General features: G+C 46.2%; 1 protein-coding gene across 1 annotated transcript; it reads right to left on the bottom strand.

Moving 5' to 3' along the window:
• Nucleotides 1–29224: 29224 nt before the first annotated feature.
• LOC147108067 (calcium/calmodulin-dependent protein kinase type IV-like) lies at nucleotides 29225–188847 on the bottom strand. Its single transcript, XM_086004525.1, has 12 exons — nucleotides 188513–188847; nucleotides 182044–182106; nucleotides 132790–132868; nucleotides 121448–121510; nucleotides 94980–95062; nucleotides 93734–93806; nucleotides 66839–66929; nucleotides 62980–63054; nucleotides 51748–51823; nucleotides 46818–46944; nucleotides 35940–36092; nucleotides 29225–32690 (listed from the first exon to the last, which is right to left on the bottom strand). Exons 1-12 carry the CDS (start codon nucleotides 188632–188634, stop codon nucleotides 32544–32546), a joined length of 1152 nt encoding a protein of 383 aa, XP_085860651.1. The 5' UTR covers nucleotides 188635–188847; the 3' UTR covers nucleotides 29225–32543.
• Between the last annotated feature and the right edge of the window lie 50769 nt (nucleotides 188848–239616).

The following is a 239616-nucleotide window of genomic DNA, read 5'->3' as shown; positions in this document are numbered from 1 at the left end:
CCTATTAAAAAAAACCCGCCGACCACGTGGCAGCAGCCTTCCCCCTTCCCTCCGCCTCCCGTCATTGATTGAAGAGCTTGACTTTGACCCATTGCATTGCTTTGCGCTCTCCCCCCATCCCCAACCTAGACACACAGCCTGGCTACAACAACTACCTACAACTTGTATTTATACAGCGCCTTTAACCTAGTAATAACGTCCCGCAGCAGTGTTGTAAGACAAAAAAAAAAAACAAATTTGACACCCAGCCACATAAGGAGAAATTAGGGCCGTCGACCAAAAGAGGTAGGTTCTAAGGAGCGTCTTAAAGAAAAAGACTTGCATTTATACAACGCCTTTCCCCACCACCAGATGTCCCAAAGCGCTTTACAGCCAATGAAGTACGATTTGAAGTGGAGTCACTGCTGTAATGTAGGAAACGCGGCAGCCAATTTGCGCACGGCAAGCTCCCACAAAGAGCCATGTGATAATGACCAGATAATCTGATTTTGTTATGTTGGATTAATATTGGCCAGGACACTGGGAATAACCCCCCTGCTCTTCTATCAAAATAGTGCCATGGGATCTTTTACATCCACCTGTGAGAGAGCAGACAGGGCCTTGCTTTAATGTCTCATCCAAAGACAGCACCTACCGACAGTGCAGCACTCCCTCAGCACTGCACTGGAGTGTCAGCCTAGCTTTGCGGCGCTGGAGCTGCGCATGGATACATACTGGAGCATTCGCGATGCTCAGGACGTCGTGGATATCACATTTCATCAGTTGGTCACACCGCAGGTAAAGGCTGCACAGGCAGGAAGGGAATGGGTGACCGCCAGGCAGAGTAGTAGGCTCAGGCAGGTCCCCTGTGGCCATCCCCCTCTCAAACAGATATACCGCTTTGGATATTGTTGAGGAAGATGGCTTATCGGGGGAAGGCAGCAGCAGCCAACTTCCTCGCACCGTGGGTGATTCTGCTGCACAGGACGGGAGGAAAAAGAGTGGGAGAGCTATAGTAATAGGGGATTCTATTGTAAGGGGAATAGATAGGGGTTTCTGCGGCTGCAAATGAGACTCTCGGATGGTATGTTGCCTCCCTGGTGCAAGGGTCAAGTATGTCTCGGAGCGGCTGCCGAGCATTTTGGAGGGGGAGGGTGAACAGCCAGTTGTCATGGTGCATATAGGTACCAACGATTTAGGTAAATACTGGGATGAGGTCCTAAAAGCTGAATATAGGGAGTTAGGAGGTAAATTAAAAAATAGGACCTCAAAGGTAGTAATCTCAGGATTGCTACCAGTGCCACGCGCTAGTCAGAGTAGAAATAGAAGGATATTTCAGATGAATACGTGACTAGAGGAATGGTGCAAGGGGGAGGGATTCAAATTCCTGGGACTAGAGTCCTGGCGAATCATATAACTAGGGCTGTAGAGAGGGCTTTAAACTAATTAGTGGGGGGGAGGTTTCTAGAGAGCAAATAATAGAAATGACAACAGAGAAGGTCATAGACTTAGGTAGCAGTGGGGGAATTAAAAAACAGAATGTGTCAGGAAGGGACATAAGGTATGGAGCAAAAAGTAAAGTACTAAAAAGGGAAAAAACAGGAACTAAGTGTTACAAAACATATTTGAAAGTTCTTTATCTGAATGCACGTAGCACTCGTAACAAAATTAATGAGTTAACGGCACAAATAACGACATATGGGTATGATCTTGTGGCCATTACAGAAACATGGCTGCAGGGTGACCATGACTGGGAATTAAACATACCAGGTTATTTAACAATCAGGAAGGACAGGCAGGAAGGGAGAGGAGGTGGGGTGGCTATGTTAATAAAGGAAGGAATCACTATAATACAGAGAAATGATATTGGGTCAAAGGAGCAGGATAGTGAAACAGTTTGGGTGGAGATAAGGAATAATAAGGGGAAAAAACACTAGTGGGTGTAGTCTATAGGCCTCCGAACAGTTGCAACTCTGTTGGACGGAGTATTAATCAGGAAATAGTTGAGGCTTGTAATAAGGGAACAGCTATAATTATGGGGGATTTTAATTATCATATTAACTGGACAAATCAAATTGGGCAGAGCAGCCTTGAGGATGAGTTCATTGAGTGTATTAGGGATGGGTTTCTTGAGCAGTATGTAACTGAACCGACCAGGGGGCAAGCAACCTTAGATTTGGTCCTGTGTAATGAGACAGGATTAATAAAAAAATGTCCTAGTAAAGGATCCCCTTGGAATGAGTGACCATAACATGGTTGAGTTCCATATTCAATTAGAGGGTGAGAAGGTTGGATCTCAAACAAGCGTGCTGAGCTTGAATAAAGGAGACTATGAAGGTATGAGAGCGGAATTGATTAGAGTGGACTGGGAAAATAGATTAAAGGGTAAGACGGTACATGATCAGTGGTGTACATTTAAGGAGTTATTTTACAACTTCCAAAAAATATATATTCCACTGAGGAAAAAAGGGTGTAAAAGAAAAGACAGCCATCCGTGGCTAAGTAAAGAAATTAAGGATAGTATTCGACTAAAAACAAGGGCATATAAGGTAGCCAAATCTAGTGGGAGGATGGAAGATTGGGAAGTCTTTAAAAGACAGCAAAAAATAACTAAAAGATTGATTAAGAAAGGGAAGATAGATTATGAAAGTAAATTAGCAAAAAATATAAAAACAGACAGTAAAAGTTTCTATAGTTATATAAAAAGAATAAAGGTGGTTAAAGTAAATGTTGGTCCCTTAGAGGATGAGACCGGGAAATTAATGGTGGGAAACATGGAGATGGCAAAAACACTGAACAATTATTTTGTATCAGTCTTTACAGTAGAGGACACTAAGAATATCCCAACACTGGACAAACAGGGGGCTCTAGGGGGGGAGGAACTAAATACGATTAAAATCACTAAGGAAGTGGTACTTGGTAAAATAATGGGACTCAAGGCGGATAAATCCCCTGGACCTGATGGCTTGCATCCTAGGGTCTTGAGGGAAGTAGCGGTAGGGATTGTGGATGCATTGGTAATAATTTTCCAAAACTCACTGGACTCCGCAAAGGTCCCGGCAGATTGGAAAACTGCTTAATGTAACACCCTTATTTAAAAAGGGTAGTAGGCAGAAGGCTGGAAACTATAGACCTGTTAGCCTAACATCTGTGGTTGGTAAAATGTTAAGTCCATTATTAAGGAGACAGTAACAGGACATTTGGATAAACATAATTTAATAGGACAAACTCAGCATGGTTTCATGAAGGGGAAGTCATGTTTGACAAATTTGCTGGAGTTTTTTGAGGAAGTAACATACAGGGTGGATAAAGGGGAACCAGTGGACGTAGTGTATTTAGACTTCCAAAAGGCATTTGACAAGGTGCCACACAAAAGATTATTGCTCAAGATAAAAAATCACAGGATTGGTGGTAATATTCTGGCGTGGGTGGAGGATTGGCTCTAACAGAAAGCAGAGAGTTGGGATAAATGGTTCGTTCTCAGATTGGCAACCAGTAACTAGTGGTGTTCCGCAGGGGTCAGTGCTGGGTCCCCAACTCTTTACAATCTATATTAACGATTTGGAGGAGGGGACCGAGTGTAACATATCAAAGTTTGCAGATGATACAAAGATGGGACGGAAAGTAGTGAGTGAGGAGGACATAAAAAACCTGCAAAGGGACATAGACAGGCTAAGTAAGTGGGCAGAGATTTGGCAGATGGAATACAATACTGGAAAGTGTGAGGTTATGCACTTTGGCAGGGAAAATCATAGAGCAAGTTATCTTAATGGCAAGAAACTGGAAAGTACTGTAGTACAAAGGGATCTGGGGGTCCTGGTGCACGAAACTCAAAAAGTTAGTATGCAGGTGCAGCAAGTGATCAAAAAGGCCAATGGAATGTTGGCTTTTATTGCTAGGGGGATGGAATATAAAAACAGGGAGGTATTGCTGCAGTTGTACAAGGTATTGGTGAGACCGCACCTGGAATACTGCATACAGTTTTGGTGTCCATACTTAAGAAAAGACATACTTGCTCTCGAGTCAGTACAAAGAAGGTTCACTCGGTTAATCCCGGGGATGAGGGGGTGGTCATATGAGGAGAGGTTGAGTAGATTGGGACTCTACTCATTGGAGTTCAGAAGAATGAGAGGCGATCTTATTGAAACATATAAGATTGTGAAGGGGCTTGATCGGGTGGATGCGGTGAGGATGTTCCCAATGATGGGTGAAACTAGAACTAGGGGGCATAATCTTAAAATAAGGGGCTGCTCTTTCAAAACTGAGATGAGGAGAAACTTCTTCACTCAGAGGGTGGTAGGTTTGTGGAATTTGCTGCCCCAGAAAGCTGTGGAAGCTACATCGTTAAATAAATTTAAAACAGAAATAGATAAGTTTCCTAGAAGTAAAGGGAATTAAGGGTTACGGGGAGCGGGCAGGAAATTGGACATGAGTCTAGGTTCGGAATGGTCATGGCCCTGTGGGTAGTGAAGTGGGCCCAGGGGCCGTGTAGCCTGGTTCTGCTCCTACTGTGTTCTAATTCTGTGTTAGATTTCAGGAGATGGTTTTATTCCTGTTCCTGGCTGGGGTGGAGATCGCCTTTACAGAAGGTAAGTACTGTCGGAAATATAGGGACAGAGTGATCTCCTGGAAGAATTTCGATCGCCTAGATGGGTCGGAGAGGAATTTCCCAGATTTTTTTCTCCCAAATTGGCCATTGGGTCTTTATCTGGTTTTTCGCCTCTCCCGGGAGATCACATGGGTTCGGTTGGATGCACAGTGATAGAAGATTTGAGGTTAGGATCAGATCAGCCATGATCTTATTGAATGGTGGAGCAGGCTCGAGGGGCCGATTGGCCTACTCCTGCTCCTATTTCTTATGTTCTTATGACATTGGAACCAGTTCTGGGGGAGATGGGACCAGTACAAACTGGACGGTTTGCACCTGGGCAGGACCGGGACCGATGTCCTAGGGGGAGTGTTTGCTAGTGCTGTTGGGGAGGATTTAAACTAAAATGGCAGGGGGTTGGGAACCTGTGCAGGGAGACAGAGGAAAGGGAAACAAGGAAAAGACAGGAAGGAGAAAAGCAAAAGTGGTAGTCTGAGAAATCAAGGGTTTAAATCAAACATGGCCACAGTGCATAATAATTCTAAATGGTCTAAGAGTGTTAACAAAACAAGCCTGAAGGCTTTGTGTCTTAATGTGAGGAGCATTCGTAATAAGGGATGAATTAGCTGCGCAAATAGATGTAAACGGATATGATATGATTGGGATTACGGAAACATGGCTCCAGGGTGGCCAAGGCTGGGAACTCAACATCCAGGAGTAATCAATATTCAGGAAAGACAGGCATAAAGGAAAAGGAGGTGGGGTAGCATTGCTGGTTAAAGAGATTATCACAGTAGTAAGGAAGCATATTGGCTCTGATGATGTGGAATCTGTATGGGTAGAGCTGAGAAATACCATGGGGCAGAAAACGTTAGTGGGAGTTGTATACAGACCCCCAAACAGTAATGCTGAGGTTGGGGATGGCATTAAATGGGAAATTAGAGATGCGTGCAATAAGGGCACAGCAGTTGTCATGGGTGACTTTAATCTACATATAGATTGGGCTAACCAAATCAGTAACAATACTGTGGAGGAGGAATTCCTGGAGTGTATACAGGATGGTTTCCTGGACCAATATGTCGAGGAACCAACTAGAGACCAGGCCATCTTAGATTGGGTATTATGTAATGAGAAAGGATTAATTAGCAATCTTCTTGTGCGAGGCCCCTTGGGGCGGAGCGATCATAATATGATAGAATTCTTCATTAAGATGGAGAGTGAAGTATTTAACTCAGAGACTAGGGTCCTGAATTTAAATAAAGGAAACTACGATGGTATGAGGCGCGAGTTGGGTAGGATGGATTGGGGAACGTTACTTAAAGGGTCGACGGTGGATGGCCAATGGCAAACATTTAATGATCGCATGGATGAACTACAGAATTTGTTCATCCCTGTTTGACATAAAAATAAAACAAAAAAGGTGACTCAACCGTGGCTAACAAGGGAAATTAGGGATAGCATAAGATCCAAGGAGAGGACATATAAATTGGCCAGAAAAAGCAGCAAACTTGAGGATTGGGAGCAGTTTAGAATTCAGCAAAGGAGGACAAAGGGATTAATTAAGAGGGGGGAAATAGAGTATGAGAGTAAGCTTGCAGGGAACATAAAAATTGACTAAAAGCTTCTATAGATATGTGAAGAGAAAAAGATTGGTGAAGTCAAGCGTAGGTCCCTTGCAGTCAGAATCAGGGGAATTTATAATGGGGAACAAAGAAATGGCAGACCAATTAAATACATACTTTGGTTCTGTCTTCACAAAGGAGGACACAAATAACCTCTTAGAGATGTCGGGGAACATAGGGTCTATTGAGAGGGAGGAACTGAATGAAATCAGTATTTGTAGGGAAATGGTGTTAGGGAAATTGACGGGATTGAAGGCCGATAAATCCGCAGGGCCTGATAACCTACATCCTAGGATACTTAAGGAAGTGGCCCTAGAAATAGTAGATGCATTGCTGGTCATCTTCCAAAATTCTATAGACTGGAACAGTTCCCATGAATTGGAGGGTAGCTAATGTTACCCCACTATTCAAAAAAGGCGGTAAAGAGAAAACGGGGAATTATAGACCGGTATGCCTGACATTGGTAGTGGGGAAAATGCTAGAGTCCATTATAAAAGATGTAATAGCAGAGCACTTGGAAAACAGTGACAGGATCGGGCAAAGTCAACATGGATTTACGAAAGGTAAATCGTGCTTGAATAATCTACTGGAATTTTTTGAGGATGTAACTGGTAGAATAGATAAGGGAGAACCAGTGGATGTGGTGTATTTGGACTTTCAGAAGGCTTTCGATAAGGTCCCGCATAAGAGATTCGCTTGTAAAGTTAAGGCACATGGGATTGGGGGCAAGGTATTGACTTGGATAGAGAACTGGTTGGCAGATAGAAAGCAAAGAGTTGGAATAAACAGTTCTTTTTCCGAGTGGCAGGCAGTGACTAGTGGGGTACCGCAGGGATCGGTGCTAGGACCCCAGCTATTCATAATATATATTAATGATCTAGACAAGGGAACTAGATGTAATATCTCCAAGTTTGCAGATGCCACAAAGCTGGGTGGGCATGTGTGCTGTGAGGAAGATGCCGAGAAACTCCAGTATGATTTGGACAGGTTGGGTGATTGGGCCGATGCATGGCAGATGCAGCATAATGTGGATAAATGCGAGGTTATCCACTTTGGTGGCAAAAACAGGAAGGCAGATTATTATCTGAATGGCAATAGATTGGGAGAAGGGGAAGTGCAACGAGACCTGGGTGTCCTTGTGCACCAGTCGCTAAAGGTAAGCATGCAGGTGCAGCAGGCGGTTAAGAAGGCAAATGGTATGTTGGCCTTCGTAGCGAGAGGATTCGAGTACAGGAAGAAGGATGTCTTGCTGCAGTTGAACAGGGCCTTGGTGAGACCACACCTTGAGTATTGTGTGCAGTTTTGGTCGCCTTATCTGAGGAAGGATGTTCTTGCCATGGAGGGAGTGCAGCGAAGATTCACCAGACTGATACCTGGGATGGCAGGAATGACGTATGAGGAGAGATTGGGTCGATTGGGCTTATACTCGCTGGAGTTTAGAAGAATGAGAGGGGATCTCATTGAAAGTTATAAAATTCTAACAGGACTAGACACAGGAAGGATGTTCCCGATGGCGGGGGAGTGCAGAACCAGGGGTCACAGTCTAAAGATAAGGGGTAAGCCATTTAGGACAGAGATGAGGAGGAATTTCTTCACCCAGAGAGTGGTGAACCTGTGGAATTCTCTACCACAGAAGGCAGTTGAGGCCAATTCATTAAATATATTCAAGAAGGAGTTAGATATATTTCTTAAGGCTAAAGGGATCAAGGAATATGGGGAGAAAGCAGGAACAGGATACTGAATTTGCATTATCAGTCATGATCTCATTAAATGGCAGAGCAGGCTCGAGGGGCAGAATGGCCTACTCCTGCTCCTATCTTCTATGTTTCTAGCTTTATGTGCTCAAATCCCTGGAGTGGGACTTGAATCCACAACCTTCTGACTCAGAGGCAAAGTGTGCTACTAACTGAGCCACAGCTGACACTGGCACTAAAGGAGGAAAGAGAGGTGGCGAGGCGGGGAGGTTTAGGCAGGGAATTCCAGAGCTTAGGGCCTAGGCAACAGAAGGCACGGCCACCAAAGGTTGAGCGATTATAATTAGGGATGTTCAAGAGGGCAGAATTAGAGGAGCACAGATATCTCGGCGGGGCGGGGGGTGGGTGGTGGTGGTGTGTTTGTGGGGCTGAAGGAGATTACAGAGATAGGAAGGGTCGAGGCCATGGAGGGTTTTGAAAACAAGGATGAGAATTTTGAAATTGAGGCGCTGCTTAACCAGGAACCAATGTAGATCAGCAAGCACAGGGGAGATGGGCGAACAGGATTTGGTACAAGTTAGGACACAGGCAGCTGGGTTTTGGATGACCTTGTAGGATTAGCAAAATTGGATTTCTCATTAATAAGGGTCAATAGGCAGAAGAGGCCATGATTTTTAAAGACTGTTTTAAAAGAAGCCCAGAAAAAGGGGCATACAAAATGGCCACCATATCATGTGACCAACTTATTGAGACACTTTAAAATGGTTCCTGCGCAATCTCAGACAGTTTTATGGATTCAACCCACAGTAAGTTCTGGAAGCCGTTCCTGAGAGAACGAAACCAGACCCACAGGTATGCATATGGATTAGATGCAGATCTAGTCAAGATCGGCCTGGAGACAGAGGCCATCAAGATGTTGCTCCAGACAAAAGGGGACAATTTCATATTCATGAGAACAGCACCCAGGACTAGATAACGAGATCAGCAGGACATTCAAAACAATGGAAGTAATTCCAAACCAGAGATCGGCCTGTTACCAGCCGCTTAAAATGATTTTAAATATAAAAACTGCCCCGTTGTGCTCCCGGCCCGCCAAAATTAAAACAAAGACTAACCTGATTTTGGGCGGGAAGTGAAGCCTCGAGAAGAAAGGTATATCTGGAGAGACTTTTTGGCAGTTAGGGACGAGACGACAGGGCAGTGGCTTCGGGACGAGCTGGCAGCTGGAAGCTTGAACAGTCACAAGGAGAGTCGAGCTAAAAGACAGTTTACAGTCGGACAGTCGTTGCAGCCCCAGCAGCCGGTCCAGCTTTTGAGCTGGGCGAAGAGGAGCTGGCTTGGGGAAAGATCAGCGGACTCCTCTCCACCGTCGGAGGAGAAAGATAATTATGACTGTATAAAGAAAGTTGCTCGAAACCAGCGTCCCGCCCCGGGGAAAACCATCGGGAGATCATCGACCATCCCCGGGCCGCAGCCGAACGCAAGGGTCCATACCGGCCCAAGGCTCCCCTGACCAGGGTCGAGCCGACGATCCTCGACCCCGCCGACATCCAGGCCCGCCGGTGTCCAGCCGCCCCCGACCCCCACCTCAGGAGAGAGGTGTGGCGCAGCTCGCAGGGGCTCCACGATCCACGTGGAGACGAGACGCCTGAAAGGACCAAACACAGACTCGATTTCAAAAACCTTGCACTTCCTAGTGGGATTGGTGAGCATGTTTCTGGCCCTTCACAATCAGATCTAGCTAGGTTTAATAAGGGGGTGGATTTAAGGGTACAATTAACACGAGTTGTCCCTCGATGTTCCGTGTGTTTCCTTATTTCATGATTTTTGTAGAGTATAAGATGCCTGTATTTGCCTTAGTTAGTATAATGTTGTTATGATTTGTTTGTGTTTGTTTTTCCCTCCCATGTACTCTCTTATCTGTGTTGCATTTGATTTGGTATTTTTCCATTTGCAATAAAATTTCATTTTGATTCATCAAACTTGGTCTACAAGAATCTTCTCTACATTGTAGTTCCTGCGCCTAAGTCCAGAGTATAGAATCTAAGGGGTGAGTGGGTCGAACCACTCAAGGTTTTACTGTGCAAGAGAGAGAGGCCTCTAGAGAGAAACCTCAGGGAAATCTCTCAGGGGAAAACCCCTTACAACCTCAAGTTTACGTAGGGTGGAATGTGGGAGGCCAGCCAGGAGTGAATTGGAATAGTCAAGTCTAGAGGTATCGAAGACATGGATGAGGGTTTCAGCAGCGGATGAGCTGAGGCAAGGGCGGAGACGGGTGATGTTATGGAGGTAGAAATAGGCACAGAAGGAAGGACTGGAGTGCATCATCACCCCCCCCCCCCCCCCCGGGGTATAGAATTTTAATTTAGTTTGTTAAGTTTCCTTTAAACTTTTTTTTTGTTAAGTTAAATACTTGCATTTATATAGCGGGAACTTAAAGAAATTATTATTAGTATAAAAACAGTACTAGCAAAATTAATGGGGCTAAAAGTCGATAAATCCCAAGTACCGGGTGACCTACATCCTAGGATTTTGAAAGAGGTGGCCATTGGGATAGTGGACACATTGGTTGTCATCTTCCAAAATTCAATAGTTTCTGGAATTGTTCCTGCAGATAGGAGGATAGCAAATGTAACCCTGCTATTTAAGAAAGGAGGGAGAGAGAAAACGGAGGACTGTAGACCTGTTAGCCTCACATCAGTAGTTGGGAAAATGCTGGAATCTATTATAAAGGATGCAATAACTGGGCACTTAGAAACTAATAGTAAGATTGGGCAGAGCCAACATGGATTTATGAAAGGGAAATCCTGTTTGACAAACCTATTGGAGTTCTTTGAGGATATAACTAGTGGAGTAGACAAAGGGGAACCAGTAGATGTGGTGTATTTGGATTTTCAGAAGGCCTTTGATAAGGTCCCACACAAGAGGTTAGTGAACAAAATTAGGGCACATGGAATTGGGGGTAATATACTAGCATGGATTGAGAATTGGTTAACAGACAGAAAACAAAGAGTAGGGATAAACGGGTCTTATTCAGGATGGCAGGCTGTGACTAGTGGGGTACCGCAAAGATCGGTGCTTGGACCTCAGCTATTCATAATCTATATCAATGATTTGGATGAGGGGACTAAATGTAACATTTCCAAATTTGCTGATGATACATAGCTAGGTGGCAGTGTCAGTTGTGAAGAGGGTGTGAAGAGGCTTCAAGGGGATCTCGACAGGCTCAGTGAGTGGGCGAGAACATGGCAGATGGAATAAAATGTGGATAAATGTGAAGTTATCCACTTTGGTAGAAAAAACAGAAAGGCAGAGTATTTCCTAAATGGTGAAAGATTGGGGAATGCAAATGCTCAAAGGGACCTGGGGGTCCTTGTACATGAGTCACTGAAAGTGAATATGCAGGTGCAGCAAGCCATTAGGAAGGCAAATGGTATGCTGGCCTTCATTACAAGAGGATTTGAGTACAGGAGTAAAGAAGTCTTACTCCAATTATATAGGGCCTTGGTGAGACCACACCTGGAGTACAGTGTACAATTTTGGTCTCCTTACCTAAGGAAGGATATACTTGCCATAGAGGGAGTGCAACGAAGGTTCACGAGATTGGTTCCTGGGATGGCGGGACTGTCGTATGAGAAGAGATTGAGTAAACTAGGCCTGTATTCTCTTGAATTCAGAAGAATGAGAGGGGATCTCATTGAAGCATAGAAAATGATGACAGGGCCTGATAGGGTGGATGCTCAGAGAATGTTTCCTTTAGCTGGGGAGTCTAGAACCAGGGGCCACAGCCTCAGGATAAAGGGTAGGCCATGCAGGACTGAGATGAGAAGAAATTTCTTCACACAGAGGGTGGTGAATCTTTGGAATTCTGTACCCCAGAGGGCTGTGGAGGCTCAGTCATTGGGTATATTCAAAACAGAAGTCGATAGATTTCTGACTAGTAAGGACATCAAGGGATATGGCGATAGGGCCGGTGAATGGAATTGAGGCAGAAGATCAGCCATGATCTCATTGAATGGCAGAGCAGGCTCGAAGGGCCGAATGGCCTACTCCTGCTCCTATTTCTTATGTTCTTATGTCTTTCACGACCACCGGACGTCCCAAAGCGCTTTACAGCCAATGAAATACTTTTTGACGTGGAGCAATGTGGGAAATGCAGCACCCAATTTACGCACAGCAAGCTCCCACAAACAGCAACGTGATAATGACCAGATAATCTGTTTTTGATATACGTTAATATATTAATGACTTGGGCGTGGGTGTACAGGGCGCAATTTCAAAATTTGCAGATGACACAAAACTTGGAAGCATAGTGAATGGTGTGGAGGAGAGTGATAGACTTCAGGAAGACATCGACAGGCTGGTGAAATGGGCGGACACGTGGCAGATGAAATTTAACGCAGAAAAGTGTGAAGTGATACATTTTGGTAGAAAGAATGAGGAGAGGACATATAAACTAAATAGTACAATCCTGAAGCGGGTGCATGAACAGAGAGACCTGGGGGTATGTGTGCACAAAAAGTTGAAGGTGGCAGGGCAGGTTGAGAAAGCTGTTAAAAAGGCTTACGGGATCCTGGGCTTCATAAATAGAGGTTTAGAGTACAAAAGTGTGGAAATTATGATGAACCCGTATAAACCACTGGTTTGGCCCCAACTGGAGTACTGTGTCCAATTCTGGGCACCACACTTTGGGAAGGATGTGAAGGCCTTAGAGAGGGTGCAGTAAAGATTTACGAGAATGATTCCAGGAATGAGGGACTTCAGTTACGTTGATAGACTGGAGAAGCTGGGGTTGTTCTCCTTGGAGCAGAGAAGATTGAGAGGTGATTTGATAGAAGTGTTCAAAATCATGAGGGGTCTGGACAGAGTAGATAGAGGGAAACTGTTCCCATTGGCAGAAGGGTCGAGAACCAGAGGACACAGATATAAGGTGATTGGCAAAAGAACCAAAGGCGACGTAAAAAAAAACATTTTTACGCAGCGAGTGGTTAAGATCTGGAATGCACTGCCTGAAAGGGTGGTGGAGGCAGATTCAATCACGGCTTTCAAAAGTCAGTTGTTTAAGTATCTGAAGGAAAGAAATTTGCAGGGCTACGGGGAAAGGGTGGGGGAGTGGGACTAGCTGAAGTGCTCTTGCAGAGAGCCGGCACAGGCTCGACAGGCCGAACGGCCTCCTTCTGTGCTGTAACCATTCTGTGATTTTACAAGGGATAAATATTGGCCAGGACACCAGGGATAAGACCCCTGCTCTTCTTCGAAATAGTGCCATGGGATCTTTTACGTCCACCTGAGCGGGCAGACGGGGCCTCGGTTTAACGTCGCATCCCTCAGTATTGCACTGGAGTGTCAGCCTAGCTTTATGTGCTCAAGCCCCTGGAGTGGGACTTGAACCCACAACCTTCTGATTCAGAGTTACAGTCTTTATTGGCTGGGCCCCTTTAACAAGGGGCACATGCGTGACTTTAAATAGGCAATTGCCAGCAATAAGAGTCAGCACAGAAGGAGGCCATGGTTTAGCATCTCACCCTGGGTGGAATGCTAGTCTCCACTTCTTGGAATCAAAACCAGCTAAGTCAGAACATGCACCGAAACCAGGCTGTTTTCCAAGCAGGATACCAACACAATGGATATCCTATCAGGTTACTTTGACACTCCAAAGAGGGCTTTTTTCTTCTTAATGACCAGAAATACTCTTTTGTTGTTGTTGAGTATTTATAGTAGTAGTTTAAACTGAAAGAACTTGCCACCTGCCGCCGCCCAGCATTGTATAGGGCTTTGGAAAGCCTACTTCTAACCATAAACAAAGAAAGACTTAGAATCATAGAATGGTTATAGCACAAAAGGAGGTCATTTGTCCAGTCGAGCCCATGCCAGCTCGCTGCAAGAGCACTGCAGCTAGTCCAACTTCCCCGTAGCCCCACAATTTTTTTTCCCTTCAGGTACTTATCAAATTTCCCTTTGAAAGCCACGATTGAGTCTGCCTCCACCACCCTTTCAGGCAGTGCATTACAGATTTTAACCAGTAGCTGCGTAAAAAGTTTTCCCTCATGTCGCCTTTGGTTCTTCTGCCAATCACCTTAAATCTGTGTCCTCTGGTTCTCGACCTTTATGCCAATGGCAACGATTTCTCTCTACCTACTCTGTCTAGGCCTCTCATGATTTTGAACACCTCTATCAGACCTCCTCTCAACCTTCTCTGCTGTAAGGAGAACAACCCCAGCTTCTCCAGTTAATCCACGTAACTGAAGTTCCTCGTCCCTGGAACCATTCTTGTAAATCTTTTCTGCACCCTCTCTAAAGCCTTCACATCCATCCTAAAGTGTGGTGCCCAGAATTGGACACAATACTCCAGTTGAGGCCGAACCAGTGTTTTATAAAGGTTCATCATAGCTTCCTTGCTTTTGTACTCTATGGGCTGGATTTTGATACTGGGGCGGGCTGGGGTTGTGTAATCCGCATTTCGTGTTAGCCACCCGATTCTAAATCGATGTGGGAAAATGATGCCATTTTAACTTAATTAGCCAATTGAGTTTCAACGTATGGGAACCCATGGCCAATGAGTTTTTCCAGTCTGAAAGTCGCCTCCAATGACGTCATCATTGCTGCTGCATTTAAGGTCTGCAACAAGCCTTGCTTCTTCTGCAGACTGCCAAGCTTTTGCGCTTGCATGTTAGAGGCACCTGCAGGAAGAATGGCCAGCCACAGACCTCGTTTTGATGATGTTGCCCTGCAGGCTTTAGTAGAGGGAGCAAGAGCAAATAAAGAGGTGCTCTTCCCTTCTTCAGGGAGGAAGAAGCCTCCCCAGCAAACCAAGGCTGTGTGGATCCAGGTGGCAGAGGAGGTCAACTCTTTGTCAATAACCCGCAGAACCTGGCTTCAGTGCAGGAAGAGGTTTCATGACCTTCTGCACACTGGAAAAGCGAGCATGAATTTCCCATCACCCTCAATCTGATCCCCATTGCCTCTCCTCACCAGCACTCAGCTTTAGCAATCTCTTCCTCCACATCCCACTTGACACTGACATCCATGCACCCTTACCTATTCCCTCTCTCTATGGTCACATTCACCTAACTATTCGACTATGCAGCCCTCACACTCCCTATCACTGTGATGCAATTACAACTTACAACACACAGGGAGGGCCCTTGGTCTTGCAACCTCACTCCATCTTTGTCTCCTTCTAAGCATCTATGCTATGGATTCTCTACACTCCCTCTTTCATTCTCACTCAAACTCCACTTGTCTCCCTCATTGCAGGAAAAGAGAGCTCACAATAAGAGGGAACGAGCGAGGACAGGAGGAGGGCCACCCTCAGTAGCCCAGCTCACCACCTGGGAGGAGGCGGTCCTGGAGATCATGGGAGCGGAGGAGGATTCCCAAGTGGGGGACGGACAGACGGGCGCATCACAGCAAGCTGGTGACAGAATAGTTTTCCATCTCTCTCAATGACATTGCATGAGTCGCTGACAATGATTCTGAAGCTCTAACAGATGGACTTATGATCATCTGCAATATGCAATGTGCATGTAACCTTGGCCTCACATCTCTGACTCTTTCCTTTACTCCCCCACAGGACCATCACAAGCACCCATCCCCACTATCCAGGAGGAAGAGCATGAGCCTCAAGACTCCTCAGAGGAAGCTGCAAACTCTGAGGGCGCAGCGTCAGCAGAATTCACCGCACTCCGCACCAGTGCAGACACTCGCACCTCGGAGGGAACATCGCGAGATAGAGTAGTGTATCACAGCTCACAACTGAGCATCAGCAGATTGTGGAGACAGGGACAGCAGTGGAGAGACCTAGTCGGAGGGCGCAGGACTCTGCCAGCTCGGCTCAGCTGCATGTCGACCCTCTGCCTCTGGGTCCATCCATAAGATCAGCGGTGCTGGAACTCCATGAACAGATGCAGGAGTCTCTGGCAGGTTTTGTCTCCAGGGTCGCTGCGAGTGTGGAGCGAATGGAGGAGTCCATTGTGAACATGAGCAGAGCCTTTGTGGAGTCATTGGCGCATGAACGCATCACCATGGAAAGGATGGCAACCTCCATGGAGGTGATAAGTCGCCAGAGTGCAGAAAACATGGTGAGTGTTCTGAATAGAATGACATCTCTGGAGGAGCGATGGTCATATATTGAACAGAGAAACCAGACCTTCATGGAAGTCCTTCTGAGTAGGACTGCCAGTGCAGATACGGGTCCCCATGGCCCCCCTGATGTGCAGCAAGGTGCTCTCAAGCCACTTGCAAGCACTGAGGTGGACCTGACCCATGAGAGGGAAGTTGGTAGCAGACATCAAGGAAGTGGGGGCTCCTCTCCAAGCGCTCACACTTCCATACCACTGCAGAGCCCTCGGTCAGAGTCCCACCAAAGTCCACACCCAACTGAGATCGGCATCTCAACCCCTGCACAGCCGCAGGAGCAGCAGACTGTTGGTGAGCCCTCACAGGTTCGCAACCCCAGAGGACGCCCGCCAAAGGCGTCGAGACAGGAGCAGCAAGAAAGTGAGCAAGGGGTCTCCACATCTGCTGAAGCCACAGGGGAAGCACCACGTAGGAGCACGCGTAAGAGAAAGATACTGCACAAATAGTCACAAGGGTAGTCACTTGTGTGAAATTTGATGTTTTATGTTAAAAAGCCATCAGATGATTACTGTAAATAAAAAATCTGATGGCTACTGCTGTAGTTGTGGCGTGTGTCATTTCGCGAATGGGACTTCCACATTGAGGGCTTTGGATTACTTGCAATTGTCAGTATGGTGGTCAAATTGCTAGGAATCCGCTGGTTCTTGGCTATTATCGATGCTCAGGTAAGAAGCTGTGAGGCAAAAGTGCTTGATTGGCTAGGCTAAGCAAATCTGGCCAAGATGAGTGCATTCCTTGCATCCCGGGCAGCAATGTTCTCGCGTACTGCTGCCGCTGGTTGATGGGCCTCTGCAAGATGTTCGTTTTCGCTCTCCTCCTCCTCCTCAATATGAGGAGGATATGAGGAGCCACTTGGTCCTCAGGAATCTGCAAGCCATGACGCTGTGCCATGTTGTGAAGTGCACAGCAAACCACAACGATTCTGGAGACCCTGGCTGCTGAGTACTGCAGGGCTCCACCTGATCTATCCAGGCATCTGAAGTGCATCTTCAACAAACCGATGGTTTGCTCGATTATGGCTCTGGTGGACATGTGGCTGGAGTTGTAGCTCTCCTCAGCTTCGTTGGATGGGCTCCTCAATGGCGTCATTAGCCACGTCTTCAGGGGATAGCCCTTGTCTCCAAGTAGCCATCCGTTAAGTTGGTCTGTGGGACTGAAGAGTGGAGGCACACCAGACTGGCGCAGTATGAAGGAGTCATGGCAACTGCCAGGGTACTTGGCACAAACATGCAAAATTTCCTTCTTGTGGTCACACACCAGCTGAATGTTAAGGGAGTGGAAGCCCTTGCGGTTGACAAAAATACCTGGATTGCGATGGGGTGCCTTAAGGGCCACATGTGTGCAGTCAACAATGCCCTGTACCCTTGGAAAGCCTGGCAGATTAGCTTATCCAACCGCATGCGCCGTGACACTTGCTTGATCCTTGGTGAAATGGATGTGATTGTGCGCGATGGCAAAGAGGGCATCGGTTACCTGTGTGATGCAAGTGTGTGCGGCCGCCTGGGAGATGCCGCTGATGTCTGCTGCTGATCCCTGGAATGAGCCTGAGGCAAAAAAGTTGAGTGCGGTGGTGACTTTGACTGTCACGGGTAAGGGTTGTGCACCTGGTCCTCTGGGCTGCAGGTCTTATTGCAGCATTACGCAGATGTGACCCACTACCTCTCGCGAAAGTCGGAGCCGCCTTTGGCACTGCTGCTCAGACATGTTGAGGTAGCTGACTCTGTGTCTGTAGACCCTGTTTGGGGGGTATCTCGTGCGCTGACGGGCTTCCATGCGCTGACCCCTTCTGGCCTGTGCAGCTTCAGGTGGGTGAGCAGCAGCTTGGCGCTCCTGTTGGTGCTGGTGCTGCTGGTGTTGGTGCTGCTGTTGTTCATGGTCCTACTGGTGCCGCGGCTGGTCTTCGTCCTCATCTGATGTCCAGAAGGGAAGGAAATAAATGCCTCCCATGCTTCTGGTATATGCCTCAGTTGAGGAAGCGCTCAGCCAAGGTGGCGAGAGGGGTTTCCCAGGAGGTCACACTGGAGATGGGTGTCAGGCTCCAAACTTCCACAGCTGTGGTTATGCCTTCTAAAAGTTCCCCCAGACCTGAGACAACAAAGTCCTGCCACCTGCAAATGATGGCTGATCAAATCTCCTCTTTAATGGTTGAGCTGCAGCTGATAGTCAGCAATCCAATTGTGCTCCCGCCAGGTTTCACCGTCGTGTTTCAGCACAGGCGTGCTTCACGTGGGAAAAGGGTTAAAATCACAAAGGCCTATCAAAATGGCATTATAGAGGCAATTTAGTGCTTGTTAAGGGCCTTAACGGCCTATCCCGCCTCTTGGAGGTGGGACGGAGACGGGACCAGTAGACATGATTTAATGAAAATTACTTGGAGGTGGGGTTGGGCCTGCCCGGCAGTTTTTGCAATTTTAACCCCCCACGCGCCTCCAATCCCACCTCAACGGCCCGATGAAATTTGAGCCCTATGCCTCTATTTATGAAACCCAGGATCCGATATGCTTTTTTAACCGCTTTCTCAACCTGCCCTGCCACCTTCAATGACTTGTGCACATATACCCCCAGGTCTCTCTGTTCCTGCACCCCCTTTAGGATTGTACCCTTTGGTTTATATTGCCTCTCCTCGTTCTTCCTACCAAAATGTATCACTTTGCACTTTTCTGCATTAAATTTCATCTGCCACGTGTCCGCCCATTTCACCAGCCTGCCTATTTCTTCTTGAAGTCTTTCACTATCCTCCACACTGTTCACTATACTTCTTCATGCTAAGGGGATCCACGTGCTTAAATTGTTTCTCAACTAAAGAAAGACTTTCATTTATATAGCGCCTTTCCCGACCACTGGACGTCCCAACGCGCTTTACAGCCAATTAAATACTTTTTTGACGTGTGGTCACTGTTGTAATGTAGGAAACACGGCAGCCAATTTGCACACAGCAAGCTCCAACAAATAGCAATGCGATCATGACCCGATAATCAGTTTTTTTTGTGATGTTGATTGAGGGATAAATATTGGCCAGGACACCGGGGATTACTCCCCTGCTCTTCTTCAAACTAGTGTCAAGGGATCTTTTACGTCCACCTGAGAGGGCAGATGGAGCCTCGGTTTAACATCTCATCCTCTTGACATTGCAGCACTCCCTCAGTACTGCACTGGAGTGTCAGTTTAGATTTTTGTATTCAAGTCTCTTGGAGTGGGACTTGAACCCACAACCTTCATGACTCAGAGGCGAGAGTGCTCCCCACTGAGCTGACACTGAAGTATTATGCAATTTAAAAAAAATTAAATTGATTGGTCTCTTTTTAATGTCAGCCAGTGGCCGCCTCTGAGTCAGAAGGTTATCGGTTCGAGTCCCACTCCAGGTGACTTGAGCACGAAAATCTAGTTCGGCCCAACTGCCTGCCTCTCTTCTGTGGCTGCGTTCATGTCCGGGTGTCACTGGAGATGGAGCATGCGGTGGGCACCGGAGGGACTGGAGTGCATCATCACCCTGGGGAATAGAATTCTGATTGAATTTGTTAAGTTACAGTCTTTATTGGTTGTGCCCCTTTCAGAAGGGGGCATATGCTTACCTCTAAATTGGTGATGGGAATTGCCATCCACCAGTGCAATAAGAAGAGTGAGCACAAAAATCTAGACTGACACTCCAGTGCAGTACTGAGGGAGTGCTGCACTGTCGGAGGTGCCGTCTTTCAGATGAGATGTTAAACCGAGGCCCCGTCTGCTCTCTCAGTTGGGCGTAAAAGATCCCCTGGCCACTATTTCGAAGAAGAGCAGGGGAGTTATCCCCACTGTCCTGGCCAATATTTATCCCTCAACCAACATCACTAAAACAGATTATCTGGTCATTACCGCATTGCTGTTTGCTGTGCGCCACGTTGGCTGCCGCGTTTCCTACATTACAACAGCGACTACACTTCAAAAAGGGCTTCATTGGCTGTAAAGCGCTTTGGGAGGTTTGGTTGTTATGAAAGACGCTATATAAATGCATGTCTTTCTTTTCCTGTGGCATTGCTGAAACTGAATGAGGCAGAATCATACTGGTTTGAAGTATGTCATGGACAATACGAATGTGAAACAAGACAGATTTTATTACCAGGGTCACTCACCCCTTGGCAGTCACTGAATGAGTCAAAAGGCATTTTTAGCACTCAGATTCTGACCTATGTTTTGGGATTCCATAGTATGTATTTGCAAGGAAATTGCACATTGGTGGCCTTGATTATTAGTACTTTATCTATGTATCGATGTTTAGCTTTCAGCTGTGGTTCAGTTGGTAGCACTCTCGCTTCTGAGTCGGTAGATTTTGGGTTCAAGTCCCACTCCAGAGACTCGAGCACAAAATCTAGGCTGACACTCCAGTGCAGTACTGAAGGAGTGCTGCACTGTCGGAGGTGCCGTCTTTTGGATGAGATGTTAAACCGAGGCCCCATCTGCCCTATCAGGTGGACATGGCACTATTTTGAAGAAGAGCACGGGAGTTCTCCTTGGTCTCAATATTTATCACTAAAACAAATTGGGCTAGAAATTCAGTGGGCTTTGCGCCCAGTTATCGCCCAAATAGGGTTTCTGCGCAAGTGTAAGAGGGTGTGCTGATATTCAGCGCTGCGGTAATGGCGGCGGTAGCCGGTAGCGCTGCGCCGACACCGATGACGTCATCGGTGTGCGCAGTGCCCCGGTTCCGCCCCGCTTCCGGCCCAAACCCCATATTTAGTTGCGGCCGCCTCTTCTGCAGCGGCCGCAAACAGCGATTGAAAAACGGGGCCGTACTGCTGCGCTACTGGGGCGCTTTAAGGTGGAGGTGCGGCCGGCCGCTTTTTCGGCGGCCGCCTGCCCGCACCTCCTTCCCCGGCCTCCTCCGCCCCCCCCCCCCCCCGCGGCATTGCCGGCTGCTTTCCGCGAGCCCGGCACTTCTCCGTGGTGCCGGGCTCATTTGCCGGCACAATCCAGCGGCGATCTCGCTGTTGCAGGCACCTCCCCCTTAAGAGAAGGAGGAGGCCTGCAGTACCGCAGCCTGCCGCTCCGCAGCGGGTGGCGCAGCGGGGCCTACAGCGCAGAAATTCAGTTTCAGCGCCCCAAGCGGGGGCGGGCACACCCTGGAATAGCGCCCGGTTCCGACTTGGGGCGCAAAAGCTGAATATCTGACGGGCGCACCTGGCTCCGCGCGCAGCGCTAACCTTTGGGCGTTAGCCTGCTGGCGGGCCTTAACTGAATTTCTAGGCCATTATCTGGTCATTTTCACCTTGCTGTGTGCAAATTGGCTGATGTGTTTCCGACATTACACTAGTGATTACTTTTCAAGAAGTGCTTCATTGGCTGTAAAGTGCTTTGGGACGTCCTGAGGTTGTGAAAGATGCTGTATAAATGCAAGTCTTTCTTTTCTCAATTTTATCTTTCCCTTTTAGGGCTGAGAATGTAAATTACGGAAAAGTTTCAGGTTGTAGCAGCGGGGGGATTAAAAAGAAAGAACAGAAAGACTTGCATTTATATAGTGCCTTTCACAACCACCGGACCTCCCAAAGCGCTTTACAGCCAACAAAGTACTTTTTGAAGTGTAATCACTGTTGTAATGTAAGAAAGACGGCAGCCACAGCAAGCTCCCACAAACAGTAATAATGTAATAATGACCAGATAATCTGTTTTATTGATGTTGGTTGAGGGATAAATATTGGCCAGGACACCGGGGAGAACTCCTCTGCTCTTCTTCGAAATAGTGCCATGGGATCTTTTACGTCCACCTGAGAGAGCAGACGGGGCCTCGGTTTAACGTCTCATCCAAAAGACGGCACCTTCGACAGTGCAGCACTCCCTCAGCACTCCACTGCAGTGTTAGCTTAGATTTTTGTGCTCAAGTCTCTGGAATGGGACTTGAACCTTCTGACTTAGAGGCAAGAGTGCTACCCACTGAGACACGGCTGATGCAATTGGTAGTATTAGAGATGGGAAGTGGACTAGCAGGATGTTAATGAGGCCCGGGATTTAATATAGCCCGGGCTTGATTTCTGCACTAGCGGTTGAATTTCCAACTCACTTCACCACCCACCTGCATGGAGTTAAAAGGAGTGGAGCTAGTAGTGGAGAGAGAAGCCAAAGGCCTGTTGACAATTTCTGTCATGCTCCAATCCATTGATCTCCTTCCCAGCCAAATACTATAAAGCTCTCTCCTGCCTAGCTTTGAAGCCCTGGCTTTCTCCAGTTTCTCTCCTATCTCCTCTCATGCTCTCTCTGAACTCGACGGCCGCGATTTTCTCAATCAATGTGGCTTGGGAGCTGGTCAGGTGGCATCCGGGTGCCAGTCCCAGCCCGACTACATCCGTCCCACAGACGTGATTTTACGTCAATTGGCCTTATTAAGCCCGCCCTGCGGGCTTGCCGGCCAATTAAGATGAAGCTGGTCAGATGATGTCATTTGATGACGCATCATCTGCCGGTTTTCTTAAAGGGACCAGGCACAATTTTTTTTTGACAGCTGATTTCTCAGTGTTTGACAGCATTGAGGTGCTGCAAACACAGACAATCACAGTACAAAGGTGAGCCCTTGCACCCAGGCTCTCCAGTGACTCCCTCCTTAGGCTAGAACAGATGGCAGCTGCAGGTGAGGTTACAGAAGCGATCTGTCACTGGTGAGAGAGTTTCTCCAAAGGAGGTGGGACTACACATACAATTGAAAACTTGTTACCTACAGAACTAGGGGGCATAATTTCAGAATAAGGGGGCACCCATTTAAAATGGAAATGAGGAGGAATTTCTTCTCTCAGAGGGTCGTGAATCTTTGGAATTCTCTTCCCCAGAGAGCTGTGGAAGCTGAGTCATTGAATATATTTAAAGTGGAGATAGACAGATTTTTGAATGGTAAGGGAGTCAAGGGTTATGGGGAACGGGCAGGGAAGTGGAGTTGAGGCCTTGTACCTTGCACAAATGCATAATCGTCGCCAATGAATATTGGCCGGCTTTTCAGTTATTGGAGGCATCATAGCTAAGCCCGATCCTGTCCTCATCTGACAACCAGTGCAGGGTCTCTTGATTGCAAACAGGAAGGGGAGCCCTGCCATCGTTTTACTTTCTCCAACCTGGGAGCACTAGTTGTGGTCACCGCCTCCATATTCAGGTGAGATTGGCTAACTAAATATCGGCCAAGGATCAATCCTGGGACCTTCCTGGTCTAAATAGCGCAGTAGCATCTCTTCTTCTTCTTCTTCTTCTTAGGCAGTCCCTCGGAACCGAAGATGACTTGCTTCCGCATTAAAAATGAGTTCTCAGGTGACTGATGAGTCCAATGCGGGACCTACAGTCTCTGACACAGGTGGGACAGACGGTGGTTGAAGGGGCGGGTGGGTGGGGTGCTTGGGTTGACGTGCGCTCCTTAGTGCTGTTTGCACTTGGTTTCTGCTTGCTCCCGACGAAGAGACTCGAGGTATTCGGCGCCTTCCCGGATGCTTCTCCTCCACTTTGTACGGTCTTGGTCAGGTGTCGGTGGGGATGTTGCACTTTTTCAAGGAGGATTTGAGGGTGTCCTTGAAGCGTTTCCTCTGCCCACCTGGGGCTCTCTTGCCGTGTCGGAGCTCCGAGTAGAGCGCTTGTTTTGGGAGTTTCGTATCGGGCATGCGGACAATGTGACCCGTCCATCGGAGCTGATCGAGCGTGGTCAAAGCTTCGATGCTGGGGATGTTGGCCTGAGTGAGAACACTGATGTTGGTGCGCCTATCCTGCCAATGGATTTGCAGGATCTTGCGGAGGCAGCGTTGGTGGTACCTCTCCAGTGCTTTGAGGTGCCTGCTGGACATGGTCCATGTCTCTGAGACATACAGGAGGGCGGGTATTACTACTGCTCTGTAGACCATGAGCTTAGTGCCGGGTTTGAGGTCCTGGTCTTCAAACACTCTCTTCCTCAGGCGACCAAAGGCTGCACTGGCACACTGAAGGCGGTGTTGGACTTCGTCATCGACATCTGCCCTTGTTGACAGTAGGTTCCTGAGGTATGGAAAGTGGTCCACGTTGTCCAAGGCCTTGTCATGGATTTTGATAATTGGGGGGCAGTACTGTGTGGCGGGGGCAGGTTGGTAGAGGACTTTTGTCTTACGGATGTTTAGTGTAAGGCCTATGCTCTCGTACACTTCGGTGAAGGTATTAACGATGGTTTGGAGTTCGACCTCCGAGTGTGCGCAAATGTAAGCGTCGTCTGCATACTGTAATTCGACGACAGAGGAAGGGACGACCTTGGATCTGGACTGGAGGTGACGGAGGTTAAACAGTTTCTCGTTTGTTATGTAAATTAGCTCCACTCCAGCGGGGAGCTTACTGAGGGTGAGATGGAGCATTGCCACAAGGAAGATCAAGAAGAGCGTTGGTGCGATGACACAGCCTTGCTTGACCCTGGTCCGTACATGAATTGGGTCTGTGGTGGAGCCGTTGGTCAGGATCACGGCTTGCATGTTGTGAAGCAGGCGGAGGATGGTGACAAACTTTTGAGGGCAGCCAAATTTGAGGAGGACACTCCATAATCCCTCACAGTTGACAGTGTCAAAGAAGGCCATGTACAGCGGTTGGTGCTGTTCCCTGCATTTCTCTTGTAATTGGCGAGCGGTGAAGATCATGTCCATTGTGCCCCTTAGTGGGCGGAATCCGCATTGCGACTCTGGGAGGAGCTCTTCAGCCACTGGGAGAAGGCGATTGAGGAGGATTCATGCGATGACTTTCCCTGTGGCAGACAGCAGGGAAACTCCTCTGTAATTACCGCAATCAGATTTGTCACCTTTCTTGAAGTTGGTCACAATTATGGCATCTCTGAGATCCCCTGGCATGCTCTCCTCCTTCCAGATAAGAGAAATGAGTTCATGAATTCACGCCAGCAGTGCTTCTCCGCCATGCTTTAGCGCCTTGGCAGGGATTCCATCTGCTCCTGAGGCCTTGTTGTTGCAATAAGTGAATTATAGGATGATGTAGAAGAGGAGGCAACAAATGAAACATGTCCTGGCCTGCATTATCGTGGCAGCCAAGTTTACACAGGTTTCAGTGGAGGTGTTATTGATGGAGGCAAGGCGATTTTTAGGTGTTGTGTCTCGGGAGAGCTGTACAAACATACCACATAGTGGGCAGATGTTTTTCTCTTCAATGGGTTTAGTGCTGAAATAGCATCAAGGCTGCACTTTTGCCAATCAGTTAACTCTTCCCAAAACTCACCCTATTTCCCTGTCTCTAAGCCCTTGCACAATAGTAGATGGGTTCTGGGCGATATTTTCACCCTCTGTTTCTGGGTGGGACGGAAATCTGGTTAGTCTCAGGATTTAAGTGGATGTATCAGCAGGAAGTTCCAGGGCGTCCAATTTGCAATAAGTGAATTATAGGATGATGTAGAAGAGAAGGCAACAAATGAAACATGTCCTGGCCTGTATTGTCGGGGCAGCCAAGTTTACACAGGTTTCGGTGGAGGTATTCTTGATGGAAGCAAGGAGATTTTTAGGTGTTGTGTCTCGGGAGAGCTGTACAAACATACCCTCCCACTAGCTTCAAATGCCTGAATGCCAGGTTGAGGGTGGCCTTGTCATGCCAGGGGATGCATTCCCTTTAGCAGGATCCTCTGGAGCCTCAGCCACGCTTACATAAGGGGCCACGTCAGACCCCAAAGGCTCCTATGTCAAAGCCCTAGCCATCTACCTCAGAGCTTCCTGCCCCTGATGTGGCACTGAGAAGAAGATTTAAAGGCTGTGGGTACATTGGACACCAATGGGTCATGGTGATTGATTTAATTAGGAAGAGTGTGATTTTGAAACACATTAAATATCGTCAGACACCTTGAATGAAGTGTGGTAGTATTTTCTGACTTTTTTATGGCAGTGGCAGGTCTTATGCTTGGGGAGATTAGTGTTGCATCATGCAATCTCTTTGCAGGAGCACAGGAAATGAGTGAACCCTCTCTGGACTGGCAGAGTTTCGGCCCCAAGGGGGAAATTTTAATGTTCTGATGCGCTGGGTGCTGGGGGGCCCGGTACCACGCGGGAAACCCAGAAGTCCACAGTTTTAACTCCACAACGTGCGTGTGACGTCACTGACAGGTTTCCCACCCGGACGTCAGCCTGATTGACAGGTTGACTTCCAGTCGGGCAGGGAACGATGGAGAAGAGGCCGCAGCCACAGGTAGGTGCGAGCCTTGACCCGAGGGGCGGGGGGGGGGCCCTATCATGAACCCCGGGTTGGGTGTGAGAGTGGGCTGATGGTGGGGGAGCTTGGGGGGCCGGGAGGAAGCACTCCTACTCGCCGAGGCTGTCCTCGCCTTGCTGCAGCTTCCAGGATTTCCGAGGCCCGGGAACCCCGGCCGGCACAGTTAAACCTGCATTGTCAGATGTAAAGTGCTAATCCGCCTCCTGGGAGCGGATTGGCTGCCTGCCCCCCACCCCGTCCCACCTCTGTTAAAACTGGAAGTAGGCGGGTTGGGGTCAGGATTCAGCTTTTAACAATTTAACCTCCCACCCGACCCGGCCTTTTTTGGGGGTTAAAATTCTCCCCTATGTGTCTCTGCCGTATTCTCCTACTTTAATATCCAAATTGCACAAAAAAAAACTGGTCTAAAACAGAGGAAAATTTAGCCCAGTATGTTTTACTACTGAGTGGTTGAGGGAGTGGTATAATTTTCTTTTTGATTGGTTTTTAATCTCCTGCACCATTGAAGCAGCCATATACATTTCTTTCTAATTTTGTTCCTGACACAAATAATTAAATTTTCTCGAGCCATTTTCAAGACAAAGACAGCACAGACAGGTAAGAGACAATATAAATTTGCAATGTATGTCATGCAATCCTTATTTGGGCATCACCATTCTGTCATGCTTCCAGCTGGTGTCTCCATTATAAAGTCATCACACACTGATGCCTGCAGCTGCACACTTCTACTAAGTCAAGCTTCATAACCTGCAGATCCCCATTACCTATACCTACAGCACTAATGCACTCTGGGGGAAATTTGCTTTGTCACTTTCTGTGGGCAATGCCATGGACAATCCAGAAGGAATAATGTAAAACTACAGTATTATACGAAAAAAGAGCAGAATGTATGACTTTAAAAACAGGGAATTATGTCTGTGGGCCTTAGTCTAATTATTGCCTGCCTTCTGCCGCTTCACTTGAGGACTATCATAGATCTTGACTCCCCATGTGCAATGCCACGGGAGATCGACTAGTTGCATATAACAAGTTTTAATTCTGGCACTGACTTTCCCCTTGGAAGGAGGAAAGACAGGTGGCCAGTTTTTCACTGCAACAAACTCAGTCAAATATGGAGAGTTGTTGGGGATAGACAACCTGTTTGGTAGCTCTTCATATTAGAAGAGATTGGGTGAGTGATGTGCTCATCAATGTGTTGTTGCTTATAGTTATATCAGACACATAACCATTATATATTGTACATCAATATTAATCGATCCTCAGGAAAGTATTAGAATCTGTTAACATAAAATGGTTTTTATAACCCTGTGCAGTTGTAAATAAATTCAGAGCCTATGGCGTCATGAGTGATCTTATTTTGTAGTTTTTATTTACGAGTATAGATAACATAATAACATTAGTAGCTGCTTCCAGGTTCCTGCAGCTTAAAATTGCGGATTTGCTCCTGGTCCATGCACCGTACAGGAAACAGGCCACTATCTGGCATCCTGTGAATTTTCCATTTAATGGGCACAGATAGATAGATACCTTGCATGGTTGTGGATAAAAATAGTTATTTCAGAAAAAGGTGAAATCAATGTCATAAAAAGGACACCAACTGTAATAGAAAGCCTACGAAACAAAGGAATATCTGAAGCATATTTAAAGTTTTGCAATTTGCACTACTCAATGTAAAACATTTAACAAATTTTCAGCTGCATTTGTGGAAATTTAGCAATTTTAACAATAGTCAAAAAATACTGCGCCTTACTAAATGAAACAGAGTTACCATAAGATACAATCAACTGCATAATGCTTAAAGAAGATTGCAGTAAAAAGATTGCTGTACACAAATACATTTATCTTCTACACAATATACTGGAAAGTCTTGAGTAATAGACTGGCAAAAATATTCCTCACACACATAAGTAATGCGTAGTGCCATATAGATCATTCTCAGTTAAAAAGCCATTCAACTGATTATAAATATGTATAGTATGTCAAAAATGAGATTTGTTGATATATAGTCCTTTGGAGACCTGCAGAGATAGTTTGAAATTCATACTACATTTTCTGTTTGATGTAGTTTTATGTCATACTTTATGTGGCACAATAATAGAGAATAACCGATTTGACAAAATTATAATCAACCTTTATCACACTATTTCCATTTTGCCTTAAAGCTTGAAATGCAACAGTTATTAAACTTAGAAAATCAATTTCTTAAATATTGGCAGTTTATCTAGTTGGGAAGAAATTAATTACCATCATTTGTGTAATAACCAAAGGCTGAGTTGTGGAATTTGTAAAGCATCCAACATATAAAAGTGAATATTTTCACCTATTAATAATCTCTACACATACCAGACAGTTTGGTGCTGTGCTAATTATTTACATGAACTACCTGTTTTGCATAAAAGGTATACATTATTATTAAAGGGAAGCATATCTTACTGAATTTCGACATATTCCTAAGGATGTGAATTTTCGTGGGGATTCCCCTGCTCCTCCACCGTAACTTTGGGGAAAGAGACGTAAAAACCCAGAAACCCCCAGAATAAACGGTAATATTTAGGATTATTTTGCAAATAAGTAGAATACTTTTTCCCCTTAAGTCAGACACTCGTTTCTTCTGAACTTCTCAATGCTTCAGTTACATTTGTAGGAGTTTTCAACCTTCTGAGGTTTTGATGGCTTTGATGTGCTTTGTGACATTTAATGGAACTGCATCTTACTGTGTGCCACCAGATTTCAGGAACTTGTGAAAAATATACTCTTGAGAATGCTGGCATTTTAGGACATCAGATGCATGCCTAATATCACCAAATTGTTATCTATGAATTCTACTATATTTTAAGGCAAAGATTTGGGGTGAATTTCCACTCGTGCATTGAATATGCATGGGCACATTCAGTGTTTGCACAGGCATCACCTACATTTTAGCCCAATAACACATGTAATATTGATTTCTGGCCCTACAGATGGTACTGTTAATGTACAAGTCAACACTTACAAAAGGAAATTAGTCTCTCATCCCTTCTTCCCCCCTCCCCCCCCCCCCCCCCATACACACTGCATGTATAAACAGTAGGTTATGAAGCACTATATGCTATGATTTATATTTCACTGGGCTAACCCAATAACATGACTAATATAAATGGAATATAAATTATATCCCACAAGCCTTCATAATGCATCTTTTTGTTTCCCCCAACTAAGTTTTAACATATCGTACAGAGCTATAAGAGATGGGTTTAATTGATACTACTACTTTCGTATGATGGGAACTGTTTAATTGAACATCAGACTGAACACTAAGAAAAATACACATTTATGAAAGTCATAGTATGCAAAAAGTTGCATTTCAAACACGCCTAAGGTGGGACAGAGTCTTAGTTAAACCACTATTTGTATTTATTGATAAGTGGTGTGAAGGTATCTTTAACTCTAACTAAAATGACTATCTAACCTTGTACAAGAAACTTTGGTTTATCTGGAGGTTAACTGTCCGGAATGCTCGATCCACCGGCAAAATTCAGGAGTCGGTTCAGTAAGTTTTTTTTCTTTTCGTTGCTTTTTTTTCACTAGTCAGGCTCTGCAAGGTCTAGCTAAAGCTGTTGCTTAGCTACAGAGACGCTTGCAAGCTACGGCCGACTGTTTAGAAGCTGTAAGCAACAGGGTTTGTTGCTAGATACGGAGCTCAAAAGCTCCGTATGTTTTAACATTAGCGCTGGTTTGTCCGGCAGTTTTGATGGGACGGCAACAGCTCGGTCCCGTCGGTGCCGGATATCACAAAGTTTCCTGTGTGTGACCACTGGCTGTGGTGGGACCTTTATGTTTATTAGACCATCACTTTTTAACAATTATTACATTCCTATAGGTTTACACTTAATTTAAATTTACTGATTGCTATGTTTAAGTGTTTATTAAGAACACTACAATTTTAAGAAATTAAACTGATATTGTTAATTAATTGCCACATTTTGCCAGGAGTCAGTTGGTCCAATACACTTATAAATAATGTTCTCATTTTAAAAATTTAATTACATGCTGATGATGGGAACAAGCCTGACAAATGTTCCAGCAATATAATATCAATCTAAGCCATTTATTGTACATTTTAAAATAAAAACAGAAAATTGTGGAGATGTAGTCAGAACCTGAAAGAGAGGTTAATCTTATGACGAAGAGTTTCTCATAAAGCATTAATGTCATGTTTCAAGATTTTTACGTAGTTGGCCTGGAATTAATTTTTGGTTTAAGTTATAAAATGTTTCTGGCATAAAGTCAAATTCAGGATGGAGACGGTTAATTCCCAGGCTTCAAATATACCTTTCTGATTTGAAAGCAAAACACTAAAAAGTCACTGAAACAAAGGGTGACCAGGAGTTTGACCAGCTGTTCCAAAGGGAAATAGGTGAGTCATTAAAACTGCTATACTATATCAGCCTGGTGGACGGCTTGTTAGCATTTTCCAATAACTCCAAAAAATATTTGCAACCGGATTGCTTTTATGCATTGAGCACAGTAGGTGGCTGGCCAGGCAATGGGAGCCCCACCAAGGTACTTTTGATTTGCAGCTCGATGAGCCAGTCCTTGACAGAGAGCTGGGGGAGGAGTTGAGATGAAGCTTTTCGATTTCCCCCTTCTATCTCTGGGTCAAAAATGGGAGTCTACAGTAAGTTTGAGTTTGAACCAATTAAAGAGACAGAGAATGCTTTCTTTCTAAGGGAGCAACAGTCAATTTAGCAATACTGATTGGTAAAGTGAAGGGAGACCCATATCAAGGGCAAATTTTGAGTAATTTATAATTTTTGATGTTACAAGGAGGGATAAGAAATAAACAGAATTCTGTTCGGTCATGTATTTAATGAAAAATAAACCAGTTATTTTATAATTGGTCGCTTAAGTGTCAGCTGTGGCTCAGTGGGTAGCACTCTCGCCTCTGAGGCAGAAGGTCGTGGGTTCAAGCCCCACTCCAGGGACTTGAGCACATAAAGCTAGGCTGACACTCCAGTACAGTGCTGAGGGAGTGCTGCACTGTCAGAGATGCCGTCTTTCGGATGAGACGTAAAACTCTTAGGTGGATGTAAAAGATCCCATGGCACTATTTCGGGAGAAGAGCAGGGGAGTTATCCCCGGTGTCCTAGCTAATATTTACCCCTCAACCAACAGAACAAAAACAGATTCTCTGGTTATTAGCACATTGCTGTTTGTGAGAACTTGCTGTGTGCAAATTGGCTGCCGCGTTTCCCACATTACAACAGTGACTACACTCCAAAAGTACTTCATTGGCTGTAAAGTGCTTTGAGACGTCCGGAGGTTGTGAAAGGTGCTGTATAAATGCAAGTCTTTCATTCATCTCACTAGCATGCTTATCAGTCTGTCTTTCAGAAGATTGTGAAATGAACATGGGGCATGTGTGATATCACAGGATACAGTACACACAAGAGGACTTACTGTTATGACCCCTGGGTCATGCTTATCGTATAAGTAGATATTGAGTAGTAAAAGTATATTCTTGATTGCAGAGGACATGGGGTTCGCTTTTGGGAGTTGCCAGTAATGCTGAACCTGAGAATAGGGAAGACCTGATACCTGTAACAGTCTATCTTTTTCTCTTTCAAGTGCGGACTGACCCGCTGTGGATTTCCAACAATTTCTGTTTTTATTTCAGATATTTTTCTTTTTATTGCCACTGTACATTATTGTCTCATTTACCAAATTATAGTAAATATATAATCAAAATAGCATAAACTAAACCTTTAGTAACATTGATTTGCATGACCCTTGCGCTGGTCTACTTTTGTTACACCAGTACATCTGTTCAACCAAAGCCTTTGGACCAACTGTTGCTTTTCACACCTGGCCCAGTAAACATCTCCATTTTAAGAAGTTGTGTGTTACTTTTGCGATAAAGACTTTTCTTCCTTGTTTTTTTTTATCACTTAAATGAATAAATGCCATTTGCTTTTAAGTCAAAACATCTGCCATCAAAAATAGTTAGAGTGGACATTATATCCAACAAATGGACTGATGGAAGGTTGGATACAGATGCTATGTTGTGTATTTTAAAACTGCAGTGACCCTAGATTTATGTTTTACACTATCATCAGTCTACATCGAGTACTACAGCAAAAAATACTATAAATATATATATATATATATTTAATATGCACATCTTCACACATGAATTGAAGATCTGGCATATTCATTCCACTAGAGGAAGATGTGGAACACTCTTTACAGAATCCTTTTTTTTTGCAAAATATGCCATCACCATTAGTTTCGGAAGGAAAGTACTGATCCAGTGAACCTTGCCAGCATCCCTTGCATATCTTCCATGAGGCAGACAGTCTTTGAAAACTAATTACGAGAGCTTGGCTATGATGTTTGCCCATTTTCCTTTTTGGGACCTTGCTCTTGGATGGAACAGGAATTGCGTCTTCCTTTGGCGCTGTCATGATTGCCATGGCTATGGTTGCTAGCATTTCCCAGTCGGCTTGAGGCTACGACAGCCTTAACAGCTGCCTGTCAAAACAAGACCGAAACAGCACAACACCTTAGTTTTTTTCTTCTTAATAAGTACTGCACTACACTGGAAAGCCCTGTGGAATATATAGTCCATTTTTCATCTCTATACAGCTGTAAGCCAGAAGTCAGCCTGCATGAAACACAGTTCTCAGAAGGGCACACGTTGCCTGTGAAAGATGTGTCAGTATACCTTTGCTGCAAATTAACCTTTTGGGCATTTACATATTCTGCATCAAAATATAAGGAAAACAAAGCACATTATCAACAGTAGATCCATCAGGTGTCGATGCCAGTGATATAATACTGGTAAAGAAATCCCATCTATCAAGCTTACTCATGTTATGCAGTTTATTTAGTTACAGCTCATAAATTTTCTGAAGTAGATTCATATCTGGGGTTTCTCTTATGGCATGTTACTAATTGTCACCGAGCCATCTGGGTAGGTGCCAGGCAGTAATAAAGGTGCTTTCCCAATGGGAGCGATTTTTAGTGACATAACGTGCAACTGATGTAATTGATCAATGGCATATTTACTTGCCAACAATTAAACTTGGCATGAATAGGAGAAATTACATAAACTAGTGTAAGAAATCATGAATTGGAAGAAATAACTTAAGACAAAAAAAGTCTCTTCAGACTGGTGTTAGAATAACTGGATAGACGCTTATGTTCTTGATTCCCTGCGGATGTTATAACATTTCTGCAACGTGGCAGTGACCTTGTTTCCAGACTAGCTGTCTGCTGTTTGTGTGCTGGAAAGGTTGTTGACTGCATCTTTGATAATCTACCCTAGGCCCACCCCTAAAAAGAGAGTAAAAGAGATATCTAAAGAGCATTTAGCAGAGACGGTGAAGGGAAGGGAAAAGCTGTTTGCGCACGCCAGCCGTCTGTCTGATCGGGAACGATACCAGCTGCTTGTCACGGTCGTATGTCTACGATGTCTATCTTGATTGCGTATTGTACTTAATTTAAACTGCCGCTCCTTAATAAAAAGCCTTATAACTCCTAAGACCCTTTGGGTAATCTGTGTGTGACCTGTGATCCAAATCTTACACTAGGCTTGTATTTGCTGGAATATAGAAGGTTAAGGGATGATCTGATTGAGGTTTTTAGGATTTTGAAAGGAATTGATAGGATAGATAGAGAGAAACTTTTTCTGCTGGTGGGGGAGTCTAGGATAAGGGGACACAACCTTGAAATCAGAGCCAGGCCATTCAGCAGAGAAGTTAGGAAGCATTTCTTCACACACACGGTGGTAGGTGTAGAACTCTCTCCCACAAAAAGAAGTAGCTGCTAGCTCAATTAATAATTTTAAATCTGAGATCAATAGGTTTTTGCTAGCCAAGGGTATTAAGGGAAATGGAGCCAAGGCGAGTGGATGGAGTTAGGATACTGATCAGCCATGGTCTAATTGAAGGCTCGAGGGGCTAAATGACCTACTCCTGTTCCTATGATTCGCTCCTGAGTTTACTTTAGGTTTGTTGGGCCAATTCATAATGGAACCTCCAAAACCTCCTCTGAGTTTGTTGGGAGAAGGGCCTCTGCGGGTGGAGAGTTCCACTTTCTGCAGAACCTCCGCCCGCTGAAATCACTTAAAAATCTTACGCCTGGTAAAAGCAGGTGTAAGGCCTGCTTTTACCAGCATAAGAGTTTTAAAAAAGTAAAAAAAAAAAAAAATTTCCACTCATTTATAATTTAAATATATACTTTTAAAAAGGTACGTTTATTTTTAGCCCCATGAAAAACTTTAATTATTTACATTTTTATTTAAAATATTTAATTTAATGTAATTTTAGCTCATTTAAAAAATGTGAAGTTTTTTAAATAATTTATTTAATGTTTTGATGTCTTTTTTCAGTGATCTCCATTCATATATTTGACAGGTCTATTTGTCAAAAGTATGAAGGGGGATTCCCTTCTCCCATTGGCTCGCCTGGCCCATGTGATCCCAAGGACGCTTGTGAACCACATGCGCCCCTGGGATACGTGGGCCCTGCGCATTTCGTCGTGGAGAGGCCCAGGATCGGAAGTGTCCGGACCTCGGGAGCCCTCAGGTAAGGGCGTAGATATTTTCCCGATAGGAGGCATCTGCACGCAGGAAGCCTCCTATCGGAAATTACGGGCCAATGTTGCCACTATGGTCTATAATCAGCAGTTCAGATCTCTAACCACCAGGTACTGCAGATTCAACTACAAAAGCAAAATACTGTGGATGCTGGAGATCTGAAATAAAAACAGAAAATGCTGGGAATACTCAGCAGGTCAGGCAGATGGTCATCGAGCTGAAACGTTAACTCTGTTTCTCTCTCCACAGATGCTGCCTGACCTGCTGGGTGTCTCCAGCATTTTCTGTTTTTACTACTGTGGATTCAACTTTCAGGTCTGCAGAACAATTCAATCTGACATTAACCCTGTTTACACACCATCTTTAGCATTGTGGCAAAGTGGCATCCGCTTCATTGCGATTCTAAAGATGGTACAGGAAACTCTTTTTTTATCCGGCACCGACGGGACCTACGTGGTGCCGGTTGATCCAAAAGTCCGGATTATAGAGAGGTATACTTACTAAGGTACGAGAGCCCCGTACACAGCCACAGATCCAGGCGTCCCTGTTGCATGGCAACAGGTGCAGGAACCCCGGTTACACAGCCACAGATCCAGGAACCCTGGTTACACGGCCACAGATCCAGGAACTCCGGTTACACAGCCACTAATATGAAGTAAAACTTACTGTAGTGTATGTGCCTTTAAGAGCCCCAGGTGTACTGTAATGCCGGTAATGGCCACTCGGGCTATATAAGCCTGTATATTGTGTTGTATCAGTTAGTTCCCCTCCAGACTTTGTTTAGTAAACACCTGTGAAACCAACTCCTGTCTTCAGTGTCTCTATCAACACACGGACACAACACTTACCTGAACCTACTCCTGAATTTTGCTGGTTAACAGAGATTTCTGGTTATTTAGGTGCCGGTAAAGAGAGTTTCCTGTATGTGAATGCTCCTCAAATGACACTCAGTAAAGCTCCTAAGCATATATTGATGCAGCACTGATCTAGCACTTCAAACAAGAATGGGAATGTAATTTTCCAATTAGAACTAATTCTCACTGTTTATGTGTGTGTGTGTGTGGGGAGAGGGGGCAAAACTTTTAAGGCAGAAATTTAGTCCAGGCTGGATGTGTGCAAACCCAACCTTTTTTAAAGTCTAATTTGTTGCACACCTTCTTGCTTATTGTTTATTTACTTACTTTAAGCTTGCGTCTTGCATTAAATTCTTGCATTTTCTTCTGAGCATTGTCCATGTGAGCAATATTGGCTGCCTTCCCAGTCACCCAGGGGTGTTGCAGGGCCTGATGAACAGTTAGCCGTTTCTGTGGATCTTGCACTATCAGTTTTCTGACCTGTAAGTAAAGACCCAACAACTCAGAGGTAGCACTAGGTTGAATCTTCACTGGGTCTGATTCAAAGCATTATAACCCATTTAACATGGTCTGGGACAAAGACCATTTAACATTCAAATTTTCTTTTTCAAAACCTGAAATGTTTTCTATTGTGCTGTTTTCTTCTTCAGTCATGAGGGCTACAATTTTTTTTCTTCTGTTGCTGTAACCTAAGTAATTGTTTACCCAAAGGGTGAGGAATAATTAGAATAATCGGCCAGGCCAAATAATGCAGACGAAAAATTCAGAGAGGCTCAAAATGGAGTTGGATGGTATGATAGGCGATTCAAGGAATTAGAACGATGAGCTTCAATGTTCTTACAATAAGCAGGACATAGCAATTTGTTGGTATAGACACCACTGAGATCTTACAAGTCAGAAATGGCGGTCTGTAAATTTGTCTTCAGCAGTCTTGGTGGCAAAAACAGGAAGGCAGATTATTATCTGAACGGCAATAGATTGGGAGAAGGGGAAGTGCAACGAGACCTGGGTGTCCTTGTGCACCAGTCGCTGAAGGTAAGCATGCAGGTGCAGCAGACGGTTAAGAAGGCAAATGGTATGTTGGCCTTCGTAGCGAGAGGGTTCGAGTACAGGAACAAGGATGTCTTGTTGCAGTTGTACAGGGCCTTGGTGAGACCACACCTTGAGTATTGTGTGCAGTTTTGGTCGCCTTATCTGAGGAAGGATGTTCTTGCCATGGAGGGAGTGCAGTGAAGATTCACCAGACTGATACCTGGGATGGCAGGAATGACGTATGAGGAGAGATTGGGTCAATTGGGCTTATACTCGCTGGAGTTTAGAAGAATGAGAGGGGATCTCATTGAAACTTATAAAATTCTAACAGGACTAGACAGACTAGATGCAGGAAGGATGTTCCCGATGGCCGGGGAGTGCAGAACCAGGGGTCTAAGGATAAGGGGTAAGCCATTTAGGACAGAGATGAGGAGGAATTTCTTCACCCAGAGAGTGGTGAACCTGTGGAATTCTCTACCACAGAAGGCAGTGGAGGCCAATTCATTAAATATATTCAAGAAGGAGTTAGATTTATTTCTTAAGGCTAAAGGGATCAAGGGATATGGGGAGAAGGCAGGGACAGGGTACTGAATTTGGATGATCAGCCATGGTCTCGTTGAATGGCGGAGCAGGCTCGAGGGGCCGAATGGCCTACTCCTGCTCCTATCTTCTATGTTTCTATGTTTGCAAATTCGGCGATAAGAGAATCGGCAGGCTGTTTTGCACTCAGCTCGATTTTGTTTTGCATTGAAGCCATTTCGCTATCACCCATTCTGCGCTACCGCACGAGATGAATTTATACACTCTCTCTAGCGCAATTCGCCCAAAATCGGCCAAACCAGCGCAAAAGATTGCGGAATTTCAAGAGCAAATTACGTCCAGCGCAACATGAGTTTCCGCGATCTTTTGTGCTAGTTTTTAAAACATCGCGCTGGAAGCAGTCCCCACTCACAAAACTGGCCACGCCCCCAGCTTGAAATATTCACCATGGCGCGTTTCCGCTAATTGTGCCCATTTGCGAGCCTTCGAGGATGCTCTTAAAATTAAGTTTTTTTTTAAGAGGCAAGGGGGGCGATTTTCCCACTGGAGGTGAGATGGAGGCGGGTTTCAGTTTGGGGGGGTTTGAAACTTGTCTCCACTGATAGGTTTCAAAAATTTGCGATTTTCCCATGATTGGCCACTTGACTTCAGAGGTGTGGGATGCCCTTGCTCAATTAGTGTTTTAGGACTCTCTGTTGACAGCACTTTTCCAGTCTGATTTTATGGCTTCTTGCTCCCTTGGCTCATTCCACAGCATTTCTGCGTCTCCTGCACCACCTCCAACATCTTTTTAGAAACCACTGGGCTGGATTTTGCCAGCCCCGAGGAAGCGGGTTTGAAGGCGGGTCAGGTGGGAAAGTTGCAAAAAATGGCGGCGGGCTCCGATCCCGCCTTCAACCCACCTCTGCGCAACTTTCCCAAATGCAGACTTGCAGACTCTGTTTCGGTCCCGCCTCCAAGCAGCGGGATAGGCCCTTAAGGCACTTAACTACCACTTAAGTACCTCTATAATCCCATTTTGAGAGGCCTTTCAGAGTTTACCACATTTCCAGCATGCTGCATGTCTCCCCTGGAACACGCCAGCTAATCCTGTCGGGTTCACAAGTGGTTGGCTTCCTAACAGCTGCAGCTCCACCATAAAAACGGAGTTTTCCACAATGATCATTTGGAGATGGCAGAACTTTCTTTTCTCAGGTCTTGGAGAACTTTTTGCAGGTCTACTGATTTTGGAAGTGTTGAAGCTGAGATCCATCTCTACTGTGACCTCCTGGGAAAACCCTCTCCCCATCTTGACTGAGCGCTTCCTCAACTGAGGTATATACCAGCAGCATGGGAACCATTTATTTCCTTTCCTCCTGGACCTCAGATTCAGATGAAGACCAGCCGCGGCAGCAAAAGAACCCGGAACAACAGCAGCAGCAACAACAGGAGCGCCAACCTGTTGCTCACCCACCTGAAGCTGCACAGGCCAGAAAGCGCCAGCGCAGGGAAGGACGTCGCCGCAGGAGATACCCCCAAAACAGGGTTTACAGACAGAGGATGAGCTACCTCAACATGACTGAGCAGCAGTGCCAAAGGAGGCTGAGACTTTCGCGAGAGGTAGTGGGTGACATCTGCGCAATGCTGCAGCAAGATCTGGAGCCCTGCAAAGCTGGACACCCCTTACCAGTGGCTGTAAAAGTCACCACCGCACTCAACTTTTTTGCTTCAGGCTCATTCCAGGGATCAACAGCAGACATCAGCGTCATCTCCCAGGTGGCAGCACACACTCACATCATGCAGGTAACCGATGCCCTCTTTGCAAAGGCGCACAATTACATCAACTTCTCCAAGGATCAAGCAAGTATAACCGCGTGTGCGGTTGGATTTGCTAATATGGCAGACTTGCCAAGGGTGCAGGGCGTCGTAGACTGCACACATGTGGCCCTTAAGGCACCCCATCACAATCCAGCTCTTTTTGTCAACTGCAAGGGCTTCCACTCCCTCAACATGCAGCTGGTGTGTAACCACAATAAGGAAATTTTGCATATTTGCACCAAGTACCCTGGCAGTTGCTATGACTCGTTCATCCTGCGGCAGTCTAGTGTGCTTCTGTTCTTCAGTCCGCCAAACCAACTTTGCGGATGGCTACTTGGAGACAAGGGTTATCCCCTGAAGACGTGGCTAATGACGCCATTCAGGAGGCCATCCAACGAAGCTGAGGAGCGTGACAACTCCAGCCACATATCGACCAGATCCATTATCGAGCGAACCATTGGCTTGCTGAAGATGCGGTTCAGATGCCTTGATAGATCAGGTGGAGCCCTGCAATACTCAGCAACCAGGGTCTCCAGAATCGTCGTGGTCTGCTGTGCACTTCACAACATGGCACAGCATCTTGGCTTGCAGTTGCCTGAGGGACAAGTGGCTCAGCACATAGCCTCCTCAGATGAGGAGGAGGAGGAGGATGAGGAGGAGAGCGAGAACGAAGACTTTGCGGAGGCGCATCAACCAGCAGCAGCAACACGCGAGAACGTTGCTGCCCGGGATGCAAGGGATGCACTCATCTTGGCCAGATTTGCTTAGGCTGCCCAATCAAACACATTTGGCTCGCACCTTCTTACCACACCATCGACAATGGACAAGGATCTGCGGCTTTCTATCACTCTGACCACCATACTGACAAATCCAAGTCGCCCTGAGCCCTCAATGTGGCAGTCCCATTTGCGAAATGACACAGCCCACAACTTCAACAGTTTGCCATTACTTCATTTTATAACATTCAGTAAAGGATCGCATTTCACAATTAAATACAACAGAACACCCTTGTGACTACTTGTGCTTTATCTTCCTCTTACGCATGCTCCTACGTGGTGCTTCCCCTGTGGCTTCAGCAGATGTGGAGGCCCCTTGCTCACTTTTATGCTGCTCCTGCCTCGACACCTTTGGCGGGCGTCCTCTGGGGTTGCGAGCCTGTGAGGGCTCGCCAACAGTCTGCTGCTCCTGCAGCTGTGCAGGGGCTGAGACGCCCATCTCAGTTGGATGAGGACTCTGGTGGTGCTCTGACCGAGGGCTTCACAGTGGCATGGGAGTGTGAGCGCTTGGAGAGGAGCCCCCACTTCCTTCTTGTCTGCCACCAACATCCCTCTCATGGGTCAGCCCCACTTCAGAGCTAGCAAGTGGCTTGACGGCACCTTGCTGCACTTCAGGGGGGCCATGAGGACCCGTTTCTGCACAGGCAGTCCTACTCCAGAGGACTTGCATGAAGCTCTGGTTTCTCTGCTCAGTAGCTGCCCATTGCTCCTCCAGAGATGTCATTCTATTCTGACCAATGACCATGTTTTCAAGACCCTGGCGACTTAGCGCCTCCATGGCCGTAGCCATCATCTCCTCTACCGTAGCCATCCTCTCCTCTACTGTAGCCATTCTTACCACAGAGGTAGCCATCCTTTCCGTGGTGATGCGTGTTATAAATCTCATCATCATGAAGAAACGACTCATGAAATAACACTGGCCGGCCAGCTGGTGGCGCCGTCCAAGGAGTATAAATACTCGGGCGTGGGCCCAGCTTGCTCAGGGACATTTTGTAAGACAGGAACTAGTGAAGGACAACTAGACCTCCATGTTCTGAAACAAGTTGATTAAAGCCTTGCTTTATACTCGAACCAAGTGCGTAGTGAGTTTTATTACGTCAATGCGCTAATGCCTACACAGAGGCTCTGCTCATGTTATCGATGGACTCCTCCACCCTCTCCACACTCATAGTGACCCTGGAGACAAAACCTGCCAGAGACTCCTGCATCTGTTCCTGGAGTTCCATCACCGCTCTCCTTCTGGATAGACCCGGAGGCACAGGGTCGACATGCAGCTGAGCCTGAGCTGAGAGCGGCCTCCGACGAGGACGCTCCACTGCTGTCCCTGTCTCCACCATCTGCTGATGCTCACTTGTGAGCTGTGATACACCAGGTGACAACACTACTCTATGTCCCGAAGGTCCCACCGAGGTGCGAGTGTCTGCACTGGTGCTGGGTGCGCTTAATTCTGGTGTCGCTGTGCCCTCAGAGGTTGCAGCTTCCTCTGAGGAGTCTTCTGGCTCAGGCTGTTCCTCCTGGACAGTGGGGAGGGGGGCTGTCGATGGTCCTGTGGGGGAGTAAAGGAAAGAGTTAGACATGTGATATAAACGTTGCATGCACATGGAATTGTGCAGATGATCATAAGTCAATCTGTTAGAGCATCAGAATCAATATCAATCACTCATGCAATGTAAATGAGAGAGATGCAAAACTAGTCTGTCACCAGCTTGCTCTGATATGCCCGTCTGTTCTCCCCCCACTTGCACCTCCTCAGCGCTGGTGAGCTGGGCTATTGAGAGTGGTCCTCCTCCTGTCTTCGCCCTTTCCCTCTTATTGTGGGCTCTCTTTTCCTGCAATGAGGGACACAAGTGGAGTTTGAGTGAGAATGATGGAGTGAGTGTAGAGAATCCATAGCATAGATGCTTCGAAGGACACAAAGATGGAGTGAGGTCCCAAGACCAAGGGCCCTCCCTGTGTATTGTAAGTTGTTGTCATAGTATCACAGTGATAGGGAGTGTGAGGGCAGCATAGTCGAATAGTTAAGTGAATGTGTACATAGAGAGAGAGGGAATGGTTAAGGGTGCAAGGGATGTAAGGGTCAAGTGGGATGTGGAGGAGGAGGTTGACAATGCAGAGTGCTGGTCCTGAGAGGCGATGGGGAGCAGATTGAGGGTCATGGTGATGTCATGCTCACTTTTCCTGTGCGGAGAAGGTATTAAACCTCTTTCTGCACTGCAGCCAGGTTCTGCTGCACATTGATCTTGCACTGACCTCCTATGCCACTTGCAGCCACACAGCTTTGGTCTGCTAAGGAGGTTTTTTCCTCCCAGAGGAAGGAAACAACACCTCTTTCTGAGCTCTGGCTCCCTCCACCAGAGCTTGGAGGGAGTCCTCATCAAAGCGGGGTGCGGCCTTGGGCCTTCAAGTTGACATCTCAGCAGCACAAATTCCTTAGAAGAATCGCACATAAAAGTTATAAGGCAGAAAATGAACCAAGGCTGCTTGCAGCCCTTAAATGCAGCTGCATAAATGACGTCAACAGACACGAGTTTCAGGACCAAAAGACTCATTGGGCCAGGGGTTTGCACACGCTGGAAATCAAGTGCCCAATTAGGGCAAAATCGCTAAATTATCCCGCCTGACATCGGAGGCGGGAGCGGGAACTGCCGACCACCTGACCCACCCCCAGTGGCAAAATCCAGCCCACTATGTCCAATTACAAGGTAAGGGCCTACCCGAGGCTCTCGGATGAGGTGCTGCAAATGTTGTTTGAGGGGGTGACAGCTAGCATAGAGGTGCTCTTCCACTCATCTCGGAGGAAGAGGCCTGCCAAAGAAACCAAGGCTGTGTGGGTACAGCTGGCGAGGGATATAACCTTCAGATCTGTGTGCAGATTGGGAGACTGTTTCTGTGTATTGACGAAATGCCATCCCTGTTGGAAAGCATTAAAATGATTTGAAGCCAAAATGTTGGCGTTATGCCATCTGTTCTTTCACCTTAGGCAGCCTCAGATTGCGGGCACCGCCACACTTGCGTTGTCAGGTTGGTGGCCTGAGTGAAAGGAGGCCAGAGTGTCATGTCCATTGTCAATGATGTCCTAGGATGGAGCCAAGGACACGTGCCAACTTGGGCAACCTATGCAAATCTGGCCATGATAAGTTCATCCCGGGCAACCATGTGCTCGCGTGCTGCTGCTGGTCGATACACCGGCGCTCCTTCTCCTCCAGCTTCTACAGGTATATAAAAAGGAAGAGGGTAGCTAAAGTAAACGTTGGTCCCTTAGAGGATGAGACTGGGGAATTAAGAACGGGGAACGGGGAAATGGCAGAGACTCTGAACAAATATTTTGTGTCTGTCTTCATGGTAGAAAACACTAACAACATCCCAATAATGGATAATCAAGGGGCCACAGGGAGGGGGGACCTAAAGACAATCACTATCACTAAGGAAATAATACTTGGTAAAATAATGGGACTAAAAGATGACAAGTCCCCTGTATCCCAGGGTCTTAAAAGAAGTGGCTGCAGAGATAGTGGATGCATTGGTTGCAATATACCAAAATTCCCTGGACTCTGGAGAGGTCCCAGCGGATTGGAAAACTGCAAATGTAACACCCCTATTTAAGAAAGGAGGGAGACAGAAAGCAGGAAACCAGTTAGCCTAACATCTGTCGTTGGGAAAATGCTGGAGTCCTTCATTAAGGAAGCAGTAGCAGGGCATTTGGAAAATCATAATGCAGTCAAGCAGAGTCAGCATGGTTTTATGAAAGGGAAATCATGTTTAACAAACTTGCTGGAGTTCTTTGAGGAGGTAACGAGCAGGGTGGATAAGGATGAACCAGTGGATGTGGTGTATTTGGATTTCCAGAAGGCATTCAATAAGGTGCCACATAAAAGGTTACTGCATAAGATAAGAGCTCACGGAGTTGGGGGTAATATATTAGCATGGATAGAGAATTGGCTAAATAACAGAAAGCAGAGAGTCGGGATAAATGAGTCATTTTCCGGTTGGCAAACGGTAACTAGTGGGGTGCCACAGGGATCGGTGCTGGAGCCTCAACTATTTACAATCTACATTAATGACTTGGATAAAGGGACCGAGTGTAATGTAGCCAAGTTTGCAGATGATACAAAGATGGGTGGGAAAGCAAGTTGTGCAGAGGACTCAAAGAACCTGCAAAGAGATATAGACAGGCTAAGTGAGTGGACAAACATTTGGCAGATGGAGTATAATGTGGGAAAGTGCGAGGTTATACACTTTGGCAGGAAAAATAAAAAAAGCAAATTATTACTTAAATGGAGAGAGATTACAAAATGCCACAGTTCAGAGGGACCTGGGGGTCCTTGTGCATGAAACACAAAAAGTTAGCATGCAGGTACAGCAAGTAATCCAAAAGGCAAATGGAATGTTGGCCTTTATTTCAAAGGAGTTTGAGTATAAAAGCAGGGAAGTCCTGCTACAATTGTACAAGGTATTGGTGAGACCACACCTTGAGTACAGTTTTGGTCTCTTTATTTAAGGAAGACTATACTTACATTGGAGGCAGTTCAGAGACGATTCATTAGGTTAATTCCAGAGATGAGGGGGTTGACTTATGAAGAAAGGTTGAGCAGGCTGGGCCTATACTCATTGGAATTTAGAAGAATGAGAGGTGATCTTATTGAAACATAGACACTGAGGGGGCATGACAAGGTAGATGCAGAGAGGATTTTTCCCCTCGTGGTGAAATCTAGAATGCGGGGGCACAGTTTTAGAATAAAGGGTCGCCCTTTTAGAACTGAGACTAGGAGGAATTTCTTCTCTCAGAGGGTTGTAAATCTGTGGAATTCTCTACCCCAGAGAGCTGTGGAGGCTGGGTCATTAAATACAGTTGAGGTGGAGATAGACAAATTTTTGCAAGATAAGGGAGTGAAGGGTTATGGGGAGCGGGCAGGGAAGTGGCTTTGAGCCCAAGATCAGCCATGATCCTTTTGAATGGCAGAGCAGGCTCGAGGGGCCAAGTGGCCTATTCCTGCTCCTATTTCTTATGTTCAGATCCTCCTCCTCCTCCTCATCCGAATCTGAGGTCCATGCAGAAAGAAAACGAATGATTCCCATGCTGCTTGTAGAGGCCGCCTTTGGGGAAGTGCTCATTGCAAGCGGGGAGAGGGTCTTCCAAGGAGGTCCCGCAGTTGATGGAGTCAAGCTGCAGCACCTCCGACTTCAGAAGGCCTTCTAAAAGTGCTCAGAGACCTTTTAAAGTCAAGGTCTGGCACTTGCAAGTAATCCTTGCTGCAATAAACGATGTCTTGTTAGACCTGCAGCAGTGAGGAGGCCACCCAGGAGTCAACCCGCCAGGTTTACCTGGCGTGGTTTAGGAGGTGTGTGGATCACGCCGAAAAGCTGGAAAAATCACGAGGGCCTCTCAAAATAGGCTTAGAGAGGCCCTTAACGAGCATTTAAGGATCTTTAATAGCGCAATGGCCAGCTGGAGGCGGGAGCGTTTCCCGACCTCTAAAACCGGCACTGGCAAAATCCCGCGGAGGCGGCTTGGAGGCAGGTTCCGAACCTGACCTCTTCGATTCTGATTTTCTCGCCTTTCCCGCCTCCTCCAAAGTCAGAAAATCGCCCCCAAGGACTCTAATAGGCACATTTTACAAGAGTTTAAATTTACTAAGAGACTGACTACAACTAATAAATGGTTCTGTATAGTTTTTTAAAGTCATTTTCAGTTATTGAAAATCGGGTTATGCACAGGTGGTGGACTAGATTAAAAATGCTTCCTTTTTGTGATAAACCCATTTTCAGCTGTATTAATAAAACTGCACCAGGTTACCGCGCTTAAATATATCAAGGAATATTTTTTAATGCAAATTAAAAAAAAAAAGTTCTAAAACGCTGCCCGATTTTGCTGGTTCACGGAAGATTTTACTTTTGGTGATATGCAAATGAGTTTGAGCGGAAACGAGCAAAAAATTCACTTTGCAAAACGAACGCAATTTTGAACGCATTTTGTGCCCGGATCGCCGACTGCACCCAAAGCGGAAACTCTTGGCCCTAGTGCGTTACATGCAGTGAAACCAACTTACAATAACCACTCCAAATGTCTTTACAAGATCTTTACACAAAGGTGTTCTCCTCATCCAGATCTGGTAATAGCTGCTTTAACAGTGCGGTAAAGATTTCAGTATTTTGATGAAAATAGTATTCTTGCATCAATGTCCCTTCCGGTCATGTTACATTACATCCAATGTTACACGGGAATACTTTTATCACAAGACTCCCCTGTCACATAACAGATTGCTATTTTTCTTTCAACTGAGTTTCCTGCCAATTTTCATAGACTCCACATACAACGGTCATGGAAATCAAGTTGATTACCTCTAAATTCAAAAAATTATAAAAGTATTTATTACTGTAAAAATATATATGTTGCCTGCTCTTCTGATGCAGTACTAGGCCATACAGACTAGAAGATCCCCAAATTAATTCCTAGTTTGTGCTGAGTTAGTTGATCTTGGCTGTTGGCCACTGTAATTAGCCTCACGGGTCCTGGGCTAAGGAGGGGAAAAAACCTGCGAGTATTCCTGTTCTCGATCACTATCCACTCTGAATTTTTCATCCGCATTATTCGGCCTGGCAGATTATTGTAATTATTCCTCTCCCTTTGGGTAAGCAATTAATTAGATTACAGCAACAGAAGAAACATTTTTTTACCCCTCATGACTGAAGAAGAAAACAGCACAATAGAAAACCTTTCAGGTTTTGAAAAAGAAAATTTGAATGTTAAAATGATCTTTGTCCCAGACCATGTTAAATAGGTGAGGAAGGCAAACAAAATGGGAGGAAAAAAGGTGCTGTGCCATCAGATGGTGTTAAATCCTAGGTGACATGTTCTGGATTGTACAATATATCAGCAAAACAAAAGTTAGGGGCTTCTCATGACTAGTAATCACTCCAAGTCCACTCATGGTGCTCAGCACCTCTAAAACCACTCTGTGTTATTACTGTATATTATAAACATGAGCCACCAGCTTATCATTTTAGAGACACGCAGCGCATGAGCTTTAAAGGCGCTTTCTCAGACTCCTGCAATACTTACCAGATCTTTTGCATTTAGAGACACATCATCCCACCAGGGGGAGACAAACTCATAGTCACAGTTCAAGATCCTGCTGTACATGTACTGGTCACCCCTTGCATCAAAGAATGGTTCAAACCCACACAGTCTAGGAAAGATAACACAATATAACCAACAGTGAATATTTTAACAGAGAGAAATCCAAGTGCAAATGTAATAATTAGGGCAAGTGATTTGTTGTGGTAGGTGATTTGCTGTTGCTCACAAACCAGTACTCAAGCAGCAAATAAGGCTACACACTATAGGAGAGATCTTCCTCTTCTGTGCCTGGATGTAAGAACTTGGCAGAGCAGAAGCAGATTTGGACACAAGCTGCGCACGATTTTCTGTCCATCAATTTTCACAGCACGCCCGGTGGAACCACTTAGGAAATGTGAATGCTCGACTAACCATAATGTTGGATGCTTTCTAAGAAGCACCCGAATCACAGCATGTCTAATTGCAGTGGCACTGCACGGCGATCAAGAGCCAGCGTAGCCTGACTTGCTGCACCTGCCATAGTAGCAACCATTATTGTAAGCCCTGGCCACACCTACCTGGCAATGACTGCGGGGATCTGTCTTTAGGGTCTGGGTTGGCAGAGATGCAGGTGTGCCATCTGCTGCGTGGACACCTATAGAGACCATGCAGCACTGGGTTGGCACATTCAGCGACACTGATGATCAGCTGTGGCCTGAAACTTGACGCTACCTCTTTGCAGGCATGCTGCAATGCTGACCTATGGGAATGTTAATTGGAGTAGCAAAGTGGACCACTGTCATCACAAGTGCCTCACGCAGCCATCACCTTCACTTCAGCAGAACAGACGCCAACTCGGGAGGGAGTGGGTGTGGATACTCAAACTCCAGTGGATGATCTTGCCAGTCCTGCCTCTTTCTGTGATGTCAGAATGGAAGGGGTGGAGGCAAGACGCATCTACCCCTATTTTTGGCTTATTTACACTCTGAAATAAACCTGCAGTAAATTAATTCTTTTAATGTTTTTGATGGAGCACATTAATGCTCAATATCATGGAATGAATTTTAGCAGCAGATGGTCTAAGGCAGGGGCGGAAGCAGGCAATGTTATGGAGGTGGAAGTAGGTGCTCTTGTGATGGACGTCTCACTTTCTATTTCTCATCTACCTGCTGCCCCTCGGCAACGTCATCTGAAGACACAATGATAGGTTCATAGAATCATAGAAATTTACGGCACAGAAGGAGGCCATTTGACCCATCATGTCTGCCGACTGAAAAAGAGCTAACCAGCCTAACCCCACTGTCCAGCTCTTGGTCCATAGCCTTGCAGGTTACGGCACTTCCAAGTACTTTTTAAATGCGATGAGGGTTTCTGCCTCTACCACCCTTTCAGGCAGTGAGTTCCAGACCCCCACCACCCTCTGGGTGAAAAAAGTTCTCCTCAACTCCCCTCTAATCCTTCTACCAATTACTTTAAATTCATGCCCCCTGCTTATTGACCTAAGGGAAAGAGGTCCTTCCTATCCACTCTATCTAGGCCCTTCATCATTTATACACCTCAATTAAGTCTCCCCTCAGCCTCTTCTGTTCCAAAGAAAACAACCCCAACCTATTCAATCTTTTCTCATAGCTAAAATTCCCCAGTCCTGGCAACATTCTTGTAAATCTCCTCTAGTGCAATCACATCTTTCCTGTAATGTGGTGACCAGAACTGTACACAGTACTCTAGCTGTGGCCTAACTAGTGCTTTATACAGTTCCAGCATAACCTCCCTGCTCTTATATTTTATGCCTCAGCTAATCAAAGAAAGTATCCCATATGCCTTCTTAACCACCGTATCTACCTGTCCTGCTATCTTCAGGGATCTGTGTACGTGCCCTCCAAGGGGTGGTGCCGGGTGGCCCTTTTTGTTGCTGGCCGTCTGCCAGCGCCTGCCCCCGTTGCTGACCCCGGCCTCCTGTGAAGCCCCCCCCGCGGGGTGCCGGCTGCGCTCCGTGACCCCGGCACTCCTCTTGCGTGCCGGGCTCTTTTGCCGGCACTCCGTTCCCTGGTGGCTCAGCTGGGCCTCGGGTTGCGCTGCGCTAGGACCCTCCCCTTTAATATTCACTCGCAGCGCCCAAGAGGAAGGCGAGGAGCTTCTTGGGGCGCTACCAGTGAATTTCGGGCGTGGGGGCGTTAACTAAAGTAGCGCCCCAGCAAAGTTCGCGCCCCAAAGGGGGTGCGACCCAATTTTGCCCCCCAAGTCTTTGTATAATGTTACCAAAAGGTAGCATGTATATGAGGAAGAAGAAGGGTCCAAGGATAGATCCTTGAGGGTCTCCAGAGGCATCGGTGTGGAGACAGGAAGAGAAGCCATTGCTGAAGAGGTTACTATATTACTCTGCTATATGAAACATTTGCGAGATACAGTGCAGGAGAAAATTCTTGGAAGGAAAAAAGAAATCCAGTTAATTAAAGAACTGATCTGTATGATTCCAGAAACATTAAGATATCCTGCATCAACTACTTTACTGAGATGCAGTTGTGTAAGCCAAGCATTTGGAGCTACATCCAAATCTGTGAGGTCAGAATTGTCCACTTTTATGTGATTATTTTAACCTCACACAGCACAGCAGACCCTTGGAATGGCACATCAGTTTCTTTTCAACAGGTGCAGGTTCATGTAGCTGTCATAATGACGAGATTAAGAACATGATTCGGTACTATCACGGGATTACAGAGCAACAACTACTCTGAAGCACTAAAATTGCCAATATAAAAGCAACATCCTTTTTATAATGTGTCCTTATTTGTTCCTTCTACATTGAATTATATGGCACCTGTGTTGAGGATGTGGGATCGTAAAGCCTAGAGCTGACATATAGTTTAATCTGGTAGGGAGTATGTAAAATAAACGCTGTTTTAATTATTCTACCATTGGAAAAAAATGTACAATAATGTTAGTCTTTCGCCCGATTTAATCTCACTGATCCTCTTTGTTACTGGGATGAAAATAAATTACTGCTGAATTTCTAATAAGAAAGATATAGAAATGGGGAGCAGTAAGTGGCATAAAAACTGGAAATGCTCAGCAGGTCAGGCAGCATCTGCGGAGAGAGAAACAGAGTTAACGTTTCAGGTTGATGACCTTTTGTCAGAACAGGTTTTAAGCAAATGCAGAGGAAGGGAAAGGGGGGAAGGGGAGGAAAGATCAAAAGGGAAGGTGTGTGCTAGGGTGGAAGGCTGGAGAGATTAAATGACAAAAGGATTAAAACCTATTTGGTCAGACTGCTTGCCCGACATACAGTTCTGGATGAGCAAAAATTTTCTCCAATTAAATATTGGGAAAACCGAAGCCATTGTTTTCGGTCCCCGCCACAAACTCCGTTCCCTGGCCACTGACTCCATCCCTCTCCCTAACACCTGTCTGAGGCTGAACCACACTGTTCACAACCTTGGTGTCATATTTGACCCTGAAATGAGCTTCTGACCACATATCCGCGGCATAACTAAGACCGCCTACTTCCACCTCCGTAACATCGCCCGTCTCTGCCCCTTGCCTCAGCTCATCCGCTGCTGAAACCCTCATCCATGCCTTTGTTACCTCTAGACTTGACTATTCCAACACACTCCTGGCTGGCCTCCCACATTCCACCTTACGTACACTTGAGGTCATCCAAAACTCGGCTGCCCGTGTCCTAACTCGCACCAAGTCCCGTTCGCCCATCACCCCCTGTGCTCACTGACCTACATTGGCTCCCGGTTAAGCAGCGCCTCGATTTCAAAATTCTCATCCTTGTTTTCAAATCCCTCCATGGCCTCGCCCCTTCCTATCTCTTTAATCTCCTTCAGCCCCACAACCCCCCCGAGATATCTGTGCTCCTCTAATTCTGCCCTCTTGAGCATCCCTGATTATAATCGCTCAACCTTCGGTGGCCGTGCCTTCTGTTGCCGAGGCCCTAAGCTCTGGAATTCCCTGCCTAAACCTGTCCACCTTACTACCTCTCTTTCCTCCTTTAAGACGCTCCTTAAAACCTACCTCTTTGATCAAGCTTTTGGTCACCTGCCCTAATTTATCCTTATGTCAAATTTGTTGTCTTAAAATACTCCTGTGCAGCGCCGTGGGAAGTTTTACTACGTTAAAGGCGCTATATAAATACAAGTTGTTGTTGTTATCATATCTCTAACTTTTTCCAGTTCTGACGAAAGGTCATCGACCTGAAACATTCAACTCTGTTTCTCTCTCCACAGATGCTGCCTGACCTGCTGAGTGTTTCCAGCATTTTCTGTTTTTTTTCCTCCAGATTTCCAGCATCCGCCGTGTTTTGCTTTTGTATCAGTAAATGCCGTGTTGGCAAGTTTATGGAGTGTTAGAACACAGATTGTACCCACGATTCACCACAAGCAGAGTTCCCACTTTGCATTGTGCCAATGCAGCGTGTGCTGAGTAAAGCCTGGGCCAGGCATTTCAACACAAGGAGGGAATGAAAGTCACTCCAGCTACTCTCATGCACTTTGAGTGGGCAGTTTCAGAGCAATATTGGTTAGGGGGGCCAACAAACTGGTTGCCTACCCACGTATTAACGCAATTTAAAAACAGTGCCTGAACAATTTCTGGAATTTGCAAAAATACATCTGACTTTTAAAAAGCGTCATTTCATTTTCACATTTGCTAAGACAGGTTTTATCAGCAGGTTACCACAATTTATGCATGTACCTCATCAGCTTTAGAATAATTCAGCTGGGAAACTGCCTACAAATGATAATGCCAGCAGCTCAAATTAGTGCCAGCATAAAAACCAAGCCCTAAGGTTGGTTTGCTTTGTGTTATCTCTGTTTTGGCATCCACAATTTGGACAAAAACATAGTGCGTATTAGTGGCTAGAGCCCACGTTCCTTGCAATAGTATAACCATGGCACATATAACTACATAATCCTGTCGGAAGCATACTTACAAGATGTAAGTTATGACTCCAACAGACCACATATCCACCTCGGGCCCATACGTGCAACCTCGCAGAATCTCAGGTGCTGAAAGAAAAATGGAAAATACATATTGTTAAGCTTCACATCTGGCCACCAAGGTTCAGTTCTGTTTTGTTCTTGGATTCTGGTCGAAAGCTATCACTCATGAAATAATTCTCTAAAGTATTCAGTGGATTTTGTTTGTTTTGATCACAACCAAACCAATACTGGAATCACCTGATGTCCTAGACATGTGCTTCCAGCAGGGGTCGCAGGACAGCGAGTAGAAGCAGAATGAGGCCAATCGTAGTATCCCTACTGCCTCCCCGCTTAAATCAGCTAATAACACCAACCAGGGATCAAACCTGGGCTCTTCCTGGTCTGTGTGGCTCAGACAATCATTGTCTAAACCAGTGAACTATTGGGGGAGCCACATGCATGAGATCTTTCATGTCTGACAGCATTCAGGAATGGAAATAGTCATTCTCATTGATCTAATGGCAGAACTGTCAAATCAGAAAGTAAAGTGGCCCAAGTGTGTTCTTATAAATATAATACTCAGCCGTGGCTCAGTGGGTAGCACTCTCGTCTCTGAGTCAGAAGGTTGTGGGTTCATAGTCCCACCCCAGAGACTTGAGCACAAAAATCTAGGTTGACGCTGCAATGCAGTGCTGAGGAAGTGCTGCACTGTCGGAGGTGCCGTCTTTCGGATGAGATGTTAAACCGAGGCCCCATCTGCCCTCTCAGGTGGACGTAAAAAATCACATGGCACTATTTCGAAGAAGAGCAGGGGAGTTATCCCTGGTATAACAACAGGAAACAGTTATCCCTGGTGTCCTGGGGCCAATATTTATCCCTCAATCAACGTCACTAAAACAGATTATCTAGTCATTATCACATTGCTGTTTGTGGGAGCTTGCTGTGTGCAAATTGGCTGCCGCGTTTCCTACATTACAACAGTGACTACACTTCAAAAGTATTTCATTGTAAAACGCTTTGTGACGTCTTGAGGTCTTGAAAGGCGCTATAGAAATGCAAGTCTTTTTTATGGTTCGAAGTGGACCTCCCAAAGCCCTAAACAACGCTGGCCGGTGGGAAGTGGTAAGTTCTTTCAATTTAAACTACTACTATAAATACTCAAAAAAAAACAGAATTCTCATCATTAAGAAGAAAAGCCCTCTTTGGAGTGCCAAAGTAACCTGATAGGATACCCATTGTGTTGGTATCCTGCTTGGAAAACAGCCCTGGTTTAGATGATATACATGCATGTTCTGACTTAGCTGGTTTTCATTGTAATAAGTAGAGACTGGCATTCCTCCCAGGGTTAGATACTAAACCCAACAAGGCAATGCATTTAAAAATAAAATTTAAAATGCATAGTACTGGAAAGGACAATATGCTATCTATGGGCTTTGCTATAGGCTTTGTGGAATACTCAAGAAGATGACAGTGAACGAGAGATGAAATTTCTTGTGGATTCTCACTTTCCTACCTGCATCTGAAGTCATTGTTGCCACTTATTCACTCCCAGCATAATCAGAACATGATTACCAAGTCTGCAACTGAATGCTTGTAACTGACCAATCATTTCTGACAGAGGCCCCGATTTTAACTCCGAGTGGATTTGGGGTGAGTAGGTGGTGGTTAGTTGGAAACTCACCCACTGGTGAAGAAATTAAGGCTTACTTAACTCCCGGGCCTCATTAACATGCCTCTGAACAGGTGGGAATAGGGTCGCCAACGTGTTTCCGTTAAGCTACGCGGCTGCGCAGCGATCTGGAGGTCCCGCACAGGCCGCTCAACGGCTTTATAATGGAAAAACCCGCGTGTGCGCGATAATTTGAATGGGCCACGCAGCCCCTTAAAGGGGCCGTGCACCCAAAAAAAAAATTTAGCAGGAACATTGGTTGCCAACCCTCCCGGATGGATTGGGAGGCTCCTGGAATGGGCGGCTGGTCTCTGCTGCCAGCAACCCAGGAGAAAAGTTTGTTGTATGGGCGGATCTTGTCGCTTGCAGCCAATCAGATGGGTCACCTCGCTGCCGGAACTGTGGCTTGTCGCACTTCCGGTGAAGTTACGACGGTGGTGCTGAGATCTGCTGCGGAGGGCAGCAGGACCGAGTCAGAATCAGAATTTTGATAAAAGAGAGAGAGAGAGAATTGCAAAGACCTGAGCCAGGAGTGTCTAGGACTTCTGGAAGGTGGAGAAAAACAACTCCGTGCACTGTAGGTAGCCAGTCCATCGGGTGAATAACTACCTGTCCTCTGTCATTTACAATTTCACTCTGATTATATTTAACTTAGGGAGGAATAATAATATTTTTTTAAAACATGTGTTAAAAGGAATTAATGGTGAACTGGGAGAAAACTATTTTTTGCATGCGCAGTTCGCTCCTCCATGGCATGGACTCTCAATTCCTGTCCCACATCATCCTGGCTGTCTCCCAGGTGCTCGAGGCACTGCCCATCTTCGGTTTCAGGCAATCACCCATTCATTCCATGCTGGAATTTCCTTGTGGCTGGTCGCCCTGCTGCCGGAAATGTGGCTTCCGGCAAAGTTTTAGTGCCACGGAGCACCCGCGGGACACAGCTGACGCTCAACTACAGGGGACCCAACCTTTAGGTGCAATAACATTGGTAAGCTGCAGGGATCACGTCATGTGATCAAGCCTCCAGGAATATGCCCAACCAGAATTGGCAACCCTAGGCAGGAAGTGGGTGAGAAAAGGTGTTTGGCCTCCGGAAAATTTGGTAGCTATAGCAACCCGCCGGCACTCAGGTGGGGAAGGAGGTTCTGGAAGCTTCTTGCAGGAGGGAAAGGGGGAGGGGGAAAGAGTCCAGGGAAGGGGAGCATTGCTGCTCCTGGCCCCACAATGAAAAGTGAAAAAACGTACCTGCTTTGATCTCTTCGGGCTGGATTTTGCCAATGGGGAGCTTTTGGAGGCGGGACTCCCACTTGTCGGGTTTTAGTCCCGCCTCCATCGACTTCTGGCCAACTCACGCTATTTTCCCTTGATTGACCTTGTTAAGCCTGCCCAGGGGGCTTAGCAGGCCAATTAAGGGGAAGCCGGTTACAGAGAACGTCAGCGTGATGTTTCATCTGTCAAAAATTGTCATCGTTTGGCAGCTCTGTGAAGCTGTCAAACACTGACATTCTCTGTAGTTTGATGAGTTCTTGTATTCAAGACTCACCAAACCTTTCTTTAGCAGAAATTAGATGGCTGTTACATTGGAGAATGCAGCAGCCATCTGTCATCTCTGCCGCGGAGATGCGAGACTCTCCGCATCCCCAATGATTGAAGCCCGCAGGAAGGAACAAAGGTAAATAAACTTTTTCTATCACTTTCCACTTACCTCACATACTCACCTCTCCACACTTACACCTATCACTTACCTTCACAGCGCACTTTTGCACCCCTCCGACCCCCGCAGACCCAGTGCTCGCCTCACTGACCCTGGCGTGGTTCGCAGCCTTCGGGAAGCCCGCTCTTGTGTGGGTAAAATGGGGATAATCCTCTTATCTGCCTGTTAACTAACAGGCAGTTAAGTGGCTGTAATCCCCTTCCCACCTCCAAGGAGACGGGACCTGGGGCGGGTCGGCTACCCGCCTCCCGGGAAGATGGCACGGAGACGGGGTGGGCACCCGCCACCCGCCCCCAGATTCTGTCATTTTCCCGGCAGTCCCGCCTCCAAACCTGCCTCCCCGGGGCTGGCAAGATTGTGGCCTTTGTCTTCCCAGCAGGTCCCGGCTCTCTTCAGCCCAGCGGGGAAACCACAGCGGCTTCCCTGCTCAGACCCGAGTTAAAATTACACTCGGGGCCCGATGATGTCATCGGACCTCAATGTGTATTTTGTATAATTAATTCTCAGAATGTGGGAGGTGCTGGCTTGGCGAGCATTCATTACCCATCCCTATACCACTGGGTAGCTTGCTACTTCAGAAGGCAGTTAAGAGATGTGCGACTGGAGTCAAATATCGCCCAGACCGAATAAGGATGGCAGGTTTCCTTCTCTAAAGGACATTAATGAACAAGTTGGGTTCTTACAACAATCCGACAGCTTCATGGTCACTTTTACAGAAAACAGATTTTTATTTGCAGTTTTATTTTTTAAACTGAATTCAAATTCCCCAAAACTGGAATGGTGGGATTTGAACTCACGTTCTCATGATTACTGGTCTAACATAACCACTACGTTACAGTACCTGTTTATCATACCAGTGCTGAGCTAAACTGACTTCTAGGAGGTGCATGAGAGCAGTCTACTGATGACCCTCCTGCTGAGATCAGTGTTGTAACTCATTTTCTTCACCTTTGTGTCCAGGGAACGAGCCGAGCATGGCGGCCAGAGGCCGGACCAGAAGCGGGAGAAGCAGGCCCGGGCCGTCGGACTGTGGAGCCGGCGACGGTGAGGTGGAGGCCGCGGCGACCGGAGGATGTGTTCGGCGAGTCGGGCGGAGGCAGCGCAGCGCATCGAGCAGCAGCAGCAGCCATGACGACTCGCAGTCCGACTTGGAGGAGGGGAGCCGGGAATGGTGGCCAGAGGGTGAGCGGGAGAAGCAGGCCACCACACGTGGAGCCGAGCCGGCAACAGTGAGGAGGAGGCTGTGGTGACGAGGAGGACGGAGCAGCTGAGGGACATCGTGCTCCCACTGCCACTGGATGCCAAAGAATTGACTTTCTGAACACGGCGCTGTAAGAATAGCTGACGTGTCCCTACGGGGAGTAAGCATTCCATTGTACTAGTACATATGGCAAATAAAATTGAATTGATTGAATGCAGAGGAAAAAGAGGCGGAGACCCACAATACTGTGACTCTGCTCCCTTTGCATTGCCCAGAGATTTCCATTACCTGCGGGGGGTAGGCATAGTGGTTCTGCCCACATCAGGCATAACACTGCAAATGAGGCAGTAGGGAGTATAACTGGCCCTCTCAGCTCTCACCCCACTTTCTTGTCGGACCATTGGGTGGGTGTCATTAGGCCCCACGCTGCTCAGATTGGAGGATCTGAGCAAAGGCGGCCAGCAAGAAGATGGAGGTGGGAAAAAGCCTAGTATCCTTTTCTTTCAGGTACCAGACACCATCTTCGGGGCTGCAGAATTTCTAGCTGCTGTTTTTGGACCGCACCCGGTGGCCTTGTGGCTCCTGACAACCATTGCCACTGTTGGAGACCTGTCAGGCCTGCAGCAGTGCCTGGCTTTCCTCTCCCGCTTCCAGGGGCAGAGATTACAAAATGCTGAGGTACAGAGGGATCCAGTGGTCCTTGTACATGAATCACAAAAAGTTAGCATGCAGGTACAGCAAGTAATTAGGAAGGCAAATGGAGTGTTTGCCTTTATTGCAAAGTGAATGGAGTACAAATGTAGGGAAGTCCTGTTACAACTATACAGGGCGTTGCTGAGACCACACCTGGAGTACTGCGTACAGTTTTGGTCTCCTTATTTAAGGAAGGATATACTTGCATTGGAGGCAGTTCAGAGAAAGTTCACGAGGTTGATTCCGGAGATGAAGGGGTTGTCTTATGAAGAAAGGTTGAGCAGGTTTCGCCTATACTCATTGGAGTTTAGAAGAATGAGAGGGGATCTTATTGAAACATGTAAGATTCTGAAGGGGCTTGTCAGGGTAGATGCAGAGAGAATGTTTCCCCTCGTGGGTAAATCTAGAACTAGGGGGCAAGATTTCAGAATAAGGGGGCACCCTTTTAAATCGGAAATGAGGAATTTCTTCTCTCAGAGGGTCGTGAATCTGTGGAATTCTCGTCCCCAGAGAGCTGTGGAGGCTGGGTCATTGAATATATTTAAGGTGGAGATAGACAGATTTTTGAAAGGTAAGGGAGTCAAGGGTTATGGGGAGCGGGCAGGGAAGTGGAGTTGAGGCCAAGATCAGATCAGCCATGATCTTATTGAATGGCGGAGCAGGCTCGAGGGGCCAAATGACCATCTCCTGCTCCTACGTCTTATGTTCTTATAAAATTAACAAAATCTGGAGCTTGGGTCCAATAGTTAGGAGCATTGGCCTGTTTTTCCCACAGATGAACAGCATTTTTTTATTATATTGTGATGGTGGCAATCATTTATGCCAATCGAGCAGGCTGACAGCAGGAAATAGGAAAATGAGCAGTGGAAAATGTATTACTATGATAACCTTTATTCAGAAGACAACCGTCTTAAAAATTTACTCTAGGAGATCTTTCTCTGTAGTAGTGTGGCATTCCCTGACAGCAAGCTTTATATTCCACTCATTCTGTATATTTGAAATGAACAGGAAGGATAAAAGGAATAAATTTATCCCCACTTGCTAATTTCAGCATCTTGACACGGACACAGGTTGAGAGGGATAGATGTTAATGCCCATCTTTACTGAGGGCTGTTTGATTCATCTTTACAGCCTTGGTTATAATCTTTTCTCTGTTACAATGGCTGTTAACTGTGAAGGAATAGGATTACAACGAAGGCAGCATCTCTGACACCTCCCATAACAAAAACAGGCCACTTAACACAGCTCCATCTGTGATTGCCTCACACCTTTTAGACATGCAACCGCACTATGAGATATACAAGAACCAACCACAGCATTTTGGATTTTACTTCAGCTCTTGAAAGGTCCAAAAAAACCTTTGAAACAGAGAGAATCCCTCACACTAACATATTTACTCAGGCATTTATTTTTTAGTTAGCAGAACCGTTATTTAATTTTCAATAAATAGGAGCAGGGCTATGGTGTTTGGGAGCAGTGAGAAGGGGTATCTAAGGTGTGGTTTGAGTGGGAGAGGGTTTGGAAGGAATGGGAGAGGGACAGAGTGTCACTCCTACGTGTTAGAGCAATATCACAGAAGCTCAATACCAGCAAGAAGATTTTAAACCAAACCTTCATATGTTTATTGGGGAGACCAAACGCAGCTTGGGTGACCGCTTTGCGGAACACCTCCGTTCAGTCCATAAGGATGACCCCGAGCTTCCGGTTGCCTGTCATTTTAATTCACCGCCCCATTCCCACTCAGACCTCACTGTACTCGGGCTCTTGCATTGTTCCACGGAAGCTCAGCGTAAGCTCGAGGAACAGCACCTCATCTTCCAATTAGGCACTTTACAGCCTTCTGGACTCAATATCGAGTTCAACAATTTCAGATCATAACCTCGGCCCCCATTACATTTTCACTTATTTTTTATCCACACCTTTGTTTTGGCCCTTTCCCCCCCCCTCTTTTTTTCTCTCCCACATGGCAGCTGTTTCCTATTCTGCCAGCGCATTTCACACCTAATCTAGAGCCATCTTTTGTCTCCACTGGTCCTATCACCATCTCGTCTCTTGAATACCTCTTAATGTCTCTTCACTTCTCTTTTGTTCTCTCCCAGCCTGGCCTTTCAATCTATTTCATTTCCTGTGCTTTTTCAGTCTTGACAAAGGGTCTAACCCGAAACGTTGACTCTATTTTCTCTCCATGGATGTTGCCTGGCCTGCTGAGTTTTTCCAGCATTTTCTGTTGTTATTTCTTCTGTTTACTCTTCCACGGGAGATACCAGTACAGGAAATATTTAGCTCACTGTCAGTGGGAAAGAGCACTGTGGTGAGAATGGCCTCCTAATGATCTGCTGATTGGTGTGAGCAGAGCAGTGACTTAGAGAACCTCCCTAGAACGGATCAAGAACTGGGCAGTCGGTGGAGGTGGAGAACTGGCGTGGAGAACAGCCCAAGAATGGGCCGCGAACTAGCCGACTGGTAGGGAGACAAGCCAGTGAAGCTAAAGAAGTAGCCAATGAGCGGGGGCCTAGAGCAGAGGAGGAGCTCGAGAACAGGCAGGAGGAGGGTGGTGGACCTGCAACAACAACAAGTATTTATATAGCGCCTTTAACGTAGTAAAACGTCCCAAGGCGCTTCACAGGAGTATTAAAAGACAAAATATTTGACACCGAGCCACGTAAGGAGAAATTAGGACAGGTGACCAAAAGCTTGGTCAAAGAGGTAGGTTTTTAGGAGCGTCTTAAAGTAGGAAAGAGAGGTAGCGATGGGAGAAAAGACAGCAGGATTTCGAATGGGGGCTGAAATATTGGGATAGAGACAGAGCGGACCCTGCGCGGGAATCTCGCTTGTCCTCTAAATCAGCAGGGGGAAGTTCAAACAGAGGGAAGAAACACAGGCAAATTTTAATTAAAAATAAAAAAGCAACATAATAGTTATGGAAAGATGAAGCTCTACAGAAAACCTTGACAAACTATATGTGTGATGTGACTGGTAAGATGTTACATCTCTAACTTTAAATTCCGATCACAGCATTGTATAGTGGCATCACAGCCAAGGGTGCAGAAATGTGCAAATTTTAAACTGGGATTTCCTATAGGAAGAGATTTACATCGGAATTTAGAATAGAATGCACTTTGAACTTCCCCCTGCTGTTTCAGAGGACTAGCGAGGTTCTCACTCCTCCTTCCCAATGTTTCAGTATCTTTCTCTAGTTTCTCTCCAACTCCCTTCATGCCCTCTCTGAGCTCATCTTGTCCACGAGACACACCTCCTGCTCCCTTTACTCTATTCCCACCAAACTGTTGACCACCCAACTTCCCTTCCTGGCCCCCCCATGTTAGCTGATATTGTTAACAGTTCTCTCTCCTCAGGTACTGTCCCCCTCCTCTTCAAATCTGTCGCCATCACACCCCTCCTCAAAAATTCCACCCTTGACCCTTCTGTCCTTGCAAATTACCGCCCCATCTCCAACTGCCCTTTCCTCTCCAAAGTCCTTGAATTTGTTGTCGCCTCCCAAATCCGTTCTCACCTTTGCTGCAACTCCATGTTTGAACCCCTTCAATCAGGTTTCCACCCCTGCCACAGCACTGGAACGGTACTAAGCAAAGTCACAAATGACATCCTATGTGACTGTGACCGTGGTAAACTATCCCTCCTTATCCTTCTCGACCAGTCAGCAATCTTTGAGACGATTAACCCCACCATCCTCCTCCAACGCCTCTCCTCTGTCATCCACCTGGGTGGGCCTGCTCTCGCCTGGTTCCATTCCTATCTATCCAGTTGGAGCCAGAGAATCACCTGCAATGGCTTCTCTTCCTGTTCCTGCACCGTTACCTCTGGTGTCTCTCAAGGATCTATTCTTCACCCACTCCTATTTTTCATCCAGATGCTGCTCTTAGGCGACATCATCTGAAAACACACTGTCAGTTTCCACATAAACGCTGACGACACCTAGCTCTACCTCGCTACCATTTTCCTCGACCGCTCCACTGCCTCTGATTTGTCATGCTGCTTGTCCAACATCCAGTACTAGATAAGCAGAAATTTCCTCCAACTAAATATTTGGGAAGACTGAAACCACTGCCTTTGGTCCCCGTCATAAGCTCCGTTCCCTAGCCACTGACTCCATCCCTCTCCCTGGCCACTGTCTGAGGCTGAACCAAACGTTCACAACCTTGGCGTCCTATTTGACCTTGAAGTGAGCTTCCGACCAATGTTCCCTCTAATTTCTTTTAGGTGTGCAGTCCCTTTAACTGGTTGCGCGGCCCATTCAAATGTTCGCGCATGCGTGGTTTCTCCAATGTAAATGCCAGTGAGCAGCCTGCGCGGGACCCCCAGACCGCGGCCACGCAGCTTAGCGGGAACGCTGCTTCCAAACCCATATCCACTCCATCACCAAGACTGCCTACTTCCACCTCCATAACCTAGCCCGTCTCCGCCCCAGCTCAGCTCAGCTGCTGTTGAAAACCTTATTCATGTCTTTGTTACCTCCAGACTTGATTATTCCGATGCTCTTCCACCCTCCATAAACTTGAGCTCATCCAAAACTCTGCTGCCCGTGTCCTAACTCGCACCAAATCCCGTTCACACATCGCCTCTGTGCTCGTTGACCTATGTTGGCTCCCAGTCCGGCAACGCCTCGATTTTAAAATTCTCATCCTTGTTTTCAAATCTCTCCGTGGCCTCGCCCCCCCCTTCTCTGTGACCTCCTCCAGCCCTACAACCCTCCAAGATCTCTGCACTACTCCAATTCTGGCCTCTTGCGCATCCCCAATTTTAATTGCTCCACCACTGGCGGCCGTGCCTTCAGCTACCTAGGCCCTAAGCTCTGGAATTCCCTCCCTAAACCTCTCCACCTCTCTAGCTGTCTCCTCATTTAAGACGCTTCTTAAAACCTATCTCTTTCACCTATCGTAATATTTTCTTATGTGGCTCGGTGTCAAATTTGTTTTATAACGCTCCTGTGGGATGTTTTACTACATTAAAGGTGCTATATAAATACAACTAGTTGTTGTTGTGGATAGCCGCTTTCAGCATCCGGTGCCGGCCTCACTAGGAGTACCGGGCGCAAAGGAGCCCCAGAAGAGCGGTAAAAACATAACTAATTTTTACATTTTAAAAAAAAGGTTTCTTTGTGGGGTGAGAGTAGCCGGAGTACTCTTCTAGGCCTTACATGGAAACAGAGGGCCTTGGCCTTCTCTTCCCTTACAGCGACCACCCACCATCCCACTAACCCCCCCACCACTTAACTGACTGCCGGGGACTGTTCCCGTGGGTGTCCGGCCACAGCTTACTGCCGCACCCGCCCAAATCCCACCCACACCAGCCTGACGCCATTGACACTGGGTTCGGGTGGGAGTTGGGCCTGGTCTTTTTAAAATGAGGCTCAGGAGTTAAAATGACCCGGGTCTTACATTGGAGAGACGGGGCGAGCCTGACGCTTGTTCCACCAGCCCCACGCTTGCACCTCTCCCCCAGTTAAAATCTGGGTTTTAGTGACAGGTAATTCATTTTGAAATATATATCAGAGAAGATATCACAGCAGCTAGAATGAGTTATCTTTTTTTTATGTGTGAAAAGCACTCACAAGTTTTAGCTGTCTTTTGCATAAGTTAAATGAATGCCTGGATTTTCCAGGCACTAGATGATACGTTCTGCTGTGGGACAAAATGATAGTTAGTTTTACAAGAAATGCTGGTACATCTGTTAGCCATTCAGTAATAATTTAGGTAGTTGAATTACTTCGATTCTTAGACGCCTGGGAATATTCCAGTAACATTGTGAAAATGTAATTACCCAGTTAATACTTTACTCTCACCATGATTCGCTTGCTTCCCTATGTCCTAACAAACAGGACATGATTCAGAGGAAGCTATTTTCTTGCGAGCGCAGATGGTTTTTATAGTTTGTGTTCCTCAAGTATCTTTGCATCAAAATGTCACAGCTTTCATTAGACATTCAAAGGAATCCTATCCACTTACCACAATATCCGGGAGTCCCACAAACCGTCTTCATGGTAACCTGCTCATTCACAATTTTGGACAGACCAAAGTCGGCTAAAATAACAAAAAAGATAAATGTAACTAAAGCCAGCAGGGGAGGATCAATAACTCGCACCAAGTCCCATTCGCCCATCACCCCTGTGCTCGCTGATCTACATTGGCTCCCGGTTAAGCAGCACCTCGATTTCAAAATTCTCATCCTTATTTTCAAATCCCTCCATGGTCTCGCTCCTCCCTATCTCTGTAATCTCCTCCAGCCCCACAACCCCCCGAGATATCTGCACTCCTCAAATTCTGCCCACTTCAGCATCCCTGATTATAATCGCTCAACCATTGGCGGCCGTGCCTTCTGTTGCCTGGGCCCTAAGCTCGGTAATTCCCTCCCTAAATCTCTCCGCCTCGCTACCTCTCTTTCCTCCTTTAAAATGCTCCTTAAAACTTACCTCTTTAGTCACCTGCCCTAATTTCTCCTTATGTGGCTCAGTGTCAAATTTTTTGTCTTATAATGCTCCTGTGAAGCCCCTTGGGACATTTTACTACGTTAAAGGCGCTATATAAATACATGTTGTTGATCATGGTGCATTTGCAGTTTGTACAAAGCCTTTTGTGTTTGTCATTATCATAAATACAAGGGTTTGAGTCACTGTCTTTAAGAAATTAATTTCAAGTATTATAGTGGCATCAGTGCTGATAAGCCGACATCGAAGTGCCCGACAGCCCAGTGACCTGTGCACCTACGTTAATAATTGCTTTTTAGGTGCAGTCGAAAGGTACAAGTAACTCCACGTCAGAGATGGCACTCTGTCGCTAAGGGCAACAGTACAGTTAAAAAAAAATCAGTGAATTATTTAGTTATAATTGAAAAATCTCTATCTTTGTAAAAAAAAACCCCAGCAAGTATAGAGAGGAAACTGCCTCCTAATCTTGACAGGTCTTCTTGTAGAATGGTGCATATCAGAACAGGGCCTCAATTAGGAAGAAAGAAACTACACATGCCGATAATTTGAAGTAAAAACAGAACCCATTGGAAATACACAGCAGGTTGTTCAGCATCTGAAAAAGAGAAAAAAGGCTAACATTTTGGGTCGAGATCCAAGAGCCGATTTTCTTGCCCACTGAGAGCACACATCAGGGAATTAGATCTCCTTTGTCAGAGTGTCAGAGAGCTGAAAAAGGAGTCCGTACCGAAAACATTAGCTTGTCTTCCCTTCTCAGATGCTGTCTATTTCCAATGTTTTGTATTCCTATTTAAATAAAATGGGAGCTTTTTAAGAAAAATCTTCAACGATGCGATAGAGAAGCTGAATTTCATCACGAGACTACGCTTTAGGGAAACAAATCTCCTGTTGTCAGCCATTTTCTTACAGCTTTTATGATTTATTGTCAAAAGAATTCCCACAATTACATCAACGCATCTAAAAATGGGATGCAGGGATTCCCTAATGACTCAGTGGGTAAAGGCATCATCCACTGTAGCACAAAGTCACACAGCCCAGAAGGTCCCAGGTTTGATACTGGTTTATGCTGAGTTCGGCGATGTCAGCTGATGCAGCAGTTCAAACACCCCAGTTAGCTTCAATGCCCCAGGACCAGGAGGCTCCTGCTAGAAAGTGCGCCTGTGTGCATGTTGAGTGATACCAGAATTGATCTTGGCTCTGATGCCTTCCAGTGGTGAACAACCTGCCATCACTTACTGCCTTGGCTCACACATGAAGAATGGCCTCTTGGCCGAGATACAGTATTTTTAAAAATGGTACGCTTGCTAAACGTAAATGAAGATTTCCTTTCTGCCACGTAGAGCAAAATTGTATATCCTTGACTTCTCTGTCTCCATTTCTGGGGATAGGCTATCGACAAACATCCACTATAAGCCCACCGACTCCCACAGCTACCTGGACCACACTTCCTCCCACCCCGCTTCCTGTAAGGACTCTATTCCATTCTCCCAGTTTCTCCGTCTCCGCCGTATCTGTTCTGACGATGCCACCTTCCATACTAGTGCTTCCAATATGTATTCCTTTTCCCTCAACCGAGGATTCCTCGATCGTGCCCGTTCCATTTCCCGCACTTCTGCTCTCACCCCTTCCCCTCCCTCCCAGAACCATGATAGGGTTCCCCTTGTCCTCACCTTTCACCCCACCAGCCCCCACATTCAATGGATCCGTCAGCTCCAGCGTGATCCCACCACCAAGCACATCTCCCCCAGCCCCTCCCCTTTCAGCATTCTGAAGGGACCGCTCCCTCCGTAACACCCTGGTCCACTCCTCAATCACCCCCAACAGCCCCTCCCTTCTCCACGGTACCTTCCCGTGCAAGCGCAGGAGATGCAACACCTGCCCTTTTACCTCCTCCCTTCCCACTGTCCAGGGCCCCAAATACTCCTTCCAGGTGAAACAGCGATTTACTTGTACTTCTTGCAATTTACTATACTGTATTCGCTTCTCATGATGCGGTCTCCTCTACATTGGGGAGACCAAATGCAGATTGGGTGACCGCTTTGCGGAACTTCTCCGTTCAGTCCGCAAACATAACCCCGAGCTTCCAGGTGCCTGTCATTTTAATTCTCTGTCCCACTCCCACTCTGACCTCCGCCTCCTACACTGTTCCAATGAAGTTCAACATAAGCTCGAAGAAACAGCACTTCATCTTTTGATTAGGCACTTTATAGCCTTCTGGACTCAACATTGAGTTCAACGATTTCAGATCATAGCCACTGCCTCCATTTTTTCAGACAGCAGCTGTTGGTAATGATTCTGCTATTCCCATTTACAGCTCCTATAGACCCATCTTTTGTTGCTTTACTTGTCCCATTACCATCTCCTTTTGCCTTGCACCATCATCTCCATTACAACAGTGCCTACACTCCGAAAGTACTTAATTGGCTGTAAAGTGCTTTGAGATGTCCGGTGGTCATGAAAGGCACTATATAAATGCAAGTCTTTCTTTCTTTTGTCATTTAATCTCTCCTGACTTCCACTGTATCGCAGACCTTTCCTTTTGTTCTTTCCTCCCCTCCCCCTTTTCCCTGCTTCTGTACTTGCTTAATACCTGGAATACTGCGTGCAGTTTTGGTTTCCATATTTAAGAAAAGATATACTTGCTCTCGAGGCGGTTCAGAGAAGGTTCACTCGGTTGATTCCGGAGATGAGGGGGGTTGACGTATGAGGAAAGGTTGAGTAGGTTGGGCCTCTACTCATTGGAGTTCAGAAGAATGAGAGGCGATCTTATCAAAACATATAAGATTGTGAGAGGGATTGATCGGGTGGATGCGGGGAGGATGTTTCCACTGATGGGTGAGACTAGAACTAGGGGGCATAATCTTAGAATAAGGGGCTGCCCTTTCAAAACTGAGATGAGGAGAAACTTCTTCACTCAGAGGGTAGTAAATCTATGGAATTTGCTATCCCAGAGAGTTGTGGAAGCTGCAACAGTAAATAAATTTAAAACAGAGATAGACAGTTTCCTAGCAGATAAGGGAATTAGGGGTTATGGGGAGAGGGCAGGGAAGTGGACGTGAGTCTGGATTCGGATCAGCCATGATCCTACTGAATGGCAGAGCAGGCCCGAGGGGCCGTATAGCCTACTCCTGCTTCTACTTCTTATGTTTATGTTAAAACTTTTTCCAGTTCTGATGAAAGGTCTTCGACTTGAAACGTTAACTTTGTTTCTCTCTTCACAGATGCTGCCTGACCTGTTGAGTATTTCCAGCGTTTTCTGTTTTTATTTCAGATTTCCAGCATCCAAAGTATTTTGTTTTTGCTAAGTAACTGTATAGTTCATCCCAAATTCTAAGTAAGGCACACCTTTAATTACTCGTAATTAGTTTAAAGTGACATACCTATTTTCAGTGGCGCCTCTGATGATAGATCTGCATACAGTAGGTTTTCTGGTTTGAGGTCTCGATGGACTACTCCATTCTCATGTAAATACTGAAAGGATTTTGAGAAAGAAATCAGCATTCTGCATTAACACAACAAGAGTACCCTAATTTTTCACTTGGAAAAAGCTTTTGGTCAATTGCGACTGGTCTTTGGGGGAGATTTCGCCAATGGGGGCGCGCTGGAGGTGGGACTGCTGCTTGTCGGGTCGATGTCCCGCCTCCATCGATTTGTGGCCAACCCACACTATGTTCCCTTGATTGACCTTGTTAAGCCTGCCCAGCGAGCTTAGCAGGCCAATGAAGGGAAAGCCGGTTGCAGAGAACGTCAACGTATGACGCTTCATCTGTCAAAAATTTTTGACAGATGAATTGTCATCGTTTGACAGCTCTGTGAAGCTGTCAAACACTGACATTCAAGACCTCATCAAACTTCCTTCTTTTACAGAAATGAGATGGTTGTTGCATCTGAGAATGGAACGGCCGTCTCTCATCTGCAACACGGAGGTCCGAGACTCTCCGCATACACACCGACTGAAGCCTGCAGGAAGAAACAAAGGTACACTTTTAAAAACACTTTGCACTTACCTCAGATACTCACCTCTACACTCTTGCACCCATCATTTACCTTCACAGCGCACTTTTGCAGACCCCCGCAGACCCAGTACTCGCCTCGCTGAGCTGGTGGGTTTTGGAGCCTTCGGGAAGCCCGCACTTGTGAGGGCAAAAAGGGGATAATCCTATTTTCTGCCTGTTAACTACCTGTTAACAGGCAGTTACTAGGCTTTAATCCCTTCCCGTCTCCAAGGAGACGGGACCCGGCACGGGATGGCTACCCGCTTCCTGGAAGATGGCATGGGGGCGGATTGGGCACCCGCCCTCAAATTCTGCTATTTTCCCGGCAGTCCCACCTCCATTCCCGCCTCCCCAGGGCTGGCAAGATCGTCCCCTTAGTTTCTAATCATTTAGTAAATTGCAGTCTCTTCTGCTTGAAACACTTATACAATGACTGGAGGCTGCCAGTGTTGTGGTATCAACCTGTTTGCATTACAGGTGAGTTTTCCAGCAATGGCAGCAAGAGAGAATTGCACAGTTGTTGAAAATTACAATTGGGACTTACAAACAATCATAATAATTGAAAAGTCATGACTGCAATGTGTTGGCAGAGATCCGTAAAGATACCCGTGCCTCTGGCCTGTATGGGTGGCTGAACCCTCAGCCAGGTGCTGGGAAATGGGAGACTTTTAGCACCCAGTGTCATCATAAAGCACAACCAAGTTACCTGTAGATTCCTCTACTGCACCTTAAAAACCTCAGAACATTTTGTAATGTATTCATGTACATTTTCTATTGTCCCTACCAGCCATGACTTTTCTGAATACACCAAATTATGGAAAATATGAGTCTCTGATATCACCAGGTCTCTTGAAGTCAGGTCCTTTGCATTGCAGAGTGCTTTAGCCTCTGTAACATCGCCCAACTCCACCCTGCCTCAGCTCATCCACTGCTGAAACTCTAATCCATGCCTTTGTTATCTCTAAACTTGACTATTCCAACGCTCTCCTGGTTGGACTCCCATCTTCCACCCGCCACAAACTTACAGTCATCCAAACCTCGGCTGCCCCTGTCCTAACTCACACCAAGTCCCGTTCACCCATCACCCCTGCGCTCGCTGACCAACATTGGCTCCCGGTTAAGCAATGCCTCGATTTCAAAATTCTCATCCTTGTTTGCAAATCCCTCTATGGCCTCGCCCCTCCCGATCTGTGTAACCTCCTCCAGCCCTACAACCCTCCGAGATATCTGCACTCCTCCAATTCTGGCCTCTTGTGCATCCCCAATTTTAATCGCTCCACCATTGGCGGCCGTGCCTTTAGCTGCCGAGGCCTTAGGCTATGGAATTCCCTCCCGAAACCTCTCCGCTTCTCTGTCCTCCTTTAAGACGCTCCATAAAACCTGCCTCATTGACCGAGATTTTGGTCATCTGCCCTAATATCTCTTATGTGGCTCGGTGTCAAATTTTGTTTGATAACGCTCCTGTGAAGCGCCTTGGGACATTTTACTGCATTAAAGGCGCTATATAAATGCAACTTGTTGTTGTACAATGCATCTGCAATCAATGGCACCCGTTCAATGTAAAACTGGCTTTGGTGTACTAAGGCATTGCACAATTCATCATTTTCATTCAAGGTATTAAAGAAAGGTGAGAAAGAAATAAGAATACATTTTTAAACCTTATCTACTGTGTATTAGCTGGATTTGACCCCGTTCCAAAAAAAAGAGTCAGTGCCTCATAACGGAATGGTGTTCTGACATATTGGGGCTGAATTTGCGGTCGGAAGCTTTCCGCGGATGGATACCTCGGGCCAGCAAAAAATCTACGAACTTACCTGATGGTCCTGGAGATTCGGACACTTGCGCTCCTGGGCCTCTATGCGTAGGCCTGCGGTTCGCAAGTGCCCCTGGGATCACGTGGGCCGGCCCAACCAATCAAAGAAGAAGGATCCCCATTCACACTTACGGAGGTTCCGTACAAAATAGATTTAACATAAGAAATAAATTTTTTAAAATTACATATTTAAAATACAATATAATTAAACATTTAAAACAAAACATTTTTTTTTGAAAAATAAACTTACCTTATTGTACATGTGTTTTAATGTTTAAATGAATGACATTTTTTTATTTTTATGTCTTTTAAAACTCTAAAAGCAGGCCTTATGCCAGGTGTAAGAATTTCACTGGCATTCGCTGGGCAGAAGTTGGGCAAATAGCGCAACTCTCCGCCTGCGGAGGCCCTTCTCCTTGACAGATCGCAAGTTCCGGGTTTTAGTGCATGCGCACCTCATACGCACCCATAGGGGCCACAGATTACGGCCTATTATGACAAAGTAACAGGCAATCCCCTGCATTGGAGTGGATATAAACAAAAGTCCCAGTGACTCGCCTCACAACTTTGTCACAGGAGCTATTTGTTTTTCCCAAAGGTGGAAATGATCATGAAGCAAGAGAAATACTTAGGCAAGCTGCACTGAAATCTCATATGGAATAGACCATACAACAAAAGCTAATTTTTTGTACACTTAGCTGACAGGACAGAGATGTGCCAGCAGCAAAAGACAAGAGGAAAGGACGTCACATCAAGTGTAAAACAATCAAAACGAAAGACTTGCATTTATATAGCGCCTTTCACGACCACCGGTCGTTCCAAAGCTCTTTACAGCCAATGAAGTACTTTTTTGAAGTGTAGTCACTGTTGTAATGTAGGAAACGTGGCAGCCAATTTGTGCACAGCAAGCTCCCACAAACAGCAATGTGATAATGACCAGATAATCTGTTTTACTGATGTACTGTATAGTGAGGGATGAGTATTGGACTAGGGGTCAAACCCAGCTAATACACAGTAGATAACGTTTAAAAGCAATGGGTAAACAGAAACAGAGCAATGACAAACAACACCTCTTGTAGTCAATTATGAATTACAACTGAAAATTCTCTCAGCTACCCTAAGTGCCACAACTGAAACGCTGGGAAGTTTCCACATGATGTGTTTGGACCCTGCCTGGAAACTTGCCCCGAGGAGGCGGGCATGGAGGCGGGACTGCCGGTAAAGTAGCAGAAAGTGGGGGCAGATGGCAAATCCGCCCTCATCCCGCCTCCGTGCTCTTTTGCCAGGAGGCGGGAAGATGTGCGGCTTCGGGTCCCGTCTCCTGGAGGCGGGAAAGGCATTAAATACTTTTAACTGCCTGTTAACAGGTAGTTAGGCAGTAAAAAGGATTAGTGCCATTTTACCTTCACAGGTGAAGGCTTCCCGACCTCAGAGAACCCCGCCGGGTTAGAGGAGACATGAAGGAGGTCTGCGGGGGTCGGAGGCACCTGGAAGTAAGATGTAGAGGTGAGTGATGGGTGCAAGTGTTGGAGTGGTAAGTATGTAAGGTGAGTGATAAGTGTAAAAAAATATTCACTTACCTTGTTTTCTTCCTACAGCCTTCATCCTCTCTGGATCGGGAGACCCGACATCCTCATTGTCGATTTCACAGACTGGCTGTTGGATCCTCTGAACCAACAGCCATCTGAAATCGACAAAGGTGAAAGGTTTGATGAGTCCTGAACACAAGGACTCATCAAATTACAGAGAATGTCAGTGTTTGACAGCTTCACAGAGCTGTCAAACGCTGACATTTCTTCTTCCAGGAAGTCTTGATAAATAGCACGTCAGACATTGATGTGCTCTGTCAGTGACTTCCTCCCTAATTGGCCTGCTGAGCCCGCAGGGCGGACTTAACAAGGTCAATCAGGGGAAAATCCCTCTGGTTGGTCAGACGAGGATGGAGGCGGGACATTGACACGACAAGCAGCAGTCCCACCTCCAACTCGTCTCCATTGAGAAAATCTAGCCCAATGTCTCTGAAAACTGTGACCCTGCCTTTGGTTACCAACACCCTGGAAACAAATATGCCAAGGATGTCCTGGTTCCACAGGGCCAGGGGGAAATGTCTTCTGCTTGCTATGCATCAAGAAACATTGTATATACAGCAGGAATGTTTCCTATGTTTGTTATTACTGGAAAAATTGTAAGTCTGTTCGAAAAAACATGTTTCCAATTTTGCTAGAAACTGCGATTAAGGGAAAGTTACATTTATGTTGTTACTAACATATATTGAGCCGAGGAAATTGTCACTCCCAGGTTATCCTACTCAAAGCAATTCGCTCTTGGAATCAGTTTACCCCCACCTGCAGCACAGGGCACAACAAAGATTCTTGATTTGGTGGACGGAGCCTCTTTTCACAATTGCCTGTGGTGACAGGTTTGGAGTTTGATGTCTTGTCTGATGTTTCAATCTGTCGGCCAAATGTGTGATGAGCTTCATCAGATTCACAGCTGCTTCACTTTATTCTTTTTGAAAAGTTAACCTGATAGTATATTTTCCATTCAGCTTTAAATGAAGCTATGTTCCAGGTGCAAATTTTGCGCCACTTCACCAGCACATTCATTCTGATGTTATTGTAACTGATCAAATGGAAATTGAAACCATAACATTTACTGACTGGTTACTCGAGGATATAGGTTTCTTTTTACTTGTTCGCAGGTTATGGGCAATGCTGGCAAGGCACTAGTAGCCCTTCAGTAATGCACCCAGTGGCCATTCTTCATGTATGAGCCTAGCTCCAACTATTCAGCATGGAGGCTATCATAGCCAAGTTGGATTCTGTCCTTACCCGATGTGAACAGTGATCTGGAGTGAGAACTCAGAGCAATGTGCTGTGCTGAGTGCAGCAAATATCCTGATGCAATTAACTGGAAAGGGGTACATCATGATCTTCAAAGTGCAAGATAAAAACGCCAAAGGATTTAATGACAGAAAAGCATGGCAAGCAGTTAGATGACTCGGTCTGTTGCAGGTTCTACCTGAGAGGGTAGGCATGGCCATCCAACAGGGGGAACAGGGAAACCTCAGAGCGACAGCTGAAGAGTTTGATGGGCTGCCTGGCCCCACTCAGCAGTGGAACTGCATTTAAATGGCTCCAACGTGAACCACATTTAATTGGAAAGAGATTATCGTGATCGTCAAAGTGCTAGGTTTAAAAACTCCAGATCTCTGCTCCCAAAATGATCTGGTACTCACCAGTATCACCCCACCTCCTACTAGCAAACAACCGCTCGACCTCCAGCCCCAGCCCCCCACCCAAAAACCACTCTGGCTTCCCTTCCTTTCCCCCTAACAGAGAAGCAATTAGGGACCCTCCCTCAAATCAGAACCAACTTGGGTTCCCCCCTCCATGCTCAAACAACTCGGGCCACCCCTGCTGAGAATCTATTCTGGCCTCTCCCCAACCCCACTAAGAAGCAATTTGGACATCTCCCTCTGAGAAGTAATTCTGGACTCTTGCTAATTCACTTCTTTCCCCGCCCCTCGCTAATCCCTTCTCCCCCTGCTCCTGCCCACTCCTCGCCGCCATTGAGAACCAAATTGGTTCCCTGCTCAAATGAGAAGCAATTCGGACCTTCTTGCTCCCGTCAACCAAGCCGCGAAGGAACTAGGGTTTCCCCCGTCCATTCTAAGCAATTCAGGTCTCTCTTCCATACCTCTTCCATGAGCTAATGCCTTCCCCTTCCTCACAATCAGAAGGAGCTTGGCCCTCCACACTGAGCTAATAGCCCAGCCACTGAACGCCCTATCTCACTGCGAAGAAAATCACTCCTCCCCTCCCATACAGATGTAAATGAGCCCATGCCCAGTGCAACTCCCCTGCCCCCCACTGTGAAGAAAACGGCCCCTGGTTCATTTCACCCCCATCTTACTCGGTGGAAAATCAGCTCTAGCTCAGTGCCATTCCTTTCCTGTTCCCCTGCTCACTCTCCTCCACTCCCTTCACCCCTTTCCTCAGCCTCCTCCCCATCCATATCCTGGTTTCCTCATCCTTCTCCCCATCCACCTCTCCTCTTCCATCCCCGTCTCCCTTCCCTACCTCACTGTGAAGGAAATCGACCCTGGCCCATTGTACCCCACCTCACACAATGAACAAAATCAATGTTACTCAACCCTTCCTAAATCTCCCCTCTCTTTAGCCCTTCCCCTAGCTCCCTCCTCCTCTCCCTTCCCCTACCCCATTTTCTTCATTTCTCCCTCTCCCTGTCCCGTCCTTACCCATGTGCCAGAGTCCAGTTATCTCCCCACCTTCTAACCCTATTTGGACTTGGTCTTGACTCCCCATGTGCAATACCACAGGAGGCTGACTAGTATATGGAATAGCCCCTCTGAAAAAAATCTCAGGCGAACTTTGAGACTTCAGTAATTGCCGAGAAGCCCACACAAATCTCATTGCTTTGCTGTGAAAGTCATGCTTTCGAGCATGCCAGAGACACTGAGAATTTGTCAATATGACACTTAATCACGGCAGCATCTGTCAAGTTACAGAAGCATATGCAAGACATGCGTTTGAGCCAATTCCTTTGCAGTGGATGGTTTCTTTGAAGTAATCTGTGTGTCCAGATATTTGCAATGGCAACCAGAAATGGCACAAACATTTTATTGTTCAAATAAAAGGACTGAGTGGATCAAAATAAAATTCAAAAGTGTCTCGATATTCTCAATTCGCCAAATCTGTGTTTGCATATTCTCCTTCGGTTTCCTTCGCCTCGCCAATTAATAGTTGCTTAGCAACGCCCTGCATTGTCCTGCAGACACCAGAGCTGGGAAATGAAATCTGGAGTTCTACACATCTTCGAGGTTACTGATACTCCATGGATTAAAAATAAATGCAAGCTTACATTCTCCTGCTACCAAACTGGTTTCCAGTTATGAATAGCCCACCTTCAATAAGTATATCATTTCAAAAAGTTAATGTATTCTGTTGCAAAACCCTACCTCCCCCAATTATTTCATATTACATGCAAAACATGTCTTGCATATGCTGTATTCTTTTGCAACCCCCCCCCCCACTCAACACACATAGGATTTCGGCGGGGAGGCAGCAGAAGCAGCGATGGAGGCCACGACGACCCGCTGTAGCACGGCGGCCGGGAGCTCCTCGGCGGGAGGCTCAGAGGTTGAACCGGTAGGAGGGGAGGCGGCCAGTGGACCGAGGGCGGGAAAAGCAGGCCCTGGAAGGTCGGACACCGCGGGAGGCTCGGAGGTCAGACCGGGTGGAAGGAGAGCCAGGGAGAAGCAGGCCCTGGGACGTCGGTACCACGGCGGCTGAAGATTGTCAGGCAGGAGTGCGGGAAAGGCGGAGCGAGGCGAGAGCGGACCCTATTGTGATGGCGCCGATGAAGATGGCTGCCGTCCTTGCGGGCTCCGTGCGTACCAGGCAGCTAAGTGTCCTTTGCTGCTTGGTGCGCTCGGCTCGTTAAGAAAAAAGCATTTCACTGACTGGATTTCACTTCTTGTATTTGGTTATGTGAAAAATAAAATTGAAATTAATTAAGGGTAGATCTTGACTACGGGTGATGGCAATTTTCATTTCCATTGAAGTCAATGGTCATGATCCTTTGGATTGCTCCCAGACAACCATTCAGCTAATCAGCAATACCTCTAATATCCTCTCTGGCAGAGAACAGTTACAAACATTAATTAAAATATAAAAAAGAACAACAAGAGGCCTCCCTGGAAAACTACCATCTTGTCCCTTTGTTGTCTTTTCCCTTGTGACCCTAACTTCTTACTCCTACATGATACTATCTCGTTGTCAGGAGGTTGTAAGGTTTTTGGCTGGGACTATATCGACGGAGCCCTTGAGGACTGAGGTACCACTCTTCTCAGTGAAGTCGATGGCCTTGAAGGACCTGCTTCCAGTGCCATATCATTTTACACGTCCAATGCCTACCAGGCTCAGACCAGAAGCTCCCTCCTGTGCTGAATTTAGAGGGGTCTGCAGGCATTACTGTGTGTGGAAAATCTAGGCCGTGCTTCTTTAAGGCAAAGAAAGGATTAATTAATACTGTTTAGATGTCTATAGTTGTCTGAATAAACTAAACTGAGATCAGTGTCACTGTAAAATGCAAAACTAAATTTTGTTCCAAATTCTACGCACTATTATTTCTCCTTAGTTTTTGTTCATCTGATTGACCAGGTTAACTGGGAAAATGTGTGCAGAAACATGATCGGCAGAGGAATTCCTTAAATTATCCTCAATCCGTGTTCCAGACATTTGTTTCCAGGATATGCATAACCACAGATTCTGTGGCAGATGGGGATTATTTTAGAGGTTTAATTTTACTATGACTTAATCCATTCCTCAAGGTACTTTTCATGATGCATTATTGACCCTTGACTCTAATCCAGCACAACTGTTTGGTGCTGCTTTGTATAGTTCATGCTAGTGACTAATTCTGTGTATGCGGAGGAGGACAAATCAATTACAGTGTGTGAGAGAACTATGAAACTTAATAAATAAATTAACAAATATTCTGATTCCAGTCCAGACCTGAAGTATGAGGATTTGTATACTTGTTTACCCAATCCCACCTTTTTAATATATGTGGATCAAGGACAACACTGGAATTTTATTTTATCTCTCTATATAATAATAGTGGAAACTAAAAAGTTGACCGTTTTAATGTTAAGAGGCAATGGGGGCAATCTTCGACTTCTGCCCAAAATGGGTGTGAAGACATTGCAGCGGCTGCTCTGCCTGCCAGAAGATAAGTCACGAGGACCGAACCATTTTCGGGTTTGGGCCTCATTTAAATGCCGCCGGCAAGTTACGGGCGCCAAATGGGCACCCCGCTGCAAGGCGCTGGTTGCACTCCTGCTCCTTCTGGCCCACAAAAAGCCTGTCCACGTTTCGTCCATTTGCATAGAAACATAAGAAATAGGAACAGGAGTAGGCCATACGGCCCCTCAAGCCTGCTCCACCAATAGAGTCATAGAGTTTTACAGCACAGAAAGAGGCCCTTCGGCCCATCGTGTCTGCGCCGCCCATCCATCCCTGTCCAGTCTAATCCCATTTTCCAGCATTTGGTCCATAGCCTTGTATGCAATGGCATTCCAATTGCTCATCCAAATGCTTCTTGAATGTTGTGAGGGTTCCTGCCTCTACCACCCTTTTGGGCATTGAGTTCCACATTCCAACCACCCTCTGGGTGAAAAAGTTCCTCCTCAAATCCCCTCTAAATCTCCTGCCCCTTACCCTGAATCTATGCCCCCTTGTTATTGACCCCACTACTAAGGGGAAAAGTTCCTCTTTGTCTACCCTATCTATGCCCCTCATCATTTTGTATACCTCAATCAGGTCCCCCCTCAGCCTTCTTTGCTCCAAGGAAAACAACCCCAGCCTGTTTAGTCTTTCTTCATAGCTGAGGCGCTCCATCCCAAGTAACATCCTGGTGAATCTTCTCTACACCCTCTCCAAAGCAATCACATCCTTCCTATAGTGAGGCGACCAGAACTGCACACAGTACTCCAGCTGTGGCCTCACCAGCGTTTTGTACAGCTCCATCATAACCTCCCTGCTCTTATATTCTATGCCTCGGCTAATGAAGGCAAGTATCCCATATGCCTTTTTAACCACCTTATCTACCTGTTCCGCTGCCTTCAGGGATCTATGTACATGTACACCAAGGTCCCTCTGACCCTCTGTACTTCCTAGGGTCCTACCACTCATTGTGTATTCCCTTGCCTTATTTGTCCGTCCAAAATGCATCACCTCGCACTTTTCAGGGTTAAATTCCATTTGCCACTTTTCCGCCCATCTGACCAACCCGTTTATATCGTCCTGTAGCCTGAGGCTTTCCTCCTCGCAATTGACCACCCCACCAATTTTCGTGTCATCTGCGAACTTGCTGATCATACCTTTTACATTCTCATCCAAATCATTTATGTAGATCACAAACAACAAGGGACCCAGCACCGATCCCTGAGGTACTCCACTGGACACAGGCTTCCAGTCACAAAAGCAACCTTCGACCATCACCCTCTGCCTCCTGCCACTCAGCCAGTTTAGGATCCAACGTGCCAAGGCATCCTGGATCCCATGGGCTCTTACCTTCTTGACCAGTCTCCTATGCGGGACTTTGTCAAAGGCTTTACTGAAGTCCATGTAAACCACATCCACAGCATTTCCCTCATCCACCCCCCTAGTCACCCCCTCGAAAAATTCAATCAGATTTGTCAGACATGATTTACCCTTGACAAAGCCATGCTGACTATCCCCGATTAATCCTTGCCTCGCCAAGTGGAGACTAATTTTGTCCCTCAGAATTTTTTCCAATAATTTCCCTACCACAGATGTTAGGCTCACTGGCCTGTAATTCCCTGGTTTATCCCTGCTACCCTTCTTGTATAATGGTACTACATTAGCTGTTCTCCAGTCCTCTGGTACATCCCCTGTGGCCAGAGAGGTTCTGAAAATTTGCGTCAGAGCCCCTGCAATCTCCTCCTTTGCCTCCCACAGCAGCCTGGGATACATCTCGTCCGGGCCTGGGGATTTATCCACTTTTTGGCCTGCTAAAACCGCTAGCACCTCCTCCCTCTCGATGCTAATATGTTCAAGTATGTCACAGTCCCCTTGCCCGATTTCTATGTCTGCATCGTCTTTCTCCATAGTGAACACAGATGCAAAAAATTCATTTAAAACCCCGCCTACATCATCTGGCTCTACACACAGATTGCCACTTTGGTCCCTAATGGGCTCTACCCTTTCCCTGGTTATCCTCTTGCCCTTAATATACTTATAAAACATCTTAGGATTTTCCTTTATTTTGCTCGCCAGTGTTATTTCATGGCCCCTCCTCGCCCTCCTAATTTCTTTTTTAAGTATGCCCCTGCACTTTTTATACTCCTCTAGGGCTTCTTCCGTCTTTAGTCTTTTGTAACTGCCAAAAGCCCCCCTTTTATTTCTAATGCATTTTTGTATATCCCTTGTCATCCAAGGTTCCCTTTGCTTGTTGGTCCCACCCTTGACCTTTACAGGAACATGTTGGCGCTGTACTCTCTCTATTTCCCTTCTGAAAGTCTCCCACTGTTTTGATGTGGATTTTCCTATAAGTAGCTGCTCCCAGTCCACTTTGGCCAGATCCTGCCTTATCATATTAAAATCGGCCTTCCCCCAATTTAGAACCCTTATTTCCGGGCCGTCTTTGTCTTTTTCCATGACCACCTTAAATCTCACCGAATTATGGTCACTGTCGCCAAAATGCTCTCCTACTGATACTTCCACCACTTGCCCGGCTACATTCCCCAGAATTAGGTCCAGTACCGCCCCCTCTCTTGTAGGACTTTCTACATGTTGGCTCAAAAAGCTCTCCTGGATGCACTTTAAGAATTCTGCACCCTCTAAGCCTTTCACACTCTGACTATCCCAATTTATATTGGGGAAGTTGAAATCCCCCACTATTATTACCCTATTATTTTCGCACTTCTCTGAGATTTGCCTACATATCTGTTCCTCTATCTCCCCCTGACTGTTTGGGGGCCTATAGTACACTCCCAGCAAAGTGCTTGCCCCCTTTTTGTTTTTAAGTTCTACCCATATGGCCTCATTAGAGGAACCCGCTAATATATCGTCCCTCCTTACAGCAGTAATTGACTCCTTAATTAATATTGCAACACCCCCTCCCCTTTTACACCCCCCTCTGTCTCGCCTGAAGATTCTATACCCCGGAATATTGAGCTGCCAGTCCTGACCCTCCCTCAACCATGTCTCCGTGATAGCAACAATATCGTACTCCCATGTGTTCAACAACAACTTCAGTTCATCCACCTTATTTGCAAGATTCCTTGCATTAAAATAAATGCCTTCCAGCCCTGCAATATTCCCTTTTGCCTTCACATATTTGCTCTGCCTTCCCAGCTGACTTGTTTTTTCCTCTGTATTTGGCTGTAAATCACCCCCTACTATAGCTCCACTCTGTACCCCATCCCCCTGCCAAGTTAGTTTAAACCCCCCCCAGCAGTGCTAGCAAACCTCCCCGCAAGGATATTGGTTCCCCTCTGGTTCAGGTGTAAACCGTCCGACTTGTACAAGTCCCACCTTTCCCAGAAGCAGACCCAGTGATCCAGGAAACTAAAGCCCTCCCCCCTGCACCATCCCTTTAGCCACGCATTCATCTGTTCTATCTTCCTATTCCTATACCCACTAGCACGTGGCACGGGGAGTAATCCAGAGATTACAACCTTTGAGGTCCTGCTCTTTAATCCTTCACCTAGCTCCTTAAATTCTTGCTGCAGGACCTCATCCCTCTTTTTACCTATGTCGTTGGTACCAATGTGGACCACGACCTCTGGCTGTTCACCCTCCCCCTCCAGAATGCCCTGCAGCCGCTCAGTGATATCCTTGACCCTGGCACCAGGGAGGCAACAAACCATCCTGGATTCACGTCTACGGCCACAGAAACGCCTATCTGTTCCCCTTACTATAGAATCCCCTACCACTATTGCTCTCCCACTCTTTTTCCCCCCTTCCTGGGCAGCAGGAGCACCCCCAGTGCCAGGAAGTTGGCTGCTGCTGCCTTCCCCTGGTGAGTCATCCCCCCCAACAGTATCCAAAGCGGTATACTTGTTTGAGAGGGGAATGGTCACAGGGGTCTCCTGCACTACCTGCCTGCTTCTATTGCTCCGCCTGGTGGTCACCCATTTCCTGTCTTCCTGTGCAGCCCTTCCCTGCGGTGTGACCAACTCACTAAACGTGCTATCCACGACCCTCTCAGCATCGTGAATGCTCAACAACCCATCCACCCGCAGCTCCAGCGCCTCAATGCGGTCTGCTAGTAGCTGCAGATGGATGCATCTCTGGCACACGTGGTCATCAGGGGCACCGGGGTCCCTGAATTCCCACATAGAGCAAGAGGAGCATATCACGGGGCTGGGCTCACCTGGCATGACCTTCCCTTTACTTAATTTAAATTAATTTACTACCACCAATTAAAAATATTTCTAAGGCGCTTGTATAGTCTACCAACAGTCCCTGCTACACCAGAAAAGACCCTAGTAACTATAAACTACAGAGTTAAAAGTTTAAAAAAGAGAAATACTCACCAACCAATCACTTACCTGCTCCCTGATGACGTCACACTCTGATTACTTTTTACCTCTCTCCTCTGCTGTTGATTTGGTGGGCCTCACCTCGCACTGCCGCCGATTTGAATCTGCCGCCGCTTTTAACTGCCGCCGGTCACTGCCCCTTCACAGGTCCGATGCTCTGATCGGGCCTCACCTCGCACTGCCGCCGATTTGAATCTGCCGCCGGTCACTGCCCCTTCACAGGTCCGATGCTCTGATCGGGCCTCACCTCGCACTGCCGCCGATTTGAATCTGCCGCCGCTTTTAACTGCCGCCGGTCACTGCCCCTTCACAGGTCCGATGCTCTGATTCAATAAGATCATGGCTGATCCTCAACCTCAACTCCACTTTTCCGCCCGATCCCCATATCCCTTGATTCCCTTAGAGCCCAAAAATCTATCAATCTCAGCCGTGACTATATTCAATGACTCAGCATCCACAGCCCTCTGGGGTAGAGAATTCTAAAGATTCACAACCCTGAGTGAAGATATTTCTCCTCAACTCAGTTCTAAATGGCTGACCCCTTATTCTGAGACTATGCCCCCTAGTTTTGGACTCTCCAGCTAAGGGAAACAACCTCTCAGCATCTACCCTGTCAAGCCCTCTCAGAATCACCTCTCATTCTTCTAAACTCCAGAGAGTATAGGCCCAATCTACTCAATCTCTCTTCATAGGACAATCCTCTCATCCCAGGAATCAATCTAGTGAACCTTCATAAGAACATAAGAAATAGGAGCAGGAGTATGCCATACAGCCCCTCGAGCCTGCTCCGCCATTCAACAAGATCATGGCTGATCATCCACTTTCCCGCCCGATCTCCATATCCCTTGATTCCCCTAGAGTCCAAAAATCTATCGATCTCAGCCTTGAATATACTCAAAGACTCAGCATTCACAGCCCTCTGGGGCAGAGAATTCCAAAGATTCACAACCCTCTGAGTGAAGAAATCCCTCCTCATCTCGGTCTTAAATGGTCTACCCCTTATCCTGAGACTATGCCCCCTTGTTCTAGACACTCCAGCCAGCGGAAACAACCATCAGAGGCAAGTATATCCTCCCTTAGGTATGGAGACCAAAACTACCTGAAAATTGTAAATTGGGTCTTACAAGCGGGGTAGGACCCCACTTTGCACAATTGAAGCAGTCTCCCACCATAAACAGGCAGGTGGACCGCTCGCTCATTTACACAGCTGCCTGAAAATTGCATCAGGTGGGTAGGTCTTGGGCGGCCGAAGTGCGCCCCTCCGATTTTCAATTGCCCATTTTTCAGGTGAGAAACGGCCAGCTGGCCGTTGAACATCGCCTGCACTGTCTTCCCAAGTGCCTTTCAATACGATGCACAATGTTAAGCGACCTTACACTGCAGATTTGAGGACACTGCTTGTGTAATAAGCCTCACTGCATCACAAGATCCAAATGCACTTTCTTTAAATATCGAAAGAGACCCAGGTTTTTTTTTTCCTTATACGAAACCATTGGGAAAAGAGAATTCTGCATGAGCTATTCCCTCGTGGCCATCATGCTGACTTTTGCAGTGCAGGTAATTCTTCTTGTACTCCCCTTCCCCTTCAAACAGACATCAATTCCTCCTTTAATGTTCCTCAGAATTTTTATTTTAAACTCTTTTTAATGTAATTTCACAATTTTCTCAACTTTACTTTTCCTGTATGAGTGATAATTTTTATAATAAATCAGCAACATCCCCTTTAACATTAGCACCTTGTCCAATGTGGAATATATCGTATATTGGGTGGTTGCCAAAATGTCCCACTCTGCTGTATAAAATTCCACTCGATTCACATAAACTTCCCATGGGTCCACGGATATATTTAGCCCGCATTTACTTTCAATTATCAAGACTCATATTTTACAAAAATTAAAGTTGCCTACATAGCAAAAGTCATTGCACTTCAGAAATAATTAATTGTGCGAATGAAGCATTTTGATGAGGCATTATATGAAAGCAGGTATATTATTGTATATTATCAGTGCTGATGATTTGGGGATATTAAGGGAATCAAGGGATATGGGGATAGTGCAGGAAAGTGGAGTTGAGGTAGAAGATCAGCCATGATCTTATTGAATAGCGGCGCAGGCTCGAGGGGCCAAATGGCCTACTCCTGCTCCTATTTCTTATGTTCTTATGATGAAAGGTCACCGACCTGAAATGTTAATTCTGCTTCTCTCTCCACAGATGCTGCCTGACCTGCTGAGTATTCCCAGCATTTTCTGTTTTTATAAAAAAGCAACATACTGTGGATGCTGGAAATCTGAAATAAAAACAGAAAATGCTGGGAATACTGTGGAGAGAGAAACAGAGTTAATGTTTCAGGTCGATGACCTTTTGTCAGAACTGGAAAAAGCTGGAGACGTAACAGATCTTAAGCAAGTGCAGAGGCAGGGAAAGAGGGGAGGGGAGGAAAGATTAAATGACAAAAGGTATGATGGTGCAAGGCAAAAGGAGATGGTAATGGAACAAGTAAAGAAACAAAAGATGGGTCTAGAAGAGGTGTAAATGGGAATAACAGAAACATCAACAGCAGCCATGTGAAAAAATAGGGGCAGAGGTTATGATCTGAAATTGTTGAACTCGATGTTGAGTCCAGAAGGCTGTAAAGTGCCTCATCGAAAGATGAGGTGCTGTTCCTCGAGTTTACGTTGAGCCTCATCGGAACAGGCCGAAAACATAGAGGTCAGAGTGGGAGTGGAGCAGAGAATTAAAGTGACAGGCGACCGGAAGCTCGGGGTCACGCTTATGGACTGAATGGTGGTGTTCCGCAAAGCTGTCACTCAATCTGCGTTTGGTCTCCCCAATGTAGAGGAGACCGCATCATGAGCAGCGAATACAGAATATCAAATTGCAAGATGTCCAAGTAAATCACTGTTTCACCTGGAAGGAGTGTTTGGGACCCTGGACAGTGGGCCCCAGTATATTATTTTATAGTCTGTCACAGCGAGTCTTAGCTTCTGACTGGAGAGGACTGCGAGTTGGCGCTTGGGGTGGGGACTCTTTGTGGTTGGTGGAGAAGCCCATACACTCAGTATGGATCTGCTTTTTTTATTACATTACATAGGATTACATAGGATATATGACATAGAAACAGGCCATTCGGCCCAACCAGTCCATGCCGGCGTTTATGCTCCACTTGAGCCTCTGCCCATCTTTTCTCATCTAAATCTATCAGCATAACCCTCTATTCCCTTCTCCCTCATATGCTTGTCCAGCCTCCCCTTAAATGCATCTATACTATTCGCTTCAACCACTCCCTGTGGTAGCGAGTTCCACATTCTCACCACTCTCTGGGTAAAGGAGTTTCTTCTGAATGCCCTATTGGATTTCTTGGTGACTATCTTATATTGATGGCCTCTAGTTTTGCTCTTCCCCACAAGTAGAAACACTCTCTCTGTATCCACTCTATCAAAACCTTTCAGAATTTTAAAGACCTCTATTAGGTCACCCCTCAGCCTTCTTTTTTCAAGAGAAAAGAGACCCAGCCTGGTCATCCTTTCTTGATATGAATAACCCTCACATTTCTAGTATCATCCTTGTAAATCTTCTCTGCACCCTCTCCAGTGCCTCTACCCCATCTAGACTCGCACCCTCCAAGTGACCTCCCTATTCTTCCGACCAAAATGTAATACCTCACATTTATCTGTGTAGAACTTCATTTGGCAATTATATGCCCATTCTGCAAGTTTATTAATGTCCTCCTGTAATTTGTTGCAGTCCTCCTCCGTATTGACTATCCTCCCCCGGTTCCCTTTTCAGACCCATTACCTCTCACTGTCTCAGCACTTCACACATTCTTTATTTCTCTTATTTATTTTATGCTACTTCCCATCATCTGATGTATTGACCATTTCTACTGATACTTCCTTGTGTTTTTTTTTCTTTTTTCCCTTCCCCACCCCTGTTTAAATGCTTGTTTTCTTTCCCATTTTTGCAGGTCCGATGAAGGGTTACACCCAAAACATTAACTTGTCTATAATAAAAACAGAAAATGCTGGAAACAGGGAAGAGTAGCATCGTGGTTATGTTACTGGACTAGTAATCGAGAGGCCTGGACTAATAATCCAGAGATGTGAGTTCATAATCCTACCACAGCAGCTGGGGGAATTTAAATTCAGTTATTTAAAAAGCTAGTATCAGTAATGGTGAGCCATGAAACTACCAGATTGTGGGAAAATCCCACCTGGTTCACTAATGCCCTTTAGGGAAGGAAATCTGCTGTCCAGACCCACAGCAATGTGGTTGACTCTTAACTGCCCTCTGAAATGGCATACCAAACCGCTACAACAAAGTCAGCACTGTGGCAGTACTTTCACCACGCGGACTGCAGCGGTTCAAGAAGGCAGCTCACCACCACCTTCTCAAGGGCAATTAGGGATGGGCAATAAATGCCAGTCTTGCCAGCGACCCCCACATCCTGTGAACGAATAAATAAAAAAAAACACTCAGCCAGTTAGGCAGCATCTGTGGAGAGAGAAACAGTTAACGTTGCAGGTCGATGACTTTTCTTTAGAACCCGGTTTATCATTAACCTGCCTATTCTTTCTACAGAATCTAAGGGGGGGATTTTAACCCCCAAAAATGAGTGGGTTTGGGTCGGGTGGGATGTTAAAATGTAAAGATCTCGAACCCGAACCCAACCCACCTCGAACCCACCCACTTCCGATTTTAACGGAGATGGGATGGCGGGGTGGGGAGACCAATCCGCTCCCAGGAGGCGGATCCCTCATTTAAATATTTTAATGAGGCTGCTGCCTCGGATTTAATCTGTTTTCCAGTTTAATCGCTAGCCAGCTGGGTTTCCCGGGCCTCAGGAAACACGGCAGCTAAAGGGAGGCGAGGACTCCTGCATGGACCAGCTAAGTGCATATCCAGCACTGCTTGTGGGCCAGGAGGAACAGGAGTGTTTCCCCCCGGCTCCCCAAGCAAACCTATTTCCCACTCCACGCAATGGGACCCCCCCCCGCAATCACTGAACCCACCCCGTCCCCGTCCCCGTGATCACTGAGCCCCTATCTCTGCCCCCGATCTCTCTCTGACTCTCCGCGATCAACCCCTGATCTCCAACCCACGCTGTACCCAATCTCCCCACCTCCTCGCGATCTCTACCCTGGGCAGCAGGAAACCTACCTGGGCTGTGACCTCTGCTGGAGCATTCACTGCCCGACAGGGAGCCAGGCCTGTTGATCAGGCTGCCTTCCGGGCGGGAAACCTGTTTTTTAAAAAAACCACACGCACGCTGTGGGGTTAAAACTCCACGGCGTTAAACATGAACCACTGGGTTTTCCGACCAGATCTTCTCCCCCCTGCTCAGAAATCCCACCCCAGTAACGATCGGAGCCTAACATCCTGTGTGTTTCCAGCAGTTCCTGGGGGGGGGGGGAGAAATTCCCCTAGAGAGCCATTTGGGGCGCTAAGTCAAAAGTGTTTGAAAAGTTAGCGCCAGGCGCTCACCTTTTCAAACATTTGAGAAATTCCCATTTTTTGCTCCAAGAGGGAAGTGGAGCGCTAAATCATGCTGAGTGCCGGGCTGACCAATCGCGGCACTCAACCCGCGTCCGGTGCTCAGGTTGTTTTTAAATCAGCGATTTTTTTTCATGTCGGCCGGCCATCACCTTTAAGTGGCACCCAGCGAGCAGCTGGCCTCACTGTTCACGACACCTGCCGCAGTTGGTAACATCGCCCAGCGCTGCTGCAGGGCACGAGGGGGAATTTTTCTTCCGAGGCGCTACGCCCAGAGATGACGTCATAACCTCCGGGCGCAGAAGAGTGGGCGATACCCGGTAGTGCCGCCGCTAACCTCCCACGGAATTATTGTAGGAGGTGCGGTTATCGCCTCGGGGGTGGGGTGGGGGGAGACTAAAAGCTATTTGCGTCCCCCCACCGGAGGCGCAAATGAGGGGAATTTTGACCCCCTGCTCTTGTTTCAGATTTCCAGTATTTGCAGTGGTTTTATTTGTTTTTTTTTAGCTTATTTAGATTACCGAACTACATTCCCGGTATGTACAAAGATTCCCACAGGGCTTCCCACTTCAAAAATGAGATGTCCTTGTAAAATTGCTGCTATCCTGAGTCCTGCTGATCACCTTGACCCAAAAGCCCTGACTCCTGCTGATCACCTGGTTCCAAAGCCCTGACTCCCGTTGGTCTTCTGGCCTGAAGCTGAATATCATCGCTTCACGGATAGAAATTTCTACCAGGTACTGTACATCTAGATAACAACTACTTATCCTATTGAATCAAAAAGACAGAACTCAATTGCAATTTAGCTGGTTTATGAAAACTAAAGTCCCAGTGCCCACTGTTCTAGAGTCCCACGGAAATTCTTGTGGATAATCAACTGTGCAGACAGCGGAAGTATGGATAGTTGAGGTTCTGCTGTACTGTGAAGTTGAAAAGCACAACACCAATATATTGTGTTGGTTGATCCTGTGTTGTTGCAAATCTGTTCCAAATTTTGGAGAGATTTTGGAACCGATGCTGATTCAAAGTGGCACTGTTACAGTTCATGTTACACTCCATACATAACAATTATCTTCACTACAGAATTTAACATTTTGCTTTTGAAAAGTGCCAGAAGTGATCTTTCTTTAATTTTTTTCTCCCATTTGTGAAGATTTCCTCTTTCTCAGTGTTGTCTAGTCAGTCCTGGTTCATTTACTTTGTCTTCCCTTATTATTTTCAATGTTGGTGGTGTTCCGCACAAAGGGGCTTGGCCCTTCACTTTGGCTTCTCACATAAACAACTCACATTAGAGAATTTGCAGAAAATTGAAATTAAAGTCAATATATTCCACTAATAGCCGTCTCACTTTCTACACTTTAATTGCTTGTATTTTAGTTCTTAAAAACTGATTGCAGTGCAAACAAGGGGCAAAAAACTAGATACAGTCCCCACCGTGCATCGCGGGCATGCCTGTACACACAGTTTGTCCACTTTACGCAATGGCTGGCATAACGTGGTAGTGTTATTTAATGCATTGTTAAAAATAAAATTAAAAATCATTCTAATTTTTTTAAAGCATGGAGGGAATCTTCACCCTCCGTCTCTCCACGTCTTGCTGCGTGTACATTTACAGTGCCTAAATGACAAGACACACAATGGCAATGATCCAAAAGGGAAATGGGTCATGGAGGGATTTTAAGATACATACGAACATACAAACAATGATGGACAGGTAAAGACCGTCTGGTCCATCGAGCCTGTCCCACACAATTGCGATACCTTGTGTATCACAACATATACACTCCACCCCACCCGGAACCATGTGATCTCCTGGGAGAGGCAAAAAAAACACATAAAACACCCAGTCCAATTTGGGGAAAAAATCTGGGAAATTCCTCTCTGACCCATAATGATGAGGACTTTGAAGTCTCACTGTCAGCTCTTCCTTAGCCACATGGGTTGGAGATTAAAGACCTGGATCCGCTTAAGAGGCGGTCAGACTGTCATGTTAATTCTTAAACACGCTACAGGGGAGGGGGAATGAGACAATGACTCCTTAACAAGGTGTGAACAGCTGCTTGAACTGCCCAAAATGATCGGCGTGCTTAATACGGTTTAAGTGGTGCCTTTGCAATTGATGCCAATGATCAGCGCCATTTTCCCAATATAGATGGCTGTCCGGGAGAAGTGGAGACGGTGTCAGTGTGAGGACTGTAGTCCCAAAATATCTCACTTTCAGAGAGAATATCAACACCCAGCGATGTCATTTAGATAGCTCAAGTGAGATGGCAATTTTCAGCCAAGGTTTAATGTACAGCACTATAACTGCACTGTAAGGCCACGCTGCCAGATCATGTCCGTGACTACTGATGAATCTGTTCTAATGAATTCACCAACCAGTCACTTACATTCACACGGAGTCGGTCCGTGACTCTCAAAGATAATTAAGCTTTTGTTTAGGCTCAGCCACACAGAATGAAAAAGAAATAGGTTAGACACAGGTTTCTCTTTTGTTACGCCTTTCCATTGCCGGTTACATTCTGGGAGTAGCAGAGATCCTCGAATTGTACACAATTAAAATTCAGCAGGGAGACCAGGATAGCTGGAAGAACAGTGCAATGTCACTGCAAGTTCATTACATAATTACAGAGAAAAAAAGATAGAGTGGGTGGGTGGATAAAGCCTTAATCCAGGCAGATTCTATTTAATTTCAAACTAATCAGGTTCAGACATAAGGGTTATGTAGTGTGTTTTGTAAGATATTAAAGCTATCTTTCTTTGATAATGCTGCATTCAGTTTCCAAAGAACCATTTTGGAGAAAAATAATATTTTTAAAATAACCTGGTTCTGTGGTGGGATTCAGTCTGCAAAAACATACAAATGATGAAAGACCCAGTGAAGCATAAGCTAGAATAGTCCTATTTGTTGCAGGGGAAAAAACTGTTCCATTGCCAAACAGCAAGGAAATACTGCAGCATAGTGGCAAGCTCTATTTGATTCCTGCAATTACTGTTTCTGTTCTCCACACCCTAACACATAGTACAAGGAGATTTCACTGGGTCTGCAGCCAGACACACAGGCCACGATTTTGCCTTCGGTCACCGATGCGCACCGATGGATGCGGGTCAGCTGGTTTCCAGGTTCCGGTCCCACCCTCCGCTGCCTCCGCGCCACAGACGTGATTTTCCTTTGATTGACCTTGTTGAGCCCGCCCTGCGGGCTTAATGGCCAATTAACAGGAAGCGGGTCTAATGACGTCATTTGATGACGCGTCATCTGCCGGTTTCCTTAAAGGGACCATGCACAATTTTATTTTGACAGTTGATTTCTCAGTGTTTGACAGCATCGAGGTGCTGAAAACACTGACAATCATTGCACAAAGGTGAACTCTTGCACCTAGGCTCTCCAATGACAGTCTGCTGTAATGTTGCTGGAATGATGACAGCTGCAGAAGTGGTGTGAAGGATAAAATGTTGCACATGGTGAGTCTCAGAGCAAAGGAAATGTTGGTTACTGCATTTTAAAAACATATACCCATATGCTGGAATAGATGGCAGCTGCAGGTGAGATGATAGAAGCGATCTGTCACTGGTGAGAGAGGTTTGCCCAATGAGGTGGCACTGAACAATACAGTTGGATTTAAAAACTTGTAAGCTAAAGAAATCTGTATATGTTTTAAAAATGCAGTAACCAACACTTCCTTTGCTCTGAGACTCACCATGTGCAACATTTTATCCTTCACACCACTTCTGCAGCTGTCATCATTCCAGCAACATTACAGCAGACTCACAACACGCCACACTTACCTGGCGTGGTGTCCGGACATCGGGAAACCTGACCCAGAAGCGGGAAAATCGAAAAACAGGCTGAACACTACTGACAAGTACCTGTTAATAGGCAGGTAATTGCCTTTAATCCGTTTCCCGCCGCTAGCTGTCGGGTCCATTTGCGAATCGGGGACCCGACACTTGGGAAGGCTGTTTGGAGGCGGGTTGACGGCGGGTTCGGGACCTGCCGTCAATCAATAGGACTTTAACCTCTGACCTGCCTCTCTGAGCGCCGGCAAAATCGCGGCCACAGGATCTCCTGCGCAAAGCGAGTATTGAAATGTCGGGTGGGCTAGAACGCCCATCTGTAAGGAATCCTTTAATTTAAAAGGAAGGAAAATCTGTCAGGCTTTTTACCAGCACGTGCTCAAATCTTTTTGATATTCACTGCGCCCAGGCAATCCAATGAGTCTGGCGCAGACCCAACAAAATCTCCCCTTGTGCTTGGTCTCCTGGGGAGGTCTCTTCCGCCCATTGGAAGGGAAGAGAACCTCCTGCGTGCTGTGACTGCATATGGAGGGAGTTATGGGAGAGCCTGGGTGCAGCTGTGCACCTTTGTGCAGTGCTTGTCAGTGTTTGCAACAGCTCAATGGTGTAGAACTATGACAGCACAACTGTCAAAATGAATGTGGCAGTGGTCCCTTTAAGGAAACTGGCTGATGACGCATCATCAAATGACGCCATCAGACCCACTTCCTTTTAATTGGCCGGGAACCTCACAGGGCGGGGCTTAACAAGCCCAATCAGGGCAAAATCACTTCAACAGAGCGTGATGGAACCGGGAGCAGAGTCGCAGTCCACCACCTACCGCGGTCGCACTTAGCCCACTTCAGTGGGTGAAATTGCGGCCTTATTGTGTAGTACAGCTTCAATTATCTGCCATAATGGAGGGGTCCCTCCAGGGTGGATGAGTCCCTAGAACCCCTTTTAAACAAACTTCTTGAACTTCTCTATTTTATTTTAAACTGAAAGTTTTTTCGGTGTTTTAATAAATTCCGACAGACTGGACTCTAGCTGGTCTTCTGACTTGAAGCCCTGATTCCTGTGAAAATTCAGCAGCCCTATGCCCATGAAAATTCTGGTAATCAAGAGTGTGAATAATGGGGGAGAAGATCATTGTGATCCACTGCATCCCTCAAAGTAATTTGAACAGGTAAGAGTTTAAAAAAAAAGTAAGGACAGGAAAGCAAAGTGTTGGTACAAGCTCTGACCCCAGAGAGCTTAATGGCCACTTGCACATCCACACGTTGACTTAAGGAAACAATCACACATAGAGAGGCTGCAACGATATTCCTGACTGATATCATAGAATGATACAACACAGAAAACAAAGAGTAGGGATAAACGGGTCTTTTTCAGAATGGCAGGCTGTGACTAATGGGGTACCGCAAGGATCGGTGCTTGGGCCCCAGCTATTCACAATCTATATCAATGATTTGGATGAGGGGACTAAATGTAACATTTCCAAATTTGCTGATGATACAAAGCTAGGTGGCAGTGTCAGTTGTGAAGAGGCTTCAAGGGAATCTCGACAGGCTCAGTGAGTGGGCGAGAACATGGCAGATGGAATATAATGTGGATAAATGTGAAGTTATCCACTTAGGTAGAAAAAACAGAAAGGCAAAGTATTTCCTAAATGGTGAAAGATTGGGGAATGCAGATGCTCAAAGAGACCTGGGTGTCCTTGTACATGAGTCACTGAAAGTGAATGTGCAGGTGCAGCAAGCCATTAGGAAGGCAAATGGTATGCTGGCCTTCATTACAAGAGGATTTGAGTACAGGAGTAAAGAAGTCTTACTCCAATTATGTAGGGCCTTGGTGAGACCACACCTGGAGTACTGTGTACAATTTTGGTCTCCTTACCTAAGGAAGGATATACTTGCCATAGAGGGAGTGCAACGAAGGTTTACGAGATTGATTCCTGGGATAGCGGGACTGTCGTATGAGAAGAGATTGAGTAAACTAGGCCTGTATTCTCTTGAATTCAGAAGAATGAGAGGGGATCTCTCAAAACTTTTACAGGGCTTGATAGGGTGGATGCTGGGAGAATGTTTCCCTTGGCTGGGGTGTCTAGAACCAGGGGCCACAGCCTCAGGATAAAGGGTAGGCCATTCAGGACTGAGATGAGAAGAAATTTCTTCACACAGAGGGTGGTGAATCTTTGGAATTCTCTACCCCAGAGGGCTGTGGAGGCTCAGTCATTGGGTATATTCAAAACAGATTTCTGACTAGTAAGGGCATCAAGGGATATGGCGATAGGGCCGATGAATGGAGTTGAGGCAGAAGATCAGCCATGATCTCATTGAATGGTGGAGCATGCTCAAAGGGCCGAATGGCCTACTCCTGCTCCTATTTCTTATGTTCTTATGTAGAAGGAGGCTATTCGGCCCATCGTGCCTGTGCTGGTCACACTTTCTCTGTGCGTGGTGTATGGCTTCACTGTGATTTAACTATCATTAGGTTCTTGGTTTGTTTTTCCTCTCTGGCCTTGTTTCTTTACTAGTAAATAAGAAAAGAACCTGATATACACAAACAAAACAAAATGCAGGAAAACAGTAATCAGAAGGGATGGTATGGTATTGAAAGTGCTACGGTTACATACATAGAATTACATCGAATGTACAGCACAGAAACAGGCCATTCGGCCCAACTGGTCCATGCTGGTGTTTATCCTCCCACCCCTCTTCATCTAAACCCATAAACATATCCTTCTATGTCTTTCTCCCTAAGTGCCTATCTAGCTTCCCCTTACATGCATCTGGTCTATTAGCCACAACTACACCTTGTAGTAGCAAGTTCCACATTCTAACCATTCCCTGGGTAAAGAAGTTTCTCCTGAATTCCCTATTGGATTTATTAGTGACTATCTTATATTTATATCTCCCAAAGAGCTGCGTATACATGGTACACTGAATGAACCTCGTTCTTTGCTGTAAACTTCAAGGCCTAAAAATTCGTTCTTTGCTGTAAATTCAAGGCCTAAGAGGGCGCTAACGGGGCGCAAAGCAACTGGTGCCCGGGCGTGGTGCCGCCAACGCCTCCCGCGAAATTCAGCGGGAGGTTAACGGCGGCGGTAACCATTAGCGCCCCGCAACACTGCGCCGCCGGCGAGGACGTCATTGCCGCGCGCAGCGCGCCGCTCGCGCCCCGGCCGCTATCTTCGGTAGCACCCCTATCTTACCGCCGGACGCTATGTCCGACGGGGTCAGGTGGCCTACCTGCGGCCGGGGCGGCGCAAATTAAAGGGGAGGTGCCGGGCGGCCATTTTTTTTGCTGGCCGCCTGCCAGCACCTGCCCCCATTGCTGTCCCTGGCCTTCTGTGCAGCCCCCCACCGCAGGGTGCCGGCTACGCTCCATGAGCCCAGCACTTCTCTTGAGTGCCGGGATCTTTTGCCGGCACTCCGATCCCTGGTGGCCCAGCTGGGCCCCGGGTCATGCTGCGCAAGGCCCCTCCCCTTTAAGAAGGGGAGGAAGGCCTGTAGTACCACGGCGCGATGTGCGAAACGCATGGCGCTACGGCACGTAGTGCTGCGATATTCACTCGCAGCACCCCAAGAGGGAGGGGGAGCGCTTCCAGTAGCTCCCCGCTTCCCTCTTGGGGCGCTACCTGTGAATTTCGGCCGCGGGGGGGGGCGCTCATTTTTTTCGGGTGTAGCGCCCCGGCGGAGTTTACGCCCCAAAGGGGGCGCGACTCAATTTTTCCCCCCAACTGTTCTAGGGATCTATATTCAGTTATCAACTTTGAGCCACATCACAGATCTAATGACCAGAAACCAGAAGCTTCCTCACAGGAAGAGGGGAAAAAGTTAAAATGACAAGGCGGCAGGCGTTTATCGCCCTAGCTTCATTCCAGGTAAAAATGAATAAATGTCAATCCAACCACAAAAGAGTGGACCATTCTGACTCATAACAAGGTGGCTGATTCTCACATCCCAGGACAAAATGTTACAGATTAAATTGTCTGATGCACACACAAAAATGAGTAAGTGGGGGAGGGGGGGGGGGGGGGCAGGGGGGAAGAGGTGAGAGGAAGAACGAGACTGCGGAGTGAGAAATGGTTAACATGACTCACCGCAACAGCTTCGAGAATCTGTTTAACAGCATGAGCTGCATCCCTCTCACTGTAATATCCTTTCTCGACAATCCTGTGGATTAAAAACATTAATGTTACAAAATAATACCTACTTAGCAAGGTCTTTGAATTTTTTTTGAAACTTTTTGGCCAATAAGATGTTCTTTCTAGGAAATTCGGTGGCACAGTGGGTTCGACACAGGCCTTTCACTTCTGGGATCTGGGTCCAAGTTTTCACTGACGAGACGAAAGTCTCTTTTCTGCTGGCTGTGAGGTTTCTATCTGAAATGAGTTTGCGCAGTCTCAATCCAGCTCTCAGCATAAAATGGCCCCTAATTTGGCAATCTCAATCAGAGAGACCACAGGCCGACTTGTGTGGAAAATGGGAAAAAAGGCCACACTGGTGCAGTAGGGGGGCGCTCTTTGAAGGTTGAGGGTTAGGTGGAGGCACATCATTGGGGCCGAGTAGAGGGAATTTCACTCTGCATCTGGCTGTGCTACACTTGACTTGGGAGTGCTTGATACTGATACTGGGTGCTTGTAACGGGTAAAGTTCCATTCCTCAACACTAACATCTCTCACCTTGATAAACAAATACATTAATAGGGCTAAAAACATGTTCTTTCTGTAAGGTACTGGTTTATTTTGGAGCTTCCTTGTTCAGTCCTTATATCTTTGCTAGCACTGCACTCCAGACATCTTACAGCAGTTATGTTGAAATCCAGAAATTCGGGTCTCCACGGGTGAGTACGCACGGGGTACTCACCCGTAGGCCCAATGGAAGTGCCGGTTTCGTGCATGCACTGTGCATGCACGGGAAACCGGCACTTCCGTTCCCCTGAAAGAAGGGGTTGAGAGGTGGAACGCGTGCCCCGGCCTGAAAATCAGGCTTTTCCTCACATTTCATTGAGCTGCCGTCCACAAATTGTGTGCACCCCACAGCTGGACTGACCAAGCTTTCAAAACTTATATCAATTAAGAATGGGGCAATGAGGGTCTGAAGAAAAATGGACAATTCTTTTTCTTGAACAGAGCAAAATATGGCCCATAGTTATCCTCTCGTGACTAAGCTCCTTTATCTAGGATGGTTTTATTTTTATTTTCCATTACATTTTGCTTATTATAAAATCTAATGCCAATTTTCCTTTAAGAAGACAGTTTTTCAAGGAAGTGACAGGGTTCTTTGCTCTGCCACACAAACAAATTAAACAATAAAACAACTCTCCTGTCTGCAGTCTGTACGCACCTGTCAAACAGCTCCCCACCAGTCACCAGCTCCAGAATCAGGATGATCTCTGTGGGAGTCTCAAAGATTTCCTTTAGTTTAATCTGCAAGGCACAAGAGGATAAATGATCACCTCCTTTGTTTTTTGAATCACATCCTCTTCGCTGTTGACCAAATCCTTCCCCTTTCTCCTAGCCACAGTGAAATAATTGATGGATGTATTTAAATGGCATTTTTAACGTTGAAATTAGGGAGTCAGGAGAGCAGTGGAAGCCTTTACGTTCATCTGCAAATTAAAAACGTAAGCAATGAGACATGTTCTGAACCTGCTCACTAGGCTTCCCAATCCTGTGCAGCATCAGGTGATTGCGGAGAAGTATGGTGTTGTGGCAAAGCCACCAAAGAGACTCTCACAGTAACTTGTACAATTGTCTTTTATCATTATTGTTACCGTTTAATGTTTGCCCTGTTTAAACAGCGCGGGATCGATAAAATCGCGATCTGACGCGATGACGTCATCACGTGGGTCACGTGACGTTCCTAACGGCGGGAAACATGATGATGTCATGACGTTGGAGGGCGTTTCCAGTTAGTCCTCGTGGAGTGAGCTAGTGTACAGACCTGTTTGGAGTTTCTCCTGCGTTTTTGTTTTGTAATACTTTCAGTGCATTAAACTAAGTTTGTTAACTACCAGTTTAGTTCACAGTGTTTTTGTTAGGAGTGCACAGACTCCTACATTGTGCAAGTCGCATTGAGTTTAAGCAGAGTTTGGCTAATCCAACACTGCGGAAGCGGAGCAGCGAGACAATTCAACCGGACAGGTCCCCCAGACAGCATTCACAAGGGAGGTTGGTGATCAGCTGGTTGGTAGGTCCTCTTCCTTCTCTTCTATACCTTTTAAGTTGGTAAGTCCTATTAAATAGTGGTGTAATATTATCATCTATATCGGGGCAGAGGGCCTTCATAACTAATAATAAGAAATTTAATTAATTACATAGATATGGGTGAACAGGTGATGTGTCACTGTTGCGAAATGTGGGAGCTGGTGGACCCCATTGAGGCTCACGGTGATTACATTTGCGATAAGTGTTTGCTGCTAGAGGAACTCAAGCTCCATGTTAAAGAGCTTGAGACCGAGCTTCAGACACTGCGACACATCAGGGAGGGGGAGAAGTTCCTGGACTCTATGTTTCAGGAGGTGGTCACACCTATGAAATTAATTAATGCAGATGTAGTCCGTGGTCAGGGACAGGACGGTGTGACTACGAGTGAGGCAGGTACAGGGATCCAGGAGGTAGTGTTGAAGGAGCCGCAGCCCTTGCTCTTGTCAAGCAGGATCGAGGATCTTACTCCCTGTGAGGGCAGGAGCGGGGACTGCAGGAAGGATGAGCAACCTGGCCACAGCACCGTGGTACAGGGGGCCATTCAAGTGCAGGGAGTAAAAAGAAATGTTGTAGTGGTAGGGGATAGTATCATTAGGGGGATAGATAGGGTTCTCTGCAGTCAAGAGCAGGAGTCCCGAAGGCTGTGTTGCCTGCCCGGTGCCAGGGTTAAGGACATCTCTTCTGGGCTGGAAAGAAACTTGGAGTGGGAGGGGGAGGATCCAGTTGTCGTGGTCCATGTTGGTACAAACCACGTAGATAGGACAAGGAAGAAGGTTCTGTTAAAGGAGTATGAGCAGCTAGGGGTCAAATTAAAAAACAGAACCTCAAGGGTAATAATCTCTGGGTTATTACCTGAGCCACGAGCGAATTTGGCTAGGATAAATAAAATTAAAGAGTTAAATGCATGGCTCAAAGACTGGTGTGGGAGAAATGGGTTTTGCTTCTTGGGACACTGGCACCAGTACTGGGACAGGAGGGAGCTGTTCCGTTGGGACGGACTCCACTTGGCCAGTGCTGGGACTAGAGTCCTGGTGAATCATATAACTAGGGCTGTAGAGAAGGCTTTAAACTAACTAGTGGGGGGGAGCTTTCTAGAGAGCAAATAATAGAAATGACAATGGAGAAGGTCATAGACTTAGGTAGCAGTGGGGTAATTAAAAAACAGAACGTGTCAGGAAGGGACAGAAGGTATGGAGTAAAAGGTAAAGTAGTAAAAGGGGAAAAAACAGGAACTAAGTGTCACAAAACATATTTGAAAGTTCTTTATCTGAATGCACGTAGCATTTGTAACAAAATGAATGAGTTAACGGCACAAATAACTACATATGGGTATGATCTTGTGGCCATTACAGAAACATGGCTGCAGGGTGACCATGACTGGGAATTAAACATACCAGGTTATTTAACAATCAGGAAGGACAGGCAGGAAGGGAGGGGAGGTGGGGTGGCTATGTTAATAAAGGAAGGAATCACTATAATAGAGAAATGATATTGGGTCAAAGGAGCAGGATAGTGAAACAGTTTGGGTGGCGATAAGGAATAATAAGGGGAAAAAAACACTAGTGGGCGTAGTCTATAGGCCTCCGAACAGTTGCAACTCTGTTGGACGGAGTATTAATCAGGAAATAGTTGAGGCTTGTAATAAGGGAACAGCTATAATTATGGGGGATTTTAACTATAAAAATAACTGGACAAATCAAATTGGGCAGAGCAGCCTTGAGGATGAGTTCATTGAGTGTATTAGGGATGGGTTTCTTGAGCAGTATGTAACTGAACCGACCAGGGGGGTAGGAACCTTAGATTTGGTCCTGTGTAATGAGACAGGATTAATTAAAAATGTCCTAATAAAGGATCCCCTTGGAATGAGTGACCATAACATGGTTGAATTCCATATTCAATTAGAGGGTGAGAAGGTTGGATCTCAAACAACAGTGCTGAGCTTGAATAAAGGAGACTATGAAGGTATGAGAGCGGAATTGATTAGAGTGGACTGGGAAAATAGATTAAAGGGTAAGACGGTACATGATCAGTGGTGTACATTTAAGGAGTTATTTTACAACTTCCAAAAAATATATATTCCACTGAGGAAAAAAGGGTGTAAAAGAAAAGATAGCCATCCGTGGCTAAGTAAAGTAATTAAGGATAGTATCCGACTAAAAACAAGGGCATATAAGGTAGCCAAATCTAGTGGGAGGATAGAAGATTGGGAAGTCTTTAAAAGACAGCAAAAAATAACTAAAAGATTGATTAAGAAAGGGAAGATAGATTATGAAAGTAAATTAGCAAAAAATATAAAAACATAACAAAAGTTTCTATAGTTATATAAAAAGAAAAAGGGTGGCTAAAGTAAATGTTGGTCCCTTAGAGGATGAGACTGGGAAATTAATGGTGGGAAACATGGAGATGGCAAAAACGCTGAACAAATATTTTGTATCAGTCTTTACGGTAGAGGACACTAAGAATATCCCAACACTGGACAAACAGGGGGCTCTGGGGGGGAGGAGCTAAATATGATTAAAATCACTAAGGAAGTGGCACTTGGTAAAATAATGGGACTCAAGGCGGATAAATCCCCTGGACCTGATGGCTTACATCCTAGGGTCTTGAGGGAAGTGGCGGTAGGGATTGTGGATGCATTGGTAATAATTTTCCAAAACTCCCTGGACTCAGCAAAGGTCCCGGCAGATTGGAAAACTGCTAATGTAACACCCTTATTTAAAAAGGGTAGCAGGCAGAAGGCTGGAAACTATAGACCTGTTAGCCTAACATCTGTGGTTGGTAAAATGTTAGAGTCCATTATTAAGGAGACAGTAACGGGACATTTGGATAAACATAATTTAATAGGACAAACTCAGCATGGCTTCATGAAGGGGAAGTCATGTTTGACAAATTTGCTTGAGTTCTTTGAGGAAGTAACATACAGGGTGGATAAAGGGGAACCAGTGGACGTAGTGTATTTAGACTTCCAAAAGGCATTTGACAAGGTGCCACACAAAAGATTATTGCTCAAGATAAAAAATCACGGGATTGAGGGTAATATTCTGGCGTGGGTGGAGGATTGGCTATCTAACAGAAAGCAGAGAGTTGGGATAAATGGTTCATTCTCAGACTGGCAATCAGTAACTAGTGGTGTTCCGCAGGGGTCAGTGCTGGGTCCCCAACTCTTTACAATCTATATTAACGATTTGGAGGAGGGGACCGAGTGTAACATATCAAAGTTTGCAGATGATACAAAGATGGGAGGGAAAGTAGTGAGTGAGGAGGACATAAAAAACCTGCAAAGGGACATAGACAGGCTAAGTAAGTGGGCAGAGATTTGGCAGATGGAATACAATACTGGAAAGTGTGAGGTTATGCACTTTGGCAGGAAAAATCATAGAGCAAGTTGTTATCTTAATGGCAAGAAACTGGAAAGTACTGTAGTACAAAGGGATCTGGGGGTCCTGGTGCACGAAACTCAAAAAGTTAGTGTGCAGGTGCAGCAAGTGATCAAGAAGGCCAATGGAATGTTGGCTTTTATTGCTAGGGGGATAGAATATAAAAACAGGGAGGTATTGCTGCAGTTGTACAAGGTATTGGTGAGACCGCACCTGGAATACTGCATACAGTTTTGGTGTCCATACTTAAGAAAAGACAAACTTGTTCTCGAGTCAGTACAAAGAAGGTTCACTTGGTTAATCCCGGGGATGAGGGGGTGGTCATATGAGGAGAGGTTGAGTAGATTGGGACTCTACTCATTGGAGTTCAGAAGAATGAGAGGCGATCTTATTGAAACATATAAGATTGTGAAGGGGCTTGATCGGGTGGATGCGGTGAGTATGTTCCCAATGATGGGTGAAACTAGAACTAGGGGGCATAATCTTAGAATAAGGGGCTGCTCTTTCAAAACTGAGATGAGGAGAAACTTCTTCACTCAGAGGGTGGTAGGTTTGTGGAATTTGCTGCCCCAGAAAGCTGTGGAAGCTACATCATTAAATAAATTTAAAACAGAAATAGATAGTTTCCTAGAAGTAAAGGGAATTAAGGGTTACGGGGAGCGGGCAGGAAATTGGACATGAGTCTAGGTTCGGAATGGTCATGGCCCTGTGGGTAGTGGAGCCGGCCCAGGGGCCGTGTAGCCTGGTTCTGCTCCTACTTCTTGTGTTCTAATTCTGTGTTAGCTTTCAGGAGATGGTTTTATTCCTGTTCCTGGCTGGGGTGGAGATCGCCTTTACAGAAGGTAAGTACTGTAGAAAATATAGGGACAGAGTGATCTCCTGGACGAGTTTCGATCGCCTAGATGAGTCGGAGAGGAATTTCCCAGATTTTTTCTCCCAAATTGGCCATTGGGTTTTTTATCCGGTTTTTCGCCTCTCCCGGGAGATCACATGGGTTCGGGTGGGATGCAGAGTGATAGAAGATTTGAGGTTAGGATCAGATCAGCCATGATCTTATTGAATGGCGGAGCAGGCTCGAGGGGCCGATTGGCCTACTCCTGCTCCTATTTCTTATGTTCTTATTGTGACCCTGAATCCTCGCGATCGTTTTTCGCGGTGGACATGGAATGCAGGCCAGTGATGGATGCCAACGCTGTGGCCTTGAAGCTCCCCCAATTCTGGGAACAACAGGCGGCCTCCTGGTTTGTGCAGGCCGAGGCGCAATTTGAACTCCGCAACATCGTGCAGGACCAGACCCGATATTTGTACGTGGTCTCCGCCCTCGATAGCTCGACGGCGTCGAGAATCATCAGCCTTCTGGAGAACCCCCCGAATGCTGACAAGTATGTAGCCATCAAGACTCGGCTGCTGCAGGTATTTGGCCTTACCAAGGCGGAGCGCGCTCGCCGCTTACTGACACTACCAGGGTTAGGTGACTCCAAACCCTCGGAAATAATGAGCCACATGCTAACGCTCCTGGGGTCCGAACCCCCATGTTTCCTGTTCCGCGAGCTGTTCCTTACGCAGCTGCCTGAACACGTCCAGGCAGCCCTTGCCAGATCGGACACCGGGGACTGCATCGCGCTCGCCAAAGAGGCGGATAAAATTTACGAGGTCCGGCAGCAATACTGCGCCCTCGCGCAACGCCCCGCCCCGAGGGGCCCGGCGCCTCCGATGGCCGGTTACTGTTACTACCACACTTGTTTCGGCCCGAAGGCCCGCTGCTGCCGACCACCGTGTGGTTTCGTGCCCAGACTGTCGAACAAACCGCCGCGAGTCAAGAACACCGGGTCCGGTGCGTCCCGCACGGCCACGATGGCGATCGGCGACTCCGGGAATCTCATGTATTTAACCGACTCCATCTCGGGCCATCGTTTTTTGTGTGACACGGGGGCATAGTGCAGCATACTTCCCGCCTCGGTCCTCGACCTTCGGTCCGGTGGACGGGGTCCCCCCCTCCAAGCTGCCAACGGGGGTATGATCCGCACTTGCGGGAAACGACGGGTGCAAGTCTGTTTCGGTGGCCAGCGCTTTACCTGGGATTTCGTCACCCCTCAAATTTCGCTGGCCCTTTTGGGCGCCGACCTTTTAGGCGCCAACGGCCTGTTGGTGGATGTGAAAAATCGACGCCTTGTTCACGCCGCCATGCTCGACGGTATTTCAGGTGCGCGCAGCACGGCTGCACCGCACTCGGTCTCCTGCGCGCGGCCACCTCCCAACGACTTCTCCCGCCTTCTCGGGGACTTCCCCGAGCTGACAAAGCCCACCTTTTCAGCTTCGACTGCCAAGCATCGGGTGGAGCATCATATTTCGACAACTGGCTCTCCCGTCTACGCCAGGGCGCGGTGTTTGGAGCCCAGCAAGCTCGCGGCGGCGAAGGCGGAGTTCGCCGCGATGGAGAAGCTGGGGATTATTCGCCGGTCCAGTAGTCCCTGGTCTTCACCGCTCCACATCGTCCCAAAGCCTGGCGGGGGATGGCGGCCCTGTGGCGACTATCGTCGCCTCAATGAGATAACGACGCCCAACCGTTACCCCATCCCCCACATACAAGATTTCTCTGCGCATTTGGCAGGGAAGTCAATATTCTCAAAGGTCGACCTCGTCCGTGGGTACCATCAGGTTCCAGTGCACCCCCAGGATGTCCAAAAGACGGCTGTCATCACCCCTTTTGGACTTTCTGAATTCCTCTGCATGCCCTTTGGGCTTAAAAACGCGGCGCAGGCGTTCCAGTGCCTTATGGACTCGGTTCTGCGTGACCTCGATTTTTTGTTCGTCTACTTGGATGACATTCTGATTGCTAGCACCACAAAGGCTGAACACCTCAAGCATCTCCGTGTCCTTTTTCGACGGCTTCAGCAGCACGGCCTAATTGTGAACCCGGACAAATGCCGTTTCGGCCTGGCGCAGCTCGATTTTCTCGGCCACCGCATAACTTCCGCAGGGGCAACGCCGCTTCGAGCTAAGGTGGAGGCGATCACGGCGTTCCTGAAGCCGCAATCCGTGAAAGCCTTACAGGAGTTCCTGGGGATGGTTAATTTTTTCCACCAGTTCATCCCCACGGCCGCACAGCTGATGCGGCCGCTCTACGAGGCCCTCAGGGGCAAGACGGGAAAGGAGCCCGTGGTTTGGTCGCAAGAAATGGGTCGCGCCTTCGAGGATACGAAGACCGCGCTCACAAACGCGACGATGTTGGCACATCCCCTGCCAGGAGCTATCATCGCCCTCACGACGGACGTGTCGGATTACGCTGTGGGGGCCGTCCAGGAGCAATGGGTCGACGGCGCATGGCAGCCTCTGGCATTTTTTAGCTGCCAGCTGCAACGGCACGAACGTCGATACAGTACTTTCGACATGGAGCTGTTAGCTTTGTTTTTGGCCATCCGCCACTTCCGATTCCTCCTCGAAGGGTGCCGCTTCACTGCGTTTGTTGACCACAAACCATTGACGTTCGCGATGGCCAAGACAGCTGAACCGTGGTCGGCTCGGCAACAACGGCAGCTGACTTACATCTCCGAGTTCACCACCGACGTCAGGCACGTGGCCGGCAAGGACAACGTCGTCGCTGATTGCCTCTCCCGCGCCGCTGTCCAGGCCATTCAATTAGGCATTGACTTCGCAAGAATGGCAGCCGACCAGGCTGCCGACCCGGAGACTCAGGCCTTGCGTTATGTCGCCTCCAGCCGAGAGATGTACCGTTCCATGCGGCAGGTACCACTCTACTCTGCGACGTTTCGTTGGGTGCACCCCGTCCGATTGTGCCGTCCACCTGGCGCCGAGGCGTTTTCGACGCCATACACGGGCTGTCGCATCCTGGAGTGCGGGCGACGCAGAAGCTGCTAGTCTCCAAATTTGTATGGAGAGGAATACGCAAAGACGTCCGTGACTGGGCGAACACTTGTGTGGTTTGTCAACGGGCCAAGGTGCAACGGCACGTCAGGGCCCCTCTGGCCACCTTCGAGGTACCGGAGCGGCGTTTCGATCACATTCACATTGACCTAGTGGGCCCACTTCCACCATCCCGTGGTTTTACGCACCTTCTGACAATGGTGGATCGCACCACGAGGTGGCCGGAGGCGGTTCCCCTGACGTCCACCACCTCTGCGGATGTCGCGCGAGCCTTCATTTCATCATGGGTAGCCCAGTTTGGTGTCCCTGCGGATATTTCGTCGGCTCGCGGGCCGCAATTTTCGTCGGAACTATGGAATGAGGTGGCCTCAGTATTGGGCACTAAACTACACTGCACTACGGCTTATCGCCCGCAAGCAAACGGCTTGTGCGAGCGGTTCCACCGTTCATTGAAGGCGTCGCTCAGGGCCAGCCTTCTGGATGCAGCATGGGTCGATAAACTGCCGTGGGTGATGCTGGGACTGCGCACAGCGCCGAAGGAGGATCTACAGTCGTCGGCCGCGGAAATGGTTTACGGTCAGCAACTTCGAGTTCCGGGCGAGTTCCTGCCGTCCCCTACGCGGCTGTGGTCTGCAGCCAGTCAGCGAGAGGCCCATCGGGACGCGGCTCAGTGTTTCCGCCCAGTTCCGACCTCGCAGCATGGTTTGCCTTCTTCCAACATCCCTGGGGAGCTGTCAAAGGCCAAGTTTGTCTTTGTGCGCCAAGACAACCATCGTACCCCGCTCGCACCTCCTTATGCAGGTCCGTTCCAGGTTCTACAGACCGGGGACAAGAGTTTTGTGAACGACGTCGGGGGCAAGCCTGATCACATCTCTGTTGATCGCCTCAAACCTGTGCACCTGGACCTTGAACAGCCGGTCGAACTGGCGCAGCCTCCGCACCGGGGCCGGCCGCCAGCCGCCGCTACGCCTAACCGCACCGTGCAACCTGCCAGCTCGCCACCTGCTCAGCATTTTCCTCTCCGGGAATTTAGGAGTCGGTCAAACAGGCTTGTCCGACCTCCTCCGCGATTGATTTTCCTCATTAAAGACAATTCTGGGGGGGCGTATGTGGCAAAGCCACCAAAGAGACTCTCACAGTAACTTGTACAATTGTCTTTAATCATTATTGTTACCTTTTAATGTTTGCCCTGTTTAAACAGCGCGGGATCGATAAAATCGCGATCTGACGCGATGACGTCATCACGTGAGTCACGTGACGTTCCCAACGGCGGAAAACGTCATGACGTCAGGGTTGGAGGGCGTTTCCAGTTAGTCCTCGTGGAGTGAGCTAGTGTACAGACCTGTTTGGAGTTTCTCCTGCGTTTTTATTTTGTAATACTTTCAGTGCATTAAACTAAGTTTGTTAACTACCAGTTTAGTTCACAGTGTTTTTGTTAGGAGTGCACAGACTCCTACAGTGTTGTTGTTGGTGCTGCTAGTGTTGGGGCTGATCGTGGTGGGATTCTGAGGACCAAGGTGAGCGAGTATAAAGAGCACCCATGCTGCTAGAATAGATGGCAGGTGAAGTAGAGATGATAAAAGCGATTTGTCAACGGTGAGAGCAGTAATGAGGTCAGACTGGATGGAGACTTGTGTAAAGACTTGCAGCATGGTGAATCTGTTGTGGAAATGCAGTGAGGAAGAGGTTGTGGCTGAGGGAAGATATCTCTAAGGTGGGAGCTTTTACTTTACATTTGAAGCTGGCAATTCAACAGCTGATTCAATGGCCACTGAACTCCTGCCTCAGCTTGACAGATGTGGTTCACGACCAGGGTAGACCCTGTGGGCGAGCTGTCAATGCAAAAAGGTAAGCTGAAAATCATTCTTAAGTGGCTCTAAACAAGCCACTAATTATCTGAATTGGGTCCCCTGTCGCTGCCTGTCGGGTCTGCTCAGCGCTGACAGACCCGACTTTAGGAAAAGTGATTGGCGGAGGGTTCACAGCAAGGTCCCGACTCGCTGTGAAAAAAAACTTTCCCACTCGACCCGCCACCGATCGTACCCGCTGACCCCCTGCAAAATTCCGGCCTAAGTTATTTTGGTACAAAATGTATTTAATAACCTTGAGTACTACTAATTGCACAAAGAAGCAATATTAGTAGGTTGGCAGTGCTGTTGTGGCTCTCCCCAGGTACCATTAATCCTATCCCTGAAAGTTAACAGTCTTAAGTTTATTTTCTACACTTAGGGGTAGAAATTGGTCTGTCTTTTGCCCATTTTCCAGGTCCAAAATGGGTGCCATGAATGTGATTTATGCAATGCGACATCTCATGCCAAAGTGTGCCAGATGCCATATTGGTTTGGGCACTCATTAGGCGACCATAGTGGCTGCCTGAAACAAACGCAGCCATCATTAAAATATGTTAATAAGGGTCATGCGCCTGAATCAGGACCCTTTTGAGAAATTGGTGTCCGTGCGCGCCTGAAATGTCACTTCCTAAACCCGCCCAGCAAATCGTGGCAGGAACAGTCGGGAAGCAGCCCTTCACAAGCGCTATTTAAAGAGATCCTCAACTCCATCAAGGTAATTCTCTGGTTAGTTGTTTTAGGCTGCTAGGGTGCTTTGGGGCCAAGTTTTTGGCTGCATTGGCCACAGTTCGGCTGTGAGATACCTTGGAAGAAAGAGTTTGTGAAGGTCCTGAACTCTTTCTCAGGATTTGCTTACGTTTAATTGCTGAACTTGGGAATGATGCTGGTTTCCCTTCAGGCTCCCAGATCAGGAGGAAGAGCATCAACAAAGAAGGCAGCAAAGACCCACAGAGGCTGTAAGAAGAGGGCGGAGGAGGGATGGGCGCAGGAGGCGTTACAGCCTGTGGGTCTTCAGAGATAGAACGCTGTAAGGCGCCTGTACTTCAACATGGAGACGTCACCGACCTCTGACACCCATTAGAGCGAGAAGTAGAGCCCGACACCAGGGTCTGCACTGCACTGCCTGTTGCAGTGAAGGTCACCATGGATGTAAACTTTTATGCCTCTGGCTCCTTCCAAACTACTTCTGGTGAAGACAGCAGCCTCAGTCAGATTACTGTGCACACGGCGATCCGGCAGGTCACTGTCTGCGAGGCGACAACAGTTCATTAGCTTTCCTGTGGAGGCTGACGAGCGGGAAGAAAGGGCACTGGGAATTGCCCGCAGTGCTGGATTCCTGCAGGTGCAGGGCATCATAGACACGCAGCCCTGCGAGCTCCCCATCAGGAACCAGCACTGTTTTTCCAACAGGAAGGGCTTCCATGTGCTCAATCTTCAACTTATTTATGGCCACAGGCAATGAGTGATGCAGGATTCCTGGCGGTAGTCATGATGCTTTCACACTGTGCCAGCCCTCAATAACCCCACCCAGACCACTGGGTGGCAGGCTAGTGGCTGATGATGGATAAGGAGTGTCCCCTCACCAACCCGGGAACCGACGCGGAGCGCCAATATAATCGAAGCCATGCAACAACAGGGTTCTGATTGAGCAAACCACTGGCATCCTGAAACAACGCTGTTCTTTCATTGGGCACAGCTTGCAGTTTCTCCTCTGCCTGCCATTATCAGCAATCTTCAGTTACAGTTGCCTGCAGCCAAAATGTCCCTTCCCTTCAAGAGGTACAGCCTACTTTTAAATGGCGTCAGCAACGCGATATTGACGCCCACCTCCCCACCCATATGGTGACCTGCCAATGAACAGCGCAAATAGCGCTGGCAGCCCGCTTATTTTATTTAGTCAGAATGACCAATTTAGGGCCTTATATACATCCATGTGATCGGGTGCGCGCTCTGTGCCCAGCGCTCATTCTGTGCTTAAAAATGGGCTTAAACCCAATTTTAGCCCTTAGTTTATATCCTCTCCCTTAACCCCCAAATGCACACAAAAGAGTGGTATTCCTGGAATACTGGCTTTGCATCCTGTACTGTGGTGTACGAGGAGCAATTCTTCTCACATGCATTAAAACAATCCCAGTGTTTCCAAAGCCCAGAGCCCTGCTTCTTTGACGATAGCAAAATACTGCGGATGTTGGAAATCCGAAATAACAACAGAAAACGCTGGAAAAACTCAGCAGGCCAGGGTAGCATCCGTGGAGAGAGAAACAGAATCAACGTTTCAGGTCGATGACCTTTCGTCATCCCTGCTTCTTTGCCTGCCTTGAGATGGGCACGTTGACACAAAGCAACTCTGTGAATCTTGTACTTTTGCAGTCTTTAGGGTCTTGCAAGACCTAGCAGTCATCTTCCTTTGAGAGATGCATTGACTTTGCAACAATCCAACTCCCTTGAGTACTCAGTTAGAACGCCATTAGTTACGCCAAACGTCAGCATTTTAAACTGGCAGTGTTTCAACTGATGTGTCAGGTTGTTAGCAATTCACAAGAAAATTCAACTTTTTCCACTGGGTTTGGGCTAATCAGTATCAAGCAATTGGATCAATTGAAATGTGGGACTTGAAGCTGTCAGAACCATTCAGATAGACTGGATGGCGGAACCGAAGCCTGTCAGACTGAGATTTGTCGGAGGGTGGTATTGGAGCCTGGTCAGAACCAATCTATCAGATGTTACTTTCTTCCGCTGTTGGTTGCACATAAACCAGATGCAGAATTTTTTTAATGGGTTAATGGTTTCTGAGGATCAAGGTTACAGGTGCGTTTATTTAGTGATTTCCCCCAAAGAAATTATAGATGACAAACTCGCTGCTAAAATGGGGCTTTGAAAATGTTTTTGTTTTCCAGAAAGTAACCTTCTGGAGGATTACACAGAAATTACTACATGGAAATGGGCCTTTTGGCCCAATTAGTCCATGTTGTTGTCTATCCTCCACATGGACAATAGTCCTACCAATGTGCCCGCCCTGTTCTCATCACTTTTTATTCCTGTTTCCTTCAACCATTTATCTAACCTATTCTTAAATGTTGACATGGTCTCTGCTTCAAATATCAACTTTGGCAGTGCATCTCACAGCCTATAATCCTCTGTGTAAAAAAAACGTTTATCCAGCTCTCTGTCCTAAATCTCTTACATTTAATTACATCTATGTCCCTCATTCTGGACCACTCAATCACTGGAAACAGTCTGTTTCTATCTACTCTGTCTTATTCCATCATAATTTTAAAGTCCATTATAAAATCACCCCTTAATCTCAGCTGTCCTAATAAAAACAGCCCCAGGGTGGTTGGCTATTGCCTTACGTGCAGATTTATTTTCTACTTGATTGCTTGTAGCTTGCTTTTTTTGATAAAAAGGTCGGTCCCCTGCTGCAAATGCATTAACTGGCCTTATATGAGTATTTCTGACACCGAATTGATGACATTACCATGATTTGGAAATAAAATAGGAAGTGCATTTGGGTTGATGACGAGTTTTCACTAATCTTAAAACCTAACTGAGAGTCTCAAAATTACGATATTATCATCGCGTACTGCTGTGATGTGTGATGCAAACTGTTGGCCGTTTGGTGGGTGAGTTGTAGCACCTGCTTATGTTCTTTAAGTTTAAGAGCAGTTTTCAGTTTCTTTACATGTTCCTGCTGAAGGTCTCTTTTGTCACTGCGGGCGCATCTTGGAGTAGTTAACATCCACGGGGAAATGCGGAGAAGTGAACTTACTAATAAATAATAATAAATTTTAAACCCCAGACTGGAGTCAGTCAGGTCTAACCGAGAACACAAAATTCAGTTCAGATGCCTGTTCCTTCCATTTTTCATGCACTTTATTTTTTTTTAAATTGATTGCTGCATGTGATCTTTATTTCCAGTACAAGAAAATAGAAGTTTTTGACAGGGTCAAAAGAGCAATATCGACTAGAAATTATTGTTGGGAATAATAGCGGCTGAACGCTTAACACAGTCATGTGACATTCCTCTGTTGGCTATTTTAATGCCACAAATATAAAATTCTCATTTTAATTTTTCATGACCACAGCCCTCCTATCGCTCTAACCTTCTGCAGCCCTACAACCCTCCAAGAACCATGCATTCCTTCAACTCTGGTCGGAGGTGCCGTCTTTCGGACGAGACGCTAAACCGAGGCCCCGTCTGCTCTCTCAGGCGGACGTAAAAGATCCCATGGCACTATTCCGAAGAAGAGCAGGGGAGTTATCTCCCCGGTGTCCTGGGGCCAATATTTATCCCTCAACCAACATAACAAAAACAGATTATCTGGTCATTATCACATTGCTGTTTGTGGGAGCTTGCTGTGCGCAAATTGGCTGCCCGCGTTTCCCACATTACAACAGTGACTCCACTTCAAACGTACTTCATTGGCTGTAAAGCGCTTTGAGACATTCGGTGGTCGTGAAAGGCGCTATAGAAATGCAAGTCTTTCTTTCTTTCTTGTGCATCCACTCCCTTCGCCCCAACATTGGTGGCCATGCCTTCAGCCGTTTAGGCCCTGCGCTCTGGAATTCTCTTCCCAAATCTCTCCCCTCTCTCCAACTCCCTTCCCTCCTTTAAGACCCTCCTTAAAACCCACCTCTTGGACCAAGCTCTTGGTCACCTTTTCTAATATCTCCTTTAAAAAAAAAATCTGATTATACTTCTACGAAGCACCTTGGGACGTTTCTCTACGTTAGAGGCGCTATATAAATATATATTGGGCCGGATTTTCCGATCGGAGGCTTCCTGCGTGCGGATGCCTCCGATCTGGAAAAATCTACGAACTTACCTGCTGGCTCCGTAGGTCCCGACACTTCCGCTCCTGGGCCTCTCCTGGTGCGCGCGCGCAGAGGCCCAGGTATCCCATTGGCGCAGGCGGTTCGCAAGCGTCCCTGGGATCACGTGGGCCATGGGGAACCAATCAAAGAAGAGAATCCCCCTTCACACTTTTGACAGGTCTCTCCGCGTAGACCTGTCAAAAGTATGAATGGGGAAAAACATTAAATAATTTTTTTTTTTAATTATGTATTTAAAATTAGTTAAAATTACATTAAATTAAATATTTGAAACAAGCATTTAATTTTTTACGGGGCTAAAAATAAATGTACCTTTTTTTAAAGTATTTTTTAAATTATAAATGAGTGAAATTTTTTTTTTTTTAACTTTTTTAAGTTGCTTTCGAGTTGTCAGCTGTTTTGAAGCTGATGCTCAGCTTTTGCTGTTTTTCCAGGTTGGTCTATAGCTTATCTTCTTGGCTTTGCTTAAAATATTTTGCCAGACAGGATGCAAAGCACAGTCATTAAAATAAGCAATAGTTCCCAAATGTTCCTGTCAGCACTTTTGCTGCAATCTTAGTAGATGGGGGAGTAAACTCAGTTTTCCAAATGTGGAGTCTGATACTTTGGTTCTCTAACTGCTCCACTTCTCGTGCATTGATGTTTTTCACTCCTCTGTTCTCTGTCATGGACTAACCGAATAGAATGATGACAGTTGTGGGAATAAGCAGAAAGTAATGTATAAGCCTTCACGCTAATTCAGCCTTTGGATTCAAGTCACCTAAACTCCGAAAAGCCCTCCCTAAACCTCTCCGCCTCTCTCTCCTCCTTTAAGACGCTCATTAAAACCTACCTGTTTGACCAAGGTTTTGGTCATCTGCCCTAATATTTCCTTATGCGGCTCAGTGTCGAATTTTGTTTTATAACGTTGCTTGTGAGGTTTTACTACGTTAAAGGCGCTATATAAATACAAGTTGTTGTTATTGATGGAGACAGAGGATATTATACCTAAGTGAACTCAGGCACTTCTCTACCCAGTGGTGGAGTCAGTGAGGGTCGGGTGGGGTGGGGGAGGGCAGAAGAGCTGGTGTACGTGGTTTTTGGAGGACTGCCTCTATTTCCGTCACAGAAAGCTCTTGTCACCTGTTTTAGGCCGCCAGGTTCGACCTGCTGCTCTATGCCGTTTTCGGCTTGGCCTCTGGACGTCGGCATTCCCCAGTTCCCAGCTGGGACCCTGTCCTGCCAAGTCTCGAGGTCGACCCCGTGCCTGCACTGCCGCCTCCCCCACCACCCGGTCAACCAAACCTAGTGCCGCCACTGTCCCAACGCCACTACTAACCATTAGAGAACTCTGTGAAGGGGGCGTGGGGGTTTTCAAATTTGAAAAAAATAGGAATAAAACCAGTCATTGGTCTGAATCTTTCCTTTCTAATCACTGTCTGCCAGCACCACACTTTTGAAGTGATTTACGCTCAATTTACGCATTTACAATTTTAGCGTCAGTGCACACTGGTACTAAAGTAGTGTAATGTAAATCAGGAGTCAGGGCACAATCGGACGCTGAAGTGAAGCCCAGTGAGATTCTTTGAGGAGGTAGGGTGGGCTCAGACCCTGAATTTACATCACAACGCCTTAGCTTCAGTGTTAAGCAAAACCGCTTCGTGCTGACACTGAGATTGTAGGCTAAGTGCAACCTCAGCCAGCAAGCTGTCACAGCACATGTTTAGGTGCCTTTAAAAAAAGATATGCCACTCAGAAACTAAAGTGGGCAGCAAATAATAGTGGCCTGACATGCACCTCAACCCCAATCCCAGAAAAACATTAAACTGCTATACCAGTGAATCATTTTCATTTCCCACACGCTTGTACTTTGTGCCCTTTGGGTAGCTTTATCAAATTGCACCGCCATCCATTTATATGGCAGACAGATGCTACCTGTTTTGTTTAAACCGAGTGCCGACTGGGGGCTTAATTCCCCACCTGATTTTTTAACGACACTGGCTAAAATATTCACTTTAAATTTCCTGTCTGTGCTATTTTAACACAATCAAATAGTTAATGACTGCATTAAAATAGTGCAGACAAGAAATTAACTCAGACACGTTAACCAGTGCACATAGGATTAAATAGGATGTACAGCACAGAAACAGGCCATTCGGCCCAACCAGTCCATTCCGGCGTTTATGCTCCACTCAAGCCTCCTCCCATCTTTCCTCATCTAACACCATCAGCATAACCCTCTATTCCCTTCTCCCTCATATGCTTAACTAACCGCCCCTTAAATGCATCCATACTATTCGCCTCAACTACTCCCTGTGGTAGCGAGTTCTCACCACTCTCTGGGTAAAGAAGTTTATTCTGAATTCCCTATTTGCACAATGCACAGAAGAAATTAAACCCTTAGAAAGTACTGCTAGCGCCATGAGTGTTATGTTTGTCCTATACTATTGCACACATTAGGTTGATTTCCAAGTCTCAAACAAATTTAGAAACATAGAAGATAGGAGCAGGAGTAGGCCATTCGGCCCCTCGAGCCTGCTCCGCCATTCAATGCGATCATGGTTGATCATCCAAATTCAGTACCCGGTCCCTGCTTTCTCCCCATACTCCTTGATCCCTTTAGCCTTAAGAAATATATCCAACTCCTTCTTGAATATATTTAATGAATTGGCCTCTACTGCCTTCTGTGGTAGAGAATTCCACAGGTTCACCACTCTCTGGGTGAAGAAATTCCTCCTCATTTCTGTCCTAAATGGCTTACCCCTTAGACTGTGACCCCTGGTTCTGGACTCCCCGATCATCAGGAACATCCTTCCTGCATCTAGTCTGTCCAGTCCTGTCAGAATTTTATAAGTTTCAATGAGATACCCTCTCATTCTTCTAAACTCCAGCGAGTACAAGCCCAATTGACCCAATCTCTCTTCATACGTCATTCCTGCCATCCCAGGTATCAGCCTGGTGAATCTTCGCTGAACTCCTTCCATGGCAAGAACATCCTTCCTCAGATAAGGTGACCAAAATTGCACACAATACTCAAGGTGTGGTCTCACCAAGGCCCTGTACAACTGCAGCAAGACATCCTTGTTCCTGTACTCAAACCCTCTCGCTACGAAGGCCAACATACCATTTGCCTTCTTAACCGCCTGCTGCACCTGCATGCTTACCTATAGATTGTTATCCCTTAACAGAGACCGAGGAAACAAAAAAAAGGTTATACTCAGAACCTACAAATACCATTACAGAATGGGGCATCACCCATAATGCACCAGCACATAGACATTTCCCATTTGTGTCCTATAAATTCCGACTGAAACTGTCAAGTAAATGCCAAGTTGGAATACATTCGGAGCAGTTTTAACTTAACTTGCATGCATAGCATTTAAGATGACCTAAATGCTTCATGCAACATCTCGCCATCACATTCTAAAGGCATTTTTAGGTAGATGCTGGACCACAGGAACGCTCAAGCAGATACCCATGCACTTCGAGCACCATTATCTCCTTTCTGCTTTATAATTGGGCTGCCTGTCCCAATTGAGCCTAATAAGGAGGAGGTATGCATTTTGTATTGACTCCGATGGCTGCTCTTTCGACTCAGGAGCAGGCGGATCACTCCTTTATGTTTTGGTAAGGTTATGTCAAAAAATACCCCTCCAAGCTAAAAAAGATTAAATTAAACATTTCTGTACAAAGCGCTGATCACAGCAGGGGAAGACTACTAAGAGGAGCCACTGAGTCTAACAGCACACAAGAGATAAAGTCTAACCCAGAGTGTTTCACCATTCTTGTCATGCCAAGCATATACATTAATTTTCTTCCTCCACACTAAATATGGATTCTATAATTAATTGAATATTTTTACTGGAGCATCATAAAAGAGGTAATATTATGAATTGAGAGCCTCATAATTGCAATTGAGTATAATTATAGGTTTTTCTATTAATATATATTTCCATGCTTATATTGGTGGGCAGACTATCATTTACTATTTTTCTCATGCCTATCTATTCACAAGCCAGGGCACATCATTCACAGCATAATTTCCTAAAGGTCAGAAAGCATATTTAGCGATATTACACCCTCCAGGTCAGAATCATGAAAGTACATGGAGCAAAATTATTTCCGCTGGGGCAGTATCATAATATCATCGTAGAGGCCAGAAATGTAGCAGGATACACTACTCTATGCAATTAATTTCTATCAGTAACAGTCATTTCTCTTGGCAAGTATCTTGCATTTTATTAAATACCTTCAAAAATGCCACAAAAATCCAGATATTGTAAAAGGCTGACGTTTAATTAAGTTCACGAACATTAAATTCTCTCGGAATAACTTTCCAGTATAAATTCATTTCCAAGTTTTCAGATTTGAAAGTCGTGACAAATTCTTCCTATATTACTTCCCCTTCACTAAACAAATTAATCGTGCTGTGGAAGATTAATCTAGGCTGACAGTCCAGTGGAGTACTGAGGCACTGTTGCACTGTTAGGGTGTCACCCTACAGATAAGATGCTACACTTCGGTGGACGTTATCGATTCTATGGCACTATTCGAAGAAGAGTAGGGAGATCTCTTGGTGTTTTTTCCAATGCCCCTCTCTCAACTATATAAGAAAGAAATATATTACCTCGTCATTCATCTCAGTGTTGCTGGGAGACATTGCTGGTGCATTTTCCCAAGGTGACTAAGGTACAACGCTGGATGGGAATATAAGTTGTGTGGAGGATGCAAGGAGGCTTCAAGGGGATATAGACAGGCAAAGTGAGTGGGCAAGAACATGGCAAATGGAATATAATGTGGAGAAATGTGATGTTATCCACTTTGGTAGGAAAAATAGAAAAGCAGAGTATTTTTTAAATGGTGAGAGATTGGGAAATGTTGGTGTTCAGAGGGACCTGGGTGTCCTTGTACTCGAATCACTGAAAGTTAACATGCAGGTACAGCAAACAAATGGTATGTTGGCCTTTATTACAAGAGGATTTGAGTAAAGGTGTCTTACTGCAATTATATAGGGCCCTGGTTGTTATGTTCATAAATAAATAGAGGTTTTCATTATGAACAGCTAGCTTGAGCTAGTCATTTATTCAGCCATGTGGACTAGTGTACAGGCATCCATCTTGACTACCGCCTTGTGGGTAGCCCACTACTAAACATACTAAACATACAGCTCCACCTAGTGTACCATTCTAGAATGACATCCTCATTACATCCCCCTTCCTTAGAGGTTAAACAAAATCAATATCAATCAATCATAACGACATAAACATCTTCACAACAGTCAACACATTTTCAAAGCTTTACTTTATGAACTCTAAGCTTTTCATTCTTTTATTATAGTTTTCTTTGTACTCAAAGATTAAGTCTATCAGGCTTTTTTAGTTCACGTGTGGATCTTCTCAGCACAGGTAGGTCTGATGTGTTTTCATGAGAGCCTGTATGTGTGTTTGTGTTAGATTGTTCTGGTGGTGAGTGACAAGATTCAGTTGCGGCATTGTCATCGATTTGCTCTTGGATAGTTTCTTGTGTTTTCAGGAGGGAACGGTGGTTCCTCCTGAGAATCTGTCTTTCCTCAGTTCTAACAGTGTATGACCTTGGTCCTACTTCCTCAAGAACTGTAGCTTTCCTGTTCCATGCATCTGGATCCTTAATCCTGACAACATCATCCCTTGTCAATGGTTTCAGAGTTTTGGATGACTTGTCATAGTGTGATTTCTGTTTCAGCTTTAACAGTTGAAGTCTCTGTCTCAGTTCCTTACTCTGCTTTTCTTTTGCACAGCAGGGTAGTGTGGTGCGCAACTTGCGACCCATTAGGAGTTCAGTAGCTAAAGAACCACAGTCTAAAGGGGAGGCTCGGTAGCTCAGCAGGGCGAGATAAAGATCAGACTTGCTTTCTGTAGCTTTCTTCAGTACCTGTTTGAGAACTTGAACACCTCTCTCTGCCTTACCATTCGACTGAGCATACAGAGGACTGGATGTGATGTGTTGAAAGTCATAATGTGCTGCAAACTGTTGCCACTCCTTACAGTTGAAGCACGGACCATTGTCGCTAACGGCAATCCTGGGAATTCCATGTCTGGCGAAGATGGATTTAACATGCATTATGACACTGCTTGCTGATGTGCTTGAGAGCAGCGCCATCTCAGGATAGTTAGAATAGTAGTCAATCACTATTAGATAGTCTTTACCATTCAAATGAAAAAGGTCCATACCAACCTTTTGCCAAGGTGCTGTTGGTAAGTCAGCTACTATCATTGGTTCCTTTGCTTGTTTGTTTTGGTGTTTCTGACATGTCTCACATTTACCTATCATATTCTCAATGTCCTTATTTATGCCAGGCCAATAAACAGTGTCTCTTGCTCTCCTTTTGCATTTTTCAATTCCGAGGTGTCCCTCATGAATCCTTTTGAGCATGTCTTGACGTAGAGCCTGTGGAATGACTATTCTGTTCTGTTTTAGTAATAGTCCACTTGCGACACTCAACTCTGACCTGATGTGATAGTACTTTGGACAGGAACCTTTTGGCCAACCATGATGAATGTTCTCTATTACTGTTTGTAACACTGTATCTTTTACTGTTTCTTCTGCTATTTGCTTTGATTTTGTGTCTGACACGGGCAGCGCAGCAGTAACCATACTCACATGAACATCCACGTCTTCCTCAGTAGAGCTCACATGACTCATTGTGGGTGCTCGGGATAGTGCATCTGCTAACACTATGTGTTTGCCTGGTGTGTAGATCACAGAATCACAGAATCACAGAAACCCCACAGTGCAGATAGAGGCCATTTCGGCCCATCGAGCCTGCACCGACACATATCCCACCCGATCCCCGTAACCCCTACACCAACACATATCCCACCCTATCCCCGTAACCCCACGTATTTAATCCCCCTAACACTAAGGGTCAATTTATCATAGCCAATCAACCTAACTCGCACATCTTTGGACTGTGGGAGGAAACCGGAGCACCCGGAGGAAACCCACGCAAACACGGGGAGAATGTGCAAACTCCACACAGACAGTCGCCCGAGGCCGGATTCGAACCCAGGTCCCTGGCGCTGTGAGGCAACAGTGCTAACCACTATGCCACCGTGCTGCCCAGTTCAAAGTCATATCTTTGCAGCTTCATCATGAGTCGTTGAATCCTTGGAGACATCTCATTCAGATTTGTTTTTTTATGATGGCAACCAGTGGGCAGTGGTCTGTCTCAACTGTGAAGGTGGGAAGTCCATATATGTAGCCATGGAACTTTTCTAGTCCAACTACCAAGCCTAGACATTCCTTTTCAATCTGGGCGTATCGACACTCAGAGTCAGTCATAGACCTGGAGGCATAGGCAACAGGCTTCCAATCTTCACCCTCTGCTTGTAGCAAGACCGCGCCTAGGCCATCTTTTGATGCATCCATTGACACTTTGATTCTCTTTGTTGGGTCAAAGAAGGTGAGTACAGGTGTGGTTGTCAGCACTGTTTTGAGGTTCATCCACTCTTGCTCATGTTTTTCTGTCCATGCGAACTCATTTGTTTTATGTAGCAGGTCTCGCAGACAGGCTGTCTTGGCTGACAAGTTAGGAATGAACTTTCCAATGAAGTTTATCATCCCCATGATGCGTAGCACTCCTTTTTTGTCAGTGGGTCGGGGCATGTTGAGTATGGCGTTTACTTTTTCCATATCTGGCTCTAATCCTTTACCAGATAGATTATCTCCTAGGAAAGTGACTTCCTGGATGCCAAACTGACACTTGGCTTTGTTGAGCTTCAGTCCATTCCGGCGTATGCTCTGTAACACTTTAGTCAGTCTCTCATTGTGTTATTTCAGTGTGGAGCCCCAGATGATGATGTCATCAACATAGACCCGAACTCCTTCCAGACCTTCAATTATGTGTTCCATCGCTCTATGAAATATTTCAGATGCAGATATTAACCCAAAAGGCATTCTGAGGAAACAATACCTGCCAAATGGTGTGTTGAAGGTACAGTATTTGGTGCTCTCTTCCAGTTTTAGTTGCCAAAATCCTTGTGAGGCATCGAGCTTCGTGAAGTATCTGGCACCTGACATTTCACTGGTGATTTCTTCTCGCTTGGGAATCTGGTAGCGTTCACGTTTTATGTTTGCATTTAAGTCCTTTGGATCCATGTATACTCTTAGATCATTGTTCTTTTTCTTTACACATACCATGGAGTTAACCCAGTCTGTTGGCTCTTCGACTTTCCTGATGACTCCTAGTGTGGTCATTCTGTCCAGTTCTTTCTTGAGCCGGTCACGCAGGGGTGCTGGAACTCTCCGTGGAGCATGTACCACTGGCTGAGCATCCTCCTTTAGCTGGATCTTGTAAGTGAATGGTAGAACTCCAAATCCTTTGAACACATCCTGGAAATTACTCACTACAGAATCCACTGAGTCATCTGATCTGCTTATGGCACAGTTTATACGGTATACTCTCTTGACCAGTTCTAAGTCCTCACAAGCGTTGTCACCTAGTAGTGAATCAAGTCCTTCAGCCACAACAGAAAACATGAGATGATGCACTTTGTCTTTGACTGTCACTTTAAGTCTGCATACACCTAAGCTATCTATTTTCTGTCCATTATAGTTCTTCAGTAGTACTGACTTTTTCTGTATTTTGGGCTTTTCTTTCATATTTTTAATGTCACTCATACTGATTAAGTTTGCTTTTGCCCCAGTGTCTAGTTTCAATGTAACTAATGCTCCATTTACCTGCAGTGGCATTATCCATTTGTCCTCTTTTACTGCATTAACTTTATGTTCAGCATTGTCCATTCCTGAGGGCTGCACATTTTCTGTATCCTTTTCGATATTGTCACATGACACCATTCCTACAAAAAATGTCTCACTTAAATCAGTGTCCTCAATCACATTGACTTGTTGCCCTTTCTTTGTTTTTACTTTTGAAAAGCATTGTTTGGCAAAGTGATTCTTTCCATTACATTTTTGCACATTTTCCCAAACGCTGGGCATTGTCTTGACTGGTGCTGGTAACCACAGCGTTTACAATTAAAAATTCCATCCTCCGATTGCTTTGCATTTCTGTTCTGCCCATGTTTCTTCCCTTTGTAGGACACAGCACCGACAGCAGCACAGTCACTCATTACAGTCGCATCATTATTAATTTCACTGAAAGTCTTCGCGTGCTTCTGAGCTAGCTCACTGGCATGGCATATTTTCACAGCTTTCTCCAATGTTAGTTCAGTTTCTCTCAACAAATGTTCCCTGACCTTTTTATCATGAATACCAAACACAATCTGGTCACGAATCATGGATGATTTCAGTTCAGAGAAATTACATGTCTGTGCTTTCAGTTTCAGATCGGTCACAAAGCTATCAAAAGTCTCATTTTGCTGCTGTGTCCGTGAATGGAACACATACCTCTCATAGGTCTCGTTCTTTTTGGGAGAACAATGTGTATCAAACTTCTTTAGCATATCGTCCATTTTTTCTCTGTCCTCCTCTTGATCAAATACAAACGTATTAAATACCTCTATCGCCTGCAGTCCTGCAACCGTGAGCAGTAACGCTATTTTCCTTGCATCTGGCTTCGTACCAAACCCGATGACAGCAATATAGAGTTTGAAATGTTGTTTGTAAGTCCGCCAATTGCAGTCGACATTCCCTGTGAGTTTCAAACCCTCTGGTGGCTTCAAATTCTCATGTCGCGTTTCACAATATTCAGCAGATATTACCAATCCTGGTACCATGTTATGTTCATGAATAAATAGAGGTTTTCATTATGAACAGCTAGCTTGAGCTAGTCATTTATTCAGCCATGTGAACTAGTGTACAGGCATCCATCTTGACTACTGCCTTGTGGGTAGCCCACTACTAAACATACTAAACATACAGCTCCACCTAGTGTACCATTCTAGAATGACATGTTACTGATCATTACACTGGTGAGACCACACCTGGAGTATTGTGTACAGTTTTGGTCTCCTTACCTAAGGAAGGATATACTTGCCATAGAGGGGGTGCAACGAAGGTTCACCAGACTGGTTCCTGGGATGGGGGTATTGTCCTTTGAGGACAGATTGAGTAGACTAGGCCTATATTCTCTAGAGTTTAGAAGAATGAGAGGTGATCTAATTGAAACATACAAAATTCTTACAGGGCTTGACAGGGTCGATGCAGGGAGGTTGTTTCCCCTGGCTGGGGAGTCTAGAACCAGGGGTCACAGTCTCAGAATAAGGGGTCGGCCATTTAGGACTGAGATGAGGAGAAATTTCTTCACTCAGAGGGTGGTGAATCTTTGGAATTCTCTACCCCAGAGGGATGTGGAGGCTTAGTCATTGAGTATATTCAAGACAGAGATCGATAGATTTTTGAATCTTAAGGGATCAAGGGATGTGGGGATAGTGCAGGAAAGTGGAGATGAGGTAGAAGATCAGCCATGATCTTACTGAATGGCGGAGCAGGCTCGAAGGGCCAAATGGCCTACTCCTACTCCTATTTCTTATGTTCTTATGACTTCCATGTTTGCCAACATGATAATAGTTATTGCACTTCAACAAATATTGCATGAAGCACTTTGAAACATAACGAGCTATAGAAATGCAAATATCAAGTACTGTGTTGCCTTCCCCCTCCGAGTTTCTCCACTTGAACGCCATGATTCATGCTGGTATATGATTCTGTGGGTGGTAATAGCACTCTTCCACCTCACCTAAGTAGCCATGCTTGCTGTGTAATCCTGAACAGTGACAGTTTATTTATCCATGTGGAGCCTGGGGAGACCATGAGGATCATTGAGCTTACTCAACATCCACACGTGGGCTTCCAGCAAGGGTTGCTTCACAGCAATCAGCAACAGAAATCCGGGCAATGTTTTACCATTCCCAGCCCAGGCATATTGAGGCCAATTGTAGAATCTCTTCCCGATCATCACCTTGGCTGAAACTGGCTAACCGTTTCATATAGATAAATTATGAAAAGGGTTAATCACAGCCTGGCGTGTTTTACAAGTCAGTAGCACACCTTGGGATTCAGACAGCATCATAAGCTACATAAGCTACAAGTGAACTCTGAGTTATTCAACAGGAATTACAGGAAATTCTCGATTTACCAGCACCTAAATAACTGGAAATCTCTGTTAATCGGCAAAATTCAGGAGTAGGTTCAGGTAAGTTTTACTTCATGTTTGTGGCCGTTCCTGGATCTGTGGCTGTGTAACCGGGGTTCCTGCACCTGTTGCTAAGCAACAGGGACGCCTGGATCTTGTGGCGGGGTTCCTGCACCTGTTGCTAAGCAACAGGGACACCTGGATCTTGTGGCCGGGGTTCCTGCACCTGTTGCTAAGCAACAGGGAAGCCTGGATTTGTTGCTGTGTATGGAGCTCTTGTACCTTTTACTATACCTCTCTCTAATCCGGACTTTTTGATAAACCGGCACCACGCCGGTCCTGTCGGTGCCGGATAAAGAAGAGTTTCCTGTACATAGAATCTACAATACAGAAACAAGCCATTCAGCCCAACTGGTCAATGGTGGACTCCACACAAGCTTGATCCCACTTAAATTAACAAATGCTGATGCTTTAATAGGTCAAAACCATTCCTGAAATTGGTATAAAATCTGTCTTGCCATCAGAGACCAACTTGAAATACTCAGCATTAGAGGGATTACAGAAAACATACATTTGTATTATGTGTTAAAACAAGTGATCAACTTACGATATTTGGATGAGAAAGTCGTAACAAAACTCCAATTTCAGTCCTTGCAATCTTCTTATCGATCTGAAAAAAAATAAAAAGAGGATTTTTGATTACATTTAAGAAAAGGTTCTAAGGTCCTGATAAAATATCTCATGCAAGAAGAAATAGGCTCCCATGTTGGCTCAATGAATGTATCAATTGAGTAAATGAGCCATGCAGACTAGAAGGCCCCAGGTTCAATACCTCTTCTGTGCTAAAATGGTTGATCACAATTGATATTGGTCTCAGTATCCATTGATTATAAAGGGAAAAACTGATTAATGTCGTCACTCCTGATTGCTATCCAGTGACTCCTATTGGAAATGCATGTGTTTGAGCGTCAAATGAAGGATGGCCTGCAAGCAATTAATATGTGGGCTCATGAATGCCGCTTGGATGAGGTAGCTGAGGGTGCCTGCCTCCTATAGACCCATACCCCAGCAAGAAGCCAATGCCTTCAGAGGAGGGGAAGGGGTGAAAATTGGCAGCAAAAGGAGGAAGGACACAATATATTAGCTCCTAATATGGGAATCGTCATAAAACATTTTATGTTTTTTTAAAAATTCATTGTTTACATGGGTTTGGACAAGATGCTTTCAATGTTAATCAGTTGAATTTCACAATATTGGGAGAAGAATTGCTTTGGTTGCTATGTGCAGCAACATCTTAACTGCATTAATTAGGTTTCCAACACACTCCAGGCTGGCTTCCCACATTCTACCCTACGTAAACTTGAGGTCATTCAAAACTCTGCTGCCCGTGTCCTAACTCACACCAAGTTCCGTTCACTCATCACCCCGTGCTCGCTGACCTACATTGGCACCCGGTTAAGCAACGCCTTGATTTCAAAATTCTCATCCTTGTTTTCAAATTTTGTCTTATAATACTAATAATTATAGGTGGTAATGAGACAGGATTAATTAATGATCTCATAGTAAAGGATCCTCTAGGGAAGAGTGATCATAACATGATAGAATTGTACATTCAGTTTGAGGGTGAGAAACTTGGGTCTGAAACTAGTATCTTAAACTTAAATAAAGGCAATTACAAGGGTATGAAGACAGAGTTGGCTAAAGTGAACTGGGAAAATAGATTAAAAGGTAAGATGGTAGATAAGCAGTGGCAGACTTTTAAGGAGGTATTTCATAACTCTCAACAAAGATATATTCCAGTGAGAAAGAAAGACTCTACGAGAAGGATGAACCATCCGTGGCTAACTAAGGAAGTTAAGGAGGATAGCAAATTGAAAGAAAAGGCATACAATGTTGCAAAGATTAGTGGTAGGCCAGAAGATTGGGAAATTTTTAGAAACTTGCAAAGGACGATTAAAGAAATAATAAAGAGGGAGAATATTGATTATGAGAGTAAACTAGCAAGAAATATAAAAACAGACAGTAAGAGCTTCTACAAGTATATAAAAAGGAAGAGATTAGCTAAAATAAATGTTGGTCCCTTAGAGGATGAGACTGGGGAATTAATAATGGGAAACAAGGAAATGGCAGAGACTTTGAACAAATATTTTGTATCTGTCTTCATGGCAGAAGACACTAAAAGCATCCCAATAATAGTGGAAAATCAAGGGGCAAAAGGAAGGGAGGAACTTAAAACAATCACCATCACTATAGAAAAAGTACTAGGCAAACTAATGGGACTAAAGGCCGACAAGTCCCCTGGACTTGATGGCCTGCATCCTAGGGTCTTAAAAGAAGTGGCTGCAGAGATAGTGGATGCATTGGTTGTAATCTTCCAAAATTCCCTAAACTCTGGAAAGGTCCCAGCGGATTGGAAAACCGCAAAGGTAACGCCCCTATTCAAGAAAGGAGGGAGACAGAAAGCAGGAAAATATAGGTCAGTTAGCCTAACATCTGTCACTGGGAAAATACTGGAATCCATTATTAAGGAAGTAGTAGCAGGACATTTATAAAATCATAATACAATCAAGCAGAGTCAACACGGTTTTATGAAAGGGAAATCATGTTTGACAAATTTATTATAGTTCTTTGAGGATGTAACGAGCAGGGTGGATAAAAACGAACCAGTAGATGTAGTGTATTTGGATTTCCAAAAGGCATTCGATAAGGTGCCACATAAAAGGTTACTGCACAAGATAAAAGCTCATGGTGTTGGGGGTAATATATTAGCATGGATAGAGGATTGGCTAACTAACAGAAAACAGTCGGGATAAATGGGTCATTTTCAGGTTGGCAAACTGTAAATAGTGGGGTGCCACAGGGATCAGTGCTGGGGCCTCAACTATTTACAACCTATATTAATGACTGGGGTGAAGGGACCGAGTGTACTGTAGCCAAATTTGCTGATGATACAAAGATAGGTGGGAAAGCAAGTTGTGAGGAGGACACAAAGAGTCTGCAAAGGGATATAGATAGGTTAAGTGAGTGGGCAAAAATTTGGCAGATGGAGTATAATGTGGGTAAATGTGAGGTTATCCACTTTGGTAGGAAGAATAGAAAAGCAAAATATTATTTAAATGGAGACTACAGAATGCTGCGGTACAGGGGGATCTGGGTGTCCTTGTACATGAAACAAAAAGTTAGCATGCAGGTACAGCAAGTAATTAGGAAGGCAAATGGATGTTGGCCTTTATTGCAAGGGGGATAGAGTATAAAAACAGGGAAGTCTTGCTACAACTGTACAGGGCGTTGGTGAGACCACACCTAGAGTACTGCATACAGTTTTGGTCTCCTTCTTTAAGGAGGGATATACAGGAAACTTTCGATTAACCGGCCCCATAATAACCGGAAATGTCGGTTAACCGGCAAAATTCAGGAGTAGGTTCAGGTAACTTTTATTACTTTTTTTACTCCATTTGTTGCTGTGCAAGGGTGTAGCTGCAGCTGTTGCTAAGCTACAGAGATGCTTGCAACTTGTGCCAATTGTTCTGAAGCACAGGGTTTGTTGCTTTATACGGAGCTCTCAGCTCCGTATCTTTTACTATAGCGTTCGGTTAGCCGGAATTTTTGATGAACCAGCACCACGTCGGTCCCGTCCGTGCCGGATACCAGAAAGTTTCCTGTACTTGCCTTGGAGGCAGTTCAGAGAAGATTCACTTGGTTGATTCTTGGGATGAAGGGGTTGTCTTATGAGGAAAGGTTGAGCAGGTTGGGCCTATACTCATTGGAGTTTAGAAGAATGAGAGGGGATCTTATTGAAACATATAAGATTCTGAGGGGGCTTGACAGGGTAGATGTTGTGAGGATGTTTCCCCTCATTTGGGAATCTAGAACTAGGGGGGCATAGCTTCAGAATAAGGGGTCTCCCATTTAAGACGGAGATGAGGAGAAATTTCTTCCCTCAGAGGGTTGTGAATCTTTGGAATTCTCTACCCCAGAGAGCTGTGGAGGCGGAGTCATTGAATATATTCATGGCTGAGATAGACAGATTTTTCAACTACAGGGGAGTCAAGGGTTATGGGGAACAGGCAGAAAAATGGAGTTGAGGCCAAGAACAGATCAGCCATGATCTTATTGAATGGCGGAGCAGGCTCGAGGGGCCGAATGGTCTACTCCTGCTCCTATTTCTTATGTTCTTATGTTATGTTCTTACTCCTGTGAAGCACCATGGGACATTTTACTACGTTAAAGGCGCTATATAAATACAAGTTGTTGTTGTTCTCTAGAAATACTGGCTGGAGAAAATCTTTGTGAAGACAAACTGACCAGATCAGTTGTTCCCCCATGCATGCCACACTGTATAAAGTACAGATGGGAAAGATACAGTTTGTGAATATTTTTAGCAATAACTAAAAATAGACGGCACTGTCAAAACTTGAAACCAAATGACTAACAGGATTGTGTAATAGCTAACCTGATACACGTCAGTCACCATGAGTGATCAACACGCATTTTATGGTTTAAAAATGTACCGTAACTTTTTGTACCTCACTTTTAAAAACAAGCACCACATATATGTAAATATATTTTTAATCAAATTTGCTCTTGATAAATGTCACACTTAGAATTTTGCCAATGCTGGACAGCACGGTGGCATAGTGGTTAGCACTGTTGCCTCACAGCGCCAGGGACCCGGGTTCAAATCCGGCCTCGGGTGACTGTCTGTGTGGAGTTTGCACATTTTCCCCGTGTTTGCGTGGGTTTCCTCCGGGTGCTCCGGTTTCCTCCCACAGTCCAAAGATGTGCGGGTTAGGTTGATTGGCTATGATAAATTGACCCTTAGTGTTAGGGGGATTAAAATGTGTGGGGTTACGGAGATAGGGTGGGATATGTGTTGGTGAAGGGGTTACGGGGATCGGGTGGGATATGTGTCGGTGCAGGCTCGATGGGCCAAAATGGCCTCTATCTGCACTGTGGGGTTTCTGTGATTCTGTGAATGCTGATAGATCTAATGATAGCCTGTTGCTAAATGAAATGGTGCCATGGAAGTTCTCTTGTGGGGGCAGAGGAGGAGCAGCAAGCGCTGGATCAAACAGGTTTGTTTGACTGGTAACCTATTTTTAAACCTTTTAGTCTTCCAAGTACATCTAAATTTGGCATGGGCCGCGATCTTGCCAGCCCTGGGGGGGCGGGTATGGAGGCGGGACTGCTGGGAAAATGGCAGAATCTGGGGGCGGGTGCCCAACCCGCCCCCAACCCGCCTCCGTGCCATCTTGCCAGGAAGCGGGTTGCCGACCCGCGCCGGGTCCCGTCTCCTTGGAGGCGGGAAGGGGATTAGTGCCACTTATCTGCCTGTTAACGAGTAATTAACAGGCAGATAAGAGGGTTATCCCCATTTTACCCACACAAGTGCGGGCTTCCGAAGGCTGCGAACCCCGCCAGGGTCACCGAGGTGACCAGTGGGTCTGCGGGGGTGTGCGGGGTGCAAAAGTGCACTGTGAAGGTAAGCGATGGGTGCAAGTGTGGAGAGGTGAGTATGTGAGGTAAGTGGAAAGTGTTAGAAAAAGTTTACTTACCTTTGTTTCTTCCTGCAGGCTTCAATCGGTGGGTATGCGGAGAGTCTCGCATTTCTGCATTAGAGATGACAGATGGCCGTTGCATTCTCCAATGCAGCAACCATCTAATTTCTGCAAAAGAAAGAGGTTTGATGAGGTCTTGAATTCTAGAACTCATCAAACTACAGAGAATGTCAGTGTTTGACAGCTTCACAGAGCTGTCAAACGATGACAATTCATCTGTCAAAAATTTTTGACAGATGAAACGTCATACGCTGATGTTCTCTGTAACTGGCTTTCCCTTAATTGGCCTGCTAAGCCCGCTGGGCGGACTTAACAAGGTCAATCAAGGGAAAACAGCGTGGGTTGGCCAGAAGTTGATGGAGGCGGGACTGAAATCTGACAATTGGGAGTCCCGCCTCCAAAAGCTCCCCATTGGCAAAATCCAGCCCATGGACTCCACTCCAAACTGAATCTGCCAGTGTTAATTTCCACCTACTTATATCGTACGAAAACTCACGCCAATAAATAGGACATTCGTATCAGCACAAAGCCAATGGGATTGATATGGAAAATCTTTTATCTCATTGTTCCAGTTGTTTAGTCCTGGACATGGCTGATTTTTACATTTAATAATGTAGAAATATGAAGATCCCATAATGCTGAAACCTGTAGTACCAAGTACATTTGATGAAAAACATGTGTCATAACAATTGTGATACCAACAGAAAGGAATTACTCCAATTGAGTCTGTCGCCATCCAGCGGGACTGGCTACCTAGCAAATCTAGAGCATGAATAAGATTTATTTTTTCAGTCTTTGGTAGTACCTCATGGAAAACAAATGTTGGCAATTATCAACAGAAAGTGCTGGAAATACTCAGCAGGTCAGGCAGCATCTGTAGAGAGGGAAACAGAGTGAACGTTTCAGGTCGATGACCCTTCGTCAGAACTGGAAAAAGTTGGAGAAGTAACAGATTTTTAAGCAAGTGCGGGGGCAGGGAAAAGGAGGAGGGAGGAAAGAACAAAAGGGAAGGTCTGTGATAGGATGGAAGGCAGGAGAGATTAAGAGACAAAAGGGATGATGGTGCAAGGCAAAAGGAGATGGTAATGGGACAAGTTAAGAAACAAAAGATGAGTCTAGATGAGGTGTAAATGACAATGGCAGAATGATCGACAGCTGCCATGTGAAAAAATAGGGACAGAGGTTATTGTCTGAAATTGTTGAACTTGATGTTGAGTCCAGAAGGCTGTCAAGTGCCTAATCGAAAGATGAGGTGCTGTTCCTCGAGCTTACGTTGAGCTTCGTTGAAACAGGCCGAAAACAGAGAAGGATCATCGACCTGAAACGTTAGCTCTGTTTCTCTCTCTACAGATGCTGCCTGACCTGCTGAGTATCTCCAGCATTTTCTGTTTTTATTTCAGATTTCCAACATCTGCAGTACTGTATTTTGCTTTTGTTTTGGCAAGTATCAGCTTGGCTTAGCTGGTATCATTCTTGCCTCCAAGTCCTGATTAACACGTTCAGTGCCTGTACTGAGGGTGTGCTGCATTGTTCAAGGTTTGATGGAGTGCAGGCCCAAAACTAAAGGTTTTTGGATGCAACATTAAAATCGATGTCCTGTCTACCAGTTCCAGTGGATGTTAAATATCCTGTGACACTATCCGAAGAGTAGGGAGTTCTCTCTCAGTGTTCAGACAATTCATCCTAAACTGACACTACCTGAAAAAAAATGCTAATTCGTCTCACTGTTGTTTGTGGTATCTAGCTGTACTCAAATGGTTATTGTGTTTGCCTATATAATAATAGTCACTGCACTTAAAAGCTCTATATATTAAGTGGCAGCCAAGTGAAATGTTAGATTACCTCTTTCCAACTCCCATTCTCTCTTACTTTCTTCTGGCCTGACTCAACTCAGCTCTCTTCTGTTTTGTAGTGGCAGTGTGTGCAGTACTAAGATAGCATAATGAAGCCTGTGGTTTGGGGCCTGGCCTGGGCATGGATATTTAATATTCCATAAGACCACTCAACAAGTAATGGGTCTGCCAAGGGAGATGTACTGTATTCTGAAAGGAAATGAAATTACCCACTTGACTAAATTAGCATGCATTCAAATTAATAAACTGATTTTGCTTCTACACGCCATCAAACCTAGAAAAGGCATTATAGTGGACATGAAAGACTGCTGAAGTAAGCTGCTCCCTCAGAACACAGGCAATAAAGAGACAGTTGGCCTGGTCATAACACTGACGTTGACTCTCCTTCTGTGCATGAGGTTTATATTAGTGCAAAGTCTACAATGTAAAGGCTTCAGATTCAGTAAATCTACCAAATTTACCAATAAAAATGACAAGCGACGGGTACTAAAATATTTGAGAAGAGGCTGTGGATATCATAATACAGTCCTAAAATCACTCAAAATAACGGTTTGAAATCCTATTACAAGAAGCGTCATTTGTCAGTACAATGAGTTTTAACAGCACAATGAAAATGATGTCAACAAACTATTCACGGTCTAGCTGCCCAGCAACTAATTTTACTGCTTCACACTCTTACTGCGTTGTTCCATGAAATGTATGTTTCAAAACTGCTGTCGTTATTCCCCCCTCAAAAAGCCCACCCTTAACCTCTGTATATTCTCCAATTGCATTATATTGCCAATTTCTCCAAGACACTTAAATGCATTATTGCCACGAATACAATGCACTCACATCTATTAGAAGTTTTACATAAGAAATAGGAGCAGGAATAGGCCACTTGGCCCCTCGAGCCTGCACCGCCATTCAATAAGATCACGGCTGATCCTGGGCTCAAAGCCACTTCCCCGCCCGCTCCAATTGTTAGTCAGAGTCACAAATGATATTCTGTGCGACTGCCACAGTAGCTCACTGTCCACCCTCAACTTCTAGACCTCCTTCAACACTGGTGACCACTCCATTCCCCTCCACTGCCTCTCCACAGTCCATCATCCTGGCAATGCTCCTCTTGTGGCTGCACTCCTATCTGTCCCGACAAACCTACTACATCTCTTGAAACAGTTTCTGCTCCCCTGATTACACGGTCACCTCTGATCTGCCCCAAAGCTTCACCCTTGTTCCCACATATTCTTTATTTGCAGCCCGCACTCTCAGACTTCATCCTTAAACATGAGGTCAGATGCACATGTACATCAAAGACACTCATCACTACCTCTACCATCAGCATCAGCTCCAAGACTGTTGCCATGTTTTCAAGCTGTCTGTCCAACATCAAGGCCTGAATGAGTTGTAATTTTCGACAGCTCAACATTGGTAAAACCAAATCCATTCTTTTTGGCTCTCATTACCACCTACATGCTCACACTTATGCACATGGACATATCATCAACATTTGCAGACAACACAAAAATAGGGAACAAGGTTAACTGCGATGTGGAGTATCAGCGACTTCAGAAGGACATAGACAGATTAGTATATTGGGCAGGCACCTCTGAGGTGAAATTTAATATCAAGAAATGATACAATTTGGGAGGAAAAATGAAAGGAAACAACAAAAAAACAGCAATGCTTTTAAGAAAAGAAACGCGTCCCAAGGTGCTTCAGAGGCGCAAGGAAAAAATAAGAAGGAGATAGTAGGAGGGGTAAAGATATGGGTTTTAAGAAGGCTCTTAAAGAAAGAGAGGGAGGTAGACCAATTTCAGTGACAGAGGGGACTGCACATATGCAGTGAAATAATTCACAACAGAACAGGGGAAATATATAGCCCCCAAATAACAATGGATTTAAGTGAAAATAATGTTATTATGCTATTAGGCACTGCCCATCGTCAGTTGATGAATATAAAATTTAAAAAATATATATTATGGCAACAGAGTTGGGAAAGAGACTTCAGAAACCCGCTCCACAGAGTCACCAAGGGCTGGATTTTCTCAGCCCCGAGGAGGTGGGTATGGAGGTGCGACTGCCGGTAAAGTAGCAGAAAGTGGGGGCGGATGGCAAACCCGCCCCCATCCCGCATCCGTGCCCTTTTGCCAGGAGCCGGGAAGATGTGCTGCTTCGGGTCCCGTCTCCCGGAGGCGGGAAAGGGATTAAATCCTTTTAACTGTCTGTTAACAGGTTGTTAACAGGCAGAAAAAAGGATTAGCGCCATTTTACCTTCTCAGGTGAAGGCTTCCCGACCTCGGAGAACCCCGCCGGGTTGGAGGAGACGTGAAGGAGGTCTGCGGGGGTCAGAGGCACCTGAAAGTAAGATGTAGGGGTGAGTGATGAGTGCAAGTGTGGAGTGGTAAGTATGGAAGGTGAGCGTTAAGTGTTAAAAAATGTTCACTTACCTTGTTTTCTGCCTACAGCCTTCATCCACCCTGGATCGGGAGACCCGACATCGTCCTTGTCGATTTCACAGACTGGCTGTTGGATCCTCCAACTCAACAGCCATCTGAAATCTACAAAGTTGAAAGGTGTGATGAGTCCTGAACACAAGGACTCATCAAACTACAGAGAATGTCAGTGTTTGACAGTTTCACAGAGCTGTCAAACGCTGACATTCCTTCTTTTAAGAAGTCTTGACAGATAGCACGTCAGACGTTACGGACTTCCCTACTAATTGGCCTGCTGAGCCCGCAGGGTGGTCTTAACAAGGTCAATCGGGATAATCACGCTGGTTGGATAGAAGATGATGGAGGTGGGACATTGACCCGACAAGCAGCAGTCCCGCCTCCAACTCGTCTCCATTGAGAAAATCCAACCCATGGTGTCTAGAGCCTGCAACTACATTGTGACAGCTAACACTGCAAAATTGAATGGGACACAATGTTGACACAATTTGCAAAGGTAAATACTGACAAGAAAGTGTGACCAAAAATCATGACAAGGCGAAGTAAAGTTTGTGGAAAGGAAGTGTGCGCTCTAGACAAGATTTTTTAATAATAAAAAGGTAGTATAAATTAGGACCTTAGAGAGGCAAAGTAGGTCAGTGCCCAAAGGGAACATAGTCAATTAACTTTCTGAGCACTTTGTTTACTTGCCAAGATGTTATAGGGCTGTCCTGAAAATGTTTTACTTAACAAAAAAAAACTATGAATAAATATATACATTTATAAAATAGCAGATACAGTAGAGGAAGTCAATAACTACTTCAGTCTTGTGGTCACATTGATGCTCTTGTGGGCGTAAGAAATGATCAGAGTTTTCTCCCAACAATGTAACAGTTTTTGGATAACCATAACTCTGTAGATGGAGATTTACCCTGGTTCCTCCCTCCACCCCACTACCCCTCACCACCACCCAACAACAGCTCTTTGGCCCATGAGCGAAGCGTTATTTGAACACAGCTAAATTGCAGCTGTTACAAGCTCCAAAAAAAACAGGGCCCACCCATTCTTCAACTCCCTAATACTCTGCTCATTATAAATATGGGAAGAGGCCTGGTCAAGCAAGATTGGGAAAGGCAAAAACTAATATTTAATTGTGCAGCCTTATACTGACTTTGATGCCAGTGGAGGCAGCATCAGGGGAAGACAAGAAGAAAGAAGAAGAATTAAAAAAACTACAAGGCCAGGGTATCCTACTCTAAAAAGCCAACAAAACTCACCCCGTGTGACTAAATGAGTAGAGCGGCAACTACTGCTAAAAGTTCATGAATACAGGAAACTCTCGATTTACCGGCACCTAAATAACCGGAAATCTGTTAACCGGCAAAATTCAGGAGTAGGTTCAGGTAAGTTTTACTTCATATTAGTGGCCGTTCCTGGATCAGTGGCTGTGTAATCGGGGTTCCTGCACTTGTTACTAAGCAACAGGGACGCTTGGTCTGTGGCCGGGCTTCTTGCACCTGTTGCTAAGCAACAGGGAAGCCTGGATTTGTTGCTGTGTATGGAGCTCTCGTACCTTTTAACTATACCTCTCAGTAATCCGGACTTTTTGATAAACCGGCACCACGTCGGTCCCGGATAAAAAAGAGTTTCCTGTATCTGAAGCAGTGTAAAGCCTCTTATCTTTAGTCCCTGTCTCAGGGGAAACGCCAAACCATGTGTTTCTCACTTTCATACAACCATCTGGTTCCAGTCTCAGCTCCAAAATTGAAGAACTCTTATGCTGCACATGTGTGAACCATGGACAGTTCTGGGAATCTGACTCTGAGATAGTCTCTGCTTTAGCGCGCTCATATCGTAACGCTATTTTGCTTTGCGATACCAGCACAATGATGTACTGAAGCAGCTCAGTATTTTTTAGCAGGCCGCAGGAGGCAGTCACTGTCCTGACAGCTGATCGCGAGACCTTGCTGCATTGGCTATTCAGTGGTTGGGGCACTTAAGCTTGCGAATGCCATTGATGGCACAAAACCTGCAAGTCTGCAGTTGCTGACACTCCAGTACAGTAAAACTGCTATACAGTAGTATCCGTTCAAATCTACTCAAAACTTAACAACTTTCACTTACAGTTTTCTGCAGGACTTTTGCAGCATATTGTTTCTGGGTTCGCTTTTCTTGACATCTGTATACAACAGATGTGGCGCCCCTATGAGAGAGAGAGAAAAGCCAGAAGAAAATAATCCCAAACCACTGAGAATCATTCTGCAGCCTCATTACCGCACAACATTATTGCCTTTGTTCAATCAACGTTTACTTTTGGTGTTAATTAACAGTCCTGGAGGATGAAATACATATCCACTTTTCATCTGACAAGACAGGGACCAATATTCTTCACTTTAGAGCTCCAGAGACAAAAAGGAAAATAAAGCCAATATTTTGATCCAGTTCATTAAAAACTGAAATTAATTCTGTCATTTATTGCAGAGTTACAGGCCATACTCTTATCATTCTCCCCACTGGAAATCTCTTAGGCAGTCCCTCGGAACCGAGGATGACTTGCTTCCACACTAAAAATGAGTTGTCAGGTGACTGATGAGTCCAATGCGGGACCGACAGTCTCTGTCACAGGCGGGGCAGACGGTGGTTGAAGGGGCGGGTGGGTGGGGTGCTTGGGTTGACGTGCGCTCCTTGTGCTGCCTGCGCTTGCTCCCGGCGAAGAGACTCGAGGTGTTTGGCGCCTTCCCGGATGCTTCTCCGTAATACGTATTTGTTAACTATTCAGCAACTAAAAACACAATTCTCCAACATTGCCGGGCCACCACATTCTTTATATAGAATCCTTCCAATGGACTGAAATTGCATTATGTGATATTCAGTAAATAAACATTCATGTGTTTGTCTGAAATTCCTTTGTCTACTATTTCAATGAAGGTCTTAACTCGTTTAAAAAGAATTTCATTACAAATGAGTTAATATGCTCATTACTAAAATTGCACAGTGCTAATTCAACCTTTAAGTCGCCTCTAATGAATGCAAGAAAATTCTGGAAAATCAAATTATACACTTAACAATAGTAAAACAAGTTCAAATCAGGTTAAGCACAACATTCAAGAAGCAGGAACTAACATAACATTATCCACTTTACATTATTTTCAATTGGAAAACCCAACAGCAGAGATGTTATGTGACTATATACTTATGCATGTATTTATTTATTTATTTATTTATTTATTTACTTCTTCTTCTGAAAATGGTTCACAAAGTGTTATGCCATCTACTTCATGTGAATGTAAGGAAGATGAAAGTTTAGATAAGAGAGTGAAGTTTCCATAGACCCTTTTCAGGTTTAAATTGTTTGGTTCTGGACATGGAACTGTTCACCTGTTACAGAAACTAGCTGTGTAAAGGCACTGTCTAAGGCAGTACTGAGACAGACAAACCAGGAGGTCCCCAGTTCAATTCCTGGACATGGCTGATTTCAACCACGGAAGCAGTTGGCACACAAAAATTGGCGTCAGAGCTTTGGGCAAATGGAAGGGAGAAATCTGCCAGGATTCCCACTCCTGATTGCTTTTAAGGGACTTCTGCTGCAAAGTACGTGCGTGGGCATAGGGTGAGAACAGAAATGGGCTTGGCTGTCATGCCCTCCACAGTCGAATAACCCGCTGACACTGTCTAGACGTCTCAGAATGGACTCCAGGGCAAAGTACTGAGATGAGAAAATTGAGGGGAAATGGAGGTTGGGTATTTAGTGAGTTCCCAGTTTTAGCGAGATCATCTGGAGGTAAGGTGCTTCCTCACAGGAAGAGAAGAAAAATGAGAACATAGTTGGTAGCTTAAGAGCAACCTGGACAACTGAATTGACCTATCTGCACACAGAGCAAATTGAGTTCTTCAAGACAGGAAGTCTCTGAATTTTGCGAGTATGAATTAACTATTTAAATAGGATCATTGTTAAATTCCTAGGTTTTTTTTAAACACTGGATAATGTCTGCAACTTATTTGAATAGTTCAATCGACAGTTCCGATCTTATCTAAAGATTTTGACAACATTAAAATTTAAAAATTAAACTTCCTGTAAAAATGGAAATGATTATTTCAAGAAAAATCAGAACAAAGCCTGCAACATAATTTCAGGTAAACCCACACTGCAAGGATTAACGTCATCTGTAGGATCGGACTAGATATCTGAGATACCTAGATTATCAAAAACTATTCAAAGCTTGCTTAATAAATGATTTAAACAAGACAGTTAGGGTAGAAATTCCCCTGTTAGTTTCTTTAACAACTTGATTAAGGTGTTTGGGTGAAGTTCCTCTGTTCACTATTTTAACAAAGTTATGATGTGAAAACAGTGAAGAGGAATTTCACCTGCACACCAATCTCTCTTTAATAAAAACAGAAAATGCTGGGAATACTTAGCAGGTCAGGCAGCATCTGTGGAGAGAGAAACAGAGTTAATGGCCGGAATTTTGCCGGCGCTCAGAGGGCAGGTTCAGAGGCGGGTCCGCTATCAAAATCGAAAAGATTGACAGCGGGTCGGGATCCTGCTGTCAACCCGCCTCCATGTCAGTTTCCCAAGTGTCGGGTCTGTCTGCGCTTTACAGACCCAACACCAAGCGGCGGGTGAGCCAATTCAGATACTTAAGAGCTTGTTAAAAGGTACTTGAACACCATTTTACCATGTACTTACCATTTTACCAGCTTTTTCACGAGGTTCCCGGCGCTCGGGGATCACGTCATGTAAGTAGGTCGGGCTGTCAATGTCTCTGCATTCCTCTGAATAGTAGACAGCTGCAAAAGTGGTATAAAAGCTACCATTTCACAGCTGTTCACTTTCCAATCTGAGAAGCTGGAGCCTTCAGGATTTGGAATACACTTTTCAGCTTTATGCAGTTTGGAAGTGTTTGGAGTAAACGCTCTATCCACTGTCACCTCCTTGAAGCAACCTCTCTCACCATTGACAGATCGTTTCTGTCATCTCAACTTCAGCTGCCATCTATTCCAGCAGCATCGGTACCCTTGAAAATATCTCACCTTGGTCCTCAGAATCCCACCACGATCAGCCCCAACACCAACATGACCAGGCACACCAGCATCACCAACAACAACACCAACCTGCTCCATAATCATCTGATGCTGCACAGGACACAGGGCATCAGCACCCGACCACATTGCTGCCTGGGAGGCCAGGGATGGCCTCACCATGGCGAGATTTACTTCACTTGACGCTGTACACCCTGACTGCCACATGATGCGCCAGGTTGGCACCACCCCACACCAGCACCATAAAGCATCCCTGCAATGCCCAAGCCATTCCTTTCACACTCATCACCATTGCGGGAGGTAACGTTATGTCTCAACATTCATTGCAACTCACTAAGCCACTTCCAAAGGTGCACACAAATCTGTCCATGAAGGCAAAGTGTGGCAAATAAAGACTTCAATGTTTGGAAACACTTCAACAGAAACTTTACATGAACATTGCATAAAACACTCAAGTGCCTACTCTTGTGCGTTGTTAGTTGCTACGATTGGACAAGGATGAGGGTGAATGTGAGGGGTGGCTAGTGAGATGAGGATGTGATAATGTAGATAGAGAGGGATGGGTGGAGGTGCAAGGTAAGTTGGTGTGAGTAAGGATGTGTAGGAGTAGGGTAGGGAAGGCTGAGTGATGGGGATGTGATGAGTGGCACGGCGGGTTGAGTGTGGCTTGGCAGTAATGTTTCATGATCTACTGAGATCATTGAAAGGTTTGCGCCACTGCAGCCAGGTCCTCCTGACGACATCCCTGCTTGTGTCCTCCTGTATATGCATATAAGCGTATGGAGGGAGTCATGGGGGAGCCTGGATGCAGTCGTTCACCTTTGTGCAGTGCTTGTCAGTGTTTGCAGCACCTCAATGCTGTAGAACACTGACAGCACAAATGTCAAAATGAATGTGGACACGGCTCCTTTAAGGAAACTGGCTGATGACACGTCATCAAATGACGTCATCAGACCCGCTTCTTTTCAATTGGCCAGGAACCTCACAGAGCGGGCTTAACAAGCTCAATCAACGGAAAATTCTTCTCACAGAGCGGGATGGAGCTAGGAGCGGGACCGGAACCCGCCACCTACCTCGGCCGCAGTGAGCCCGCCTCAGTAGGCAAAATCGCGGCCAAGGTTTCAGATCGATGACCTTTCGTCAATCTCTCTTTGGTACGTATAACAATTTTACGCTAGTCACATCATAAAACAAGATAAAGAAAGTCAGTAATTGCATGATGACTTTACCTAACACTGCCCCCCCCGCCACCAACTGTTTTTAAGATATAACCTGTAGATCATTATGGCAATTTGCTCACAGTAAGTCAGATGATAAAGTTATTATGAGGACACGAGTTCGCCTCAGTAGGCAAAATCGCAGCCAACGTTTCAGATCGATGACCTTTCGTCAATCTCTCTTTGATACGTATAACAATTTTACGCTAGTCACATTATAAAACAAGATAAAGAAAGCCAGTAATTGCATGCTGGCTTTACCTAACACCCCCTCCCCCCCGCCCCCTCAACTGTTTTAAAGATATAACCTGTAGATCACTGTGGCAATTTGCTCATAGTAAGTCAGGTGATAAAGTTATTATGAGGACACGAGTATTATACCATAGGTCTCATCAGTGTGTATCATGAAGCATTGTAACTGGTAAAATAGATAAGGGAGAACCAGTGGATGTGATGTATTTGGATTTTCAAAAGGCTTTCGATAAGGTCCCGCATAAGAGATTAGCGTGTAAAATTAAGGCACATGGGATTGGGGGCAAGGTATTGACTTGGATAGAGAACTGGTTGGCAGACAGAAAGCAAAGAGTTGGAATAAATGGCTCTTTTTCCGAGTGGCAGGCAGTGACTAGTGGGGTAGGGATCGGTCCTTGGACCCCAGCTATTCACAATATATATTAATGATCTGGACGAGGGAACTAGATGTAATATCTCCAAGTTTGCAGACGACACAAAGCTGGGTGGGCGTGTGTGCTGTGAGGAAGATGCCGAGAAACTCCAGTATGATTTGGACAGGTTGGGTGATTGGGCAGAAGCATGGCAGATGCAATATAACGTGGATAAATGCGAGGTTATCCACTTTGGTGTCAAAAACAGGAAGGCAGATTATTATCTAAATGGCAATAGATTGGGAGAAAGGGAAGTGCAACGAGACCTGGGTGTCCTTGTGCACCAGTCGCTGAAAGTAAGCATGCAGGTGCAGCAGGCGGTTAAGAAGGCAAATGGTATGTTGGCCTTCGTAGCGAGAGGGTTTGAGTACAGGAACAAGGATGTCTTGCTGCAGTTGTGCAGGGCCTTGGTGAGGCCACATCTTGAGTATTGTGTGCAGTTTTGGTCGCCTTATCTGAGGAAGGATGTTCTTGCCATGGAAGGAGTTCAGCGAAGATTCACCAGACTGATACCTGGGATGGCAGGAATGACGTATGAGGAGAGCTTGGGTCGATTGGGCTTGTACTCGCTGGAGTTTAGAAGAATGAGAGGGGATCTCATCGAAACTTATAAAATTCTAACAGGACTAGACAGACTAGATGCTCGAAGGATGATCCCGATGGTCGGGGAGTCCAGAACTAGGGGTCACAGTCTAAGGATAAGGGGTAAGCCATTTAGGACAGAGATGAGGAGGAATTTCTTCACTCAGAGAGTGGTGAACCTGTGGAATTCTCTGCCAAAGAAGGCAGTAGAGGCCAATTCATTAAATATATTCAAGAAGGAGTTAGATATATTTCTTAAGGCTAAAGGGATCAAGGGATATGGAGAGAAGGTAGGGACAGAATACAGAATTTGGATGATCAGCCATGATCTCATTGAATGGCGGAGCAGGCTCGAGGGGCCGAATGGCCTACTCCTGCTCCTATCTTCTATGTTTCTATGTTTCTATTGCGGGCACATATAAAGTATAATTCAGGTTTCCATTAATTAGCATATATCTCAAATTGTTGACACTGACAATTCTTGGTACATTGATTTAGGATCTATCCAGCAATGAGGCGACAGTGCTAAATATAGCCTTTTCAAAACCTCCAAGGTCATAGTATTCAAACAGGACAAAGTAGCGACTAAAAAATATAAGGGTAGATTTTCCTCTACCTTTTGCCTGAGGAAATCAGCATTTCCTATGCACAGGACAGAGGAAAAGAGGCGGTAACATTACGTCTCTGCCCCCATTTCATCCCACAGCGATTTCCTGGGGCTTCCCCATGAGATACAACTGGGCCTGCACTTGTAGTAGATTCAGGGCTAACACCGGTTGTGTATTGAGACAACAGTGGACATTCCTGGCCTCCCGGCTCATTTTCCTTCGGCAGCATCCGCCGGACAACCCAGTGACATCGGGCATTATGGAGGGTCTGTGGGGGCCCTGGGGTAAGGCTGAAGACATTTCGGTAAGCGTTAAATCTTCATTTTAAGCCCCCACCAGGATGTTTGCAAACAATTAGGGCCTTCCGGGTACTGATCACCTGTAGTGTATGTAACTGTTCTACCTTTAAGAGAACTATTGTATGTAACCGTCCACCTTTAAGAGAACTATTTTAGGTGTGGCACTACTTTATCCTGGCTGCTGTATACTGTAATACCGATGGTGACCACACCGGTATATAAGTGCTGTGGCAGAATTTATTGGGCAGATTCGCCCTGACCTTCAAATAGTAAAGTCCTGTTTAAGTTACTCTTGTAGTCTGTGTATTACTTCGCTATACAACCCACAGACTTTACAGTGGCGACGAGTTCGATCTTACCCTGCGGCAACAATACTTCTGAAGAAGTAAACGAGCGTCGAAAAGAGGCACCCACCCTCGTCGTTTTGCTGAGAGAAAACTCGAGTCTGCAGACCAAGAAAGGAGGAAGATTTCAAACACGAAGTCTTCCATCAGCAACAGGCACGGATTGTCCCTTCCGCCACGGTGGTGAGTGAGCTGATCAACACGAGAAGCAAGTCGGCCACGGTGACTGTGAGTAAAGGGAAAATTAAAAAAAAAATAAACGGAGGATAAGGGCAGTGAACTCGACCACGGTCGAGGGGGAAAGGAGCCGGACTGAAGTCGGGCCCAGAGGCGCTGAGACGGGGCAGCGTGGAGCACGGAAGCCGCGGTACAAGCGGGCTGGGGAGCGTTGTGAGACGGCTAGACCGCGACGGCGAAAAAGGCTGGACAACTACCGCGACCACGAGGCGCTGCGACCGGGATCGTAAGGCGCGGGAAGATATAAAAATAAATAAGCCACGGCGAACTCAGCCGCAGCCGGGGAGGAAAGCACCGGACTGCGAGAGGGCTGGGAGGCGCGATTGGAGCGAAAAAGGCCGGGCACCTACCGAGGCCGCGAGGCGCTGCGACCGGGATCATAAGGCGCGGCGGCAATAAATAAATAAATAACTAAATAACCCGCGAAGAATCAGCCGCAGCCGGGGAGGAAAGGACCGGACTGCGGGAGGTCTGGGAGAGGCGTTTAAAGCCGCTGAGGGAGAGCCGCGCGAGCGGGAGAGACAGAGCCCAAGAGAGAGCGAGCGAGAGCCGAGCGAGCGGGAGAGACAGAGCCCGAGAGAGAGCGAGCGAGAGCCGCGCGAGCGGGAGAGACAGAGCCCGAGAGAGAGACCGAGCGAGGTTCCGGCCAGCGGCTTGCAGCAGCTGCCGTGAAGGACCAGGAGCTGGATCTGTCCGACGCCAACTGGTTGTCCCCAGCGCCGGTTGCCCCTGCCGAAAAGAAGAAGGGGGGGGGGAACAAGGAGCGCGATCGGCTTTTCTAGCGCACGCTTCAGAATAAACTGAAGCCGGCGCACAGGCTACAAACCCCGTAAACCAGCGGTCGTCGCCCAAGGGCAAAGCTTACCCCTCCCACCAGAGGAAGAAGTCAGGAGCGGGAAACCGCCATTTTGCCAGTAGGGGGGAAGAAGACAAGCGCGGGAAACCGCCATTTTGCCAGTAGGCGGGGAAGAAGACAAGCGCGGGAAACCGCCATTTTTGGAAGAAAAAAAAGAAAAAGTTAAAGAGAAATCCTGTTGTTTCGCAGAAAGATAGTGAGAGATAGTGAAGATGCCTAAGCATGGTAACATCAACAACTTCGATGCCGAGGTGGAAGATTGGGCCACGTACGTAGAATGTATCGAGATATATTGTGAGGCCAATAAAATAGAAGATGATGATAAAGCTATAACCTTGCTAAACTCGATGGGCGCGAAGACATACGGGTTATTGAAGCATCTTCTATCACCAGCTAAACCGGCGGATCAGACTTTTGATAATATTGTTGCTGTTCTGAAGGATCACTTGAACCCCACACCGCTGATGTTGGTGGAACGATTCAAATTTTATGCGAGAACGCAACGGAAAGAGGAAAGCAACGCAGAATACTTGGTCGAACTGCGTAGACTAGCGAAATACTGCCAGTTTGGAGGAAATCTGACAGAGGCATTGCGAGACAAGTTCGTGTGCGGGCTGTCGAAGGAAGGAACGCAAAAGCGACTACTCGAAGAGAACGACCTTACACTTGAGAGGGCTGTCCTTATTGCAGCATCGCACGAAGCCGCAGCGAAAGGAACTGCGGAAATGCAGCTAAAGGCAGTGGTACTCAGTGTGGATCAAATTACTTTGGGTACAACGAAATGTTATCATTGTGGGAAGACAACACACGACCAGAACCAATGCTGGTTTAAAAACCAGGAATGTAGAAAATGTGGCAAACTGGGTCACATAGCTAAAGTATGCCGGTCAGGAAAGAAGACCCACAACCAAAAAAAGCCATCACAGGGAAAGTACAACAAAGTACACAAGGTGGCTGAGAAGAGTTCAGACGAACAGAATTCGGATTCAGACCCAAACGGCCAGGAACTGGGTAGTCTGAGAATTCACAATATGAGTAAGAAAGCTGACCTACAAACTATCTGGGTCATGCTAAAAATAGCCGGAGTCCAAGTGAAAATGGAGTTGGACACTGGATCAGCCCTATCAGTCATAAATCGAAGGGATTACAACCGGCTATTCTCACATATACCCTTGAGAGATACCAAGTTCGTATTGCAGACATACATGGGGCATAAAGTATACCCCATGGGGAAGATAAGAGTCAAGGTGAGAGACAGGGGCAAAGAACACCCAGGAATGGACTTATATGTACTACCTGAGGGAGGACCACCACTTCTAGGACGGGAGTGGATCAAGAAAATAGACATGGAATGGCACTACCTAAAAGCAATAACGAGTGAGGACTCGGTGCAGACAATCAGCTCAGACTCTGAAACGGATGACGATGAGACCAGCCCAAGTATGAAAGACAAGTCTAAAATGAACTTGCTGACTGAGGTTGGAAAAACGAAGGCGTGCATAAAGGCTTATGCTCCAGAGGAGAACAAAGTTTCAGAACAGAATTCCACTGAACAACAACAACATAGTTTGACAGAGAATTCTGAGTCTGTCCAGTTTACAGACATATACATTACTGAGGAACACCGAGCTCAAACTCAACTTTATTTCAAATTACAACAGCAATTAGAACAATTGAGTTGCCGTCTTGAGCAAGAGACAACAGCAATGAAAAAGTTCTTGGACACAGAGTGGGAGAATCTGGAAAGACAACAGAAGCAGCTGGGGGAGAAAATGGAGCAGGAGCACACAAACTGTCTGCGCGAGGAGGCCAAACGAATCAAAGCTGATTCGGTCTCTGAAGGTGCATGCTCTAATCTGGTGGAGCAAGATGTTCAGCAACTGAAGGCGCCTGTTAGCAGGTTGCAGGCAGAAAAGGCTGATTTGGTCGCCATGAATTCCGAGCTCCTACTGAAGTCGGGTGCAGCATCACCGGACGATTCATTTGTGGAAATTCGAATGGTGGAGGCTGCGGATGATGGTGAAGTAGAAGCAGCAAAGGGACCCCAGTGCAAGGTTCTAAACAGCCCTGCAGCTAATGGGAAATGGATGATGGCAGAAGAGTTAACAGTCAGCCAACTCCTCCAGGGCAAGGTTATAAACAGCCCTGTAGTTAATGGAAAAGGGATGATGGCAGAAGAGTTAACAGTCAGCCAACTCATTCATATGCTGAGGGATAAAACTCTAAAATGGGAAAAATTCAAATACGAGCCTCAATCTTCAAAGGGAAGGGAGCTCTCAAAAGTCATTGGAAGAGCTGAGGTGGCAACCCAGACTGAGAAGTCTGCAGCAGAACAGCCCTTGGATGCCAAAAGTACGCTGACGCACGGCAATGTAGAACAACAGAATACTGAAACAGCTACTTCAGTAGAGGGATTGACTAGTCCGATCAATCAATCTCCGAATGAAGTTGAAGTATTGAAATCACAAATGAGGTCATTAGTAAAAGACTTGCAGGAAGCCCAGAAAAAGCGGGATGAATCTGAACGCATGATGAAGTCTCTTCAGGACAGATGTCGGGATTTGGAACAAAAGTCGGCTAACGTCCAGCTGGGTAAGGAGGAAATAGAAGACCCTCTCGCTGGCCTAGCTCAGGACGACACCGAATATTACCATGATCTGTTGAGTGACACTGAATATTACGAGGACCTGGTCTGCCCAGCTTGTGCCGAGAACTCCCAAAGTGCCGAAATCAGGATGAATCACTTAAAGTCTAAGGAACATAGGGAGATGGTGGCGTTACAGCTGGCAGCTGACAATGGAGCTCCGAGAGTCTCCAAGAAGCAAAAAAGGAAAAGACGAAGCAGAAGATGATAACCATCTGAACCATAGAGGAAATAGAGGTTAATAATTATGATCTAATTGGGATTACGGAAACATGGTTGCAGGGTGAGCAGGGCTGGGAGCTTAACATACAGGGGTATTCAGTATTTAGGAAGGATCGACAAAAAAGAAAGGGAGGAGGGGTAGCATTGCTAGTAAAAGAGGGGATAAATGCAATTGAAAGGAAGGATATTAACTCAGTTAATACAGAATCTATATGGGTGGAGCTAAGAAATAGCGAGGGGCGAAAAACATTAATAGGAGTGGTATATAGGCCTCCAAATAGTAAAATAGAGGTTAGGGAGGGCATCACGAGGGAAATTAGAGAAGCGTGCAATAAGAGCACAGCTGTCATCATAGGTGACTTTAACTTACATATAGATTGGACTAGCCTAATCAGTAAAAATAATGAGGAGGAGGAATTCCTTGAGTGTTTAAGGGATGGTTATCTGGATCAATATGTCGAGGAACCAACTCGGGAACAGGCTATATTGGACTGGGTACTGTGCAATGAGAAGGGACTAATCAGTAATCTTGTTGTACGGGGACCCTTGGGTCAGAGCGATCATAACATGATCGATTTCTCACTCGAAATGGAGAGCGAAGAAATTGACTCAGAGACTAAGGTCCTGAATTTAAACAAGGGGAATTATGATGCCATGAGACGGGAACTGAGTAGGTCTGATTGGACAACGTTCCTGGGAGGACTGGAGGTAGATAAACAATGGCAAACATTTAAAGATAGAATGACAAAATTGCAAAAATTGTTTATACCAATCTGGCATAAAAGGAAATCTAAAAAGGTGACTCAACCGTGGATAACAGGGGAAATTAGAGACAGCATAAAATCCAAAGATAGGGCGTATAAAATAGCCAAAAAAAGCGCCAGAGCGGAAGATTGGGAACAGTTTAAGATAGAGCAAAGGAGGGCAAAGGGCATGATCAAGAGGGGCAAAATAGCTTACGAAAACAAGCTGGCGGAAAATATAAAAACTAACTCCAAAAGCTTTTATAAATATATCAAAAGGAAAAGACTGGTGAAAACCAAAGTTGGTCCATTGCAGTCAGATACGGGGGAATATATAATGGGAAATAAGGAAATGGCAGATCAACTAAATGCATACTTTGGGTCAGTCTTTACGAAGGAAGACACAAAAAACCTCCCTGGGATATCGGGAAAAATAGGGACATTGGCAAAGGAGGAACTGACGCAAATCAATATCTCTAAGGATATGGTGTTAAGGAAGCTAAAGGGATTGAAGGTGGACAAATCCCCAGGGCCTGATAACATGCATCCTAGGGTACTGAAGGAGGTGGCCCTAGAGATAGCGGATGCACTAAGGATGATTTTTCAGAATTCATTAGACTCGGGAACAGTGCCGATGGATTGGAGGGTAGCTAACGTTACCCCACTATTCAAAAAGGGGGGTAGGGAAAAAGCAGGTAATTACAGACCTGTAAGCCTTACATCAGTTGTGGGCAAAATGCTGGAGTCCATCATTAAGGATGAAATAGCGGAGCACTTAGCAAATGGGGACAGGATAGGACAGAGTCAACATGGATTTACAAAGGGTAAATCGTGCTTGACTAATCTATTGGAATTTTTTGAGGGAGTAACTGGTAGAATAGATGGGGGAGAGCCAGTAGATGTGGTGTACCTGGACTTCCAAAAGGCCTTCGATAAGGTCCCACATAAAAGATTAGCATGGAAAATTGAGGCTCATGGGATAAAGGGGAAAGTTTTGGCGTGGATAGGGAACTGGCTGTCAGATAGAAAACAGAGAGTTGGAATAAACGGCTCATTTTCTGAATGGCAGGCAGTAACAAGTGGGGTACCACAGGGATCTGTCCTGGGCCCCCAGCTGTTCACAATTTACATTAATGACCTGGATCAGGGAGTCGGATGCAGCATTTCCAAATTTGCAGACGACACTAAACTAGGAGGTGGGGTGGGCTCAGAGGAAGAGACCAGGAAGCTCCAGAGCGATTTGGACAGACTGGGCGATTGGGCGGATAAATGGCAGATGCACTATAATGTGGACAAGTGCGAAGTTATCCACCTTGGGTGCAGGAACGGGAGGGCAAATTATTATTTAAATGGCAATAGATTGGGAGAGGGGGAAGTACAGAGAGACCTGGGTGTTCTTGTACACCAGTCACTGAAGGCGAGCATGCAGGTGCAACAGGCGGTCAAGAAGGCAAACGGTATGCTGGCCTTCATAGCAAAAGGGTTAGAATACAGGAACAGGGATACCTTGCTGCAGCTGTACAGGGCACTGGTGAGACCACACCTCGAGTACTGTGTACAGTTTTGGTCGCCTCATCTGAGGAAGGATGTTCTTGCCATGGAGGGGGTGCAGCGGCGATTCACCAGGCTGATACCAGGAATGGCGGGAATGACCTATGAGGAGAGACTATGTAGTTTAGGGATGTACACACTGGAGTTTAGAAGATTGAGAGGGGACCTCATAGAAGTGTATAAAATTCTGACAGGTCTAGACAGACTGGATGCAGAAGGAATGTTTCCCTTGGCGGGTGAGAACAGAACTAGAGGACATAATTTAAGGATAAGGGCTAAACCATTTAGGACAGAGATGAGGGGGAATTTCTTCACTCAGAGAGTGGTGAACCTGTGGAACTCATTGCCACAGAGGGCAGTGTACGCCAGCTCATTAAATATATTTAAGAGGGAATTAGATATATTTCTACGGGCAAAAGGGGTTAAGGGTTACGGAGAGAAGGCGGGGACGGGATACTGAATTAAAGGATCAGCCATGATCTCATTAAATGGCGGAGCAGGCACGAAGGGCCGAATGGCCTACTCCTGCTCCTATCTTCTATGTATCTATGTATCTATGTATTATTACCTCTACCCGATCACACACGTGGTCCCCCGAACGGAGCCAAATCAGTTGGAAGGTAGGAAAATTTCCCAAGGCAATCCAACTGTTTTTTGTTTGTTTTAAAAAGTCAGCAATGCTGGTTCAGAAGTGATGGAAGTAAAGCTGTTAAGTCTAGGGAAGGACTATGGGATGAGTCCCTCTAGCAAGGTGACCCGACTACACCACGGAGGCGTGGTCCGGACCGAGTCAAGAAGATCAGAGACTGAATCTGTGAACTGTTTCCCGCAGAGACTGAATCTGTGAACTGTTTCCGCAGAGACTACCTCTGTGAACTGTTGTAACATGAAGTTGGATATGTTATGATGTTATGTTAATGGGGAATAAGTATGTTGTAAGCTAAAAAGGGAGGATTGTAGTGTATGTAACTGTTCTACCTTTAAGAGAACTATTGTATGTAACCGTCCACCTTTAAGAGAACTATTTTAGGTGTGGCACTACTTTAGGACTGAGTTACCTGGGTTTAAAGGGACAGGTTGCCAGAGGTGAGCCCACATGTGGCTGGAGGATCACAGTTTGTACACCCCTGGATTAATATTAAAGAATGATTTGGGTCTTGTGCAGTTCAAACACAATGGTCTGGAAATTCAGGTGCGCTCATTTTCAGGCATGCGGTGGCGGGCAAGGCATGGGGAATGATCCCTACGCCTGAATGGCGAGGCGCACCCTATATTGGGCCTCGGGCCCCATTACCATCGGGCCAGCAAGCTGCGGACTGTAACAGGCAGCTCGCCGGTGAAGTGGGAGTGAAGATTGGGCCACTGCAACAGCAGCAGCATCGGTCCCTTATTTGCATACGCTTCAGATCCGGACAACGCGGGACAATTTTTTGGCCTTTACCACTATGGTGGGCAATGAACATCTGGCTCATAATGAGCGCGCGCTTCCTGCACGATTAGGAGCAATGTTCCCTCTAATTTTTCTTTTGGGTGCGGGGCCCCTTTAACGGGCTTAACGGCCCATTCAAATTTTCGGGCATGCCCATTGTTTTCCACTTAAAAGCCGATCAGCGGCTTGCGCGGGACCCCCCAGATCGTTGCGCGGCCGCGCAGCCTAACGGGAACATTGCTTAGGAAGCCGTTCAGCACCCGACAAACTGGCCGAATTTCTAGGCCAACCTCTGTGTGTTTACTTAAATAAACAGTTGCAAACAATACCACAGACTCAATCTCATTTTAAAGCCTCGCTCGGAGTGAATGTTCAGCAATCAGAGTTTAGATTTAGCCATGGTATTATCTATAAGCAGATTTGAACATGATTTAGTAAAAACAAATCAACAGTAAGTAATGTCTTAGGCTGGGTAATATCTTGAAAGAGAATTATGAGGGAGGTTAAATAAGGGTACTCTGGGAATAGTGATTAAATAATGCCTTCTGGGCATTCAGCCTTTGTACTGAAAGCTTAGTGCGGTATTTTCTGTCCGATTATCAACTGAAAAGCCATCTGGAAAACAAAATTTAAAAAAAGAGAAAAACAAGGTCGTTACTTCTTGTGCTTCTGCACATTATTATACTCAGTTTGCTCTCTCTTGCACTAACATTTCAAAACTTGTTAGTGTCAGATTGGCTTAACTCAAAGCGCTCTTGCCCCTCAGTGACAAATTGTGGATTCCAGCTCTACTCCAGAACTTGAGCATAATCTGGGCTGATACTGTTGGAGAAGCCACCCTCTGGATAAAGTTCAAACCAAGGTCCTGTTCTGGTTGTTCAGGTGGATGTTAAAAGAAGATACCAAAATCCCTCCCTCAACCAGATTCGGCAAATATAGATTAACTCGTTACAGTATTCAACTCATTGCTGCACTGCATTTGACTGCACTGTTATGGTATTAAAACATGGAAGAAGAAGGACTTGCATTTATATAGTGCCTTAGGACATCCCAAATCACTTTACAGCCAAGGACATACTTTTGAATTGTAGTCACTGTTGTAATGTTGGCAACACAGCAGCTAATTGTACACAGCAAGCTGATAATGACCAGATAATCTCTTTTTGTTATGTTGATTGAGGGATAAATATTTTTGTGCTTAAGTCTCTGGAGTAGATTTGAACCCATAACTTTCTGACAGAGACAGGAGTGTTACCCACTGAGCCATGGCTAACGCTTAATGCAAATATGATTTGATTTGAGTTATTTCTGGGAGATTTCTGGGATCAGGCTGTCCAGCTGTCTCTTGGTATGGATGGTGCATGGAGTAGGGACATCTAATTGAGAAAAGGGGAGAAGAGAACTTAAAAGATAGACAGGCCCATTTTCCCATCTACCTTGCGTTCGAGTGCCAGGCAGGAGGAGTGCACCCAAAGTGCTCGCCCACTGGCAGGACTTTGCACCTGGGAACGGTGGTGGAAACATAGGTGCCGCTGCAGGCCTGAAAGACCTGAAGCAGCAGGGACGCCCTCCAGTGTCAGGGCCTTCCAGCTGCTGTCCAAACGCAACCAGATAGCCTCCAGTGCTGCTCTCTGTCCCTGAAAGAAAAAGGGATTTGAATCCTGTGGTCTTTGCTGCCTGCCCCTCTTTGATGATCTGATCAGGGAGAGGCTTGGCACAGTGTTAAGGCCCACCATATTAAAGTCATGAGTTATACAGTACAGAAAGAGGCCCTTCGGCCCATCGTGTCTGTGCCGGCCATCAAGCCCTGTCTATTCTAATCCCATTTTCCAGCACTTGGTCCGTAGCCTTGTATGCTATGGCATTTCAAGTGCTCATTTAAATGCTTCTTGAATGTTGTGAGGGTTCCTGCCTCTACCACCCTTTCAGGCAGTGAGTTCCAGATTCCAACCACCCTCTGGGTGAATTTTTTTTTCCTCAAATCCCCTCTAAACCTCCTGCCCCTTACCTTGAAACTATGCTCCTTGGTTATTGACCCCTCTACCAAGGGGAAAAGTTCCTTTCTATCTACCCTATCTATGCCCCTCATAATTTTGTACACCTTAATCAGGTCCCCCCTCAGCCTTCTCTGCTCGAAGGAAAACAACCCCAGCCTGTCCAGTCTCTCTTCATAGCTGAAGCGCTCCAGCCCAGGTAACATCCTGATGAATCTCCTCTATACCCTCTGCACTATTGAGGGGTGCCTTACCGGCATTGGGGGAGATAAATGAGTCGGGAGGGCCAGTTACAGCCCCTTCTCATTACTATGACTACGCTTTGTCAGTATCTGTTGTTAGTGCAGCGCAACAATTAACAACAGCTTGCATTTATATAGCACCTTTAACGTAAAACATCCCAAGGCCTTAACAGGAGCATTATCAGACAAAATTTGACACGGAAAGGTGACCAAAAGCTTGGTCAAAGAGGTAGGTTTTAAGGAGCTTCTTAAAGGCGCACTGTAACACGTCTTTCTCATTCCAAGCACACTCACAATTTCCTTTGCTCTGTTTACACCACATATTATTACCATTCTCTTCTCACATCCTACCGCTTTCACAGCCACCACTACTCTCAGCACTCCTTCCTCACTTTGCATGCCACACATCTTCCTTTACATTCATCACCACCCCATCTTCATTCCATCTTGCTTCTTCTCCTCCCTCAACACATGCGCCATATGCACAAGCCCTACACATCTCCACTGATCTTTTAAATAGCCACTAACTAACTCTCACCATCTCTTTCTGCAGGACAAGACTGCATATAATGTCAAGGAGAGGAACAAGCTAGGGGGATGGTGTCTCCAACATCATCACCCTTACCCAAACAGAGCAGGACGCCATGGAGATCAGTTACCCAGGCAGAACCAGCGCCATCGGAGGAGGCGAGGCTGGCAGCTTACCTCAGCAGGGTATCTACATGTTACTTGCAGCCCTTCATCCACCACAGCAAATATGCAGCACGCTTCACAACTTCAGGCTTTATTCTCAAGGCTGTCAGCTGCAAATATCCAGCTTCCATCTGCCGTCCCAGTTTGTGTCCCTTTTCCCTTTCTTCTTGGTCTCAGCAGCAAGAGCAGAGGACATCACAGAGGAGGACAATCCTCCTGCAGATGCACCATCATTCACTCCAGCCCTCCAAGGCACCAATTCAGACACTGGCACTCCGGCGAGCAGGGTTAATATTGGGCCATAAGTCATTGCAGCTGGTACTTTCCTCTCCCTCGATGGCCTCCAACCAGAAGAGTTGTGCCACTTTCTTCTCTTGACGTATTAAGGTTTTTAGGGTCAGTGAGGTCCTAATCTGGTAGAAATCCTAACGTGGTAGAAAGCATTGACTACTCGTAGGACAGCTCTTCTTGTCAGACCTTTCAAAGTTGCTCAATCATTTCATTCATTTTCCCTTTCATTTTGAGATCATTTTAGCAATTTCTTTCCAGCTTCATGGCGCTCACATGGTTTATGTGTTAGGGTGACCCAAATAAAGCATCACACTGCAGGCTTTGCCCATCCAAAGATTGGTTCAGGCTCTCTGAACTGCAGCCTCCTCACTTACTTTCATTTTCTTGCATTTACCATCAATATCAGCGCCAAGACACTCATTTGGAAAGGGCAAATGGTTCATTGACTTGCTGACTGCTCAATCATATTGTAAGATACCGCAGCGCAAAAACACATTCATGCTTTAGTTGTAAATCAGCAGAATTACTACCAAGGAGATGTTAAGCCGAGGCCCCACCTGCTCTCACAGGTGGACGTAAAAGATCCCATGGCACTATCTCGAAGAAGAGCAGGGGAGTTATCCCCAGTGTCCTGGCCAATATTTATCCCTCATAACAAAAACAGATTATCTGGTCATTATCTCATTGCTGTTTGTGGGAGCTTGCTGAGCGCAAATTGGCTGCAGCGTTTCCTACATTGCAACAGTGACTAAACTTCAAAAAGTATTTCATTGGCTGTAAAGCGCTTTGGGACGTCCGGTGGTCGTGAAAGGCGCGAAGGGCGTGAAGGGCAGCACGGTGGCCTAGTGGTTAGCACTGTTGCCTCACAGCGCCAGGAACCCGGGTTCGAATCCGGCCTCGGGTGACTGTCTGTGTGGAGTTTGCACATTCTCCACGTGTTTGCGTGGGTTTCCTCCGGGTGCTCCGGTTTCCTCCCACAGTCCAAAGATGTGCGGGTTAGGTTGATTGGCTATGATAAATTGACCCTTAGTGTTAGGGGATTAAATACGTGGGGTTACAGGGATAGGGTGGGATATGTGTTGGTGTAGTGGTTACGGGGATTGGGTGGGATATGTGTCGGTGCAGGCTCGATGGGCCGAAATGGCCTCTATCTGCACTGTGGGGTTTCTGTGATTTCTGTGATAAATGCAAGTCTTTCTTTTTTTTAAATATCTTTAAAGTTCACCAAGAGTAAGCCCAGATTGAGACTGGATCAAATAGTAAAGCAAGTGGTAACCAGGGCTGCTGATTGATAGCACAAATCAAATTCTATTTTTATTTTAGAGGATTCCTGGATATTTACCAGTGCTTTGGGATTGCATTGCACATTTCCATCCATTTTTTCCACAGAAAGCAGCAAACCAATGGTCTTGGAGTTAATTTGGGTAACCTGCCCAAGTTTAGTTGCTTGAAAGCAGTATCTATCTGCCTTTGACAAGTAGAGAATCACAACCCTGCATTCAATTAAAAAAAATCAATGTAATAAATAATCTTTATAGGGAGTGTGGGTGGGAAATGGTACTGTCAGTTGGCTTCATATAATACTGAAGTGTAGATTGATTTTTTTTAAAACAACAGCTTACATAACACAATCACTTATATAATCCACAAGGGCTTTTATAGCCTAAAGTGGCCCTTTACTGGGTAAATCAAGTGGAAGATTTAGGCCACTGCATGAAGAAATCAGGTTTATATGTCCCTCAAAAATACCTGATGCATCTGACAATTGGAAAATATAGTTTGCATGGAGAAGTTGGTTAAAAAAAAGTATAATTTATGCACAACAGTGAACTGAGGTCCTGTAATTACTGCCAGCTAAATGGCTGCAAAAAATACAGTGGATCAGACCAGTGACAGCTGTTAAATTCTCTTCATGACATTTTACAATATTGTGCATTGTTTAATTCCTTTTTAGTCTGCTCCTATACTCAAAAGATTTGATAATTTGACTCGGTGATTTGTAGGCCTGATTTTCTTTACGCTGACCCCAAGGTAACCCAACTATTCGGAAACATTGCTGCCACCGTGTGTCTAGCGGACACCCTCAAAGCCTCCTTGAAAAAGTGCGACATCCCCACCGACACCTGGGAATCACTGGCCCAAGACCGCACAAAGTGGAGGAGAAGCATCCGGGAAGGCGTCGAACACCTCGCGTCTCTTCGCTGGGAGCAAGCGGAAGTCAAGCGCAAGGAGCGCACGTCAACTCAAGCACCCCACCCACCCACCCGTCCCTTCAACCACCGTCTGCCCCACCTGTGACAGAGACTGTAGGTCCCGCATTTGACTCATCAGTCACCTGAGAACTCATTTTTAGTGTGGAAGCAAATCATCCTCGGCTCCGAGGGACTGCCTAAGAAGAAGAGAAGGAGCTTCCAGCAGCTAAATGGTAGGAACCTCAGTACATAAAAGTTTAATCTGCAGAGAAGCTGTAATGACTGTGAAAAAGGAATGGAATATAAAGAGTGCTGGATCATAATAACATTATTTCTTCCTTTCTGGAGCACCAGTGTTATTTCCCAACTCTAATACAATTTCTCTGCTGAAAACAGATGACGCTGCCATTGGGTGTTCATTAGTTGGTTAGTTATCGTATCTCATCTGTGTCAGTACGGGTAACAAACGCCCCTCACCTTTCGAGTTTTGATAAAGCAAATCTGTCCGATTATTGGTATTGTAAGGACATCACTTTGAAGGTCATTACTCGCCCTAAGGCGCACCTCAAAGGAACCAGAGACGATAATGAGATCATCCGACAGAACACTAACGACCAAATAACATAATTTAATTCACGTACTATCAATCTGTACTTTTCAACAGCGCTGTTTCTTCATGGGTAATTAGGAGAGCTATGCTGTAAAGGGGGAGAGGAAGGCACTTTGGGTGATCAGTCAGTGTAAAATGTAATATGCAGCTGATCTATAAGTTATGATATTATCCGTATTTCTGCATGATAATTTGCCAGTAAAGAAAAGAAAGACTTGCATTTATATAGCACCGTTCACGTTGTCCCAAAGTGCTTTACAGCCAATGAAGTACTTTTTGAAGTGCCATCACTGTTGTAATGTAGGAAACGCGGCAGCCAATTTGAGCACAGCAAGCTCCCACAAACAGCAATGTGATAATGACTAGATAATCTGTTTTTTTTTGTGGTGTTGATTGAGGGATAAATATTGGCCAGGACACTGGGGAGAACTCCCCTGCTCTTCTTCGAAATACTGCCATGGGATCTTTTACGCTTACCTGAGAGAACAGGCGGGACCTCGGTTTAATGTTTTACCCAAAAGACGGCACCTCCAACAGTGCAGCACTCCCTCAGTGCTGCACTGAAGTGTCAGCCTAGATTTTTGTGCTCAAGTCTCATGGAGTGGGTACTGTGAACCCACAATCTTCTGACACAGAGGCAAGGGTGTTACTCACTGAGCCACAACTGATAATTTTATAATTGAAAAACTTAGGTGAAGGACCAAAACCCAACGTGCAGGACACCACCAAGATTAAAAAGAGTAGAGAAGATGAGGGATACTATGAAGTAGCGAGTAGGTAACACCTGCATTAGCGTGTTAGCCAAGATTATATGGTTAAGTCTTTGAGTGGGCCTTGAACCTATATCCTTCTGACTCAGTGACAAATACTATTAGCTCAGCCAAGATGACAAAACATGGCTTTAAAATGTCTGTGGATGGTAGGAGAATGGGAAGAATAAGGGAGGTAAAGCTTTTTGAAATCATGGGAACAATAAGTTAGAGAGTGCAATAAGTTTGACTGTAATACAGTGAGGAAGCAGGGAGGAGAATGAACTTATCAGAGGAAGAGAATAGTCTTGAAATCAATAGCATGATTCTTACATTTAGGACAACTGTGACTTCTGATGCAGCAATGCACAGCAACCTGGCTAATCTCAGAGATGTCTCATGTGGGTGACTGGATGGACATTGTGGCACAGCAGGTGAAAGACACTTGTGGCTTTCACGGCCACAGACAGGGCAGTGCCGATGGTGGACTGTGCCTGCAGCTCTTGCTTTATCAGATGGCAGAGATCACTGACAGCTTCCCTGGTAAGACAGAGTCTCTTTGAGCATTTATCCCCTGTAAAGCTCAAGTAACTCACTCTGTTGTGATACACCCGGTGCTGGCTCCTATCGTTTCTACCTCCTACGTCCACTGATCTCTCAGCCTGCCCTCTCCTCATACTCCTTCCAAAATATTTTCCAGTGCGGCACTGGTTATTCATCTCATTGCTTTTTGTGGGACCTTGCTGTGTGCAAATGAGTTGCCGTGTTTGCCTACAAAGCAACAGTGACTGCATTTCAAAAGTAATTCATTGGCTATGAAGCAATTTTGAACACCCTGAAGTCATGATAGGTGCTATATAAATGCAAATTCTTTATTTCTTTACCAGTTTCCCCTATTCCAATAATCAAACAAAATTGGCAGCAACTAATATCATTTCTTTCATCATGATCCGCTTGAGGACGAAATACGCATCCCTAACCACACTGCAATCTGAAAAAGGTGTTTAAATGTTTAAAAACGGTTCGCTGCGGTGATCTTAAGGGTATAGCAGATGAATCTCAAGAATGCCCGAACTTGGAGAACTTTCAGTGCAGTTGGATGGTATGTAACAAGGCTAACCATTTTATAAATTCCAGAAAGGAATTTGTTCATTTTGATGTGACCTTTAACTATCGCACAGACTGACAACTCAATGCATTAAATCACCGTGCAAGTAGGACAGCCCGAGCCACAAAACAGAGGTAACGGGGGCGTTAGCTATTCAAATTAGTCACAGCAGGAGGCTGGAAACAGAGGTGAGTAATGGTATTAATCAAAGAAGTGGGCTGCCACCTGCGTAGATGGTGTGCTGGTAAACTGCAAAACAGTTCAATTGTTTACAGCGCATTTTATAGATTAAAAGATGAAGCTTTTTTTTCACATTATAATTTTATTGGCCTATGTAAGGAGTTCTATTATTTTGAGCCCATCTGTGCCCAAGTTGAAGCATTGTGTCTTTTGTTGTACTGAATTTTAATCAGGGCCCTTTGGGACCTCGGCTTAATCCCAATGCAGCCCCAGTGGGAGAAAGATCTTCTCTCTGCTGGTTGCAAAGGTGCTTTGACTTTATAGTTCCACTTTTGGAACAGTGTTAATGTACCAGTCTCCTTGTGCCACTCTGACCTGTTTACATTTTCACCTGGCACATTCTCCATCAAACACCAGGCTGAATCCAGCAGCAGCTCACTCGATCTGCAAAAAGAATAGGGCTCGAATTTTCAAGCCCCGAGGAGGCGGGTTTGGAGGCGGGAGTGGTGGGAAAATTGCAGAATCGGGGGACAGGAACCCATCCCGCCCCCAACCCGCCTCCGTGCCAATGTCCCAGGAGGCGGGTATCCGACCTGTGCTGGGAGCCGCCTCCCCGAGGCGGGAAGCGGATTAGTGCCAATTAACAGGCAGTTTTTTGCCTAATCCCTATTTTTAGCCCTGAAGTGTGGGCTTCCCGACGACTCCGAACCACGCCAAGTTAGCGAGGCGGACCGTCGGTCTGAAGGGGTTGGAGGTGTCGAGATGTCCGTTGTGCAGGTGAGTGATGGGTGCATGTGTGCAGAGGTAAGTGTGTGAGGTAAATGTAAAGTGTTTTAATAAGTTTTACTTACCTTTACTTTCTCCTGCAGGCTTCCTTCCTTCAGTTCTCGGGAGTCCCTCAGCTCACCGGCACAGAAAGCAGAATGGCCGCTGAACTGTCAAAAGCTGCAGCCTCTGCTTTCTGGTCTGGAGAGATCTCTAACTGAGTCTGAGTAGAAGGACTCAAGTTAGAAGACAGATTGTCCGTGTTTGACAGCTTCACAGAGCTGTCAAACGCTGATTCTTCATCTGTCAAAAGCTCTTGACAGATGAAATGTCAATCGCTGACATCACCAGTAACCAGGTGTCCCTTAATTGGCCTGCTGAGCCCGCTGGGCGGGCTTAACAAGGTCAATCAAGGGAAAATAGCGTGGGTTGGCCACAAGTCGATGGAGGCGGGACTACAACCCAAAAAGTGGGAGTCCCGCCTCCAAAAGCTCCCCATTGACAAAATCCAGCCCTAAGGCTCTGCTGTCAGATGATCAAGAGAAGTCAGTATTTTGATATTTCCTAATGCTGCTGGCAGCAGGAGAGCAGTGCACAAGTGCCATTCAGTTGCATTTTTAAAAAAAATGCAAAAGCATCTCGTGTCCGATGTGAAATTATCCTGGGGTGTCTCAACCTAGCTCCAAGTGACTCACAGTACCAAACTAATGAAAACACATCAGAACTTGCACTGAGTTTACAATCTCAACCACAAAGGTGATAAAAATGTCTGGTATAGGAAATGGAAATAGTCGCACTGGTACAGAGGAAGCTCTCAGCTGAGCTTGGTGTTAACGCACCTCGCTGGAGCCAAATAGATTGGACTTTGGATTGTATCTGGCCCATGCTATATCTTACCAAAGAGTTTGATGTTGACGCTGGATGCTAAATGTGGAAGAATGCTCAATTCCCCCAGCACTGACATCTCTCGCCTTGCTAACACAAAAAAGCTGCCATGTTATAAGAATTTTATTTGATGTCAGGAAGTGCCATTTTGCATCATCAAATATATCATGCAAATGCGATTATCAAAGAAAGAACTGCAAAAGGTGGCTCGGTGGGCAGCACTCTTGCCTCTGAGTCAGAAGGTTGTGGATTCAGGTCCCACTCCAAGAGACTTGAGCACAAAAATCTAGGCTGACGCTCCCAGTGCAGTACTGAGGGAGCGTTGCACTGTCGGAGATGCTGTCTTTTGGATGAGACGTTAAGCTGAGGCCCCCTCTGTTTTCACAGGTGGACATAAAAGATCCCACGGCACTATTTTGAAGAAGAGCAGGGGAGTTATCCCTGGTGTCCTGGGCCAAGATTTATCCCTCAATCAACATCACTAAAAACAGATTATCTGGTCATTATCACATTGCCATTTGTGGGAGCTTGCTGTGTGCAAATTGGCTGCCGCTTTTCTTACATTACAACAGTGACTACACTTCAAAAAGTACTTCATTGGCTGTAAAGCGCTTTGGGATGTCCGGTGGTTGTGAAAGGTGCTATATAAATGCAAGTCTTTCTTTCTTTCTTATTTGACACAGAAATGGCTGCATCGCCTGGCAGTCTACTCCACACATCCACAACTATGAGGAAAACAAAATTTCTTCTAATCGCAAATTTTGCTGGAGACTTGTTAATTTTGTATTTGTGTCTTTTGGTTCTGTTATCACAACATCATTACAAGCTCTAGGGACTCCTTTAACAAAATGAGAAAACATACATGAATAAACCGAGATTAATGCACACCTTTTGAGTTCATTATCATCATTAGATTACCAGCATTTCTGGTTAATTAAAGTCAACAATGTTCTGTTGATGTTTGTGATCTTTCTGATCTCTTTCTGATGTTTAAAAAGGTAATGACTTGGAGGTAAATTGAGACATATGGGTCAAAAGGGAGGTACTGTCAAACCATTCCGATTCGAGCAGGCAACTCGAGAATGAAGCTGATTACCATACCTTTCATAACTGAATCTGATTACTCTTTCACAGTCTCGCCATTGAGTAATTACGCAATTACCTTTCCTAAATGGAAGTAGCAGGTCACGCCAAGTGACTCCACTTATCATTTGGACTTTCTTCATTATCGATCTGTGTAATCCCAAAATCAAACACCCGCATCTCTCCTACACATCCGTTGTAAGGCACTTTCATATCACAGGAGTGCGGCTACATGGGTGCTCCTTCAGTGGCCGCACTCCACTGTGTAAATAAGCCCAAGTTTCAGGAACCGAGGGCTTTGTAGACCCATAAATTGTGGGTCTTATGATCGTGCCATGGGGGATAAGGCTGCAGGTTTTTGTGTGTGAAGTTGATCCTAGATGTTTGCCTTCTATTCTAGGTCTTTTTTTTTAAAGTGGCGACCAGACCAGTCCATCTACAGAGATTGGCTTCCGACTCCAAGGTTAAAAGCAGGAGATTGGCGCATGAAGGCTGCTCTCCTGAACTGGGTCACACAAAGTAAAGTGTCTGTAGTTGTAAGGCTAGAGATTTTTTAAGATGCACAGCCGGTAATTTCCTCGGGAGTTCTGCTGAACAGCCGGCCTAGCTTGGCGGAAATCCCAGATAAACCGCGTAAATGGGGTTTCTGCAGATCTTCTGCCAAAGTTACGATGGCCAATCAGGAGAACCCCCAAGGAAATGGCAGGGGTAAAGTCTACGCTATGGCTGCAATCGGGAAATTGCGCCCAAAATTCGCTTGAAATTTTGCTGGTTACGTTACAGTTCAAGTTACCGCTAAAATTTACTTGGATAATCACAAGCGTAAAATCTTCCATGAACCAGCGCAATCAGGCAGCGTAATAGAACATATTCGTTTCTTCTTTTTCCTTTCCATTAGAAAGTATTCCTTGATGTATTTAAGAGTGGTAACGTGCCACAGTGCTATTAATTCAGCTGAAAATGGGTTTATCACCAAAAATAAGCATTTTTAATAAGAGTGTTCAGTCCTCCATGTGAGGAACCTGATTAAAAATCACTGAAAATGACTTTAAAAAACCTATACTGAACCATTTAATAGTTTCATTGGAGTATGCTAGTCAGTTTCTCAGTAAATTAAATATTTTTGGATATGAGAAAACTTTTAAACCATGCCTACTAGTGCCTATGTGCCTAAGAAAATGAGGACAATTTGAAAAGCCTTCCCAAATGGATTTAATTATACCTCTTTTCTGTGTAGTGGAGGCTCAAACACAATGACTGGACAATTGTTGCTGGGATACTAAAATAGAGCCTCCACAGTGCAGCACGATCTGTTCCAGAATAGTCGGTTCCTAAGCAACCGAGATTCCACAAGCACTTCCTGAACCAGGGCAAGCGGCGCAATTTCAACCTGGGGACGTGGCCAGTTTTGTCGGCGGGGCCTGGTGCGGGCGAATTGAATCTTGAACCAGGGTAAAAGATCACGGAAAACACGAACATAAGTGGTTTTTGGACGCAACTCATCTACGTTTAAAAACTCCCTGATCTTTTGTGCTGGTTTGACTGATTCCGTCCGGATTGCGCTGATGTTACCAGCGGAAACACAGGGCGCGATCTTGCCAGCCCTGGGGAGGCAGGTTTGGAGACGGGACTGCCCGGAAAATGGCAGAATCTGGGGGCGGGTACCCAACCCGCCGTCGTACCATTTTCCCAGGAGACGGGTAGCCGACCTGCGCCGGGTCCCGTCTCCTGGAGGTGGGAAGGGATTACAGCCACTTAACTGCCTGTTAACAGGTAGTTAACAGGCAGTTAAGAGGATTATCCTCTTTTAGAGGGCTTTAGAGGGCAGCACGGTGGCATAGTGGTTAGCACTGTTGCCTCACAGCGCCAGAGACCCGGGTTCGAATCCGGCCTCGGGCGACTGTGTGGAGTTTGCACATTCTCCCCGTGTTTGCGTGGGTTTTCTCCGGGTGCTCCGGTTTCCTCCCACAGTCCAAAGATCTGCGGGTTAGGTTGATTGGCTATGATAAATTGACCCTTAGTGTTAGGGGGATTAAATACGTGGGGTTACAGGGATAGGGTGGGACATGTGTTGGTGTAGGGGTTACGGGGATCGGGTGGGATATGTGTCGGTGCAGGCTCGATGGGCCAAAATGGCCTCTATCTGCACTGTGGGGTTTCTGTGATTATCCTCTTTTTTTCCAGCAGAGGTGCGGGCTTCCCGATGTCGGGAAACCCGAGACGAGCAGTGGGTCTGCGGGGTCCAAAAGTGCGCTGTGGAGGTAAGTGATGGGTGCAAGTGTGGAGAGGTAAGTATGTGAGGTGAGTGGAAAGTGATAGAAAATGTTTACTTACCTTTGTTTCTTCCTGCAGGCTTCAACAGTTGGGGATGCGGAGAGTCTCGCAACTCACCGGCAGAGATGACAGATGGCTGCTGCATTCTCAGATGCAACAACCATCTAATTTCTGCTCACAAAAGAGGTTTGATGAGTCTTGAATACAAGAACTCATCAAACAACCGAGAATGTCAGTGTTTGACAGCTTCAGAGAGCTGTCAACCAATGACAATTCATCTGTCAAAAATTTTTGACAGATGAAATGTCATACGCTGACGTTCTCTGTAACCGGCTTCCCCTTAACTGGCCTCAAGGTCAATCAAGGGAAAATAGCGTGGGTTGGCCACAAGTCGATGGAGGCGGCACTAAAACCCGACAAGCAGCAGTCCCACCTCCAACGCGCCCCCATTGACAAAATCGCCCCCTCAGTTTTTAATCCAAAGGTGTCTGACAGTGAAAGCAAGTGAAAAGAAAATGCCAAAACAGACCCAGCTACCTAACCGACAGTACTAGGACTTTAAAAAAAAATTGAGCACACACTTACATAAGAAAGAGAAAGGAAAAAGTGAATGCTGAAAATCTGAAATAATAACTGAAAACACTGGAATACACAGCCAAGCAGTCAGCATCTAAAGAGAGATGGCTGGTTAAAAATTGAAGGGCAGGCAGACACTTCATCAGAATGAAGGATCGCGTCACAAATGTCAACCTGTCACCACACGAAAAGCTGGCCCAAAAACGCTAAAATATCTCCACCCAACATGGTAACCTGTCTTTTATTTTTTAAGACGCTGACAGAGCTGCTGCATGTTGTCAGCCTTTTATAACACGCACATATATTTAATTATTTCCTATATGTCAGGCAACATGTTTTCTTTTTTCAATTAAAAGTCACTGTAGCTTTAATATTCAGCACCGCCGTTCATTGCTGGTCCCCAGCCATATGCCTAGGACGGGTCTCAATATGGTGGCGCTGGATTGAATATTTTCTGCTCCATTTACTGTCAAAAGGATAAATGAAACTAAAATTTTCAGGAAAGGCAAGTATCTGGGCTACAAAGAGAATGCACAGCAGCCAGGACAGATGGGTTCATTAGCCTGTGGTGAAAAATGAAATGTCTTTTAGCATGGCTTTAGTGCATCAAATTATGATTATTAAAATTATTAACATTATGTTAAACAAGCATGTGTAAAAAAACAATTTACTGAAATATCTAAATTCATTTAACGAAACACTTTGTTAAGGTAATTAAACCTCATGGATGTCATTAGGAAGCATAGTTCTGACAGTAGTCTCTATTGTAATTGTGAGTTTTTAATCAAGAATACACAGAGAGCAGCAACATCGCCATTATGTTTCATTGTTCTGTTTTTGCTATTCATCGCAGAATGTAAATTACTCACAGCCAGTGGCATCTATATTTTATTCGCGCTGTGGCTAAATCACATCAGTATCACAGTCTATAGCACTAATGCAACTTAGCACAACGTGTTCTGTATGCTCGCCCCAGCCTTGTGTAAGTGCCAAGTTTTTGTTCTGTGCTACTATGCTGGCACTGAAGAGCAAATATTATTCTACCATTGCAGGGTGTAGAAATGTAGGGGGTAATTTTCTGAGGCTCTTCTCCCAGTATGAAGCCTGACTTCGGGCTAGTATGGTAATGGAGGTGGGGCTAACAACATGGCGGTCCTGATTTTTTTTGATCTAGGCTCACCTGTAATGTTTGAGATTTTGTAGTATATGTTGAGGCAGTGAAAAGGGCGCAGCAACTGGCCTCAATGCCATGGGCAAGGGAAGGAGAGGAAAGACACAGCCAGAGCCCCAGTCCTTTTATCTTTAAATTGTTATCCTTCTACCTCCTTTACTGAAGGTGCTTATCTCTTGCTGGTACTTGGTTCCAAACACAGCTGGCACCATCCACTACTTCATCCAAGTGACCATTATTCATGTGTGAGCCTCGAAGCAGAGTGTTGGCACGCTATTCAACTACATGGGACATCATAGCTAAGCCTGGCCCTGTCCTCATCCGAAGTTCCACTAACGGTCATTGGCGGGCGATCAGGAGTAGGAGCGCTGGCTGATTTTTCCTCCCTAACCTAGGGGCACTGAAGGTAATTGTAGTGCGTCTAATATATCCTGTCTTGAATCAGCTAACTCAGCAAAGGGGATTCAACCTGGGAAATTCTTAATTTGTATTTCTCTGCTATTCGCTGGATAAACTGGGAGGGCTTCTGGTGTCAGTGGAATAAAACCCCAGTGATGGTACCCCAGCCTTCTAAAAAGGCAGAAATTCAAAAGGTAAAAAATATCTTGCTTTACTTTAGTGTCAGCTGTGGTTTAGTGGGTAGCACTCTCACCTCTAAGTCAGAAGGTTGTGGGTTCAAGTCCCACTCCCAAAACTTGAGCACAAAAATCTAGGCTGACACTCAAGTGCAGTAGGGAAGGTGTGCTGCACTGCCTTTTGGATGAGATGTTAAACTGAGGCCCCGGCTGCCCTCTCAGGTGGACATAAAAGGTCCCACGGCATTATTTCGAAGACGAGCAGGGGAGTTATCCCCTGTGTCCTGGCCAATATTTATTCCTCAATTAACATCACTAAAAAAAAGATTATCTGGTCATTATCACATTGCTGTTTGTGGGAGCTTGTTGTGACCAAAATTGACTGCCGCGTTTCCTACATTACAACAGTGACTACACTTCAAAAAGTACTTAATTGGTTGTAAAGAGCTTTAAGACTTCCGGTGGCTGTGAAAGGCACTATATAAATGCAAGTCTTTCTTCCTTTACTGCTGATCCCACCATCCCACTGAACAGTGAAGCAATGACATAATTTCCAATTAAAACATTTTTTTTTTTCTTCTTTTGCCACTTGTACAGTATCTGATTCCAATTGAGATTTCTGTCATCTCATTCCTGTGTCTAGGGAGGAAAAATCCCATTATATGTCTGGCTCCTTTGTGAGGCAGTTTCCTCTCCAGTGCTCAGCTGCAACAGAGAGCACATCAATCGTGCCCCTAATTGCTAACTTCTGCTTCTGAATTAAAATCTATTGATTGTCTCATGATGCAGAGAATTGCACTTTGTGTCAATGTTAGCAGAAGCAGAGAATATTTATAAAAGGACTTGCATTTCTATAGCGCCTTTCACAACCAGCGGACGTCCCAAAGTGCCAATGAAGTACTTTTGGAGAGTAGTCTTTGTTGTAATGTGGGAAACGCAGCAGCCAATTTGCGCACAGCAAGCTCCCACAAACAGCAATGAGAAAATGAGAAATCTGTTTTAGTGATGTTGATTGAGGGATACATATTGGCCAGGACAGTGGGGATAACTCCCCTGCTCTTCTTCGAAATTGTGCCTTGGGATCTTTTACGCCCACCTGAGAGAGCAGACGGGGCCTCGGTTTAACGTCTCATCTGAAAGACGGCATCTCCGACAGTGCAGCGCTCCCTCAGCACTGCACTGGAGTGTCAGCCTAGATTTTTGTGCTCGAGCCCCTGGAGTGGGACTTAAACCCACAACCTTCTGCCTCAGAGGTGAGTGTGCTACCCACTGAGCCACAGCTGACACAGATTACAGTCTACTCCTGATAATGCAAAGTTATTTCTGTACTAAAAATTTTTTAATTATTCAATCATTTAAACTAAGCAACGTAAATAACAAAGCAAAGTAGAAAATTAATCTTAATAAAAATGAACGATCACATAATTTGAATTAAGTGGCTTTGAATTGAGAGTAGACTGTATCACACACTGAACAAATCCAACAACAGAGTGAGGGCCTGATCTCTCACAGGGCACCAAACAATCCCAACACCTGAAATTAAACCCTTTCACCAAAATTCAGCCTTCTTCCATATCATCCATTGTAGACAAATGAAAATTTACTTCAGAAAAACACATGCAAAAAATACAACAGACAAATACAGTATTTATGATGTTGGCTTCATCTCATTAGCACATTGTTGCTTTAGCCATTTTTCATACACCACCTTACGTGCATCAAGTATTATGTACCAATACAAAATAAAATGCAAACTATGCTGTGATATATTTAGCCCAAAATGATTAGGGCTGTCTGAGCTGTAAAAATCATAAACTGTCATAATAATAATACAATTGATAATGGAAAAAGAGTCAATGTTATTACTAGGACTTTAGTTTTGCCACAAAAGGTTGCACATTAGATATGTCCCATTGCCAGCCTTTTTGGAGGTGGGGGGGTGGTTGGTCAGATACACGTGTCAAAACCAGTCAGTGAGCCGCATGTGATTATGCAGAAACGCGACCTCCATGCACGTCAAAGTAATACCCAAAAAATGACCCCTCATGCACAAAAAAATTCAAGGCCCCCTATCCTCCTTCCATCCTACTCTAACTTTTCTCACCCTCCTCCTCTATTCCCCCAGCCTCCCATTCCGCTCAAGCTTGGAAACTTGGTAGCTTAAGCTCTTTAAACTTCCTGACCCGGAGGACTGACAAAAGGCCGATTCCTGATTGGTGCAAAATCCGCCAAACGGGGAGCAGCTTTTACCATTCCTATCAGGCCCAAGAATTTTAAAGAGCTGAAGGTGTAGAAAAACTTTGTACACAAGCAAAGAAGGATCCCACAGAGGCTTTGTGTGCCTGATTAAAGGAGCCCACGGGCCGAGTTTTGCCCATGGTCTACGTGATATTGCAAGACCTCGAGTGGTTTAACGTTCTCAGGCAGTGCACAGGTTCGGATATTTGCAGTGGCTAACCTGTCCAAAACAATCCATAGGTTTTCAAACTGGAATCTACGAGTGAATCCCAGGCATTGATGGAGTAATCAGATTTCTGTCCACCTAGGACCTGGCATACCATTCGCTGCGGGAGCAACGTACAGGAAACTCGATTTACTGGCACCTAAATAACCGGAAATCTCTGTTAACCGGCAAAATTCAGGAGTAGGTTCAGGTAAGTTTTACTTCATATTAGTGGCCGTTCCTGGATCAGTGGCTGTGTAATCGGGGATCCTGCACTTGTTGCTAAGCAACAGTGATGTTTGGTCTGTGGCAGGGTTCCTGCACTTGTTGCTAGGCAACAGGGAAGCCTGGATTTGTTGCTGTGTACGGAGCTCTCGTACCTTTTAACTATACCTCTCTGTAATCCGGACTTTTTGATAAACTGGCACCACGCCGGTCCCATCGGTGCTGGATAAAAAAGAGTTTCCTGTATTGAGAACACTGTATTCTATACTTGTTCTGTGTTTGCTGACTTTCTAGCACTTTACTTCTGTTATAACAATAGAAAATGCTGGAAACACTCAGCAGGCCAGGCAGCATCCGCGGAGAGAGAAACAGAGTTAACGTTTCAGGTCGGAGACCCTTCTTCAGAACTGGTAAAAGTTGGAAATGTAACAGATTTTAAGCAGGCGCAGAGGCGGGGCAGGTGAGGGAGGGGGGAAGGGGAGGTAGGAACTGAAGGGACGGTCTGTGCTAGAATGCAAGGCAGGAGTGGTTAAATGCTGCACATGGGGATGGCAGAATCTGAAACAGCTGCCGTCTGAAAAAATGGGGGGGGGGAGGCGTGGGGTGGGCAGGGGGTTATAGTCTGAAATTGTTGAACTCGATGTTGAGTCCAGAAGGCTGTAAAGTGCCTAATCGGAAGATGAGGTGCTGTTCCTCGAGCTTACGCTGAGCTTCAGTGGAACAATGCAAGAGGCCGAGGACGGAGAGGTCTGAGTGGGAGTGGAGCAGAGAATTAAAGTCCTGGAAGAGAAGTGGCAGTGAACCAAACACTAATACAAGAGCAAAATACTACAGATGCTGCCTAGAAGTTGTTGTTGTTGTACACCAATTTTAAAAAAATCCTTTTCTGCAATGATATTTTCCTTTGGACAGCTGCCACGGTTTTTGGGACGATACGACAGGGGCTCCCCCAGAGTGGGTCAATACTTACAAGGAGTCACACCGCCACCCCTCAATAAACTTTGGAGCCTGGAGCACACATCACTGAGCACTGTCCTCAGAGGAAATCTGCAGGCAGCCTACAAGATATCCAGGCTGTTACACAGGAAGCTTTGGCCTGGCTATCTGACTTAAAACACTGACATTTGTTTTGCTTTGCTAATTGCCATACGAAAGAAAGAAGAATAAACTTTGAAAATCCTGAAATAAATGGGCTGACAACTGAGTTTAAATAGTGCTAAAATGGAATTGTATATTAACCAGTGAAAATTAAATCCCGACCCCACTTGGAGGCCGTATGTTTGTCGTGCGGCAAACACACAAAAGATTCACCCTGCAATTGAGAAACAAAACTTCAATACCGTACAAATTACCAAGCCACATATTACCTGAAAAATAAACCAACCCCTGAGATCGGGACAAAAACAGTCCCCTTGCCTTCAACTCCATGATGTGCGAACAATAGAGCAACAGTGGGCCTAATGAGACGATGCCAGATTCCTGACTGCTGCATTTTCCATATAGCTCGGCCGTCTTTCTGCAGTAGTTGCAATGTCACATGGGGGGTAGTTAAATCCCTGTTCACTGTCATTTACTCTTTCAAGCAAAAAATTACACTTTCGAACCTTGCCAGTATCCTGTACTTATGGACCTGCCCTTCACCTGGGCTTCAGTTTAAAAAAAAATGCGCACAAAAAAATGAGAGAACACTGTAGTTTGTCTGTAATAAGAGCCAGAAAAGTGAGCTGTAAAGGAAATGCAGTTCATTTCTCTTACTTTCTCCGCCTACCTAATTACACAATCACAATGCTTTTCAACATGTCTATTTTTTTTTAACCTGATGTAATTTATCCCTTGTTTGTCTATGTATATGCTTCATTATCTTCTTGTCATGCCAGATGCAGGTGTTTGCAACTTTCTCCAAACAGGCCACGTAATCGAGAGGCAGAGAAAACTGCTGCAGTAATCCTGGAAAAATAGGCAGGCTTGTAATTGTTTTATTGTCAAATGCTTCATTTTCCAATTGTCTGAAGAGGAAAACTGTATCATTTTGCAGTGCAACCCTATTATTGAAACTTCAGTCTCAATTTTGCTATTGTCAAGCAAAGCAAAGAACAAGAATCCACTATAGCAAAAGTGGCTTCCTTTCTACAGTGTCTCTCACAAACAGAGAGATGTATCAAAGTGCTTTACAGGCTGATGTGAAACAGTGGGTGCCAAGGATAAGAGAAATATAAGGAAAGACTTGCATTTCTATAGCGCCTTTCACGACCTCAGGACGTCCCAAAGTGCTTTACAGCCATTTGAAGTGTAGTCGTTGTTGTAATGTAGGAAACGCGGCAGCCAATTTGCACACAGCAAGCTCCCAAAAACAGCAATGTGCTAATGACCAGATAATCTGCTTTCTTTACTGATGTTGATTGAGTGATAAATATTGGCCAGGACACCTGGGAGAACTCCCCTGCTCTTCTTCGAAATAGTGCTGTGGGATCTTCGACATCCACCTGAGAGAGCAGACGGGGCCTCGGTTTAATGTCTCATCCCAAAGACGGCACCTCCGACAGTGCAGCGGAGGCTCCCTCAGCACTGCACTGCAGTGTCAGCCTAGATTTTTGTGCTCAAGTCTCTGGAGTGGGACTTGAACCCACAACCTTCTGACTCAGGCAAGAGTGCTACCCACTGAGCCACAGCTGACACAAAAAAAAACAAACGGAAGGGTTATGAGGAAGCATTTGCAGACAGGAATGGATACGGAAAGGAAAAGGAATTGTGAGGGGGAGAGGAGTCCTAGAGAATAGTGGTGTAGTGCAGCGGTCTGAATGGGTTGTGTTTTGTGGAGAGTAGAAACAGGGAGGCCATTAATAAAATTGAGGCTTAACATGATAAATGTGGTGGTTTAGGCTTGGACAGCTATGGGGTAGAGGTAGGGGCACAGGTGGATGATGTTACGATTTACCAAGAAATGAAAATTGGTGTCAATGGAGATCGGTGTCACTGTACTCCAGTCAGTGCAAGAAACAGAACATGCACCAGAGTCCTCAATGATATCCGGGCAGTATTATTCAGTGCTTGAAGTTAACACTGCACCTCAACTAGTTAACTTGAAATGGATCACTGGGAGTAGAAGAGTGAGTAGCTGAATGTACCAGTGAATACTTTCCACTGTTAATATTCACTTGTGGCACTGCTGTTCCAAAAAAAAGAAACCCTTCATATTGGACTTTCACAATCTGTATTCAATAAATCTGAAAAAGTATTTCTATGAAGATAAAGTAAGTGCACTTTGAGTTTCTGTTATGTTGGCAGGTCAGTTGTTATTGAGCCAGTGCCTTTTCCCCACTACTGGTTGCGTTGGTCCAAGGATTCTGTTGCTTTTGTTAAAGCTCTGTTCTAAACTATCTATATTCTCTATTTAAAACATACATGTAAAAAATAAAAATGCCGTTTACACTCAAACGTTATAAAACAAGGGAAAGGAATGGCTGGAGGACAAGCTACTACTATGAGTGAGCTTCCTTGCTGGATTTTGGCCAAATATTGTGGCTGCGATACTCAATCACACATTGACTCAAGACTACACGTATTTTTGTGATGCATCATTGGCCCTCTATTATAGTATAAAAAGCCCTGGTCAGAAAGTTATATCTATTCAAATCATCCATCAGACAACCTACAAAAGGCCAGAAGCTCGTTGAATGTTCACTTAACAAAGCCTAGATACTCAAAGAATACACAGTGCCATTGATACATGGTTACAATAAGGGAAGAAAAAGCCTGACTCTGCCATTTTGATAGGGATCATTCAAGTGTAACTGTAGAAAATTGCGGTAATTAATGCTAGTTTGAGCGAGAACTTCATCAATTCATTTTTTCACAGAAGACTCTGTGAACAAAAATCAAGGCTTGACAGACTGAATTTGATCAAAGATGTTTGGTTCACTTTGATTTTAAAACGTGAAGTTTTCCTAGAAGTTTTGATGGTAGGACTTCCTGACAGTTCAAAGGGTAAATGTGCCATGTAGTTTGATAATGTGCCAAACAGGCGCATCGCAGATTCAACTGCTGACCCGAATCTGCCAAATGAAGTACAGCGACAGTAGAGACGTCACAATTAGCCTCGCTGTTGCCAGGTAAGGAGAGAAAAAAGGTCAGCCCTTACTGGAAGTGCATTTGTGTGAATATTTTGGTGAGGATAAGAGCACAGTGATCCTAATCCTATCCTCACTCAATGTCCACACAAATGCAGTGATCACCAGTGATCCTTCTGCAGTCCAAGAGCCTGCTGATGTCTAGGCTCGTGAAGAATGGTATTGGAGGGCTGCTTGTGCCCATGAAAAAAATAATCCTGCCTTCAGTGAGAATGGTTACTAGTGCGGTAAAAAAAGGGAAAAAAAACAAGCTGTACTATGGCAAACCATTTACTGTATTAAGGAATCATTATGAACATGTCCGTTTAATCCACGGGTGCAAGGCTGGTAGGATGAGCCCACTTCTATGCCTGGTATCAGACAGACGTGTATGAAGCAGTCTACTTTGTCCATGGAGATTCCGTTAACTAAAATGGGTGGCAATCAGATTATTCTTTACTTCCTGGGCTAATGCTAGGTCATTTTCTGCGAGTGAAGGCAACTGCAGTCCTTTATTTTCCATAGCCATGGAATGGCCATGTTCATCATACTGGTTGAAAGGTGGTTCAGTTATGGTCATGCAGCAGGCTACAGTCATTCTGTACACTGCCACTGGCTTTAATGCAAAACCCTCCACCTGAGTGATCAAGGCAACTGAGCCTCATCTTGAGAACACCAAAGGGGGCGAAATTCCCCATGAAGGCCACTTGGGGGCGCTACCTGGAAAACGTTTGAGAAGTTCGCGTCCAGCGCAAATGATTCTGAGACTCACCTAAATTCCCTGACATCGCCCCAGGAAGGGAGAGGGGCGTAAAATCAAGCGCTAATGAACAGTGGGGCGCTACAGGGGCGCTAACAGCAGAGAGCTGCCGAATTTCAGCTGAGTTCCAAACAGATTTGATCACTCACGCTGCTTCTTTCCAGCTCTTAAAGGGGAGGCTCGATCATTCACCAGATGCTCATTTGCAGTTTTGCTTGCTTCGAGGAGAACAGACACACACTGCAGACCCTTTTCATTGCTCTGAGAAGAACTGGCGAATAACCAACAAATCACAGCCGAATGCAAAGGAAGATTCCTTATTCAGCAGCAAACTCTGAAATCTCAAAAACGCTTCTAATAATCAAAGGGGCTCTTTGCTTTTGAGCAGCAAAAAGTTCGATGTCTTGGCTGACACAAACAAGAACCGGGAATGGACGCCTTTCAACAGCGCTCTTCCACGGGCCTCCTGACTGGAAAATGCCTGCCGAACCTGTCGCTAAAAAACAGAGGCGCCACAGGCGGGCGAAAACGGGGAATTTTGCATCGGGAGCGCTAACGGGGCGATGCGCCCGGAGATGACGTCATGGTCTCCGGGCGCAGAAGATCGGGACGAAAACTGGTAGCGCCGCTGCTAACCTCCCACTGAATATCACGGGAGGCGCGGTTATCGCCTCGGGGGGGGGCGGGCGCAAACCATTTGCGCCCCGTTAGCGCCTCCCATAGGAGGCGCAAACAAGCGGAATTTTGCCCCCCCAAATCTTTTCTGCACGATGGTATGTGGAATGTGCCATGCCCGGTTCTAGCTTTGTTCTGACATCAGCTGTGGATTATGAAAGGACATGATGAGTCATGTTTCCAGGCTGTAGCCCTATTTCCCAAAAACCAGGCTTCAAGTCTGAGAACTGATTCCTGATAGTGCACATTCACCCGCAAGATTCTTCACTGGACATGACAGACCACCTACAGATTGACTGAATTGAAGACTCTGTGGTTTATACAAGCAAATGGATTGTCTGTGGGCACCCATATGATTGTGGTTAATGACACCTAAGACCTTAGAGATGGCAACAATGGCATAGACATTTTGTTGTTTTTCTCAAACTATTGCTGCAAACGACTATGGAAATAAAATGAATGAACTTGTAACTTTTCTGGAACGGTGAACTCGTCATGTTCTGAATGCAGGTGGACATTGCTCTTTAACTCACTCTGGGCGGACCTTCATTCTGGTGATCAGAACGTGTCAGTGGTGAACACATTCAGAGCAGGTGTGATCTTCACAGACATAGGCAGAGCAGTTGAAACAGACCCTCAAATCTTCTACTACCATTTAACACACTCCAGTAATTCCCTCACTGCGGTATGGCACTATGGCACTGCAGATCCTCTCCTTCAGATATGCTTTTTTTCCTTAAAGTTCTGTGCTTGTATGTCCTCGTTTCTTTTTCATCATCTTCCTCATCACAAAGGATGATGGCAGCTACAACAGCAACAGAGTGCATGTTGTTGTTCTCTTGCTGTTTGGTGATGACTTTGCCCTGTTAGCACTAGCTCTAAGCTGGACCTACAGAACATATTGGCCCTTTAAGGTGATCAGGAACTGCAATGTTACCTTAAGTGAATCTCATCCCCTACATAATCAGCTTTGTTGGTGTTTTCACGACAGCTTTGCAAATCCATTTCTGACAACTAAGACCTAGGTCAGTAAATGACAACCTCCGTCCACAAAGAAGTGATTCAATGTGCAAAATGTTGCTGTTTCTAGACCATCAGAAACATTACAGACACCTCGGGACTCAATCCCAGAGCTGTGTAAGTCTGCACACTTTAGCTGTTTGAAGGAGGTATATATTTCAAACCTATGAATGTGGGTTCAAAAGTGAGACATTTTACAAATTAGTAGGTTTATTATGACATGAAATGGAAAGTGGTTAAGTCCATCTTCACAATACACTGAGAGTGTAGCGATTAGAAGACTAAGTCTGAAGACAGTATTATCAATAAAACCACAGGGATCATAATCGAGAAGACTCAGTAATATAATGACCTTCTCAGCATAATATTAACACATCATGGTGCAACTGACAGGAGGCAATGAAAACAGCTACCTGAGAAAAACGTGCAGAAGAAAGCTATCACATTCTCACACTAAACCATTCTGAATGAACTAAAATGCATTTTAAGAAAAAAAAGTCAGGGGCCTAGAAATTCAGTCGCGTTTGCACCCACTTATTGGCTATAAAGTGGTTTGCGCCTGAAGTTTTTTATCGCCCGAAATTCAGATGGACCCTAACATCGGCGTTAGCCGGTAGCGCCGCGCCGGCACCGATGACGTCATCGGTGTGCGCAGCGCCCCGGTTGCAATGCTATTCCGGCACGATGGCCAAATTCAGTTGCGGCCGCCTCGCCCGTGGCAGCCGCAAACAGCGTTTGTGAAACGGGGTCTTGCAGCTCCGAAAGGCCGGCGCATAAAGGTGGAGCGGCGGCCGGCCGCTTTCCCGGCGGCCGCCTGCCCGCACCTCCCTCCCCGGACTCCTGCACCACCCCCCCGCGGCATTGATGTCTGAGTCCCGCGAGCTCGGCACTTCTCCGTGGTGCCGGGCTCATTTGCCGGGGGAATCCACCGGTGATCTGACGGCTGCAGGCAGCTCCTCCTTAAGAGAAGGAGGAGGCCTGCAGTACCCCAGCCTGCCGCACCGCATCGGGTGCCGCAGCGGGAGCTGGACGCCTGAAAGTGACATTCATCGCCCCTAGCGAGGCGGCCAAACCCTGCAATAGCGCCCGCCGCCGTCTTGGCCCGTCGCAACTGAATTTTAGGCTACTAAATATTGATGAGTATAGATCCTAAATATTTTTGTTTTATTCGTTCATGGGATCTGGGCGTCGCTGGCAATGCCAGCATTTATTGCCCATCCCTAATTGCCCTTGAGAAGGTGGTGGTGAGCTGCCTTCTTGAACCTCTGCAGTCCATGTGGTGAAGATACTCCCACAGTGCTGTTAGGGAGGGAATTCCAGGATTTTGACCCAGCGACGATGAAGGAATGGCAATATACTTCCAAGTCAGGATGGTGTGTGACTTGGAGGGGAACTTGGAGGTGGTGGTGTTCCCATGCGTCTGCTGCCCTTGTCCTTCTAGGTGGTAGAGATCGTGGGTTTGGGAGGTGCTGTCGAAGAAGCCTTGGCGAGTTGCTGCAGTGCATCTTGTAGGTGGTACACACTGCAGCCACGGTGCGCCGGTGGTGGAGGGAGTGAATGTTTAAGGTGGTGGATGGGGTGCCAATCAAGCGGGCTGCTTTATCCTGAATGGTGTCGAGCTTCTTGAGTGTTGTTGGAGCTGCACTCATTCAGGCGAGTGGAGAGTATTCCATCACACTCCTTACTTGTGCCTTGTAGATGGTGGAAAGGCTTTGGGGAGTCAGGAGGTGAAACACTCACCACAGAATACCTAGCCTCTGACCTGCTGTTGTTGCCACAGTATTTATGTGGCTGGTCCAGTTAAGTTTCTGGTCAATGGTGACCCCTAGGATGTTGATGGTGGGGGATTCGGCGAGGGTAATGCCGTTGAATGTCAAGGAGGTGGTTAGACTCTCGCTTGTTGGAGATAGTCATTGCCTGGCACTTCTGTGGCGTGAATGTTACCTGCCACTTATCAGCCCAAACCTGAACGTCGTCCAGGTCTTGTTGCATGCGGGCATGGACTGCTTCATTATTTGAGGAGTTGTGAATGGCACTGAACATTGTGCAGTCATCAGCAAACATCCCTATTTCTGACCTTATGTTGGAGGGAAGGTCATTGATGAAGCAGCTGAAGATGGTTGGGCCTAGGACACTTCCCTGAGGAATTCCTGCAGCAATGTCCTGGGGCTGTGATGATTGACCTTCAACCACCACAACCATCTTCCTTTGTGCCAGGTATGACTCCAGCCAGTGGAAAGTTTCCCCCCCCCGATTCCCATTGACTTCAGTTTTACTAGGGCTCCTTGATGCCACACTCGGTCAAATGCTGCATTGATGTCTAGGGCAGTCACTCTCACCTCACCTCTGGAATTCAGCTCCTTTGTCCATGTTTGGACCAAAGCTGTAATGAGGTCGGGAGCCGAGTGGGCTTGGCAGAACCCAAACTGGGCATCAGTGAGCAGGTTATTGGTGACTAAGTGTCGCTTGATAGCACTGTCGACGACACTTTCCATCACTTTGCTGATGATTGAGAGTAGACTGATGGGGCGGTAATTGGCTGGATTGGATTTGTCCTGCTTTTTGTGGACAGGACACACCTGGGCAGTTTTCCACATTGTCTGATCGATGGAGTTACACTGAAGCCACTTGTGTCTTCTGATATTTGAACTCAAGTCACAATGAACAATTTACCTGGCTCAACTTTTAATTTTCTTAGAATAATGTCAAAACTATTATCGCTTCCTTTCCTTTTGAAATGCTGCATGGTGTAGCACATGAAGGTATATCAATTCTATGACTAGGATGTGAAGTACTACAAGGCATTTTTGTATGATAGGAATTTAGTATGCAATGTGCTGTAAATACTTCCTTCTTAGATCAGTAGTGTTCTCAGGTCTCCGATGGAAAGTCGCATCTGTAATCCCATGCGGAATTGGGATATTCCTCTCAGAGAACTTCTTAGTATTCAAATATCCCCACTCCCAGCACAGTGATGTTAGGATGACCATAGAAACATAGAAGATAGGAGCAGGAGTAGGCCATTCGGCCCTTCGAGCCTGCTCCGCCATTCAATGAGATCATGGCTGATCATCCAAATTCAGTACCCTGTCCCTGCCTTCTCCCCATATCCCTTGATCCCTTTAGCCTCAAGAAATATATCCAACTCTTTCTTGAATATATTTAATGAACTGGCCTCCACTGCCTTCTGTGGCAGAGAATTCCACAGGTTCACCACTCTCTGGGTGAAGAAGTTCCTCCTCATTTCAGTCCTAAATGGCTTACCCCTTATCCTTAGACTATGACCCCTGGTTCTGGACTCCCCGGCCATCAGAAACATCCTTCCTGCATCTAGTCTGTCCAGACCTGACAGAATTTTATGGGTTTCGATGAGATCCCTTCTCAATCTTCTAAACTCCAGTGAGTATAAGCCCAATCGACACAATCTCTTCTCATACGTCAACTTCAGTATCTACCTTATGCTCAACCAGCCTGCCCTTTTTTGGATCAATCTCAATTGGACCAATTTGTCTTCTCACTATCCCTCAATCCCTTCTTGTTTCAAAAGCAGATCTTCTCTTCAACCCAATTATACTGTTTGCTTCAATTGTCTTCCCTGATAACTCATACTCCGCAAATCTATTAACCTTAACCTTGATGGTTAAGGCTTCCCTTCTTACTCCTGATTTAGTCACTTTTAACTTGTGCCCCGTGTTGTGTATCCTCTACCTCAGTCTACATTGACAATTGCTTTCAAAATCTTGAAAACTTCGATTTGGACACCTTGATGACTCTTTTCACATGAAAAGTTGAGCTACCTTAACTTCTCATTTTTAGATTCCTGAATCATCTTGGTTGGAACTCTGCTCACATTTGATTGGGCTGCACACTAAAGGAAGGATATTGATGCTTTAGAGAGTGCACAGCGTAGATTCACTGGGGTGCTGCCTGGTAGGAGGAAATACAATACAAAGAAAGAATTAAAAATTTGGGTCTTTTTTTGTTAGAACAATGCAGATTATGGGACAATATGGTAGAAGTGCTAAAAATTATGAAAGGGTGGGACAGTGTAGAGAGAAACAGCCAGTTACCAGTAGTTGAGTGGTCAAGAATGAGGGACCATAGATACAAGATTAAATGTAAGCGATTTAGAACATAGAAAAGGAGGAATGTCTTTACACAGAGAGTTGTGAGGCTGTGGAATTCACTTCTAAGGTCAGTGACTGAGGCAGAAACGATGTCAATATTCAGGATTAGATTGGATAGGTGATGAAGGAAAATGGGTTGAAGGGATATGGAAAGAGGATGGGCAAATGTGATTAGAGCTATTTGCTCGCATGGAGGGTAAACAGGCTGACACAGGCTGGTTGGGCTAAATTGCCTTTTTGTGTTGTAACTTGTAAGTACTGTATACATGGACTCTTCGACAGCAGGTGTGCACTGCTCTGCTGGACTGCACTATACACCTTAGCTGGTGTGACTCTGCTCTCCCACTCAATTGGTTCACTTTTAAGGTAAACTGTTCCAGCCAACAGTGCCCATCCCTCCCCCTACTGCAGTTACTTACTATGCTTCAGGACTGTACTCAGTGCACTGCTGGCTTTTCAGCTTTACTCTGCTGTTGAGTTGGGTCCTGGACAAAAATCCGCTTTCTCCTGGACTGAAGTCCATTTTATCGCAGGCTTCTCTGCTTTACTGCGACCTCCCCACCTTCATCGCTGATTTCTACTGAGATTGTATTCTTTGCTGAACTGCCTCTATTCCAGTATCTGGTCTGCTTCTACAGTTTACTGCTCCTACATAAGAACATAAGAAATAGGAGCAGGAGTAGGCCAATCGGCCCCTCGAGCCTGCTCCGCCATTCAATAAGATCATGGCTGATCTGATCCTAACCACCAATCTACTATCACAGAACCATCTCCTGAATCTAACAGAATTAGACACACGAAATAGGAGCAGGATCAGGCTACACGGCCCCTGGGCCCGCTCCGCTACCCACAGGGCCATGTCCGATCCAAACCTAGACTCATGTCCAAATTCCTACACTTGGAATTTTTCACTATGCTGAGCTAGCTGGTGCAACGCTAACACCAGAGGCTGCTACGCACATCTGTTGGACCCTTGGATCAATCTCTGCTGGCTCATAGTCGACTCTCCACTCCTCCTCAGCCCTCTGTTTCCACTGGACAACCTCCAGCGGCACACCCACTGATACACTGACCCTCGAACAGCTCCTGGATTGCCCCCTCTCCACAACTTTCTCCGAACTTGGACATTGAATCATTGATGCGCCAAGCTGACAACCCTGTCTACAAGTCAACTTCATCCCATCAATGGACCTCAAAGACTTTAGCTTAGGACTTTCTCAAATGGCCTCCTCTGTCTATGAACAGGAGACAAGTCTCTCCTAAGCTGTCATGTCTATGTAGTCTGAATTCCCTCTATGTCCATTCACATGTGCATTTTGGCGGCTGCTGTCAACCTAAGCCAATGATTTATATCTTCTTTTTTTCCCCTCTTGGCCCCTTTTGGGCCTTCTCTTCTCTATCCTCCCCTTCCTGTCACCTAGTTATGCCACCTTTCATTTCTTCCCTCTCAGGTACTTTGCCCCACCTATCCCTCTCCCAACCCATCACTACTCCCCTGCCTTCTGAATCTCATGACACTATCCCAGGCTTGAATCCCCTTTGGATTAAACCCAAGGGTACCCCCTGGCTAGGCCTTCTCCAAAGGCCTCATTGAGGAACCCATCATTGCCTTCTTATGAGCAGTTACCCCATTCTCCTCTCTTCCCGACCTTCCCCAGCCAGTGCGCCCGCTGGGGGCTAATCCTGCCAACCTCCTTCCCATCCCGCTCACCCTACCAACCACTACCCCCTTGGACTCTGTCGGGGATCAAGAATCACCACACATTTCTGCATTTCCGTCCAGAAAGTCCATTGTCAACCTTATTTTTTAAAATTTATTTATTTGTTTTTTTATGGGATGTGGGTGTCGCTGGCAAGGCCAACATTAATTGCCCATCCCTAATTGCCCTTGTGAAGGTAGTGGTGAGCTGCCTTCTTGAACCGCTGCAGTCCGTGTGGTGAGTGTACTCCCACAGTGCTGTTAGGGAGGGAGTTCCAGGATTTTGACCCAGCGACGATGAAGGATCGGCGATATACTTCTAAGTCAGGATGGTGTGTGACTTGGAGGGGAACTTGGAGGTGGTGGTGTTCCCATGCACCTGCTGCCCTTGTCCTTCTAGGAGGAAGAGGTCGCGGGTTTGGGAGGTGCTGCCGAAGAAGCCTTGGTGAGTTGCTGCAGTGCATCTTGAAGATGGTATTGTTTTATTATGTATTATTATTATGTATGGTATTATTGTGGACGATTGCCTTGACGTCATGGCTTTGACTGAAACTTGACTCACAGGTGGTGAAGCCTGCCCACCTGACTATACTATACTGAAGCTATTTCTCAGCCTCTGCTAGTAATGCCAGCTGCAACCTGAACAGAATGATGTTTGTAGCCACTCGTAGACTGACCCATTTCACAAGGGCAATGTGTGTTGCAGCCCAAGGACAAAATTGGTGAGCTCACAATTGTGTCTGTCTCTATACCTGACTCAGAGACTCAGTCAAGGTCAAGATCAGCTGGGGCTGGGCTGCAGTCTGTTGATTTCAGCCCAGTGTCCTCCGAAGGATTGACGATATGGTAAAATTGCACTAAAATAAATATTCACTGTCAGGAGCTCAGTGAGAAAGGTAAAGCATTATTACAATTGGATTTTAGTATTAGAGTTACAACAACAACAACTTGCATTTATACAGCACCTTTAATGTAGTAAAACATCTCAAAGCGTTTCACAGGAGCGTTATAAAACAAAATTTGACACCGAGCCACATAAGGAGATATTGGGCAGAGGTCAAAGAGATAGGTTTTAAGGAGCATCTTAAAGGAGGAAAGAGAGGTAGAGAGGTTTTTTGAGGGAATTCCAGAGCTTAGGGCCTCGGCAGCTGAAGGCACAGCCACCAATGGTTGAGCGACTAAAATCAGGGATGTTCAAGCGGCCAGAATTAGAGGAGCGCAGGTATCTCAAGGGGTTGTGGGGCTGGAGGAGTTCATTCTTGATTGGCTTTAGGAAGCTGGTTGAATCTTCAAGAAAAAGGTCCCCCCCACCCCCCCACTCCTCTCCGTCCCATTGCAGACTCCCAACAAGAAGCTTTCAGATTAGCAGAATCGCTATTCAGTGGAATAAGATGATTTTCATCCACCACCACACCCAGGATACTGCCTGCTGAGGTGGCTGACAGTGTTTCACATCACTCACAGTATAAGTCCAAGCAACAGTATTCTCAGGTGCAGGTAAATGAATTTAGTCAAGGCAAATATATAATTGCACAAGTACGATAGCAAAATACTGCAGATGTTGGAAATCCGAAATAACAACAGAAAATGCTGGAAAAACTCAGCAGGTCAGGCAACATCCGTGGAGAGAAATTTGAGTTGACGTTTCGGGTTGGACCCTTCTTCAAAACTGGAAAGAAAAGAAACTAGATCGAAGGCAGGGCTGCGATCGGACAAAAGAATAAAAGAAACAAAAGAAGTAAAAGAGATTAAAAGCTAGACGAGATGGTAATAGGCTGGGATTAGGTGTAAAGTGTACTGGCAGGGCAAAAGATAGCTGCCAGGTGTGAGAGAGAAACAAAAGGAAAGGGGGGGGGGGAAAAGGAGTGGAACAATTACAAGAGAAAATGAAATGGGGGCCGAGCTTATGATCTGAAATTGTTGAACTCGATATTGAGTCCGGAAGGCTGCAGACTGCCTGCCTTCCCACCTACATCCGCGACTCTTCGGACGCCCTCCGCCACTTTAACAGTTTCCAGTTTCCTGGCCCCAACCGCTTCCTTTTCACCATGGACGTACAATCCCTCTACACCTCCATCCCCCACCCGGATGGCCTGAGGGCGGTCCGCTTCTTCCTTGAACAGAGGCCCAACCAGTCCCCATCCACCACTACCCTCCTCCGCCTGGCTGAACTTGTTCTCACATTGAACAACTTCTCCTTTAACTCCACTCATTTCCTCCAAATCAAAGGTGTTGCCATGGGTACCCGCATGGGTCCTAGCTATGCCTGCCTTTTCGTGGGCTATGTGGAACAATCCTTGTTCCAGTCCTACTCGGGTCCCCTCCCTCACCTCTTTTTCCGATACATTGATGACTGTATCGGTGCCGTTTCCTGCTCTCGCCCCGAACTTGACAATTTCATTCACTTTGCCTCCAATTTCCACCCTTCCCTCACCTTCACATGGTCCATCTCGGACTCTTCCCTTCCCTTCCTCGACTTCTCCGTCTCCATCTCTGGGGATAGGTTATCGACCAATATTTACTACAAGCCCACTGACTCCCACAGCTACCTGGACTACACTTCCTCCCACCCCGCTTCCTGTAAGGACTCTATTCCATTCTCCCAGTTTCTCCGCCTCCGCCGTATCTGCTCCGACGACGCCACCTTCCACACCAGTGCTTCAGACATGTCTTCCTTTTTCCGCAACCGAGGATTCCCCTCTACTGTGGTTGACACTGCCCTCGACCGTGTCAGTTCTAGCTCCCGCACTTCTGCCCTCACCCCTGCCCCTCCCTCCCGGAACCACGATAGGGTTCCCCTTGTCCTCACCTTTCACCCCACCAGCCTCCACATTCAACGGATCATCCTCCGGCATTTCCGCTACCTCCAAAGTGATCCCACCACCAAACGTATCTTCCCCTCCCCTTTCAGCATTCCGCAGGGACCGCTCCCTCCGAGACACCCTAGTCCACTCCTCTATCACCCCAAACAGCCCTTCCTCTTCGCCTGGCACCTTCTCGTGCAAGCGGAGGAGATGTAACACCTGCCCCTATACCTCCCCCCTTCCCACTGTCCAGGGCCCCAAACACCCCTTCCAGGTGAAACAGCGATTTACTTGTACTTCTCGCAATCTAGTATACTGTATTCGCTGCTCACGATGTGGTCTCCTCTACATTGGGGAGACCAAACGCAGATTGGGTGACCGCTTTGCGGAACACCTCCGTTCAGTCCGTAAGGGTGACCCCGAGCTTCCGGTCGCCTGTCATTTTAATTCACCGCTCCATTCCCACTTGGACCTCACCGTCCTTGGCCTCTTGTATTGTTCCACGGAAGTTCAACGTAAACTCGAGGAACAGCACCTCATCTTCCGATTAGGCAGTCTGCAGCCTTCCGGACTCAATATCGAGTTCAACAATTTCAGATCATAAGCTCGGCCCCCATTTCATTTTCTCTTGTAATTGTTCCACTCCTTTCCCCCCCCCCCTTTCCTTTTGTTTCTCTCTCACACCTGGCAGCTATCTTTTGCCCTGCCAGTACACTTTACACCTAATCCCAGCCTATTACCATCTCGTCTAGCTTCTAATCTCTTTTACTTCTTTTGTTTCTTTTATTCTTTTGTCCGATCGCAGCCCTGCCTTCGATCTAGTTTCTTTTCTTTCCAGTTCTGAAGAAGGGTCCAACCCGAAACGTCAACTCAAATTTCTCTCCACGGACGTTGCCTGACCTGCTGAGTTTTTCCAGCATTTTCTGTTGTTATATAATTGCACAAGTAGGTAAAGGATTGTCACTTTGTAGCTTTAGTAGTTAGGGAGTTCAGTGAAGATTCACCAGGCTGATACCTGGGATGGCAGGAATGACGTAGGAGGAGAGATTGGGTCGATTGGGCTTATACTCGCTGGAGTTTAGAAGAATGAGAGGGGATCTCATTGAAACTTATAAAATTCTGACAGGACTGGACAGACTAGATGCAGGAAGGATGTTCCCGATGGCCGGGGAGTCCAGAACCAGGGGTCACAGTCTAAGGATAAGGGGTAAGCCATTTAGGACGGAAATGAGGAGGAATTTCTTCACCCAGAGAGTGGTGAACCTGTGGAATTCTCTACCACAGAAGGCAGTAGAGGCCAATTCATTAAATATATTCAAGAAGGAGTTGGATATATTTCTTAAGGCTAAAGCGATCAAGGGATATGGGGAGAAAGCAGGGACCGGGTACTGAAATTGGATGATCAGCCATGATCGCATTGAATGGCGGAGCAGGCTCGAGGGGCTGAATGGCCTACTCCTGCTCCTATCTTCTATGTTTCTATGTAATGGTTAGTTGGGTCAGTTTCCAATGTACTTGCATTAATTAAAAAAAAGCAGATTTTATTTGTACTATTATTTGTTTGTGCCTGTGCAAGAATAATGTAAATCGCCATGTTCTCGTTGGCAGGTGAAGTTCGAGAGGTGATATAATTTCTGTCTATAGGATTCTAAAATGACTAGATAATGTAGAAGATAACAAGCTATTTTCACCTTGTCCAGAACAGAACCAGAGGACACGGCCTGCGCTTGAAAGGGGGTAAATTCCAAACTAATCTGTGGAAACAATAGATTTGCGGTCAATCTATGGGACAGATTCCCTAGGGAGATAGTGGAAGCAGTTAGTATTGGTTCATTCAAATGCTAATTAGAGAGATGTCTTTCAGAAAATAACATTTTGGGATGCAGTATAGGAGTGATTTGAGACATCAACGGGTGGGTGTAGCGTGCTTGGGAGGGAAGAGGTGACTTTGGACCTATGGTTCCCAAAGCTCTCCACCACTGGGGGTTTTCCTTGTGCCATGTCTGGCTCTGTTGTAGACGAACTGATAAGAGATTGATCGCTATGATTAGTCAACAACTCCGTTATCGTTGCATCGTGCGACTACCAGGATGGCAGAAGGCGAACTAGATGGACCGTGGTCTTATTTCATCTACCAATTCCTATGTTCCTAAGAATAAGTTCTTTCCAATAGTTAATTGATAAGGAAAAGCAGATGCTGACTTTTTCAAAAACTGCCTGCACTAAAACATTTTGCACATGTCTAAGATTGTATAAAAGTGGCACACTTAATGACAGATGCCTTGAAATTAGGTTTCTCGCATATTACATTCTTTGTCTGTTAAATTAACATGGACATTAGCTCATTTATTTTAAACAGGTTTGTGCCGCCATTAAATTGGCATATGCTAATAATCAAAGAGCCTAATTACAAGGCAATATATTATCATCGACATATGGACTGCTGTCAGATCCAAGCAAGCTCCCTCAGCCAACCATTTTTAAAGGCATTTTTAGCTCACACATTAATGCTGAAACATTATTACTGCCAATAATGAAAAGGTCAGGAGTAGCTTAATTGCTGTAATATTAATGCAAAATGACAAAACCAAATCAAATGGTTTAATTAAGTAATTTTAAACATTGTTCTTCTACTGGACCACCTTCCCTTCTTCCACATCCTCTCTTTCCACCATTCCTCTCCTGCTTTTCCTCATCTTCATAATCCTCTTCAAAATCTACCTCTTTGACGGTACGTTTGGTCATTTCCCCAAACTTCTCCTCTAGGTTCTGCCCGGTGTCTACCGTACTCCTGGAAAGCATCTTCGAATGTTTCATTGTGTCAAAGGTGCTATTTAAATCTAAGCTGTATTATCTTTATTTTTTCCCCCTCTAATCTAATCACACCAAAGAAAAATAACTGATCATTTATGCTGTTTGTGGGGCCTTGCTGTGTGCAAATTGGCTGCTGCATTTGCCCAACTGATGAAAGTTCAAAAGTAATTCATTGGCTGTGAGGCTCTTTGGGATGCATCAAGCTCATAAATGAAAGTTCTTCCTCTATTTCTTAATCTAATATAATCTATTTATTCTGACTATTTTTTTTACTCTTTTCAAAACCCTGTTGTTACGAGACTACTTCCTTTGGCCAATTCTCTCCCCTTCCTTCCCATAGACATTTAGCAACAACAACAACAACGTGCATTTATATAGCACCTTTAACATAGTAAAACATCCCAAGGTGCTTCACAGGAGTATTAAAAGACAAAAAATTTGACACCGAGCCACATAAGGAGAAATCAGGGCAGGTGACCAAAAGCTTGGTCAAAGAGGTAGGTTTTAAGGAGTGTCTTAAAGGACGAAAGAGAGGTAGCGAGGCGGAGAGGTTTAGGCAGGGAATTCTAGAGCTTAGGGCCTAGGCAACAGAAGGCACGGCCACCAAAGGTTGAGCGATTATAATCAGGGATGTTCAAGAGGGCAGAATTAGAGGAGTGCAGATATCTTGCGGGGGTTGTGGGGCTGAAGGAGATTACAGAGATAGGAAGGGGCGAGGCCATGGATGGATTTGAAAACAAGGATGAGAATTTTGAAATCGAGGCACTGCTTAACGAGGAGCCAATGTAGGTCAGCGAGCACGGGGTGATGGGTGAACGGGACTTGGTGCGAGTTAGGACACGGGCAGCCGAGTTTTGGATGACCTAAAGTTTACGTAGGGAAGAATGTGGGAGGCCAGCCAGGAGTGCGTTGGAATAGTCAAATCCAGAGGTAACAAAGGCATGGATGAGGGTTTCAGCAGCGGATGAGCTGAGGCAAGGGCGGAGACGGGCGATCTTACGGAGGTGGAAATAGGCAGTCTTAGTTATGCCATGATATGTGGTCGGAATATTCGCTTCTGATGAGTTGCGGCTCCAAAGGGACTGGGCTTACTGTAGTATCTCGCTAATTCTTAATGTGGGAATCTGAGCAGTGAGTGTTGGCAGGATGTTTGACCATAGAAACCAACACAGTGGACCCAATTCTGTTCTCACCCAATATTCACATATGCATACTTTCTAGAAGGAGGCACTGGATGGATGACAGGAATGGAAATCATGGTCAGTTTCCTACTCCTACGTATCCCATATTTCCAATTGTAGTACCTCTACTGCCACCCTGTAATTTAGAAGGTTAAGGGATGATTTGATCGAAGTTTTCAAGATATTAAGGGGAACAGATAGGGTAGATAGAGAGAAACTATTTCTGCTGGTTGGGGATTCTAGGACTAGGGGGCAGAGTCTAAAAATTAGAGCCAGACCTTTCAGGAGTGAAATTAGGAAACACTTCTACACACAACAGGTGGTAGAAGTTTGGAACTCTCTTCCGCAAATGACAATTGATGCTAGATCAATTGTTAATTTTAAGTCTGAGATTGCTAGATTTTTGTTACCCATAGGTATTAAGGGATATGGGGCAAAGGCGGGTATATGGAGTTAGGTCACAGATCAGCCATGATCTCACTAAATGGCGGAACAGGCTCGAGGGGCTGAATGGCCTACTCCTGGTCCTATGTTGGGAAGTGAACCTAGAATCACAATATATAAGAATAACATTGCACGTAAATCCATAATCCATTAGATATGAAGAAATAAAGCAACTGAACTAAGATAAGTATCATGAAGTAGTTAAAACATCTCAATCTAACACTGTTTTGCATAGGTTTGATGGGTATACACTGTCCACCAGGCCCTGCAATAGCTTTATGGTACTGTTCTTATCCAGTCAGCCACATTTCTCAGGTAAGCATCATTGGGTACCCCATACTATCATATTTTTAAACCCCGCCCCAATGCCGTGTCTTGTACTAGCGAAAGCCATTCTCGAATTGTTGGCGGGATGGCATCTCATCAGTGTCATAATGGCGGCACTATTAACCTAACCTACCAATCAAGAATTTGATGAGATCGGGTGCAACGCTGGTTTTACATTGCGCTAAATTTTACACTCCACTGAAGTTTCACCCGATCCTGTGGGTTTCCCGCCTGGTAGGTTAAAATTACCTCCAATATATTTCATCTGATTAGCTGTATCACGTGATAAAGGCAGGTCACGCACGTCAGCTTAGTTCAACCATCCAGAAAGACACACACACCCCCCTCCCAAACACAGGAGCCAACCGTCTCTTAAATGATTCCAAGGCTTTACTTTCACTACAAATGTAGGAATCCGGGTCTTAAATGGTCTCAAATTGCAGGCGGCCACCAGGGCCAACTAAGAAAATGGCTCTGACGAATTTGTGGCGGTAAAGCTAGAGCAACAATGTGGCATTTAGGCACTATTACATCAGACTGGCCAACATAATGAGCGGTTCTTAAACTTTTCTGTATGTGGAATTTCCTACAAATATTGACATACTTCTGGGCGCACCCAGTAATACTGACAAACCACTGGGGACTCCTTTCAAATATTGACACACTCCCTAGGACCCCTTGCTCCCAGAAACACCCTGCAAATGCTCACACAATTGCAGGGCCCTCTGAAAATATTGATATACTCTCAGGGGCTCCTGCAAATATTGACACATTCCCTAGGAGCCCCTTCAAATATTCCAGGGTCCCCTTCCAGAGACTAACACTCCTCCGAGAACCTCATTCAAATATTGACACAATCCCAAGGTTCTCTGTAAATACAGTACGTACACACTCCCAGCGGCCCCCCTGCCAATACTGACACCCCCAGGGCCCCCCCTGACAATACTGACACACCACCAGGGACCTCCTGCAAATACTGACACCCCCAGGCCCCCCTGCAAATACTGACACCCCAGGGCCCCCTGCAAATACTGACACCCCCAGGGCCCCCCTGCAAATACTGACACACCACCAGGGACCTCCTGCCAATACTGACACACTTCCAGGGACCTCCTGCCAATACTGACACCCCCAGGGACCTTGTCAATACTGACACACCACCGGGGACCTCCTGCCAATACTGACACACTTCCAGGGACCTCCTGCCAATACTGACACCCCCAGGGACCTTGTCAATACTGACACACCACCGGGGACCTCCTGCCAATACTGACACACTTCCAGGGACCTTCTGTCAATATTGACACACCACCAGGGACCTCCTGCCAATACTGACACCCCCAGGGCCCCCCTGCAAATACTGACACACCACCAGGGACCTCCTGCCAATACTGACACACCACCAGGGACCTCCTGCCAATACTGACACACCACCAGGGACCGCCTGCCAATTCTGACACATTTCCAGGGGCCTTCTGTCAATACTGACACACTTCCAGGGACATTCTGTCAATACTGACACACCACCAAAACCCCCTGCAAATATTGACCCACCAACACCAGGGACCTCCTGCCAATACTGACACACCACCAGGGATCTCCTGCCAATACTGACACATTTCCAGGGACCTTCTGTCAATACTGACACACTTCCAGGGACATTCTGTCAATACTGACACACCACCAAAACCCCCTGCAAATATTGACCCACCAACACCAGGGACCTCCTGCCAATACTGACACACCACCAGGGACCTCCTGCCAATACTGACACACCACCAGGGACCTCCTGCCAATACGGACACATTTCCAGGGACCTTCTGTCAATACTGACACACTTCCAGGGACATTCTGTCAATACTGACACACCACCAAAACCCCCTGCAAATATTGACCCACCAACACCAGGGACCTCCTGCCAATACTGACACACCACCAGGGATCTCCTGCCAATACTGACACATTTCCAGGGACCTTCTGTCAATACTGACACACTTCCAGGGACATTCTGTCAATACTGACACACCACCAAAACCCCCTGCAAATATTGACCCACCAACACCAGGGACCTCCTGCCAATACTGACACACCACCAGGGACCTCCTGCCAATACTGACACACCACCAGGGACCTCCTGCCAATACGGACACATTTCCAGGGACCTTCTGTCAATACTGACACACTTCCAGGGACATTCTGTCAATACTGACACACCACCAAAACCCCCTGCAAATATTGACCCACCAACACCAGGGACCTCCTGTCAATACTGACACACCACCAGGGACCTCCTGCCAATATTGACCCACCAACATCAGGACCCCCTGCAAATACTGACACATTCCCTAGGATCCCCTGCAAATATTGACCCACCAACACCAGGGACCTCCTGTCGATACTGACACACCATCAGGGACCTCCTCAGGACCCCCTGCAGATACTGACACATTCCCTAGGATCCCCTGCAAATACTGACACACTTCCAGGGACCTCCTGTCAATACTGACAAACCACCAGGGACCTCCTGCCAATATTGACCCACCAATATCAGGATCCCCAGCAAATTACTGACACACACCCAGGGACCCCAACTGCCCTAACCTCTGAACAACAGTGAACGACCCAAAGGATAACAGTACTACCGTTGTAGAAAACCTTTTTTTTGAACTGACAAACAGAAATAACCTGCTAACAAGTCAACGGATAGAGAGACAAAAAAACTAGAACATCAAACTCTAGACATAACGTGCGGAGATGGACGGAAATCTGATGACCTCGTGGACTCCCCGCCCCCCGGGATCTACAGATATCAAACCAAAAACCTGTGACATATAGACGAAATATTAGGAATCACAATCAAAATGACCAAGAGTACTACGGTTTGCACACCAATGTAGGACGCTCTGTTTTTTGAATGAAGGGCATGTGTCAAAAGAAAACTGACATTTGAACCAAGATGAGTGTCGCTTCCAACACTTGGTAACTCTAGTTGAGCAGATAGACTCAACTGTATTCTATATAAATGATGCACATCATCTTAGTTCATTGAGAAAACATTGTCGCTACACAGTTGCTTTTCCAACTGTATTCAGCCTTTGTAATGCCCTATATATTTTTTTTTACAAATAAAGTTTCTTATGCAGCGCTGCAGATGGGAGTGTATTAGCAAAAATACACCAATCCCTTTATTTTTTTATTCCCGATAAAACGATGCATCTTAAAAATCTCACGGTGTGTTTTTAATGACTGTAATTAACACAGGCAAGAATCAGAACGATGAATTATTACGCATTTTGTGACTGCAGGTCTGGAGCAGTACAGGCTGCAATCAGTCATCACATGCCACTGCCTGCAGATGCACCCCCACATTAAAATATTGTCTGCAATACAGTACCTTCCCAATTCCTGTGCCACTGTGTAGTAATCTTCAAAGGCTATCTCTCTGTGGGATCCGTCTATCCAATAATCGCAGCTTGTTCCAGACCTGGAGGCTGGCATGATGATCATGGATATCATCTATATTCTACACTGGTTATTTTCTTCCAATCTTATTTGATATTCCTTTTTTTTGGCATAAAGAAGCCGGTCGTCCAATGCGATTTTATTTTTTGCAGCACTATTAATAAGTAAAATGCACGTGCCACCTGCAAATTTCTTTAATGCAATGGCCAGCGCTGGATTGAGCAACTATTGCCCCCTAAAAAAATGATTCTGATTTCAAAAAGCTTCAGAAAGATTCACCTGCCGTCTTTTTGACACTGTCGAGGCACTCCGCCCACTCGCCGCTGATTGGTGCAATAACGTCCAGTGTCGGGCGGGTCCAACCTGGAGCTGGCGAGTGTTTGGCTGGTCCGCCTTTCAATCATCGGGTGCTATGGCAACCGGAGCCGGGAGGTGATTGACACTTCGCGGCTACCCCGTGCTCTTAAAGCTGAGGAGTTGCAAAACTGCAATTAAGTAATTTCTTATTATCAGATTTCACTGAAGGGTAAGTATCAGCTTACGGTGCTTATTTTTTTTAAGAAAAAGGAAATCTCATTTGTCGGGTCTTGACAAAAAATATATAAGTACAGAAATAACAACAGAAAATGCTGGAAAAACTCAGCAGGCCAGGCAATATCCGTGGAGAGAGAAACAGAGTCAACGTTTCAGGTCAAAACCCTTTGTCAAGACTATCGTAATATATAAGTACAGCATTTGCTCACTGCTCTTAGCAGAAGTCCTGTAGTTTTGCCAAACGTTATACTGTAAGGAACTGTGCATTAAGGGTGTCGTAGTTTGGGTAGAGGGCTGTGGAGGAATTACATAGGATATACGGCACAGAAACAGGCCATTCGGCCCATCCAGTTCATGCTGGTGTTTATGCTCCACTCGAGTCTCCTCCCATCCTTCCTCATCTAACTCTATTAGCATAACCCTCAATTCCCTTCTCCCTCATATGCTTATCTAGCTTACCCTTAAATGCATTCACACTATTCCCCTCAGCTACTTTCTGTGGTAGCGAGTTCCACATTCTCACTACTCTTCAGATGTGGTCATTCTTCTGAATTCCCTATTTGATTTCTTGGTGACTATCTTATATTGATGTCCTCTAGTTTTGCTCTTCCCCACAAGTGGAAATGCTCTCTGTGTCCACTCTATCAAAACCTTTCATAATTTTAAAGACCTCTATTTGGTCACCCCCCTCAGCCTTCTCTTTTCAAGAGGCAAGCCTGGTTACATACAAAATGCTTCCCTTAAAGCCCGGAATTCGAAAATCCAAAGAAGCAGGGGTTTCTAGAATGCAATTGTTGTTGCACATATGCTTAGGTAACACAGCATCTGTACTGCTGTTCAAATAAAGCTTGGTGTAATCAGCCCGTGGGCGTCCTAGCTAAGTAATAGTGAGAGTTGCTGGGAGCCTGGAGACTGAAGTCACTGTGCATTTGGCTTGATAATTACACAATAAAACCACTCCTGTTATTTTAACTGCAGGGTGTATTATTCTTGATTTGAATTTTAATTAGGCTTTTTGTAACCCAATATTGACATTAAGAAATTACTTTATTAACGTTTAAAAACAGTAATGCCTGCAATTTTGCCTTTTTCCCCCCGCAAACTGTATTTACAGTGGTGTGCCTGGAGCAAACTGCTTCAAACCAGTTGTCCAATTGAAATATTGCCAGATACTGCTAAGGGAACATCACTAAATTACTTACTCAAACTGATGTGAAAAACCATCACTCACTGAAGCACCTTCTATGACTGTTGGGTGCTGCAGGATATTGTGTGTTTTATAGATATAAAATTCCAAATGATCATCTAAACTTACTTTAGGGCACACGTTTTAATTCGAATAGGCTGGTTTGTTTCTTATTAATGGGGCCCTTCTTCGGAGAGAGGGGGTAGCATTTGTAGTTCTAGTGGCCTGGAACAATAGAGATGACTTGTTGAGGTGGGCAGTGCAGCACATCAATTGTTCTTTTGACAGAAATTTTTCAAATTGCCATTTAAATTTACTGGCACACACCGTTAGACTGTCCAGGCTGCCTGTTATTTATTAGCAGTGCCCTCCTAGGGGGCTGCTTGAATTTCTCCTGCTGGCATTGGGCTATGCAAGTTTGTTATATCAGCCATATTGTGATGGAAGAGAGAGACACTGAGCAAAGGCCAGATATTTTTATATGTTTGTTAAATGATACGCCAACCTAGCAAGAGGTGGGTTAGTTAGCCATAGTTATGGCCACAAAGTGGAAAATGTCACAACAGACCCACTTTGGAATACCTGAGAACTGATTATGGCCAAGGAAATTATGCTGTTCAATAAGAAAGAAAGGCTTGCATTTATACAGTGCCATTCACGACCAACGGACGTCCCAAAGCTCTTTACAGCCATTTAAGTACTTTCTGAAGTGTAGTTACTGTTGCAATGTAGCAAATGCAGCAGCCAATTTGCGCACAGCAAGCTCCCACAAACAGCAATGTGATAATGATCAGATAATCTGTCTTAGTGATGTTGAGTGAGGGATAAATTTTGGTCAGGACACCGGGGAGAACTCCACAAGATAATACCACAAGATAGCCCTATCCTGACCAATGCTGTACCACAATAAACCACCAATGTAAACTGCAAAAAGGATTAAAATGGATTTTATCGCGCATTATCACATCATCAAAACATTTGACATAGTGAATTTCCTTTTTGAGTGCAGGGACTGCTGTTTTGTAGGCAAGCACAGCCACCATCAGCAGTATGCCACAGTAATAGGATAAATGGCTAGTTAATCTGTTTTCCAGAGACTTGAGAACAAAAATCTGGGCTGACCCTCCAGTGCAGTACTGAGAGAGTGCAGCACTGTCGGAGGCGCCGTCTTTCGGATGAGACATTAAATCAAAGGCCCCGTCTGCTCTCTCAGGTGGACGCAAAAGATCCTATGATGCTATTTCGAAGAAGAGCAGGGGAATTATTCCCGGTGTCCAGGCCAATATTCATCCCTCAATCAACATCACTAAAACAAAAGCAGATTATCTGGTCATTATCTCATAGCTGTTTGTGGGAGCTTGCTGTGTGCAAATTGATTGCCGCATTTCCTACATTACAACAGTGACTACAGTTCAAAAAGTAATTAATTGGCTGTAAAGCGCTTTGGGACATCCGGTGGTCATGAAAGGCGCTATATAAATGAAAATCTTTCTTTCTTTCTTATTTGACACAGAAATGGCTGCATCACCTGGCAGTCTACTCCACACATCCACAACTATGAGGAAAACAAAATTCCTTCTAATCGCAAATTTTGCTGGAGGCTTGTTAATTTTGTATTTGTATCTTTTGGTTCTGTTATCACAACATCATTACAAGCTCTAGGGACTCCTTTAACAAAATGAGAAAACATACATGAATAAACCTAGATTAATGCACACCTTTGAGTTCATTATCACCATTAGATTACAGGCATTTCTGGTTAATTAAAGTCAACAATGTTCTGTTGACGTTTGTGATCTTTCTGATCTCTTTCTGATGTTTAAAAACATTGCAAATTGAGACATAAGAGTCAAAAGGGAAGTACTGTCTTTCTAGTACTGGTGGATCTGCCCTGGCTTTGCCCATGGAAGCACAAAGTGAATTTCCCTCAGAGTGTATTAGTACAGCTGTGAATCTAGATATGGATAAGTAGAAGTATGCAGCTGCAGGTGTGACTGTGGCACAGAATGGCGATGCCCACGTAAGGAGTGCTGATTTTGTTATTTGTACCCTTAATCTTTTTTGAAATCCGCTTGGACAACAGGGTTCTCATTTACAGATGGCCTCAGGGAGAAGATGTGTTAAGCACATCATTGATATCAGCCCTTGATTTCAAAACTTGCCTTCATTCACAGACACTTAAGACCAGACCAAAATGAATTAAATTTCTGAGGCTGTAATCACAACTACAAGATTGAATTGGCCAGAAACATATCTGGACCAGCCACATAAATACTGTGGCCGCAAAGCAGGTCAGAGACTGGGTATTCTGCGGTGAGTGTCTCACCTCCTGACTCCCCAAAGCCTTTCCACCCTCCACAAGGCACAAGTCAGGAGTGATATGGAATATCACTTGCCTGGATGAGTGCAGCTCCAACAACACTCAAGAAGCTCGATACCATCCAGGACAAAGCAGCCCGCTTGATTGTCACCTTAAACGTTCACTCCCTCCACCACCGGTGTACCGTGGCTGCAGTGTGTACCATCTACAAGATCCACTGCAGCAACTCGCCAAGGCTTCTTTGGCAGCACCTCCCAAACCCGCGATCTCTACCACCTAGATGGACAAGGGCAGCAGGCGCATGGGAACACCACCACCTCCAAGTTCCCCCCCAAGTCACACACCATCCTGACTTAGATGTATATCGCCGTTCCTTCATCGTCGCTTTGTTAAAATCCTGGAACTCCCTCCCTAACAGCACTGCGGGAATACCTTCACCTCACGGACTGCAGCGGTTCAAGAAGGCGGCTCACCACCATCTTCTCAAGGGCAATTAGGGATGGGCAATAAATGCTGGCCTTGCCAGAGACATCCACGAATGAATAATTTTTAAAATAGTAAAATTGATTCCTTGCATAATCTACCTTGCCCTGTGAAAGCAGAGCTCACGTTAGCAACACCAGGCAAGGAATTAGGATTACCTACTGAATAGGAATACCACTGTCCAATAAACTGTGAACATTTAGGTGGATAAAATTCTTTCAGTCAGTACTGTTACAAAAAAATTGTAAAATCCAATTTGTACTTTAACAACATAAGATCCGAAGCGAGAAAGGGTGATTTGGTCTATCAAGCCTGCTTCATTCGAAATTCACATGGATTGTAATGTATGTACCTTTAAGAGAGGAACTATCTTTTACAGCCCCTGTATACTGCAGTACCAGTAGTGACCACACCTGTATATAACACCGTGTAGTAATTTGTACAGTTAGTTCCAGCATACCCTCTGTTCAGTAAACACCTGTTATTACCGTTCTCCTGCAGTCCGTGTGTTATTTATACGCAGACACTACAGTGGCGACGAGCAGGTTCGAACTCACCTGCAGTACTGCATCACCTCACGGGGATCCATCCCTGAAAAGAAGCTTCTTGGAGGTCGAAGCCAGGGCAACGAGCGTCGACCGCGGGCAACCGTCCAGTGATCCATCGGAGTTCAGAGAATCGCAGGGGAGGCTGTGGAGAGCTGGGCTTGGTTCTCCAGTCAAGGTGTTCCAGCAAATCGGACTGGTAGCAGGTAGTGCGCTGACCTTCCCGGACTGCGGCAGGCTAGAGCTCAATCGAGCGGCTCTGCAAGGGGGCCGAGTAGCGTCGTCAGGAAGAAAAAGAGAGAGAGGGTGGAGCGCACAGGGCGCGGCCGGTGCTCAAGAGCCGGGCAGCGTTAAAGAAAATAAAAAAGGGGGAAGAAAAAGAGACGCGCAGTGGACAGCGTCGAAGAAGAATAAAACTAAGAAAATTAATTAACAAAAGAGAAGCGCGCGAAATCCACAGGGCGCCGCCATTTTAATCCATTGGGGAAGAAGGAGGCGCCATTTTAAACCACCCAAGATGCCGAAGAGTGGCAGCATCACTGCTTTCGACAACGAAATAGAAGACTGGACCACGTATGTGGAAAGAATTGAAGTGTACTGCAAGGTAAATGAGGTGGCCGATGAAAAGAAGGCGTTGGTATTATTGAATTTGATGGGTGCGAGAACGTACGGCCTATTGCGGAATTTAATTACCCCAGCTAAACCAATGGAGAAAAGCTTTGAAGAGATTGTCAATATCTTACAGGAACATCTAAACCCTACACCGCTGCTGATAGCAGAAAGATTCATGTTCCATAAAAGAAACCAGCACAAAGACGAAAGTAATGCTGACTATCTTACGGAACTACACAAGTTATCGAAACACTGCCAGTTCAGAACAGGACTGGCAGATACCTTAAGGGATAAGTTTGTCTGCGGGCTCCAGAGTGAAGGAACCCAGAAACGACTACTTTCGGAAAAGGACCTTACGCTAGAAAAGGCTTTCAGCGTTGCAGTATCCTACGAAGCAGCAGCACGGGGAGCTGCGGAAATACAACAGAAACCGCAAGAATATAGCACCAATGAAATGGCATATGGAGCAGAAAAGTGCTATCGCTGCGGCAGAATAACCCATGACCAGAAGGATTGCTGGTTTAAGGACAAAGTATGCAGGCAATGTGGAAAAGTGGGACACATAGCACGAGTCTGCAGGTTGGGAAACAAAACCAACACTAAAAGAACTACTAAGGAAAAGTACAAGAAAGTACAAAAGATGACGGACAGTAGTTCAGAAGATCAGAAGAGTGATAATGACTCCGGGAGCAGGAGACTAAGTTGTCTAAAGTTACACAACGTGATCGCAAAGGAGGATCACCAAACCATTTGGGTCACCCTCATGATAGCAGGGTCCCAAGTAAAGATGGAATTGGACACAGGATCAGCCCCAACAGTCATGAATCGACGAGACTACGAGCGGCTATTCTCACACATACCCTTGAAGGACACGTCCATTGTCTTGAAGACATATATGGGGCAAAAAGTCTACCCCAGAGGAAAAATAAGGGTGCCCGTTAAATACAACGGCAAGGAAACACAGAAACTGTATCTATATATACTACAAGATGGAGGACCACCATTATTGGGACATGAATGGATCCGCAAAATACAATTGGATTGGCATTCCATTCAGGCGCTAACTGTGGCTGACAAAAAGGATGACGACGTCACACCTGGACGACTGTCAAAAATTCTAACTGACGCGAAAGAGGTGTTCCAGCAAGGACTTGGGACTCTAAAAGGCGTAACGGCAACGATAAAAATTGAAGATAACGCAAACCCAAAATTTTTTAAGGCCAGACCGGTACCGTATGCGATCCGCCCAGCTGTCGAAGCAGAGCTGGAGAGTCTGGAGCGTTCGGGTGTGCTGTCCAAGGTGGACTGGAGCGAGTGGGCCACACCCATCGTTCCTGTAATGAAGAAATCATTGAGCAGCACGCCTGGGGAGCCGAAGAAGGTTCGCATCTGTGGGGACTTTAAGGTAACTGTGAACCCAGTCCTTCACACAGTACAATATCCACTTCCGTGGATAGAAGATATTTTCGCCTCACTATCTGGAGGGAAACGCTTTACGAAGATTGATCTGGCCCAAGCGTATCTACAAATGGAGGTAGAAGAAGCATCTAGAAAATACCTCACGATAAACACTCATAAAGGTCTTTACCAGTACAACCGACTGGTAGTCAGGGTAGCATCAGCTCCGGCTATTTGGCAGAGGGCGATGGAACAAGTCCTGCAAGGGATCCCGGGGACCCAGTGTTATTTGGACGACATCCTGGTTACGGGCGAAAATGACAGTGAACACCTTGCCAACCTGGAGCAGGTGCTCACTAGATTACAAGAATATGGGCTATGAGCCAACCGCCCCAAATGCGAGTTTTTCAGGAAACAAATCTCGTATTGTGGCCACGTGATTGATGAAGAGGGGTTACATAAGTCCCCAGACAAGATTGAGGCAGTAGTCAAGGCTCCAGCACCGGAAAATGTGTCGCAACTGAGGTCGTTCCTCGGGTTGGTGAACTACTACCATAAGTTCTTGCCAAATTTGTCTACAATTCTGCACCCACTGAACGCCCTGCTGCAAACTGGAGTAGCATGGAAATGGAGTGATGAGTGTAAGCGTGCCTTTCAGAAATGTAAATGCCTAATCACTTCAAAAGAAGTATTGGCCCACTACAATCCAACACTACCGATTCAGTTGGCATGTGATGCGTCTCCCTACGGCATTGGAGCGGTGCTGTTGCACAAATTCCTTGACGGTTCAGAGAGGCCAATAGCCTTTGCGTCACGCTCATTAACCTCAGCCGAGCGTAACTACACCCAGATTGACAGGGAGGCCCTCAGCCTGGTGTGGGGGGTGAAGAAGTTCAATCACTATCTGCACGGACAGAAATTCACCTTACTGACTCATCACCAGCCTCTTGTCTCCATTTTTAACCCAAAGAAGGGCGTTCCGGTGATGACGGCGCAACGGCTGCAAAGATGGTCCCTTTTTCTAGGGGCACATCATTACGAAATAGAGTATAAGGGCACGAAACAACATGGAAACGCTGATGGGCTGTCGCGCCTGCTGCTGCCTACGGTGGAGGAAGCACCTGCAGTGGACCCTGTTGAGATATTCCATTCGACCATAGTCGAATGTCTACCTGTTACAAACTCAAGTACAGAGAAGGAAACCCGAAATGACCCGACACTCTCTCTGGTCTATGATTTGATGGTGAAGGGATGGCCAGCACATGGCGACTCACTGTTGCCAGCATTCTCGCCAAGGCGAGAACAGCTGTCAGTGTGCCGGGGGACCTTGATGTGTGGATCCTGAGTGGTAATGCCACCCAAGTTGAGAGATAGAGTGCTCAATGAGCTTCATGAGGGTCATCTGGGAGGGGTAAAAATGAAGAGCCTAGCCAGGGCGTTTGTGTGGTGGCCAGGAATCGATCAAGAAATCGAGGAAATGACCAAGAGCTGCACAGGATGCCAGAAAGTCCAAAACGCTGCACCACAGGCCCCGCTACACCCATGGGAGTGGCCCTCATCTCCATGGCAACGGGTACACATTGATTTTGCTGGTCCATTTATGGACTCAATGTTTTTAATCGCCGTGGATGCACATTCGAAATGGCCAGAGGTCATCAAAATGTCCTCCACCACCACGGAGAAAACTATTGCAGTCCTACGGACCATCTTCGCCAGGAATGGCTTGCCAGAACAGATTTGCTCCGACAATGGACCACAGTTTGTGTCCGAGGAGTTCCGGAGGTTTTTGAGGAATAATGGGGTAAAGCATTACACATCCGCCCCATATCATCCAGCCACAAATGGATTGGCTGAGAAGTTTGTTCAAACCTTTAAAAAAACAATAAAGGCGATGTATAACGACAACATACCACTGCAACACAAGGTGGATCATTTCTTGTTTGCTTACTGGAATGCGACACATGCAGTCACCAACCAAGCTCCAGACATGATGTTCTTTAACCGAAGGTTAAGATGTTGCCTGGATTTGCTCAAACCAAACATAAGACAAGATGTTGAGAATAAGCAATTCCAGCACATCAATGAGAAGCCAACCAGGAGCTTCAAGATAGGGCAACCAGTCTTGGCCCGTGACTACCGAACAGAAAAATGGCAGCCAGGAACGATATGCACACGGCAGGGACCACTAATGTACACAGTGGACGTTGGAGAGAGCATCGTGAGACGCCATGCTGACCAGATTCTAGAGTCACAGGAACAAGTCAAACCCATGCCACGATCATATGCACCTGGTGGTGAACCCGATGTACAGATTGCGTCTACCTCAGAATCAGTGGTATTGGAAGCTGACGAACCAACCAATGACAATGAGCCAGAATCGACTCCGCCACAAGAACAGGATACTCGAGAAAGGCGCTATCCAGACAGGATCAGGAAGCCTCCTTAAAGACTGAATTTATAAATGATTACTTTCAGCTGATGTATGTAGTACAAAGAAAATTGTAATTGTAATTAGTTATTATTTAATTGTTAAATGAATGTTATGTACTGTTTATCTAAATGGGGAGGAATTGTAATGTATGTACCTTTAAGAGAGGAACTATCTTTTACAGCCCCTGTATACTGCAGTACCAGTAGTGACCACACCTGTATATGACACCGTGTAGTAATTTGTACAGTTAGTTCCAGCATACCGTCTGTTCAGTAAACACCTGTTATTACCGTTCTCCTGCAGTCCGTGTGTTATTTATACGCGGACACGACATGGATATCTCCTTCCCTCCTCCACAACCCCCTCCCCTACTGCCTGAGCCATCACCACTTGACCTCTACAACATTACAGCAATGACTACACTTCAAAAGTACTTCATTGGCTGTAAAGCACTTTGAGGCGTCCAGTGTTCATGAAAGGAGCGATGTAAATGCAAGTCAGTGGGCCGGATTTACCGACCCCCACGGGTGCGTACGTGCCTATAGGGGCCGCGCAAGTGCTGGGTTTGGGCATGCGAAGCGCATGCGCTGAAACCCGGCACTTGCGATCTGTCAAGAATTCTCTTGACCGATCATCCGCCTGCCCAAGAAAAGTGCCTCTGCGGGTGGAGCGTTGCGCTTTTTGCACAACTTCCGGCTGCTGAATGACTGTCAAATTCTTACGCCTGGTAAAAGCAGCGTAAGGCCTGCTTTTACCAGCTTAAGAGTTTCAAAAAATATAAAAATGAAATCTGATAACCCATATAAATGAAAAATACTCTTCAAAAAGGTAAGTTTATTTTTAGCCCCGTAAAATCATTTAATTATTTTCTCCAAAAAATTTAATTTGTTTAAAATATTTAATTAAATGGCATTTTAATTCATTTTAATTATGTAATTAACTTTTTAAAAAAGTTTTAGTGTGTTTTTAATATAATCCCCATTCATACTTTAAACAGTTCTGTGCATACGGACCTGTCAAAAGTCTGAAGGGGGATTCCCTTCTTTCATTGGATCACCTGGCCCACATGATCCCAGGGGCGCTTGAAAACTGCTTGCGCCCTGGGATACCTGGGCCTCTACGCATTTCGAAGAGGAGAGGCCCAGGATCGCAAGCCTCGGGATCTGCGGAACCAGCAAGTAAGTTCGTAAATTTTTTACCGATCAGAGGCATCTGCCCGCAGGAAGCCTCCGATCGGAAATTCAGGGCCTTTCTTTCTTACATTAAGTAACACTAATCTCCCTCCACTACCTCCCCTGAAGAAAATAAAGCATTGTGATGAAAATCTCTAACCTACACATCCCCCTTCTCAACAATTGTCGATCAGCTCCTCTTTTGAACATGCTAACTGACCCTGAATCAACTACTCTCTTTGGGATTCTGTTCCACATGTCGAGTATCCTGTGGGCAAAACACACTTTTTTTTCCCAGTCACTAACTTGTGGAGTGATGAGGAAGTTATCGATTGAAAGAAGTTCACTCCTATCTGTCGCAGAGCACATGCAGTTCATGTCTTAGCCTTGGATACCAGGGAGCCCGCTCAGAAAGCTCTCCTGTACAGAGGCGATGGCTGCCTAGTCAGAGCAAGTGAGTGATAGAAACATAGAAGATAGGAGCAGGAGTAGGCCATTCGGCCCCTCGAGCCTGCTCCGCCATTCAATGAGATCATGGCTGATCATCCAAATTCAGTACCCGGTCCCTGCCTTCTCTCCATATCCCTTGATCCCTTTAGCCTTAAGAAATATATCTAACTCCTTCTTAAATATATTTAATGAATTGGCCTCTACTGCCTTCTGTGGTAGAGAATTCCACAGGTTCACCACTCTCTGGGTGAAGAAATTCCTCCTCATCTCTGTCCTAAATGGCTTACCCCTTATCCTTAGACTGTGACCCCTGGTTCTGGACTCCCCGGCCATCGGGAACATCCTTCCTGCATCTAGTCTGTCTAGTCCTGTTAGAATTTTATAAGTTTCAATGAGATCCCCTCTCATTCTTCTAAACTCCAGCGAGTATAAGCCCAATCGACCCAATCTCTCCTCATATGTCATTCCTGCCATCCCAGGTATCAGCCTGGTGAATCTTCGCTGCACTCCCTCCATGGCAAGAACATCCTTCCTCAGATAAGGCAACCAAAACTGCACACAATACTCAAGATGTGGCCTCACCAAGGCCCTGTACAACTGCAGCAAGACATCCTTGTTCCTGTACTCGAACCCTCTCGCTACGAAGGCCAACAACAGATACATGTGTGGTGTAGAAGGGAGCTCTTCAGTGTGGTAAGGAGGAGTGTCAATGGGCAGACACAGCAAGTGAGCAAAGAAAGAAGCAGCAGAAGGTGGGAGAGGGAGGTGATAAATATACTCACAAACTGGTGAGTTTCCTCTGTTTTATCTTGACCATAACTTGATCTTGGCCAGTTCTGGAGTGGAACTTTCTAGCTTTGTGTTGTGTTTACTGTTTTTAGTCAGTGTAAAACAAAACATTCTTACTCAATTACTGTAAGTGAATGAATCTTCTCAATGCCGCATTGCTAGATTCCTAAAATGAATATGCTTATCTCAACCCCATCTTCCCACTACGTCTTTCAGATGTGACGTTAAACCAAGACCCTGTCTGCCCTCTCAGGTGGACATAAAAGATCCAATGCGGACTCGATGGGCCGAATGACCTCCTTCTGTGCCGTATGACTCCATGACACTAATTTGAAGAAGAGCAGGGGAGTTATCCCCGGTGTTCTGGACAATATTTATCACTCAATCAACATAACAAAAACAGATTATCTGGTCATTATCACTTTGCTGTTTGTGGGAGCTTGCTGTGCACAAATTGGCTGCCGCGATTCCTACATTACAACAGTGACTACAATTCAGAAGTACTTCATTGGCTGTAAAGCACTTTGGGACGTCCAGTGGTCGTGAAAGGCGCTATAGAAATGCAAGTCTTTCTTTCTACGTCACTCAATCCCTTCTTGAACTCATTTGGGAAAGATGATCCAGCACACCATCCTCTCAATGTCATTCACACTGCTGCACAAAGATAAAATATCAGCTGGTACCATGACTTTTTAACACGCTGAACATTTGGAATCAAATTGCTGAATTCTAAATCATTAAAAGAGGCACAGAGTTGTAGAGCAAGGCTGCGCATTCAAGTGCCAAAACAGTGCATAACATGCAGATGCAGAAAATCTGTGACAGTTTCGGGTATTTCCATTGAGATTGCGAAAACAGCCTCAAAATAATGAAACTTGCTAGAAAGGAACGAGACTTGCCAAGCCTGGAATGACACATTTTAAAACAACAACTAATCCTGGGAGATAATTCACAGGTTGCCAGCAGGGACATGCCTGCCAGGGCCGAGGCAGCAAGAGCCCGATGCACCTAGTGCTTGAAAATAAAACCACGTTCAACTCTTTTCAATTTCTCACAGCGGTGGCTCAGAGCTTTTAAGCCAGTACAGCCTCTGTGCTTAACCAGCACAGCAACTCATTCCAATTTCACACAAACCCACTCACTCATATGTGTCTAGTGCACTGACAGCTTCAGACTCGTGTCAATGAGAGTGGGTGTGTAGCAAACTCCCACTGCTGGTACAGATTCAATCTACTTCTGCCACTGTAAATCACTGCCAGCCCCGGTACACAGCTGACATTATTTGGCTGTAACCTATCAGGAAATGTTTCATCAAAAGGCTCGCTGCGGCTAATTAGTGCTTTGCAGCGTGGTGAAGCGAAGCAACTGATCTTCATCTCCTGTTAGCAGTGGCACAGGAATTGACGCTGTGACACGATAGAGTGGAGAGGGGCGGGGGGGGGCTAGAATCCACATTAATCCAGTGTGGCGAGTGCCACTGACAGGACTTTTCTATGTTTTTCATGACAATGCTGAGCCTTGAGCATCCAGAGCAGTTTTGGGCCCTGTGTAGTATAGCCAACATCCACCCCCCCCTCCTAAGCTGCGTGGCTACGTGACCACACATCGATCTGGAGGTCCCTCGCAAGCTGCTCACAAGCTGTTGCGGCTGAAAAAGATACTGCGTAGCCGCGCAGCAAATTTAAAGGGACCGCGCATGAAAAAACAATTAGAGGGGACATTGAATGTAGCACACTTATATCCTCACTGTATTTACATATATTAAAATACATCAAATAAAAGGGCTGGGGGTTGAGATGGCTCCTTGTGCTTTGTTTTCAGCTTTTCTCGGTCATCTATTTATAGAGCGCCTTTCACGACCTTCATAGCGAGAGGATTCGAGTACAGGGGCAAGGATGTCTTGCTGCAGTTGTACAGGGCCTTGGTGAGACCACACCTTGAGTATTGTGTGCAGATTTGGTCACCTTATCTGAGGAAGGATGTTCTTGCCATAGAGGGAGTGCAGCGAAGATTCACCAGACTGATACCTGGGATGGTAGGAATGACGTATGAGGAGAGATTGGGTCGATTGGGCTTATATTCGCTAGAGTTCAGAAGAATGAGAGGGGATCTCATTGAAACTTATAAAATTCTAACAGGACTAGACAGACTAGATGCAGGAAGGATGTTCACGATGGCGGGGGAGTCCAGAACCAGGGGTCACAGTCTAAAGATAAGGGGTAAGCCATTTAGGACTGAGATGAGGAGGAATTTCTTCACCCAGAGAGTGGTGAACCTGTGGAATTCTCTACCACAGAAGGCAGTAGAAGCCAATTCATTAAATATATTCAAGAAGGAGTTAGATATATTTCTTAAGGCTAAAGGGATCAAGGGATATGGGGAGAAAGCAGGGACAGGGTACTGAATTTGGATGATCAGCCATGATCTCATTAAATGGCGGAACAGGCTCGATGGGCCGAATGGCCTACTCCTTCTCCTATCTTCTATGTTTCTATGACATCTCAAATTGGCCAGGACGCTGGAGTGAACTCCCCTGCTCTTCTTTGGAATAGCGCCAAGGGATCTTTTATATCCACCTGAGAGAGCGCATGACAGACACCTCCAACAGTGCAGAACTCCCTCAGTACTGCACTGGTGTGTCAGCCCAGTCCCTTAGAGTGGGACTTGACCCCACAACCTTCTGACTCAGAGGTGGAAGTGCTACCCACTGAGCCACAGCTGATACCTTGCTGTCAGCTCATCACTACTTCCTGATTTACCTTGTCTTCTCTAGTATCCTTTCCAACCTTCGGTCCTTCAATTAGGTTTCTAAACTAATATAAAATAAAGGTCTTTTGTAAAATAAAGATGAAGAATCAGGGTTTTAACCCCTGGCACTGCATTTGGGCATTTCTCCCACCGCTATGACAAAACCTTGCTGTGTCCAACAAGTTACTATTTAACTTGATACAATACAATTTGTGCTGTAGAATAAAATTAGTTTTTAGCGCTATGGCACAGGTTCTTCACTGGCATTAGCACTGACCTAGATATGGAAAGAAACCTTCCAGATTTCATTCCTGCTTTCTTGTGTTCTTAAGTGGGATTGCTGTTTGATCTGTGAGAAGCTCCATTAAAAATGTAGGACTTATCCAGGGTCAGGAAAGACTATTGCAATTCATCTGCCTGGTCCCAGAGTTCAAAAGTATTGCACTGTTAAACCCATCAGTTGTTTGAAAACTGCTTGAATTTACCGGCACTGTCCATCCTATCTCCCCAGGTAGTCTGTTCTACACAGTTAACACTCTCTGGGTGAAGTAACTAAACTGCTTACCTTCCCTCTTCTGAGCTTGAACTTGTAACTAACCCCTGGTCACAAGTTTGTGGTTATCTGTGGCCAATTTATCAAGATTCAGTTTATCCACGTCCCCCATTGGCATGAGATTGGGATTGGGTTGCTGCGGAAATTGATAGATTTGAAATGCGAGTCACTTGGCGAGTGAAGTGAGTCAACTCAGGTAAGGAACAATCGACTGCAAGATGCAGCTCGGAAATGAGGTTAGGTTCCAGCTTCAATTGTTGGCCTGCGGAGGGAAACATAGGCTGCCCTCTGCTGGTCAGGAGAGGAAGAGCTGTGATGAAAGGAAAATTGAGATATGGATGAAAAGGTATACATTGAGATCATCAAAGAAGTAATGTACAAGAAAAGGCTGTGCAGCCTATGTATCCCTTTCTGTCGTTTAAATCAATTTCAGGGGCTGCTGAGCGATTTTTCATATCCCCTTGTGCTGGTCTTTTGTTTTGTGAACTTGTGATGGGATTAGATGAAGAGAGAAAGAAAAGAAAGACTTGCATTTCTATAGCGCCTTTCACGACCACCGGATGTCTCAAAGCGCTTTACAGCCAATGAAGCACTTTTGGAAGTGTACTCATGGTTGTAATGTAGGAAACGCGACAGCCAATTTGCGCACAGCAAGCTCCCATAAACAGCAATGTGATAATGACCAAATCAACTGTTTTTGTTATGTTGATTGAGGGATAAATATTGGCCCCAAGACACCGGGGATAACTCCCCTGCTCTTCTTCAAAATAGTGCCACGGGATCGTTTAAGTCCACCTGAAAGAGCAGACGGGGCCTTGGTTTAACATCCCATCCGAAAGACGGCACCTCCGACAGTGCAGCACTCCCTCAGTGTCAGGCTAGATTTTTTTTTAATGTGCTCAAGTCTCGAGTGGGATTTAGAACCCACAACCTTCTGACATCAGAGGCAAGAGTGCTGCCCACTGAGCCACAGCTGACACTGAGAGGAGGCTCGTGTGGAGCATAAAGATGTTGGGCTGAATGGCCTGTGTCTGTGCTGTAAATACTTTGTAACTTTGCACTCATCAAGGTGAAGGAGGTTAGTGCTGGAGGAGGAAATACACACCAGTTCAGACACCCAGTATCAAACCCGTCCACATCAGATATAGCATGGTTGGATGCAGAGTAAAGCTCCCTCTACCTTCCTGTATTTCAACCACCACCCCCCACCCCCACCCGCCTCCCCGCTTAGAACAGATAAATGGGCTAAATGGGCTTTTCTTATTTATGATTTCTTATGATGTTCTCAATGGATATTTTGTCATTTGTGTCGCAGTCTTCCTTTCATTCCAATGATTTCTCAATATCCAGCAGAGGGCAGCCGACATTTTTCTTCTGAAGTTCACCATTCAAGCTTGAACCCAATAAGCACAAACTATCCATATGTTGGGCCATTTATTTTGCCGTCAAAGTAACGGTGAGGCTAATGGCGCTCGCCGTTACTTATGCGCAAATGATACAGCAACTTCAGGCGAGGGCAGATGATGCGCGGTTAAACGCAAATATCCAAAAGTTGCTGTCCGAGTTGCCCCATCTGCAGTTAGCTTCGCGGAAACGCAATCTCAGTGTCTGCCTCGCAATTGAAATGCGTTGAACGACGTAAAGTTGCTGTATTTGCACGGTAGATAAGAACTAAACTTGCCGCAGAAAGTTAAGTCAAGTCTCAGTGCCCTTTTAACGATGTGATAAGTGTTAATTAGTGCCAATCGACCTCTCTGGCACTGAAAATTAACTATTACAAGTGTGGAGTCTCATTCCTTCAGGTTTTAATTGTTGGAGATTTAAAAAATATAAAATGTTACATTTAAATTTCTTTTTTACTTTTCCTTTCTGTGTCTTTTTTAATCTCTCTCTTAATCCAATCTTTCTTTCGCTCTTTTTATTTCTCTTTCTGTACCTAATTTGATATTGAATTCGCCTGCTCCAACTTGCACATCCTTCTCAGTCCTTGTGCTGTTTACTTCCCAATCCTTCAATCTGATTGTTAAGGAGATGCACAGCTTGCCCTGTTCACTCAGGTCCCAGATGCCCTGTTTCCCTTGCTATGATGTTATCAGCTCGAACTTTCAGCACCTTGCCACGCAAGATATTTTAATACCTAAACGTGCAAGGGCAAGTCTAACTCACGGCAGACACTGTTAGATGCCCTGCCCAAGCAAAATCTGGGCCATTATCTAGCCGTATCTTGCAGTTGTTTACTGCTTACCTGCGCTGAGAAAGATCAGACATCAGGCTGCCCTTTGAAACCTTTTAACACAGTACTTTCTTCTCTTCTTAGGCAGTCCCTCGGAACCGAGGATGACTTGCTTCCACATTAAAAATGAGTTCTCAGGTGACTGATGAGTCCAATGCGGGACCTACAGTCTCTGCCACAGGTGGGGCAGACGGTGGTTGAAGCCCGACCAGCACGGACCTGCGTGGGAACAGAGCATCGGCGGCAGAGCTTAAAACCGGCAGCGAGGAGTACCAATTCAGCAGCAGGGGAGAGAAGTAAAAAGTAATCAAAGTGTGACATCACCAGGAAGCAGGTAAGTGATTGGTTGGTGAGTATTTCTCTCTTTTTTTTAAACTTTAACTCTGGTTTATAGTTTCTAAGGTCTCTGGTGGAGCAGGGACTGTTGGTAAACCAGTTAACTGCAGTGTAATTTGTGGGATTGATTGATTTAATTTAAATTCAATTAAGTAAAGGGTAAGTCATGGCAGGACAGCTGGGCCCCGTGATCTGCTCCTCCTGCGATATGTGGGAACTCAGGGACACTTCCTGTGTCCCTGACAACTACATGTGCAGGAAATGCATCCAGCTGCAGCTACTGACAGACCGCATTGCGGCGCTGGAGCTGCGATTGGATACATACTGGAGCGTTCACGATGCTCAGGACATCGTGAATAGCACGTTTACAGAGTTGGACACACCGCAGCTAGAGGTTGGACAGGAAGAAAGGGAACGGGTGACCAACAGGCAGAGTACTAGGCGCAGGCAGGTAGTGCAGGGGTCCCCTGTGGCCATCCCCCTCTCCAACAGATACACCACTTTGAGTACTGTTGGGGGGGATGGCTTATCAGAGGAAGGCAGCAGCAGCCAACTTCCTGGCACCAGGGGTGGCTCTGCTGCACAGAATGGGAGGAAAAAGAGTGGTAGAGCTATAGTAATAGGGGATTCAATTGTAAGGGGAATAGATAGGCGTTTCTGCGGCTGCAAACGAGACTCCAGGATGGTGTGTTGCCTCCCTGGTGCAAGGGTCAAGGATGTCTCCGAGCGGCTGCAGAACATCTTGGAAGGGGAGGGTGAACAGCCAGTTGTCGTGGTGCATATAGGCACCAACGATATAGGTAAAAAGCGGGATGAGGTCCTAAAAGCGGAATATAGGGAGTTAGGAGGTAAATTAAAAAACAGGACCTCAAAGGTAGTAATCTCAGGATTGCTACCAGTGCCATGTGCTAGTCAGAGTAGAAATAGAAGGATACTTCAGATGAATACGTGGCTAGAGGAATGGTGCCAGGGGGAGGGATTCAAGTTCCTGGGACATTGGAACCGGTTCTGGGGGAGGTGGGACCAGTTCAAACCGGACAGTCTGCACCTGGGCAGGGCTGGAACCGATGTCCTAGGGGGTTTGTTTGCTAGTGCTGTGGGGGAGGGTTTAAACTAAAATGGAAGGGGGTTGGGAACCTGAGCAGGGAGACAGAGGAAAGGGAAACAAGGATAAAAGCAAAAGATAGGAAGGAAAACAACAAAAGTGGCAGTCAGAGAAATCAACGGTTTAAATCAAACATGGCCACAGTAAATAATAATTCTAATAGATCTAAGAGCGTTAAAAAAACAAGCCTGAAGGCTTTGTGTCTTAATGCAAGGAGCATTTGTAATAAGGTGGATGAATTGGCTGCACAAATAGAGGTAAACAAATATGATTTGGTTGGGATTACGGAAACGTGGCTCAAGGATGGCCAAGACTGGGAACTCAACATCCAGGGGTATTCGATATTCAGGAAAGATAGGCAAAAAGGAAAGGGAGGTGGGGTAGCATTACTGGTTAAAGAAGGGATTAACACAATTGTAATGAAGGATATTAGCTCTGATGATTTGGAATCTGTATGGGTAGAATTGAGAAATACTAAGGGGAAAAAAACGTTAGTGGGAGTGGTATATAGACCTCCAAACAATAAGGCGGAGGTTGGGGATGGCATTAAAAGGGAAATTAAAGAAGCATGCAACAAGGGCACAGCAGTCATCATGGGTGACTTTAATCTATATATAGATTGGGCTAACCAAATTGGTAACAATACTGTGGAGGAGGAATTCCTGGAGTGTTTACGGGATGGTTTCCTGGACCAATATGTCGAGGAGCCAACCAGAGGTCAGGCCATCTTAGACTGGGTATTATGTAATGAGAAAGGATTAATTAGCAATCTTGTTGTACGAGGCCCCTTGGGTCGGAGCGATCATAATATGATCAAATTCTTCATTAAGATGGAGAATGAAGTAGTTGACTCAGAAACAAGGGTCCTCAATTTAAATAAAGGAAACTACGATGGTCTGAGGAGCGAGTTGGGTAGGATTGATTGGGGAATGTCACTCAAAGGGTTGACGGTGGATAGGCAATGGCAAACATTCAAAGACCGAATGGATGAACTACAGAAGTTGTTCATCCCAGTTTGGCATAAAAATAAAACAAAAAAGGTGACTCAACCGTGGGTAACAAGGGAAATTAGGGATAGCATAAGATCCAAGGAGAGGACATACAAATTGGCCAGAAAAAGCAATAATCCTGAGGATTGGGAGCAGTTCAGGATTCAACAAAGGAGGACAAAGGGACTAATTAAGAAAGGGAAAATAGAATATGAGAGTAAGCTTACAGGGAACATAAAAACTGACTGTAAAAGCTTTTATAGATATGTGAAGAGAAAAAGATTGGTGAAGTCAAGCGTAGGTCCCTTGCAGTCAGAATCGGGGGAATTTATAATGGGGAACAAAGAAATGGCAGACCAACTAAATACATATTTTGGTTCTGTCTTCACAAAGGAGGACACAAATAACCTCCCAGAAATACCGGGGAACATAGGGTCTGATGAAAGGGTGGAACTGAAAGAAATCAGTATTTGTAGGGAAATGGTGTTTGGAAAATTGATGGGACTGAAGGCCGATAAATCCCCAGGGCCTGATAATCTACATCCTAGGGTACTTAAGGAAGTGGCCCTAGAAATAGTAGATGCATTGCTGGTCATCTTCCAGAACTCGATAGACTCTGGAACAGTACCCATGGATTGGAGGGTAGCTAATGTTACCCCACTATTCAAAAAAGGTGGCAGAGAAAAAGCGGGGAATTATAGACCGGTAAGCCTGACATCGGTAGTGGGGAAAATGCTAGAGTCCATTATAAAAGATGTAATAGCAGAGCACTTGGAAAGCAGTGACAGGATCGGACAAAGTCAACATGGATTTACAAAAGGTAAATCATGCTTGACTAATCTACTGGAATTTTTTGAGGATGTAACTGGTAAAATAGATATGGGAGAACCAGTGGATGTGGTGTATTTGGACTTTCAGAAGGCTTTCGATAAGGTCCCGCATAAGAGATTAGCGTGCAAAATTAAGGCACATGGGATTGGGGGCAAGGTATTGACTTGGATAGAGAACTTGTTGGCGGACAGAAAGCAAAGAGTTGGAATAAACGGGTCGTTTTCCGAGTGGCAGGCAGTGACTAGTGGGGTACCGCAAGGATCGGTCCTAGGACCCCAGCTGTTCACAATATATATTAATGATCTGGACGAGGGAATTGGATGTAATATCTCCAAATTTGCAGACGACACAAAGCTGGGTGGGAGGGTATGCTGCGAGGAGGATGTCATGAAACTCCAGTACGATTTGGACAGGTTAGGTGATTGGGCAGAAACATGGCAAATGCACTATGTGGATAAATGTGAGGTTATCCACTTTGGTGGCAAAAACAGGAAGGCACATTATTATTTGAATGGCAATAGATTGGGAGAAGGGGAAGTGCAAAGAGACCTGGGTGTTCTTGTGCACCAGTTGCTGAAGGTAAGCATGCAGGTGCAGCAGGCGGTTAAGAAGGCAAATGGTATGTTGGCCTTCGTAGCAAGAGGGTTCGAGTACAGGAACAAGGATGTCTTGCTACAGTTGTACAGGGCCTTGGTGAGACCGCACCTTGAGTATTGTGTGCAGTTTTGGTCGCCTTACCCGGGGAAGGATGTTCTTGCCATGGAAGGAGTGCAGCGAAGATTCACCAGGCTGACACCTGGGATGGCAGGAATGACGTATGAGGAGAGATTGTGTCGATTGGGCTTATACTCACTGGAGTTTAGAAGATTGAGAGGGGATCTCATTGAAACCTATAAAATTCTGTCAGGCCTGGACAGACTAGATGCTGGAAGGATGTTCCCGATGGTCGGGGAGTCCAGAACCAGGGGTCATAGTCTAAGGATAAGGGGTAGGACATTTAGGACTGAAATGAGGAGGAATTTCTTCACCCAGAGAGTGGTGAACCTGTGGAACTCTCTGCCACAGAGGGCGGTGGAGGCCAGTTCATTAAATATATTCAAGAAAGAGTTGGATATATTCTTGAGGCTAAAGGGATCAAGGGATATGGGGAGAAGGCAGGGACAGGGTACTGAATTTGAATGATCAGCCATGATCTCATTGAATGGCGGAGCAGGCTCGAAGGGCCGAATGGCCTACTCCTGCTCCTATCTTCTATGTTTTTATGTTTCTATGAAGGGGTGGGTGGGTGGGGTGCTTGGGTTGATGTGCGCTCCTTCCGCTGCCTGCGCTTGGCTTCCACTTGCTCCTGGCGAAGAGACTCGAGGTGTTCGGCGCCTTCCCGGATGTTTTTCCTCCACTTTGTGCAGTCTTGGGCCAGGGATTCCCAGGTGTCAGTGGGGATGTTGCACTTTTTCAAGGAGGCTTTACCACATCATCCATTTGGCGTGGCTGACTTAAAAAACCGCAGCGTTCATCTATAAATAAAAATTCTGTCACACTTTAAAGTGTCAAAATGATTAAAGAAAGAGAGGAGAAAAAAAAAGCAATTGTTTTATGTTGGTTTCTTCTGACCTGGAGCCAGGAATTATCAAGCATCTGCAAACTTCCCGTACCAATGGAAGCAATTAACCTCGAATTGGCCTCAGGATGCGTGTTTACAGCAGATATGCCTGAAAATGACATATTGTAGGAGTCTGTGCACTCCTAACAAAAACACTGTGAACTAAACTGGCAGTTAACAAACTTAGTTTAATGTATTACAAAACAAAAACGCAGGAGAAACTCCAAACAGGTCTGTACACTAGCTCACTCCACGAGGACTAACTGGAAACGCCCTCCAACCCTGACGTCATAACGTCATCACGTTTCCCGCCGTTGGGAACGTCACGTGACCCACGTGATGACGTCATCGCGTCAGAACGCGATTTTATCGATCCCGCGCTGTTTAAACAGGGCAAACATTAAAAGGTAACAATAATGATTAAAGACAATTGTACAAGTTACTGTGAGAGTCTCTTTGGTGGCTTTGCCACATACGCCCCCCCAGAATTGTCTTTAATGAGGAAAGTCAATCGCCGAGGAGGTCGGACAAGCCTGTTTGACTGACTCCTAAATTACCGGAGAGGAAAACGCTGAGCAGGTGGTGAGCTGGCAGGTAGCACGGTGCGGTTAGGCGTAGCGGCGGCCGGCCCCGGCGTGGAGGTTGCGCTAGTTCGACCGGCTGTTCGAGGTCCAGGTGCACAGGTTTGAGGCGATCAACAGAGATGTGATCAGGTTTGCCCCCGACGTCGATCACAAAACTCTTGTCACCGGTCTGTAGAACCTGGAACGGACCTGCATAAGGAGGTGCGAGCGGGGTACGATGGCCGTCTTGGTGCACAAAGACGAACTTGGCCTTTGACAACTCCCCAGGGATGTTGGAAGAAGGCAAACCGTGCTGCGAGGTCGGAACTGGGCGGAAACACTGAGCCGCGTCCCGATGGGCCTCTCGCTGACTGGCTGCAGACCACGGCCGCGTAGGGGACGGCAGGAACTCGCCCAGAACTCGAAGTGGCTGACCGTAAACCATTTCCGCGGCCGACGGCTGTCGATCCTCCTTCGGCGCCGTGCGCAATCCCAGCATCACCCAAGGCAGTTTATTGACCCATGCTGCATCCAGAAGGCTGGCCCTGAGTGACGCCTTCAATGAACGGTGGAACCGCTCGCACAAGCCGTTCGCTGCGGGTGATAAGCGTAGTGCGGTGTAATTTAGTGCCCAATACTGAGGCCACCTCATTCCATAGTTCCGACGAAAATTGCAGCCTGCGATCCGACGAAATATCCGCAGGGACACCAAACCGGGCTACCCATGATGAAATGAAGGCTTGCGCGACATCCGCAGAGGTGGTGGACGTCAGGGGAACCACCTCTGGCCACCTCGTGGTGCGATCCACCATTGTCAGAAGGTGCGTAAAACCACGGGACGGTGGAAGTGGGCCCACTAGGTCAACGTGAATGTGGTCGAAACGCCGCTCCGGTACCTCGAAGGTGGCCAGAGGGGCCCTGACGTGCCGTTGCACCTTGGCCCGTTGACAAACCACACAAGTGTTCGCCCAGTCGCGGACGTCTTTGCGTATTCCTCTCCATACGAATTTGGAGACTAGCAGCTTCTGCGACGCCCGCACTCCAGGATGCGACAGCCCGTGTATGGCGTCGAAAACGCCTCGGCGCCAGGTGGACGGCTCAATCGGACGGGGTGCACCCAACGAAACGGCGCAGAGTAGAGTGGTACCTGCCGCATGGAACGATACATCTCTCGGCTGGAGGCTGGCGGGGACAGAACGAAAGGCCTGAGTCTCCGGGTCGGCAACCTGGTCGGCTGCCATTCTTGCGAAGTCAATGCCTAATTGAACGGCCTGGACGGCGGCGCGGGAGAGGCAATCAGTGACGACGTTGTCCTTGCCGGCCACATGCCTGATGTCGGTGGTGAACTCGGAGATGTAAGTCAGCTGCCGTTGTTGCCGAGCCGACCACGGTTCAGCTGTCTTGGCCATCGCGAACGTCAATGGTTTGTGGTCAACAAACGCAGTGAAGCGGCGCCCTTCGAGGAGGAATCGGAAGTGGCGGATGGCCAAAAACAAAGCTAACAGCTCCCTATCGAAAGTACTGTATTGACGTTTGTGCCGTTGCAGCTGGCGGCTAAAAAATGCCAGAGGCTGCCATGCGCCGTCGACCCATTGCTCCTGGACAGCCCCCACAGCGTAATCCGACGCGTCCATCGTGAGGGCGATGATAGCTCCTGGCAGGGGATGTGCCAACATCGTCGCGTTTGTGAGCGCGGTCTTCGTATCCTCGAAGGCGCGACCCATTTCTTGCGACCAAACCATGGGCTCCTTTCCCGTCTTGCCCCTGAGGGCCTCGTAGAGCGGCCGCATGAGCTGTGCGGCCATGGGGACGAACTGGTGGTAAAAATTAACCATCCCCAGGAACTCCTGTAAGGCTTTCACGGATTGCGGCTTCAGGAACGCCGTGATCGCCTCCACCTTAGCTCAAAGCGGCGGTGCCCCTGCGGAAGTTATGCGGTGGCCGAGAAAATCGAGCTGCGCCAGGCCGAAATGGCATTTGTCCGGGTTCACAATGAGGCCGTGCTGCTGAAGCCGTCGAAAAAGGACACGGAGATGCTTGAGGTGTTCATCCTTTGTGGTGCTAGCAATCAGAATGTCATCCAAGTAGACGAACAAAAAATTGAGGTCCCGCAGAACCGAGTCCATAAGGCACTGGAACGCCTGCGCTGCGTTTTTAAGCCCAAAGGGCATGCGGAGGAATTCAAAAAGTCCAAAAGGGGTGATGACAGCCGTCTTTTGGACATCCTGGGGGTGCACTGGAACCTGATGGTACCCACGGACGAGGTCGACCTTTGAGAATATTGACTTCCCCGCCAAATGCGCAGAGAAATCTTGTATGTGGGGGATGGGGTAACGGTCGGGCGTCGTTATCTCACTGAGGCAACGATAGTCGGCACAGGGCCGCCATCCCCCGCCGGGCTTTGGGACGATGTGGAGCGGTGAAGACCAGGGACTACTGGACCGGTGAATAACCCCCGGCTTCTCCATCGCGGCGAACTCCGCCTTCGCCGCCGCGAGCTTGCTGGGCTCCAAACGCCGCGCCCTGGAGTAGACGGGAGAGCCGGTTGTCAAAATATGATGCTCCACCCGATGCTTGGCAGTCGAAGCTGAAAAGGTGGGCTTTGTCAGCTCGGGGAAGTCCCCGAGAAGGCGGGAGAAGTCGTCGGGAGGTGACCGCGCGCAGGAGACCGAGTGTGGTGCAGCCATGCTGCGCGCACCTGAAATACCGTCGAGCATGGCGGCGTGAACGAGGCGTCGATTTTTCACATCCACCAATAGGCCGTTGGCGCCTAAAAAGTCGGCGCCCAAAAGGGCCTACGAAATTTGAGCGGTGGCGAAATCCCAGGTAAAGCGCTGGCCACCGAAACAGACTTGCACCCGTCGTTTCCCGCAAGTGCGGATCATACCCCCGTTGGCAGCTTGGAGGGGGGGACCCCGTCCACCGGACCGAAGGTCGAGGACCGAGGCGGGAAGTATGCTGCACTATGCCCCCGTGTCAAAAACGACGGCCCGAGATGGAGTCGGTTAAATACATGAGATTCCCGGAGTCGCCGATCACCATCGTGGCCGCGGGTGATGCACCGGACCCGGTGTTCTTGACTCGCGGCGGTCTGTTCGACGGTCTGGGCACGAAACCACACGGTGGTTGGCAGCAGCGGGCCTTCGGGCCTAAACGAGTGTGGTAGTAACAGTAACCGGCCGTCGGAGGCGCCGGGCCCCTCAGGGCGGGGCGTTGCGCGATGGCGCAGTATTGCTGCCGGACCGCGTAAATTTTATCCGCCTCTTCGGCGAGCGCGATGCAGTCCCCGGTGTCCGATCTGGCAAGGGCTGTCTGGACGTGTTCGGGCAGCTGCGTAAGGAACAGCTCGCGGAACAGGAAACATGGGGGTTCGGACCCCAGGAGCGTTAGCATGTGGCTCATTAGTTCCGAGGGTTTGGAGTCACCTAACCCTGGTAGTGTCAGTAAGCGGCGAGCGCGCTCCGCCTTGGTAAGGCCAAATACCTGCAGCAGCCGAGTCTTGATGGCTACATACTTGTCAGCATTCGGGGGTGTTAGAACCGTGATTCTGAGAGTATGATGTTTTCAAATAACTACATGGATGCTGTAACTTAACAATCAACGGGTGTTTACTGGAGTAGGGTAGTCTCAAGACTAGGGGTACAGAGGCATGCTCAAGGCTTATATACAGGTGTGGTCACAGCCAGTACTACAGTATACAGGAGCTGTAAAAGTAGTTCTCTCTTAAAGGTACATACACTACAATTCCTCCCCTTTTAGATTAGCAGTACCCATAATGTTCAAATAACATTTAACACTTTAACATGCACATTAAACAAAAATAGTCCATTTATAGGTTCAGTCTTTGGGGCGGCTTCCTGATCCTTTCTGGATAGTGCCTTTCCTGAGGTTCTTGTTCTTGGTGCGGAGGCGATTCTGGCCCCTTTTCGTCGGTTAGTTCATCAGTTTCCACTGCTACTGGTTCTGAGGTAGATGCTACCGGTATGTCGGGTTCATCCCCAGGTACTCGAGACATGGGGTTGACTCGTTCCTGTGACGCCAAGATCTGATCGACGTGGCGTCTCACAATGTTCTCCCCGACATCCACTGTGTACATTAATGGCCCCTGCCTTGTGCATATCATTCTGGGTTGCCATTTCTCTGTTCGGTAGTCACGGGCCAAGACTGGTTGTCCTACATTGAAGCTCCTTGTCGGCTTCTCATTGATGTGCTGGAATTGTTTATCCTCAACATTTCTTCGCACATTTGGCCTGAGCAAATCCAGACGAGATCTGAACCTTCGGTTAAAGAACATCATGGCCGGGGTCTGGTTGGTAACTGCATGTGTCGCATTTCTGTAGGCTAATAGGAAATTGTCCACCTTATGCTGTAGTGGAATTTCATCGTCGCACATGGCCTTTATCGCCTTTTTAAAGGTTTGTACGAACCTCTCAGCCAATCCATTTGTGGCTGGATGATACGGGGCGGATGTGTAATGCCTTACCCCATTCCTTCTCATAAATTTCCGAAACTCTTCGGACACAAACTGTGGTCCATTATCAGAGCAAATCTGCTCTGGCAAGCCGTTCCTGGCAAATATGGTCCGTAGGACTGCAATCGTTTTCTCTGTAGTGGTTGAGGACATTTTGATCACCTCAGGCCATTTCGAGTGAGCATCCACTGCTATTAAGAACATTGAGTCCATGAATGGACCAGCAAAATCAATATGCACCCGTTGCCATGGAGAGGAGGGCCACTCCCATGGGTGTAGAGGGGCATGTGGTTGTGCATTTTGGACCTTCTGGCATCCTGAGCAGCTCTTGGTTAGGTCCTCGATTTGTTGATCGATCCCCGGCCACCACACATAAGCCCTAGCAAGGGTTTTCATTTTCACCCCTCCCAGATGACCTTCATGAAGCTCATTTAGCACTCTCTCCCTTAACTTGGGTGGAATCACCACTCGGGATCCACACATCACTGTCCCCTGGCATACTGACAGCTGTTCTCTTCTGGATGAGAATGCTGGCAACAGTGAGTCGCCATGTGTTGGCCATCCCCTCGCCGTCAAATCATATACCCGAGACAGTGTCGGATCATTGCGGGTCTCCTTCTCTATATCCGCGTTAGTTACTGGCAATCGTTCAATTATTGACGAATAAAATATCTCGATAGGGTCCACTGCTGGTGCTTCCTCCACAGTAGGCAGTGGCAGGCGTGATAGCCCATCAGCGTTTCCATGCTGTTTCGTGCCTTTATATTCTATTTCATATTGGTTTGCCCCTAGAAAAAGGGACCATCTTTGTAACCGTTGTGCAGTCATCACCGGAACGCCCTTCTTTGGATTAAAGATGGAGACAAGTGGTTGGTGGTCAGTCAGCAAGGTGAACTTCTGCCCATGCAGATAGTGGTTGAATTTTTTTACTCCCCATACTAGGCTGAGGGCCTCCCTGTCAATCTGGGCGTAGTTGCGCTCGGCTGAGGTTAGTGACCGAGACGCAAAGGCTACTGGCCTCTCCAACCCGTCTGGGAATTTGTGCGACAGCACCGCTCCAATACCGTAGGGTGATGCATCACATGCCAAACGAATTGGTAGTGCTGGGTTGAAATGGGCCAACACCTCTTTTGATGTGATCAATTCTTTGCACTTCTGGAAAGCTCGTTTACGTTCGTCATTCCACTTCCATGGTACCCCTGTTTGCAGTAGGGTGTTCAGTGGGTGTAATACCGTAGACAAATTTGGTAAGAACTTATGGTAGTAGTTTACCAGCCCGAGGAACGACCTCAGTTGTGACACATTTTCCGGTGCTGGAGCCTTGACTACTGCCTCAATCTTTTCAGGGGACTTATGTAACCCCTCTTCATCGATAACGTGGCCACAATACGAGATCTGCTTCTGGAAAAACTCGCACTTGTGGCGATTAGCTCGTAGCCCATATTCCTTTAATCTAGTGAGCACCTTCTCCAGGTTGGCGAGGTGATCACTGTCATTTTCGCCCGTGACCAGGATGTCGTCCAAATAACACTGGGTCCCTGGAATCCCTTGCAGGACTTGATCCATCGCCCTTTGCCAAATAGCCGGAGCCAATGCTACCCCGAACACCAGCCGGTTGTATTGGTAGAGACCTTTATGAGTGTTGATCGTGAGGTATTGTTTCGAGGCTTCTTCTACCTCCATTTGCAAGTACACCTGGGCTAGATCAATTTTGGTGAATTGTTTACCTCCAGATAGCGAGCCGAAAATATCCTCAATTCGCGGAAGCGGATATTGTACCGTGTGAAGGACTGGGTTCACTGTCACCTTAAAATCCCCACAGATGCGGACCTTCTTTGGTTCCCCAGGCGTATTACTCAACGACCTCTTCATTACAGGAGCAATGGGTGTAGCCCACTTGCTCCAGTCTACTTTGGACAGTACTCCTGAACGTTCCAACCCTTCCAGCTCTGCTTCGACGGCTGGTCTGATCGCATAAGGCACTGGTCTGGCCTTAAGAAACTTTGGGCTTGCATTTTCCTCTATTTTAATTGTTGCTGTTATGCCTTTTAGTGTTCCAAGTCCCTCCTGGAACACTTCTTTTGCGTCAGTTAGCATTTTTGACAGTCGTCCAGGTGTGACGTCGTCACCCTTTTTGGCCTCAGCCTTCAGTGCCTGTATGGAATGCCAATCTAATTGTATCTTCCGGATCCATTCACGTCCTAGTAGTAGTGGTCCTCCATCTGGCAATACATATAGGTCCATTTTAGGTATTTCCTGGCCTTTGTATATCACTTTCACCCTTATTTTTCCTTTGGGGTAGACTTTTTGCCCTGTGTACGTCTTCAAGACAATCTCTGTAGCTTTCAAGGGTATGTGTGAAAATAGCTGCTTGTAGTCCCTTTGGTTTATGACTGTTAGGGCTGATCCTGTGTCCGATTCCATTTTCACTTGGACTCCGTCTATCTTGAGTGTGACCCAGATAGTCTGGTGATCCTCCATTTTGGTTACCTTATGTAGTTTTAGACAACCCAGCTCCTTGCTTCCGGAGTCTGTATCACTTTTCTGTTCGTCTGAACTACTGTCCATCACCTTATGTACCTTTTTGTACTTCTCTTTGGTCGGTTTCTTGCTGTTGGTTTTCTTCCCTGACCTGCAGACTCTTGCTATGTGTCCTGCTTTTCCACACTGTCTGCACACTTGGTCCTTGAACCAACAATCCTTCTGGTCGTGTGTTGTTCTGCCGCAGCGATAACACTTCCCTGTTCCATATGACATTTCATTGGTGCCATATTCTTGTGGTCGCCATTGTATCTCTGCAGCGCCCCTTGCGGCTGCTTCATGTGATACTGCCATGCTGAATGCCTTGTCCAGCGTAAGATCCTTTTCTGATAGAAGCCGTTTCTGGGTTCCTTCACTTTGAAGCCCACACACAAACTTGTCCCTTAACGTATCTGCTAGTCCCACTCCAAACTGGCAGTGTTTCGATAGCTTGCGCAGTTCCGTTAAGTACTCAGCATTACTTTCGTCTTTATGCTGGTTCCTTTTGTGGAACTTAAATCTTTCTGCTATCAGCAGCGGTGTGGGGTTTAAGTGGTCCTGTAGGATTTGTACTATGCTTTCGAAATTCTTATTCACGGGCTTCTCTGGGGTTATTAGGTTTCGCAGTAAGCCATAAGTTTTTGCATCCATGGAATTTAACAAAACCAGTGCTTTCCTAGCATCTGGCACTTCATTCGCCCTGCAGGACACCTCAATACGTTCCACATATGTCGCCCAATCTTCGACTTCATTGTCGAACGTAGAGATACTGCCACTCTTCGGCATCCCTGGGTGTGATTTAACTGTCAAAAATGGCGTCTCCCGCGCTCTCCCTTCTTCTCCGCTGGCACAAAATGGTGTCTCCCGCGCTTTCCTTTCTTCCCGCGCTCGCCCTTCTTCTCCGTTGCGGCTTCTAAAAATGGCGTCTCCCGTGCTCTTCCTTCTTCTCCGTGGCTCAATGGCATCTCCCGCACTCTCCTTTCTTCTCCCCGCAGACACTGTTCAGCCCTTGAGCCCTGGCTGTGCTCTGTGCATTTTTTTTTTTGTGTGCCTTTCCCGTTTCCGCCGCTCGGTCCTGAACCCGGCTGCTGCTTTACCCTCTTTTTCTCCGTTTTGTTTTTCCTCGACGTCGCTCGGTTTTCAACCCCCGGCTGCGCCCTGTGCGCTTCACCCTCTCTCTTACCCCATCGACGCTGCTCGGCTTTTTCTCTGCCGTCGGCCGGCTCCAGCCGCCGCTGTCCGGGAAGGGTCTGTGCTGTACCTGTTGTCAGTCTGTTGCTGGATCGTCGTGGCTGGGGAACCAAGCCCGGCTCTCAACAGCCTCCCCTGCGATGTTCACTCTCTGCCGGACGACTGGCGGTTGCTCGTGGTCGACGCCCGTGCTTCTGGCCTCGACTTTCTTCCACCGCCCTCCCGGAGCGAATCCTTGAAGGGAAATGCAGAGTTGCAGGTAGATTTGAATCGACACTCGTCGCCACTGTTAGATCCGTGATTCTGAGAGTATGATGTTTTCAAATAACTACACGGATGCTGTAACTTAACAATCAACAGGTGTTTACTGGAGTAGGGTAGTCTCAAGACTGGGGGTACAGAGGCATGCGCAAGGCTTATATACAGGTGTGGTCACAGCCGGTACTACAGTATACAGGAGCTGTAAAAGTAGTTCATTCTTAAAGGTACATACACTACAGGGGGTTCTCCAGAAGGCTGATGATCCTCGACGCCGTCGAGCTATCAAGGGCGGAGACCACGTACAAATATTGGGTCTGGTCCGGCACGATGTTGCGGAGTTCAAATTGCGCCTCGACCTGCACAAACCAGGAGGCCGCCTATTGTTCCCAGAATTGGGGGAGCTTCAAGGCCACAGCGTTGGCATCCATCACTGGCTTGCGTTCCGTGTCCACCGCGAAAAACGATCGCGAGGATTCGGGGTCACCAATGTAGGAGTCTGTGCACTCCTAACAAAAACACTGTGAACTAAACTGGTAGTTAACAAACTTAGTTTAATGCACTGAAAGTATTACAAAACAAAAACGCAGGAGAAACTCCAAACAGGTCTGTACACTAGCTCACTCCACGAGGACTAACTGGAAACGCCCTCCAACCCTGACGTCATGACGTCATCACGTTTCCCGCCGTTGGGAACGTCACGTGACCCACGTGATGACGTCATCGCGTCAGATCGTGATTTTATCGATCCCGCGCTGTTTAAACAGGGCAAACATTAAAAGGTAACAATAATGATTAAAGACAATTGTACAAGTTACTGTGAGAGTCTCTTTGGTGGCTTTGCCACAATATGGCTTTATCTGAACAGCAGAATAATACATTGGGGGTATAACTTCACCTTGGGCGGTGTGCAAAACGGGCGACAGTGACTCAGCACCCAATTTACTTTTCCATCCAAGACGAATTTATGTCTCATTGCGTTTTATAAAACAGTGTATCCTCTGTCTTACCTCGAGCAACATCATGGTAGATGCTCTAGCTCTGGGGTGGTCCATGAGCACTGGGTTTGTCTTGTTTGGAAAAGGGTGTTCTTAGCTATTTCTTCACTGGTGGACAAATCTTACATTTGAACACTAAGATCTGTTAGCATCTGCAGTTTGAAATATACACAAATTAATGGAAACAGGGACTTAAACTTTATATGTGGCCTGCGGGGCTCAGCTGGTAGCACTCTCGCCTCTGAAGTCAGAAGGTTGTGCGTCCAAGCTCCCCTCTAGGACTTGAGTATGTAATCTAGGCTGACACTTCAGCACAGAACTGAGGGAGTGCTGCACTGTCGGAGGTGCCATCTTTCGGATGAGATGTTAAACTGAGGCCCCGTCTGCTCCCTCAGGTGGACGTAAAGGATCCCATGGCACTATTTCAAAGAAGAGCAGGGGAGTCATACCTGGGTGCCCTGGCCAATATTTCTCCCTCAATTATTAACATCACTAAAACAGATTATCTGGTCATTATCACATTGCTGTTTGTGGGAGCTTGTTGTGACCAAAATTGACTGCTGCGTTTTCTACATTACAACAGTGACTACACTTCAAAAAGTACTTAATTGGTTGTAAAGCGCTTTAAGACTTCCGGTGGCCGTGATACATTAAAGCAGGGCCTCTTGTGCCTGTTTAGATGGATGTAAAAGATAAAATGGCACTATGCTAAGAAGAACAAGTGTCCTGATGAACATTCATCCCTTAACCACACCACAAAATGGTCTTTCATCTCATTTGCTGTTTATGGGATCTTGGTTTATGCAAATTTGCTGTTGTGTTTGCTTACATAACTGTGATTTACTCTAAGTTCCCGACCCGCTGTCAAAAAAACCCAACTTTTCCACCCGACCCACCACCGATCGTGGCCACTACCACCACAGAAAATTCAGCCCACAGCCACCTGCTCCATCCTGTTATTGTGATTGATAGAGGGTTTGAAATAAAAATACACTAGGAATACAGAGGAGGCCTCTGAACCATCTCAGATTGTGCTTATTTAAAGCAATTAGACTTTCTGCCCTTGAAGAGGCAGGCCACCTTAAACACAGATCCATCGTAGCGGTAGAATAATACATTGTATGTTACATAATATAATACTGCTGTTACAAAACAGCTTATTATCCAGTTTACCCTAAGCTCCTATAATACCTATTTTTCTATTTATCTATTTGTATATAATATTCTTGATTTGGTAAGCTTGCCATGCCTCCCCAGACCATTGAAATTACTGTCCCCACCACTTACACCTTCCACGCCACAGCCACGTTCGCGCCCGGGTGGCCCTGGAGATGGAGCATGCGGTGTCCGCCGGCGCGCTCGAGGCCTTCCGTGACCGGTGGACACCGCAGGGACTGGAGTGCATCATCACCCCGGCCAGTCAAATTTTAATTTAAGTTGTTAAGTTTCCTTTAATGTTTTATTAGTTACAGTTATTTGGCTTAGTGTGCACCCAATCAAAAGAGTACACCTTCCACGCTTATCACAGGCAACCGCCTATAATGCTGTCCATTTTCCATTTCTATAGGCGTCAATTATAAAGGCGCCGCTTATAATGTATTAAGCCTGTTGACTATTTTGGGCTGTTCGATAATTAATTGTCATGTACTTACCGATTTCAAAAGCTGCACTGATTTCAGGCAAAGCCTGGACTTCAAGTAGTTTCAATCAGCTGTTCGCACCTGGTTAAGGTGTGATTACCTTAGCGATGAGATTCTCGATGCAACTGCTAATAATTAGGAGAGGCAGTTGCCGAGTGAGATTTCCTGTTTTAAAAAAAAAATATGTTGGTTACTTCTCATTTTTGGTTTTACCATTCACCGTGTGTGGTGGGCAAATGGCGTTAACACCAATGTGTACGCTATAAACGGTAGGGAGGGACTGTAATTGGTCCTTCATTCTGCCAGCGCAATTCACACCTCATCTAGTTTCTCTCTCCATGGATGCTGCCTGGCCTGCTGAGTTTTTCCAGTGTTTTCTGTTGTTATTTCAGATTTCCAGCATTTGCAGTATTTTGCTATCATCTGTAGCCATCCTTTATTCCTTAACCTGTCCCATTACCACCTCCTCTCGCCTTGAATATCTCTTAATGTCTCTCAATGTCTCTTAATCTCTCCTGCTTTCTATCCTATCGCTGACCTTCCCTTTTGTTCTTTCATCCCCTCCCCCTTTTCCCAGCCCCTAAACTTGCTTTCCATTTCCTGCTTTTTTCCCGTTCTGATGAAGGGTCCCAGACCCTGAAACGTTAACTGTGTTTCTCTCTCCACGGATGCTGCCTGGCCTGCGAGTTTTTCCAGCGTTTTCTGTTGTTGTTTCTGTAATTGTAATGCTGGCTACCAAAGATTATTAGGCCTAGAAATTCAGTTGGGCGCGCCAGCCGTTAGCGCCTTAGGGGGAGTAGATCTCGAGCGCTAGGCGCTTATCGCCCGGGCGCAGCGCGATCTGCGCCTCTCCCCAACTTCAGGACACATTTAGCGCCGACGCAAAGTCTTAGCGCGCGCCCTGCTGCGCGCGCAGATCATGACGTCATTTAATAGTGCAACGCCCTTTGTGCGCCCCAAACCGGAACTTCACTCGCGCCGGCCCATTGTGCGCCGGGCGTCCCGAGCGACTGTGAAGTGGAACGGTACACAGGCCAGCCGGGCCGGGGGGAGCGCTAATTAAAGGGCACTTACCCAGCAGTATAAAGGCCAGCCATTTTGCAGCATTCACTCTTGTGCAACGGTTTTTTGGACAGAGACCAAGGAGGAGAGTTTACTGGTTTGGACCAACACTTGGACAGGTATTTTTGGCTCAGGCCAGAGCTTACCAATTATCTTAGCCTTCATTCAGAGCTCAGTGTTTGCCAGCATATAATGGGGGCTGCATTGGGTGGCAACGCTGAATTTCAGCCTTATGCCAGAAGGGCTTACAGACGCCGTGAGAGAGTGGCAGCCCTGGCTAGACGCAGAGGGGGCAACAGGCGTCGCCAACTGAGGCCTTACCCACGCAGGGTATACCGCCAGCAGACCTCCTATCTGACCATGTCTGCCACGATGTGTGTTAGGAGGCTGCGATTCCGAAGGGAGGTGGTTACAGACATCTGCCGGCTGCTTCAGAGAGATCTGCAGCCACAGCTGATGCGCAGGACGTCTCTGTCGGTGGCAGTGAAGGTGACGGTGGCTCTCAACTTCTATGCCTCCGGCTCCTTCCAATCCGCTACTGGGGACATCGCTAACATCTCCCAGTTCGCCGTGCATTGCTGCATCCGCCAGGTGACCGAAGCCCTTTTCAGAAGGAGACATCAATTCATCTCCTTCCCCATGACCCTGGACAAGCAGCAGCAGCGTGCAGTGGGGTTTGCAAGAATAGCGGGCTTCCCCATGGTGCAGGGCGCCATTGACTGCACGCATGTGGCTTTGCGGGCACCTCTTGAGCATGCCGAGGATTACCGCAACCGGAAGGGCTACCATTCCCTCAATGTACAGCTGGTGTGTGACCACAGGCAGCGCATCCTAGCTGTCAATGCCCGCTTTCCAGGCAGCAGCCACGATGCCTTTATCCTGCGACAGACAACTGTGGCTGACATGTTCCAGGCACAGCCTCCCCCAAGAGGATGGCTTATCGGGGACAAAGGCTATCCTTTGTGTACCTGGCTCATGACCCCGCTCCGCGTGCCCACGACCCCTGCTGAAGAGGCATACAACGAGAGCCATCAAGCGACGAGGAGCCTCATAGAACAAACAATCGGCGTGCTCAAGCAACGGTTCCGCTGTCTCGACCGCTCCGGGGGAGCCCTCCAGTATTTGCAGGATCGAGTCTCCCAATTCGTCGTCGTTTGCTGCATGCTGCACAACCTGGCTATCCGCAGGACTCAGGCACTGCCACCTCACGTTGGACCACCACCTCAGGAGGAGGAGCAGGAGGAGCATGAGGACGACGAGGACGAGGAGTACCAGCCCAGGAGGGACGCACAAGGTCCAAGGGCTGCCCGTCGTCGGCTTATTGAACGTCACTTCTAGGCCCCCTGTCAGGGAATGGCTTGTGCCAATGATAGAACATGATTGCAGCCGCTCCGCAAGCCCTCAGCCAGTTAAGGCAACAAACACTTCAAAGATCAAACATGGACAATGTGAATAAATAAAATGCTTTATTGTACAAACTCTGGGCCCTTCCCACATGAAAACCAAAAACAGAGGAAAGCCCCAAAAAACACTCAAACACATTACTCGCTCCCACAACCTGGGGAGGATTAACAAAATAGGGCAACTAAAATGGCCGTCATTCTCGGCCTTCGTCCAAAACAAACATCACATCATCGGCCTTCAAAAAACAAACATCCAATTCTCGGCCTCAAGAAACAAACACAAATGGCCACACATTCGACTATTTGGCCCACTAGGGCGATGCCTTGGCCATCTTTGGGTGGCCCCTGCCCGCCCTGCTGCTCCGCCTCAAAGTAAGGCCATTGGCTGCTGCAAGGCTGGGGGCAGGCTCCTGAGGGGCACATGTCGTGACGGCAGATGCCCTTGGGGGTCGGCCTAGTCGAGGTCTGGGCGTCGAGCGGCCGGCTGTTGATTGCTGCAGCTGTGGCTGGCCAGCATCAGTCGCTGCAGCAGCTCCTGGCAGCTCCACTGGGGGAGTGGCAGTGGCGGCTGGAGGAATGGCGGCAAGCTGGCGGATGGCAGGCGCTCGCTGGTCGCCTGAGACACTGGCACTCGCCCGGGCCAGCACTGCAGCATGCGCACCAATCTGCCGAGGGACAGACCGATGTGCTGCTGCAGCGCGCCGGGTGCCCTGGCGATGCCTGGCTGACACAGCGAGTGTGGCAGCAGTGAGTGCCCGTGTTGACCTGTTCACTGACCGCAGCAGAGCAGCCAGTGACTGGACGGCACCACTAATCACCTGGCCAGTCGCTGAAAGATCTGCCCGGTATTCCGCCCGACTGGTGGCCTCTAAGGGCCCGAACTCGGCCACACTCCGAGAGAGGGAATCGATGGACTCAGGCAACCATGCCACTGCCGCCATGAGCTCCGTGTGCCGGCGCTCCGAGTCCGCGGACAAGTCTTCGAGGCGTTCCATCTCCTCGGCGAAGAGCATCTCCTGACTGGAGGCCGGACTCTCCCTCTGGGGAGAAGGCCGCCTAGCTGGCCGACCCTTCCTGCGTTGCTGGAGGCCGCTGGGCCCAGCAATTGGACTCCCCTCCGACGCATCCCCCCTCTGGGGAGAAGGCCGCCGAGCTTCCACCCCCCTCCCGCCTTTCTGCAGCACGCAGGTCCCAGGAGCTCCCCTCCCCTTCGACACTTCCGCCACGCTGCCCTCCAGGGAAGACGTGTCCCCTACATTGGCCTGGGTGGCCGCGGCTGAGGGTTCCCCTGATGGGCCGCCTTCCTCTTGCTCCTCCTCCTGCTCCTCTTCGGAGGGTCTGTCACTGGCAAGTTGAGGGACCTCCTCTTGACCATCTGAAAGCAGGAAGGCACAAGAGTAGCTTTAGAGTGAGGAGAGGGCGTCAGTGCGGGATGCATGAGTGGTGGCATTCAGCGCATTGGTCGGACAGTGGCAAAGGATGTAGATCTGATGCGCAAGTGGGACGAGAGAGGTGCAAAAGGTGATGTCCTTACCATTGCTTCCCAGAACAGGGTCGGCATCTCCACATGCAACGGGCCCAATCACCCGGCCACCCATGAGGCGCTCCACGCGATGTTGCAGGTCGGTGAGTGGCTGGATATGGGGTCGTCCTCCCCCGGTCGCAGTCCGGCTCTTGCGATTATTTGCCAGCTTGGCCTGCAAGAGAAAGGACAGCCTCTAAGTACAGTGTGTCGCCGTGATCTTGTGTGCACTGCCTCCCATGGTGGAATAGCCTGGCCAGTGTGTCGCCATGATCTGGTGTGCACTGCCTCCCATGGTGGAATAGCCTGGCCAGTGTGTCGCCATGATCTGGTGTGCACTGCCTCCCATGGTGGAATAGCCTGGCCAGTGTGTCGCCATGATCTGGTGTGCACTGCCTCCCATGATGGAATAGCTTGGCCAGTGTGTTCAGTGCAGAATGTGCAATTGATGCTCATGCCTGTGCCATAGCTGCTGGATGAAGGCTGGCCATTAGAGCTTTCAGGTCCCTTTGCCCATAATGTGAGGTGCACATGCAAGGATGAGGAGGTCATTGGAAAGGGTACTCACCCTGACAATGCGTGTGAGGTCATTTAACTTTTTGCGGCATTGGGCACCGGTCCTGGGGACGTCGCTGTTGGCTGACAGCTTGCTGGCGACATGCCTCCAGGCTCTCCTGTAGACGCGGACCGTCGCCTTCTTGCCATTGTCCGGGTACAAAACATGGCGCCTCTTCTCCACAGCAGCAAGCAGCACACTCAGATCACGCTCTGAGAAGTGCTGCGCACGTACACGGGCCTTCTCCATGTCTTCAGGCGCTATTTGGGTCCAGCAGCAGTGTTCAGGCCTAGCTGGAGGGCTCCACTATCCAGGGCGTGGCAGCAGACACAGTCGACCCTTCCCCCTTAAGAGCTGGCCGGCGCCAGGGTGTCTGCTGTCAGTCACGAGATGGCCGCACCTGCGCTGCGCCCGGCCTCGGCGCTATCGATCACCACCTCCGGCTTAGCGCCCAAAGAGAGGCGTACAACAGCAGTTTTAGCGCTCGCCCGAACTAGTAGGGCGAAGCTAATGAATATCGGAGAAGTGGCCTAGATTTGGCGGCGGCCGCAAACTTTAGCGGACACCCCACTTTAGCGCCCCAAAACTGGCGTCAATGAATTTCTAGGCCTTACTCTTTTTTTTGTCAACTTTCCTTTCCAAAAGGCAATAAGAGAAGAAGGCAGAGAGAGAAGTAAAATGGGACGGAGAGAAACAAAAAGAGTTCGGGAGAGAGAAGTCAAAGAGAAGAGAAAAAGGGGAGAGACAGAAAAAGAAACAGCAACATAAAGACAACAGAGGCAGGTAAGAGATCATATTTTCCAATTTACTCTGTGCAACCCCATGAGAGATCTATATAAATCTTGTGTCCAACATGTATCCTTCACAGTCCAGACATCACACTTCGTTACTTTTTTAAGACGCACCTTCAAACCTACCTCTTCAACCAAGCTTTTGGTCTGCCTGAACATCTTATATGGCTCAGTGTAAAATTTTGTTTTTATTTGTTAACACTCCTGCCTTGGGACATTTCATTACGTTAAAGGCGCTATATAAATATAAGTCGTCGCTGTTGTTGTTACAGATGCAAAGCTATTTTAAAAAGAGAATGCGGTAAAATCTCTAATGTAAAGTGATTAAAGAAAGACTTGCATTTATATAGCGCCTTTCACAGCCACCGGACGTCTCAAAGCGCTTTACAGCCAATGAAGTACGTTTGAAGTGGAGTCACTGTTGTAATGTAGGAAACGCAGCAGCCAATTTGCACACAGCAAAGTCCCACAAACAGCAATGTGATAATGACCAGATAATCTGTTTTAGTGATAAGTATTGGCCCCAGGACACCAGGGATAATGCCCCTGCTCTTCTTCGAAATAGTGCCATGGGATCTTTTACATCCACCTGAGAGGGCAGGCAGGGCCCCGGTTTAATGTCTCATCCGAAAGACGGCACCTCCAACAGTGTAGCACTCCCTCAGCACTGCACTGGAGTGTCAGCCTAGCTTTTTTTTGTGTGTTCAAGTCCCTGGAGGGGGACTTGAACCCACAACCTTCTAGACTCAAAAAGTGAGTGTGATACCAACTGAGCCACAGCTGACACTACATTAAGAATGGATCTCATTGAAATATATAAAATATTAAATGATTCAGACCAGGTAAACCCAGAATATTACTTAAAGATAAGCTGGGAGCGTAGAATTGGAGGGCATCATTTTAAATTTGTGAAACATAAATTTAAAAACTGGGATTAGGAAGTACTTCTTTGCACAAAGGGTTTGAGATAATCTGCTGGGCAGGGTAGTGGAAGTACAAAGATTAGGGATGTTCAAGCTGCAGGGGATGCTACATTGGGAGAGTTGGATCATTTCTCTGGTTTCCACTGCTCTTGCACCGAAGTTACGGCGGGCATTCGGTGGGGGGGGGGACCCCCAGGGAAATTACTGGTGCCTGTGCAGTGCATACTTCCTGTAAATGTCAGGCCTACTTCCAGCCACACTGTAGCTGTCATACTTCAAACATCGCACTCTAGAAAATTCTCAAACTCACCACAGGAGATCCGGTGTTCTTGATTTACCTTTTTTTGGCACCTTTCCCTCTTCAGTCAATTTAAAAAAAAAGCCTTCAGGAGACTGAGGCAGCTCGCTATAAGTGGGAATTGTGATGAAATTGGATCACTGCCACCCAAGCCTTCAGAAAGGGACGCGTGACTACTACATAGTCGTTTGTCTTTTCATTGAAGAATTGTGAGGTGGATTTTAAATATTTTCACTGCATAATGGCTGGCTACAGCGTCAGAAGAATTTTGAAAGTTACTAATTTTACTTCCTTTACATCATATTGTTAAAACTATGTCGAGTATTGAAACTTCTACAGCTGCAAATAATTTCCTCTCAGCGCCATTTATCCGTGATGTGCGCCATTTTGCTTGTCACGGTAAATGTCCGCCTCCATATAGGTATCGGTAGCTGGAACGATGATGACTGTTTACCGCAAATAATAAAAAAACAAATGTAAAAGGGTCCTTCAGGAAACGTTAAACCGAGGTCCCGCCTGCCTTCTCAGGTGAACATAAAAGATCCCATGGCAGTATTCTAAAAAGCGCAGGGGATGTGTCCAGGTCGACATTTCTCTCTCAACCAAAAACACTAAAATAGATTTTCTGGTCATTTATCTCGTCGCTCTTTGTAGGACCTTGCTGTGCACAATTTAACTGCAGAGATTCCCTACACATCCACTTCATAGATTATCCGATCAGCAAAGTTCACGTAGAACCCCTTAATATCATAGAATCATACGGTACAGAAAGAGGCCATTCAGCCCATCGTGCCATGTGTTGGCTCTTTGAAAGAGCTCTCCAATTAGTCCCACTCTTTACTCTTTCCCCATTGCCCTGCAATCTTTTCCCCCTTCAAGTATTTATCCAATTCCCTTTTGAAAGTTACTATTGAATCTGCTGCCACCGCCCTTTCAGGCAGCGCATTCCAGATCATAACAACTCGCTGTGTAAAAAAAATTCTCATCATCTACCCTCTGGCTCTTTTGCCCGTACCATATTTTTGTTTTCTCTATTCTTTTGCGTAGTCGTTAACAGCCATGAGCAAATGGTGGGCTGGAAGTGAATCCGGCTGCAAAACCTATAGAGTGGTGGAGTTGTGGGTCATGTATGATAATGTGGTCCAGGGGGTACGGTAGCATAGTGGTTATGTTACTGGACGCCTAATCCCAGAGGCTTAGACAAATGATCCATGGACATGAGTGCAAATCCCACCTGGGGAATTTAAGTTCAAAATAATTAAATAAATCTGGAATTAATAAAAAAGCTAGTATCAGTAATAGTGACCATGAAACTACCAGATTGTCATAAAAACCCATCTGGTTCACTAATGCCCTTTAGGGAAGGAACATAAGAACATAAGGACATAAGAAATAGGAGCAGGAGTAGGCCAATCGGCCCCTCGAGCCTGCTCCGCCATGCAATAAGATCATGGCTGATCTGATCCTAACCGCCAATCTACTATCACAGAACCATTTCCTGAATCTAACAGAATTAGACACATGAAATAGGAGCAGGATCAGGCTACACGGCCCCTGGGCCCGCTCCGCTACCCACAGGGCCATGACCGATCCGAACCTAGACTCATGTCCAAATTCCTGCCCGCTCCCCGTAACCCTTAATTCCCTTTACTTCTAGGAAACTGTCTATTTCTGTTTTAAATTTATGTAATGATGTAGCTTCTACAGCTTTTTGGGGCAGCATATTCCATGGACCTACCACCCTCTGAGTGAAGTAGTTCCTCCTCATCTCAGTTTTGAAAGAGCAGCCCCTTATTCTAAGACTATGCCCCCTAGTTCTAGTTTCACCCATCATCGGGAACATCCTCCCCGCATCCACCCGATCCAACCCCTTCACAATCTTATATGTTTCAATAAGATCGCCTCTCATTCTTCTGAACGCCAATGAGTAGAGTCCCAATCTACTCAACCTCTCCTCATATGTCCATCCCCTCATCCCCGGGATTAACCGAGTCCTTACCCGGTCTGGCCTATATGTGACTCCAGACCCACAACAATGTGGTTGACTCTTAACTGTCCCCTGAAATGGCCTAGCAAGCCATTCAGTTGTATTCAAAAAGGCAGCTCATCACCACCTTCTCAAGGGCAACTAGGCATCTCGGGATGGGCAATAAATGCCTTGCTGCCGACGTTCACATCCCATGAATGAATTTTTAATAAAAGGGAAAGAAGCACCCTTTGAGTAGGTGCTGGAGGCACAAACACCACCTCGTTATAGGGTAAGATTTCGCTGACTGGAAGAGCTACCCTTATGTGTGAATGCTGTTGTTGCTTTGTTGGGGGTGCTATCAACAGCCAGGCTGTGAAGGAAGGGATGATGCTGTGATCCAGTACTCTCTGCAGGGAGTACCGCTCGCAGGAAGTGCAACTCAACAGCATAGAAGAAACAGTTCAGAAAAAAAGAGCTGCAGAGTTTAAAAATAAAGGTTCACTTGGATTTCCGCCAGCCCCACTCTCTTCAAACACCAGTGAGTGCAGCCATATATTCCCACCCCACCTGCAGCCTGACTCCATTTCGTAGGTGACAGGAAGGACAGACGCAAATGATAATCTGTCTATGGCAACTGTCTATCTGACCCTACAAAGGGCAACACTTAGGGCTGGATTTTGCCGGCGTTCAGAGGTGGGTCCGCTGCCAAAATGGCAGTGATTGACGGTGGGGCGGAAGTCCACGCTGAACCTGCCTCCTTGTTAATTTCCCAAGTGTCGGCTGTGCCTGCGGTTTGCAGTCCCGGCACGAAGCGGCGGGTCAGATAATTGAGATACTTAAGAAGCTGCTTAAAGGCATTTAAGCAGCAGTTTACCAGGTCCTAACGATTTTTCCATGTTTTGCACGAGGTTCCCGGCGCTTGGGGATCACGTCAGGTAAGTGTGTCGGGTTCTCAATGACTCTGCATTGCTGTGAATAGTTGACAGCTGCAAAAAGTGGTATAAGAACATAAGAAATAGGAGCAGGAGTCGGCCATTTGGCCCTTCAAGCCTGCTCCGCCATTCAATAAGATCATGGCTGATCTTCTACCTCATCTCCACTTTCCTGCACTATCCCCCATATCGCTTGATTCCCTTAATAGCCAAAAAACTATCGATCCCTGTCTTGAATATACTCAATGACTGAGCCTCCACAGCCCTCTGGGGTAGAGAATGCCAAAGATTCACCACCCTCTGAGTGAAGAAATTTCTCCTCATCTCAGTCCTAAATAGCCGACCCCTTATTCTGAGACTGTGACCCCTGGTTCTAGACTCCCCAGCCAGGGGAAACATCCTCCCTGTCAAGCCCTGTAAGAATTTTGTGTGTTTCAATTAGATCACCTCTCATTCTTCTAAACTCTAGAGAATATAGGCCTAGTCTACTCAATCTGTCCTCATAGGACAATCCCCCCATCCCAGGAACCAGTCTAGTGAACCTTCGTTGCACTCCCTCTATGGCAAGTATATCCTTCCTTAGGTAAGGAGACTAAAACTGTACACAATACTCCAGGTGTGGTCTCACTAGGGCGCTATATAATTGCAGTAAGACGTCTTTACTCTTATACTCAAATCCTCTTGTAATAAAGGCCAACATACCATTTGCTTTCCTAATTGCTTGCTGTACCTGCATGTTAACTTTCAGTGATTCGAGTACAAGGACACCCAGGTCCCTCTGAACACCAACATATAAAAGCTACCATTCCACAGCTGTTCAATTTCTAATCTTAGAGACTGGAGCCTTCAGGATTTGGAATACACTTTTCTCCTTTATGGAGGTTTGAAGTGTTTGTAACAAACTCTCTATCCAGTGTCACCTCCTTGGAGCAACCTCTCTTACCATTGACAGATCGCTTCTGTCATCTCAACTTCAGCTGCCATCTATTCCATCAGCATCAGCGCCCTTGAAAAAAGCTCACTTTGGTCCTCAGAATCCCACTACAATCAGCCCCAACACCAACATCACCAGACACACCAGCATCACCAACAACAGCACCAACCTTCTCCGCAATCACCTGATGCTGCACAGGACACAGGGCCCAAGCACATTGCTGCCCCGGAGGCCAGGGATGGCCTCACAATGGCCAAATTTACTGCACTTGATGCTGTACACCCTGGCTGCCACATGATGCGCCAGGTTGGCACCACCCCACACCAACAGCATAAAGCATCCGTACAATGTCCAAGCCATTCCTTTCACACTCATCACCATTGGGGGGGGCGGGTACCATTATGTCTCACCATTCACTGCAACTCACTAAGCCACTTCCAAAGGTGCACACAGATCTGTCCAAGAAGGCGAAGTGTTGAAAATAAAGATTTCAATGTTTGACAACACATTAACAGAAACTTTACATGAACATTGGCGATAACACCCAACTGCCTACCCTTGTGTGTTGTTAGTTGGTATGATTGGACAGTGTGAGGGGTGGCTAGTGAGATGGGGAAGTGATATTGTAGATAGAGAGGGATGGGTGGAGGTGCAAGGTAAGTTGGTGTGAGTAAGGATGTGCAGGAGTAGGGTAGGGAAGGCAGAGTGATGGGGATGTGATGAGTGGCATAGCAGGATGAGGCTGAGTGTGGCTTTGCAGTAACGTTTTGTGAACTACTGAGATCATTGAAAGGTTTGCGCCACTGCAGCCTGGTCCTCCTGACGACATCCCTGCTTGTGCCCTTCTGTGCAATGTGCAACCAGGCTGCGCTGGTCTGGGGTGGTCTCTTCTGCCCATTGGAAGGGAAGAGAATCTCCCTGTGTGCGCGAGCCTGGATGCAGCCATGCACCTTTGTGCAGAGCTTATCAGTGTTTGCAGCACCTCAATGCTGCAGAACACTGGCAGCACAACTGTCAAAATGATTGTGGACATGGCCCCTTTAAGGAAACCGGCTAATGACGTCATCAGGCCCGCTTCCTATTAATTGGCCGGGAACCTTGCAGGGCGGGCTTAACAAGCCCCATCAACGGAAAATCTTGGAGGCCGGGATCGAGACCGATGCGGGGTCCTCATACGCCACGGACGCCGCCCGCCCTGGACCCGCCGAGGTTGGAAAAATCCAGCCCTTAATGTGTGGAGGCCATTAAGATGTGTATTAATTGAATACATTAGTAATACAATACTGGATAAGAGGAACACCTATGTGAGAATGTTGTTCATTGATTATAGTTCAGCATTCAATACCATTATCCCCTCCAAGCTTGTCAACAAGCTCAGTGAGCTAGGACTTAACACCTCCCTATGCAACTGGATCCTGGACTTCCTGACGGGCAGACCCCAGGTGGTGAAAATAGGCAGTAACACCTCCTCAACACTGATCCTGAACACGGGAGCTCCCCAGGGTTGTGTGCTCAGCCCCCTTCTGTACTCCCTGTTTACTCACGATTGCGTGGCCACGCACAACTCCAACTCCATCATCAAGTTTGCTGATGACACTACCGTTGTAGGCCTGATCACAGATGGCGACGAGACAGGCTACAGGGAGGAGGTAAGAGCTCTAGCAGAATGGTGCAAGTACAACAACCTCTCCCTCAACATCAGCAAAACAAAAGAGATGATCGTGGACTACAGGAAGCGGCAGGGGGAGGGACACACCCCAATCTACATCGAAGGGGCTGAGGTGGAGAGGGTCAGCAACTTCAAATTCCTGGGTGTATTCATTACGGAGGACTTAACATGGTCACATCACATCGACGTCGTAACCAAGAAGGCATGCCAACGCCTGTTCTTCCTCAGGAGACTGAAGAAATTTGGAATGGCCCCCCAGATTCTCATCAACTTCTACCGGTGCACCATCGAGAGTATCCTGTCCAGCTGCATCACTACCTGGTATGGCAACTGCACCGCCACAGACCACAAGGCTCTACAGATGGTGGTGAAAGCTGCACAACATACTATAGGAATTAAACTACCTGCTGTCCAGGATATCTACCCCGAGAGGTGCCGGGGGAAGGCCCTGAGAATCATTAAAGACGCGAGCCACCCCAGCCACAACCTCTTCGCCCTGCTCCCGTCCGGTAAGAGATACCGAAGCATACGGTCTCGTACCAGCAGGTTTCAAAACAGCTTCTACCCCCAGGCCATAAGACTCATGAACGTATAATTTATTATTATTTATTACTGTTGTTTTATTTATTATTACTGTACTTCTATTAGTATTTTATCATTGTTATGCCATATTTATTCCAATGTTGGGAGGACTCCTAAAAACCAACATTTCATTGTGCAGTACACACGTCTGCTGCATATATGACAAATAAAAAAAATTGAATTGATTGATAGTACAGTGCTGATTCCATCATCAAAGAAGAGGGTTACAGAGGGACTGCTAGCTCAACTAATTATAATTAAAAAAAAAATACCCTCAAGGTGTTTTAAAATCAAATATTAAAAAATAATTTCCATCATTATCATAGATTTTGCCAGTATAATAGATAGGTTTTGAAAAACAGTTCCTCCCTGAATTATTTTAGTGAATGGAGCGGAAGCAGTCTTGTTGGAAAAGGGTGCGATGTTGTAAACAATTAATTCTGATTCTGAGCAGTAGGTTTTCAAGCTGCCATTAGATTTCTGGCCACCAGGGACCAAACATACTGCCTTTGGCGCCATAGTGAGAATTTCCCTGGGGCAGAATTTCCTCTGTGCTCTGTGTCTAACAAAACCGTTAACCCATTTATAAAAGATGGGTTTCTGACTTTGTTACACGTAGGAAATTTACACCCCCTCCCCCTGAACATATTGTTAAACAAGGATCCGACTGGACTCCCAGCCTATGAGAGATAGAAAAAAAAAGAAAGACTTGCATTTCTATATATAGCACCTTTCACAACCTCAGGACGTCCCAAAGCGCTTTACAGCCAATGAAATATTTCTGAAGTGTAGTCACTGTTGTAACGTAGAAATAATGAAGGTTCATCGCTCGATTCATTCCTAGCCTAGGGTAACATGGCTATGGTGATTACTGGAGTAACACTTCCTATTGTACAGTATTTCATTTTATTGGGCTTTTCTTGTCTGATTTCTACCTGCTGGGCCAATTGGGCGTGTGTGTGGTATAAAGGAATATTCATTGATATGTATACAATGGAATTTATTTTGGTGTGGCCACCAACCAGTTAGTGGAACCATTCCATCAGTGGGACCATTGTGAATACTGAACACAGAAGCAGGCTTCACAGTGAAGGAGTGATATTGATAGTTCTGTGCAGTACACCCGCAGTCACCAGCACTCTGTATTACAAAAGGACCTGATTTCCAGAGACGCACCAACACTTAGAGACCCACATTTTTTCTGACCATGGACGTCCCGCTGGGAATATGGATTTGCTGACGAAACCATTCAATGCACAGAGCTGAATTCTTTCCCTTTTAGCAATGGGAATTCTGGGTCCTTGCCATCTGATTTAGGAACACTAGCAAGAAGGGAAAACAAATAGGCAACTACTTTATTCAAATGTATTGCATAGTGAGTGCATTTGTCACACACAAGATGCCACACTTTGCTACAGATACAAAAACAAATTTGAAAAAGCAAATAGGGCCAGCTAGTTCTTGCTGGGTTCTTCTGACCTGGAGCCAGAAATTTATAAGAACTGACAACTGCCTATTTTAAACAAAAGTACCCCACAGGGAATACTTGGGACAATTAGCCTTTGGCACAGTGGTAGCATTTCCGCCGATGGTGCAGGGTTCGAACCCCCACTCCAGACTGTCCTGGCGAGTGGAGTCGGAGCTCCGACTTTGAATTCTGGGTTGACATCCAGCGGGATACTCGCGTCCAGTGGGTGGCCCCCCTCCACCCCACCTCATCGTATGGGTTGTGGGAGCCCATAAAACCCTCCCGCCGTATCGGACTAACCACCCTATCGACTGGTATAAAGATGGTTACGACCATGGAAGGAGCATTAACGTCGCGGCCAGTCAGACTGTTAATCAGCCTGCAAGTCCTTCCACTACTTCACACTGATCCCCAAAGGGAGCAGAGAGAAGACACGAAATAGAAGAAGTAGCTGAACATCTCAACTGTGCTCTAAACTACCCCTGAGCAATACCATGGGAGATATGCCCAATTGTTTTAATGCACAGGATTCAGCAGGACAGTGTAATGATATCAACAAATAGTGATGGTATTTGCCTGTTTGATTATTTATGCCTTACCAGCATATTTGCCTGATTGATTATTTATGCCTGACCAGCAGAGGGCATGTGAGAGACAAGCAGGTTAGTTTTGGTTTCGCTTTAGATGGATCTCTAAGATGGTGTCTCCTGTAATGCTGTTAACTTGTTGAACAAGCTTTAGATTAAAAGGCATTCTCTTTCATGAATGTGTCGTCATTGAACCCACATACAAATCAATACAGACAGAAGAGACAAAGAGGAACAATTTCCTATCAACAAAATTTCAATAGTTTGCGGTCCCGAACCAGAAACAGCGCCAAACATTATCCAAAGTAAAGTGAATGCAGGAAATGGTGTGACGTGTGAGACCTCCTAAGTAATGTAAGCAGTCCAAAGGAGTATCAGGATTGAAAAATAGACATGAGCTAGATAGAAGAATGATGATCCTTATCATTTTATCCTGAGCATGGCTGGAGGTCAGCCTAATAGACTGAAGGACTTAGAGAATTGAATTGGCAATAGTGACCGTGTGGAATAAGTGACAGCAGTGCTCCAATCGCTGCCATCACTGATATCTTACTGTCAGCCGACTCCAATCCTACCCGTGTAACATTAACCTACACCTGAAAAAAAAACTACTGACATTTAATAGAAAATTCATTGATCTTCTTCTAATAAAAAAACACTTGGTAACTGTCAGCGAATAACAGGGGAGCAATCTAATTTTGGCGGGTTTAACTATCAGACCACTTGAGCTGTATATTCACAGTATATGCTGTCACCTCAGCCCCGCATTTGGATTTCTGTCATGTAATGCATTGAGAGCCAGCCAGGGTCCTTTGTGTATTAGATGTACGGATTATACTGTACATTGGTTTTCTGTCTGAAATTGGCAGTGTTTCTGTTTATGATGAGCGTACGTGTGCTGTTCGAGGCAGTGACATCAATTCTGTGATTTTTGTTCTGGACTCTGAAGCTGAGCGCTATGGACCTTGTCAATAAGTGGCTCCACAGGGGAGTATTTATTCATGCGCACGTATTCGTGCTCTTCTGCAGTAAAGTGTAGACAATAGCTCTGATTTTGTGAGACCCCAGTGACAGCATTAGGTCTAGCCGTGCTGGGCATAGGCTGTAAAATTAGCTGTGCTATTGATCCACTACAGGCCCAATTTTGAGAGGCGTGTTTTAGGGCAGTTTACTGAGGACACACAACTTGCGTACACGGGCCTCATATTAATTTACAGACGATCAGAAAATTAGGTCTCATAGAAACATAGAAGATAGGAGCAGGAATAGGCCATTCGGCCCCTCGAGCCTGCTCCGCCATTCAATGCGATCATGGCTGATCATCCAAATTCAGTACCCGGTCCCTGCTTTCTCCCCATACCCCTTGATCCCTTTAGTCTTAAGCAATATATCCAACTCCTTCTTGAATATATTTAATGAATTGGCCTCTACTGCCTTCTCTGGGTGAAGAAATTCCTCCTCATTTCTGTCCTAAATGGCTTACCCCTTATCCTTAGACTATGACCCCTGGTTCTGGACTCCCCGACCATCGGGAACATCCTTCCTGCATCTAGTCTGTCCATTCCTGTCAGAATTTTATAAGTTTCAATGAAATCCCCTCTCATTCTTCTAAACTCCAACTCATGCCAAATTTCACGAGTCTACAGTGGTCGGCTTATCCATAAAAACTTTGGGCATCAGTGCTACCTGGGCACATCAGATAAGACCTGTCTTTGGCCCCTCTGCTTCACGGTAGACACCATGACCGAGCTGTGCCATCTGCTGCAGTCTGACTTACAGACAATGTCAACGATGGGAACAGCTCGTCCTGCTGCTGTCAAGGTCACAAGGCATTAACAGCTTCTATGCCACATGATGCTTCCAGACTGCCTCAGGGGCCACCTGCCATTGAGCCAGTCTGCTGTTCATTCCTTCACCAAGCAACCGACGGATGCTACATTTCCTGGGAAGCAACGTTATCACCTTCCCAAGCAAAAGGAGACATTAACTGGGGAGGGTACGGAACTTCCACTACCTGTCTGGCTTCCCAAGAGTCTCTACCTACTCCCACCAAGGGTCGTGAATCTTTGGAATTCTCTACCCGAGAGAGCTGTGGATGCAGAATCATTGAATATATTCAAGGCGGAGATTGACAGACATTTGAACTACAGGGGAGTCAAGGGGTATGGGGAGAGCGGGAAAGTGATGTTGAGGCCAAGATTGGATCAGCCATGATCTTATTGAATGGCGGAGCAGGCTCGAGGGGCCGATTGGCCTACTCCTGCTCCTGTTTCTTATGTTCTTATATACTGTTTCTCTCTCCACGGATGCTGCCCTGGCCTGCTGAGCTTTTCCAGCATTTTCTGTTGTTATTTCGGATTTCCAGCATCCGCAGTATTTTGCTA

Source organism: Somniosus microcephalus, chromosome 13, assembly GCF_052327205.1.
Source record: "Somniosus microcephalus isolate GS21.2 chromosome 13, FLI_Smic_1.0, whole genome shotgun sequence".
Taxonomy (NCBI): Eukaryota; Metazoa; Chordata; class Chondrichthyes; order Squaliformes; family Somniosidae; genus Somniosus; species Somniosus microcephalus.
The sequence above is the reverse complement of the archived record's forward strand: the minus strand, read 5'-3'. Positions and strand labels throughout refer to the sequence as shown.

Coding starts and splice junctions, on each gene's coding strand:
- LOC147108067 (XM_086004525.1), bottom strand. CDS start 188,634: ATGATATCCATGATCATCATGCCAGCCTCCAGGTCTGGAACAAGCTGC. Junction 182,107..188,512: donor GTGGCACAGGAATTGGGAAG/GTACTGTATTGC, acceptor TTGTTTCCACAG/ATTAGTTTGGAATTTACCCC. Junction 121,511..132,789: donor CAAAAGTCCTGCAGAAAACT/GTAAGTGAAAGT, acceptor ATTTTTTTTCAG/ATCGATAAGAAGATTGCAAG.